The 288,358-nt window shown below is 47.5% G+C and overlaps 2 protein-coding genes and 5 non-coding genes across 7 annotated transcripts; 1 reads left to right on the forward strand and 6 right to left on the reverse strand.

Moving 5' to 3' along the window:
• Nucleotides 1-45,331: 45,331 nt before the first annotated feature.
• Nucleotides 45,332-45,405, reverse strand: TRNAS-CGA (transfer RNA serine (anticodon CGA)). Its single transcript has one exon. It is a non-coding gene; the product is annotated as a tRNA-Ser (tRNA).
• Nucleotides 45,406-50,948: 5,543 nt separating this feature from the next.
• On the reverse strand, nt 50,949-51,022 carry TRNAS-CGA (transfer RNA serine (anticodon CGA)). Its single transcript has one exon. It is a non-coding gene; the product is annotated as a tRNA-Ser (tRNA).
• Nucleotides 51,023-55,167: 4,145 nt separating this feature from the next.
• Nucleotides 55,168-55,241, reverse strand: TRNAS-CGA (transfer RNA serine (anticodon CGA)). Its single transcript has one exon. It is a non-coding gene; the product is annotated as a tRNA-Ser (tRNA).
• A 7,409-nt stretch (nt 55,242-62,650) lies between these two features.
• On the reverse strand, nt 62,651-62,724 carry TRNAL-CAA (transfer RNA leucine (anticodon CAA)). Its single transcript has one exon. It is a non-coding gene; the product is annotated as a tRNA-Leu (tRNA).
• A 4,128-nt stretch (nt 62,725-66,852) lies between these two features.
• Nucleotides 66,853-66,926, reverse strand: TRNAS-CGA (transfer RNA serine (anticodon CGA)). The gene has a single exon. It is a non-coding gene; the product is annotated as a tRNA-Ser (tRNA).
• Nucleotides 66,927-78,138: 11,212 nt separating this feature from the next.
• On the forward strand, nt 78,139-198,484 carry LOC144130110 (uncharacterized). Its single transcript, XM_077664126.1, has 4 exons — nt 78,139-78,678; nt 98,422-98,630; nt 142,894-143,129; nt 198,053-198,484. Exons 1-4 carry the CDS (start codon nt 78,252-78,254, stop codon nt 198,441-198,443), a joined length of 1,263 nt encoding a protein of 420 aa, XP_077520252.1. The 5' UTR covers nt 78,139-78,251; the 3' UTR covers nt 198,444-198,484.
• Nucleotides 84,204-88,808, reverse strand: LOC144127648 (uncharacterized). Its single transcript, XM_077660601.1, has 2 exons — nt 88,794-88,808; nt 84,204-85,250 (listed from the first exon to the last, which is right to left on the reverse strand). The coding sequence occupies exons 1-2, from the start codon at nt 88,806-88,808 to the stop codon at nt 84,204-84,206; spliced, it is 1,062 nt and encodes a 353-aa protein (XP_077516727.1).
• Nucleotides 198,485-288,358: the final 89,874 nt, after the last annotated feature.

Below are 288,358 nucleotides of genomic sequence, written 5' to 3' on the forward strand. Positions count from 1 at the left end.
CTCTTACCAACTGAGCTACCGCGACGGCTGTCCAATCTGCTGCTTTTGTGGGTATCTATGTTTTGCTTGTAAGCGAACCTAGAGAGTGTTCACCAGCGCCACACTCGTCCATTGCGGTGGACATAGCACGTCCTCATATACCGCAAGTGTGACGTAGAACGTCATGTAACGGCGAGGGCGGAAACTGTGCGAGAGCCCACTCATGCTACCTATGGCATCAAGACTGCCAGAACCAAGAACCCTGTTAAGCTATTAGCAGAAAAGGCAATGAAATGTGGGGCTCGTTTGACAAACATATGAAGGAAGACAACAGTCACCGAAACCAAGGTGCATAGGGGAATGTTTTCTTTTTTTAATTTCTAATGCCAATCAATTTGTTTAAAGAAAATTACTTATAAACCAACAGAAAAAACAACCATGCCGCCGGTGGGATCCGAATCCACAAGCTACGAATATCGCGTACGGTGCTCTTACCAACTCAGCTACGGCGACGGCTGTCCAATTTGCTGCTTTCATGGGTATCTATGTTTTGCGTGTAAGCGAACCTTGAAAGTGTTCACCAGCGCCACCCTCGTCCATAGCGGTGGACGTAGCACGTCCTGTAATACCGCAAGTGTGACGTAGAACGTCATGTAACGGCGAGGGCGAAAACTGTGCGAGAGCCCTCTTATGCTACCTATGGCATCAAGACTGCCAGAACCAAGACCCCCGTTAAGCTATCAGCAGACAAAGCAAATGAAATGTGGGGCTCGTTTGACAAACATATGAAGGAAGACAACAGTCACCGGAACCAAGTTGCATAGGGGAATGTTTTCTTTTTTTAATTTCTAATGCCAATCAATTTGTTTAAAGAAAATTACTTATAAACCAGCAGAAAAAAATATGCCGCCGGTGGGATCCCAAAACACAACGTCCGAAGATCGCGTCCGGTGCCCTTACCAACTGAGCTACGGCGACGGCTGTGCATCTGCTGCTTTCGTGGGTATCTATGTTTTGCGTGTAAGCGAACCACGAGAGTGTTCACCACCACCACCCTCGTCCATAGTGGTGGACGTAGCACGACCTGTAATACCGCAAGTGTGACGTAGAACTTCATGTAACGGCGAGGGCGGAAACTGTGCGACAGCCCTCTCATGCTACCTATGGCATCAAGACTGCCAGAACCAAGACCCCTGTTAAGCATTTTGCAGACAAGGCAAATGAAATGAGGGGCTCGTTTGACAAACTTATGAAGGAAGACAACAGTCTCCGAAACCAAGGTGCATAGAGGAATGTTTTCTTTTTTTAATTTCTAATGCTAATCAATTTGTTTTAAAGAAATATACTTATAAACGAGCAGAAAAACAACCTTGCCGCCGGTGGGATTTGAACCCACAACCTCAGAATATCGCGTCCGGTGCTCTTACCAACCCAGCTACGGCGAGGGCTGTCCAATTTGCTGCTTTCGTCGGTATCTATGTTTTGCATGTAAGCGAGCCTTGAAAGTGTTCACCAGCGCCACCCTCGTCCACAGCGGTGGACGTAGCATGTCCTGTAATACCGCAAGTGTGACGTAGAACGTCATGTACGGCGAGGGCGAAAACTGTGCGAGAGCTCTCTTTTGCTACCTATGGAATCAAGACTGCCAGAACCAAGACCCCCATTAAGCTATCAGCAGACAAAGCAAATGAAATGAGGGGCTCGTTTGACAAACATATGAAGGAAGACAACAGTCACCGGAACCAAGGTGCATAGGGGAGTGTTTTCTTTTTTTTCAATTTCGAATGCCAATCAATGTGTCTAAAGAAAATTACTTATAAACCAGCAGAAAAAAGCAACCATGCCGACGGTGGGATCCGAACCCACAACCTCCGGATATCGCGTCCGGTGCTCTTTCCAACTGAGCTACGGCGACGACTGTCCAATGTGCTGCTTTCGTGGGTATCTATGTTTTGCGTGTAAGCGAACCTTGAGAGTGTTCACCAGCGCCACCCTCGTTCATAGCGGTGGACGTTGCACGTCCTGTAATACCGCAAGTGTGACGTAGAACGTCATGTAACGGCGAGGGCGAAAACTGTGCGAGAACCCTCTTATGCTACCTATGGCATCAAGACTGCCAGAACCAAGACCCCCGTTAGGCTATCAGCAGACAAAGCAAATGAAATGAGGGGCTCGTTTGACAAACATATGAAGGAAGACAGCAGTCACCGGAACCAAGGTGCATAGGGGAATGTTTTCTTTTTTTAATTTCTAATGCCATTCAATTTGTTTAAATAAAATTACTTATAAACCAGCAGAAACAAAACCATGCCGCCGGTGGGATCCGAACACACAACGTCCGAATATCGCGTCCGGTGCTCTTACCAACTGAGCTACGGCGACGGCTGTGCAATCTGCTGCTTTCGTGGGTATCTATGTTTTGCGTGTAAGCGAACCTCGAGAGTGTTCACCACCACCACCCTCGTCCATAGCGGTGGACGTAGCACGACCTGAAATACCGCAAGTGTGACGTAGAACTTCATGTAACGGCGAGGGCCGAAACTGTGCGAGAACCCTCTTATGCTACCTATGGCATCAAGACTGCCAGAACCAAGACCCCCGCTAAGCTATCAGCAGGCAAAGCAAATGAAATGAGGGGCTCGTTTGACAAACATATGAAGGAAGACAACAGTCCCCGGAACCAAGGTGCATAGGGGAGCGTTTTCTTTTTTTCAATTTCGAATGCCAATCAATTTTTCTAAAGAAAGTTACTTATAAACCAGCAGAAAAAAAAACCATGTCGCCGGTGGGTTCCGAACCCACAACCTCCGAATATCGCGTCCGGTGCTCTTACCAACTGAGCTACGGCGACGGCTATCCAATCTGCTGCTTTTCTGGGTATCTATGTTTTGCGTGTAAGCGAACCTAGAGAGTGTTCACCAGCTCCACCCTCGTCCGTAGCGGTGGACGTAGCACGTCCTGTAATACCGCAAGTGTGACGTAGAACGTCATGTAACGGCGAGGGCGGAAACTGTGCGAGAGCGCACTCATGCTACCTATGGCATCAAGACTGCCAGAACCAAGACCCCTGTTAAGCTATTAGCAGAAAAGGCAAATGAAATGTGGGGCTCGTTTGACAAACATATGAAGGAAGACAACAGTCACCGAAACCAAGGTGCATAGGGGAATGTTTTCTTTTTTTAATTTCTAATGCCAATCAATTTGTTTAAAGAAAATTACTTATAAACCAGCAGAAAAAACAACCATGCCGCCGGTGGGATCCGAATCCACAAGCTCTGAATATCGCGTCCGGTGCTCTTACCAACTCAGCTACGGCGACGGCTGTCCAATTTGCTGCTTTCGTGGGTATCTATGTTTTGCGTGTAAGCGAACCTTGAAAGTGTTCACCAGCGCCACCCTCGTCCATAGCGGTGGACGTAGCACGTCCTGTAATAACGCAAGTGTGACGTAGAACGTCATGTAACGGTGAGGGCGAAAACTGTGCGAGAGCCCTCTTATGCTACCTATGGCATCAAGACTGCCAGAACCAAGACCCCCGTTCAGCTATTAGCAGAAAAGGCAAATAAAATGAGGGGCTCGTTTGACAAACTTATGAAGGAAGACAACAGTCACCGAAACCAAGGTGCATAGAGGAATGATTTCTTTTTTTTAATTTCTAATGCCAATCAATTTGTTTTAAAGAAATATACTTATAAACGAGCAGAAAAACAACCTTGCCGCCGGTGGGATTTGAACCCACAACCTCCGAATATCGCGTCCGGTGCTCTTACCAACCCAGCTACGGCGACGGCTGTCCAATTTGCTGCTTTCGTAGGTATCTATGTTTTGCGTGTAAGCGAACCTTGAAAGTGTTCACCAGCGCCACCCTCGTCCACAGCGGTGGACGTAGCATGTCCTGTAATACCGCAAGTGTGACGTAGAAGGTCATGTAACGGCGAGGGCGAAAACTGTGCGAGAGCTCTCTTATGCTACCTATGGAATCAAGACTGCCAGAACCAAGACCCCCATTAAGCTATCAGCAGACAAAGCAAATGAAATGAGGTTCTCGTTTGACAAACATATGAAGGAAGACAACAGTCACCGGAACCAAGGTGCATAGGGGAGTGTTTTCTTTTTTTTTCAATTTCGAATGCCAATCAATGTGTCTAAAGAAAGTTACTTATAAACCAGCAGACAAAAAAACCATGTCGCCGGTGGGATCCGAACCCACAACCTCCGAATATCGCGTGCGGTGCTCTTACCAACTCAGCTACGGCGACGGCTGTCCAATTTGCTGCTTTCGTGGGTATCTATGTTTTGCGTGTAAGCGAACCTTGAAGGTGTTCACCAGCGCCACCCTCGTCCATAGCGGTGGACGTAGCACGTCCTGTAATAACGCAAGTGTGACGTAGAACGTCATGTAACTGCGAGGGCGGAAACTGTGCGAGAGCCCTCTCATGCTACCTATGGCATCAAGACTGCCAGAACCAAGACCCCTGTTAAGCTATTAGCAGAAAAGGCAAATGAAATGTGCCGCTCGTTTGACAAACATATGAAGGAAGACAACAGTCACCGAAACCAAGGTGCATAGGGGAATGTTTCCTTTTTTTTATTTCTAATGCCAATCAATTTGTTTAAAGAAAATTACTTATAAACTAGCAGAAAAAAGCAACCATGCCGCCGGTGGGATCCGAACCCACAACTTCCGAATATCGCGTCCGGTGCTCTTACCAACTGAGCTACGGCGACGACTGTCCAATTTGCTGCTTTCGTGGGTATCTATGTTTTGCGTGTAAGCGAACCTTGAAAGTGTTCTCCAGCGAAACCCTCGTCCATAGCGGTGGACATAGCACGTCCTCTAATACCGCGTGTGACGTAGAACGTCATGTAACGGCTAGGGCGGAAACTGTGCGAGAGCCCACTCATGCTACCTATGGCATCAAGACTGCCAGAACCAAGAACCCTGTTAAGCTATTAGCAGAAAAGGCAAATGAAATGTGGGGCTCGTTTGACAAACATATGAAGGAAGACAACAGTCACCGAAACCAAGGTGCATAGGGGAATGTTTTCTTTTTTTAATTTCTAATGCCAATCAATTTGTTTAAAGAAAATTACTTATAAACCAACAGAAAAAACAATCATGCCGCCGGTGGGATCCGAATCCACAAGCTCCGAATATCGCGTACGGTGCTCTTACCAACTCAGCTACGGCGACGGCTGTCCAATTTGCTGCTTTCGTGGGTATCTATGTTTTGCGTGTAAGCGAACCTTGAAAGTGTTCACCAGCGCCACCCTCGTCCATAGCGGTGGACGTAGCACGTCCTGTAATACCGCAAGTGTGACGTAGAACGTCATGTAACGGCGAGGGCGAAAACTGTGCGAGAGCCCTCTTATGCTACCTATGGCATCAAGACTGCCAGAACCAAGACCCCCGTTAAGCTATCAGCAGACAAAGCAAATGAAATGTGGGGCTCGTTTGACAAACATATGAAGGAAGACAACAGTCACCGGAACCAAGTTGCATAGGGGAATGTTTTCTTTTTTTAATTTCTAATGCCAATCAATTTGTTTAAAGAAAATTACTTATAAGCCAGCAGAAAAAAACATGCCGCCGGTGGGATCCCAAACCACAACGTCCGAAGATCGCGTCCGGTGCCCTTACCAACTGAGCTACGGCGACGGCTGTGCATCTGCTGCTTTCGTGGGTATCTATGTTTTGCGTGTAAGCGAACCACGAGAGTGTTCACCACCACCACCCTCGTCCATAGCGGTGGACGTAGCACGACCTGTAATACCGCAAGTGTGACGTAGAACTTCATGTAACGGCGAGGGCGGAAACTGTGCGACAGCCCTCTCATGCTACCTATGGCATCAAGACTGCCAGAACCAAGACCCCTGTTAAGCATTTTGCAGACAAGGCAAATGAAATGAGGGGCTCGTTTGACAAACTTATGAAGGAAGACAACAGTCGCCGAAACCAAGGTGCATAGAGGAATGTTTTCTTTTTTTTTAATTTCTAATGCCAATCAATTTGTTTTAAAGAAATATACTTATACACGAGCAGAAAAACAACCTTGCCGCCGGTGGGATTTGAACCCACAACCTCAGAATATCGCGTCCGGTGCTCTTACCAACCCAGCTACGGCGACGGCTGTCCAATTTGCTGCTTTCGTCGGTATCTATGTTTTGCGTGTAAGCGAGCCTTGAAAGTGTTCACCAGCGCCACCCTCGTCCACAGCGGTGGATGTAGCATGTCCTGTAATACCGCAAGTGTGACGTAGAACGTCATGTACGGCGAGGGCGAAAACTGTGCGAGAGCTCTCTTATGCTACCTATGGAATCAAGACTGCCAGAACCAAGACCCCCATTAAGCTATCAGCAGACAAAGCAAATGAAATGAGGGGCTCGTTTGACAAACATATGAAGGAAGACAACAGTCACCGGAACCAAGGTGCATAGGGGAGTGTTTTCTTTTTTTTCAATTTCGAATGCCAATCAATGTGTCTAAAGAAAATTACTTATAAACCAGCAGAAAAAAGCAACCATGCCGCCGGTGGGATCCGAACCCACAACTTCCGAATATCGCGTCCGGTGCTCTTTCCAACTGAGCTACGGCGACGGCTGTGCATCTGCTGCTTTCGTGGGTATCTATGTTTTGCGTGTAAGCGAACCTCGAGAGTGTTCACCACCACCACCCTCGTCCATAGCGGTGGACGTAGCACGACCTGTAATACCGCAAGTGTGACGTAGAACTTCATGTAACGGCGAGGGCCAAAACTGTGCGAGAACCCTCTTATGCTACCTATGGCATCAAGACTGCCAGAACCAAGACCCCCGTTAAGCTATCAGCAGACAAAGCAAATGAAATGAGGGGCTCGTTTGACAAACGTATGAAGGAAGACAACAGTCACCGGAACCAAGGTGCATAGGGGAGCGTTTTCTTTTTTTCAATTTCGAATGCCAATCAATTTTTCGAAAGAAAGTTACTTATAAACCAGCAGAAAAAAAAAACATGTCGCCGGTGGGTTCCGAACCCACAATCTCCGAATATCGCGTCCGGTGCTCTTACCAACTGAGCTACGGCGACGGCTATCCAATCTGCTGCTTTCCTGGGTATCTATGTTTTGCGTGTAAGCGAACCTAGAGAGTGTTCACCAGCTCCACCCTCATCCGTAGCGGTGGACGTAGCACGTCCTGTAATACCGCAAGTGTGACGTAGAACGTCATGCAACGGCGAGGGCGGAAACTGTGCGAGAGCGCACTCATGCTACCTATGGAATCAAGACTGCCAGAACCAAGACCCCTGTTAAGCTATTAGCAGAAAAGGCAAATGAAATGTGGGGCTCGTTTGACAAACATATGAAGGAAGACAACAGTCACCGAAACCAAGGTGCATAGGGGAATGTTTTCTTTTTTTAATTTCTAATGCCAATCAATTTGTTTAAAGAAAATTACTTATAAACCAGCAGAAAAAACAACCATGCCGCCGGTGGGATCCGAATCCACAAGCTCCGAATATCGCGTCCGGTGCTCTTACCAACTCAGCTACGGCGACGGCTGTCCAATTTGCTGCTTTCGTGGGTATCTATGTTTTGCGTGTAAGCGAACCTTGAAAGTGTTCACCAGCGCCACCCTCGTCCATAGCGGTGGACGTAGCACGTCCTGTAATAACGCAAGTGTGACGTAGAACGTCATGTAACGGCGAGGGCGAAAACTGTGCGAGAGCCCTCTTATGCTATCTATGGCATCAAGACTGCCAGAACCAAGACCCCCGTTCAGTTATCAGCAGACAAAGCAAATGAAATGAGGGGCTCGTTTGACAAACATATGAAGGAAGACAACAGTCACCGGAACCAAGTTGCATAGGGGTGTGTTTTCTTTTTTTTAATTTCTAATGCCAATCAGTTTGTTTAAAGAAAATTACTTATAAACCAGCAGAAAAAAACCATGCCGCCGGTGGGATCCCAAAACACAACGTCCGAATATCGCGTCCGGTGCCCTTACCAACTGAGCTACGGCGACGGCTGTGCATCTGCTGCTTTCGTGGGTTTCTATGTTTTGCGTGTAAGCGAACCTCGAGAGTGTTCACCACCACCACCCTCGTCCATAGCGGTGGACGTAGCACGACCTGTAATACCGCAAGTGTGACGTAGAACTTCATGTAACGGCGAGGGCCGAAACTGTGCGAGAACCCTCTTATGCTACCTATGGCATCAAGACTGCCAGAACCAAGACCCCCGTTAAGCTATCAGCAGACAAAGCAAATGAAATGAGGGGCTCGTTTGACAAACATATGAAGGAAGACAACAGTCACCGGAACCAAGGTGCATAGGGGAATGTTTTCTTTTTTTAATTTCTAATGCCAATCAATTTGTTTAAAGAAAATTACTTATAAACCAGCAGAAAAAACAACCATGCCGCCGGTGGGATCCGAATCCACAAGCTCCGAATATCGCGTCCGGTGCTCTTACCAACTCAGCTACGGCGACGGCTGTCCAATTTGCTGCTTTCGTGGGTATCTATGTTTTGCGTGTAAGCGAACATTGAAAGTGTTCACCAGCGCCACCCTCGTCCATAGCGGTGGACGTAGCACGTCCTGTAATAACGCAAGTGTGACGTAGAACGTCATGTAACGGCGAGGGCGAAAACTGTGCGAGAGCCCTCTTATGCTACCTATGGCATCAAGACTGCCAGAACCAAGACCCCCGTTCAGCTATCAGCAGACAAAGCAAATGAAATGAGGGGCTCGTTTGACAAACATATGAAGGAAGACAACAGTCACCGGAACCAAGTTACATAGGGGTGTGTTTTCTTTTTTTTTAATGTCTAATGCCAATCAGTTTGTTTAAAGAAAATTACTTATAAACCAGCAGAAAAAAACTATGCCGCCGGTGGGATCCCAAAACACAACGTCCGAATTTCGCGTCCGGTGCCCTTACCAACTGAGCTACGGCGACGGCTGTGCATCTGCTGCTTTCGTGGGTATCTATGTTTTGCGTGTAAGCGAACCTCGAGAGTGTTCACCACCACCACCCTCGTCCATAGCGGTGGACGTAGCACGACCTGTAATACCGCAAGTGTGACGTAGAACTTCATGTAACGGCGAGGGCCAAAACTGTGCGAGAACCCTCTTATGCTACCTATGGCATCAAGACTGCCAGAACCAAGACCCCCGTTAAGCTATCAGCAGACAAAGCAAATGAAATGAGGGGCTCGTTTGACAAACGTATGAAGGAAGACAACAGTCACCGGAACCAAGGTGCATAGGGGAGCGTTTTCTTTTTTTCAATTTCGAATGCCAATCAATTTTTCAAAAGAAAGTTACTTATAAACCAGCAGAAAAAAAAACCATGTCGCCGGTGGGTTCCGATCCCACAACCTCCGAATATCGCGTCCGGTGCTCTTACCAACTGAGCTACGGCGACGGCAATCCAATCTGCTGCTTTCCTGGGTATCTATGTTTTGCGTGTAAGCGAACCTAGAGAGTGTTCACCAGCTCCACCCTCGTCCGTAGCGGTGGACGTAGCACGTCCTGTAATACCGCAAGTGTGACGTAGAACGTCATGTAACGGCGAGGGCGGAAACTGTGCGAGAGCGCACTCATGCTACCTATGGCATCAAGACTGCCAGAACCAAGACCCCTGTTAAGCTATTAGCAGAAAAGGCAAATGAAATGTGGGGCTCGTTTGACAAACATATGAAGGAAGACAACAGTCACCGAAACCAAGGTGCATAGGGGAATGTTTTCTTTTTTTTAATTTCTAATGCCAATCAATTTGTTTAAAGAAAATTACTTATAAACCAGCAGAAAAAACAACCATGCCGCCGGTGGGATCCGAATCCACAAGCTCCAAATATCGCGTCCGGTGCTCTTACCAACTCAGCTACGGCGACGGCTGCCCAATTTGCTGCTTTCGTGGGTTTCTATGTTTTGCGTGTAAGCGAACCTTGAAAGTGTTCACCAGCGCCACCCTGGTCCATAGCGGTGGACGTAGCACGTCCTGTAATAACGCAAGTGTGACGTAGAACGTCATCTAACGGCGAGGGCGAAAACTGTGCGAGAGCCCTCTTATGCTACCTATGGCATCAAGACTGCCAGAACCAAGACCCCCGTTCAGCTATCAGCAGACAAAGCAAATGAAATGAGGGGCTCGTTTGACAAACATATGAAGGAAGACAACAGTCACCGGAACCAAGTTGCATAGGGGTGTGTTTTCTTTTTTTTAATTTCTAATGCCAATCAGTTTGTTTAAAGAAAATTACTTATAAACCAGCAGAAAAAAACCATGCCGCCGGTGGGATCCCAAAACACAACGTCCGAATATCGCGTCCGGTGCCCTTACCAACTGAGCTACGGCGACGGCTGTGCATCTGCTGCTTTCGTGGGTATCTATGTTTTGCGTGTAAGCGAACCACGAGAGTGTTCACCACCACCACCCTCGTCCATAGCGGTGGACGTAGCACGACCTGTAATACCGCAAGTGTGACGTAGAACTTCATGTAACGGTGAGGGCGGAAACTGTGCGACAGCCCTCTCATGCTTCCTATGGCATCAAGACTGCCAGAACCAAGACCCCTGTTAAGCATTTAGCAGACAAGGCCAATGAAATGACGGGCTCGTTTGACAAACATATGAAGGAAGACAACAGTCACCAAAACCAAGGTGCATAGGGGAATGTTTTCTTTTTTTAATTTCTAATGCCAATCAATTTGTTTAAAGAAGATTACTTATAAACCAGCAAAAAAAGCAACCATGCCGCCGGTGGGATCCGAACCCACAACCTCCGAATATCGCGTCCGGTGCTCTTACCAACTGAGCAACGGCGACGGCTGTCAAATCTGCTGCTTTCGTGGGTATCTATGTTTTGCGTGTAAGCGAACCTTGAGAGTGTTCACCAGCGCCACCCTCGTCCATAGCGGTGGACGTAGCACGACCTGTAATACCGCAAGTGTGACGTAGAACGTCATGTAACGGCGAGGGCGAAGACTGCGAGAGCTCTCTTATGCTACCTATGGCATCAAGACTGCTTGAACCAAGACCCCCGTTAAGCTATCAGCAGACAAAGCAAATGAAATGAGGGGCTCGTTTGACAAACATATGAAGGAAGACAACAGTCACCGGAACCAAGGTGCATAGGGGAGTGTTTTCTTTTTTTTCAATTTCGAATGCCAATCAATGTGTCTAAAGAAAGTTACTTATAAACCAGCAGAAAAAAAAACCATGTCGCCGGTGGGATCCAAACCCACAACCTCCGAATATCGCGTCCGGTGCTCTTACCGACTGAGCTACTGCGACGGCTGTCCAATCTGCTGCCTTCGTGGGTATCTATGTTTTGCGTGTAAGCGAACCTAGAGAGTGTTCCCCAGCGCCACCCTCGTTCATAGTGGTGGGTGTAGCACGTCCTGTAATACCGCAAGTGTGACGTAGAACGTCATGTAACGGCGAGGGCGGAAACTGTGCGAGAACCCTATTATGCTACCTATGGCATCAAGACTGCCAGAACAAAGACCCCCGTTAGGATATTAGCAGAAAAGACAAATGAAATGAGGGGCTCGTTTGACAAACATATGAAGGAAGACAATAGTCAGCGAAACCAAGGTGCATGGAGGAATGTTTTCTTTTTTTAATTTCTAATGCCAATCAGTTTGTTTAAAGAAAATTACTTATAAACCAGCAGAAAAAAACCATGCCGCCGTTGGGATCCCAAAACACAACGTCCGAATATCGCGTCCGGTGCCCTTACCAACTGAGCTACGGCGACGGCTGTGCATCTGCTGCTTTCGTGGGTATCTATGTTTTGCGTGTAAGCGAACCTTGAGAGTGTTCACCAGCGCCACCCTCGTCCATAGCGGTGGACGTAGCACGACCTGTAATACCGCAAGTGTGACGTAGAACGTCATGTAACGGCGAGGGCGAAGACTGCGAGAGCCCTCTTATGCTACCTATGGCATCAAGACTGCCAGAACCAAGACCCCCGTTAAGCTATCAGCAGACAAAGCAAATGAAATGAGGGGCTCGTTTGACAAACATATGAAGGAAGACAACAGTCACCGGAACCAAGGTGCATAGGGGAGCGTTTTCTTTTTTTCAATTTCGAATGCCAATCAATTTTTCTAAAGAAAGTTACTTATAAACCAGCAGAAAAAAAAACCATGTCGCCGGTGGGTTCCGAACCCACAACCTCCGAATATCGCGTCCAGTGCTCTTACAAACTGAGCTACGGTGACGGCTATCCAATCTGCTGCTTTCCTGGGTATCTATGTTTTGCGTGTAAGCGAACCTAGAGAGTGTTCACCAGCTCCACCCTCGTCCGTAGCGGTGGACGTAGCATGTCCTGTAATACCGCAAGTGTGACGTAGAACGTCATGTAACGGCGAGGGCGGAAACTGCGAGAGCGCACTCATGCTACCTATGGCATCAAGACTGCCAGAACCAAGACCCCTGTTAAGCTATTAGCAGAAAAGGCAAATGAAATGTGGGGCTCGTTTGACAAACATATGAAGGAAGACAACAGTCACCGAAACCAAGGTGCATAGGGGAATGCTTTCTTTTTTTAATTTCTAATGCCAATCAATTTGTTTAAAGAAAATTACTTATAAACCAGCAGAAAAAACAACCATGCCGCCGGTGGGATCCGAATCCACAAGCTCCGAATATCGCGTCCGGTGCTCTTACCAACTCAGCTACGGCGACGGCTGTCCAATTTGCTGCTTTCGTGGGTATCTATGTTTTGCGTGTAAGCGAACCTTGAAAGTGTTCACCAGCGCCACCCTCGTCCATAGCGGTGGACGTAGCACGTCCTGTAATAACGCAAGTGTGACGTAGAACGTCATGTAACGGCGAGGGCGAAAACTGTGCGAGAGCCCTCTTATGCTATCTATGGCATCAAGACTGCCAGAACCAAGACCCCCGTTCAGTTATCAGCAGACAAAGCAAATGAAATGAGGGGCTCGTTTGACAAACATATGAAGGAAGACAACAGTCACCGGAACCAAGTTGCATAGGGGTGTGTTTTCTTTTTTTTAATTTCTAATGGCAATCAGTTTGTTTAAAGAAAATTACTTATAAACCAGCAGAAAAAAACCATGCCGCCGGTGGGATCCCAAAACACAACGTCCGAATATCGCGTCCGGTGCCCTTACCAACTGAGCTACGGCGACGGCTGTGCATCTGCTGCTTTCGTGGGTATCTATGTTTTGCGTGTAAGCGAACCTCGAGAGTGTTCACCACCACCACCCTCGTCCATAGCGGTGGACGTAGCACGACCTGTAATACCGCAAGTGTGACGTAGAACTTCATGTAACGGCGAGGGCCGAAACTGTGCGAGAACCCTCTTATGCTACCTATGGCATCAAGACTGCCAGAACCAAGACCCCCGTTAAGCTATCAGCAGACAAAGCAAATGAAATGAGGGGCTCGTTTGACAAACATATGAAGGAAGACAACAGTCACCGGAACCAAGGTGCATAGGGGAGCGTTTTCTTTTTTTCAATTTCGAATGCCAATCAATTTTTCTAAAGAAAGTTACTTATAAACCAGCAGAAAAAAAAACCATGTCGCCGGTGGGTTCCGATCCCACAACCTCCGAATATCGCGTCCGGTGCTCTTACCAACTGAGCTACGGCGACGGCAATCCAATCTGCTGCTTTCCTGGGTATCTATGTTTTGCGTGTAAGCGAACCTAGAGAGTGTTCACCAGCTCCACCCTCGTCCGTAGCGGTGGACGTAGCACGTCCTGTAATACCGCAAGTGTGACGTAGAACGTCATGTAACGGCGAGGGCGGAAACTGTGCGAGAGCGCACTCATGCTACCTATGGCATCAAGACTGCCAGAACCAAGACCCCTGTTAAGCTATTAGCAGAAAAGGCAAATGAAATGTGGGGCTCGTTTGACAAACATATGAAGGAAGACAACAGTCACCGAAACCAAGGTGCATAGGGGAATGTTTTCTTTTTTTTAATTTCTAATGCCAATCAATTTGTTTAAAGAAAATTACTTATAAACCAGCAGAAAAAACAACCATGCCGCCGGTGGGATCCGAATCCACAAGCTCCAAATATCGCGTCCGGTGCTCTTACCAACTCAGCTACGGCGACGGCTGCCCAATTTGCTGCTTTCGTGGGTTTCTATGTTTTGCGTGTAAGCGAACCACGAGAGTGTTCACCACCACCACCCTCGTCCATAGCGGTGGACGTAGCACGACCTGTAATACCGCAAGTGTGACGTAGAACTTCATGTAACGGCGAGGGCGGAAACTGTGCGACAGCCCTCTCATGCTTCCTATGGCATCAAGACTGCCAGAACCAAGACCCCTGTTAAGCATTTAGCAGACAAGGCAAATGAAATGACGGGCTCGTTTGACAAACATATGAAGGAAGACAACAGTCACCAAAACCAAGGTGCATAGGGGAATGTTTTCTTTTTTTAATTTCTAATGCCAATCAATTTGTTTAAAGAAGATTACTTATAAACCAGCAAAAAAAGCAACCATGCCGCCGGTGGGATCCGAACCCACAACCTCCGAATATCGCGTCCGGTGCTCTTACCAACTGAGCAACGGCGACGGCTGTCAAATCTGCTGCTTTCGTGGGTATCTATGTTTTGCGTGTAAGCGAACCTTGAGAGTGTTCACCAGCGCCACCCTCGTCCATAGCGGTGGACGTAGCACGACCTGTAATACCGCAAGTGTGACGTAGAACGTCATGTAACGGCGAGGGCGAAGACTGCGAGAGCTCTCTTATGCTACCTATGGCATCAAGACTGCTTGAACCAAGACCCCCGTTAAGCTATCAGCAGACAAAGCAAATGAAATGAGGGGCTCGTTTGACAAACATATGAAGGATGACAACAGTCACCGGAACCAAGGTGCATAGGGGAGTGTTTTCTTTTTTTTAATTTTGAATGCCAATCAATTTGTCTAAAGAAAATTATTTATAAACCAGCAGAAAAAACAACCATGTCGCCGGTGGGATCCGAACCCACAACCTCCGAATATCGCGTCCGGTGCTCTTACCAACTGAGCTACGGCGACGGCTGTCCAATCTGCTGCTTTCGTGGGTATCTATGTTTTGCGTGTAAGCGAACCTAGAGAGTGTTCACCAGCGCCACACTCGTCCATAGCGGTGGACGTAGCACGTCCTGATATACCGCAAGTGTGACGTAGAACGTCATGTAACGGCGAGGGCGGAAACTGTGCGAGAACCCTATTATGCTACCTATGGAATCAAGACTGCCAGAACCAAGACCCCCATTAAGCTATCAGCAGACAAAGCAAATGAAATGAGGGGCTCGTTTGACAAACATATGAAGGAAGACAACAGTCACCGGAACCAAGGTGCATAGGGGAGTGTTTTCTTTTTTTTCAATTTCGAATGCCAATCAATGTGTCTAAAGAAAGTTACTTATAAACCAGCAGAAAAAAAAAACCATGTCGCCGGTGGGATCCAAACCCACAACCTCCGAATATCGCGTCCGGTGCTCTTACCAACTGAGCTACTGCGACGGCTGTCCAATCTGCTGCCTTCGTGGGTATCTATGTTTTGCGTGTAAGCGAACCTAGAGAGTGTTCCCCAGCGCCACCCTCGTTCATAGTGGTGGGTGTAGCACGTCCTGTAATACCGCAAGTGTGACGTAGAACGTCATGTAACGGCGAGGGCGGAAACTGTGCGAGAACCCTATTATGCTACCTATGGCATCAAGACTGCCAGAACAAAGACCCCCGTTAGGATATTAGCAGAAAAGACAAATGAAATGAGGGGCTCGTTTGACAAACATATGAAGGAAGACAATAGTCAGCGAAACCAAGGTGCATGGAGGAATGTTTTCTTTTTTTAATTTCTAATGCCAATCAATTTGTTTAAAGAAAATTACTTATAAACCAGCAGAAAAAACAACCATGCCGCCGGTGGGATTCGAACCCACAGCCTCCGAATATCGCGTCCGGTGCTCTTACCAACCCAGCTATGGCGACGGCTGTCCAATTTGCTGCTTTCGTGGGTATATATGTTTTGCGTGTAAGCGAACCTTGAAAGTGTTCACCAGCGCCACCCTCGTCCATAGCGGTGGACGTAGCACGTCCTCTAATACCGCAAGTGTGACGTAGAACGTCATGTAACGGCGAGGGCGAAAACTGTGCGAGAGCCCTCTTATGCTACCAATGGCATCAAGACTGCTTGAACCAAGACCCCCGTTAAGCTATCAGCAGACAAAGCAAATGAAATGAGGGGCTCGTTTGACAAACATATGAAGGATGACAACAGTCACCGGAACCAAGGTGCATAGGGGAGTGTTTTCTTTTTTTTAATTTTGAATGCCAATCAATTTGTCTAAAGAAAATTATTTATAAACCAGCAGAAAAAACAACCATGTCGCCGGTGGGATCCGAACCCACAACCTCCGAATATCGCGTCCGGTGCTCTTACCAACTGAGCTACGGCGACGGCTGTCCAATCTGCTGCTTTCGTGGGTATCTATGTTTTGCGTGTAAGCGAACCTAGAGAGTGTTCACCAGCGCCACACTCGTCCATAGCGGTGGACGTAGCACGTCCTGATATACCGCAAGTGTGACGTAGAACGTCATGTAACGGCGAGGGCGGAAACTGTGCGAGAGCCCTCTCGTGCTACCTATGGCGTCAAGACTGCCAGAACAAAGATCCCCGTTAAGCTATTAGCAGAAAAGGCAAATGAAATGAGGGGCTCGTTTGACAAACATACGAAGGAAGACAACAGTCACCGGAACCAAGGTGGATAGGGGAGTGTTTTCTTTTTTTTTCAATTTCGAATGCCAATCAATGTGTCTAAAGAAAGTTACTTATAAACCAGCAGAAAAAAAACCATGTCGCCGGTGGGATCCGAACCCACAACCTCCGAATATCGCGTCCGGTGCTCTTACCAACTGAGCTACGGCGACGGCTGTCCAATCTGCTGCTTTCGTGGGTATCTATGTTTTGCGTGTAAGCGAACCTAGAGAGTGTTCACCAGATCCACCCTCGTCCGTAGCGGTGGACGTAACACGTCCTGCAATACCGCAAGTGTGACGTAGAACGTCATGTAACGGCGAGGGCGGAAACTGTGCGAGAGCCCTCTTATGCTACCTATGGCATAAAAACTGCCAGAACCAAGACCCCCGTTAAGCTATCAGCAGACAAAGCAAATGAAATGAGGGGGTCGTTTGACAAACATATGAAGGAAGACAACACTCACCGGAACCAAGGTACATAGGGGAATGTTTTCTTTTTTTTTCAATTTCGAATGCCAATCAATGTGTCTAAAGAAAGTTACTTATAAACCAGCAGAAAAAACAACCATGCCGCCGGTGGGATTCGAACCCACAGCCTCCGAATATCGCGTCCGGTGCTCTTACCAACCCAGCTATGGCGACGGCTGTCCAATTTGCTGCTTTCGTGGGTATCAATATTTTGCATGAAAGCGAACCTTGAGAGTGTTCACCAGCGCCACCCTCGTCCATAGCGGTGGACGTAGCACGTCCTGTAATACCGCAAGTGTGACGTAGAACATCATGTAACGGCGAGGGCAAAAACTGTGCGAGAGCCCTCTTATGCTACCTATGGCATCAAGACTGCCAGAACCAAGACCCCCGTTAAGCTATCAGCAGACAAAGCAAATAAAATGAGGGGCTCGTTTGACAAACATATGAAGGAAGACAACAGTCACCGGAACCAAGGTGCATAGGGGAGTGTTTTCTTTTTTTTAATTTCGACTGCCAATCAATTTGTCTAAAAAAAATTATTTATAAACCAGCAGAAAAAACAGCCATGTCGCCGGTGGGATCCGAACCCACAACCTCCGAATATCGCGTCCGGTGCTCTTACCAACTGAGCTACGGCGACGGCTCTCCAATCTCCGGCTTTCGTGGGTATCTATGTTTTGCGTGTAAGCGAACCTAGAGAGTGTTCACCAGCGCCACACTCGTCCATAGCGGTGGACGTAGCACGTCCTGTAATACCGCAAGTGTGACGTAGAACGTCATGTAACGGCGAGGGCGGAAACTGTGCGAGAGCCCTCTCATGCTACCTATGGCATCAAGACTGCCAGAACCAAGACCCCTGTTAAGCTATCAGCAGACAAAGCAAGTGAAATGAGGGGGTCGTTTGACAAACATATGAAGGAAGACAACAGTCACAGAAACCAAGATGCAAAGGGGAATGTTTTCTTTTTTTCAATTTCTAATGCCAATCATTTTGTTTAAAGAAAATTACTTATAAACCAGCAGAAAAAAACCACCATGCCGCCGGTGGGATCCGAACCCACAAGCTCCGAATATCGCGTCCGGTGCTCTTACCAACTCAGCTACGGCGACGGCTGTCCAATTTGCTGCTTTCGTGGGTATCTATGTTTTGCGTGTAAGCGAACCTTGGAAGTGTTCACCAGCGCCACCCTCGTCCATAGCGGTGGACGTAGCACGTCCTGTAATAACGCAAGTGTGACGTAGAACGTCATGTAACGGCGAGGGCGAAAACTGTGCGAGAGCCCTCTTATGCTACGTATGGCATAAAAACTGCCAGAACCAAGACCCCCGTTAAGCTATCAGCAGACAAAGCAAATGAAATGAGGGGGTCGTTTGACAAACATATGAAGGAAGACAACACTCACCGGAACCAAGGTACATAGGGGAACGTTTTCTTTTTTTTAATTTCTAATGCCAACCAATTTGTTTAAAGAAAATTACTTATAAACCAGCAGAAAAAAAACCATGCCGCCGGTGGGATCCGAACACACAACGTCCGAATATCGCGTCCGGTGCCCTTACCAACTGAGCTACGGCGACGGCTGTGCAATCTGCTGCTTTCCTGGGTATCTATGTTTTGCGTGTAAGCGAACATCGAGAGTGTTCACCACCACCACCCTCGTCCATAGCGGTGGACGTAGCACGACCTGTAATACCGCAAGTGTGACGTAGAACTTCATGTAACGGTAAGGGCGGAAACTGTGCGACAGCCCTCTCATGCTACGTATGGCATCAAGACTGAAAGAACCAAGACCCCTGTTAAGCATTTAGCAGACAAGGCAAATGAAATGAGGGGCTCGTTTGACAAACATATGAAGGAAGACAACAGTCACCGAAACCAAGGTGCATAGGGGAATGTTTTCTTTTTTAATTTCTAATGCCAATCAATTTGTTTAAAGAAAATTACTTTTAAACCAGCAGAAAAAACAACTATACCGCCGGTGGCATTCGAACCCACAGCCTCCGAATATCGCGTCCGGTGCTCTTACCAACCCAGCTATGGCGACGGCTGTCCAATTTGCTGCTTTTGTGGGTATCTATGTTTTGCGTGCAAGCGAACCTTGTAATTGATGGGCTCTCAGATCATAAAGGCGTGTTAGTTTCACTCTCTTGCCAGTCTCCAAATCACCCTATTTGTTTACTACTTTTCCTGACTTCACTCGTGCTGACGACCATTCCATTATTGAGGTTTTAGCTGATCGTTTCGATACATTCTCTGCTTTCTCTGCAAGCCACGACGTAAATTTTCTTACTAATTACTTTGAATGTCTTGTCAAGGATTGTGTCCAACGCTTTGTTCCTATTAAAACTAAGAAAAGAAATACTAATGTTCCTTGGATGACTCGAGACATTTTGCATTTATCTCGTCGCCTTCGTAGGCTAAGGCGTTCGAGAAGAAGCAACGATCCCATAACCTTAGACAGATTTCACAGGCAAAAAGAGAACTTAATCTTAAGTTGCGCATGGCCAAGGATTTCTTTTTTCATGTCCACCTGCGCGATCTGTTAAGAACTAACCCCCGAAAATTATGGTCAGCCATCTTACCTCGTGACACTTCATCCACTTCGTTCAGATTAGATAATGACGTCATCAGTGAGCCTGCTGTAATATCTGATGCTTTCAACAAATATTTTAACTCGGTGTTCGTTCCGGATAACAACGTCATTCCGCCACTCACTAATATAATTTTTTCTCCAGCAATCAGTGATACTGTCATAAACACTGATGGCATCCTAAATCTTGTATTAAACCTCGACGTTAAGAAATGTACCGGCCCAGATGGAATACATAATGCGTTCCTGGTTCGTTACTCCATGTGGTCTTCGAAATATCTGACCATCATATCAACAAGTCCTTATCATCCGCTACAGTTCCTTCTTCTTGGAAATTAGCCAAAGTGCTCCCTCTTTTCAAATCTGGTGATAGACAGTGCTTGTCGAACTACAGACCGATTTCATTGACATCACAGTCATGCAAAATGTTGGAACACATCATTCATAAACACATCATGCTTTTTCTTGAATCCAATAATTTGCTATCTAACTTTCAGCATGGGTTTAGGCGCGGTTTTAGTGCGGTAACACAATTAAGAGAATTTGCTCATGATATATTACATAACCTCAATGTCGGTAACCATGTTGATGCCATTTTTATAGACTTCTCGAAAGCATTCGATACTGTTCTACATTCCAAGCTTCTTGCTAAACTAAATGCTATACTAAACAATCCTCACTTGGTTGATTGGATTTCTAGCTTTCTCTCATCTCGTTCCCAGTTCGTATCCTATAATTCTTCTCATTCTACTGCTGTTGATGTAACGTCAGGTGTGCCTCAAGGCTCCGTCCTTGGACCACTACTCTTTTTAATATATATAAATGACTTACCGCATAACATTTCTTCTAACATTCGTCTTTACGCTGATGACTGCGTTTTATACGAAGTAATTAATGGCCCTAATGATAATCGTCACCTCCAAGAGTCATTTGCTATGTTATGTAGTTGGTGTAGTACCTGGCAAATGAGAATTAATTTCGACAAAACCGTCCTCATGTCTTTTTGTAACAAATCTTCCGTTTCCCATTTTAGTTACTCTTTCAATGGCCGTGTGGTGGATAGGGTCTCGCAGTACAAATATCTTGGTGTCATATTCACGCATAACATGTCTTGGTCTAAACACATTGATTACGTATGTAATAAAGCACTAAAAAAATTAGGTTATCTACGACGCACGCTACCCAATTCACCAAAAGACACAAAGCTACTGTTGTATAAATCTCTAATCCACCCTGTTCTTGATTACGCACCTGTAGTGTGGAACCCGTATAAGCAATTCGAAATTAACATGTTAGAAGCAGTCCAGAAGAAAGCTGTGCGTTTTATATGTCATCGTTATGATCGCGATTTCTCACCCTCTTCTACACTTCTGTCATTGAATTTAACCACGCTGTCTGTCCGTCGCCACACTGAATCATTAAAATTCTTACATTGTGTCGTCAATTCCTCAGTAAGGCTGTCAGCTAACCACTACATTAAATTTGCACCATTATCATCTGCAAGAAGTCATCACGAGCTTAATTTGACACCGTATTTTGCGCATGCTAATTTGTTCAAATTCAGTTTTTTTCCCCGTTCAATAGAAGCCTGGAATTCTCTACCCGGGTCCATTCGTTCTTGTCCATTTCAAAACTTTGTAACTGCCGCTGAAGACGCATAATAGCTGTGTAATCTTACCCTGTCGTTAACAGTTCCTTTCTTGTTTGATATTTCATTTGTGATTTTAACTTTTTGTAGTGCTCACTTTGTACATTTTGCTGCATTTTGTTTCCTTGCATTTTTGTGTGTTTTCCCACTCCTGCCATAGCGCATATAATTGCGCTGCAGTATGTATAAATAAAATAAATAAAAGTGTTCACCAGCGCCACCCTCGTCCATAGCGGTGGACGTAGCACATCCTGTAATACCGCAAGTGTGTCGTAGAACATCATGTAACGGCGAGGGCGGAAACTGTGCGAGAGCCCTCTCATGCTACCTATGGCATCAAGACAGCCAGAACAAAGACCCCCGTTAAGCTATTAGCAGAAAAGGCAAATGAAATGAGGAGCTCGTTTGACAAAGATATGAAGGAAGACAACAGTCACCGAAACCAAGGTGCACAGGGGAATGTTTTCTTTTTTTTAATTTCTAATGCCAATCAATTTGTTTAAAGAAAATTACTTATAAAGCAGCAGAAAAAAAACCGTGCCGCCGGTGGGATCCGAACACACAACGTCCGAATATCGCGTCCGGTGCCTTTACCAACTGAGCTACGGCGACGGCTCTGCAATCTGCTGCTTTCGTGGGTATCTATGTTTTGCGTGTAAGCGAACCTCGAGAGTGTTCACCACCACCACCCTCGTCCATAGCGGTGGACGTAGCACGACCTGTAATACCGCAAGTGTGACGTAGAACTTCATGTAACGGCGAGAGCGGAAACTGTGCGACAGCCCTCTCATGCTACCTATGGCATCAAAACTGAAAGAACCAAGACCCCTGTTAAGCATTTAGCAGACAAGGCAAATGAAATGAGGGGCTCGTTTGACAAACATATGAAGGAAGACAACAGTCACCGGAACCAAGGTGCACAGGGGAATGTTTTCTTTTTTTTTAATTTCTAATGCCAATCAATTTGTTTAAAGAAAATTACTTATAAACCAGCAGAAAAAAAAACCATGCCGCCGGTGGGATCCGAACACACAACGTCCGAATATCGCGTCCGGTGCCTTTACCAACTGAGCTACGGCCACGGCTGTGCAATCTGCTGATTTTGTGGGTATCTATGTTTTGCGTGTAAGCGAACCTCGAGAGTGTTCACCACCACCACCCTCGTCCATAGCTGTGGACGTAGCACAACCTGTAATACCGCAAGTGTGACGTAGAACTTCATGTAACGGCGAGGGCGGAAACTGTGCGAGAGCCCTCTCATGCTACCTATGGCATCAAGACTGAAAGAACCAAGACCCCTGTTAAGCATTTAGCAGACAAGGCAAATGAAATGAGGGGCTCGTTTGACAAACATATGAAAGAAGACAACAGTCACCGAAACCAAGGTGCATAGGGGAATGTTTTCTTTTTTAATATCTAATACCGATCAATTTGTTTAAAGAAAATTACTTATAAACCAGCAGAAAAACAACCATGCCGCCGGTGGGATTCGAGCCCACAACCTCCGAATATCGCGTCCGGTGCTCTTACCAACCCAGCTATGGCGACGGCTGTCCAATTTGCTGCATTCGTGGGTATCTATGTTTTGCGTGTAAGCGAACCTCGAGAGTGTTCACCACCACCACCCTCGTCCATAGCGGTGGACGTAGCACAACCTGTAATACCGCAAGTGTGACGTAGAACTTCATGTAACGGCGAGGGCGGAAACTGTGCGAGAGCCCTCTCATGCTACCTATGGCATCAAGACTGAAAGAACCAAGACCCCTGTTAAGCATTTAGCAGACAAGGCAAATGAAATGAGGGGCTCGTTTGACAAACATATGAAAGAAGACAACAGTCACCGAAACCAAGGTGCATAGGGGAATGTTTTCTTTTTTAATATCTAATACCGATCAATTTGTTTAAAGAAAATTACTTATAAACCAGCAGAAAAACAACCATGCCGCCGGTGGGATTCGAGCCCACAACCTCCGAATATCGCGTCCGGTGCTCTTACCAACCCAGCTATGGCGACGGCTGTCCAATTTGCTGCATTCGTGGGTATCTATGTTTTGCGTGTAAGCGAACCTTGAAAGTGTTCACCAGCGCCACCCTCGTCCATAGCGGTGGACGTAGCACGACCTGTAATACCGCAAGTGTGACGTAGAACTTCATGTAACGGCGAGGGCGGAAACTGTGCGACAGCCCTCTCATGCTACCTATGGCATCAAGACTGAAAGAACCAAGACCCCTGTTAAGCATTTAGCAGACAAGGCAAATGAAATGAGGGGCTCGTTTGACAAACATATGAAGGAAGACAACAGTCACCGAAACCAAGGTGCATAGGGGAATGTTTTCTTTTTTAATATCTAATGCCGATCAATTTGTTTAAAGAAAATTACTTATAAACCAGCAGAAAAAAAACCATGCCGCCGGTGGGATTCGAGCCCACAACCTCTGAATATCGCGTCCGGTGCTCTTACCAACCCAGCTACGGCGACGGCTGTCCAATTTGCTGCTTTCGTGGGTATCTATGTTTTGCGTGCAAGCGAACCTTGTAATTGATGGGCTCTCAGATCATAAAGGCATGTTAGTTTCACTCTCTTGTCCAGTCTCCAAATCACCCTATTTGTTTACTACTTTTCCTGACTTCACTCGTGCTGACGACCATTCCATTATTGAGGTTTTAGCTGATCGTATCGATACATTCTCTGCTTTCTCTGCAAGCCACGACGTAAATTTTCTTACTAATTACTTTGAATGTCTTGTCAAGGATTGTGTCCAACGCTTTGTTCCTATTAAAACTAAGAAAAGAAATACTAATGTTCCTTGGATGACTCGAGACATTTTGCATTTATCTCGTCGCCTTCGTAGGCTAAGGCGTTCGAGAAGAAGCAACGATCCCATAACCTTAGACAGATTTCACAAACAAAAAAAGAACTTAATCTTAAGTTGCGCATGGCCAAGGATTTCTTTTTTCGTGTCCAGCTGCGCGATCTGTTAAGAACTAACCCCCGAAAATTTTGGTCATCCATCTTACCTCGTGACACTTCATCCACTTCGTTCAGATTAGATAATGACGTCATCAGTGAGCCTGCTGTAATATCTGATGCTTTCAACAAATATTTTAACTCGGTGTTCGTTCCGGATAACAACGTCATTCCGCCACTCACTAATATAATTTCTTCTCCAGCAATCAGGGATACTGTCATAAACACTGATGGCATCCTGAATCTTGTATTAAACCTCGACGTTAAGAAATGTACCGGCCCAGATGGAATACATAATGCGTTCCTGGTTCGTTACTCCATGTGGTCTTCGAAATATCTGACCATCATATTCAACAAGTCCTTATCATCCGCTACAGTTCCTTCTTCTTGGAAATTAGCCAAAGTTCTCCCTCTTTTCAAATCTGGTGATAGACAGTGCTTGTTGAACTACAGACCGATTTCATTGACATCACAGTCATGCAAAATGTTGGAACACATCATTCATAAACACATCATGCTTTTTCTTGAATCCAATAATTTGCTATCTACCTTTCAGCATGGGTTTAGGCGCGGTTTTAGTGCGGTAACACAATTAACAGAATTTTCTCATGATATATTACATAACCTCGATGTCGGTAACCAAGTTGATGCCATTTTTATAGACTTCTCGAAAGCATTCGATACTGTTCTACATTCCAAGCTTCTTGCTAAACTAAATGCTATACTAAACAATCCTCACTTGGTTGAGTGGATTTCTAGCTTTCTCTCATCTCGTTCCCAGTTCGTATCCTATAATTCTTCTCATTCTACTGCTGTTGATGTAACGTCAGGTGTGCCTCAAGGCTCCGTCCTTGGACCACTACTCTTTTTAATATATATAAATGACTTACCGCATAACATTTCTTCTAACATTCGTCTTTACGCTGATGACTGCGTTTTATACGAAGTAATTAATGGCCCTAATGATCATCGTCACCTCCAAGAGTCATTTGCTATGTTTTGTAGTTGGTGTTGTACCTGGCAAATGAGAATTAATTTCGACAAAACCGTCCTCATGTCTTTTTGTAACAAATCTTCCGTTTCCCATTTTAGTTACTCTTTCAATGGCCGTGTGGTGAATAGGGTCTCGCAGTACAAATATCTTGGTGTCATATTCACGCATAACATGTCTTGGTCTAAACACATTGATTACGTATGTAATAAAGCACTAAAAAAACTAGGTTATCTACGACGCATGCTACCCAATTCACCAAAAGACACAAAGCTACTGTTGTATAAATCTCTAATCCACAATGTTCTTGATTACGCAGCTGTAGTGTGGAACCCTTATAAGCAATTCGAAATTAACATGTTAGAAGCAGTCCAGAAGAAATCTGTGCGTTTTATATGTCATTGTTATGATCGCGATTTCTCACCCTCTTCTACACTTCTCTCATTGAATTTAACCACGCTGTCTGTCCGTCGCCACACTGAATCATTAAAATTCTTACATTGTGTCGTCAATTCCTCAGTAAGGCTGTCAGCTAACCACTACATTAAATTTGCACCATTATCATCTACAAGACGTCATCACGAGCTTAATTTGATACCGTATTTTGCGCATATAAAATTTGTTCAAATTCAGATTTTTTCCCCGTTCAATAGAAGCCTGGAATTCTCTACCCGGGTCCATTCGTTCTTGTCCATTTCAAAACTTTGTAACTGCCGTTGAAGACGCATAATAGCTGTGTATTCTTACCCTGTCGTTAACAGTTCCTTTCTTGTTTGATATTTCATTTGTGATTTTAACTTTTTGTAGTGCTCACTTTGTACATTTTGCTGCATTTTGTTTCCTTGCATTTTTGTGTGTTTTCCCACTCCTGCCATAGCGCATATAATTGTGCTGCAGTATGTATAATTAAAATAAATAAAAGTGTTCACCAGCGCCACCCTCGTCCATAGCGGTGGACGTAGCACGTCCTGTAATACCGCACGTGTGACGTAGAACGTCATGTAACGGCGAGGGCGAAAACTGTGCAAGAGCCCTCTTATGCTACCTATGGCATCAAGACTGCCAGAACCAAGACCCCCGTTAAGCTATTAGCAGAAAAGGCAAATGAAATGAGGGACTCGTTTGACAAACATATGAAGGAAGACAACAGTCACCGAAACCAAGGTGCATATGGGAATGTTTTCTTTTTTTTATTTCTAATGCCAATCAATTTGTTTAAAGAAAATTACTTATAAACCAGAAGAAAAAACAACCATGCCGCCGGTTGGATTCGAACCCACAGCCTCCGAATATCGCGTCCGGTGCTCTTACCAACCCAGCTATGGCGACGGCTGTCCAATTTGCTGCTTTCGTGGGAATCAATGTTTTGCGTGTAAGCGAACCTTGAAAGTGTTCACCAGCGCCACCCTCGTCCATAGCGGTGGACGTAGCACGACCTGTAATACCGCAAATGTGACGTAGAACTTCATGTAACGGCGAGGGCGGAAACTGTGCGACAGCCCTCTCATGCTACCTATGGCATCAAGACTGAAAGAACCAAGACCCCTGTTAAGCATTTAGCAGACAAGGCAAATGAAATGAGGGGCTCGTTTGACAAACATATGAAGGAATACAACAGTCACCGAAACCAAGATGCATAGGGGAATTTTTTTTTTTTAATATCTAATGCCGATCAATTTGTTTAAAGAAAATTACTTATAAACCAGCAGAAAAACAACCATGCCGCCGGTGGGATTCGAGCCCACAGCCTCCGAATCTCGCGTCCAGTGCTCTTACCAACCAAGCTACGGCGACGGCTGTCCAATTTACTGCTTTCGTGGGTATCTATGTTTTTCGTGCAAGCGAACCTTGTAATTGATGGGCTCTCCGATCATAAAGGCATGTTAGTTTCACTCTCTTGTCCAGTCTCCAAATCACCCTATTTGTTTACTATTTTTCCTGACTTCACTCGTGCTGACGACCATTCCATTATTGAGGTTTTAGCTGATCGTTTCGATACATTCTCTGCTTCCTCTGCAAGCCACGACGTAAATTTTCTTACTAATTACTTTGAATGTCTTGTCAAGGATTGTGTCCAACGCTTTGTTCCTATTAAAACTAAGAAAAGAAATACTAATGTTCCTTGGATGACTCGAGACATTTTGCATTTATCTCGTCGCCTTCGTAGGCTAAGGCGTTCGAGAAGAAGCAACGATCCCTTAAACTTAGACAGATTTCACAGGCAAAAAAAGAACTTAATCTTAAGTTGCGCATGGCCAAGGATTTTTTTTTTCGTGTCCACCTGCGCGATCTGTTAAGAACTAACCCCCGAAAATTTTGGTCAGCCATCTTACCTCGTGACACTTCATCCACTTCGTTCAGATTAGATAATGACGTCATCAGTGAGCCTGCTGTAATATTTGATGCTTTCAACAAATATTTTAACTCGGTGTTCGTTCCGGATAACAACGTCATTCCGCCACTCACTAATATAATTTCTTCTCCAGCAATCAGTGATACTGTCATAAACACTGATGGCATCCTAAATCTTGTATTAAACCTCGACGTTAAGAAATGTACCGGCCCAGATGGAATACATAATGCGTTCCTGGTTCGTTACTCCATGTGGTCTTCGAAATATCTGACCATCAAATTCAACAAGTCCTTATCATCCGCTACAGTTCCTTCTTCTTGGAAATTAGCCAAAGTTCTCCCTCTTTTCAAATCTGGTGATAGACAGTGCTTGTCGAACTACAGACCGATTTCATTGACATCACAGTCATGCAAAATGTTGGAACACATCATTCATAAACACATCATGCTTTTTCTTGAATCCAATAATTTGCTATCTAACTTTCAGCATGGGTTTAGGCGCGGTTTTAGTGCGGTAACACAATTAACAGAATTTGCTCATGATATATTACATAACCTCGATGTCGGTAACCAAGTTGATGCCATTTTTATAGACTTCTCGAAAGCATTCGATACTGTTCTACATTCCAAGCTTCTTGCTAAACTAAATGCTATACTAAACAATCCTCACTTGGTTGATTGGATTTCTAGCTTTCTCTCATCTCGTTCCCAGTTCGTATCCTAAAATTCTTCTCATTCTACTGCTGTTGATGTAACGTCAGGTGTGCCTCAAGGCTCCGTCCTTGGACCACTACTCTTTTTAATATATATAAATGACTTACCGCATAACATTTCTTCTAACATTCGTCTTTACGCTGATGACTGCGTTTTATACGAAGTAATTAATGGCCCTAATGATAATCGTCACCTCCAAGAGTCATTTGCTATGTTATGTAGTTGGTGTAGTACCTGGCAAATGAGAATTAATTTCGACAAAACCGTCCTCATGTCTTTTTGTAACAAATCTTCCGTTTCCCATTTTAGTTACTCTTTCAATGGCCGTGTGGTGGATAGGGTCTCGCAGTACAAATATCTTGGTGTCATATTCACGCATAACATGTCTTGGTCTAAACACATTGATTACGTATGTAATAAAGCACTAAAAAAACTAGGTTATCTACGACGCATGCTACCCAATTCACCAAAAGACACAAAGCTACTGTTGTATAAATCTCTAATCCACAATGTTCTTGATTACGCAGCTGTAGTGTGGAACCCTTATAAGCAATTCGAAATTAACATGTTAGAAGCAGTCCAGAATAAATCTGTGCGTTTTATATGTCATCGTTATGATCGCGATTTCTCACCCTCTTCTACACTTCTCTCATTGAATTTAACCACGCTGTCTGTCCGTCGCCACACTGAATCATTAAAATTCTTACATTGTGTCGTCAATTCCTCAGTAAGGCTGTCAGCTAACCACTACATTAAATTTGCACCATTATCATCTACAAGACGTCATCACGAGCTTAATTTGATACCGTATTTTGCGCATGCTAATTTGTTCAAATTCAGTTTTTTTCCCCGTTCAATAGAAGCCTGGAATTCTCTACCCGGGTCCATTCGTTCTTGTCCATTTCAAAACTTTGTAACTGCCGTTGAAGACGCATAATAGCTGTGTATTCTTACCCTGTCGTTAACAGTTCGTTTCTTGTTTGATATTTTATTTGTGATTTTAACTTTTTGTAGTGCTCACTTTGTACATTTTGCTGCATTTTGTTTCCTTGCATTTTTGTGTGTTTTCCCATTCCTGCCATAGCGCATATAATTGCGCTGCAGTATGTATAAGTAAAATAAATAAAAGTTCACCAGCGCCACCCTCGTCCATAGCGGTGGACGTAGCACGTCCTGTAATACCGCAAGTGTGACGTAGAACGTCATGTAACGGCGAGGGCGGAAACTGTGCGAGAGCCCTCTTATGCTACCTATGGCATCAAGACTGCCAGAACCAAGACCCCCGTTAAGCTATCAGCAGACAAAGCAAATGAAATGAGGGGCTCGTTTGACAAACATATGAAGGAAGACAACAGTCACCGGAACCAAGGTGCACAGGGGAATATTTTCTTTTTTTTTAATTTCTAATGCCAATCAATTTGTTTAAAGAAAATTACTTATAAACCAGCAGAAAAAAAACCATGCCGCCGGTGGGATCCGAACACACAACGTCCGAATATCGCATCCGGTGCCTTTAACAACTGAGCTACGGCGACGGCTGTGCAATCTGCTGCTTTCGTGGGTATCTATGTTTTGCGTGTAAGCGAACCTCGAGAGTGTTCACCATCACCACCCTCGTCCATAGCGGTGGACGTAGCACGACCTGTAATACCGCAAGTGTGACGTAGAACTTCATGTAACGGCGAGGGCGGAAACTGTGCGACAGCCCTCTCATGCTACCTATGGCATCAAGACTGCCAGAACCAAGACCCCTGTTAAGCTATTAGCAGAAAAGGCAAATGAAATGAGGGGCTCGTTTGACAAAGATATGAAGGAAGACAACAGTCACCGAAACCAAGGTGCATAGGGGAATGTTTTCTTTTTTATTATCTAATGCCAATCAATTTGTTTAAAGAAAATTACTTATAAACCAGCAGAAAAACAACCATGCCGCCGGTGGGATTCGAGCCCACAACCTCCGAATATCGCGTCCGGTGCTCTTACCAACCCAGCTACGGCGACGGCTGTCCAATTTGCTGCTTTCGTGGGTATCTATGTTTTGCGTGTAAGCGAACCTTGAAAGTGTTCACCAGCGCCACCCTCGACCACAGCGGTGGACGTAGGAAGTCCTATAGTACCGCAAGTGTGACGTAGAACGTCATGTAACGGCGAGGGGGAAAACTGTGCGAGAGCTCTCTTATGCTACCTATGGCATCAAGACTGCCACAACCAAGACCCCCATTAAGCTATCAGCAGACAAAGCAAATGAAATGAGGGGCTCGTTTGACAAACAAATGAAGGAAGACAACCGTCACCGGAACCATGGTGCATAGGGGAGTGTTTTCTTTTTTTTAATTTCGAATTCCAATCAATTTGACTAAAGAAAATTATTTATAAACCAGCAGAAAAAACAACCATGTCGCCGGTGGGATCCGAACCCACAACCTCCGAATATCGCGTCCGGTGCTCTTACCAAGTGAGCTACGGCGACGGCTGTCCAATCTGCTGCTTTCGTGGGTATCTGTTTTGCGTGTAAGCGAACCTAGAGAGTGTTCACCAGCGCCACACTCGTCCATAGCGGTGGAGGTAGCACGTCCTGTAATACCGCAAGTGTGACGTAGAACGTCATGTAACGGCGAGGGCGGAAACTGTGCGAGAACCCTCTCATGCTACCTATGGCATCAAGACAGCCAGAACAAAGACCCCCGTTAAGCTATTAGCAGAAAAGGCAAATGAAATGAGGTGCTCGTTTGACAAAGATATGAAGGAAGTCAACAGTCACCGAAACCAAGGTGCATAGGGGAATGTTTTCTTTTTTTAATTTCTAATGCCAATCAATTTGTTTAAAGAAAATTAAATTTAAACCAGCAGAAAAAGCAACCATGCCGCCGGTGGGATAAAGAGCCCACAACCTCCGAATATCGCGTCCGGTGCTCGTAGCAACTCAGCTGCGGCGACGGCTGTCCAATCTGCTGCTTTCGTGGGTATCTATGTTTTGCGTGTAAGCGAACCTTGAGAGTGTTCACCAGCGCCACCCTCGTCCATAGCGGTGGACGTAGCACGTCCTGTAATACCGCAAGTGTGACGTAGAACGTCATGTAACGGCGAGGGCGGAAACTGTGCGAGAACCCTCTCATGCTACCTATGGCATCAAGACAGCCAGAACAAAGACCCCCGTTAAGCTATTAGCAGAAAAGGCAAATGAAATGAGGAGCTCGTTTGACAAAGATATGAAGGAAGACAACAGTCACCGAAACCAAGATGCATAGGGGAGTGTTTTCTTTTTTTTATTTCTAATGCTAATCAATTTGTTTAAAGAAAATTACTTATACACCAGCAGAAAAAACAACCATGCCGCCGGTGGGATCCGAACCCACAAGCTTCGAATATCGCATCCGGTGCTCTTACCAACTCAGCTACGGCGACGGCTGTCCAATTTGCTGCTTTCGTGGGTATCTATGTTTTGCGTGTAAGCGAACCTTGAAAGTGTTCACCAGCGCCACCATCGTCCATAGCGGTGGACGTAGCAAGTCCTGTAATAACGCAAGTGTGACGTAGAACGTCATGTAACGGCGAGGGCGGAAACTGTGCGAGAACCCTCTCATGCTACCTATGGCATCAAGACAGCCAGAACAAAGACCCCCGTTAAGCTATTAGCAGAAAAGGCAAATGAAATGAGGAACTCGTTTGACAAACATATGAAGGAAGACAACAGTCACTGAAACCAAGGTGCATATGGGAATGTTTTCTTTTTTTTATTTCTAATGCCAATCAATTTGTTTAAAAAAAATTACTTATAAACCAGAAGAAAAAACAACCATGCCGCCGGTGGGATTCGAACCCACAGCCTCCGAATATCGCGTCCGGTGCTCTTACCAACCCAGCTATGGCGACGGCTGTCCAATTTGCTGCTTTCGTGGGAATCTATGTTTTGCGTGTAAGCGAACCTTGAAAGTGTTCACCAGCGCCACCCTCGTCCATAGCGGTGGACGTAGCACGACCTGTAATACCGCAAATGTGACGTAGAACTTCATGTAACGGCGAGGGCGGAAACTGTGCGACAGCCCTCTCATGCTACCTATGGCATCAAGACTGAAAGAACCAAGACCCCTGTTAAGCATTTAGCAGACAAGGCAAATGAAATGAGGGGCTCGTTTGACAAACATATGAAGGAATACAACAGTCACCGAAACCAAGGTGCATACGGGAATGTTTTCTTTTTTAATATCTAATGCCGATCAATTTGTTTAAAGAAAATTACTTATAAACCAGCAGAAAAACAACCATGCCGCCGGTGGGATTCGAGCCCACAGCCTCCGAATCTCGCGTCCAGTGCTCTTACCAACCCAGCTACGGCGACGGCTGTCCAATTTGCTGCTTTCGTGGGTATCTATGTTTTGCGTGCAAGCGAACCTTGTAATTGATGGGCTCTCAGATCATAAAGGCATGTTAGTTTCACTCTCTTGTCCAGTCTCCAAATCACCCTATTTGTTTACTATTTTTCCTGACTTCACTCGTGCTGACGACCATTCCATTATTGAGGTTTTAGCTGATCGTTTCGATACATTCTCTGCTTCCTCTGCAAGCCACGACGTAAATTTTCTTACTAATTACTTTGAATGTCTTGTCAAGGATTGTGTCCAACGCTTTGTTCCTATTAAAACTAAGAAAAGAAATACTAATGTTCCTTGGATGACTCGAGACATTTTGCATTTATCTCGTCGCCTTCGTAGGCTAAGGCGTTCGAGAAGAAGCAACGATCCCTTAAACTTAGACAGATTTCACAGGCAAAAAAAGAACTTAATCTTAAGTTGCGCATGGCCAAGGATTTCTTTTTTCGTGTCCACCTGCGCGATCTGTTAAGAACTAACCCCCGAAAATTTTGGTCAGCCATCTTACCTCGTGACACTTCATCCACTTCGTTCAGATTAGATAATGACGTCATCAGTGAGCCTGCTGTAATATTTGATGCTTTCAACAAATATTTTAACTCGGTGTTCGTTCCGGATAACAACGTCATTCCGCCACTCACTAATATAATTTCTTCTCCAGCAATCAGTGATACTGTCATAAACACTGATGGCATCCTAAATCTTGTATTAAACCTCGACGTTAAGATATGTACCGGCCCAGATGGAATACATAATGCGTTCCTGGTTCGTTACTCCATGTGGTCTTCGAAATATCTGACCATCATATTCAACAAGTCCTTATCATCCGCTACAGTTCCTTCTTCTTGGAAATTAGCCAAAGTTCTCCCTCTTTTCAAATCTGGTGATAGACAGGGCTTGTCGAACTACAGACCAATTTCATTGACATCACAGTCATGCAAAATGTTGGAACACATCATTCATAAACACATCATGCTTTTTCTTGAATCCAATAATTTGCTATCTAACTTTCAGCATGGGTTTAGGCGCGGTTTTAGTGCGGTAACACAATTAACAGAATTTGCTCATGATATATTACATAACCTCGATGTCGGTAACCAAGTTGATGCCATTTTTATAGACTTCTGGAAAGCATTCGATACTGTTCTACATTCCAAGCTTCTTGCTAAACTAAATGCTATACTAAACAATCCTCACTTGGTTGATTGGATTTCTAGCTTTCTCTCATCTCGTTCCCAGTTCGTATCCTAAAATTCTTCTCATTCTACTGCTGTTGATGTAACGTCAGGTGTGCCTCAAGGCTCCGTCCTTGGACCACTACTCTTTTTAATATATATAAATGACTTACCGCATAACATTTCTTCTAACATTCGTCTTTACGCTGATGACTGCGTTTTATACGAAGTAATTAATGGCCCTAATGATCATCGTCACCACCAAGAGTCATTTGCTATGTTTTGTAGTTGGTGTATTACCTGGCAAATGAGAATTAATTTCGACAAAACCGTCCTCATGTCTTTTTGTAACAAATCTTCCGTTTCCCATTTTAGTTACTCTTTCAATGGCCGTGTGGTGGATAGGGTCTCGCAGTACAAATATCTTGGTGTCATATTCACGCATAACATGTCTTGGTCTAAACACATTGATTACGTATGTAATAAAGCACTAAAAAAACTAGGTTATCTACGACGCATGCTACCCAATTCACCAAAAGACACAAAGCTACTGTTGTATAAATCTCTAATCCACAATGTTCTTGATTACGCAGCTGTAGTGTGGAACCCTTATAAGCAATTCGAAATTAACATGTTAGAAGCAGTCCAGAATAAATCTGTGCGTTTTATATGTCATCGTTATGATCGCGATTTCTCACCCTCTTCTACACTTCTCTCATTGAATTTAACCACGCTGTCTGTCCGTCGCCACACTGAATCATTAAAATTCTTACATTGTGTCGTCAATTCCTCAGTAAGGCTGTCAGCTAACCACTACATTAAATTTGCACCATTATCATCTACAAGAAGTCATCACGAGCTTAATTTGATACCGTATTTTGCGCATGCTAATTTGTTCAAATTCAGTTTTTTTCCCCGTTCAATAGAAGCCTGGAATTCTCTACCCGGGTCCATTCGTTCTTGTCCATTTCAAAACTTTGTAACTGCCGTTGAAGACGCATAATAGCTGAGTATTCTTACCCTGTCGTTAACAGTTCCTTTCTTGTTTGATATTTCATTTGTGATTTTAACTTTTTGTAGTGCTTACTTTGTACATTTTGCTGCATTTTGTTTTCTTGCATTTTTGTGTGTTTTCCCACTCCTGCCATAGCGCATATAATTGCGCTGCAGTATGTATAAAAAAATAAATAAAAGTGTTCACAAGCGCCACCCTCGTCCATAGCGGTGGACGTAGCACGTCCTGTAATACCGCAAGTGTGACGTAGAACGTCATGTAACGGCGAGGGTGAAAACTGTGCAAGAGCCCTCTTATGTTACCTATGGCATCAAGACTGCCAGAACCAAGACCCCCGTTAAGCTATCAGCAGACAAAGCAAATGAAATGAGGGGCTCGTTTGACAAACATATGAAGGAAGACAACAGTCACCGGAACCAAGGTGCATAGGGGAGTGTTTTCTTTTTTTTAATTTCGAATGTCAATCAATTTGTCTAAAGAAAGTTACTTATAAACCAGCAGAAAATGTCGCCGGTGGGATCCGAACCCACAACCTCCGAATATCGCGTCCGGTGCTCTTACCAACCCAGCTACGGCGACGGCTGTCCAATTTGCTGCTTTCGTGGGTATCTATGTTTTGCGTGTAAGCGAACCTTGAAAGTGTTCACCAGCGCCACCCTCGTCCATAGCGGTGGACGCAGCACGTCCTGTAATACCGCAAGTGTGACGTAGAACGTCATGTAACGGCGAGGGCGAAAACTGTGCGAGAGCCCTCTTATGCTACCTATGGCATCAAGACTGCCAGAACCAAGACCCCTGTTAAGCTATCAGCAGACAAAGCAAATGAAATGAGGGGCTCGTTTGACAAACATATGAAGGAAGACAACAGTCACCGGAACCAAGGTGCATAGGGGAGTGTTTTCTTTTTTTTATTTCGAATGCCAATCAATTTGTCTAAAGAAAGTTACTTATAAACCAGCAGAAAAAAAACCATGTCGCCGGTGGGATCCGAACCCACAACCTCCGAATATCGCGTCAGGTGCTTTTACCAACTGAGCTACGGCGACGGCTGTCCAATCTGCTGCTTTCGTGGGTATCTATGTTTTGCGTGTAAGCCAACCTCGAGAGTGTTAACCACCACCACCCTCGTCCATAGCGGTGGACGTAGCACGACCTGTAATACCGCAAGTGTGACGTAGAACTTCTTGTAACGGCGAGGGCGGAAACTGTGCGACAGCCCTCTCATGCTACCTATGGCATCAAGACTGCCAGAACCAAGACCACTGTTAAGCATTTAGCAGACAAGGCAAATGAAATGAGGGGCTCGTTTGACAAACATATGAAGGAAGACAACAGTCACCGAAACCAAGGTGCATAGGGGAATGTTTTCTTTTTTTAATTTCTAATGCCAATCAATTTGTTTAAAGATAATTACTTATAAACCAGCAAAAAAAAGCAACCATGTCGCCGGTGGGATCCGAACCCACAACCTCCGAATATCGCGTCCGGTGCTCTTACCAACTGAGCAACGGCGACGGCTGTCAAATCTGCTGCTTTCGTGGGTATCAATGTTTTGCGTGTAAGCGAACCTTGAGAGTGTTCACCAGCGCCACCCTCGTCCATAGCGGTGGACGTAGCACGTCCTGTAATACCGCAAGTGTGACGTAGAACCTCATGTAACGGCGAGGGCGGAAACTGTGCGAGAACCCTCTTGTGCTACCTATAGCATCAAGACTGCCAGAACAAAGACCCCCGTTAAGCTATTAGCAGGAAAGGCAAATGAAATGAGGGGCTCGTTTGACAAACATATGAAGGAAGACAACAGTCACCGAAACCAAGGTGCATAGAGGAACGTTTTCTTTTTCTTAATTTCTAATGCCAATCAATTTGTTTAAAGAAAATTACTTATAAACCAGCAGAAAAACAACCATGCCGCCGGTGGGATTCGAACCCACAACCTCCGAATATCGCTTCCGGTACTCTTACCAACTGACCTACGGTGACGGCTGTCCAATCTGCTGCTTTCGAGGGTATCTATGTTTTGCGTGTAAGCGAACCTAGAGAGTGTTCACCAGCTCCACCCTCGTCCGTAGCGGTGGACGTAGCACGTCCTGTAATACCGCAAGTGTGACGTAGAACGTCATGTAACGGCGAGGGCGGAAACTGTGCGAGAACCCTCTTATGCTACCTATGGCATCAAGACTGCCAGAACAAAGATCCCCGTTAAGCTATTAGCAGAAAAGGCAAATGAAATGAGGGACTCGTTTCACAAACATATGAAGGAAGACAACAGTCACCGAAACCAAGGTGCATAGGGGAATGTTTTCTTTTTTTTATTTCTAATGCCAATCAATTTGTTTAAAGAAAATTACTTATAAACCAGCAGAAAAAAGCAACCATGCCGCCGGTGGGATCCGAACCCACAACCTCCGAATATCGCGTCCGGTGCTCTTACCAACTGAGCTACGGCGACGACTGTCCAATGTGCTGCTTTCGTGGGTATCTATGTTTTGCGTGTAAGCGAACCTTGAGAGTGTTCACCAGCGCCACCCTCGTCCATAGCGGTGGACGTAGCACGTCCTGTAATACCGCAAGTGTGACGTAGAACGTCATGTAACGGCGAGGGCGGAAATTGTGCGAGAGCCCTCTTATGCTACCTATGGCATCAAGACTGCCAGAACAAAGACCCCCGTTAGGATATTAGCAGAAAGGGCAAATGAAATGATGGGCTCGTTTGACAAACATATGAAGGAAGACAACAGTCACCGAAACCAAGGTGCATAGAGGAATGTTTTCTTTTTTTAATTTCTAATGCCAATCAATTTGTTTAAAGAAAATTACTTATAAACCAGCAGAAAAAACAACCATGCCTCCGGTGGGATCCGAACCCACAAGCTCCGAATATCGCGTCTGGTGCTCTTACCAACTCAGCTACTGCGACGGCTGTCCAATTTGCTGCTTTCGTAGGTGTCTATATTTTGCGTGTAAGCGAACCTTGAAAGTGTTCACCAGCGCCACCCTCGTCCATAGCGGTGGACGTAGCACGTCCTGTAATAACGCAAGTGTGACGTAGAACGTCATGTAACGGCGAGGGCGAAAACTGTGCGAGAGCCCTCTTATGCTACCTATGGCATCAAGACTGCCAGAACCAAGACCCCTGTTAAGCATTTAGCAGACAAGGCAAATGAAATGAGGGGCTCGTTTGACAAACATATGAAGGAAGACAACAGTCACCGGAACCAAGGTGCATAGGGGAGTGTTTTCTTTTTTTTAATTTCGAATGCCAATCAATTTGTCTAAAGAAAGTTACTTATAAACCAGCAGAAAAAACAACCATGTCGCCGCAGGGATCCGAACCCACAACCTCCGAATATCGCGTGCGGTGCTCTTACCAACTGAACTACGGCGACGGCTGTGCAATCTGCTGATTTCGTGGGTATCTATGTTTTGCGTGTAAGCGAACCTCGAGAGTGTTCACCACCACCACCCTCGTCCATAGCGGTGGACGTAGCACGACCTGTAATACTGCAAGTGTGACGTAGAACTTCATGTAACGGCGAGGGCGGAAACTGTGCGACAGCCCTCTCATGCTACCTATGGCATCAAGACTGCCAGAACCAAGACCCCTGTTAAGCATTTAGCAGACAAGGCAAATGAAATGAGGGGCTCGTTTGACAAACATATGAAAGAAGACAACAGTCACCGAAACCAAAGTGCATAGGGGAATGTTTTCTTTTTTTGATTTGTAATGCCAATCAATTTTTTTAAAGAAAATGACTTATAAACCAGCAGAAAAAAGCAACCATGCCGCCGGTGGGATCCGAACCCAATACCTCCGAATATCGCGTCCGGTGCTCTTACCAACTGAGCAACGGCGACGGCTGTCAAATCTGCTGCTTTCGTGGGTATCAATGTTTTGCGTGTAACCGACCCTTGAGAGTGTTCACCAGCGCCACCCTCGTCCATAGCGGTGGACGTAGCAAGTCCTGTAATACCGCAAGTGTGACGTAGAACGTCATGTAACGGCGAGGGCGGAAATTGTGCGAGAGCCCTCTTATGCTACCTATGGCATCAAGACTGCCAGAACAAAGACCCCTGTTAAGGTATTAGCAGACAAGGCAAATGAAATGAGGGGCTCGTTTGACAAACATATGAAGGAAGACAACAGTCACCGGAACCAAGGTGCATAGGGGAGTGTTTTCTTTTTTTTAATTTCTAATGCCAATCAATTTGTTTAAAGAAAATTAGATATAAACCAGCAGAAAAAGATACCATGCCGCCGGTGGGATCCGAACCCATAAATTCCGAATATCGCGTCCGGTGCTCTTACCAACTCAGCTACGGCGACGGCTGTCCAATCTGCTGCTTTCGTGGGTATCTATGTTTTGCGTGTAAGCGAACCTTGAGAGTGTTCACCAGCGCCACCCTCGTCCATAGCGGTGGACGTAGCACGTCCTGTAATACCGCAAGTGTGACGTAGAACGTCATGTAACGGCGAGGGCGGAAACTGTGCGAGAGCCCTCTTATGCTACCTATGGCATCAAGACTGCCAGAACAAAGACCCCCGTTAAGCTATTAGCAGAAAAGGCAAATGAAATGAGGGGCTCGTTTGACAAAGATATGAAGGAAGACAACAGTCACCGAAACCAAGATGCATAGGGGAATGTTTCCTTTTTTTTAATTTCTAATGCCAATCAATTTGTTTAAAGAAAATTACTTATAAACCAGCAGAAAAAAACCATGCCGCCGGTGGGATCCGAACACATAACGTCCGAATATCGCGTCCGGTGCCCTTACCAACTGAGCTACGGCGACGGCTGTCCAATCTGCTGCTTTCGTGGGTATCTATGTTTTGCGTGTAAGCGAACCTCGAGAGTGTTCACCACCACCACCCTCGTCCATAGCGGTAGACGTAGCACGACCTGTAATACCGCAAGTGTGACGTAGAACTTCATGTAATGGCGAGGGCGGAAACTGTGCGACAGCCCTCTCATGCTACCTATGGCATCAAGACTGCCAGAACCAAGACTCCTGTTAAGCATTTAGCAGACAAGGCAAATGAAATGAGGGGCTCGTTTGACAAACATATGAAGGAAGACAACAGTAAACGAAACCAAGGTGCATAGGGGAACTTTTTCTTTTTTAAATTTCTAATGCCAATCAATTTGTTTAAAGAAAATTACTTATAAACCAGCAAAAAAAAGCAACCATGCCGCCGGTGGGATCCGAACCCACCACCTTAGAATATCGCGTCCGGTGCTCTTACCAACTGAGCATGGGCGACGGCTGTCAAATCTGCTGCTTTCGTAGGTATCAATGTTTTGTGTGTAAGCGAACCTCTAGAGTGTTGACCAGCGCCACCCTCGTCCATAGCGGTGGACGTAGCACGTCCTGTAATACCGAGTGTGACGTAGAACGGCATGTAACGGCGAGGGCGGAAACTGTGCGAGAACCCTCTTATGCTACCTATGGCATCAAGACTGCCAGAACAAAGACCCCCGTTAAGCTATTAGCAGAAAAGGCAAATGAAATGAGGGACTCGTTTCACAAACATATGAAGGAAGACAACAGTCACCGAAACCAAGGTGCATAGAGGAATGTTTTTTTTTTTTTAATTTATAATGCCAATCAATTTGTTTAAAGAAAATTACTTATAAACCAGCAGAAAAAGAACCATGCCGCCGGTGGGATCCGAACACACAACGTCCGAATATCGCGTCCGGTGCCCTTACCAACTGAGCTACGGCGACGGCTGTCCAATCTGCTGCTTTCGTGGGTATCTATGTTTTGCGTGTAAGCGAGCCTCGAGAGTGTTCACCACCACCACCCTCGTCCATAGCGGTGGACGTAGCACGACCTGTAATACCGCAAGTGTGACGTAGAAATTCATGTAACGGCGAGGGCGGAAACTGTGCGAGAACCCTCTTATGCTACCTATTGCATCAAGGCTGCCAGAACAAAGACCCCCATTAAGCTATTAGCAGAAAAGGCAAATGGAATGAGGGGCTCGTTTGACAAACATATGAAGGAAGACAACAGTCACCGAAACCAAGGTGCATAGAGGAGTGTTTTCTTTTTTTTTAATTTCTAATGCCAATCAATTTGTTTAAAGAAAATTAGATATAAACCAGCAGAAAAAGATACCATGCCGCCGGTGGGATCCGAACCCATAAATTCCGAATATCGCGTCCGGTGCTCTTACCAACTCAGCTACGGCGACGGCTGTCCAATCTGCTGCTTTCGTGGGTATCTATGTTTTGCGTGTAAGCGGACCTTGAGAGTGTTCACCAGCGCCACCCTCGTCCATAGCGGTGGACGTAGCACGTCCTGTAATACCGCAAGTGTGACGTAGAACGTCATGTAACGGCGAGGGCGGAAACTGTGCGAGAGCCCTCTTATGCTACCTATGGCATCAAGACTGCCAGAACAAAGACCCCCGTTAAGCTATTAGCAGAAAAGGCAAATGAAATGAGGGGCTCGTTTGACAAAGATATGAAGGAAGACAACAGTCACCGAAACCAAGATGCATAGGGGAATGTTTCCCTTTGTTAATTTCTAATGCCAATCAATTTGTTTAAAGAAAATTACTTATAAACCAGCAGAAAAAAACCATGCCGCCGGTGGGATCCGAACACATAACGTCCGAATATCGCGTCCGGTGCCCTTACCAACTGAGCTACGGCGACGGCTGTCCAATCTGCTGCTTTCGTGGGTATCTATGTTTTGCGTGTAAGCGAACCTCGAGAGTGTTCACCACCACCACCCTCGTCCATAGCGGTAGACGTAGCACGACCTGTAATACCGCAAGTGTGACGTAGAACTTCATGTAATGGCGAGGGCGGAAACTGTGCGACAGCCCTCTCATGCTACCTATGGCATCAAGACTGCCAGAACCAAGACTCCTGTTAAGCATTTAGCAGACAAGGCAAATGAAATGAGGGGCTCGTTTGACAAACATATGAAGGAAGACAACAGTAAACGAAACCAAGGTGCATAGGGGAATGTTTTCTTTTTTAAATTTCTAATGCCAATCAATTTGTTTAAAGAAAATTACTTATAAACCAGCAAAAAAAAGCAACCATGCCGCCGGTGGGATCCGAACCCACCACCTTAGAATATCGCGTCCGGTGCTCTTACCAACTAAGCATGGGCGACGGCTGTCAAATCTGCTGCTTTCATGGGTATCAATGTTTTGTGTGTAAGCGAACCTTGAGAGTGTTCACCAGCGCCACCCTCGTCCATAGCGGTGGACGTAGCACGTCCTGTAATACCGCAAGTGTGACGTAGAACGGCATGTAACGGCGAGGGCGGAAACTGTGCGAGAACCCTCTTATGCTACCTATGGCATCAAGACTGCCAGAACAATGACCCCCGTTAAGCTACTAGCAGAAAAGGCAAATGAAATGAGGGACTCGTTTCACAAACATATGAAGGAAGACAACAGTCACCGAAACCAAGGTGCATAGAGGAATGTTTTCTTTTTTAATTTATAATGCCAATCAATTTGTTTAAAGAAAATTACTTATAAACCAGCAGAAAAAGAACCATGCCGCCGGTGGGATCCGAACACACAACGTCCGAATATCGCGTCCGGTGCCCTTACCAACTGAGCTACGGCGACGGCTGTCCAATCTGCTGCTTTCGTGGGTATCTATGTTTTGCGTGTAAGCGAACCTCGAGAGTGTTCACCACCACCACCCTCGTCCATAGCGGTGGACGTAGCACGACCTGTAATACCGCAAGTGTGACGTAGAAATTCATGTAACGGCGAGGGCGGAAACTGTGCGAGAGCCCTCTTATGCTACCTATGGCATCAAGACTGCCAGAACCAAGACTCCTGTTAAGCATTTAGCAGACAAGGCAAATGAAATGAGGGGCTCGTTTGACAAACATATGAAGGAAGACAACAGTCACCGGAACCAAGATGCATAGGGGAATGTTTCCTTTTTTTTAATTTCTAATGCCAATCAATTTGTTTAAAGAAAATTAGATATAAACCAGCAGAAAAAGATACCATGCCGCCGGTGGGATCCGAACCCATAAATTCCGAATATCGCGTCCGGTGCTCTTACCAACTCAGCTACGGCGACGGCTGTCCAATCTGCTGCTTTCGTGGGTATCTATGTTTTGCGTGTAAGCGAACCTTGAGAGTGTTCACCAGCGCCACCCTCGTCCATAGCGGTGGACGTAGCACGTCCTGTAATACCGCAAATGTGACGTAGAACGTCATGTAACGGCGAGGGCGGAAACTGTGCGAGAGCCCTCTTATGCTACCTATGGCATCAAGACTGCCAGAACAAAGACCCCCGTTAAGCTATTAGCAGAAAAGGCAAATGAAATGAGGGGCTCGTTTGACAAAGATATGAAGGAAGACAACAGTCACCGAAACCAAGATGCATAGGGGAATGTTTCCTTTTTTTAATTTCTAATGCCAATCAATTTGTTTAAAGAAAATTACTTATAAACCAGCAGAAAAAAACCATGCCGCCGGTGGGATCCGAACACATAACGTCCGAATATCGCGTCCGGTGCCCTTACCAACTGAGCTACGGCGACGGCTGTCCAATCTGCTGCTTTCGTGGGTATCTATGTTTTGCGTGTAAGCGAACCTCGAGAGTGTTCACCATCACCACCCTCGTCCATAGCGGTAGACGTAGCACGACCTGTAATACCGCAAGTGTGACGTAGAACTTCATGTAATGGCGAGGGCGGAAACTGTGCGACAGCCCTCTCATGCTACCTATGGCATCAAGACTGCCAGAACCAAGACTCCTGTTAAGCATTTAGCAGACAAGGCAAATGAAATGAGGGGCTCGTTTGACAAACATATGAAGGAAGACAACAGTAAACGAAACCAAGGTGCATAGGGGAATGTTTTCTTTTTTAAATTTCTAATGCCAATCAATTTGTTTAAAGAAAATTACTTATAAACCAGCAAAAAAAAAGCAACCATGCCGCCGGTGGGATCCGAACCCACCACCTTAGAATATCGCGTCCGGTGCTCTTACCAACTGAGCATGGGCGACGGCTGTCAAATCTGCTGCTTTCATGGGTATCAATGTTTTGTGTGTAAGCGAACCTTGAGAGTGTTCACCAGCGCCACCCTCGTCCATAGCGGTGGACGTAGCACGTCCTGTAATACCGCAAGTGTGACGTAGAACGGCATGTAACGGCGAGGGCGGAAACTGTGCGAGAACCCTCTTATGCTACCTATGGCATCAAGACTGCCAGAACAATGACCCCCGTTAAGCTACTAGCAGAAAAGGCAAATGAAATGAGGGACTCGTTTCACAAACATATGAAGGAAGACAACAGTCACCGAAACCAAGGTGCATAGAGGAATGTTTTCTTTTTTTAATTTATAATGCCAATCAATTTGTTTAAAGAAAATTTCTTATAAACCACCAGAAAAAGAACCATGCCGCCGGTGGGATCCGAACACACAACGTCCGAATATCGCGTCCGGTGCCCTTACCAACTGAGCTACGGCGACGGCTGTCCAATCTGCTGCTTTCGTGGGTATCTATGTTTTGCGTGTAAGCGAACCTCGAGAGTGTTCACCACCACCACCCTCGTCCATAGCGGTGGACGTAGCACGACCTGTAATACCGCAAGTGTGACGTAGAAATTCATGTAACGGCGAGGGCGGAAACTGTGCGAGAACCCTCTTATGCTACCTATTGCATCAAGGCTGCCAGAACAAAGACCCCCATTAAGCTATTAGCAGAAAAGGCAAATGGAATGAGGGGCTCGTTTGACAAACATATGAAGGAAGACAACAGTCACCGAAACCAAGGTGCATAGAGGAATGTTTTCTTTTTTTTAATTTCTAATGCCAATCAATTTGTTTAAAGAAAAAAACTTATAAACCAGCAGAAAAAAAACCATGCCGCCGGTGGGATCCGAAACCACAAGCTCCGAATATCGCGTCCGGTGCTCTTACCAACTCAGCTACTGCGACGGCTGTCCAATTTGCTGCTTTCGTAGGTATCTATGTTTTGCGTGTAAGCGAACCTAGAGAGTGTTCACCACCACCACCCTCGTCCATAGCGGATGACGTAGCACGTCCTGTAATACCGCAAGTGTGACGTAGAACGTCATGTAACGGCTAGGGCGGAAACTGTGCGAGAGCCCTCTCATGCTACCTATGGCATCAAGACTGCCAGAACCAAGACCCCTGTTAAGCTATTGGCAGAAAAGGCAAATGAAATTAGGGACTCGTTTCACAAACATATGAAGGAAGACAACAGTCACAGAAACCAAGGTGCATAGGGGAGTGTTTTCTTTTTTTTTTAATTTCGAATGCCAATCAATTTGTCTAAAGAAAGTTACTTATAAACCAGCAGAAAAAACAACCATGCCGCCGGTGGGATCCGAACCCACAACCTCCGAATATCGCGTCCGGTGCTCTTACCAACTGAGCTACGGCGGCGGCTGTCCAATCTGCTGCTTTCATGGGTATCTATGTTTTTTCGTCTAAGCGAACCTTAAAAATGTTCACCAGTGCCACCCTCGTCCATAGCGGTGGACGTAGCACGTCCTGTAATACCGCAAGTGTGACGTAGAACGTCATGTCGTCATGTAATGTCGAGGGCGGAAATTGTGCGAGAGCCCTCTTATGCTACCTATGGCATCAAAACTGCCAGAACCAAGACCCCCGTTAAGCTATTAGCAGAAATGGCAAATGAAATGAGGGGCTCGTTTGACAAACATATGAAGGAAGACAACAGTCACCGAAACCAAGGTGCATAGAGGAATGTTTTCTTTTTTTTAATTTCTAATGCCAATCAATTTGTTTAAAGAAAATTACTTATAAACCAGCAGAAAAACAACCATGCCGCCGGTGGGATTCGAGCCCACAACCTCCGAATATCGCGTCCGGTGCTCTTACCAACCCAGCTACGGCGACGGCTGTCCAATTTGCTGCTTTCGTGGATATCTATGTTTTGCGTGTAAGCGAACCTTGAAAGTGTTCACCAGCGCCACCCTCGTCCACAGCGGTGGACGTAGCACGTCCTGTAATAACGCAAGTGTGACGTAGAACGTCATGTAACGGCGAGGGCGAAAACTGTGCGAGAGCCCTCTTATGCTACCTATGGCATCAAGACTGCCAGAACCAAGACCCCCGTTAAACTATTAGCAGACAAGGCAAATGAAATTAGGGGCTCGTTTGACAAACATATGAAGGAAGACAACAGTCACCGGAACCAAGGTGCATAGGGGAGTGTTTTCTTTTTTTTTAATTTCGAATGCCAATCAATTTGTTTAAAGAAAATTAGATATAAACCAGCAGAAAAAGATACCATGCCGCCGGTGGGATCCGAACTCACAATGTCCGAATATCGCGTCCGGTGCACTTACCAACTGAGCTACGGCGACGGCTGTGCAATCTGCTGATTTCGTGGCTATCTATGTTTTGCGTGTAAGCGAACCTCGAGAGTTTTCACCACCACCACCCTCGTCCATAGCGGTAGATGTAGCACGACCTGTAATACCGCAAGTGTGACGTAGAGCTTCATGTAACGGCGAGGGCGGAAACTGTGCGACAGCCCTCTCATGCTACCTATGGCATCAAGACTGCCAGAACCAAGACCCCTGTTAAGCATTTAGCAGACAAGGCAAATGAAATGAGGGGCTCGTTTGACAAACATATGAAGGAAGACAACAGTCACCGGAACCAAGGTGCATAGGGGAGTGTTTTCTTTTTTTTATTTCGAATGCCAATCAATTTGTCTAAAGAAAGTTACTTATAAACCAGCAGAAAAAACAACCATGTCGCCGCAGGGATCCGAACCCACAACCTCCGAATATCGCGTCCGGTGCTCTTGCCAACTGAGCTACGGCGACGGCTGTCCAATCTGCTGCTTTCGTGGGTATCTATGTTATGCGTGTAAGCGAACCTAGAGAGTGTTCACCAGCTCCACCATCGTCCGTAGCGGTGGACGTAGCACGTCCTGTAATACCGCAAATGTGACGTAGAACGTCATGTAACGGCGAGGGCGGAAATTGTGCGAGAGCCCCCTTATGCTACCTATGGCATCAAGACTGCCAGAAGCAAGACCCCCGTTAAGCTATTAGCAGACAAGGCAAATGAAATGAGGGGCTCGTTTGACAAACATATGAAGGAAGACAACAGTCAATGAAACCAAGGTGCATAGGGGAATGATTTCTTTTTTTAATTTCTAATGCCAATCAATTTGTTTAAAGAAAATTACTTATAAACCAGCAGAAAAAACAACCATGCCGCCGGTGGGATTCGAGCCCACAGCCTCCGAATATCGCGTCCGGTGCTCTTACCATCCCAGCTACGGCGACGGCTGTCCAATTTGCTGCTTTCGTGGGTATCTATGTTTTGCGTGTAAGCGAACCTTGAAAGTGTTCACCAGCGCCACCCTCGTCCATAGCGGTGGACGTAGGACGTCCTCTAATACCGCAAGTGTGACGTAGAACGTCATGTAACGGCGAGGGCGAAAACTGTGCGAGAGCCCTCTTATGCTATCTATGGCATCAAGACTGCCAGAACAAAGACCCCCGTTAAGCTATTAGCAGAAAAGGCAAATGAAATGAGGGGCTCGTTTGACAAACATATGAAGTCAGACAACAGTCACCGAAACCAAGGTGCATAGAGGGATGTTTTCTTTTTTTTTTAATTTCTAATGCCAATCAATTTGTTTGAAGAAAATTACTTATAAACCAGCAGAAAAACAACCAAGCCGCCGGTGGGATTCGAACCCACAACCTCCGAATATCGCGTCCGGTGCTCTTACCAACTGAGCAACGGCGACGGCTGTCAAATCTGCTGCTTTCGTGGGTATCAATGTTTTGCGTGTAAGCGAACCTTGAGAGTGTTCACCAGCGCCACCCTCGTCCATAGCGGTGGACGTAGCACGTCCTGTAATACCGCAAGTGTGACGTAGAACGTCATGTAACGGCGAGGGCGGAAATTGTGCGAGAGCCCTCTTATGCTACCTATGGCATCAAGACTGCCAGAACAAAGAACCCTGTTAAGCTATTAGCAGACAAGGCAAATGAAGTGAGGGGCTCGTTTGACAAACATATGAAGGAAGACAACAGTCACCGAAACCAAGGTGCATAGGGGGATGTTTTCTTTTTTCAATTTATAATGCCAATCAATTTGTTTAAAGAAAATTACTTATAAACCAGCAGAAAAAAGCAACCATGCCGCCGGTGGGATACGAACCCACAAGCTCCGAATATCGCGTCCGGTGCTCTTACCAACTTAGCTACGGCAACGGCTGTCACATTTGCTGCTTTCGTGGGTATCTATGTTTTGCGTGTAAGCGAACCAGCGCCACCCTCGTCCATAGCGGTGGACGTAGCACGTCCTGTAATAACGCAAGTGTGACGTAGAACGTCATGTAACGGCGAGCGAGAAAACTGTGCGAGAGCCCTCTTATGCTACCTATGGCATCAAGACTGCCAGAACCAAGACCTCCGTTAAGCTAATAGCAGTCAGGGCAAACGAAATGAGGGGCTCGATTGACAAACATTTGAAGGAAGACAACAGTAACCGAAACCAAGGTGCATAAGGGAATGTTTTCTTTTTTTAATTTCTAATGCCAATCAATTTGTTTAAAGAAAGTTACTTATAAACCAGCAGAAAAACAACCATGCCGCCGGTGGGATCCGAACCCACAACTTCCGTATATCGCGTCAGGTGCTCTTACCAACTGAGCTACGGCGACGGCTGTCCAATCTGCTGCTTTCGTGGGTATCTATGTTTTGCGTGTAAGCGAACCTCGAGAGTGTTCACCACCACCACCCTCGTCCATAGCGGTAGACGTAGCACGACCTGTAATACCGCAAGTGTGACGTAGAACTTCATGTAATGGCGAGGGCGGAAACTGTGCGACAGCCCTCTCATGCTACCTATGGCATCAAGACTGCCAGAACGAAGACCCCCATTAAGCTATTAGCAGAAAAGGCAAATGGAATGAGGGGCTTGTTTGACAAACATATGAAGGAAGACAACAGTCACCGAAACCAAGGTGCATAGAGGAATGTTTTCTTTTTTTTAATTTCTAATTCCAATCAATTTGTTTAAAGAAAATTAGATATAAACCAGCAGAAAAAGATACCATGCCGCCGGTGGGATCCGAACCCATAAATTCCGAATATCGCGTCCGGTGCTCTTACCAACTCAGCTACGGCGACGGCTGTCCAATCTGCTGCTTTCGTGGGTATCTATGTTTTGCGTGTAAGCGAACCTTGAGAGTGTTCACCAGCGCCACCCTCGTCCATAGCGGTGGACGTAGCACGTCCTGTAATACCGCAAGTGTGACGTAGAACGTCATGTCACGGCGAGGGCGGAAACTGTGCGAGAGCCCTCTTATGCTACCTATGGCATCAAGACTGCCAGAACAAAGACCCCCGTTAAGCTATTAGCAGAAAAGGCAAATGAAATGAGGGGCTCGTTTGACAAAGATATGAAGGAAGACAACAGTCACCGAAACCAAGATGCATAGGGGAATGTTTCCTTTTTTTAATTTCTAATGCCAATCAATTTGTTTAAAGAAAATTACTTATAAACCAGCAAAAAAAAAGCAACCATGCCGCCGGTGGGATCCGAACCCACCACCTTAGAATATCGCGTCCGGTGCTCTTACCAACTGAGCATGGGCGACGGCTGTCAAATCTGCTGCTTTCATGGGTATCAATGTTTTGTGTGTAAGCGAACCTTGAGAGTGTTCACCAGCGCCACCCTCGTCCATAGCGGTGGACGTAGCACGTCCTGTAATACCGCAAGTGTGACGTAGAACGGCATGTAACGGCGAGGGCGGAAACTGTGCGAGAACCCTCTTATGCTACCTATGGCATCAAGACTGCCAGAACAATGACCCCCGTTAAGCTACTAGCAGAAAAGGCAAATGAAATGAGGGACTCGTTTCACAAACATATGAAGGAAGACAACAGTCACCGAAACCAAGGTGCATAGAGGAATGTTTTCTTTTTTTAATTTATAATGCCAATCAATTTGTTTAAAGAAAATTACTTATAAACCACGAGAAAAAGAACCATGCCGCCGGTGGGATCCGAACACACAACGTCCGAATATCGCGTCCGGTGCCCTTACCAACTGAGCTACGGCGACGGCTGTCCAATCTGCTGCTTTCGTGGGTATCTATGTTTTGCGTGTAAGCGAACCTCGAGAGTGTTCACCACCACCACCCTCGTCCATAGCGGTGGACGTAGCACGACCTGTAATACCGCAAGTGTGACGTAGAAATTCATGTAACGGCGAGGGCGGAAACTGTGCGAGAACCCTCTTATGCTACCTATTGCATCAAGGCTGCCAGAACAAAGACCCCCATTAAGCTATTAGCAGAAAAGGCAAATGGAATGAGGGGCTCGTTTGACAAACATATGAAGGAAGACAACAGTCACCGAAACCAAGGTGCATAGAGGAATGTTTTCTTTTTTTTAATTTCTAATGCCAATCAATTTGTTTAAAGAAAAAACTTATAAACCAGCAGAAAAAAAACCATGCCGCCGGTGGGATCCGAAACCACAAGCTCCGAATATCGCGTCCGGTGCTCTTACCAACTCAGCTACTGCGACGGCTGTCCAATTTGCTGCTTTCGTAGGTATCTATGTTTTGCGTGTAAGCGAACCTAGAGAGTGTTCACCACCACCACCCTCGTCCATAGCGGATGACGTAGCACGTCCTGTAATACCGCAAGTGTGACGTAGAACGTCATGTAACGGCTAGGGCGGAAACTGTGCGAGAGCCCTCTCATGCTACCTATGGCATCAAGACTGCCAGAACCAAGACCCCTGTTAAGCTATTGGCAGAAAAGGCAAATGAAATTAGGGACTCGTTTCACAAACATATGAAGGAAGACAACAGTCACAGAAACCAAGGTGCATAGGGGAGTGTTTTCTTTTTTTTTAATTTCGAATGCCAATCAATTTGTCTAAAGAAAGTTACTTATAAACCAGCAGAAAAAACAACCATGCCGCCGGTGGGATCCGAACCCACAACCTCCGAATATCGCGTCCGGTGCTCTTACCAACTGAGCTACGGCGGCGGCTGTCCAATCTGCTGCTTTCATGGGTATCTATGTTTTTTCGTCTAAGCGAACCTTGAAAATGTTCACCAGTGCCACCCTCGTCCATAGCGGTGGACGTAGCACGTCCTGTAATACCGCAAGTGTGACGTAGAACGTCATGTAATGTCGAGGGCGGAAATTGTGCGAGAGCCCTCTTATGCTACCTATGGCATCAAAACTGCCAGAACCAAGACCCCCGTTAAGCTATTAGCAGAAATGGCAAATGAAATGAGGGGCTCGTTTGACAAACATATGAAGGAAGACAACAGTCACCGAAACCAAGGTGCATAGAGGAATGTTTTCTTTTTTTTAATTTCTAATGCCAATCAATTTGTTTAAAGAACATTACTTATAAACCAGCAGAAAAACAACCATGCCGCCGGTGGGATTCGAGCCCACAACTTCCGAATATCGCGTTCGGTGCTCTTACCAACCCAGCTACGGCGACGGCTGTCCAATTTGCTGCTTTCGTGGATATCTATGTTTTGCGTGTAAGCGAACCTTGAAAGTGTTCACCAGCGCCACCCTCGTCCACAGCGGTGGACGTAGCACGTCCTGTAATAACGCAAGTGTGACGTAGAACGTCATGTAACGGCGAGGGCGAAAACTGTGCGAGAGCCCTCTTATGCTACCTATGGCATCAAGACTGCCAGAACCAAGACCCCCGTTAAGCTATCAGCAGACAAAGCAAATGAAATGAGGGGCTCGTTTGACAAACATATGAAGGAAGACAACAGTCACCGGAACCAAGGTGCATAGGGGAGTGTTTTCTTTTTTTTTAATTTCGAATGCCAATCAATTTGTTTAAAGAAAATTAGATATAAACCAGCAGAAAAAGATACCATGCCGCCGGTGGGATCCGAACTCACAATGTCCGAATATCGCGTCCGGTGCACTTACCAACTGAGCTACGGCGACGGCTGTGCAATCTGCTGATTTCGTGGCTATCTATGTTTTGCGTGTAAGCGAACCTCGAGAGTGTTCACCACCACCACCCTCGTCCATAGCGGTAGATGTAGCACGACCTGTAATACCGCAAGTGTGACGTAGAGCTTCATGTAACGGCGAGGGCGGAAACTGTGCGACAGCCCTCTCATGCTACCTATAGCATCAAGACTGCCAGAACCAAGACCCCTGTTAAGCATTTAGCAGACAAGGCAAATAAAATGAGGGGCTCGTTTGACAAACATATGAAGGAAGACAACAGTCACCGGAACCAAGGTGCATAGGGGAGTGTTTTCTTTTTTTTATTTCGAATGCCAATCAATTTGTCTAAAGAAAGTTACTTATAAACCAGCAGAAAAAACAACCATGTCGCCGCAGGGATCCGAACCCACAACCTCCGAATATCGCGTCCGGTGCTCTTGCCAACTGAGCTACGGCGACGGCTGTCCAATCTGCTGCTTTCGTGGGTATCTATGTTATGCGTGTAAGCGAACCTAGAGAGTGTTCACCAGCTCCACCCTCGTCCGTAGCGGTGGACGTAGCACGTCCTGTAATACCGCAAGTGTGACGTAGAACGTCATGTAACGGCGAGGGCGGAAATTGTGCGAGAGCCCTCTTATGCTACCTATGGCATCAAGACTGCCAGAAACAAGACCCCCGTTAAGCTATTAGCAGACAAGGCAAATGAAATGAGGGGCTCGTTTGACAAACATATGAAGGAAGACAACAGTCAATGAAATCAAGGTGCATAGGGGCATGATTTCTTTTTTTAATTTCTAATGCCAATCAATTTGTTTAAAGAAAATTACTTATAAACCAGGAGAAAAAAGCAACCATACCGCCGGTGGGATCCGAACCCACAACCTCCGAATATCGCGTCCGGTGCTCTTACCAACTGAGCTACGGCGACGACTGTCCAATCTGCTGCATTCGTCGGTATCTATGTTTTGCGTGTAAGCGAACCTCGAGAGTGTTCACCACCACCACCCTCGTCCATAGCGGTGGATGTAGCACGACCTGTAATACCGCAAGTGTGACGTAGAACTTCATGTAACGGCGATGGCGGAAACTGTGCGACAGCCCTCTCATGCTACCTATGGCATCAAGACTGCCAGAACCAAGACACCTGTTAAGCATTTAGCAGACAAGGCAAATGAAATGATGGGCTCGTTTGACAAACATATGAAGGAAGACAACAGTCACCGGAACCAAGGTGCATAGGTGAGTGTTTTCTTTTTTTTAATTTCGAATGCCAATCAATTTGTCTAAAGAAAGTTACTTATAAACCAGCAGAAAAAACAACCATGTCGCCGCAGGGATCCGAACCCACAACCTCCGAATATCGCGTCCGGTGCTCTTACCAACTGAGCTACGGCGACGGCTGTCCAATCTGCTGCTTTCGTGGGTATCTATGTTTTGCGTGTAAGCGAACCTCGAGAGTGTTCACCACCACCACCCTCGTCCATAGCGGTAGACGTAGCACGACCTGTAATACCGCAAGTGTGACGTAGAACTTCATGTAATGGCGAGGGCGGAAACTGTGCGACAGCCCTCTCATGCTACCTATGGCATCAAGACTGCCAGAACCAAGACTCCTGTTAAGCATTTAGCAGACAAGGCAAATGAAATGAGGGGCTCGTTTGACAAACATATGAAGGAAGACAACAGTAAACGAAACCAAGGTGCATAGGGGAATGTTTTCTTTTTTAAATTTCTAATGCCAATCAATTTGTTTAAAGAAAATTACTTATAAACCAGCAAAAAAAAGCAACCATGCCGCCGGTGGGATCCGAACCCACCACCTTAGAATATCGCGTCCGGTGCTCTTACCAACTGAGCATGGGCGACGGCTGTCAAATCTGCTGCTTTCATGGGTATCAATGTTTTGTGTGTAAGCGAACCTTGAGAGTGTTCACCAGCGCCACCCTCGTCCATAGCGGTGGACGTAGCACGTCCTGTAATACCGCAAGTGTGACGTAGAACGGCATGTAACGGCGAGGGCGGAAACTGTGCGAGAACCCTCTTATGCTACCTATGGCATCAAGACTGCCAGAACAAAGACCCCCGTTAAGCTATTAGCAGAAAAGGCAAATGAAATGAGGGACTCGTTTCACAAACATATGAAGGAAGACAACAGTCACCGAAACCAAGGTGCATAGAGGAATGTTTTCTTTTTTTAATTTATAATGCCAATCAATTTGTTTAAAGAAAATTACTTATAAACCAGCAGAAAAAGAACCATGCCGCCGGTGGGATCCGAACACACAACGTCCGAATATCGCGTCCGGTGCCCTTACCAACTGAGCTACGGCGACGGCTGTCCAATCTGCTGCTTTCGTGGGTATCTATGTTTTGCGTGTAAGCGAACCTCGAGAGTGTTCACCACCACCACCCTCGTCCATAGCGGTGGACGTAGCACGACCTGTAATACCGCAAGTGTGACGTAGAAATTCATGTAACGGCGAGGGCGGAAACTGTGCGAGAACCCTCTTATGCTACCTATTGCATCAAGGCTGCCAGAACAAAGACCCCCATTAAGCTATTAGCAGAAAAGGCAAATGGAATGAGGGGCTCGTTTGACAAACATATGAAGGAAGACAACAGTCACCGAAACCAAGGTGCATAGAGGAATGTTTTCTTTTTTTTAATTTCTAATGCCAATCAATTTGTTTAAAGAAAAAAACTTATAAACCAGCAGAAAAAAAACCATGCCGCCGGTGGGATCCGAAACCACAAGCTCCGAATATCGCGTCCGGTGCTCTTACCAACTCAGATACTGCGACGGCTGTCCAATTTGCTGCTTTCGTAGGTATCTATGTTTTGCGTGTAAGCGAACCTAGAGAGTGTTCACCACCACCACCCTCGTCCATAGCGGAAGACGTAGCACGTCCTGTAATACCGCAAGTGTGACGTAGAACGTCATGTAACGGCTAGGGCGGAAACTGTGCGAGAGCCCTCTCATGCTACCTATGGCATCAAGACTGCCAGAACCAAGACCCCTGTTAAGCTATTGGCAGAAAAGGCAAATGAAATTAGGGACGCGTTTCACAAACATATGAAGGAAGACAACAGTCACAGAAACCAAGGTGCATAGGGGAGTGTTTTCTTTTTTTTTAATTTCGAATGCCAATCAATTTGTCTAAAGAAAGTTACTTATAAACCAGCAGAAAAAACAACCATGCCGCCGGTGGGATCCGAACCCACAACCTCCGAATATCGCGTCCGGTGCTCTTACCAACTGAGCTACGGCGGCGGCTGTCCAATCTGCTGCTTTCATGGGTATCTATGTTTTTTCGTCTAAGCGAACCTTGAAAATGTTCACCAGTGCCACCCTCGTCCATAGCGGTGGACGTAGCACGTCCTGTAATACCGCAAGTGTGACGTAGAACGTCATGTAACGGCGAGGGCGGAAATTGTGCGAGAGCCCCCTTATGCTACCTATGGCATCAAGACTGCCAGAAGCAAGACCCCCGTTAAGCTATTAGCAGACAAGGCAAATGAAATGAGGGGCTCGTTTGACAAACATATGAAGGAAGACAACAGTCAATGAAACCAAGGTGCATAGGGGAATGATTTCTTTTTTTAATTTCTAATGCCAATCAATTTGTTTAAAGAAAATTACTTATAAACCAGCAGAAAAAACAACCATGCCGCCGGTGGGATTCGAGCCCACAGCCTCCGAATATCGCGTCCGGTGCTCTTACCAACCCAGCTACGGCGACGGCTGTCCAATTTGCTGCTTTCGTGGGTATCTATGTTTTGCGTGTAAGCGAACCTTGAAAGTGTTCACCAGCGCCACCCTCGTCCATAGCGGTGGACGTAGCACGTCCTCTAATACCGCAAGTGTGACGTAGAACGTCATGTAACGGCGAGGGCGAAAACTGTGCGAGAGCCCTCTTATGCTACCTATGGCATCAAGACTGCCAGAACAAAGACCCCCGTTAAGCTATTAGCAGAAAAGGCAAATGAAATGAGGGGCTCGTTTGACAAACATATGAAGTCAGACAACAGTCACCGAAACCAAGGTGCATAGAGGGATGTTTTCTTTTTTTTAATTTCTAATGCGAATCAATTTGTTTGAAGAAAATTACTTATAAACCAGCAGAAAAACAACCAAGCCGCCGGTGGGATTCGAACCCACAACCTCCGAATATCGCGTCCGGTGCTCTTACCAACTGAGCAACGGCGACGGCTGTCAAATCTGCTGCTTTCGTGGGTATCAATGTTTTGCGTGTAAGCCAACCTTGAGAGTGTTCACCAGCGCCACCCTCGTCCATAGCGGTGGACGTAGCACGTCCTGTAATACCGCAAGTGTGACGTAGAACGTCATGTAACGGCGAGGGCGGAAATTGTGCGAGAGCCCTCTTATGCTACCTATGGCATCAAGACTGCCAGAACAAAGAACCCTGTTAAGCTATTAGCAGACAAGGCAAATGAAGTGAGGGGCTCGTTTGACAAACATATTGCCGCGAATATTTGCAGTGTTTATTCGTTTTTCAAATCTGCCGCGACACCACCTTATCACTTTGTTTGCGACGCAAGACGCGACTAGATTTATCTCGATTGATCGCAGCCAGGCAAAGCTGATTCTACGTTGTTCCGGAATGTTCTAGTAACTTTGCGCCCTTTATCTCGAATGATCGCTATCAGCTTTAAATTGAGCACGGCCGACAGCGGCGGGCATTCTGTTCGACGACCGCCGAGCACGCTTGTCGCTTCGCCGCCGCCGAGTGATTCAGTCCATTTTGGGTGCAAGTCAGCCCAATAAACAGTTCTTTTAGAAGACTCTTTCGTCCGTCTTCATCGCTGCTTCGACTGCCGTCACCACTACGTGACATCTGGTGGAGGTGCGGGGTAGCCTTCCATGTTCCGGACGCCCCCTTCAAGTCGTGAAGCCAGCCCTGAGCGCTTCGCACCCGAGGACGAGCCAGCAGCTCAGCGAGCCAGCCGACGTCTCCAGGGAGAGGAGCCTGAGTTCGGGAAACTGCCGGACCGCACCAGACAGCGAAAAGACGCGGCTACGAGCACCGCAATCTCGCCGAAGATGTCGACACCGATTATACTGCAGCAGCCGCGGGTGCCGCCAACTTTCAATGGATCCCTAGGCGAAGACCCTGAAGAATGGTTGGATCAATTTGAGCGCGTGGCGTCATTCAACAAGTGGGATGATGCGGCAAAGATTGGACACGTTTTTTTCTCATTGGATGGCTCCGCACGCACGTGGTACGAAAACTACGAGTCGTCCCTTACGACATGGGAGCTATTCAAGAGAGAACTATTGAAGGTATTTACCAGTGTCGTGAGGAAAGAAAGAGCCGAACGACTCCTCGAGTCCAGGATCCAACTTCCGAATGAGCCCGTACGCAGCTACGTCGAGGAGATGAAGCGCCTATTTCGCCGCGCCGATCCCGGGATGACCGAGGAAAAGAAAGTTCAGTTCTTAATGCGCGGCGTAAAAGAACAACTCTTTGGCAGCCTCGTCCGTCAGCCGCCAAAAACTGTCGAGAAATTCATGCAGGAAGCCTGCACGATTGAGAAGAACCTCGACGTCCGAGCTCGGCAGTACAACCGCCCTTCCTCTGCCTATGCAATCCGTTCGGACACGGCGGCCACCACCAGCGACAGCTTGCGGGACGTTATCCGCGAAATCGTCCGAGAGGAGCTACGCCGATTACTGCCATCCTCCCCACAGCCACAAGCATCGACTCTGATGGACGTGGTACGGGAAGAAGTGCAACAGGCACTTGGCACCCCGACGGCCACAGAACCCCAGGCCATGACCTACGCCGCTGCAGTAAGGACTGCTCAGCCCCAACGACAACCCCCACGTCCTCCCCGAAATGAGCCACTTGGTCCACAACGCCGCCTCCCAGCCCCCACCCGCCCAGCCTATGACCGACGCTCAAGCCCCAGGAAATGCGACGCCTGGAGGACTTCCGACAACCGGCCGTTGTGCTTCCATTGCGGTGAGGCCGGCCATATTCTTCGTCACTGCCCGTACCGACGTATCGGTCTTCGAGGATTTGCCGTTAACGCCCCACGACCACGCTTCGGACAACGTCCGCACGAAATCGACGAGTACCTGCGTCGAGAAGAGTACACGCCGAACCGCTTTTCGCGCTCACCATCGCCGTCAACCTCGCGCTTTGCGTCGCCACGCCGCAGCTACGCAGCCGCGGTACGAGGAAGGTCGCCCAGCCCCCGTAGGGGAAACTAAAGGCAGCAACCTCTGGAGGTGAGGTTGCTCACGAGCTAAACGCCGAAGATCCTCCACCGACCACGCCCCATGAAGACGCTGCACCCGCGACGCCGCATGGAGAACCGACACTCGCTGCACCGACGCCGCACACAATGAGAACCTCGACCACGACGCAAGCTACCTGACCCAGCTGACGAAGGCAGACGTGCCGTTTAAATGGGAAGCGCCACAAGCAGAAGCCTTCAAGGAACTTCAGCGTCGTTTACAGTCCCCACCGATCCTTGCGCATTTTGATGAAAACGCCGACACTGAAGTTCATACCGACGCAAGCAGCGTGGGACTAGGCGCCGTTCTCGTTCAAAAAAGTGACGGGCTGGAGAAGGTCATCGCATACGCTAGCCGTTCCCTTTCCAAGGCCGAGGCTAACTATTCGACCACTGAGAAGGAGTGCCTTGCCATCATCTGGGCTACGTCGAAATTCCGCCCCTACCTCTACGGACGGCCGTTCAAGGTGGTCAGCGACCACCACGCGCTCTGCTGGCTTGCCAATTTGAAGGATCCCTCTGGCCGACTCGCTCGATGGAGTCTGCGTCTCCAGGAGTTTGACGTCACCGTCGTTTACAAGTCCGGACGGAAGCACACTGACGCCGATTGCCTCTCACGAGCCCCTGTAGATGCACCGCCGCTGGACGACGATGAGGACGCCTTCCTGGGACCCATCAGCGCAAGCTCTTTTGCTCAGCAGCAACGCTCGGACCCCAAACTAAAAGGTCTCATCGAGTACCTGGAAGGCAAGGTTTCTTCACCCCCTGCTTCATTCAAGCGAGGACTGTCTTCCTTCTGTTTGCAGAATGAGGTCCTTGTGAAGAAGAACTTTACAGCGAACAAAACAGCCTACCTCCTTGTTGTACCTACTTGTCTCCGCGAAGAAGTTCTACAGGCTTCACACGACGAGCCGACAGCTGGACATCTCGGGTTTACTCGCACCCTCCGCCGCATTCAAGACAAGTATTACTGGCCCCGACTGTCTGCCGATGTCGCACACTATGTGAAAACATGCCGAGATTGTCAGCGACGAAAGACTCCTCCCACACGACCAGCAGGATTTCTGAACCCCATTGAACCTCCCTCAAGACCCTTTCAGCAGATTGGCATGGACTTGCTTGGCCCTTTTCCAACGTCAACATCTGGAAATAAGTGGATCATCATAGCGACCGACTACCTGACCCGCTATGCCGAGGCGAAAGCCCTACCGAACGGAACAGCAGCAGAAGTGGCCAAATTTTTCGTGGAGTGCATTCTTCTTCGACACGGCGCCCCCGATGTGCTCATCACGGACAGAGGAACAGCATTTACGGCGGAACTCACGCAAGCCATCCTGCGCTACAGCCAAACCAGCCACCGGAGGACAACTGCATACCATCCGCAGACCAACGGACTGACCGAGCGCCTGAACAAAACCATCGCCGATATGCTCGCTATGTATGTCGATGCCGAACATAAAACCTGGGATGTCATCCTGCCTTACGTCGTCTTCGCCTACAACACCGCAGTGCAGGAGACCACCCAGATGACGCCTTTTATGCTCGTACATGGCAGGGAGGCCACGACCACGCCAGACGCCATGCTGCCCAACGTTACAGAAGAAGAGAACGTCGACGTTGCCGCCTACCTTCAACGCGCAGAAGAAGCTCGAAGGCTTGCCCGATTACGGATCAAAGATCAGCAGCGGTCCGACGCCAGACGCTACAACCTACGAAGACGCAACGCGGAATACAAGCCAGGAGACCAAGTCTGGGTGTGGACGCCCATTCGCCGCCGTGGATTGAGTGAAAAGCTTTTGCGCCGCTATTTCGGCCCGTACAAGGTTCTTCGTCGGCTGGGTGAACTGGATTATGAAGTCATCCCTGACGCAATGACTGCATCCCAGCGACGCCGCGTACGACCAGAAGTTGTCCATGTAGTCCGTCTGAAGCCGTATTATGCGCGCTAAAGGCCGGTGCATTTCCATGCTCTATTTTTCGCAAGATCTGTTTTTTTCCCTTACTAGTCGCATTATTCGTTTTAATGCATCGGGTCGATGCTTCATTGAGAGGGGAGTAATGCCGCGAATATTTGCAGTGTTTATTCGTTTTTCAAATCTGCCGCGACACCACCTTATCACTTTGTTTGCGACGCAAGACGCGACTAGATTTATCTCGATTGATCGCAGCCAGGCAAAGCTGATTCTACGTTGTTCCGGAATGTTCTAGTAACTTTGCGCCCTTTATCTCGAATGATCGCTATCAGCTTTAAATTGAGCACGGCCGACAGCGGCGGGCATTCTGTTCGACGACCGCCGAGCACGCTTGTCGCTTCGCCGCCGCCGAGTGATTCAGTCCATTTTGGGTGCAAGTCAGCCCAATAAACAGTTCTTTTAGAAGACTCTTTCGTCCGTCTTCATCGCTGCTTCGACTGCCGTCACCACTACGTGACAATATGAAGGAAGACAACAGTCACCGGAACCAAGGTGCTTAGGGGAGTGTTTTCTTTTTTTTTAATTTCGAATGCCAATCAATTTGTCTAAAGAAAGTTACTTATAAACGTGCAGAAAAAACAACCATGTCGCAGCAGGGATCCGAACCCACAACCTCCGAATAGCGCGTTCGGTGCTCTTACCAACTGAGCTACGGCGACGGCTGTCCAATCTGCTGCTTTCGTGGGTATCTATGTTATGCGTGTAAGCGAACCTAGAGAGTGTTCACCAGCTCCACCCTCGTCCGTAGCGGTGGACGTAGCACGTCCTGTAATACCACAAGTGTGACGTAGAACGTCATGTAACGGCGAGGGCGGAAACTGTGCGAGAACCCTCTTATGCTACCTATAGCATCAAGACTGCCAGAACAAAGACCCCCGTTAAGCTATTAGCAGAAAAGGCAAATGAAATGAGGGACTCGTTTGACAAACATATGAAGGAAGACAACAGTCACCGAAACCAAGGTGCATAGGGGAATGTTTTCTTTTTTCAATTTATAATGCCAATCAATTTGTTTAAAGAAAATTACTTATAAACCAGCAGAAAAAAGCAACCATGCCGCCGGTGGGATAGGAACCCACAAGCTCCGAATATCGCGTCCGGTGCTCTTACCAACTTAGCTACGGCAACGGCTGTCACATTTGCTGCTTTCGTGGGTATCTATGTTTTGCGTGTAAGCGAACCAGCGCCACCCTCGTCCATAGCGGTGGACGTAGCACGTCCTGTAATAACGCAAGTGTGACGTAGAACGTCATGTAACGGCGAGCGAGAAAACTGTGCGAGAGCCCTCTTATGCTACCTATGGCATCAAGACTGCCAGAACCAAGACCTCCGTTAAGCTAATAGCAGTCAGGGCAAACGAAATGAGGGGCTCGATTGACAAACATTTGAAGGAAGACAACAGTAACCGAAACCAAGGTGCATAAGGGAATGTTTTCTTTTTTTAATTTCTAATGCCAATCAATTTGTTTAAAGAAAGTTACTTATAAACCAGCAGAAAAACAACCATGCCGCCGGTGGGATCCGAACCCACAACTTCCGTATATCGCGTCAGGTGCTCTTACCAACTGAGCTACGGCGACGGCTGTCCAATCTGCTGCTTTCGTGGGTATCTATGTTTTGCGTGTAAGCGAACCTCGAGAGTGTTCACCACCACCACCCTCGTCCATAGCGGTAGACGTAGCACGACCTGTAATACCGCAAGTGTGACGTAGAACTTCATGTAATGGCGAGGGCGGAAACTGTGCGACAGCCCTCTCATGCTACCTATGGCATCTAGACTGCCAGAACCAAGACTCCTGTTAAGCATTTAGCAGACAAGGCAAATGAAATGAGGGGCTCGTTTGACAAACATATGAAGGAAGACAACAGTAAACGAAACCAAGGTGCATAGGGGAATGTTTTCTTTTTTAAATTTCTAATGCCAATCAATTTGTTTAAAGAAAATTACTTATAAACCAGCAAAAAAAAAGCAACCATGCCGCCGGTGGGATCCGAACCCACCACCTTAGAATATCGCGTCCGGTGCTCTTACCAACTGAGCATGGGCGACGGCTGTCAAATCTGCTGCTTTCATGGGTATCAATGTTTTGTGTGTAAGCGAACCTTGAGAGTGTTCACCAGCGCCACCCTCGTCCATAGCGGTGGACGTAGCACGTCCTGTAATACCGCAAGTGTGACGTAGAACGGCATGTAACGGCTAGGGCGGAAACTGTGCGAGAGCCCTCTCATGCTACCTATGGCATCAAGACTGCCAGAACCAAGACCCCTGTTAAGCTATTGGCAGAAAAGGCAAATGAAATTAGGGACTCGTTTCACAAACATATGAAGGAAGACAACAGTCACAGAAACCAAGGTCCATAGGGGAGTGTTTTCTTTTTTTTTAATTTCGAATGCCAATCAATTTGTCTAAAGAAAGTTACTTATAAACCAGCAGAAAAAACAACCATGCCGCCGGTGGGATCCGAACCCACAACCTCCGAATATTGCGTCCGGTGCTCTTACCAACTGAGCTACGGCGGCGGCTGTCCAATCTGCTGCTTTCATGGGTATCTATGTTTTTTCGTCTAAGCGAACCTTGAAAATGTTCACCAGTGCCACCCTCGTCCATAGCGGTGGACGTAGCACGTCCTGTAATACCGCAAGTGTGACGTAGAACGTCATGTAATGTCGAGGGCGGAAATTGTGCGAGAGCCCTCTTATGCTACCTATGGCATCAAAACTGCCAGAACCAAGACCCCCGTTAAGCTATTAGCAGAAATGGCAAATGAAATGAGGGGCTCGTTTGACAAACATATGAAGGAAGACAACAGTCACCGAAACCAAGGTGCATAGAGGAATGTTTTCTTTTTTTTAATTTCTAATGCCAATCAATTTGTTTAAAGAAAATTACTTATAAACCAGCAGAAAAACAACCATGCCGCCGGTGGGATTCGAGCCAACAACCTCCGAATATCGCGTCCGGTGCTCTTACCAACCCAGCTACGGCGACGGCTGTCCAATTTGCTGCTTTCGTGGATATCTATGTTTTGCGTGTAAGCGAACCTTGAAAGTGTTCACCAGCGCCACCCTCGTCCACAGCGGTGGACGTAGCACGTCCTGTAATAACGCAAGTGTGACGTAGAACGTCATGTAACGGCGAGGGCGAAAACTGTGCGAGAGCCCTCTTATGCTACCTATGGCATCAAGACTGCCAGAACCAAGACCCCCGTTAAGCTATCAGCAGACAAAGCAAATGAAATGAGGGGCTCGTTTGACAAACATATGAAGGAAGACAACAGTCACCGGAACCAAGGTGCATAGGGGAGTGTTTTCTTTTCTTTTAATTTCGAATGCCAATCAATTTGTTTAAAGAAAATTAGATATAAACCAGCAGAAAAAGATACCATGCCGCCGGTGGGATCCGAACTCACAATGTCCGAATATCGCGTCCGGTGCACTTACCAACTGAGCTACGGCGACGGCTGTGCAATCTGCTGATTTCGTGGCTATCTATGTTTTGCGTGTAAGCGAACCTCGAGAGTGTTCACCACCACCACCCTCGTCCATAGCGGTAGATGTAGCACGACCTGTAATACCGCAAGTGTGACGTAGAGCTTCATGTAACGGCGAGGGCGGAAACTGTGCGACAGCCCTCTCATGCTACCTATGGCATCAAGACTGCCAGAACCAAGACCCCTGTTAAGCATTTAGCAGACAAGGCAAATAAAATGAGGGGCTCGTTTGACAAACATATGAAGGAAGACAACAGTCACCGGAACCAAGGTGCATAGGGGAGTGTTTTCTTTTTTTTATTTCGAATGCCAATCAATTTGTCTAAAGAAAGTTACTTATAAACCAGCAGAAAAAACAACCATGTCGCCGCAGGGATCCGAACCCACAACCTCCGAATATCGCGTCCGGTGCTCTTACCAACTGAGCTACGGCGACGACTGTCCAATCTGCTGCATTCGTCGGTATCTATGTTTTGCGTGTAAGCGAACCTCGAGAGTGTTCACCACCACCACCCTCGTCCATAGCGGTGGATGTAGCACGACCTGTAATACCGCAAGTGTGACGTAGAACTTCATGTAACGGCGATGGCGGAAACTGTGCGACAGCCCTCTCATGCTACCTATGACATCAAGACTGCCAGAACCAAGACACCTGTTAAGCATTTAGCAGACAAGGCAAATGAAATGATGGGCTCGTTTGACAAACATATGAAGGAAGACAACAGTCACCGGAACCAAGGTGCATAGGTGAGTGTTTTCTTTTTTTTAATTTCGAATGCCAATCAATTTGTCTAAAGAAAGTTACTTATAAACCAGCAGAAAAAACAACCATGTCGCCGCAGGGATCCGAACCCACAACCTCCGAATATCGCGTCCGGTGCTCTTACCAACTGAGCTACGGCGACGGCTGTCCAATCTGCTGCTTTCGTGGGTATCTATGTTATGCGTGTAAGCGAACCTAGAGAGTGTTCACCAGCTCCACCATCGTCCGTAGCGGTGGACGTAGCACGTCCTGTAATACCGTAAGTGTGACGTAGAACGTCATGTAACGGCGAGGGCGGAAATTGTGCGAGAGCCCCCTTATGCTACCTATGGCATCAAGACTGCCAGAAGCAAGACCCCCGTTAAGCTATTAGCAGACAAGGCCAATGAAATGAGGGGCTCGTTTGACAAACATATGAAGGAAGACAACAGTCAATGAAACCAAGGTGCATAGGGGAATGATTTCTTTTTTTAATTTCTAATGCCAATCAATTTGTTTAAAGAAAATTACTTATAAACCAGCAGAAAAAACAACCATGCCGCCGGTGGGATTCGAGCCCACAGCCTCCGAATATCGCGTCCGGTGCTCTTACCAACCCAGCTACGGCGACGGCTGTACAATTTGCTGCTTTCGTGGGTATCTATGTTTTGCGTGTAAGCGAACCTTGAAAGTGTTCACCAGCGCCACCCTCGTCCATAGCGGTGGACGTAGCACGTCCTCTAATACCGCAAGTGTGACGTAGAACGTCATGTAACGGCGAGGGCGAAAACTGTGCGAGAGCCCTCTTATGCTACCTATGGCATCAAGACTGCCAGAACAAAGACCCCCGTTAAGCTATTAGCAGAAAAGGCAAATGAAATGAGGGGCTCGTTTGACAAACATATGAAGTCAGACAACAGTCACCGAAACCAAGGTGCATAGAGGGATGTTTTCTTTTTTTTAATTTCTAATGCCAATCAATTTGTTTGAAGAAAATTACTTATAAACCAGCAGAAAAACAACCAAGCCGCCGGTGGGATTCGAACCCACAACCTCCGAATATCGCGTCCGGTGCTCTTACCAACTGAGCAACGGCGACGGCTGTCAAATCTGCTGCTTTCGTGGGTATCAATGTTTTGCGTGTAAGCGAACCTTGAGAGTGTTCACCAGCGCCACCCTCGTCCGTAGCGGTGGACGTAGCACGTCCTGTAATACCACAAGTGTGACGTAGAACGTCATGTAACGGCGAGGGCGGAAACTGTGCGAGAACCCTCTTATGCTACCTATGGCATCAAGACTGCCAGAACAAAGATCCCCGTTAAGCTATTAGCAGAAAAGGCAAATGAAATGAGGGACTCGTTTGACAAACATATGAAGGAAGACAACAGTCACCGAAACCAAGGTGCATAGGGGAATGTTTTCTTTTTTCAATTTATAATGCCAATCAATTTGTTTAAAGAAAATTACTTATAAACCAGCAGAAAAAAGCAACCATGCCGCCGGTGGGATACGAACCCACAAGCTCCGAATATCGCGTCCGGTGCTCTTACCAACTTAGCTACGGCAACGGCTGTCACATTTGCTGCTTTCGTGGGTATCTATGTTTTGCGTGTAAGCGAACCAGCGCCACCCTCGTCCATAGCGGTGGACGTAGCACGTCCTGTAATAACGCAAGTGTGACGTAGAACGTCATGTAACGGCGAGCGAGAAAACTGTGCGAGAGCCCTCTTATGCTACCTATGGCATCAAGACTGCCAGAACCAAGACCTCCGTTAAGCTAATAGCAGTCAGGGCAAACGAAATGAGGGGCTCGATTGACAAACATTTGAAGGAAGACAACAGTAACCGAAACCAAGGTGCATAAGGGAATGTTTTCTTTTTTTAATTTCTAATGCCAATCAATTTGTTTAAAGAAAGTTACTTATAAACCAGCAGAAAAACAACCATGCCGCCGGTGGGATCCGAACCCACAACTTCCGTATATCGCGTCAGGTGCTCTTACCAACTGAGCTACGGCGACGGCTGTCCAAACTGCTGCTTTCGTGGGTATCTGTGTTTTGCGTGTAAGCGAACCTTGAGAGTGTTCACCAGCGCCACCGTCGTCCATAGCGGTTGACGTAGCACGTCCTGTAATACCGCAAGTGTGACGTAGAACGTCATGTAACGGCGACGGCGGAAACTGTGCGAGAGCCCTCTTATGCTACCTATAGCATCAAGACTGCCAGAACGAAGACCTCCGTTAAGCTATTAGCAGACAAGGCAAATGAAATGAGGGGCTCGTTTGACAAACATTTGAAGGAAGACAACAGTAACCGAAACCAAGGTGCATAAGGGAATGTTTTCTTTTTTTTAATTTCTAATGCCAATCAATTTGTTTAAAGAAAATTACTTATAAACCAGCAGAAAATACAACCATGCCGCCGGTGGGATCCGAACCCACAACCTCCGAATATCGCGTCCGGTGCTCTTACCAACTGAGCTACGGCGGCGGCTGTCCAATCTGCTGCTTTCCTGGGTATCTATGCTTTTTGCGTGTAAGCGAACCTTGAAAATGTTCACCAGTGCCACCCTCGTCTATAGCGGTGGACGTAGCACGTCCTGTAATACCGCATGTGTCACGTAGAACGTCATGTAACGGCGAGGGCGAAAACTGTGCGAGAGCCCTCTTATGCTATCTATGGCATCAAGACTGCCAGAACCAAGACCCCCGTTAAGCTATCAGCAGACAAAGCAAATGAAACGAGGGGCTCGTTTGACAAACATATGAAGGAAGACAACAGTCACCGGAACCAAGGTGCATAGGGGAATGTTTTCTTTTTTTAATTTCTAATGCCAATCAATTTGTTTAAAGAAAATTGCTTATAAACCAGCAGAAAAAACTACCATGTCGCTGGTGGGATCCGAACCCACAACCTCCGAATATCGCGTCCGGTGCTCTTACCAACTGAGCTACGTATATATATATGTGTGTGTGTGTGTGTGTGTGTGTGTGTGTGTGTGTGTGTGTGTGTGTGTGTGTGTGTGTGTGTGTGTGTGTGTGTGTGTGTGTGTGTGTGTGTGTGTGTGTGTGTGTGTGTGTGTGTGTGTGTGTGCGTGCGTGCGTGCGTGTGTGTGTGTGTGTGTGTGTGTGTGTGTGTGTGTGTGTGTGTGTGTGTGTGTGTGTGTGTGTGTGTGTGTGTGTGTGTGTGTGTGTGTGTGTGTGTGTGTGTGTGTGTGTGTGTGTGTGTGTGTGTGTGTGTGTGTGTGTGTGTGTGTGTGTGTGTGTGTGTGTGTGTGTGTGTGTGTGTGTGTGTGTGTGTGTGTGTGTGTGTGTGTGTGTGTGTGTGTGTGTGTGTGTGTGTGTGTGTGTGTGTGTGTGTGTGTGTGTGTGTGTGTGTGTGTGTGTGTGTGTGTGTGTGTGTGTGTGTGTGTGTGTGTGTGTGTGTGTGTGTGTGTGTGTGTGTGTGTGTGTGTGTGTGTGTGTGTGTGTGTGTGTGTGTGTGTGTGTGTGTGTGTGTGTGTGTGTGTGTGTGTGTGTGTGTGTGTGTGTGTGTGTGTGTGTGTGTGTGTGTGTGTGTGTGTGTGTGTGTGTGTGTGTGTGTGTGTGTGTGTGTGTGTGTGTGTGTGTGTGTGTGTGTGTGTGTGTGTGTGTGTGTGTGTGTGTGTGTGTATAGCAACTTGTAAAATTGACCATTGCATTTGCGTTGTGTGCAGAGTAGTAGGCGAGATCTCAATCTTTCTGGCCTTCGTTTCAATAAATCTTTCCATCTATCTCTCGTTTGCTATCATTGCGCTGTAATGCGTGTATTCTGTGTTACTTTTGCAATATTTGTAATATTTACAAGTGCAACGGTACCTTTCGTTATCTCTATGGGGAGGGCGTGCAGGCGTTTCTAGCTCGAAATATTTGGGACGTCCAGCTTAATGTGTGCCGCACTTAAGCTAAGCGCAAGGAAAACATCGGAGTATAATTTCGAAAGCTTTCTTCTCAACGGATTTCCAGACCCAACTCCCAGGATTAGCTTTGTTATAAGCGGAAAGAACATAATGAGCGCCAAGTGGCTGCTACAGCAGAATGACCCGACCAAAGAACATCAAATCGAGATTCGTGCTGCACCACACATCGAGCGGTGACAACCCACTCGCTGCCTTCGAGGGATATTTCATGTTCCCGTTGTACCACCCGGACCTGCCGTCTGCAGTCGACTATGGCGTCGTAGGAATGCTATTGTTAGTCACGACCAGCAGCTCGTGAGGCGGTAGTACTACGTTGGCTACGCAAACCAGAGAGACAATTTGAAGCAGCTACCGGATTCGTCTCGCCACCACATTTGGCTGATTGGAGGGCATACAGACTGGGCCTATATCGACACTCGGCCGATGATTTTTGTTAGGATTCCAACCTTGCGGAAGACAGGGTGTGTTTCGCGGCCTCCTGCTTCGCCCTCTGCATTGAGGGGAACTACACCGTCAAAGGCCATGGGGATTCCAGCTGCTGCTTGAACGCGGCCGCTGAAGTGCTTTGGCTGTTTATGATAGCGTTTTAGTGCAGTGTATTGAAAGGATAGCGCAACTGCTTTTAGCCGATGGAGATTTTTTTTACGTTTTTATGTTTGAAGACTGTTGCTTGGGAATATTTTACTGATTCACTGACGGTGCACGCATCAGTATTTTTCACCAGTGAGCCAACTGTCGATTGTGTAGTGGTTCGATCTGCTCGCCTTTGATTTCTTGTGGGCATTTGCGCATCTCTGACAGCATAATTAGAAGAAGTGTGCCTGAGCGATGCAGGCAAAGTGGATTACTGGTAGCGAGGGTATGCCAATCTTTGGTGCTCACTCACTCACATTTGCAGCGGCTTTTCAGACCATCGGCATCACGTGCGAGCCGCCTGCGCATAGAAACCCTGTTTCTGCTCTTCTCCGGCCCGAATGCGAAACATGCTTTGAAATTGGAACGGCAGTTTAAACACCCAAGAGTTTTATGCTTGGAAAACAGACATTTCAAATGAATATTTTCGCATCCCGCGTCCCTCTTTCTCCATTGAATTAAATTGATTCTCGCTTCCCAGGTGTCTCTTCACGTCTTTACAAATCCGCCACGGTGACTCATTGGTTACGGTGCTTGGCTGCTGACCCGAAAGACGCGGGTTTGATCCTGGCCGCAGGGGTCGCATTTCGATTAAGGTGAAATGCTAGACGCCAGTGTATTGTACGATGTCAGTAGAACCCCAGGTGGTCGGAATTATCTGGAGCCCTACACTACGTCGTCCCTCATAGCCTGAGAGCTTTGGGGTGGTAAACACCATAAACCATAAGCCACATTACTACTACTGTACGTGAATTTTTATATTCCTTGTGCTTCATTGTAAGGATAGAAGTACTTGTGCATAACACGTCATTAGCACCCTACGTCGATTTTATGCGAGCTTGGATCAATCTTGTTCTTGTTGTTTTTCTTTCCTTGTTATTTGTTTTTCGGTCCTCATCGGGATAGCATTTACAGCTGCCGCGAGCGTGGATGTTCTAAACTTCAGTAATTAGTGTATCAAATACGATATACTGATGCTGAAGTAAAAAATACTAAGATTCAAACCAGAGCGCGACACAGGCTACGGCGAACATATCACAGCGCTCACTCTCAACTACATACACTCACACGTGTTTGAAAACGACGCATCAGAACTCCTGTAGAACCACGCCCGTATAGCAACACAAGCGACGTCTTATTTCCCGTTTATTGCTCTGTTCATAACTATCACGGACAAACTAGAAAACTTCGGCAATATTGAATCAGCAGAAACCTGTGCGCGACGATCGCAGTTTGTGTATCTTGCCACCTCTAGTTGCCGGCGGGCTGGAGTTGGCGCCGCGGGAAGATCAGCTCGCCCTGATGAGAGACACAGGGGTAATCGAGCGGTTTACTTGGAATCATTTCAGCTGCTGGTAAAAGACGAAGAAAAATCGTGCATCCTCCTCTTCTGTGCACAGCTGCGCCGAGGCAGGTTGCTAGGAATTTCAGTAACTCCGATATGAAGTGCGGAAACCATCGCTCATGTGTGCGGGGGCTACTTACCATATCTCCGCCGAAGTGTAGCACTAGTTCTGATTTTCAAAGGAGCTGCCTTTTGTTCCAACTTCACTGGATAAGGGGTAAACATTGGCATTTGAACTCACAACTGTTGTAGCTGGCACGAACACAGCGACACACCCCTGATTGAAAGGTACTACTTATCTCCTAAATTTTAAAGGAAAAAAATGTAGGCTCGTCATGCGTTTCACAGCATGACAGTTTTCAAAGCTTGGGCAAGTTAGGCGAATAACCGTGCCGCTCTAAGCTCTGTTCGTGAGAGAACAACGGCGCTAGTCCACCCGAGCGGATGCCTAGAGGAAATTTCTTCCAATGTGGGTGGAGAGTTTAAGATCTGGCTTTTTTTAGACATTAGATATAAAAGGTGACAACATGAGATTAAGAAGTATGTAGGGATAAGGAGGTCGCAGCTGTCACAGGGCAGGGCTAATAGGAGAGATATTGGAGAGGCATTTCTCCCGAAGTGAGCGTAGTCAGGCTGCTGATGACGATGAACATGGTCTACGATCCTTCTACTGCGCAGCTGTAACAGCTGTCTAGAGCGCGTCAATTTATTCTTCCTTTCTTTATTCTTCCTTTATTCAATATTGCAAACCTTGTACAGGTCCAAGCAAGGCGGGTTAAATGGAAACAAAAACAATGATAACAAAGTTAATAAACATCAAAGTGTGGCGAAAGGCAATAAAAAATCATTCCAGTTGGTTACAGTGCGAGGAAAGAATAAAAACTTGAATAAATCGGTTCGCGCGAAATACGGCGTAAGAGAATGAGGATGATGGTGGCGCGTATGCCTCAACGTTAAAAGCGACAGATATGGAGAAGGGTTAATAGTTTGATCTTGATTCCAATGCAAGGAAATAAATTCCAAATTTCTTAAAGGCGCGTAATTTCAAACACTTCCTTAAAGACGCGTTATTTCTTAATTATAAATCTAATTTTGATTGTTACCTTAAGCACAAGCTTTTCAATGTCAGAGTTGTCGGGAATATTAATGAAATGCCGATCCCCTTCATGCCTGCCCTTACGACGTGGCCGGGGTGCTCACCCAGAAGTGAGCCAGTTAAAACGTCTCATATTTATAAAAACTTAATCTCATTTCCAATTTGAATTAAAGCAAAAAATTTATGTTAGCAGTCAGCTATTACTGGACAGGACTACCGCACCCGTTTCCTCCACACTGTATCTCCCAGACAACGAAAAGAATGGGCTAATAAAAACTAAAATCAACATCGCAGGCCCACATCAACATCACCGACAGTTCTAAATAGGCCCCTGTGATTCTCAGTCCGATAGAGGGAAATTCGCCAACGGCCTTGCCAACCTCCGGCCAATATCACTTACTCCAAAACGCTTTGCAAGCCAGCTGAACTGCAGCAGGGAGTGGCATATACCACACATATTTTTTCAGATGTGCATGTTTTTAAAATTCTTCCTCGAAGGCAAGACAATCGCAATACGAATTAGGCCAGCCACTGGGGCGCCTTAAACAAGCTGCAACGTCAACTCGCCTTCAACTGTATGGCGCCCCAATTCAAGAAAGCTTGAAAGTTCAAATTCTAGCGGGGCGATGCACCACTTGAAAACGGGGACTACTTGGATGGCTGAGGCTAAAAAACACAGGCTACTCAGAGATTCGGTCTGATCCGACGTATTGATCCCAAGACTGGCGGAGCCGGCCACACGCCGCATGGCATTTGTTGAAGACGGGACTGCAACTGCTCCTTAGTTGTCAAGGCCAGTTTCAGCAATTAACCAGTAATTAGTGGTGTCTTCTCAAGGGTAAATCGAGAGGCTACGAGGGCCATCACTTTCCTTTCCGGTATCATCCCTATCGTGGTTCTTTAATAGCTTGTACATCTCCACGCACCAGAGAAACTACTGAAGCAGCGACGCGAAGCTTGTAGTCTAAAGGCCAGCATTTCCCAATAAACACGGGAACTCATGGTTTTTCGCTAGACAACACTCCTTAATGCCACAACCGCCGCCGCTTCCTCTTTCCCTCTTTAATTTTAAACAAATAAGCGACCACTAGCTAACCGATATTTGTCGCCCGGCACCAAGTCATAAGGCGTGGTCTCTTAGCGACCGCGTTGGAGAGCAAGCTGAACGTAAAAGCGCAAAATTCAGGGACACAGAATAAGACAGACAACACGAGCGCTTACTTCCAAGTGATGTTATTTCGTGCAAGAAGCGGAATTTTATACTCTCGATAATCCCTGCAAGGCATTACCACAGAGCGGTGAAAGATAACAGTCATCGAGTGTCACACTTGAACGATGTACGATAGGACATCTCTTTTTGTGACAACATAATTGACGGAGCACTTACGCAGTCATCGCCAGCTCGCGCTATCTCCGAAGCCTCAACAATTTCTCGCGTAATTTGGCATTCGTTCACGTAAAGGACTTTGCACTTGTGAAAGAGAGCACGACAACCCTCTTTTTTGTTTTTGCATTTTAGACAATGAATGCTCATGTGCCCCTCTTTATTATTGTTCACAACATAGTCATGATCACTTAATCACTCATTAAGGCGTCTTCCCGTTTGGCCTATGTAATATTTACCACAGGACAACGGCATTTTGTAAACAACACCTACCGTGCATCCCGCGAACGGCTTTTGATGCCTTATTGTGCAACCTTTTTTTCCTGGGTTTTCTGAAGTGCTTTGCTTACATAATGAACTGAGCTTATTTGGGGCAGAGAACAACACGTCCACGTTTACTCTGTTCCAAATTTTTTAAGATTGTGCGAAAACTTATGTTTATAAGGAATGACTGCATATTTCTTATCGGCTTTTGTCTTTTCCGGCTCTTCCTGAGACTTGGCTTCCCATTTTTTTCTTTTTGATAAGTCCTTCCGCCACTGAAACTAGCATGTGCAACGGATAACCCACATCTTGCAACCTGTTGGACTGCAGGAAAATGCTTTCTTCAATTGCATGCTTGCATGACTTTTTAATACAGTTGACAAACCCTAAACGAGCTATGTTTCTTTTTATGAGGTTTGAATGCGCGAAACTGAAAGGTATGGGCATTTTCCCATCCCTGGGATGATAAATCCAGCAGGTGTGGTCTTCTAAAAAAGTTAACTTGATATCGAGAAAGCGTATGCCACTGTTCTCAGGAAGTTCATGCGTGCAGCTGACTAAGGAACTTTAGCAACAGCTACGAAATGAGGCCAAGCAAGGTACATCCCGCCATACCACCCTCAGCAGAGAGAAAGCAAGCTCCCAGGATACCATAGAGACTACCCAAGTGCATCCATACGTGCGCTCCAATTCCCAAACAAAAGAAACGTAAATCATGACCAGATAAAAAAAAAATCAGGCAGAGTCATTCAAACCTGGGAGAGGAACTGTTGATGCTACCGGCATAAGAAAAGCACTGTCACACAATTCCTTCGCACTCAGTGGCATGTCCCAGATATGTTGCCTTTACAGGAAGCAAGCGCTCTCCCAAAGTTAACGGGGTATGTGGAGATTGCATACACACATGCCTAAAATAATTCTATTGAAGTATCGGCGCTGGTATCGAAACAGTTGACAGTGATAGATCACACGTTCATTATTGAACAAACACCACATGTACTGGTTGTAATTCTCCAGTGACATCTAGTGTTTTCATTCTTAACCTTTACAGCGCTCCAAGAAAAAAAAGCTGACTCATTTCATTGGCTAATCACACAAGCCTTAGACAAGGCTCAATAGCGTCTAATATTCATTGGGGACTTTAATTTGGCGCACCCCACATGACGATACGAAACAGAATACCGCAAGGGACGACGCTTGGCTTGGACTTTGCTAGACAGGGTCTCAAAGTCCTGACAGGCCCTGCTCAACCAACCCGAATAGCGAACAGCGTAAGTCGAGATACCTGCCCAGATCTAATACTTATCAGGACCCTAGACAATCAAGAATGCAACAGCCTCACGGAAACGCTAAGCATTATACATAATATTATTGAGACCGCCATTTCTGCCACAAAAAAGAAAACCAGGGCATGTAAGATAATGCTCTCGGACTTGGATATATCTAGGAAACCCGTGTACAAAGACAGGTACCTGAGTCTGATTAAACATAAGAAAATCTCCAAGAATTGATTCAATAAATGTAGGAAGATTTACATGAAGCTAATAAAGTTTTATATGTAACTTCCTACATCTATGGAAAGCTCACCAGAGCGTATACAGACGAGATGACGGAGACTAAAACATAATAAGACACTAAAACAGCGCATGGGCCTCCTGACAGCCCAGGCCCAGAATTACGTCACAGAGTTCAGCGGGAACAAGTGGAAAAATCTCTGCGACAATTTTCAAGGTACGCTAAGTAGGGCGAAAACATGGACTCTGATTAGAACACTACTTTATCCAGTTGAGACGAAATGAACAAGCGCTGAAACTATTGACAAATTTCTCAAAAATTCCTGGGCAGCTGGAGAGTGCATATATAAAGAGGCACGGACCCTTGCCCGCCTACGAATACTAACAAGACGATAAAAAGACGGATCTCGACGAGGACGCCACGATATATGAAATCCGCGTAATATTACGCAAGATAAACCGCAGCACCGCACTTGAACAACACTGCGCCCAATACCACGTACTCAATTTCGATGGCAAATTTATAGAGGAACGAAGATAATTTTCACCCAGTATTGGCTACAGGGAACAGTACTACTAAACCGGGCAAGCAACCAGCCATTTGAGACCGATGTCCTTCGTATTGTCTGTAAGGAAGGTATTTTAGCACACCATCACGGCGGCACTGCGACCCCAATTGTAGATGCAGGGAGCGTTGCCGCGCACGGTGATTTGAGAAATTTAGCACGAAGCAGTCAAAGGCATTCCTCAGTTCTAATTCCAGTAAGAAAGGGTCTCAGACAGGAAGGCACTATCTCGCCAATGCTATTCACTACCTGTTTACAGGCGGTATTCAGAGGCATGGATTGGGAGCAGTTGGGGATAAGAGTTGATGGAGAATACAATAGTAATCTGCGATTCGCTAATGACATTTCCTTGCTAAGTCACTGAGATGATTAACTACAAAACATGAACAATTAGACAGACAGGCAGAGCAGCACTGTGCGTCTAAAAATAATTGTGCAGAAAACCAAAGTGATGTCTAAGAGCCTGGGAAGGGAACAGCAGTTTACAATTGGTAGCTAGGTGATAGAAGTGGTAAGAGAATACGTCCACTTATGGCAGGTGTGTCCGCAGATCCGCATCACGACAGTGAAATAACTACACGCATAACAATGGGGTCGAACGCATTTGGCAGGTTCGCTCAGATCATGAACGGCAGTTTACTGTTGTCCCACAAAAGAAAAGTATATAGAGCGGTATCTAGCCGGTACTTACCTATGTGGCAGAAACGTAGAAGCTAATGAAAAGGGTTCAACATAAGGACAGCGAAGCGAAATATGGAAAGAAAAATTATCCGCGTAACGTTAAGATACAGGAAGAGGGCAGAGTGGGCCAGGGATCAAACACTGGATGATGATAACCTAGTCAAAATGAAGAGGAAGAAATGGGCCTGGGCAGAGCATCTAGTGTGAAAGCAACATAATCGATGGTCTTTAAGGGTAGCAAGTAACACTTGTTGAGGGGCTAGTTGGTGCATAGTTCTATTTACAAATGTTAGCGCAAAAATAAGAGACAATCACAACAAAGGTGGACAAGACAACGCGCTACTGACAACTGATTTTTTATTGAAAAAAAAACACATAATATATACGTTCACCGTCACACCACCTATCAGCTGCAGCAAACGTGACTTTAGTCATGTTTTTTGGAGTTTTTTTAAACAAGTGTTTATCAGATCCCACTCGCGTGTGGGAAAGTGTATATTGGACAGACGGGGCGTTGCCTAAATGAAAGGTTGAGGGAGCATGAGCGTTCGATGGGGACGGGAACATGTTCTAATCTGCCTCTTCACTGTAAGGACTGTCAACAAAGCACCTGCGGGCCCATTCTTGAAAGAACTGTAGTTTTACGTTGAGGCCGGGATCGAGTGTCCCGCGAATTAAAAGAAGCGTTTTTAATTAGGAAAACGGGTCTGAGTGCCGTTAGCGATGCTTCTATATTCTTGTATAAAAGCGAAGAGGCCTTTTTAGGAAAGATTTCCTGATAGGAACACGTGTACAGGTGCTGTGGTTTTTCCAATGTAATCTAAAAGGTTGACTGCACAAAGCCTTTTAGATGGTTTCCCTGCCTCACGTTCTTTTTTTCGGAATTTTACGGTTTTAATGCTTTTTGGTTGGTCGTCATTCTTTCAGATCCAAATCAGTCGTGTTTCTTTGGCCCTTTACACCACGTGTCACGCCTGTTATTTTTCTTTCTCCGAACTTATCGTTTTTAACTATTTCATGTTTTTTGGAGTTTTTTTATCGCTTTTATGACCCTACTCATCTTTCTGACGTTTGCTGCAGCTGATAGGTGGTGTGACGGTGAACCTATATATTATGTGTTTTCTTTCAATAAAAAATCAGTTGTCAGTAGCGCGTTGTCTTGTCCCCCTTTCTTGTGATTGTCTCTTATTTTTGCGCTAACAGTTGTTAAGGGCAGCAGACTGGATTGCAAGGAAAGGAGATCGTAGCAGGGGGCAGCAGAAAGTTAGGTGGGTGGATGAGACTAGAGTTTATGGGGATAGGGTAGCCGCAGCTGGCACAGGCCAGGGTTTATTGGGAGGTGCGGGAGAGGCCGTTGTCCTGCCGCAATGAGTAATGAGTACTCTGTCCTAACTGCAGTGGAAAGGTGAAATTTAAGAATCGGGAAGAATGCATGAAAACCTCTAGCACGTCCGCAGCGACTGTTTGGAAGATTCCTGCTGCGTTAAGCAGGCGACGCTAGCTGAGGTCGGCGGGTGGACGCGGGAGCAGGCAGGCTGGTTTTATTCAGTATGAAATTCTTGCGCTGCACAGATAATACTTGCCTGGAAGGTGAAGTGCTTGTGCTCTCAGCAAGGCATATATTCTTCGTTTGCTCGCATTCGTAACCCTCGCTCACACTCAACACAACGTCGCTGGCTTCTCTCGGCGTCGCTGGCTTCTCAGTGCGCCCTAAAGTTGCACTGAACAATCATTCCTCTATGACCAGAAGAGTTTTCGCGGGCAACGCTTCCGGCATAAAAATCACTGAATAACACAACTTGGGTGCATGAAATGACACTGCCTACATTAGACTTATACTGGCAAGCTACATCATTCTTTATGCCCTGCTCTATTTTCCCCGACCACTCACCGTCACCGGCCCAGTCTCCAGTGGCGGCAGTTCAGTGCAAGAAATGACGCAGCAGAACCCATTCAAAGTCGTTAATGTCATAAAAGCCATTACTATGCTCAATACCATCCCGCCAAACGTCATCTCCGAAAGCAACATCGACGTCCCCAAATATATGCAACGCGCAGCTGAATCCAGACAGCTCGACCGGCTTCGCATAAAACACGAGTTATGAGACACCACCATAAAACAAAGCAGAAAAGTGTACTTCTTATGCATTCTTCAGGTGCATAATACAGGGCACACGGCCTTCATACGTTTTCCGTTATGCCTTACACATCTCGGCATTTGACACATCAGTACCGCGACAGTTCTGTGAACGCCTTGCCATTATTACAGCGGTGAAGACGAAGCAGAAGACAGGTCATCAACCGTGATTGTGTTACCACGGCCACCATCTTTAGGCCTCTCAACTGCTGGAAATTCGGGTACACCCACCGAAAGGCGGTCAGAACTCCACTAGGAATGTCGTCGTCCGGCCGTTATTCTTTCGACAGCGAGTCAGCGCTCTCCGAAGACCTCGACGGGGCTGTGCCCGTCTGGCGGCGATCGAGGCCGCGGGATTGCTCAGAGTGCGAAGAGGCCGCCGCCAGCCGAGCTGGCCCTTCCACCGCGACTCGCGGGAGCAGCCGGAGGTCGCGGCGCCTCGCCTCGGCGTCCGACGGCCGCGGCACGGAGACGGCTTCCCTCCTGGACGGCCGCTCCTCGTCGCCCAGCGAGTGCGAGGACACTGGCGTTCAGTGGGTACAGGCCCTGTGCCTAGCGCTGCTGGCGCTCACCTCAGCGCTGTTCATCGGCGCCGTAGCGCTGGGTCTCATGCACTCGCTACCAGCGACGTGGCCGACACCCCAGGCGCCGTTGGCGGACGCCGCAGGTGCTGTCGACTCGGGAGGTAAGCGCTACTACTGTTTCTGCAATTCACAGTACCCTCCACTTTTCGGGAATCCTGGATGCACTCAGTGCACTTGTATGTAGCACAACTACTTCTGTCGATAAAGCTCCAGTAGTATTGGTCTGGTGCCCAGGTGAACCAGTGGTGAGCAACAGCTCCGCCTGATCGCCGTCGCCCCCGCAAAACTTTGAGCTACTTGGTGGTAACGAAACAGAGCATGAGCTGGCAAGCATCTTCGAAGCGCAGGTGAAATGAATTCACAAAGCAGGATACCGTCATCACAAGCCCAGCAGCGTCTGTGACAGGTTTCTGGAAAAACGTAAACCTGATTAGAGAGGAGTACCCGGGTTCGAACCCGACCGCAGCGGCGCTCGTGTGCTGTGCGATGTCAGTGCACGTTAAAGATCCCCAGGTGGTGGAAATTATTCCGGAGCCCTCCACTACGGCACCTCTTTCTTCCTTTCTTCTTCCACTCCATCCTTTATCCCGTCCCTTACGGCGCGGTTCAGGTGTCCGCCGATATGTGAGAAAGATACTGCCCCATTTCCTTTCCCCAAGAACTAATTATTATGAGGAATAACAAGGCAGAAATGGGCGCAGGAAAAGTGGCCGGTCGTGATAACTGCTCATATCAATATCCTGTTACACAGTGGGATGGTCCCTAAACGCTAGAAGGTTAATTCTGTTCCATCTGCACTTCGCAAGTTGTGGCAGATGTGTAACCGAAACATGGAAGAGCATCCAGAAAATATAGCCAGAAGCAAGCAAATGGGCTCACAGAGCCCACCGCCGATGTCGTTTACGTTGTTCTACTCAGGTGCGTCCTCGAATAGATGGGGCAGACAGGCCGCGGCTTTAGTGATAGCGCGAGGCAGAATTAGACGCCGGTTGAAGCTGAGTTTATTTTGGCAACAATGCAGTTGTCGATGTGCTTGTTACATAGTGAAAAATAACATAGTCTTACTCGTGTTCAACTCTATCCTGGTTTTCTGTAGCCATAGCTCTCCACCTTGACCCACTCCCTCTCCAGCTTGACCATGTTTGTGCCAGAAAAGAATGTATCTATGTCGTCACCATATTGTATAATGCATGAAGTGCCTGCTATATGGATTATGTCGTTGATGTATACTAAAAATAGAAGCGGTACAAAAATCGAACCATGCGGGACATCGTTGTTCGTGTGTCTTATTTTACGTAGCTTATATATTTGTATTGAGAGCGGTTTGATAGGTAAGTTTTAGAAGTTCATTGCAGATGCCTCTGATGCCAATATTCTATAATTTATCAATAGTATGTCGTGTTGAATAGTGTCAAACCCTTTCCTGAAGCCAGGCAATAACCCCAGTATCTATAATTTCTGTTTAAAATGCTCGATTATTCTATCTTTAATCTTTCGCAGAGCTTCTTCACATTGCTTATGCTTCTGGAAACCGTACTGCTGTTCTGCAATAATCTTGTTAGCATCAAAGAAGCATACAAGTCTGGTGTTTATAATGTACTCGAAAACTTTAGAAAAACAATTGGCAACACAAAAATCGGTTTGTAAGTATTTAGGTCATTTGGATCTCCTTTTTATAAACTTCTTAGACCCTCGCTTTTTTAATTAACTCGGAAAAACAACGGAAGATAAGTTTAGATTGCATATATAAGAGAAAAGTTTGCCAACTATATGATCAGCTGCTTTAATAGGCGATGCTTTTATTTCGTCATCGCCGCATGCACGACTCGTTTTTAAGGTAAGTTAACAATTATTAAGTCCGTTATGGAAGACAAGAATATAGAATTGTTAGTTCTTTTTGTAGTATTAGAACTGCAGTCAGAAGCAATTGTAATGGTAGCATTTGATCATACAGAGTTTTAAAAATGCGCATGGAAATTGTTGCAAAACTTTGCTCCTGTGTACGACTGTCTATCAATTGTCAGTCCAGAAACTAAGCTCTTCTCATTTTGTCACGTTAAATAATTGAATATTTGCCATCCGTTGTTCGAATTATGAGCATGATTAGCAAATATTGTTTCATAGTATCTTGCGCCCTCTCGTTTTATATCAGTGTCTAGCTTATTTCTAAATTTCTTAAATTCACCTAAATGTTCTGGTTTCATTCCTTTTAACGAAAACTGCAAACAGTTTACCTCGATACTTGATTCTTTTCAAAACCGACCGATCAATGCAGGGTTTCCTCGATTTCTTGCTTTTTTGTTTTTTATTTAAATATACTGTCAATCCCCAGAGGGATTGTAACAGGGGTGGGTATAGAAAAACAATTTTAGAGTATTATTAACAAAGAATTATACCAGAGACAGCGGCACAATCGACTGGTTACATTAATACAGGACGTGTCAAGGGATATGTACAAGGAAGTCAAGAGGCAACACAGAAAACTTACTGTGTTTCAAAATACATAAATAACAATGGTAAGTACACAATTTGTAAAATTAGGATCATAAAATAAATGCTAGTAATGCAGCACAAAACAATGAAAGCAAAATGATCAATGTGATAATAACACAGGTACCATACAATAGTTTTGCTCTGCGTTTGGCCACAATAGTGCTTCTTCTACAAGCTGGCTAAAGTTTTCAGGCGAGCTTTGTTGTGCAATTACTGGATCAAGTTTGTTCCACTCGCGCACTGCGAGAGGAAAAAAGGAGTAGAGAAAGGCGTTGTTTTTACACGAAAATTCCTTAATTGTGAGAGCGTGTTTGTGGCGTGTGTCTCTAGAACAGTTGATACTAACAAAGGCTAGGGGATCAATCTTAAAGGAATTGTTAAGCAGTTCAAATAGGAACTTCAAGTGGTGTACCTTGGCTCAGTTAGTCGGCGTCGGAAGGCCTGCGAGATGCAGTAGTTCAGTTGGGGAATCGGTGCGGCGGTATCTGTTGAATATGAATCGAACAGCCTTGCGCTGCACGCTTTCTAACATGGTCACATCGTTTTTCACGTACGGAAACCAAGCTATGTTGGCATATTCAAGAACTGGACGAATGAGGGTGACATATGCGAGTTGCTTAGTGCAAGGAGCAGAATGACGCAGCATACGTTTGAGAAAAAATTGTTTGTTCGTAGCTTTTTTTGTGACGTTTCGAACGTGCGTTGACCAGTTAAGATCTGATGTTATCGATACGCCCAAGTACCGATACTCCTGCACTTTACGTAGTGGGACGTTGTTGAGGCGATATTCAAATTTTAATGGTGTCTTTTTCTTGCTAATTGTCATGGAAACTGTTTTGTCTGGATTCATAATCATCTGCCATTTATTGCACCATTTCGCGACACGATTCAGGGCGTTGTTAAGATTTACTTGGTCATTGGAATTTTTTATCTCTTGATAGATCACGCAATCATCTGCGAATAGGCGAACTTTGATATTTATATCCCTGGTTACGTCGTTAATGTAGAGGAGGAACAAAAGCGGAGCAAGTACTGAGCCCTGTGGGACGCCGGATAGAACAGGAACCGTGTCTGAAACGAATTCACCAAGCTGCACAAACTGGTAGCGATCTGCAAGATAGTCACTAATCCAGCGAAGAACCGGGCCGTCTCCAAATAATTTCTCTAGTTTAAAAAGCAATTTCATGTGGGACACCCGATCAAAGGCTTTTGATAAATCTAAAAAAATCGCATCAATTTGTGACTGGTCGTTTAAGCCTAATGCGAGGTCATGGAGGGTTTCAATTAGCTGGGTAACGGTAGATAGGCCGGATCTAAACCCATGTTGGTTTGAATTAAGTAGATTGTGTTCTTCCACAAACTGGGTCATGTATCTAAGTATTATATGCTCCAGTAGTTTACAGCACGTGCAGGTCAGTGAAATGGGGCGATAATTAGTCGGTGAAGATGAGTTGCCTGACTTGTGCACGGGGACTACTTTAGCTATTTTCCATTCTGATGGTAAACGGCCTTCCCGGAGTGATTTTGAGTAAACAAGAGAAAGAAACTTACTGACTGGTTCCGCATACCGTCTTAGAAAAGCATTTGGGATTCCGTCCGGTCCGTTGCTTTTCTTCCCGTCTAGACTCAGCAGAAGCGATAACAGTCCGCTCTCAGGTATAAAAGGATCGCCTGGCAGTTTGACGTGGGCAGTAGGTGGTAGTAGTGGTTTTATTAAAAATAATAGTATAAAGGAAGGAAAAGATTTTTTGCTAGCCCCGGCATCTGCCATCGATACTGAAGCACCTGAGCTGGGGCAGCGGAAAGAAAGGATAGCAGGCAGAATGGAGAAATGAAATGAGAGAGGTGAGGGGACAGGAAGAGAGGATAGGGGGAGAAGTAATATGTACAAACTATTTACACAATAAGAAGTAGTGCTGGGCCTGCATTCAGGAAGCTGGTTTTCGTCTGGCGTTAAAATTGACTGAAAGTACCGGTTGAATGAATTTGCCTTTTCTCTGCCTTCCTGGGGGAATGCCGGCGGATGAGGGTTTGGACGTTGATTTATATAATGCCAAAACTTATACGGGGCTGTTTTGATAAAATTGTTCGAAGTAATACCTGCAGAAACGTTCTTTCGAGCATTTAATTTTACTCTTAAGTGACTTTGTTAATTCCTGGATCCGCAATTGGTAGGCTGGGACAGCTCGTAACTTGTTAGATTTGCGTCGCCTTTTTATTTTGCGCTTCGTATGTATTATTTCACGCGTGATCCAAGGATTTTGCTTACGGATGACATTTTTTGTTGAGGGTACAAAACGGTCAATGCAATGCCCAATATGAGCTTTGAATTGAAGCCAGGCCTCGTCTATGCTGGTTTGTTCGTTGGTGCAGAGATCATAGAAGTCTGGAAATTCGTGAGCAAGGTAAGTAAGTATGGCTGCGTCATCTGCTCTATTAAATACGTGTACACCTTTAAATGGACGATGAGAGCGGATGACATTCGGTAAGGGCAAGGTGCACACCACCAGTTCATGGTCAGAAAGGCCTTCATGTGTATGAATGTTAATTGTACCGCGGAGGAAGTGGTCTGTAACAAATATTAGGTCGTGAATTTTTCTGGACGCTCCCTGTATGCGAGTGGGCGTGGAAACAAGCTGACTTAGATTAAATGTGAATAAAAAATCAAGCATTATGGAGCTTGCCACCGTTCCTGAACCCAGAGAGCTCCAGTAAATTTCTGGAAAGTTAAAATCTCCTGCCATTAGTATCCTGCTGCCAGACATATGCTTTAACATGTAATCAAACAAGGGATCTAGGTACGAGTTTTCTGCGTTTGGTGGCCGATAAACAGCGCCAACGTGCGCGATACCATTTGTCAGATAAATCTTACACCAAACTGCTTCAACTATTGGAACGTCCGGCATGACTGAATATTTTATGTCACCTTTAATAAGCAGAGCGACGCCCCCTCCTTTTGATTCTCTGTCTTTTCTTACAACTGTGTAGCCCGGCGGCACACTTTCACGGTCTGAAATGTTTTTGTGTAACCATGTCTCTGTAACTGCGACAATATCGGGTTTAAAGGCCAGCACAATAGCTTCAAGTTCATGTGTTTTATTTGTAATACTGCGTGCATTTAAGTTGAGTACAGTTATTGACGTTTGCTCCTGGTGATTCGCTTTCCAGTGTTGTTTTGATCTTCGTTTTTTGGCTTAACTGGAACAATGTCACCGCTCTCACTATCCCACGTGAAGAGCTGACCATTTATTTTCACTTTGTCATATACCAGAGATACCTTTTCTTTTCTATCACGGTGTTCTTTAGTGCGGTCCCATAATTTTTTCCTAACATTCCTGACAGCAAGCGAAAAATCTTCTCCAATGGAGAAACCGGAATCTTTTAGTTTAGAACATTGTTTAAGAATGCTAAGTTTGTCTCGGTAGTCAAGAAACTTCAAGATTATAAGCCTAGGCCTAGTTTCGTTGTCTTTACTTGGTCTGCCCAGACGATGAATTCTTTCAATGTCTGTCTTTGTAATTCCAAGTATATCCTCAAAGACCGTTTTCGGGACAGTTTCATGCAAAGTGTCTGTAGTTTCATCCTCCTGCTCCTTTACACCATAAATGATTAGATTAGAGCGACGGCTTCTGTTCTCAAGCTCATCGATTTTGCTGGTCATGGTAGCAAGGTTACGTTCTAATTCCGTAACTTTCCTGGCGCACTCCGTGACTTGCGTTTCAAGCCCACTAATTTTTTCAAGCTTCTTTTCTATTGCAATAAGCTTCTGGTTGGTTACAGCTTTACCTTTCTTAATTTCCTGAATGTCTTCAGCAATTATCTTCAGCTGTTCAGCAATCGTTTGGTCAATAGGGCCGGGATTTTCTTCGATATCACCGCCAAGCAAAAGCTGATATCGGAGCGACACAATCACATTCAAGAGCAATTCACAAAGCGGCTGTGGGCACGGCAGCAACAGTAAGCAGACGTTGTTACTTCTAAATGATTTCCCGTAACGTTTGCTCACCTGTGCGAAAAATGCGAACGGGTTGGTGACGCTCATCTTGGCGTTGCCGCCGCGCCCACTGCCGAAGGAGCCGGCGAAACCGCATTTTATACTGGATGGTCCTGATGTCCGTGTCGATGCGTTTGTGGTTTCCGTTGATAGCCGCGTGGTGCCATACGAGATATGATAGTCGCGCTGGTGAAAAGTGGCGGGTCGAAACGCTGGGATCCCTTCATTGCCTCCAGTAGCCCGAAGAATGGTCACTGACGCTTGATATGCCGATGGCGGCGCCTCTGGTAGCAGCAGCAATCCAAGAAAAACCTGTGCGAAAAATGCGGACGGGTTGGTGGCGCTCATCTTGGCGTTGCCGCCGCGCCCACTATTCAGTTCTGTCACGGAATATGCTTCCGCATAAAGTTGGGTTTTTTTGCATATGAAGAATGCATATGCGGTTGCGGAGTCTTTTGTTTGCAATACATCATCCCAGTCAACTGCAGCAACCATGTTTTGAAAAATAGCAATATTATGTTCATCAATGTCTTTCTACATAGTGGCAGCGGAAGCAGACGTTGAATTTTTCGATAACAATAATTGGGTGCAAGAATATAAATTTAGGCAGGTGGTCACCTATCATCACCATCGTCAGCTTGACTACACCCAATGCAGGGAAAAGGCCTCTCCCATGTCTCTCCAGTTAACCCTGTCATTTGCCATCTGCGCCCACCCTATTCCTGTAAACTTCCTAATCTAATCCGCCCACCTAACCTTCTGCCGGCCCCTGCTTTGCTTGCCTTCCCTTGGAATCCACTCCGTTACGCTTAAGGACCAGCGGTTGTCTTACCTTCGCAGTACATGCCCTCCCCAAGCCCATTTCTTCCTCTTGATTTGGGCTAGGATGTCATTAACACGCGTTTGTTCTCTCACCCACTCCGGCCGCTCCCGGTCTGTTAACGTTGCACTTATTTTTCTTTACATGGCTCTCTGCGTTCTCCTTAACTTAAGTTGAACCCTTTTCGTACGCCTCCATGTTTTTCACCCTTAGGTGAGTACTGGTAAGGTACAGCTGTTGTACACATTTCTCTTGAGAGATATTGGTAAACTCTCATTCATGATCGCAGAGAACCTGCCATGTGCGCTCCACACCATTCTTATCCTTCAGTTATTTACCTCTCAAGATCCGGATCAGCTGTCACTACCTGTCTTAAGTAGACGTACTCCTTTACCAGTTCCAACACCTTGCTGCACAGGACGTCCTTTAGTACTGCATACGACTCACCTGTCCTCCTAACTTCACTAAGCCCTATGACAACCCATTTAATACCCGCTAGTTCCTCGAACAGCACTGCTAGGCTTGTCTCACTAGATAAGGTTCTAGCGCTATACGTTGCGAGGTTCAGATTCCAATGGCGGCCTGTCCGGAGCCAGAGATTCTTAGCGCCCTCTGGTGCGTCACAGATGTGACCGCCGCCGCCTTGGTCTGTTGCTCCATGCCACTGGAGACTGAGGGCCGAGGGTTAATTGGTTTGTTCATAGAAGGTAACCTATAGAGGATGCAAAAACGCCTGCTTGTATCTGTCTAAGAGTACTATTCGTAAAACATAAATAGATCAAACACTCGCATGTGTTTGTTATTCTGGTTGGCACATGAATGACATTGTCACAGGCAAAGAGCCATTCCTTAGGAGATTAGGATATGATGCCTCAACGTTGTAATCACCGCATATAACGGCAGGCATATGAAGTTGGCCACAGCATTCCAATACTTTTTCCAGAAATTCAAGGAAGATAACCAATTCAGCCAGAGGGAGGCCTATCAACAACTTCAATTAAGGTGCTGATACACTTAATCATGGCGCATTCGAAATTATCAGTAATGAGGCAGTATTCTGAGATGATATTATACCTAAGAGGCTTTTTACATAAATAGCGAGACCTTAGCCTCTCATATTTCTTCGAAATAGCGATATGCACTTATATCCAGTAATTGAAGAGTATCACAGCATCGGAAAACCAGGTCCCGGTAAACGCTAGGTTATCGAAATTATGATCTAAGGTATTTATAAACATTGATACTGTCATTTTACATCTTAGGCTAAGGGCGTTCAGGTGAAGCAAGGAAAACATTTTTTTGCGAAGCTGTGATTTACAGCGTTTGGAAGAAACAGGGTCGTAATAACTGGAAGAGGGGCTGCTCATGTTAGAGGGTTCACAAAATGCTCAAATCGAGTGGCTGGCTTATCTTATTTTTTCCAAGTCGTCGATCTAACAAACTGATAGTGCGGCCTGGGGGGGGGGGGGGGGGGGAGGGGGGGGGCTGAGACGCAGTGACATTTTTCCATCCTTTCGTCCATTGGCCAAGCGAAGTACTCTTTTTCACAAGTTTTGATTTCCATCATCCAGAAATGCTTTTTCTTTTGGGGCTGTCAAGTTTTCATTTATGAAAAAAATTTTGCGCCTGGTTTGAGTTTTGCTATTCCTTCAAGCCATGTATTTCTGCTACGGCGGGACGCGAAACGAATAAGCATGGAGGCCACCTTTTAAAGCGAAACCCTTTCTTGGCTCAGGAGTGTGCGCAAGACCTCTCCACAGGAAACGTGTAGAAGTCTCTGCTCCTCCTGCCAATCAAACTGAATGAAAAAATTTGAATAGAAAATAAAATAAAATGAATTTACGAAGAAAGTAAACAAAATTAAAAAATGAAAAACAAAAATAAAAGAAAACTATCAGAGAATAAAGCAAACAAGAAGTGAAGAATGAAGAAATAGAGGACAGGAAAAGGTTTTCGCATTTCCGCTCATAAGCCGCCCTTCTGCTTCTTTATTGTTGGAGCACGCGTATTTCTATGCCGTTTCACTGGTTCAAAAAATCCTCCGAATTGTTCGTTATTGACGTCTTTTCCAGAAACTCCTGTGGGAGTCTTGTGCTGCTTTCCATGCCGGCAGAGCTTAAATTTTGCGTGTTGTTGCATATAAAAGGCTGCTTAATTTCAGAAATAAAATAAGTCGTTGCTGGCGCCGTCTGTTTATGTGCCCACCATCGCCTTTTGCGCCATTTGGCCACTTTTCAAGAACTCTATTGCTAAGAAGTATGCTCTACTGGGTGGGTGTACTTTGAACGAGCAGAAAGCCGCCTCGTCCAATCTCGTGCTTCACTGCCGTGATTGCATGCAGCAAACCAAGCGCCCTTGCCTCCCAGACGTTCGCAACACCAAAATATCTCACAGCAACAACAATCAAGTTTCCGGGGAAACATTTGAAGCTGATGTCATTTCCAAAAACCACGACAAATGTGTGGCGAATCTTTCGGTCGCCATGCAAGATAATGAGTTAGCCTTTTTGGATGAGTGTCTCAGATACTGTTGATCAATGATGTTTTCTTTTTGTCTTGCAGATTATTTTTCCGTACATATTCGCGCTCCTTTCCAGTAAATTTTCAGCTGTTAGTCAGCGCATCTGTTGTCTTTTCTTTCTGTCCCTTGTCGAATTTCGCGCTGGTCGTCATAATGAACTCTACTGCTACTTATGGCCAGTGCCGCAGAGGGCTGTTTCCTTCATTGCAATAGAAGTTTGTTTGCACGGTGTCCGCATTTTAGAGGCAACTAAAACTATAAGCACGACAACATGGTGGTCAGCCTCGCACTGCTTGTGCACGTAAGGTATTACGCGGCGCCTCGGATTTGTACTGACTTCAGGTTGCTTCCTGTTATGTGCAAACTCTTCAACATCGCATCTGTCATACCTTCCGTGTTGCCATGTTCCGTGTTGTCATACCTTCCGAGTTAAATACACTTATGAAAGAAAAATTACAAACAGCAAATTAATGCATGGCTTGGAGAGATACTTTGGAGTTTATTAACGAACAAAATTAAAATAAATAAAAAATGCAAAAAGATACTATCACTTCGTGGAGTAGTGTGCTTAGTCTTGCTGCATGCGGGTTCTCGACTCACCCGAATTGATGATGACCAGCAATCAGCACAATATGTTCACAAACACGCAACTACAGTCACTCAGTCTTCCTTGAATAGCACCTGTAGACGCCTCGAATTTTTCTGTGTGAATTGCGTGATGACACGGGTGATAAAGTCATTTCTGCGCTTCGTTGCACGCTCTTCTTGCACACTCATCATATAAAGGCTGTCCAGCCGGTCGTTTGTCCTCGTTGAGCGTAGCCAGGTTTTCACTCTCCTCATTGTATTGAAGGAGCGTTCGACCGTACAGGTAGTAACCGGCAAAGCCAGAGCCACCTCAACGGCTTTTGCAACACCGGGGAAGAATGTTCTGGCCTGAAGAAGAAGCTGGTAGTAAGTTATTTCTGATGGGTCCCCAGTTTTGTTGCACCACATCTAGATGACCTCTTCCTTGAAGTTGTCGATGCCGTAAAAGGAGTTCTTTAGCGAGGGCAGCGAACTCAACATGGCTCAGGTGCTTCATTTTTGATGGATGCGGCTGGAAAAGTTTGAAGCTCTTCTCACTGATTTCAGTAAAGCGGCGAGCTAAACAAGCAGTGAGAGAGTCCGAGTACGGCACATATATTGTCACACGGTAGTATTCCTCCGGTGACTGAATCCCGTAGTTGCCTCGGTGGACCGGACAAGAGACTTGCCTTAGTACAACTATCACCACATCTAAGTGATTGGCTTCCTCCCTTGCTGCATTCATGATGTCACAGAACTCCTATACAGCGTTTGTCCGGTGGTCGCGAAAAATACTTTGCAGTTCAGTGATGTGGTCATGCATATAATGAAAGCTCCTCGAGTGCTTCGACTATGGCCACGTAATGCTAAGAGAAGATCCCAATAGACTTGTATTTTGCAGACCATCTTGTCTCACACAGTATCGGAATGTTGGGCACCAATTTTCACCGGAGCACACTCTCTCGGAAGATTCATAGTTTAAGGTTTGTTTGATTATCCCAACTGTGTTTCAAATTTCAGAGACGTCGTTCAAATCTTTGATGACGAGATTGAGTTTGTGACTTGCGCAGTGGAAAATAGTGCCTTCGGGAACTGTTCCTGTGTTTTGTTCACTCCACCTTCTTTTCCAACCATTGTAGAGCATCCATCGTACCCCCGCCCAACGAGGTTCGAAAGAATCAGCCCGGATTTCGTCAAAAGCTTCATGATTGCAGCGGGGATACAACCGGAGTTTAATTGCTTCAGCTCTACTAACCCCAAAAAATGCTCTCGAACGCACACTTCGGCTCCCGCCTTGTCAATAAAGCGAACGCCTATAGACATCTGCTCTTTTCCAGAAATATCTGCACTTTCGTCGGCAAGAACGGAAAAACCAAACGCTGTGTCAGTTTCGGCAACTATCTGCTCTCTCAGGATGTCGCCACACATTGTGATGATCTCGTTCTGGACGCGGACAGAAGTGTACTCCGCATTGCCAGCAGAAGCGAAGTGCTCCTGAAGTCCTGAAGCTTCTATCTGAAAGTCAAGGAGATTGTCGGAGCTAAGGCGAGGAAGAACCAGCTCCGGCAGCGTTGAGGTTAAAACTGTTTATTTTCTACGGCACAGACTGACACAGCGCAACGGAACGAGGACGAGAAGAAACACGAAGCACAGGACGGGTGCGGCGGCTGCTCGCGCTCGCGCTGCACCGGCCTAGCCCAACTTCCTCTTGCTTGTCCGCGTGCAATGGCCTGCGAGCCGAGCGCGCTGCGAGGTGCGCTACAAGATCATTGAAAACTCCACTATCGGACTGCTTGCCGCGGAATGGCAAGTCGTGCGTCGCGCAAAAGACAATGGTGGAAACTATTGAAAATAGTTTCTCACGATTCCTTTCAACTTGTTCGTGCAGTGCTCTGTTCAACTGCTGTACAACGGGTAGCTGCTTGCCTTTTATCACATACTACATAAAGTTCTGTGAGGCCGTCATTGCCTCCTGGTGCCATTGGGACTTTACGTGATCCCTGCATACCTCGTGCATTTTTCTGTAGTCATTGAAAGTGCGCAAATATAAAACTACCTTGAGGAGCCCGGTGAACACGCGCAGGAAATGTGACGCAAAAATGAAAAGGGGCGCTTTCGCTGTCGCTGAGTACGCAAGCCAAGGTGCGCAATCTCCCAGGCATTGGTGGCGAAAAGGCCTCTTTCCAGGTGTTACATCCTTCTTAAAGTCGGATGTAACATTTGGCGACCATGGCTTAGTAAGAAGGCGTAAATTCAAAAAGTACAGGATGTCAGTGAGTTTAGCTTTGCCAAGAAACTCCCCTAAGTTATATTCTTGAGGCAAGTTAGTTGTCTTCTTGCTGTTGTCTCGGGACTTCAATCCTAAGAAAGGAGAAAGGGAATCATCTCGGTCTACTGCGTCACTGGAGCTCACTGTTGGTGGTGTCCTATCCATGGAGTCGACGACATCAGCTCGTCAGGCGATGAAAGCTTGCATCGCTCTGGCCAATGCTACACCGTTGTCACATGTCACACCAGAATCTTCAGTGGCGCAGTTGGATAATGCTTCGTCAGACAACCGCTGATGCTTGAAGAAGCGTCGGATGTCCATCATTCGGGACCGCGCGAGACAAAGCTGGTTAAGGAGTTCCTCGTGGTTGATAGTGTTAGAATATATATACACATTGATTGGGAAAACAGATGAACGCGTATGTTGAAAATAAAAAAAAAATGGCTATATATACACCGAAACTTTTTTACAGGACAAAGGCAGGCACGCAGCTTCATACACCTCGCTTGATCTTGCTCGCGAATCCGCAGAGTCGAGCAACCGCACAGACACTGCTCGTCGCTCTCTCGTCCGCTCTCTTGGTTGCTCTCAGCTCCGTTGTAAACGGGCCACTTAAAAACACCGAAGCACACACAAACACAGAGGCGCGCACACGTGCAAGAGCTTACTTGCCGCAATGTGTCCGAGTGCGCACTTTGGGGGTGAAAGGAACGCCGCGCGACTTTCGAGGGGAAGGGACACTCGCCACTCCGGTCGTAAAATTTGTTTTGTGTGTTTTTATGGGGTTTACAGTCCCAGAACGACTCAGGCTATGAACGCAGTAGTAGAGAGCTCCGGATAATGTCGACCACCTGGGTCTCTTTACAGTGCACTGACATCGCACAGTACATGGGCGCATTCTGCATTTCGCCTCCAACGAAACGCACCGCATCGGCCGGTATCGAGCCGGCGTACTCGGGCTCAGCAGTCGAGAGCACTACCCGCTGAACCACCGCGCCGAGGCTTCGGTCGCAGAATGTAAAGGAGGCACTCACAGAAACAAACATATACGCACGGAAAGGACGCCATGTAAAGGGCGCTCGATTACAATAGTCTTCATACGAGGTGGATGGGTCGCGGGTTACACCGAACATGAAAATGATCGCAGTAAATTTAAATGCCACATTGGAATGTTACAGTGATGTTGAAAGTTATTAAATACCATTATGTGTTTAAAAAAAGCATTAGTTCAACATTGCGAGTAAACATTATTTTGATATGGTGACATTTTAATGTTGATATATTGTTAAAAATTACCATACAATGTTATATGCTGTGCCAAAAGATTAGTTTTATGTTTCAGGTGAACATTGTTTTATTATAGTCCTCTAACTTTTATTACAATGTTGAAATCATAAATATCAGCAAAAGTGGAATATGTTTGTCCCAGACCTTTTATAACTGTTGCTACAGTAAATATAATGTTCGACTAGGTGTACGTTGCAACTAAATCTCTTATATTGTGCCTGCCATGCCTTCCATGCACAGCTCCAATATTTTGTTGCGAAGTTTTCTTTATTACCCAATCGTCACTATTACTCACCAGCCACCGTTTGGTAACGGGTGTATAGGCTTAACATGATAGTACCCGTTCGGAGGCGAATGTATGATTTGCATGCTGTGCTGTGCGTGGAGCTCGAGTGTCGCCCCCGTAGTTCGTCTTTAAAAGTGTCAACTTGTGTGCCGTCACAAATGGTGGACCCGCAAGCTCTTTGGAGGTTTCTTTAACATTTTCTAGAATGTTGTATTTATTTTTTATTGATTTTTATATAGTGCTTCAAAACATTAAATATATAACATTGCAAAAACATTAGAAAAAGTACATCAAGAATTTACAATTATCTGTCGACTAAAGTAAAAAAGTAGCATTGTTATAATGTTTCGGTCCTACATGGGATCAATATCAGTGGATATGGTGCAAAGATGTGGCGGGCAACAGCTTACGATTTTTTAGTTCGCAATAGCATTTGCCTCATCTAGCTTGGAATATGTTTGTCCTTCCTTTCGAAGTTTTCTCCTGTCATTTTTCTCGTTCCCTGACTTTGTTGATGACCATTTGCGAATTTTCCAGCTGGCACCAAAACATTATAGCAATGTTACTTTTTTGTTTGTTCGAATATTACTTCAATGTTTTTACTATATTTGTAAAGGCGATGCTTAATTGGGCTACATTCATTTTTATTAGTGTATGGCGCCTACCCCGCAGAAGATAGAGCGGCGCCCTGCCAAAGACGAGCCTGCCACGAAACCACCCAAAGGGTTTCTCATTGTACAAAGATCACGTGCTGGGAAACACGTGACCTTGTCGGCTCCCCTTGTGGGAAGATGGTCGGAATCATTTACTCGCTGCCGCCGCTGTGGCCGAGGCCTCTCACGCCGGAGGGGCTCTCAGTCAAATGCACATCCTCAATGGTTGCCGGCTCGGTGGCTGTCGTACGAACGTATCCTTTATAGCGAGCGACGAAGGCGAAAACAAAATGCCCTGTGCACTGTCTGCCTCCGTGTCGCTATCTCTCTAGAGATCAAAGAAACCGACACCGATCTCAAGACGGCTCGAAACACATGGTCGCAGGTGCCGATGTATGTCTTCAACAGGTCGCCCTTCAGCAGAGCTAACGATGGCGTCGTTTGAAAACGGCGGAATGACGCATTCCCGGATGCTGCACTTCGCAGGTGTGACCCAAAGCGTGAGCTGAGCGCACCACAGCCCCTGGCGTGCGGCACTTTCACCTACGTTTTCGCCATTGACGCAGCCATCACTCAGGGTTCGAGTGAGGAGGCGCGTCGCAGTAGCACTCAATGCGAGGATTACGGCGGCGATGTGCAGGGGGGCGAAAGAGAAGGCTCTCGACTGGAGAGGGCTCGCATTCCTTTTCAGGAAAGGGGGATCATGTATTTGGTCATGGTGTACAAACATACTACACCGTGTATTTGGTTTTACTTTGCTTTGTGTTATCGGCCGGGCGCTGGGTTTGAGGCTGTTGTGTGGCGGCCGCTTCGAAAGCAGGATCCGCTCGTTGTCGGTCCCCTCGGCTCCCTGACACGCTGGTCATCAAGAGCGTCCTGGCGTTTGCCAGCGCCCGTTCTCGAAGAGTGCCGGCTATGTTTTATGGCCCGTAATTTCCCTTCTTTTTATGTTTCATATGTTTTACTCGTTCTCTCCGAAGCCTAGATGCGGCGTTCCTTTTTACCTGTTTTCATTACAGTAGGGGAAAAGCGTGTGGGCCTCCATTTCTGGTGTTTCACTAGAACACTTTTTATATATGAGAAAAAAAAACGTTGGCTCGTTCTCTTTTCTCCTGCAAATCATACCGCAGACGCACTGCAGCTGCTTTCATGGCAGTGTGGCTCTCTGGGTGTTTACACTGTATAAATTCGTCCGCAGCGCTTGACAATCGTTTTCATAACCAGAAAATAAAGCAAAGCATAAACTCCTGCGAACTACACTTTCCATTATTAAAAAAGTTCATTTCATTTACTATCCTAATTTGATAGGTAGCCATACACAAAATTTAGTTGCAGTTGGATTTAACTGGGACCAAAATAATTATGTCGTCCTATCTTAATTCGTTCAAATGGATCGCATAATGACACTACTGGCCTCGGCTTTCAGTGCACTACAAGCGTGCAAGCTTTTTTGAGGGGCGGATTTATATAGGCGTGGTGTGGGTGGCGGGGTGGTCGGAATTTCACCATTTCGGCAAGAAGTGTCTGCAAGCAAATGTGACGCCACGGGAAGGTGCCACACTTAGTAAGTGTGGCGGTCTAGACTTTTTCCTAAATGTAGCCGGCAATTCATGAGAAAGCGGAAGTTCTCGCGATAATACTGGTTTTGGTATATGGTGGTTTAACGCCCCAAAGCGACTCAGGCTATGAGAGACGCCGTAGTGAAGGGCTGCGGGAATTTCGACCAGCTGGGGTTCTTTAACGTGCACTGAAATCGCACAGTACACGGGCCTCTAGCATTTCGCCTCAATAGAAATTCGACCGCTGCGGCCGGGATGTAACCCGCGGCTTTCGGGCCAGCAGACGAGCGCCATGACCACTCAGCCACCGCGGCGGCTCTCGCGACAGTACTTCGTAGATCTCTATGTTCAAGATAGAAAACCTCAAGCGTTCCTCTCAGAATTGTTCGCTATCTTCAGCCTGTCATTCTTTCCCTGGCGTGCCATCACCAGTAAGATTACGTCATAGTGTGCAGAGTGCAAAGTTTGCTCGCAATCCTGAATGTCGCTTCTACGGATATAAGGAACCGTAGTGTTCTAATCAACTTTTTACTTCGAGCAAAAAAAAAACTTATTGTCCAAATTTCCAAAGAGGTGCAGCCCCCCCTCTCGTCCCCCTCCCCCAATCCGGACGCCCACGGTGCCCTGGCAATTTCTGAGTGGTGATCCAGATAAATCCTTTCGATGTTCCATTGATCTCTTGTTGATACATCGGCCTGTTTGGCCAATGTACGCCTTCCCACACGACAGAGGGATAGACTACTCCTTGGGAACACGTGACCAAGGATTCTCTGTGCCGCGTGGTACAACCGATGTCCTTTTTTGTCGTGGCATTGACTCTCCGGCACAGTCGGGAAAGGCGCTGGGGGCCGTGAAAACATCTACATCCGCTTTTTTTCCTACTTTCTTCAGGCTATGAGAAATGGTGTGCATATAGGGAACAACGGCGACCTTTTTATTTCGCTGCCGCACTACTTCCGAAGCGTCAGTTTTCGTGCGCTTAATGTTTCTTGAGGTATGTTCAACTACAGAAATGAGTAGTGCTTGTGGGTAACCTGAGTGTGTCAGCCCGCACGCCAGGGCTGAAAAGCTTTCTTCTAGTTCATGCTTACTTTATTTGGAGTTCTTGGTTCGCGTCCTTCATTGGTTGGCGTCCTTCTCAAATAAAGTTGCAATTCAGCGCTCGTGTGTCTTCGTTTTTTCGCCCTCCTGGCCGTGTCTGTCATGCGCTGTTGAAATATCGTACATTACGAGTGTACGCAGCTATGATAGAAGGCGCGTGCTTTATTCATTTCAGAGTAGGGCATTGTGCTCTATATTGCGGTTGTCATACACACGCAACCACGCACGCACACCCTGGCCGCATGTGCGTCCATTAGCGTAGCTGAACGTTCTGGTAACACTAGGGGAACTTCATCTAGTTGGCATTGCAGCCGCGATCGAAACACTACTATCGAGTGGCAGGACGAGGGTGGATGTTCGGCGTCCAGCTTTCGACTATATTCATTTCTACAGAAAGTGTCGAGCCAGACGTGTAAAAAGACAAAGGTCGTTTATGCACTAGAGATAACCACGATTAATTACATGCCTTTGAAATATAGCTGCAATAATAAAATGGAAGCTACAGCCTATGTCCATCGGTCATTGCGACAGGCGCCAGAGTAGCCCTCTAGGAGACGAGTGACGAACATACTCTGCTGGACGTGTCGGTATCTAGTGTGGCTCGAAATTCATACGGCGGTGTTGGTTCCCCCTCATGAAGGTTTTCGTACTGCAATAACAAGTTATCGACACGAATATATCATATGTAGCGGCACCTCGTCTATTAATCACTTTGGTCTACGTCGGAGCTCAAGAAATGTAGCCTTGACACCACCTTCTCGTTCTGCCTTTGATGGGAACAATGTCATGCGTGTCGTGAAAAAAAAACAGCAAGAATATTGGAAATGCTTCTACAATGGCTTCCACGCAGGCACGGGTCGTGGTGGAGGGCGGCTCCTCAAAGCCCACATGGCTACGCGCCGCCCTTCATATCTCGAGAAGCTTTCAGGACATGGACGATGGCACTTGCGGTTCGCTTGATGCTTGAGGCGCACCGGCAGCTTTTATAGCAGTGTTTTATGTACCAGGAACAGACTGTGCATATGACCCTTTTCTTTATATTTCACGCTTAATATGATCTACCTCCGGCTTTTATGCGTTGCATATTGCAATCACTCAGTTCAGCCCTTGGGCGCGGCCGGGCAGCCACCAAACCACCAAACCACGGCCGCAGCCACCACCTGACTCCCGCTCCTCCCGCTAGGGGCGCTGCGCCGGCGCGTGACGTCACGGAGGAAAAGCTGGGCCCCAACTCGCGTGGTCACGCGCGGCCGCAGCCACCACCTGACTCCCGCTCCTCCCGCTAGGGGCGCTGCGCTATGATTGACGTCACGGCATATGTATAAAACAGCTGCGCTCCTTCGCCGGGACAGTCTTATACCCCTGCCACACGGGCATTTCGAGGGCCCTCGAACCGATAGTCTATCGACTCAAAGGCGACCGAACGCTGCTACACAGGCAGTTTCAATGGCGATCGAGTCAATAGCCTATCGAGTCAACGGAGCAGCACGGAACTCCATCGAGATATGCAACGCATTCTTGGCTTAACCAAGCTAAGCCTGGCTATTTTTTGAAAATTAATCTCACAAATTCAAATGTCAATGAAGCAGTGTATAGTATCACTCGATTCTCTTGACAACCTATAAAAAATTTCTGATCCCCGTTTGTATGAATCTGTTGCTCTAAAAGAAAACATTTCCTGTGATTTATTTATTCCCAAACATTTCTTCTCCCCCGCTTTCGATTTAAAATACATAACGCAGGAGTTAACGCACTCATTGAAAGTCCCCCCCCGATTGATCGAAAATAAAGTGGTCGGCCGCTACGCTTTAAGCGTGACGTCAGAACTGGCCACGTCATCTGTACGTCTTAGCTTTTCCGGAGCTACTGCTGCTCATGAGCTCGCTGCTTGCTCTTCGGATGTGGCCGATTCCCACCGTACTCACCTCGCCCTCCTCGGCAGCTCTCTTCTTTGCACTGTAGATTAGGGACCAGCAGAAGTGCCAGATAGGCGACGTCCATACTGCAATTAACCGGCGCTAAAGCGTCAACTTGTGTGGTACGGTAATGCGCGTGCGCATATGTCGACGCTTGTCATTCGGCGCAATCTTTATTACCGGCACATCATGCCTGAACACAAACTGCTGCTTCTGCTGCATGCAAGCGCAGACACACACTCGACATTAACCGTCAGGTATTTCTCACGCACTCAGATGACTTTTAATTGTAATTATTTCTTCAAATGAATGTATTTAACTTAAAAATAGTGGTGATTAGATTTACAATATCCACAATCCGGACGCATTTCTTTTCCAGTCAATCCGAGCCTGGACACGACCAGGCGCAGTCCGGTAGTCCAGGACGCCGGCAGGCTCGCCGATGCGGCGCCGATGCGTGACGTAGCCTCATCTACAGTCTCCACGGAAACCTTTACGGAAACCTCCAGGGCTGGTCGCGCCACAACGGAAGAGCCTGGTAGCAGCCAGGCCGTGGAAGGCACCACGCCGCAGGCTAAGATCGATGGCGTGAGTCCAGCAGCAGTAGGGTATACTGCTGCGTTTCTTCTACGTCGCGTCAGTGTCTCGTTTACTGGCGTTATCGCTCCCCGGCCGAAGTAGAGCGCGACCAAACATAGGAGGGCATACAAACTGCCGTCTCCAGATGCTTGCTGGGAGGGATCGCAGATGTTCGGATAATAATTTCCTTTCTTTAGCTAATTGTCTTCTTAAGGGTCGCCGGGAACCTACTGCAGGACAAGGGCAACAATGGCAAGCGAACAGAAGCGGCGCTCCTGCCTACGCTGAAATGGCTCGGTAAAACACAATCATCATCATCGTCGTCGTCGTCGTCATCATCATCATCATCATCATCATCATCAGCCTGACTACACGCACTGCAGGAAAAAATCCTTTCACATATCTTTCCAATTAACCCTGCCCTGTGCCAGCTGCGGCCACCCTACCCCGAAAACTTATCACATCCGCCCAAACAAGTTTCCGCCACCCCCTGCTATGCTTCTCCTCCCTTGGAATCTAGTCTGCTACCCTTAAGGACCGGCGGTTATGTTGCTTTCGCATTACGTGCCCTACCTATGCCCATTTGTTAATCTTGATTTCATCTAGTATGGCATTAACCCGTGTTTGATCCCTGACCTCGGACCCTTTCTCTTCGTTGCACCTATCGTTTTCCTTTCCATGTCTCGCTGCGCTGTCCTTAACTTAAGCTGAATCCTTTTCGTTAGCCTCCACATTTCTTCCCCGTAGTTGAGTACCGGTAAGATACAGCTGTTGTACACTTTTCTCTTGAGGGATACTGGTAAACTGCAACTCATGATCTGAGAGAACCTGCCATATGCGCTCCACCTCATTCATATTCTTAGTTATTTCCCTCTCTTGACCCGGATCAGCGGCCACTACCTGCCCTAAGTAGACTTATTCCCTTACCACTTCCAGCACCTCGCTACCAATTGTGAACGGCTGTTCCGTTGCGAGACTGCTGAACATTACTTTGGTTTTCTACATCTTAATTTTAAGACCTACCGCTCTGGTCTGCCGGTCTAACTGATTGATCAGGTTTGGCAGTTCATCTCCATACTGAGTTAACAAGACAATGTCGTCAGGGAATCGCAGATTACGAAGGTATTCTCCGTTAACTCTTATCGCCAAATGTTCCCAATCTAAGCCTCTGAATACCTCCTGTAAACAAGCGGGGAATAGCATTGGTGAGATCATGTCTGCCTGCATGACACCCTTTAGTATTGGAATTTTTTGGTGGTTTTATGGAAGACTATGGTAGCTGCGCACTCGCAATAGATATCTTCCAGTATTTTCAAGTAACTGTTCTACACCCTCATCCCACAATGGTGGCGTGTCTACTGAAGTTTCGAGTGAGTCATTCGTTAATTCATTTTTTTCCTTAAAGACACCCTTTTTCGGAGGAATTACATAGGTGTGGGGTTAACATCTGAAAGTGTAAAGATTTTTTTAATGTACAGGAGCGACGGGACTTTACCTATGAATGTTAATGGGGCAGGGGATGGCTGCGATTTCATGGGGAATGTCGTTTCATGTCCTTACTGCTTTTAGGAAAAATGACTTGGAAAACGCAGTCGTATAGGCACGCTGGCGTAAAACTTCCAACGGATGGCCGATGCGGCGGGACGTGCGTGATGGTGGTGCCTAGATGCATAGCTGATATCTGAGCTGGGAATAATAAAGTCTGCGAAATAGACACAGGCTATAATTGCGGCGACAGAGGGAAAGACTGCGTTATAGGAACAGTAGCTTAAGAGATGGAACACTAATATCGGATGAGTATGAGCGATCAATTAAACGGCCGGCTCTGTTTTGGACAGTTTATAATGAATGAATGAGATATGCTTATTGTGGATTCCAAATGGCGAATGCGTGCTCAAGTTTTGACATGATCAATCTTTATAAGCAAGTAACTTTATATTTTGAGGGGCGTCGCGAAGATGACTGTTAAGAAAGCCTAGTTTGTTATTCACAGATGAGGTTAGGTTTGTTATTTGATATATCATTGCTCATAGTGATGCCTAGGTAAGTATAGGTCGGGGCAAGTTCGATAGGAAAACTACAAAACGATTGCGCAAATGAATGCGAGTTGCGACGGCAATTAAACGCCAAGAGCTTGCAATTTATTTATTTATTTATTTATTGAATACTGCCGACATGCTCTATGTCCAAGCAGGAGAGGGAAATACATACAGGGGAAAAGCAAAGCAAGTACGATAGTACCGAAAAATATAGATGCCACAAAATAAACAATGCAAAAACCCAATTGAAAATGCGGTTACAGTGCAGCTACTAAGCCAGCAGTGAAGATATCAAGAATGATTGGAAAGCAACAGAGAGTTCTGCGGTAGAGCATTCCATTCAGAAACTGTTCTTGGAAAAAAAAGAAAACTTGTGTGTATTTGCGCATGAAAAAAGAGGTTCCAGGCTTGGGTATGCTTGTGGCGCGAGGCTCGTCTAGAATCACTAGCGATGGGATTTTCGGGTCGAATACCAAGTCGAAAAAAGTATAATGAATGAAGGGAATTGAGTCTGGCTTTCTTCTATCTGAAAGTGGTTCTAAGCCTGCAAGTTTCAGCATGGCGGAAGGAGAGTATAGGCGCCTTTAGCGGTTGAAAATAATGCGAGCCGCAAGATGTTGAATTTCTTCTAGTTTAGGGGGTCATCTGTAGTGTAGGGGTCCCATACAATGCAGGCATATTCGAGAATTGGCCTTACAATCGATTTATATGCCTTCAGACTTAGGGCACTAGGCCAACCAACCATCCGAAACTTGAGAAGTCCTAACTTTTTGCGGGCGGAGGAACATATATTATCGATGTGTTTCGTCCATTTGAGCCGTGACGTTATTGTGACACCTAACTTAATTTTACATACAACACAAATCGCAATGCCATCAGAGACTTAAAACAATATAATATTAATATTATTATTATTATTATTATATTCTTTTAAGTCTCTGATGGCATTGTGATTTATGTTGTATGTAAAATTAAGTTGCGTAGTCTTTTTACTGGTGCAGAGAGAAACTTTGATAAAATTAATAACCATTTCCCATTCGTTACATCATTTTGCTAATAATTGTAGATTTGCGTTCAAAGTAAGCTAGTCAGACACAGATTTGATAGTATTAAATATAATACAATCATCCGCAAACAACATTACGGACACAGAGGGTTCGAGAGCTTGTGTGAGGCCGTTTACATAGATGTTGAAGAGTACTGGACCCAAAACTGATCCCTGAGGCACACCTGAGTAGACCTCTAAGAATCGAGAGGTGGCTCCATCGATTTCGACAAACTGCTTTCGTTTTGATAAATATGACGTGACCCAATTGATTATTTGATCCGGAATGCGTATTAATTTCATTTGTGTTACTAGTTTATGATGAGGGACTCTATCAAAGGCTTTGGAATAATCTAAAAAATTATGTCGACCTGGCCACCGCAATCAAGCGCTTTGGCAAGTTCATCTACAATGACCACTAGCTGTGTTGTTGTGGAGAATCCTCGACGGAAGCCATGTTGCGCTTTGGTCATTATTCCCGTCTGGTCTAAAAATTGTTGAGGAATTTGGTGAGTACGTGTTCTAGCACTTTGCAGGAGGTGGAGATCAGTGAAATAAGGCGGTAATTACCAACTCACAGTCGGTTGCCAATTTTAAAAACCGGAACCACGTGGGACATTCTTCATTCATCTGGTACTACACCCGATTCAAGAGACTTATTAAATATTATTATCAAAAACTTGGCTAGTGTTTAAGCGTACATTTTAAGAAAGGTAGTGGGAATATTATTGGGGCCGGGGGACTTCTTGGGGTCTAGCCGCAGGAGTAGTTCTACTATTCCTTCTCTGCTTATAGTAACACTTTTTTCGAGACTCTTCAGGCAGCAATCATTAAACGTTGTTTAGATTTGGTGAACACGCTTTGGAAGTAAGTATTAAAAGCATCGGCTATCTCCTTTTTACCTGTAATGGCAGAATCGTTGACAATTATCTTGTCAAGTTTTCTTGTTCCTTTGTTTTAGAGAAACTGCCAAATTTACTGGGATTTTCCGTCACGGAACGACCAAGCGTCTCACCAAAGTAGCCCTGTCTAGATTTTTGTATCAGTGACGAAATTGTAGCTTTTAGGCTGCTAATGATAGAAATGGCAGCGCTTTTTTGTCTTCGATATCTTTTCAGCTTGCGTTTAACGTGAATTATCTCTCTAGTTATCCAAGGACTTCTCCTATCTACCTTCTTTTTTCTCTCTCGAACGAAATTGTGCAGGCAGAAGTGGCAGAGAGTCCTAAACCTTAACCAAAGTGTATTGACATCACCACTATCGAATGATTGTAGTGAATCTTCTAAATAGGAAACAATGCTAGGATGATCCGCTAAAGCAAAATTTTTTACCGTTACGATCCTGGAAGCAATCTTCGGGGATCGACGTGGAAGTGAGCAACAAATAATACCAAGTTATGGTCCGAGATTCCATCATGCACTTAAGTAGTACTGTTTGTGATGCCATTTAGACAAAGGATTAGGTCTAACACTGAAGCTGTTGATTCAGTTACGCGAGTGGGGAGTAGAGCCACCTGCTTCAGATTTTAAGCTAGCAGCATGTCCAGAAGAGTGTCTGCACTTGGTACTTCATGCGTGACAGCAGTCAGCGATTCCCTGTCGACATTTGGAAGATTAAAATCACCTTCTATAATCATGTTGTGTCTTCGGGTTTTACCTAGCTGATCATACAGTTTCAACATAAAGTCATGGTGAACTCCATGCGCTTGGTAGACACCAACGATAACAATAGGATGCAAACAAAAGTCAATTTTGCACAACACACTTTCATGTTCACGGTCGATGGGAGGCAGAGCATAAGATGATAATTCTTATTTAACCAGAATCGCAACTCCGCCCCCCCCCCCCCCGTCGATAAGTGATCCTTGCGGTAGCCAATGTAAGAAGGTGGGAAAATGCAACTGTAAACCACATGAGGCTGCAGCCAAGTTTCAGAGATAACCACATGAGGATCGTAAGAAAGTAAAACATGCTCAAGACGCTCCTGCTTGTTGCCCACACTTCGCGCAATAAAACAAATAGGGCCAAAATCTTTCAGCTCAGTAAACCCGTTATTGTCAAGGCGTCAGGGCTCTTCTGGCTGCTTCGTGCTACGCAACAGCACCCTGAAGTTCTTTTCATTGTCCCACACATAAAGGTCGTCATTTATCAAGAGTATGTCATGGACCAGTTTTGCTTTATCATTAGGGCGACGATCGTCTTCAAAGAACTGCCACAATTTCCTTCTTTTCTGCTGTGTGACGTATGAGTTATCGCGCGAAACTGACATCCCAGAATACTTGAGTTTGGAAGAGGTTTGAAAGGTTGCAAGCTTTTCGTCGTAGTTAAACACGGGGAAAATTACTGGCCGAGTTCGATCCTTGTGTGGTTTGCCAATTCGATGAATCCGTTCAACTGTGCTCACTGAGACGCCTAGTTTATCTTTACACACATTCTGGAGGACTTTTGCGCTTTCTTTTATACCAAACACCACAACGTTGTTCCAGCGAGCGCGGTCCTCGTAATCCACCATTTTCTTCCCTTGTGTTGCCAAGGCTTTTTGCAAATGCTTCACCGATTCCTCAAGTTGCCGTATCCTTTCTTCGTTCGCTTTGCATAAGTCCAGAACCTCGTCTAGTTTTGATGGTTTTGAGTTTATCTTTTGTGTATTGAGTTGCATCGCGACTCTCGCTACCTGCCTTCATTTCCTGCAATTCTTCCAGGATTATGCTCAATGTTTCTTTTTGTAGGGACCTCGGTTAGGCTCAACGTCTCCGCACACAAGAATCAAGAGAACTGACCAGCAGTCAAATATCATGCAAAGAAACATCTGAGGGCACGGCAGGATCACAACTGCATGATGCCTGGAACGAATGGAACAATATGGATTGTAGAAACTAACCTCAACAACAAGCCAGGCAAATTTGGCCATGCTGCTCTGAAGAATGCTGCTGTGCCCTCTGAAGTTATAGGGCGATCCGGAGGTTTCAGAGCTTTGTCTGGTGACGTCGCTGTCGCGGAACCCCGGTGATGCCACATGATGATAGCAGCTTGAATTCCGCGTTGGTCATCTTGAAAAGTCGCTTACATGAGGCCCAAGCATTCGTTGTCGCACGGAGCATGCCCAGCCAGACCGGGCTTGGCGGTTCCAGGCGGCGACCCGGCGCAGCAAAGAACCTGCACTACCAGCCAGGCAAATTTAGCCATGCTGCTCTGAAGAATTGACAAACGGACCTTATATTTTCCATTCTGTCATTTAACAGAGCCTTGACGTGTTTCGGAAACCAATATTATACATAGACTCTTTCCGGCACTTTAACGCCTTGGAAAGGAATGGTTTTTAAGCTAGCTAGAGACTTACCTCATTGCTTACTTATCGTATAAAACATAGCAGACTGCGACGGCGGATGCAGCGTTTGTTGATTTCATGACCAGCGATGAGGCGTGATATGCGTGTGGATGCACGAAATCGTCGCTGCGAGTGTTCAGCCATTCTGAAAACTATACTGCACAGTGACACAGTGCCGTGCAATAATGAACGGGTACCGGAGCATACAGTCCGCTGCGTTTTGACGCATGAGCCACTTTGCGCTTGCGCATCGGCCCCGTGTGACGCACGGTGCGAGCGTTAAGAGGTCCGGCAATTTTATATTTATACGTGCCACTGTAGAATAAGTAGAAGCGCCTGCATTTGTAGAGAAAGAAGATGGTTCTTTCTCACTCGCGCGCTCGGACCTCTTAGGAACCGCCACAGTTTTACGTGTATTCTCCGGAGGTTCTCATTCGAACTGGTCGTAACATTTGGCGGAGCTGTTGGGTGCGCTTCCCGACTACCGCACTCCGCACAGCATCACTACGGACCTCACATCTGTCCACCAGCGACCCAGCCGCCGTATCCGCGGAGAGTCGCCTGAATTTGGACCCCTTCCCCCGCGCACAAGAACGACGCCGCCTCGGCCACCGAGTCCAACCGACATGGCCACTGACACCCGGCCCCTGGCGCCGATCGTTTGCCAACCACCGCGAACACATCTTTTCACGGTGACGTGTTCGAAGACGCTGAGGATAGACTGGAGACCTTAAAAAGGTTCTGACACCATGGACGGGGACCCACATGCGCACCGCTGGTGGCCACCTAATTTCCCCTGTCGGAAAGTGCATGGCTAGAGACGGAATTCGTGGTTTCACGTATGTTGGTGAATTTGCCGTGCTCTCCGAGTGTTCTAGAGACTTGATTCTGGGGATCGACTTTCTCCAGGCGAACGGCGCTGTGATTGACTTTAAGGACGCACGTGTCACGTTCTCGACCAACCAGGCCGTGTCCCGCTCTGGCTCCCGAGATCCTTACAGCAACGCTGTGCGCATTGTCGAGAATGACATCACGGTGTCGCCGCAGTGCAGTGTCCTGGTTCTCGTGCGGAACGACCTATTTCACGACTACGAGGGCCTGGCGGACGGCCATACTTCACTGCTGCTTGAGCGGGACCTTGTCGTTGCCCGAGGTCTCGTCCGACTACGTGACAGCTGTACCCACGTCCTCCAGACCAACTTTTCCAACGAATATCAGCACCTCGGCAAAGGCACGGCTATTGCCTTCCTCCACGACGTTGCTGTGGCCCCAGGTTTGTGCATCCTGGGAGGACCCACTCCAGACAATGCTGGCCCAGACCACGTTCTTCAGTTAGACTAAATAAATCCGGCCCTGCCATCAGTTCAGAAGGATCTTCTGTCGGACCTTTTGGCAGACTTTGGGGAGTGTTTCGCTGCGTGCTCGAAAGTCAGCCGCATTCCACTCGCCAAGCACTGTATATTCACTGAAGAGACTACGCGACCCGTCTGGTAGCGCCCCTACCGTATCTCCCCGATGGGGCGAGAAGCCATTCAAAATCATGTTGCGGAAATGCTTGCGGATAATGTCATTCAGCCGTCCACCAGCCCATGAGCATCGCATATGGTTCCTGTAAAAAAAAAAAAGACAACACTCTGCGTTTTTGTGTTGACTATCGAAAACTTAATAACGTGACCAAAAAGGACGTTTACCCACTGCCCAGGATAGACGATGCGCTCGACCGATTGCGGGACGCCTGATACTTCTCGTCATTAGATCTTAAAAGCGGGTACTGGCAAATCGAAGTGGACGAAAGAGACCAGGAGAAGACGGCTTTCGTGACACACGACGGCCTCTATGAGTTTAAGGTGCTCCCGTTTGGTCTGTGCTCAGCAGCGGCCACGTTCCAACGCATGATGGACACCGTTCTCTCCGGCTTGAAGTGGCAGTCCTGCTTGGTGTACCTGGACGATGTCGTTATATTTTCGACCACGTTTGACCAACACTTGGAGCGGTTGCGCATTGTGCTACAAGCACTCAAATCCGCACAACTCACCATCAAAGCCGAGAAATGCAATATTGGCATCGATGAACTTCGCTGTCTTGGTCACGTTGTCAGCGCACAACGTGTTCGCCCGGACGTTGACAAGACCGCTGCCGTCTCAGGTTTTCCACGCCCAACTGACAAGAAGTACGTTCGCCGGTTTTTGGGTCTGTGTTCCTATTATCGGCGCTTTGTTCAAAATTTCTCTCCAATCGCCAAACCGTTGAACTCACTGACTCGAGACGACACACTCTTCGTGTGGGGAAGCGACCAATAGGCTGCATTTGTCGAGCTTCACAGCCGTCTACAAACTACTCCGATACTCGCCCATTTCGATGAACACGCTGCCACGGACATCGACACTGATGCCAGCAATGTTGGCCTTGGTGCGGTACTGATCCAGTGGCAAGACGGTGCCGAACGGGTCATCAATTATGCCAGCCGAACACTTACGCGCTACGAGACCAATTATTCTACGACAGAGAAATAGTGTCTTGCAGTGATATGGGTCATTAGTAAATTCCGACCGTACCTCTACGGGCGACCCTTCCGTGGGGTAAGCGACCACCACTCCTTATGCTGGCTGGCGAGCCTCAAAGAGCCCTTAGGACGCTTGGCTAGATAGAGCTTACGCTTGCAAGAATACGACTTAACAGTCGTCTACAAGTCGGGCAGTAAGCATCACGATGCGGACTGTTTGTCGCGTGCGCCTATCACAATCGGTCCCGAAGAATCCGCCGATGATCTTCCTTTCCTGGGCGCTGTTAGTACGACCCAAATGGCGCAGCTTCATTCAGCGGGTGGACTCGGAGTTCGCCCCGCTCATTGATTACCTCGAAGGCGTCGACGCTCGCATCCCGCGTGTGTTTCGGCGTGGGCTCCACACCTTCACTTTACAATCTGGTGTTCTCTACAAGCGCAACTTTGCCAGCAACAAAGAAGAGTTACTGCTTTTCGTACCATCGCAGTTGCAGCCAGAGATTTCGAGTGCCTGTCATGATGCACCCTCCTCCGGCCATCTCGGAGTAAGTCGTACACTCGCGCGGATTAAACAAAAGTATTATTGGCCCAGGCTACTCCCATCGGTGCGGGCCTACGTAAAAACATGCCGTGACTGCCAACGTCGGAAGTCTCCTGCGTTGAAACCAGCCGGATTACTTCACCCCATCGATCCACCGAAAACCCCTTTACACCAAGTGGGCATGGACCTCCTTGGCCCTTTCCCGAAGTCTTCGTCTGGAAAGCGTTGGATCGTCGTTGCCACCGACTACCTGACAAAGTACGCTGAGACCACGTCCCTTGTCAAACGCACTGCTGCTGAAGTGGCGCAGGTCTTCGTCCACAACATTGTCCTGCGTCATGGAGCCCCTGCCATTGTTGTTACTGCCCGGGGAACTGCTTTCACTGCCCGCTTAACCCAGTCCGTGATGACTCTGACGCACACCAGCCATCCACGTGCTACGGCCTATCACCCACAGACAAACGAGTTGGTAGAGTGACTCAACCGCACACTAGCCGACATGCTTTCTATGTATGTTGACGTCGAGCATCGAACTTGGGACACCATTCTGACGTACGTAACGTTTGCGTAACACAGCCCTGCAGAGCACAACCCGACTGGCCGCGTTTCAGCTTGTCTTCGGTCGGCAAGTGACCACTCCTTTGGATGCTATGTTGCCTGTTGACCCCTACTGCGACTCTGACGCTGAACTCGACGCCGACACTTTCGTTCTGCGTGCTGAGGAAGCGTGGAAATTGGCACGCCTGTGAATTAACCGTCAACAAGAGGCTGACGCCGCTAGGTACAACGTCGGACGCCACTTCGTCAGTTACTGCCGACTTGGTGTGGGTTTGGACACCTGTTCGTCGCCGCGGTCTTTCTGAAAAGTTGCTGCGCAGATACTTCGGCCCTTATGAAGTAGTGCGCCGCATCAGTGGTGTGACTTATGCAGTTGTTCCCGCCCAAACCACTTGCTCATCTTGCTGGTCGCACCGTACTGAAGTCGTGCATATTGTTCGCATGAAGCCTTACTACGACAGACTACCTGACTGAACAGCGGTTCACTGCAGCTGCGTTTTCGTTGACATTTCCTTCCTAGCCGCATCGTGTCGATGCTGCAGATGAGGGGGCAGTGATACGTGCCACTGTAGAAGAAGTAGAAGCGCCTGCATTTGTAGAGAAAGAAAATGGTTCTCTAGTGCTCGCGCGCTCTGACTTCTTAGGAACAGCCGCAGTTTTACGTGTCTTCTCCGGAGGTTCTTCTTCGAATTGCTCGTAGCAATATTCACTACAATCACAGTGCTACAAGTACATCGAGCAACGGCAGTGGCTACCGCAGGCGCATATTAGTGTTTGAGGAGTGAGTAGTGTTGTTTCTGCGCCCCGACACCCTGCAACATACGAAAGGAGGTAGCTTCATTGCGTTGCGCGTCTAGTTTCAACCGATCCTGCTTCGGGCTGCGAGGGGTGATTTCGTGCGTAATGATGAGTTAACCCTGTTTTTTGGTTGTCTTCCGGTTGCAGGAACGTCGTTTTCATTATTGTGTGCGTGCATAGCTCCAGTGAAGTGTTCATCGACGTTATGGTGTGTGGGAAAGAACACAGATTTTTATCAGTTCCTGTGAGCCCTTTCTCCGTGAATGCACAGTCATCGCGAAGATTGCACATCAACTCATACGTGAAATTATAGAAGCCGCCCACATTCTAAAGCTAGGAGAAGATTGTGTGAGCCCACCATCGATCGCTCTAACAAAACGGGAGTTAGATTATTTGAGCCAGGTTTTGCTGGAGTAATTAGGTAGTCGTTCCCTAACTTCGATGTTTTATTGGATGGGTTCTGAATTCAACCTTTAGCTCTTATTGACCCTTTAATGCAAGGCAAGCCCTGCAAGACCTCAAGCAAGGCGCCAACATAGTGATCCTCCCAGCGGATAAGGGCAACACAGCAGTCGTTCTGGACAGACGGGACTACGGAGAGAAAATATCCACCATACTCAGCAGTCGAGAATATGAAAAATTGAAGAAGGACCCCACAACAACTGCCGAAGCAAGGCTATACAAAACATTGAAATAAGTATTCCAAAAGCGCCCCAACTTTCAAAACCTCTACCTTCAGTTATTGAGCACCAACGGATCGGTTCCACAATTCTACAGCCTGCCCAAAGTCCACAAACCGGGGATCCCTATGCGCCCGATTGTAGACTTCCGGTGTTCCCCTCTTCGCTCATTGTCAGAATACCTTCACAAACTCATATCCCCAATCGCAGGAAAAACAGGGACCCATATCCATCATTCCAGTCACTTCATCGAACTGGTGTCCCAAGCCACCCTTGAGGCCGACGAATGCCTTGCCTCCTTCGACGTGGTGTAATGTTTCACAAAAATCCCCTTGAAGCTTGCGGTGACCGCTACCCGAGACGCCCTACAACGCCACGACATACTCAGCGCACGAACACCGCTGAGTGTAAATGATGTGTGCCGCATCCTGGAGCTGTGCCTATCAAACACATACTTCTCGTCAAACGAGTAATTTTACCGACAAGTGAAAGGAACACTAATGGGAGCATCCATCTCGGTCGTCATGGCCAATTTAACCATGGAACACATCGAAAAACGAGCCCTCAGCTCATTCCACCCGAAACCAAAGATTTTCCTCAGGTATGTCGACGACTGCTTCGCCGTGATCAAAAGATCTGAGACTCAAAATTTCCTTCATTTAAGCTCCGTAGAACCTGACATTCAGTTCACGCTAGAGGTGGAAAAAGAAAACTCCCTGCCGTTTTTGGACGTCCTCGTGTCCCGAAACCGCCGTACCCTTCAATTCTCCGTATACCGCAAACTAATTCACTCAAGCCGCTATCCCCACTTCTCTTCGAACCACCCGGCAGTCCATAAAGCATCAGTGGTGAAGAAGTTGTTCAGAAGAGTTGAGACACACTGCAGCACAGAACCTGACAGAAAAAAAGAACAACGCACGATATTCAAAGAACTCATCATGAACGGCTTTACAAAAGTCTTTATTCAAAAAACCATTCCACGTCAAAAACAAAACATTCGCCAAGAAATCAACGCACAAAGACCCACGCCACAACAAAAAACGTCACTTTACCTTATGTCGGAGGTGTCAGCGATACCAACGCCCGAATCCTGAAAATGCGGGTCTCCAGGTTGCGCACAAGCCCACAAACACTGTTGCGCTTTGCTTACCTGTTCCCAAAGACCGGCCGCCGAGAGAAAAAGCCCAAGGCATTGTCTACAAAATTCCTTGCGCCGACTGCAACGCAAGCTACATTGGCGAAACCGAAAATTTCGAAGAAAGAATTCGGCAACATAAAAACGACGTCCGCAAATTCGCGAGAGTGCAATCCAGTAGTGAACATTCCGAGGACTCCGACCATAGAATCAACTTCGAAGAAACCCGCATCCTCAGAACCGAAACAAATTACCACAAAAGGCTCCTTCTGGAATCCTGGCACATCCAAACCACCACGAACATCAACCGCACAAAAGGAAACCTGCCCCCAGTATATGCCCAGGGACTTCGCTCTTCAATTCAACGAAAAAAAGTCGCCATTGACCGCCTCCCTGCAGTGTGACAACGTGACTAACAGCCTTAACACCCCCCCCCCCCTTTCGCATCACAGCTGTCGTTCCTTTCTCCCCTCCCCCCGTCCGTACTTAAAAGACGCTAGCTACTGCCCTCAGTCACCCAGGAGCCGAGTCGGCTTCGAAAAGTTGGGTTAAAATTTAAAGAATTTTTGCTTGGAGATGTGCAGTTTAATATTAAACATGCACTGCACGCTAAAAGAAAAAGTGCGCAGTGAGCAAACGACGCAAAGAAGTGTTGCCGACCGGAAGCTTGACTCGATAGCAGCGCCATTAGTTCTTGTGACCGCCACTAGGGCCACTTTTTTGGCGGAGCTGCGAAACTCGTTTAGTTCTAGTAACGTTGCTACCAACAGCGCTCAATCGGCAGATGAATTGGCCATCACTGTGGCTCTCGCTATACCCGGCCCTTTCACACCCCAACTTGTTTTTACCGACTCGGCCTCTGCCTGCCGTGGGTACAGTGACCTAGTTGTTCACCACTTCGCCGCTACTCTCCCCGGGACATGAATTTCTCAACGGCAATTATTAGGCACATACATGCTTGGGCTCGCACTCTTTCCTGCCGAGCTGATTCGCCGCCGGGTTCGCCCCGCCTCTGACAGCTTTCACCCCAGTACTCCCTGTGTACCCGGGAAACCTCGACTACTACCGCGCGACCCGCGGCGTTATTCTCCCGCCTCTCAGCCGCCTCTAACAAACAGAGGTGGTCTCTCCCCGAATACTCCAAGCTTTCCCCTGCCTCTTTCGTCTCCACCGTATTCACCCAGCCCGGTATCGCCCTGAATGTCCAACTCTCCACCTTAATTAAATTACTTTATCTCTCTCTCTCTGTGAGGCCCTAGCAACCCTCTACCACACAGTCTGGGCCTGCCAAGATGTTCAAGCGGCCCCTCGTACAGCAGTGCTAACCAAAGCGGACTGGGACAGCGTTCTTCGCGCACCCGACCTGGATGACCTCGCCTTTAAGTAGTAAATGTTGTTCACTTGTCGCGACTCTCCCCAAACGCGATGCCATCTGCTCCTCCTGTAGCGCATTTAGCCTTGAATAGAGTATTGTGTGCGACTCGAAGTTCCGAACGTGTGCCGGTCTTCGCTCGCAACAAAACTGCACAGACGAACCATCTCGCGGCAAGAACTTTAATGAAAGCAACCCGGCCACGCAAAAAGGAATGGTTACACATTCCCACACTTAAGTAGTGGCAAGTGTCGCCAACGAATTTATTTGAGTCCAAGGAAGCGTCCCAAAAAGTTTCCTGAAGAACAGCGCGAACTTGGACGCGGACCGAAGGCACACAGACGTGCGCTGACTTACAACTGAAATTTTATTGCTTGGAGCGTTGAAATAAATAGGTGGCCACCGAACAGCAAAAAGAGCACGCTCATTCATTCATGACACCGAAGGAGCCATCGCTATGTCACTTGCGTGTGAGTAAAAATTCTAATTCTTTAGATGAATTTGCCAAATAGGGGCTGCTAGCACATCTGTCTGCTGCCCTGGCGATTTTTTCGGCTTCGATGATTTCACGCGTTAGCTGATTTTTGTGCTTGCTTATCACCTTGGTCTTTTTGAAGTCCGGCTGCCCATTTTTCCTGTCACAATCTCTGCAATGAATGACTAGATGCCCTTTCACCGTGTTATGCAGTTTCTGTTATGTTTTTTGAGGCGTTCGTTAAGGCATCTGCCCGTCTGGGCAATATATTGTTTGCCGCATGATAGTGGGATAACATAGACAGCAACTTCTTGGCTTTTTAGCGGGACATTCTTGCTCGACATAAGGTGAGTGACTTTTCTACAAATCTTGCCTAGCTTTTCGGGAGCCGAAAAGACAACTCTTACTTCAGCGCGCTTGCCAATCTTTTGCAGCCTTTGTTCGAAACGGTGAATGTAGGGGATCACGGTGGTCTTTTCTTTTTCCTTGTTAACGAGATTAGCTCGATTTTCTTTTTGAATCAAACGAGGAATGCGTTCCGATATAGTGACAAGCAGTTGTTTGGGACAACCAGCCCTCAAGAGACGTTGGGCTTGGTGATTGAAACTGTTTTGTAATGAATGAAAGCAAGACTTACTAAGAGCACTCGTGAAGTACGACTTAGCTACGGTACGTTTTACCAGTTTTGAGTGACACGAAGTGTAAAGAAGCAATGGCTTCATGCTACGCGGTTCCTACGACCAGCAAGTGTGGTTCTGTTTCAAAGTGAATTTTAGGCCCAGAAATTCGATGGCCTGATTTTGATGCACTTCATTAGTCAATTTAAGTGGAAAACAAGTCTGGACAAAAATACCTTATTTTTTAAAAGACAGCATTGAAATCATGGATATCGGACACGAAAACAAGACAAGAAATTCATCAACATATCGGAAACATTCTAGAGCCTTGGACCCTCTTAATTGTTCTTTCAGTCGTCTGTCCTTTTTTGCTAAGTTAAGTAACTGAGCACAAGCGCTGTACAAGAACCATTGCAAACGCCTTGATTTTGTAAGAAAATTTTGTCATTCCAGGTGGTAAAAGTAGATTCTAAATACAATTTCAGTAGCTCTAAAAATCCTCCTACGAAAAGGCCTGCCTCATTTTGGAACGCAACGATGCCGTGCTTGTCAGTGCATTGCTCGATACATGAAAAGAGTTCGTCATGCGGCAGTGAGTAGTAAAAGTGTCTTACATCAAAAGAGCAGGCGAACAGTGCTTTGTTCTTGTGCTTTTCCAAAAACTGGATTATGTCCTGCGAATTTCTCACCCAATACGGGTCGTCTAAGGACAGAGTTTACAATCTTAAGAAATACTGCGGCTGGCTTTTCCCACGTACCGTTCTCAGAAACGATTACGTGAAATGAAACACCAGGCTTGTGGGTTTTCGCACTATAAAAACAGTTGTAAACTGACTCCTTTGGTTTTTCTTCTGATTTCGTTAATGCTTCCAGATTAAGGCGTTAACAAACTTTCTTGCCTTCGATTTTGGCCGTGACCAAAGCAATCTTCTGAACACAAAGAGGAAAGAATTGCTTCCTGGCATTTCAAAAAGTAAAGTTGGGACTGAAGCACAAGGAAGCCCCCTTCCTTGTCCGCGAGAACTAAACACACTGAATGTTCCTTCAAGCATGACAGTTCTCGCGACTTGAATCGGATGGTGGCCACTTATTTATTTCCACGCTCCAAGCAATAAAATTTCAGTTGCAAGTCAGCGCCAGACTGTGTGTCTTCCTGCTGTCCTTGTCCATGTTCGCGCTGTTCTTTAGGAAAGTGTCACATCAACTCGCCCAAACATCCGTTTATTATTATTATTATTATTAACGTCCCAAAAATATGACGTCCACATTCCATCCGCGAGCGAGGCGCACGTGTTGTGCCGATAGATGGCGCATGCATATAGGATGACGTCACGGTTTTGACTGCGTGCGGGCGATCCTACTCCAGCTCTGATTCGTGGGAGAAGCCGGCAGGTGAGAAGAAAAAGTGGCGCTCGTAGTGAGGTCATCTGACGGATCCTCCTGAGTCAAATCCAAGATGGGATCGCCCACGCGCAAGGCACTCTCACGCCGCGGCCTCTAATCTATGCGGCGCGGCTGGCCTTGAAGGGTTGTTGCCGTGGCTTTCCCCAGGCTCGACGCCCTCTGCTCCTCCTGTAGCGCGCTGGGCCTTGACTAGAGTCACTGGGTGCAGCTCGAGGTTCCTAACGCGTCCTCTCTTCGTGCACAATAAACGTGCAGGAAAACCATCTCGCAGAAAAAAAACCTCGATGAAGGAAACCTGGCCGCACAAAAACTTATTGTCATGATGTTGATAGTGTTTTTTAGGGTGTGGAAGAAGAGGAAGTGGAAATGGTGTAGGAAGTAAAGCAGAGTGTGTCCGTGGGAGCTCCGCGTCTGTGTTTCTCGAGGCTCGGGTCTTGTGGAACCATCGCCGCAGCACGCCCGAGCACGTAGGGCGGACCTCTTCGACGCAGCACCGCGCCTACAGCCGTGACACCGCGGCGTCCAGAACAGCACCCGATCCGGCGACGCTAACTTACAGGCGAGTGTTAGCCCTTTGGCCTGGCCTCCGAACGCGACACCTATCCTCCGGGCATTTCCCACGGGACCCGACGCTGACCAGGACTCCGATTTCAATCCGGTTTAAACTTTTAAGGAAATATGCGATTATTACAAATCCATGCACCAAACTCTTCCCACCCCGTGCAAAGGGCTGGGGAAGGCCAACGAGTGGGTACTCCTGCGCCTGCTCACTAACAAGATGCTGTGCCCGGCAACTCTAAAGTATTTCGATCCTCAATTTGACGGGCGGTGCTCACACTGTGGGGAGGTGTCTGACACCTACCACATGCTGTGGGCCTGCCAGCAGAACCCATCCCTACCCCGTATCCCAAGCCGAACCCGAGAGGACTGGAAGGCGACCCTGTCCGGCTGCTGCACCCTCTAGGCACAAAGGGCCTTAACGCTGCGCGACCGGGCTGCGGCAACCGCCAATGGGGTGCCTGACTAGGCATCCCACTTAGTGGTTGTAAGGACGTGACCCGACTCCCAACACCTCTCTCTATGATTAATAAATGTTTTCACCACCACCACCATCCCGGGCCCAAATACTACATCACAATCTGGCGACGCTTCCAGGATCAGTGTAACATCTTTCCTCGTTGCGCAACATCGGAGCACGTTCGTGCCGCCGTGAGGGGGGATAATGAAGGTCGAGAAGCTGGCTGCTGTCGGAACCCAGTTGAGACTTTCTGGCGCAGAACTTCGCGCCTGGATTGAGGCTGAACGGGCCGCTTTAAGGAATGACCGCGAAGCCGAAAGAGAAGCGGATCGCTTAGCCGCCGAGAGGGAGAAGGAAGCCGCCGAAAAGAGGAAGGAAGCTGCCGAAAAGGTGAAAGAGGTCTTGGAGTTAAAGCCTATATGCTGCAGGAGAGAGCTAGGGCTGCTGTGACTGAGGCTACCGAGCCCTCCGCTACGCCTAGCTTTGCAAGCCATCTAAACCCTCATGAACTGCTCCCCTTTTCTATGAGCGACGCGACGACCTTCATGCTTACTTACAGCGGTTTAACGTGTAGCAACCGGACAGGAGTGGCCTGCTGAGATATGAACAGTAGCGGTAAGCATGTGTCTGACTGGAGAAGCTCTTACCATCATCGACCGTATGACCGCGGAACACTCCCCTGATGATCTGAAAGCTAACAAAGCATTGCTGCAGCGGTTTAGATTTACTGCACAAGGTTACCGAGATAAATTGCGACAACATGAGTAGAAGATGCTGAAACGGGAAGCAGCTCGCCGCTCTTCTCTCCAATCACTTCGACCACTGGATCGACATGGCTGAGGTCCCAAAGACGTTTGATGACCTAAGGGAACACATGGTCCTTAAAGAGTGAGGATGCAAGAAGCTGACTGACAGACCGCTTCAAGGAAGCACAGAATTTGACAAGCCGCCGCCGCGGTGGCTCAGTGGTTATGGCATTCGGCTGCTGACCCGAGAGACGCGGGTTCGATCCCGGCCGCGGCGGCCGAATTTCGTTGGAGGCAAAATTCGAGATGCCCGTGTACTGTGCGAAATCAGTGCAGGTTAAAGAACCCCGGGTGGACGAAATTTCCGGAGCCCTGCACTACGGCGTCCCTCATAGCCTAAGCCGCTTTGGGACGTTAAACCCCCATAGACCATAGAATTTCACAAGAATCACAACAGTGGGAGATCCGAAGAACTACGATAGGCAGATTGGCGACTTCACCAGAAAGCAATCACCACGCTATCTTTTGTGTCACTGGTTGGGACGTAAAGCGCGCGGATTGTCGTCTCCCTTCCAGAGATGCAGTCAAAGTGCAACGCGTGCGGCCAACTTAGACACACAGCGGATGAATGCCAAATACGACCCAAAACGAACACTGCTTCATGTGCCATGGCGAAATATCCGGTATCAGCTTCAGAATGCACGCTCCCGGAGTGTCACAGCGCGAAGAAGTCTCACACTTCAGCTGGGCATGCCAAGTAATTCAACTCATCACCAGTTGTAATGCCGGTTGTGGAAGGACGCGTGTTTTCGCACCAGGTTACCGTCCTCAGAGATGGAGGCAGCAATGCCGTGATTGTACGCCGAGACTTGTGGTCGCAGGACTGTCTTACAAAAACAACAAGTAATGTTTTCTTTTAGATGGACGAGTCCAGTGCTTGCCCTAGGCTGTGATCTGTCTGCGAACACCCTTTTTCTTCGGCACGTTACCAGCTCTGTGTATGGAGCCTCTCTACGATCTAGTCCTTGGGAATGTGTCTGCCGTTAGGGCGCCGCATGATCCAGACCCAGCTTAGGTACACCAGAAGTCAACATGGGGCAAGCGAGAACTTCTCCGCTGAACCCTCCACTAGTTTCTGCTGTCTCAAACACACCACGGAATAAGGTGTATGGAGCCTCTCTACGATCTAGTCCTTGGGAATGTGTCTGCCGTTAGGGCGCCGCATGATCCAGACCCAGCTTAGGAATACACAGGTACACCAGACGTCAACATGGGGCAAGCGGGAAGAACTTCTCCGCTGAACCCTCCACTACTTTCTGCTGTCTCAAACACACCACGGAATAAGGTGCATCACCGAAGAGCCCCTTACTCGGGTTGTGTGCACTGACAAAAAGCCAATTAATTGCTGAACAACGAACTGCACGAGGCTTGAGTTCCTGCTTTGGAAGGTTTGGCAGGATGTTCAGCTCCTGAAAAGTAATTTTTTTTCCTTGGATGGTGACCTTCTATACCGCCATTTTACCCTCTCCTAGGTATACCGTTCAAGCAACTAGTGGTGCCAACTAAATTCCGGTCAATAATTTTCCATTTTCGTCACGAAAGTATAATGGCGGGAAATCAAGGTATCAGCTGGACCACTCATCTCGTACTGGGGGCTTCTACGGGCCGGACGTCACCCGTTTAGTCAAATCATGCGACGTACGCCAGAGGACGACACCTAAAGGCAATGTAGGTGTATCCTCTTTCAGCAACGCGCCTCTGACTGAACACCCTTCCAAAGTGTAGCCGTTGATCTGGTAGGCTCGTTGTCTCTGACGTCGGGCAAAGGAACCGGCTACGTCCTTACCCTCGTTGACTTCACCACACGATACCCGGATGCAATGGCCCTTCCTGCTATCTACGCTGCAAGCGTCGTGGACGCGTTGCTGGAAAGTTTTCCTGAGTCCACCTCCCACAAGAGATGGTCACTGATTAAGGCCGGAGTTTCACCTCTGAACTGATGCAGGAGGTGAGCCGCCTTCTGTCGGACAAGCTCTTGCGAACGGCACCTTACCACGCCATGACGCATGGCTTCGCAGGAAAGTTTACCGGAAGTTTAAAGATGATGCTTCGACGGATGTGTCAAGAGCTACCACAGTCGTGGGATCGCTACATAGTGCCGCTGCTCTCCGCGTATCGGGAGGTTCCACAAGCCAGCTTTGGCTTTTCTCCTTTTGAGCTAATTTAATGTGGTCACGTGCGTGGACCTTTGAGTTTTCTCAAATAATTGTGGACGAATGAGAATCTTGATGAGGAAGTTCGAACAATGAACACCTATCTTGTCGACCTTCGGAATAGGCTCGAGGCGACGTGTAACCTCACCCACGACCACCCGGAAAAGGCCCGCACAACGCAAAAGGATTTTTACGACCGCAAGAGCCGACACCGCAAGCTACAAATGGGTGACAATGTTCTCATCCTCCTGCCTCCTGACTCGAACAAACTTTTTATCTAGTGGCGAGGCCCCTTTCAAGTACTGGGTGTGTGGAATGAAGTCGATTATCTTATTAACTTGGAAGGTCAACAAAAACTATTCTATGTTAATGTTCTGAAGAAGTATGAGGAGCGGCCACTTGCTGCGACCACAGTCTCTGTCGCCGCTGTACAACACGAAACCTCCAAAACCCATCCCACCTTTAGCGAGGAAAGTGATTGCGACGACTGTATCCCACCATTACCTTTGTAGCGCACGCATACTTTCACTGACGTCAAGATATCACCAACCTTACGAACATCTGAGTTCGAGGAGGTTCGGCAACTATGTCAAGATTTATTTGAAGAAGTATTTTCGGACTTCCCTGAGAAAACGCCGCTAATCGAATGCTCCCTCGACTTAGTCTCGGAGAAGCTAGTTCAAGCACCTCAGTATCACATCCCACTTTCTTTACGCGATAGTGTCGAAGACGAGGTGCAGGAGATGCTGCGACTTGGCATTACTGAAAAGTCTGCGTACTATGCACTAATTTTGGTTGTCAAAAAAACAGATAACACCATATGGTTGTACGTCGACTTCCTGGAGCTCAATAAGGTCCTGAACTTCGACAGCGAGCCCATTCCGCGAATTGATGTCGTGCTCGCTCTTGCCGGCCAGAAGACTTTTTTCTCCAAATTCGACTTTATGAAAGCCTACTGGCAGCTTTCTCCAGCATGTCTGGACTACGCCACTTTCGATATATGACTTTCGGCATCAAAACCACACCAGCACTATTCGCACGCCTCATGAGGGCTGTGCTAAATGACCTCAAAATGTGTATCACTATTTCGACGATGTAGTGATCGCAACCGACAACACGGGCTGAACATATACAAACTTTCAGGCTGGTCTTCGAGAGGACCCGCGATGCCAGTCTCACCATCAAGCCGAGCAAGTGCGAGATCGGTGAGCGCACCATTGCTTTCTTCGGCCACCGCATTGGCGAACCAAAAGTTGAACCGATGCTGAAGAAGTTGGACAAAAACTTAGCTACCAAGCGGCCATCCATTGAGAAAGCTGTACAGTAAATTCTTGGCCTCGCCGGGTATTACTGTAAATTCATCCAAGATTTTGCCCACATTTCAATAACCTTCACTGACCTTATTAAGAAGAGGCAACCCAACGTCGCCGTATGGGCTTCAGCGCAGGAGGAAGCCTTCTAGACTCTCAAGAACAAGCTTAGTGCAGCCCCTATACTTCACACACCGGACTTTTCCCGACCTTTTGTGCTGCGCACACACACTTCGAGCACCAGCTTGGGTGTCGTTTTCCTTCATCAAGGTTATGACGAAATACTGCATCCCGTGGACTTAGCGAGCCGCAACCTGCTACTCTCCGGCACTGCCTGGAAAGGCGCGGGGGGGGGGGGGGGGCGAAAAACAGAGTAAATTTCGTGTCGAAAAAGAACACCGGTTGCACAACATGGCACAGAGACCCGCTGATGTCATGTTCCGAGGGAGTAGTGTATTCTGTCCCTTTGACATGTGGGAAGGCCTCAACGAACGGCTAATGGAACATACAAGGGACTTACCTGGAACTTCACTCAGGAACCTTGCAGCTCTAGGGAATGCGAGTGCGAACAGCTAGTCCCTGATGAAACGTGCGCCGCTGTGTTTGAAAAAACCGCGATTCTATAGAAATGCCACAATCAGCTGACTCGCGAAATAATAGAAGAAGCCAAGGTTTTAAATCTCAAGAGTGAGTCTGTTAGTGCGCCCTCTGTTTTACTTTCACAGAAGGAGATTGCATTCCTGTCTGGTTTTAATTGATTTTACCTTCCTTAACCCAACGTTCATAGAAGCCATTTCATACCTTGTCTTAGGCCCGTGTACTGTGCGATGTCAGTGCACGTAAAAGAACCCCAGGTGGTCGAAATTTCCGGAGCCCTTCACTACGGCGTCCCTCATAGCCTGAGTCCCTTTGGGACGTTAAACCCCCATAAACGAACCTTGTCTTCCCTCTGCAGTATTCAAATTTCCAGCTTCTCGGTTGTCACTTCTTGTGATTTGCTCGATATTTTATTGTATAGCTGTGTTGAGTGTTAGCTGTCACTGCTTCCATGTTACTTTTTTTGCAGTTTTTTGCCTTTTACGGCTTTTTAAGGTCACGTCTCTCTTTTATTGCTTTTAATGACACGCTTGCTTGCAGGTGCATTTTTGGTCTTCAACGCATTTTCTTATCCTCCTCGACTTTCGTATTGCCATGTTTCCTTGTTGGCTTTCATGTGCATCATGTTTTTATCGGCTCAGTGTTCTTAGTGTTTTCAAATTGCGTTTTGTCTAGTTTTGTTTTTCACTTTTAAGGGCGCATTTTTCATGTCGCGCTTTTGTTAGTATCTTTTCGTTTTTTTACGTGGAAAAAGAAAGGGGGGAACACTTTCATCGCCCAACTTTTTCGCGTTGCTTGTTTTTTCACCTATCTGAGGTTGGCTTGTTATCTATCGTATGCATAGCTCGACTTCTTGTTCGTGCCGTTTGATCCTGCTGATCCACTGCTGAAAAAGTGTCAGCGAATGCAATCGCCAAACATGCAAAGAAAAGTTGCCCGGAGATTATCTGTAAAGAAGCGAAGATGACAACAGAAAATATTGTATCGCCCGCCAAAACCTCGAATATCTCATCATCCAGACAACGCCTAACATACTTAACAAGAAAAATGACACTCTGCGTATAGTCTCTGCCGAGTCACTAAAAACGCTTCTAAGCACTACAAAAACTCGGATACATTCGTCGGTGGTCTTGTTGTGCACAAGGAAGCCATAGCACTCCTGAACCGTCATTTCTTTTTTCGACCATGGTCAATAATCTGTGAACATCAACCATGCTCCCTGGCCAGACGGTATGCCGTCTTTCCAAACTGGCAAACGCAGGGCTGTAATCGTGAGGTTTGCTCACTTTAAAGACAAAGAGCAAGTCCTGTCTTCCGCTCGGAAATTTAAAGATACAGGATAGGCCGTCGCTCAACATCTCGCTCCAAGCACGCGCCTTGCCCAGAAACGCCTCTTTGAGTTTAGAAAGGCCCGAAAACTGCGTTACAAGTTACGACATGAAAACCTTGTCCCAGATGAAAAATCATACTATTTCGACCACACTTCCAACCAGGTCGTTGAGGAATGCTCGTAGCCATTATTAAAACCAAAATGTAGACCGCGTTCACCAAACCGTCCCCCTTTACCATTTCTGCTTGCTAACATTCGGAGCCTTATTCTCAAGCATGATTCCTTGTGCAGTCTAATAGGTTCATCTTCATGCGATGTTTTGCTACTACTAACTGAAACATGGCCTAACACATCCGTTCACGATACCGAGATTCTTCCGTTCCTCTCCATTTCGACATATTCCGAAAGGATAGACACGATGATGTTCGCGGTGGGGGTGTACTAATCGCCACTAAATGGGATCTGCACTGCTCGCTTTTCAACCTTTCATCCCAACTGGAAATGACTTGGCTTCGATGCGATGCTACCCACCCGACCACGCTCATTGGTATTTACTATAGGCCCCCTAGTGCTGATAGTTCTTTCGCCCCGTTATTCCATGACTCCCTGAATAATTTAACAAAAACATTTCCAAGCAGTCCTGTTCTTCTCTTTGGTGATTTTGACTTTCCTACCATAGATTGGCTTCATCCTGCCGCTTCATTGCCTAAATGTAGCCTGGCTAGCGATTTCTTAAACACATGTATAACATTTGGCTTAACGCAGCTCGTCACTGAACCCAAACGCGTTATTGATCACTCGTCTAACATTTTAGATCTCGTGTTAACTACGCATCCTGATAACTTTGCTCCTATCATCATGTTACGCGGTTTGAGAGACCATCTGACGATACATGCTTGTTTTCATTGCAACGAACTAAAGAAACAAAAAATTTGAAAAACACTAACGCTTTATGATAAAGGAGACTACGTCAGCATCAATCGCAAATTGTCAGAATACTTCGACACGTTCGCAGCTAACTTTTCACAAAATTATTTCGAGTTCAACTGGTTGCGCTTCAAAACGGAGATGCATCGGCTTATACGTGTGTACATTTCCAACACAATGGTTTTATGTAACCCTAAAGTGACTTAATAACAAGAAAGAGCGCCTGTTTCGGTCAGCCAAAGCAACTAACTCTCCTAGCACATGGCAGAAGTATTACGCAGCCGCGATAAAATATGACAGACTTACCGAGCAAACTAAATAGACGTTTTTTCCACTACTTTACGATCCATGCCGCAGACTAGCCCACAGCGATTTTGGAAAACTATCAGCCCTTATCAACGTAACGAGATCACACTTAATAGTTCTGAAATTCCGATTCCTAGCACTGAGGTTGCAGATTGTCTAAACGCAGCATTTAGTTTGGTTTTTACTAATTAAACACTTGACAGTTTTTCTGATGCACCATACTTTACGCATCCTCTCATGCAAAACATCACATTTGATCCCATGGTCATTGTCAAAATAATTGAATCCCTGAAAACCTCATCCACTGGTGTGGACGGTATAAACGCGAAAGTGCTGAAAAATACATAACACACGTGTAGCAATTTGTTATCAGTTATATTCCTGGAATCAGTCAACACCGGTCCACTTCTACATGACTGGCAGGTGGGCAAGGTCATACTAGTCTTCAAGAAAGGAAGCCGATCATCACCGAGTAACTACCACCGCATTTCCATAACAAGCGTCTCTTTTAAAATAATGGAACATGTATTATACCCGCATATTGCTAACCACCTAACATCCGTAAATTTTTTTCACCCAAGACAGCATGGCTTTCGCAAAAATCATTCCTGTGACACTCAGCTTGCTCTTTTCCTGAACGACTTACATTTAAACCTAGATAGCAATATCCCGACTGACGCATTATTTTTAGACTTCGAAAAAGCGTTCGATAAGGTCGCCCATGGTCGTCTCCTGTTAAAGTTATTACGTCTTAATCTTCATCCATGCGTTCTAAACTGGATTCAAGGGTTTTTAACTAACCGCCAGCAATTCGTAAATGCCAACTCACACCCCTCGTCTGTGACGCCGATGTTGTCAGGCGTACCGCAAGGTACCGTACTTGGGCCGCTGTTATTCTTAATATATATTAATGACCTACTTTGTAATATTTCTTCTAATATCCGACTCTTCGCCGATGATTCTGCCATTTACCGAGCAATTACTAACTCTGCCGATCATTTGGCATTACAAACTGGCCTTAGTCACACACAGGACTGGTGTAAATCTTGCCTGATGTCGTTAAATGTTTCTAAAACCGTGTTTATGTCTATTCACCGTCGTCCTAATTACGTTGAGCTCAATTATACTATCAATAACATGCGCCGCCGCGGTGGCCGAGTGGTTATGGCGCTCGGCTGCTAGCCCGAAAGACTCGGGTTCGTTCCGGCCGTGGCGGTCGAATTTCGATGGCGGCGAAATTCTAGAGGCCCGTGTACTGTGCGATGTCAGTACACGTTAATATCCCCAGGTGGTCGAAATCTCCGCAGCCCTTCACTACGGCGTCTCTCATAGCCTAAGTCACTTGGGGACGTTAAACCCCCATAAAGCAAACCAATAACATGCAGATTGCAACATCTGAAACCTTCAAATATCTCGGTGTGCATATCTCCCGCGCCCTAACTTGGACTTGTCATGTTAACCACATAATAAACTCTGCTAATCGTGCGTTAGGCTATTTAGGTCGTAACCTTTCACTCGCTCCATCTTCTATTAAACAGCTTGCTTTTCAAACTTTCGTGCGGCCGAAGCTGGAGTATGCTAATGCTATTTTTGACCCGCACTACAATAATCTTACTAATGCCCTCGACTCTGTTCACAATCGCGCGACACGCTTCATTCTGTCTAATTATGCCTTCAATGCCAGCATCTCCGCAATAAAAGCGCAAATAAAACTACCCCCCCCCCCGCCCCGAGCTTAGTGCCGTAGAATAGCACGTCTTAACCGTTTTCATTAATTTTTCCATTGCTTGCCTTTTGATAACCCCTACATAAAAAGAGGCCATCGCATCGCCCGCTTTCGCCATCAAAATACAGTGTATCCCCCAAAAGCCCATAGCGTTACCTTTCAGCACTCATTTTTTCTACGTACAGCACTACAGCACGAGACTGGAATGACCTGCCCACCGATGTTGCCACCATCATCAACCCACAAGCATTCAAGCGGCACATCGAAAACCTCTCATCATAATTTATTTCCTTTGTTTGCCATAACCACCCACTCCCTCATGTAATGGCTCGACTGAGACCTTTGAGGAAATAAATGAATGAATGAATGAATGAATGAATGAATGAATGAATGAATGAATGAATGAATGAATGAATGAATGAATGAAAACATTCTCATATTCTCATACCATGTGGTAGAGGATCAGGAGAGGATGGTGGTGGTGAAAAGCATTTATTTGGCTATATTTACAGGGAGGTGCTCGGGGAGAATCCCCTAGTGGGTCTCGCCCTTTACAATAGAAGGCGGTGACTCTCATTCCGGGATCCCGTTGGTCTTGACCGCTGCGCAGGTCCGCCGAAACAGGGCCTGTTCGGCCTATTGTTGCTGGAAGCCGAGCATAGACGCCTCCCGGTCCTCTCGGGTAGGGGAAGGGGTGATGGGGGGGGGGGGGAAGAAGGATTTTGCCTGCATACCCGAACCATGTGAAAGGTGCCAGCTACCACCACACAGAATGAGCAGCGGCAATCAAAAGAAGAGTCAAAGTTCTTGAGTACCGCCGGGCACAGCAGGATGCTTGTAAAGGGCCTAAGTAGAGTTCGTTCGCCAGCTTTACCCAGTCCCTTCATAGGAACCGGGTAGCGCCGGTATTCGGCACGATAGTGCTCAGTAATATCTTTAAAAGAAAGAAGAGGGCTGTGATCTGGGTTAAGGTCCTCCCAAGAAACGCCTGGTGCCCGGTAAATGAGCGCCCGGGCTGCCTCATGGGCGGCTTCGTTATCTGGCATGCCTTGGAGGGCGGGAACCCATATGATTGAGCGATGAGTTGGATAGCAGTCGTGAGTAGTGCGGCGAAGAATTCAGTGAGCAAGTGGAGTGATGCAACAGAACTCAAAGTTACGATATAGCTCCCCGAGAGCGTGTGAGAATGAAGAGTCGGGATGGGAGACCGAGGGCGATCGCTACCTCCTCCGCATGCGTTGAGCTGGGCGCTCTGAACGAGAAGCCGTCCACCTGTTTTCCCTCGTGGATGACTGCAGCCGTGTACCATTTCCTCCTGAAGTGGTAGCAGCCTGCAATGTCGACGTAAAAGACATGTTTCTTTGAGGCATAGTGGTACCCGTGCCTGGCGCCGGCCATTATGGGCCTCCTCGTTCATCTTAGTCGGAAGGGATCGAACGTAGAGGGCGCGTCTCCACTGTTCCGGCACTCTTACCCGTTCCATCGTAGGAAGTTGCGCAAAAAGATACATGTACCAGGTGTGCCGATGGAGTGATTGGCAAGTTGGTTTTTGGGCAGTGGAAAGGTGACTGTATGTACCATTGTACGGGTCCCGAAACGTCATTTCTTTTACTGCATTTTTCTTCTCTTTTTTCCAAGTGTTTGGTTTCAAAATGGTGTTATCTCCTCTGCAGACTAGCTTTCGTCGAACTTTGAACTATGTTTTATTCTGCAGCAAGTACGGTGCGGCCGTCATAGCGAAGACCCGTCAGTTCGTCACGTTAAAAACCATATGGCTTATTTCCAATGCCATCTCCACTTCAATCTACGGTGCAAAGCTCATAGCCCCATCCCGAAGTCACTAAAGCTCCCGCTCTTAGTCCGGACACCATTCGGCAAACAATTGGTCGCGCAAGCCGAAAAACGCCTCCTGCAAGCGCGCATTCTCAAAACAAAGGCCACCATCAGGCGTCTGGAAAGCGACGTGTACTTCGCCGAATGCTGCCTGAGGCATCATTTCCGCCCCGACTAAATGAACCTGCTTCTGCATGCGTATAGCCTGGCGTGTTCAAAGCAAGGGAAACGCCAAAAAAGTCACAAGGCCAAGTTTTCCGTACTACTGCCGAGGAACAGCCGTCCTTCTGGTCCCAATGGTGTCGTCAATTTTTTTTCACCCCAGTTGAACCCAGGAGAGGTCAGCGTTCTCAGCCGCGGTCTGAACTTGAACACTGGGCGAGCACCACATACAGACGCGATGGCTTGCGCCGTGGAGCAAGCCGTGCGCAAAGTTGAGCCTTTTTGCCGCCGAAATTAGGCACGCATGCTCGCCATTGAAGCACTATCCAAAATCCCAAGCGCAAGTAAGTCCGTTTTACTACCGGCAGAAACGAAAGACATAAAAAGCCTTAAGACGGGTGAGGACATTGCAATCTTGCCGGCTCATAAGGGCAAAGCCACAGTAGTGTTGGACACCAAGGATTACGTTTCAAAAATGGCCGAACTACTGAAAGATGAGTCCACAAATGTTAAAGTTAAACGAGAACCAACAAAGAAACTTGAGAGCGAGCTTCAAAAACTGCTGACGGACGCCTTCAAATTTGTTCTACCTGAGAACAAGAACTGGTATTACCGGCTCTGATGTCATAATGGTTCACCTCTAGCAATATACGGTGTTCCCAGGATGCACAATCGACATGTGCCTCTACGGCCAGTCCCCCTGCATTACATGTCTCGGTACTTACTCGGCATCCTGCGTTCGCTGTTCGGTACAACGACGACTCATGTAAAGGACTCTGCCCACTTCGTCAGGATGTTACGTAATATCGACAGTCAAGAGGAAGACATCATGGTGTTTTTTGACGTAATATTCATTGTACCGGTGAATTTCGCGGGTCAGTGCTGTAAAGATGTTCTAGAAAACTACGAATCGCTTCCTAACCGCAGTCTGATCGAAGTTGCTGACCTATGCCGTCTCCTGAAATTTTCCTTGCAAAGCGCGTACTTTGCCTTTAGCAATGAGTTCTACAGGCAGGTTTTTAGAACAGCTATGGGTGCCTCCATTTCAGTTACCCTGGCGCCAACCGTGCACTGGAAGCAATCGATGCACTCGCCCTTGCTTACTTTAACCGTGAGCCAAAAGTATTTTTGCGCTATGTAGATTATTGTTTCTGCGTGTTAAATTGGGAAGACGCGCCAGCACTGCTTCAGCACCTAAATTCTATCCAGCCGAAGGCATAGTTCGAAATAGAAGGAGAGAATTCCGGTCACATCGCTTTTCTCAATGTGCTAGTACAACTCTCATCGACCGGCCTCCTGATGTCGGTGTACTGCAAGCCAACCCATACAGGCCCTGGTCTGGTCTTTGGTCTGGTCTTTGATTCGGCCCATCCGTGTGGACACAAGCGTTCCGTAGCATCAGCGCTCTTCACACTTGCACAACGCCTATGCTTATCGCCGCAAGCGTGAAAGAGAGGGGAAGCAAGAATAAATCAGCTTACAAGAAAGGGCTACCCTAGGAAAATCCGAAACATCCAACAAACGCGTATCCTCGAACTCGCCCACAGCACAAAGGAAATAACGGAGGCGAGCCGTCATCCTGTGCGGGTTGGGGTGAGTAAAACCCTGTAAAGAATCTTCAGTTACTATGAAGTTCAAATCTGCCACGTGCCTACAAGCAAGTTCAGACAGCAACTTGTGCCGCTTGGTAAAAAAACAAGATAGAGCGCAGTAGATACCCCAGGGTCATTAAGAGAATTCCTTGTCGGGACTGTTACGCAGCATACATCGGCGAATCCGAGGACTACACAAGGCGACTAAGGGAACATAAAAACGACGTTGCAAAGGGACACGCGGAGTCAAATGCCTTGGCGGATCACCAAAAACACACCGATCACACTATCGCTTGGGTTTCAACCAGCATCACTGCCAGCGGAAAACCATTATCTTCGTGTCTACTTCTACAGTCATTTCACATTCAGTCAACTCCGCACACACTTCGTCGGACACGTTGGCCCATGCCTGCAGCATACGCATGTTCATTGCAACGGCCTTCACGCGTATAAACGCGACTATTCCGCTATTATTCGTTTCATATGTGAACAAGGAGCCCGTACGGGTCCCGAAGCGTCAATTCATTTACTTCATTTTCCTTCTTTCTGGAGAGTGTTTGGTTTTAAAGTGGTGTTATTTCCTCGTCAGGCGAGCTTTCGTCGAACTTTGTACTACTGTGCCTGTCTGTACCTTCCGATGCAGGGAAGCTTCCTCTCTCAATAGTGCACAGTAAAGCAGAGGCCGCATGTGGCGGTCCTGACGGCGGCCGCATAAATACTCTGAGTTAGAGAAATTCCCGATTGACGCCAACCTCAGGGAAGACTTATTACTACCGCGATAGAGTCTCCGAAACTGTTGAAGCTTGAGGGTTTTGTAGATGCAAAACCCATTAGCTTTTCACCATATGTCCGTGAACAGACGGATTCCAGCGTGCACATAGTCAATGTACATGAATTTTTACTTCATTTATTTTTGGGGCTGTTGCCTTAAATTGCTGTAGCTCTTTTGCTGCGCACAGTAAATTAAAGGAGGTTAAGTAGAAACACCTCACAAAAAACAAACTTTGGATTTCTTATTATGTATCAATGTCTCAAGGGAAAGTAAACAGCATAACAAGTTTCGCTAAAGACCCATCTCCGTTCAGAATTTTTTCATCCTGAACCCATTTGAAGCGCTTCGAACTGATTCGAACCGGAAGGAATATCGCTCCGGAGTCGAACCCGGAACTGAACCAGAAAGGTGTGAGCCCGAACCGAACGCGCAAAAATTCCGGCTCGACACCCTGATTCCAGAGCCAACGCTGAGACCCGGAACGGTGAGGTGACGCTGAAGAAACGCTTTCATGGGCGCCAAGTCAGCGTCTTGGCTACCGGCGCCGCCGTAGACTATATTCCAGCTTTTAGAGAGAGGTGACCTGCAGACGCAGACAGCTGGCGATACAATCTCAGCGTCGAGTCTGGAATTGCCTCGCAGGCGGGGACTGGTGGAGACAAATGACTGGCCGCGCATAAGCAGCGGTTTCTGGAATAAGCCACACTGCTTTACCCGCCATAGGCTCGAGCCATTTATGCGATGCCAGGAGCGCCGCTTGTGTTCGTGCGCCATTGTCCCCCTTGCTCCTGCCGTACGCTCCGGGGGCCACTGTATATGACGATCAGCTAAAGATAGGGTAAAATTATTCTACCATACACGATCTCTCCCCACAAACATATGAAGACGACAATTCGGCTGCCCTCAGTGTCGCTGAGCGACAACGCCGGTCCGCAAGACGATGACGCGACGCCATGCAAGCACTGCTTTTTGTTCAGGCCTTAATGCTTAGTAGTTTTTATCCCATGCTTCGGGACAGGAGTCAGCCATTATGCCCCAACAAGATTTACACAAACTCACCGTGAAGGATGCATGTGCAGTAACAGGAAGCGTTGGGCCGGTTCTTCAACAGTACTGTGAGAGAACATTGCTTGAGTAATAGCGTGCGTGTTTTTGGCTGCACACTACTATGTTCTAAATAACAAGATCATGTAATGCCAAAGCAAGATAACTGGTTATCTCGTAAAGTAATGGAATGGATTCTGAGAGAGGGCAGGAATAGAAGGGTGTGTCAATGTCAGGTGGGCGCGTGAGATCAAGTCTAAGGCGATCAAGACTGAGGTGCCCGCGATCAGGCTTAGACTCGGTCACTGAGTGCGCCAAAATTTTTAAGGGGTTCAAACTGCCGAATGATGCGCAGGTGCCTTTCTGGTTCGACGAGGTAGAAAAAATGTTAGCTTCGAATGGTGTGCCGGAGGTGAGTCGCATGCACCTCATCATGCCAGCACTGACAGAACGGGCCAGGTACCTCCTGCGTGGGCTAGAGCCGGACGAATGCAACAGCTATGACGCGGTGAAGGCCGCAGTGCTCAACGAGGTAAAGCTAACCCCGTCAAGATACTTGGAGCGTTTCGAGAAGGCACGTAAGGGGAAGGCCGAGACTTGGATGCAGTTCGCCTCCCGTACGCGTACCTGCTTTGATTATTACCTCTGAGCCAGAAAGGCGGAAACAAAAGAAGAAATAGTTTCTCTAATGATAGCAGACCGCATAAAATGCGTCCTTAGCGCTGAAGGATTAGAGGATATCCGTCTGCGCGAAGGCGAAAAGTGGCTTAAACCTAAGGAGCTGGCGCGCGAGCTCGACACGTTCGAGGACGCTAAGGGCCAAGGAAGAGCGGTGCGGCCAACGTCGGCAGCGCCTGAGAGCCCCAAGGAGAGCGAAGTATAAGCACCAGAAAGCGGGCGGACTGTTCCGCATGTCACAAAGAGGGGCATATCGCTAGAAATTGTCCGTCCTCTGGGCAGATCGCCAATCGCAAGAAGGACAACGTCACCGCAAACGGGGCGCGAACCAACAGGGTGGCAGTAGCAACCGAGGAAAGCAGAGAGGCTTCTGAGATAGTTCAAGGTGGCGACGTATTGGTCGCCGAGATAAAAACATATGCAGAGAATGCAGGTGTGCGGACTTCTAAGTTACAAGAAGTCGAGATAGAATGCGCCGGTGTGCCCACCACCGCCGTCGTCGACACGGGCGCGGAGATTACTGTGGTTAGGGAAGACATTGTGCCGAGCGAATATCGCAAGCCTGCAGGCAGGATCAAACTGGTCTTAACCTTTGACAAGAAGGTTCATGCAGCGCTAGTCACCATACCTATGAACTTCAGACGTCAGACGCTAACTGTGAAGACCCCCCAGAGAGCACACATTGTGTGCGCCCGTACCAACGAGCTCTCGAAGGACCTGAATTCCTTGATCACGCGGGAGGACTGGGAGCTAATACAGCAACTGGACCCCGGCAGTGAGACGCGGTCCGTAAACTAGCTCACTGCAACTGGGCCCACAAACAATATTCCGGAGACTACGTCCCATGAGCACTCTTAGGTGACAGCGTGCGAGGAATGCCCCGATATTACCCCCGATACGCTGATCGAACAAGACGCCGACGCACACGACGCGGCGAGTCAACGTGTAAAATTACGCGAGACTCAAATTGGCAACGACAGCTTGACAAAAGCGTGGGCCGATGCCAAAGAAGGGAAGGGGGAATGTTTGTGTCTGGCGGGCTACTCTTCCATCAGGACACAATCGCAGGCACAAAGATGAAGCAGCTGATTTTGCCAGCTCAAAGGCAGAAAATAGTCTTGACGCTGGCACACGAGTCACTGTGGGGAGGCCACTTGGGCCCGAAGAAGAACAAAGCCAGAATAAAATACAGCTTCTTCTGGCCTGGACTAGAAGCAGACGTGGCCGAGCATTATAAAACGTGTCACACGTGCCAGATTCGGCCGGATAGGCGCCAAACTGACAGAATCCCCATTACACAGCTCACCAGACCTGAACACCTCTTCCAGATCGTAAACGCCGACCTGATTGGACCTCTTGAGGTACCGTTGACCCAAGGACACAAGTATGCCCTTTACTTAGTCGACCTCTGTGCCCGCTGGCCAGAAGTTGTGTGCCTGCGATCGTTAACAGCGAAGGCAACATGCAGTGCCCTGCTAGAGATCTTTAGCCGTACCGGAGTACCGAAAGTGATATGTTCTGACCAAGGGACGAACTTCAAATCACAACTAACACAGGAAATGATGGCTAGGTAGGCTGTTCACCTCGCTTTTCCACGCCAGAGCATCCCAAGAGAAATGGGCCGGTGTAGAGGTAGAATCGCGTATTAAAAAATATGCTGTACCACGTCATACAAAAGGACCCAAGACACTTGGACAGGTTGGTCCCTTATGTTTTTTGGGCATATAGAGAAGTTCCCCACGACACAACGGGTGTCGCACCATTCAGGTTGCTTTACTGTAGAAACCCGACAGGACCGCTCGCGATTCTACAGCGAACCTGCAAAAGGTGAAGTGCCATTTTCGGGGACCTTACGGGAAGAACCAGCGTGATATCTGAAGCGAACAACTCTAGATCGCCGCGAACGGGGCCGGGCTCACAGCGAGCGCGCGGCAGGGTAGCTACGCGCAGGCTTACAACCGGGCGACACGGCACAAAGCGTTTGATGTCGGGGACCGTGTACTGCTCTTCGACACCGACCGTGACAAAAAACTTGCGCCAAAGTCGCGGGGCCCCTTTACAGTTATTGCGCGCGAAAGGGAGCATTCTAACCGGATCAACACCGGAGGGCGTACAAGCTCCATTGTACATGCAAATCGCCTCTGACCGTACTACGCTAGAACCGGACACGTGGGTGTCGTTTTTGACGAAGACGCAGAGTTCGGGGAAGTAGAATCCACACACTGCATACCACGTGGTAAAAGTATTGCTCCGCTAACTCAGGAACAACTAGCTCACTTAAGCGAGAAGCAGCGCGCGGAGGTAGGGACTCTCCTCGCCAAATACTCGGACCTGTTTCGCGAGATGCCGGGTATTGCAAAGGTCGGACAGCATCGCATCGAGCTAGAAGATGGGCACCAACCTAAACGGTCATTCCCGTAGGGAGTCCCAGAGCTCCTAAAGACCAAAGTCAGCCGCCAAGTAAACGAACTCTTAGAAATGCGACTGATTTACCCAATCGAGAGCGAGTACGCACACCCCGTCGTATGCGTCTGGAAGAAAGACGGGTCAGTGCGCCTCTCCATAGATTATCGCACTTTGAAAGCGGCTACACGCGCCGATGCAATTCCTATGGCGCACCCACAAGAGCTTGTACTGAAAGTCGGGCATTCTAAGTTCATCACGCTAGTAGACTTACGTCGTGGGTACTGGCATTTACCTATGGCCGCAGAGAGTCAGCATATGACTGCTTTTGTCACGCATGACGGTCAATACGCCAGGAAGAATGCGGCGGCATCGTCTCAAAAGGTCATGAACACCGTGCTGGCAAAACACCAGGATTACGCCACGGCATACCTAGACGATATAGCCATATTCTCTACGACATGGCACGACCATTTGAAACACCTAGATGCAGTTCTCCGCATATTGCGCGAGGCAGGGTTTCGGGTGAGCGTGGAGAAACGCCAAGTTGCGCGAAGTCACATTAAATACCTCGGCCATGTTGCAGGTGGTGGAACGCGTTCGCCGGACCCGGGAAAGTTAGCGGCGATTAGAGATATCATGCCACCAACCACCAAGAAACAGCTTCGCAGTCTCCTTGGGCTCTGAAACTACTACCCCGAGTACGTAAAGTAGTACGCATAGGAAGCACCGTTAACAGCATTGACGAAGGGGGGGGGGGGGGGGGGGTACCCAACTCGATTCCATGGTAGGCCGAGTCACTGCGAGCGCTGGAGCGCTTGAAAAATACCCTTTTCCGCGTGAAATCTCTGAGCACGCCAGATCTAGAAGAGCCGTTCTGGATCTTTACAGATGCCTCCGAAATCGCAGCTGGCGCTTGTCTCGCGCAAATGGGAAAAGATGGCCGGGAGAAGGCTATCGCATTTGCCAGCCACCGCTTCACCCCAACTCAGGCGCGTTGGTCCACAATAGAACGAGAAGCATTTGTAATTATTTGGTCACGAGGAAAATTCGAGCAATGGGTATTGAGAGTGCAGGTTCACGTAGTGTCAGACCATAACCCTCTTTCCTATCTGACCACGAGTACGGCACATGGCGCCAAACTCGCCAGGTGGGCACTGGCGTTACAACGGTATAATGTCACAGTCAGCCACAGAAAAGGGTCGTCTAATGGAAACGCCGACGCGCTTTCCCGGCACCTAAATTCAACATGGCAAGATTAGTCCATTATAACAGGACTTGTCGGGCTAGTTGGTTGATCATAATGCAAAAAAAGACGAACTGCGCAACAAGAACACGGACGAAAGGGAGGCAGACACACACTAACGCAGACTTACAACTTTACTAAAGGAAGGAATACAAGGCAAATATATATAGCTATCCCCAACGCACTTCAAATCTGATCAATATGGCACGTAACAATCTGCCCAGGCGATAAACAGACCACACAAGAACCAACCGCTTACAAGATAATCTTATACCGGGCCGGCCCTTTCTATGAAAACACTAGTGCCCATTCGAAGTTGGTCAAGCGAGGCATCATTTCCCTATGTGTTGAGTCGGCCCTGAAAAAGACTTGTGACCACAAAGTCCAAGAGAGCTTCCAGTACCAGCTTCAGCGTTTGCAAGCAGCTGGATACCCTCCGCACGTCATTTCGAGTGTGTGTGAAAATGTGCTTCAAAAAATTGAGAACGCAAAGACAAAGAAGACGCCGAGCAAAAGAAGGCCCATGTGATTCCATACATCCACAAATTCTCGCACAACATCAAGAAAGTGGCGAGAAAAGGAGGCGTAGACGTTGTCTTCTCGGCTCCATGCAGACTGTCCAAGGTGTGCGTGATGATGAAGAACATTAAGAAGACCCCTTGCAAAATCAAACATCTAAGGAAGTTCAAAGATTGCGTTTCCGGTGTTGTTTACCGCATTCCCCTTAGTTGCGGAAAAGTCTACATAGGCCAAACCGGCAGATGCTTTAATGAAAGAGCAAGGGAGCACCGGTTGAGCGTGGTAAACAACGATGGAGGGTTTTTGGCTAAGCATTGTGCGGACTGCACAAAAATGAAGCAACGGGACTGTGTACCATGGTTCGAAAAGACGGAATTTCTGGCCAGATTGAATGACAAATGGGAGCGTCTCGTCGTCGAAACATTTTACATCGGCACTACGGACAACTGTGTTAGCAAGGCTTCCATTTCCTTATCAACCAAAGAATTTTCGTTTTTGCGGGGGCATGTGTAGCCTAGTGGCCTGTTTGTGCCCTGGTGATTGAGCAGTGACTCCTGATTGCGTTTGATGCTTTCGTTGTTCATTTGATTAGCGATCTCAGTTTTGTTTCGGTTCTGTCATGGTTTGAAATGTTTTCCTACGCTTTGGATTTCATTCACCCCCCTTTTTTAAAACCGTTATTGTCTTAAACTGTTGTCCCGTCTTCCATCTTTTTGTTTTTTAAATGACTCGGTGCCTATTTTCACTGTTTTTGTGACGTAGCTTCTTGAGCTGATTCATGGTTTTTTTGTTTTTTTTTTACCTTTCTGACCTGGTGCCTTTTTTCACTGTTTTTTTGTTGTTTTTTTGTTTTTGACGATGACCGATGTGGTTGTTTTTGTTTCCCGTTTTGTTTGCTTTCAAAAAGGGGAGTGCTTCGTCTCTTGGTTTGGTGCCAGCACCTGCGCTTGTAAGCGGTTCGAGCTCCAGTGGTATCAGATGGCTACAGTAGTGTGGTTTTTGATATGAATTTCCTTACTTTGCAGAACGCGTAATTCTCAAGTGTGCACTGTCGCTAAGCTTTCCTTTGCTTTTTGTTTTCATAGAAAGGGCCGGCCCGGTATAAGATTATCTTGTAAGCGGTTGGTTCTTGTGTGGTCTGTTTATCGCCTGGGCAGATTGTTACGTGCCATATTGATCAGATTTGAAGTGCGTTGGGGATAGCTATATATATTTGCCTTGTATTCCTTCCTTTAGTAAAGTTGTAAGTCTGCGTTAGTGTGTGTCTGCCTCCCTTTCGTCCGTGTTCTTGTTGCGCAGTTCTTTTTTTTGCATTATAGTTCATTATGTAAGCCTGATTCGCGCACGCTGGTGGACGTGAACGTTCCCGCTCACCTGTATGCATATGTTTGCGATTGTGTGCGTGGATGATTTGCGAACCGCCCAAAGACATTGTTCGTCAGACTGGGAAAACTGCAAGATATTGAATTTGCCGCAAAACCAGTGCACGTCGGAAATCGACAGTACATTAGAGCTGTGCATGTAAACTTCAGATGTACAGCCGACGAGTCGCGGCCTTGAGTTTGTGTTCAGATTGGCTGGACAAAAAAGCCCAGCAATCTTCTTATGGTGGGGCGTGTAAGTCCGCTGCGGCTAGCGCCGGGCGCTTTCGGCGCGCCCGCCGCCGAAAGAAATAGCGTGGAATTCTCTGGGAGGCTCTCGTGTGCACGCGCGCTCCCGATCGCATTCCAGCGCACTGCCCAGGTCCTCCTCTTTCGCGACCTTAACCTAGCGACGCGCGGCTTGAAGATTCTAGAAGCCGCGAGCAGAGTCCCGAAGGTGGGCGGAGAGGGGAGCAACAGTGTCAGTGCCGCGGCGCCTACTCCCTCTCCCAGTGCCCTTGCTCATCTCTCGAACATTCGGATGACGTGCACGCTATGTGTTCTTCGGTTTTTGCGTTGGGCTTCGAACGAGCGAAGTGGCAAGCCCCGGCTTTGATAAGCCCTGAGAAGAGACCTTGGAGCTCATGTGTTTGTAGTGTCAAGCGTGCTGCTTCAGTTTTATTATCTGTGTGTGTGCTTGTCCTGTGTTTAAAAGTTTGACAAAGATGAATTTCCCTGTACCTGTCTCGTCTTCCGTGTGCCCATCGTCTGCACTTCGTGCTACACGTCACCCGCCAAATCAACTGCACCTCGGAGAAGAGAGGTGCAGGAAAGGAACCTTTGAGAACCTTACTCTACCTTTTCAAATTAAATGCTAGTCGAAGTGGTTTTTCGATCATGTTTCAAATCACACATGATTGAGTTTAGGCACTCAGGTAAACTTAAGTTACCGGTGGAAACTCCACTTTTAATGCAGGATACTACCGCTGCGGCAGCCTAGTGCTTTAAGCATTCCCCTCGCAAGCGGGAGGTGCGGGGTTCGATCTCCAGTGATAAAAATTGCGTAAAAGCTTTCCCCTGACCTTGTCCTCGGATTCTTTGCTTCGAAAATGGGTCTTTGATCCCACCTTGAGATGAAAAACATCTTGCGCCATGGCGCTCTTTGGCCAAAAATACTATTATGCCATAACAATTTATCAACATCATCATTAATAGTGGGGGCTGTGCAACAAGCTCAACAGCCAGTTATTTCATTAAAAGCTTTCTGGAATAACAGTGATTGCATATCTGTAGCTATGAAAATGTTCATAGTTTTCCAACTTTCAATCATGTATTTTGCAGAGGAGATTAACCGGACATGCGAATCACGACAACGACTTAAATAAAAGGTTTCGACCTCACAGATGAGGAAAGCACTGCTCGTAATAAACCCTATAGCCCCACCTTATGAGAAGGTCACTGAATGGCGACTGTCCGGCGCGTACATTTTGAAAGTGGCGGAACCCATAGTTGAGTTGAGTTGTTGTAAACTACCGGTGGGATTAGCCTTGCAATTGCAATTGCGTAGCGACACTTAAATAGAAATCACAGAAACACTGTCCGCAAAAACCCAAATAGACACTCTTGAGGTCACCATGTGGAGGCCAAATCCGTGTCCTGCAGGTAAAGTAGAAGAAGGCGAGAAGCATCCCTTCTACTCGACTGGCTCCCGCGCGGGAAAACAATGTCCTGAAGAGAACTGTGAGGAACTCCTGCCTTCTTGAGGGATCCGAATAACACAGCCCGTTCCGCGTTGTACAAAGTACAAAGACGTGAAAAAAACGTGGAGTACGGCAAACGAATTGATGGGCAGATCCAAAACAGCTGCTGTCGATGATACCATCAAACGAAATTTTCCAAAGGAAAACCTTCAGACTTTGTGTGACAGGTTCAGTAAAACTTTTATCGCTGCAGCTGAGAAACTGAGAACAACGCAAAGTGACCGACATTATGAATATGAACCGAAACGCGCATGCGCGCACTCTGCATATCTCCCAGCGATGTCTGAAATGGATCTATGGAATATAATAAGGGGCATGAAAAAGATTAAACCACCAGGGTTTGATAAAATTCGCTCTCGGGATTTGTGCACGAACTTCGAGATTATCAAACAGGTTCTCCTTAATATATTGAATGGGATATTCGAAACAGGTATAATACCCAAAGAATTGAAAATTTCAATTGTGAGGCCGGTTTACAAAAACGGTAAAAGAAATGACTGCACAAATTACAGGCCGATAGCGACATTGTCCACTATTGCACACATAATGGAAAAAGTATATTGTCTCTGTAATGCAATCCTTTTGCGAAAAGTATTCTCTGAATAATATAGCGCAATACGGGTTCACAAAAAATAAAAACACAACTTTGCTAGAGGAATTCTCCGACTATATAACTGCATCAATAGAAAATAATAACGTAGTCTTAGCTCTATTTCTAGACCTAAGCAAGGCTTTTGACACGGTAGAACACAACTTATTACTAAAGAAATTAACTAAGCTAGGTTTCAGAGGACGCTTTCATCAATTTTTTGTAAATTATTTTTCCGGCCGACTTCAGTGCGTTAAACTAGAAGAGACATGCAGTGAACTTCAAATAATAAAGTTTGGTGTGCCCCAAGGGAGCACCCTCGGACCGATACTTTTCAACATATATGTTTCCGACCTCGGCCTGCTACCGCTGAAATCAAAAATTTTCCAGTACGCAGACGACACTGCAATTGCTCTGGAAATTCAGGATTATAATACGGGGTATCAAAGCTTTCAAGAGGACTTATCAGCGATAGTAGATTGGTTCGCTCATAATTTAATTTTTATAAATACACAAAAAACGAAATTATTGTGCTTCAGAAATTCTCATGAGGCGCTTTCAATAAATAACGACATATATTTGCATTCTTCTAAGTGTACCTCATGCATCTGCCAACCATTGCAATTCGAGCCAGTGGTCAAGTATTTAGGTATATTCTTTGACCAGCACCTATCCTGGAGTGACCATGTCATTTACGTTTGCAGAAAACTGAGGGCTGTCGCAGCCATGATGTATAACCTTCGAGGGAAAAGCCCTGTCAACTTTCGAAGAACTGTATATAAGTCATTAGCCGAACCAATTATCACATACGGTATCACCTTGTATGGTACGTGTTCTGACCACAAGAAACAAAATATTAACCGAATAATTAAAAGAATTGTCAATAGCATAGCCTATGGAACGGAATGGGAACATATAGAGACACATGAGAAATACCGCATACTAGGAATACTTCCAGTGCATGAGCTATTTAAGTATACTGTGTTGACCCGCTACTATTATTCTAACAATTTTAAGCTATTAGTAAAGAAAGATGTATCACTACGAAAAACTGAAAAATATGTTAAACCACGAGTCTTTACAAACTATGGAAAGAAAGCCAGGAATTATTATGTACCTCAGATATTCAATGAACTAAGTGAGATACTGTACGATTTAAAAACACGAGCTGTAATGCTGAGAGAAGTAAGGAAATGGTGTTCAACTTTGTATTGTAATGTGTGATTTTTTTTCCCACTCAAGTGGGGAACTTGTCGGATTTCTTTTTTTCGTTTTTATTATATTTTCTCGTTTTTTATATTTTGTTTGCATTAGATTGCATTACTTGTATTTACCTTGTATTATTTTTTTTCCTGTTATGTGAATATTGTGAATGTATATTGCTTTTTATCCTAGTTTAAGGATGCAACACTGGCTGCCTGGTCTGCTAACAAGCACTATGTGCTTAGATTGACCAGTACTTCTTTTTTGTACATTTCGCTATGAAATAAACACTTCACTTCACAGCACAATAGGTAATGTTCTATGTCACCACACACACCACACGTTGAACACAATGGTGACAACGCTAGGCCAGTCTTATAGATCCACGCCGGCGTACGAGCAGAATCCGTGCGAACGCGGTGCAGCAAAGTGGCTTGGTACCTTTTGAGACCCTTGGTTACACATGGCTGATGAGGAGAGCTCCACAAAGAACTGAAGTGGCACAACACCACATCTCTGAACATTTGCTTGACTTCATGAGGGACTCCATGTACTGGAATCCCGGAGAGAGCTGTATAGGCGAGGTTGCTAATCGACTTATAATCCCAGCGCAGTTCCATTGCATGATAAACGCCATTTTTCTAGGGTTATTAGTTGGAACAGGTTGAAGAAAACTAGCCATCTAGGAGTTGAAGTTCTCTGCGAAGGCGGCGATCAAGGTCTCAAAGGAAAGCACCAGCTGTATAAAGCACTTCAAAGTGCCAGGCTGCATCGCTTGGCTATATGAACGCAGGACATCAAACAAAACGTGTAGAAGGTCGGAGAGATTCTGGCTTTTGAGCTCCTTATTTTGCTGCACGCACTGGCGCACCACATCGACAAAAGTCGGGGACTGGGACCCACTCTTGGCCACGGTAGCTGGTGTCTGCGTCTCTTTTAAGGCAAGGGGATGTCCTCCATGTTGTCGAGTCTTGCTGTGATCTGGTCGCTGAGGAACATGGACACTTTTTGCAGAAGCAGATCGAACAGCCAGCTCACCCTCGGAGGCCGTTGCCGACTTGCTCGGATCAGGTCGTGCCGCCACGTCGCTTGCTACCACGTCCCGAGCTTCCGACTCGAGCGCAGGGAACTCTTCACTTCCATGTATCGGCTTCTCAGTAGGTTGTGGTTTGGGGCCACTAATGAAGGACTTGCGACGGTGTAAGGCGCTTACACGGAATGTGCAGCCACTGAAACTCGCTGGATGGTCACCTCCACAATTAGCGCAAGCAAAATCTGCCTTGCACTCTTTGTAATCATGGCCACCACCACACCGCTTGCAACGTTGGTCTTTGTTGCAAACTCTCGCTACATGTCCAAAGCGCTGGAACCTGAAGCACTGGGGAGGAGTTTCAACGAACTCGTGGACGGCATGTTTGGTGAAACCAAGGTCAATTATTCCAGGGCGCTCGGTGTTGGGAGCAAACGTTAGCACAATAGAGTTTGTAGGCTTCGCTGCCCATTGTTGTTCTCCAGGCTCCACCCGGCGCATTAACCGTCGCACGTGCAGAACTCCTTGCGGTTTCAAGTAGTCAAGAAGGGCACTTTCCGAATACAACACTGGTACTCCCCTTGTAACACATGTGTTAGTCATGTAGGAGTGTGGCAACCGGGCTTGAACTTGTATGCCACCGATCTGAGAGCACCGCAGAAGAATGTCTACTTGCTCTTCCGTTGAGATATCTAGATGAAGAGCCCCTTACGTTGTGAAGCGACTGCGAATCGGAGCAGATCCCAGTAGTACTTTAATATCATCGAACAGCCTGATAGGGTTCCACTCTCTGAAGTCAACACCTTTCTCTTTTGGCTCAACTATCACTGGGATGCCGACTGTCCGGTGCTTCCGATGACTCACCACTTTGAAGCCATCGCTGTCCATTTCCGCCATGTCAGCCACTTCCTCGTCAGAGGCGACGATAGTTGAGTCGTCCCCACTGAGCGATGATGACGCACTGCACTGCTGGACGTCCCTGATGACTGGCAGATCCCCGCCATGTGATGCCATGGCCGCCTCCGCCCCACTGGGCTCCTTCGGATGGCGCTGTCCCTTTAAGGATACCGGCGCCGGAGCTGCCGTACCATTCCCGTAGGGACAGTACCGCCTTAAAGACGCGGCCGTCTTCCAAGGATGGAAATAACCTAGTTAATAACTAGAAAACACGGCAAAATTACTGAGCTGAGGTGACAACAGATCGAGCAGGGTCGTCTTCCTCTTCCTCCTTCCCTATAGGATTCCAAAGCATAAATGCTTTCTGTTATAGGAAAAAGGAAGCCGTTAAAGCAAATATTTCGAGCATTTGCTTCCCCGACAAAGTTGTGTGCTCTCCTCACCCCAAGGTGGTGTTCGCGAAGCGTTGCCGCAAAAGGGCTCACCTCACCTTGTTGGATCGCCCGTTCCCTCCAGGTGAACGACAGCTGTCGCCGAGTCTTCTACAAGTTCTGCTTGGAGCCACGGCGCGAGTTCTACTTTGACGCTGCGACCAACGCCTGCGTTCCCCTCGGACGACAGAACGGGGCCGAGGTTTGCATCCGCGGCCCCAACCGGTTCGCAACGGCACCGGGCTGCTCGCGGCAATGCGTCCGCATCCGCAGGCCTCCCGGCAGGTGCTTCCGCACGCCTCTTTTGTCTACGTGCGGCAGGTAAGGCTACAACCATTCTAGCATTTAACTTAGTCATGTACAAGCAAAGTGAAAGAGAACACATGAGCCGCTGCGATGCGGCCCGACTGCGTGACTCTGGCAGTTCTGAGAATTCAAGGCACACCTCGTCGTGGTCAATTTTTTATAGTAAGAGTTTTAGAATGCCTCCGGTTTCAACAGCCCAACGACACGAGCGCCCTAGTCTCGTGTCATGCCTTGCCTCTTCCTTTAAGCCTTGTTCTTTTCACACTACCTTATACCATGAATCGAATTCAAGTTGCCCAACTTTGCACCTGACTAGTGATTGGCTTCCATCGTGTGGGGTTTGTAATAGGGGGAATACTACGTTTTCCCCGCTTGGTCGCGGCTGACGCCGTCCAAAACCTCACAGACTCCACCCGCGATCACGCGCGCTACCGAATGCGCGCCGGCCACGGCGGCTCTTGCTCTGAGGGAAACAAAGGAACGACACACTGGCTTACACAAACATACACTTATTGCTACAACAACAATAACGCTAGCTAGCAACACGGTAAGGAATCGAGGTCGTCCGACTGACCAGCATGGTTGCGAGCGAATGTTCGCCCACGCTAGGGCAGGGGAGACAATCCGCGGCCGGACAGGACGAGATGCGGGAGACGTTCTACCCGCGTCCTCATCCCGCTGGCGATGAGTCGAGCGCCGGCCGGAACGTCAGCGCGCATCGAGTTTTGGAGCCGAATAAATAGTCCTGTCCCTGCGCGCGCAGCAGTCACGCCCTCCTTGGCGCTCGTGGCGCTGCGACGCCAACGCCCTCTCTTGTTAGTTAAAGTAACTACCCTTGCAGGTCAAGATGAATCTGTATTACGGGATTTTTGTAGCGAGCTCAGTGGTTAGGGGGCTCAGTGGTTAGGAACACGACCGCGGCGGCTGCGTTTTTATGGAGGAAAAACGCTAAGGCGCCCGTGTGCTGTGCGATGTCAGTGCACGTTAAAGATCCCCAGGTGGTCTAAATTATTATTCCAGAGCCCTCCACTACACCACCTCTCTCTTCCTTCTTTCACTCCCTCCTTTATCCCTTCCCTTACGGCGCGGTTCAGGTGTCCAACGATATATGAGACAGATACTGCGCCATTTCCTTCCCCCCCCCCAAAAAAAACCATTATTATTGTAGCGAGAGCTACACTGGGCTACCAGTCGAGCGTTTCCCGGTACCTGGGAGAGGATAGTTGTGCGCATGCACCGTTACCATGGCAACTGGAGAGAAGCAAGGTATGGCGTGCTCTTCGCTGCCGCTACAGTGTTCTAGAAGGTTTTGTAGTGGCAAAAGTGGCGCTCTCCCCGTGAGGCTTTAGAAACGGTTGCCGCGGCGCGGCGCTGGCGTAGACTCCTGGGGCAGAAACAGCGCGTCGTCGGCACGCGCGCTGCGCGGCTACGAGGGGCCAACAGGACAGTCGCTGTTTTTATGGCGTTATCACATAAGTATCCCATTTTTTTAATGCATCACCACGTGGCTGCCAATGAAAATGCAAATAACGAATGGATATTTATTTTTTACCTTTCAAAGAGCTGTATTTCTGTGACGGCGCCAATGGGAGGCAAGGGATGGCGGCCGCTACCTCGAAAATTTGCCCGGCGCTCCCTTCTGTCAATTGATTTTGTTCGCTCACAATCACCTAAGCGGCTTAATCTTTGCGTTGCGTTATGTGAAACCAATATATCGCTGTCTCAATGCCGCAATTTGTTCTTTTTATTTTGTCCTGAAGAGGAACAATGCCCAAAAACCGACTCCCCCTTCGACGTACGCCACCCCCGTAGGATATCCTGGGCAGCCCTTGGAATGGTAAAACCAATCTACAAATTTTCGCTGCAAGTTTGTTCTCTTTGAAAAAAAGGCAACAGCCAATCTTGGTTTTTCTGGGGTTTTGCTTCATTATTCCTTTTCAAGAAGGTCAGGTGGAATAACTTCCAGACGAAATAGGATAGCGCTTGAACGATGAGTCCGCGAGTGCCTTTTACTGTTTCGGTCACTCGTTGAGGTTCAGAACACAGGACACCGGATCAGAACACAGGGCACCGGAGCGCTTTGTCGTCTTCCTCGCTCGAGCTCTCTGCTGTCTGGCATGTCCTAGCACGTCTGAGTAAACCTGTTTTTCGCACGTCAACCGTTTGTCGGCGACATATTTGGTGGAGGTGCTGGAGCGTCCCATGTACGCTGACTACGAGGATACGCTAGACGCCTGTTCTCAACCCATGGATTCCACACCCGTCCAAAAGGAGAGCCGCCGTGTGCGAGGCCTACAACCAGACTTCGGCCGACTGACAACGCCGGTAGGGGCCATGACGTCCACCACGGCTAGCCAGACAACTCAGCCTTCCGGGACTGCCGCGCCGTTCGTCCTTCACGCAGCTCGCTCGCCGCCACCGTTCCACGGTGACAGGTTCGAGGACGTTGAAGACTGGTTGGCGACCTTTGACCGAGTGGCGGGCTTCAATGAGTGGGATGGCGAGCGCAAATTGCGCAATGTCTACTCCGCGCTGCTAGACTCGGCCAAGACGCGGTTTGAAAACCACGAAGTTTCTTCCACCAACTGGTTGGTTTTTCGCCGAGAGCTGCTGGTGACATTTAAAACCAGCGAAAGAAAGGAGAAGGCAGAAATCGCCGTGCACTCGAGGTCACAGCAGCCCAACGAGAGCGCCCCCATGTTCATCGAGGACATAAATGACTCTTCAACCTGGCCGACCCTGCTAGCCCGGGACCAAGAAGGTGCGCCAATTAATCCGCGGCGTAAAAGAGCAGTTATTTGGCAGACTGGTTCGTGACCCGCTAAGAAAGGTGTCGAAATTTACCAAGGAGGCAACGGGTATCGAGCGTTTTCTGCAGGAACGGGCGTTTACTATGGTCGTCAGGCTACTACATGTAGCAGCCGCTTCCCAGTACATGTCTCCGTTGCAGCCTGCCGAGGAGCTTCAGGAGCTTGTGAGAAGCGTTGTGCGCGAGGAACAGGCGAAACTTCGCTCGCAAGCTTCACAGGCCAGCATCGCTGCAGTAACGGACGTGGTCCGTGATGAAATCCGGCGAGTTGTGCAGCCACCACCAGCGCCACAGCCGACGCCCTACGTGATGACGTACAGCGACGCACTCCGAAGTCCTGGACCAGCGTTGCGAACCTTTTCACCGATCGCTCCTGCGCCTCCTCTGCGGTACCCAATCGCAGCAGTACCCTCTGTGCCGCAAGAGTCCAGGCCCACCATGAGCAAAGCGCACGTGTGGCGTACGCCAAACAATCGGCCGCTTTGTTACCACTGCCGGGAGCCCGGCCACATCCTCCGCCACTGCCCCTACCGCAGAATGGGTTTAAGAGGCTTTTCACCTGACGCACCTCGACTGCGCTACGGCGATATCGAGCACTGCCTGGCCGATAACGTGCAGTCCTCGACTTCGCAGCGACGCCAGTACCGATCGCCATCCCCAAGGCGGCTTTCTTCACCCAGCCTCCCGTCGTCCTCTCGCCAGTTCACAGGTACGTCCCCACATCGAGAAAACTGAAGAAGGCGTCCTCTGGTGGTAAGGCCGCCGCTATTGGACCAAGTCAAGAGCCTCCACAGCGACGATCCGACCGCAATTCGCCGCGACGATTCGACCGACAACGACCTCACCCGACGGCCTCAACTACGCGCTACAACCTACTGGTTTCCGCCGAAACTCCGGTTGCCGCCGATAACCACGACGTTACTGCACTCCTGGATACTGCCGCTGATTTTTCATTAATGAGCAGTCGGTTAGCCACGGCCCTCACAAAGGTTCTGACCTTTGTCTGGACCGCATATCCCGACAGCCGGTGGCCACGTGGTAACGCCAATTCGTGTCTGTACTTCGCGAACCCAGATCCGCGGGGTTACTTTCCCTCTCTGCTTTGCTGTGTTACCCGAGTGCTCCAAGGACCTCATACTTGGTTTGGATTTTCTTGCGGAGTACGGCGCCCTTATCCACCTGGAAAATGGCCAAAATCATACCCATATTTAAAACTGGGAATAAACACTCCCCGTAAAATTCCCCCCAATTTCATTGACCTGCATTTTCTGCAAGATGCTCGAACATATAATTGCTACTCATATTTATAATCACCTAGATTCCAATAATTTCTTTTTTCGCCATCAACATGGTTTCAGGAAAGGATTATCATGTGAGACACAGTTACTCGAATTCACGACTGATCTGCACCTTAACATGAACAATAACCAGCAGACCGATTGCATTTTCCTCGACTTTTCCAAAGCGTTTGATCGTGTAGCTCATTGTCGCCTTATTGCTAAATTAACTGCACTTCGAATTGACTCCTTCACTCTAACATGGCTTCGTAATTTTCTTTCGAATCGTCAACAGTTGACAGTAGTTAATAATATTGCTTCGTCTCCTACTTACGTTACTTCTGGTGTGCCTCAGGGCAGTATTTTGGGCCCTTTACTCTTCATAATTTACATAAATGATTTTCCACTTAATGTTTCTTATCGCTTACGTTTTTTCGCTGACGACTGCATCATTTACAGATCAATTAACAGTACTGACGACCACCTGGCCCTTCAAAATGACCTTAGCCTAATTCATAGTTGGTGTAACACCTGGTTAATGGCTCTAAATGTGTCAAAATGTCAGGTAATTTCTTTTAGTCGTAAGCGTGACAACTCACATTTTTTATACAACGTCAATAATAACGAATTGTTACATACAGTATCGTATAAATATTTGGGTGTTCACCTAACCGATAACCTCTCCTGGACAGACCATATTACAGCCGTTTGCGCAAAAGCTTCAAGGACATTAGGTTACCTACGTCGTAATCTGAGTAATTCACCTTCCCACATCCGCAAATTAGCCTATCAGACATTTGTTCGTCCTCAGCTCGAATATGCATCATCCATTTGGCCCCCACATCCTACATACTTAATCGACATGATTGAATCAGTCCAGAACCGAGCTGCCCGTTTCATTTCACGTAATTATAGCCATCACTCCAGCGTAACGTAAATGAAACTTGATCATTCCATACAGCCTTTTTTCTTCGCCGTAATATCGCTCTGTTATCCTTGTTTCACAAATATGTTTACAATGCCACACAATCCATACTACATATCCAGACCGCCTCGAACACGTCTCGTCATTTAAATAACCACTTAAGTTTTGCGCGCATGTACGGTACGGCACATGCCTTCAACTTTTCCGCACTCCCTACCGCCATTCGCTTGTGGAATAATCTGCCTGATCACGTTGCTTCCGAGTCAGATCAAGAAACATTTCGTCATCTCCTACACGAGCATTGTTCATAATAGCACTTACAAATAACTTTATCTTGTTTCTTACACTTGGCAATCTGCTTCGAACTTCTTGTGATATTTGTGATGCATTGCTATCTCGCTCCTGTGAATTGCTATTTCATGCTGCGTCGTGTGTTCACTTGTATGACCTGTATATATTATTGCTTTTTTGCGTCTTTTTTCCTGAATATCACTTCAAGAATTGTACTCCCTGATATGTTCATTCTTTGTGTATTTTACTTTTTAGTAATAATGCCTTACGTTAAGTTTTACTCATGTTATTTCCTTAAGTGTACCTTTGCGGCCTTTCATTACTAAAGTTGTTCCTGTTTCATGTTTTTATCTTGGTAGTAATGTTGATGAGCCCTGTTTTGAGGTGTATCTTTTGTATACCACTTTAGAAGGCTGCTTGCTCTGTAACCCCCCTTACACAATGCCCCCCTGGGGCCTGTAAGGTATTTTAAATAATCGCGTCGTTTTCCACCCAAGGCCATGTCGACGACGATACCGAGCAACGCAGGACTAAGTTACGCGTCTGTGATGACCACGTATTGATCCCGTCATGGGCCAGCATGTTTGTTACCGTAGAGTGCGATAACAGCGCAGGCTCTCGTGGCATCCCTGAAACCGACATGTATGTGTAGCTCGCGGAATTATTGAATTGAACAATTGGCGAACCGAACTTTTGGTAACCAATTTTGGATGTGAACCTCATTGTTTGCCTGGCAAAACAGCTATTGCGTATTTCGAAGAAATTGGCGAATTCGCGGGACAGCACGCGTTGTCCGAATCCCTGATATCAGTGGAAGCACCGACCAATCCCATAAAAACCGGTGTGAATCCGAACCTCCCGCCTAATCAGAAACGCTGCCTGGAGAGCATTATCGAATCTTTCCGCGACTGTTTCGCCTCGACCTCCAAGGTTAGGCAGACTCCGCTCACAAAGCACCGCATCATAATTCATGCAATCCAGCGACCGTTACGTCAACCGCCTTATCGAATCTCTTGGAAGGAAAGTGATGCCATTAGGCGAAAAGTTCAAAAATTGCTTCAGGACGACGTGATACAGCCGTCGACGAGCCCGTGGGCGTCGCCTGTTGTACTAGTGGCAAAGAAAGATGGAACCTTACGGTTCTGCACAAACGTCTAAAAAAAGTCACCAAAAAAGACTATCCTCTGCCACTCCTTGGACCGGCTGCGCCACGCCACGTACTTCTCATCGCTAGATTTACGCAGTGGTTATTAGCAAATCGAGGTGGACGAACGCGACCGGGAAAAGACCGCCTTTATTACACGGAACGGTCTGTACGAATTCGGGGTGCTTCCTTTCGGCCTGTGCTCTGCTCCTGCAACCTTCCAGCGGATGATGGACAGCGTGCTAGCTGATCTAAAATGGCAGTCCTGACTCGCGTACCTGCATGACGTTGTCATCTTTTCCGCCACGTTCGAAGAGCACCTGAGGAGCCTGCGCGCTCTGTTCGCAGCAATTCATTCAGCTGGTCTTTCCCAAAGTCCTAAAAGTGCCCCTTGGCATTAAAGGAGTTAAAGTTTCTGGGCCACATCGTGAGCGCTAGGGGAGTTAGCCCTGACTCTGATAAAACAGCCACCCTCGCTCCTTTTCCCGTGCCAACCGATAAGCGCAGTGTGCCCCGCTTTCTCGGTCTCTGCGCCTACTAAGGCGAGAGCATTTAATGGCCCATGCTGCGTCCGTCCGTTACCCTCTTCCGCTCATGGCCTCCGTGATCTGTGAAATGGCGATCTGGGAGGCCATGTTGCGCCTTTGGTAGTTCACTGCGGCGCCTCACTGCTCTCGACCAAGTCGGGTGCCGCGCAACCTCCCTCCTAGCGCTCGCTTCCATGGAGTCTCGAAATGCGGGCAAGCGCAGGTACTTCATCAAGATCTTAAACACATCAGTGTGTCGCGAATTAGTAACGCGTCCCCGACATTCCGAAGGAGAACGCTATCGCGTGCAGGTTCGAACGAAACAACCAAGAGGTCAGACAAAACAAGACGAAGCCGTATTTATAAATTAAATTAAAAGAGCCGATACGAAACGAAAACAAAAAAAAAACACTCAACACGCGTACAACACTACAGAATAAAGGAAAGAGTTCCCCAAGTACTGAGCGTCCCAGGTGAAGCGGGGATGCCTTGCCGACAGGATGATACGGGTGGATGTAGTGCGACAAGTCGCTGCGTTGCGTCCAAAAGAGCGGCGGAAGGGAGCCAGGTGGTAGTAGGAGCGGAGAAGAACACAGGGAGACGCCGGTGGATCCCAGTCAGCAGCCCCAGGAACTTGGCAGCAGCAGGGAAAACGTGGCCAGGTCCCGTCGACGGCGTCACGAAACGCCGGAGGCTTAAAGCAGGCTATCCAAGAGTGACTAACGGCATCACGGACCCTCAGTTCATCTACTGCCACCTCCACGCTTGCAAGGAACGCAGGAGGCTTGCGTCGGAGATCCGAGGGAGGTTTACGGCAGCACGGACCCAACGTCCGACGGCTGCCACCTCCACGCTTGAATGACACGACCTCCGCTGCGCTGTCTCCCTTCACACCTCGGTTTTCTGACATATCAGCTCTCCGCTCCTCGTGCTCGCCACGTTCTTCGTCGCCTCGCACACACCATTCGCACGCGCAAAAGCACAGCGCTGGGCTGGCACGCGCAGCGCTCCGCTGTCCGACGCTCCACTGTCGACGCGCCACGTTCGAAAATCCCTCGACGATTTCGTGTGTACATTACATATGCCCGCATCGGAAAACTTTTTTCACATAGAAAAATCTGCCTTTGGTGCACACAACACTTGGGTTCATGTGGTAAACAGACAAATTAGACGCTGCCGAAGTCACCGAAGGCACTTTACACAGCGACACATGGAGGCCCATGGAAACGCGCACAGAGGGAACATGAGGTCAAACATTATACATCTGGCAAAAGGAAAATAGAAGCCATGCAAAACTTCAGACACATACTTTAAACACGTCTGTACCGCAAAGCTGAAAATATAGACACTGTACAACACATAACCGGAGAACGAAAGAAGAAAAACAACCCACAAACACTACCCCATGCGTTTGCACAGATACCTTTGCAAACACACCGGATAGTAGCACTGTACATTGGGAATAACCCTCTGGTAGTTTACAAACGACTCATGCAATCGGCGCCTATGTTTTCGGAGCCCTTGATGTACTCTACACGAAAGTTACACTCTTGTAATGTTAAGCTCCAACGCAGTACCCTGCTATTCAAGTGCTTTGCCTTTGTTAAATATTGCAAGAGTTGGTGGTCAGTCTGAACGATGAAGAACGTTCCGTACAAGAATATGTGGCATTTCTCAACAGTCAAGACTATTGCCAAACACTCTCGTTCAATTGCTGAGTAGCGAGGTTCGCGAGGTAACAACTGTCGATTGCATATGATACCGGGTGGAGAATTCTATCATGCTCCTGCATTGGAACGGGCCTATGCTGACCTCGGAAGCATCTGTGCGAAGCACGAGCTGTTTACTGAGAATTGGAGCTCTTAATACAGGTCTGGAGGTTCATGCGTTCTTGAGCTCTTCAAAAGCGGCTTGGCATTGTGGTGGCCAAGAGACAAGGTTGCGTTCATTTTTGCGTGTCAACTGCACGAGTGGTTGGACTTTGTCAGCATAGCCAGGGATGAAATCGCGGTAGTTTCCGGCAAGCCCTAAGACTAAACGCACTTGCTTGTTCGTCTTTGGAAGCGGTACGTTGAAAGCTTTTCCACCACTGTTTCTAACGGTCGGATGGTGCCTTCTCGAAGCTGGTGTCCAAGAAAGTGGTTGTTAGTGGCACCGATTTCACTCTTCTGCGGCTTGATCGTGAGGCCGGCCTCGCGCACCCTGCTAAATAGCCTGTTTAAAGTCCAAAGATGTTTTTCCCAAGTAGAGGTCGCTACGAGAACATCGTCGATGTAATGAACGACATTGTCTCTGCCTTGTAACAAAATGCGCATCAAGCGCGTAAAGATAGCCGATGCTGTCTTAATGCCTAAGGGCATATAGATGAACTGATAGTGACCGGATTGGGTATAGAACACTGTTTTCGGTCTCGAAGCTTCCTTCAAGGGTACTTGCCAGTAGCCTTTAGCAAGGTCAAATTTTGAAAAGTACACCTTGCTTCCAACCTCGGTAAATATTACATCTGTTCTTGGAATGGGCTCCGCATCAGACAGAAAAGCATCACTGATGCGTCGAAAGTCGATGCAAGTCCGATAGGTGTCTTTCTTTTTAATAAGAACGAAGGGGGAATTGTATGGATATTTTGAAGTTCAATGACCCCTAACTTGATCATCTCGTCTATCTCCTTTTCGATCATGTCCTTCATAGCAAAAGGCAACGGATATTGTTAGGTATTTACGGCTTCAGAAGTCTAGAGCCTGAGCTGACACTCCACTAGATTAGTCTTCCCGGGAATCTCGGAAAGGATGTCTGCATACGTGTTAAGTAGCTCCGAATATCCTGCTGTTTTTCGTCATCGAGCTTGGTGGAGGTCTGCACGGCTTCAATTCCTTGCCGTGGTCCGTGCTTAGGGTACGCAGTTGTTCTTCTGAGTCACCTTCTTCGATTACGAAGAAAGATGACGCCTGCACGGTCTCTTACGACGAACGCTCTTCGTACCGTTTGAGCATATTGATTTGGAATAGCTTCTTAGTGTGGCCCAAGTCGATCCAATAATCCACGTCGTTCTTTTTGCCAAAAACCATGAATGGACCTTTCAATTGCATCCGGAGTTTGTTGTGGGTACTCGGCAAAAGAATGAGGGCTCGATCTCCAACCCTTATATGCCGCTTCTTGCTGTTCCTGTCATAATATCTCTTATGCGACTGTTCGGCACGCAGCAAATTTTGATGTGCCGCCCTCACAGTTTGCTCGAGACGTTCACTTAGATCGAGAACGTAACCATATGTCGTCTTCTTGTCTTTTCCCAGTTCTTCCTGGTCCAGGGCTTTCTGAGGACTGCGAGCGGTCCTCGAACATGTCCAAATATCGACTCAAACGGAGAAACCTAAGATTCGCCTGCGCCACCTCTCTGTATGCGAACAGAAGCAGAGCGATATAATGATCCCATGTTTTGGCCTGCTCCTGGCTGAGCTTCCGCAGCATCTGCTTGAGTGTGCCGTTAAATTTCTCCACCATCCCATTGCACATTGGATGGCAAGTGGTCGTGCTGAGATATTTCACCCCGAAGAGATCATTGAGCTCTTTCATTATTTCGGAAGTGAAAGAGGAGCCCTGGTCACAAAGGGTCACTTTCAGAAAACCAAATCGTGAAAACATCTCCACTAATCCTTCAGCCACGGTTGCTGAATCTACCTTTGGCAGAGCCACGGCGTCGGGATACCGCGTGAAAAAATCGACGGGAGTTAGAATAAATCTATTCCCCTTCACCGATGCGGGCGACAGCGGACCGACAACATGGACAGCGATCCGATCAAATGGAGTGTCGATAAGAGGCATGCGTCCCAACGGAGATTTCCTTATACTTTACCTTTCGGGCACGTCCTTTTGCACGAGTCGCACGACCTGACATATATCTTAATCTCTTAGTGCAGTCCCATTCGGTAGAATTCTTCCAGAACTCGATCTGTAGTCTTCTTAATGCCGTGATGCCCCTCCAACGTGCTATCGTGGGCAAGCCTTAACATCTGTGATCTACTAGATATTGGAAGTAATACCAGTAAAAACCTCTCTGCCAGAGGCGAGATGATCGATTCGATACAGAAACCCCTTTTCGATAGAATACGGGTGCGAAGTACCGTGCTTGCCGTGTAACACCATTCCTATTTTCACCCAACACGCCTTCAATGACTCATCGTCTCTTTGCTCTGTTTCCAGCATTTCCTTGGGGAATCACATTGAACCGACGCTTAAAGAACTTTCCCTGCTTCCTCCGGAAACTTGCTTTCCCACCAGCACCACTCCTGGGCCCTCGCCTTCGCCATTTTCACTGGCACCCTCGTCATTGTCTATGCCAGGACATAATTTAGCAGCACCCTCCGATTTCTTCCAATTAATATCTGGATTAGACCGCTCGCGGGCCTCCGCTATATTTGCAATTATGACATTATTTAATGGTGTCTCCATGCACGTTACCATGGACGCGCCAGTGAAATAAGGGGAAGCGACATAGACTTATGCGTCCCTAACTTCCATACTACTGCCATCAACAAGGAATACCGTAGATCTCGAGCCGGCGAGAGCTGAGTCAGGAACTAGGGCTCTCCGCACAACCACCGCATTGCTCCCCGTGTCCCGTAGAACACGCACGGGCAGGCCCCGAAGCTCTCCCTCTAGTACAGGCATGTGTTGGGCGTTCGCAGGCTTTTTCCAGAGAAGTCCGACCACCACCTTATCCTCAGCTGGTTCAAGCTTACCTGCTGTTGTGGACACAGTTTCAGGCGCAACACTCTCTGGCTGAACACAACAGGACGATTGCTTCTGATTTTCATGCTTTCTTGAGCAGGAACTTACATCATGCCCTGTTTCTCGAAAATAAACGCAATAAAGCTGTTTTGGTTTAGAGCCACCATCGGCAGCTTTATGTCCAGGTCGGTTACAAATGAGACACCTTCCTGACTGTCTACTTGATGGTACATCCTTCTCTTTCCGAATGCCCACCTCGAACGATTCTTTGTACGAAGACAAGTTTCTTTGCCGCTGGCCCTCCAGAAAGTTGTCTGCTGCCTCAGCCATTTTGTCCAGCGTCTTGCTCTCTCTTTCTCGAACGAAAACCGCCAGACGACTATGACAGTTACTCATGAACTGTTCCGCCACCACCAAGCCACGTAAATCATTGTACATTAGGGCCGTTCCCGACATCTCGACCCTTCGATCAAAAAGACTGAGCAAGCGTGTTGTGTATTGCTTGTCTGTTTCTTAATCAAGCGGCTTACTTTCCCGAAACCTTTCGCGATAACCCTCTGCTGTGAACCGAAAATGTAGGAGCACGGCTAGATTTGCCTTATCGTATTCCATTGAATCTGTGGGAGACAATCGACTGAACACACGGAGAGCTTCCACACTCAAAGACATACTAAATGCTGTAGCCCATTTTCCCTTGGGCCAGCTGTGCCCTTCTGCGATACGCTCAAAGCGTTTGAGGTATGCGTCCAAATCATCCCTGCGATCTTCGAAAGGCGGGATCAATTTGTGTGGGCTAACTGCTGCTGAGGGCCCCGATGCGGGTTCTCGATTACCGCCACAAGCTTCTGCGAGGCTTAAGCTACGCTCTTCAGCCTCTGCCAGCGACTTTGCATGCTCGCATTCGACTTGGGCTTTACGCTCCTCAGCCTCTGCTTGCGCCTTGGCGTGCTCGCGTTCGACTGCCCGTACAGCACGTTCTTTCTCCTGCTCAGCGGCAACCCATGAACGCAGCTCGGCATCTCTCAACCCCACTCGTTCACCCAACTCGATCAAATTATTTATTGTTGCCATCGTTTCTTTTTACACACCCACGAAAGGAAGGAAAAAGTACCACTGCTTCGTCCTGTCGTGGACGCCAATCGTCGCGAAATGGTAACGCGTCCCCGATTTTCCGAAGCGGAACGCTATCACGTGCAGGTTCGAACTGAACAACAACGAGACAGACAAAACAAAACGAAGCCATATTGATAATTTAAAGGAAAAGAGCCGATACGGAACGAAAGCAAAAAAAACACACACTCAACATGCGTACAACACAACAGAATAAAGGAAAGAGTTCACCAGGTACTGAGCGTCCCAGGTGATGCGGGGATGCCTTGCCGACCGGATGGAACGGGTGGATGTAGTGCGACGCGTCGCTGGCGTTGCGTCGAAGATAGCGACGGAAGGAAGCCAGGTCGTAGTAGGAGGGGCGAGGAACACGGGGTGATGCCGGTGAATCCCTGTCAGCAGCCCCAGGAACTTGGCAGCAGCAGCAAAACCTTGCCAGGTCCCGTCGACGGCGTCACGAAACGCCGGAGGCTTAAAGCAGGCTATCCAAGAGCGCCTTTCGGCAGCACGGACCCTCAGCCCATCGTCTGCCACCTCCACGCTTGCAAGGAACGCAGGAGGCTTGCGTCGGTGCTCCAAGGGAGATCCACAGCAGCACGGACCCAACGTCCGACGGCTGCCCCCTCCACGCTTGAATGACTGGGTCTCCGCTGCGCTGTCTCCATTCGCACCTATGCTTTCTGTCATTTCAGCTCTCCACTCCTTGCGCTCACCATGCTCTTCGTCGTCTCGCACACACCATTCGCACGCGAAAAAGCACAGCGCTGGGCTGGCACGCGCAGCGCGCCGCTGTCCGACGCACCACTAGAGACTTTTGGCTGAGCGCATTTACGTTCCGCTCCGCTGGTATTTCACCGGCGTGGTGCCAGCGGAACGTAGAGCGAGTGAAGAGTTTTAGCGCAGTGTCTAAAACACCTGAAAGAGCGTATAGTAGCGCGGAGCGCTGTGCAGCACCACCTTTTGGTGAAATGCGGAGTTGCGCTAAAATGAATATGAATCGCGCTTGCTGTTGCTGCACTAAAATTGCTAAATCAAGCATTATTTCTGTTTCTGGTATGCATATAAGCATTAGTGGTCCTTTATAATTTAATGTAAAGTATGTCGTGTTACAAAAGAAAAACTTTGGCACTGTGATGGCCAAGTCAAGCCGAAGCCCCATGCCGCAAGCTGTTTTTTGATGCGCTGTGTGTAAACTAGCACGAGTTCGCGAGTCACGACCCCAGATTTCCACTTCCCGCAGAAGGCAAAGATCTTCTTGCGCGCTAAAACATTTCCGCGGCTTCTTTGCTTGCAGGCGTGCTTGCGCTGCGTCCGTGCTCGATGAAGTCTACGCGCCACCGTTCGCAATGGATGCCGCCATTTTAGTCCTCGACGACACTGACTCGCTGAGCTCACTGGGCACTCTCCGCTGCAAAGACCAGACGAGCGGGCGAGCGCGCAGCGCCGTAAAACCGCTGGCCGCTTGAGCGCTCTGCGCATGCGCACTGGCGCCCTCTATCATCCGCTCCGCTCCGCTAGCCCGCTCTGCTAAATGTCTCTAAGTCGACGCACCGCGTTCGAAAATCCCCGACGATTTCGTGTGCACATCAGATCGTGACACAAGCAGCAACACTGCGCTAAAGGCTTTCACCTCACGGCACTTTAGGTCAACAAAGTGGCCCCCTGAATTTTTTATCGTCGTTTTGTGCACTTCTCCTAAATCGCTGAGCCATTCACCAGCCTCACAAAAACTGCCGAACCGTTTTTCTGGGGCCAGGAGCAACAAGAGGCCTTCCTAGACATCCGCACTCGTCTCCAGAGTACGCCCATCCTTGGCCTCTACGACGAGTCGGCCGACATTGAGCTGCACACAGACGCCAGCAACATCGGCCTCGGTGCGGTCCTTGTGCAGTGGCAAGATGGCCTCGAACGCGGAATCGCATACGCAAGCCGCACCTTGTTGCGATCCGAGGCGAATTATTCCACCACTGAAAAAGAATGCCTTGCAATTGTGTGGGCAGAGACCAAATTTCGCCCGTATTTATATGGCCGCCCTTTTAGAGTAGCCAGTGATCGCCATTCGCTGTGTTGGCTGGCGAACCTCAAAGATCCCTTAGGACGGCTTCCATGCTGGAGCCTTCGCCTTCGAGAATTTGATGTCACCATCGTCTATAAGTCCGGTAGGAACCACAGTGATGCCGACTGTCTGTCTCGTGCTCCTATCGAGGAAAACCGAGCTGATACCGGCAACGATTCAATTTTTCTCGGCACCATCTCTACGACTATTCGCACTCAGCACCAACGAGACGACAGTGAACTACGGCCCCTCATTGATTATCTTGAGGTAAGCGCTCAGCCTCCCCCGCGATACTTCTCGCGCGGACTGTCGTCATTCTGTTTACGCGACGGCGTTCTTTATAAGATAAAAATTTGGAGGACGCTTAAGCTTCGCCTTTAAGAGTGGAACGCGACAGCGTGTTGCAGCACTGCCAGGGGGTCCACGAAACGCTATCGCCAGTTCGGCGCGGGCGAGTGGAGCGCCATCTGCTGGGGCAGCGCCGTACATTGCGACGAGGGGGTCTTCTGTGTTTGCCGCTTGATGGCGCTTCTGAAATTTACATTCTCATCGAGTCGGTGCTCTTCAGAGATGGGTAGTAATGCCACTGTACTCACCCCTACAGTGCCACCGTACCACGGCCGAACTGTTTTACCTGGCGCTTGGCACGCCTTGGACATTCTAGGGGCTAGCGCTTTGTCGTCTTCCTCTTCGAGCTCCCTGCTGTCTGTCACGTCCCAGCACGTCTGTGTAAACCTGTTTTTTCGCACGTCAACCGTTTGTCGGTGACAATATGACGCGCTCGTCTTTATGTTGCGGTCATGACGAGTTATTTTGTACCAGGTGTTGTTTCAATTTTCTACTCCTGAATGCTTATACGTCAGTCAATGTCTATCTATTTTTTTGTGCATCATGTGCTGCTGCCAACATTCAGGAGCGGCGAGGCTTGTCAAGCAGTGTTGGAACACTCCTTCTTTCCCGCCGTCCCCAGTTTTTTGTATTGCGCGAACAACGAATAAATAAATAAGAACTAGGGAGGGTGCATATGCAACTAGGGAGGATGCGGCATATGAGAAATTAGAAATTTGGTTAGCGGACGATTAGTTAAGTTAGGGTGATTGGCAAAACAGAGTAAAGGTAATAGTTAGTTACCACACTGCGTTCGTGTAATGAAAGCTCACAACTGTCACGCGGTTAACCAAGGAGCTATTAAATATGAAGACTGATTACCTGGCGTTAAAGGTTTCCAGAACGTTTGAGTATTGGAGCGAATAATACCCCCCAGATCCCGGTGATGAAATTTGCTTTTCGAGCGTCGCAGAAGTCTCGTGTATTTGCGAAGACGCTAGAAATACTTTTTCCACCACTGACCACTGGTCGAGTGCTTTGCTACACGGAACAGCAATTTCTTTTCATTTAAGAATTTGCTTAGAGCATCAGAGGTCTGGATGATGGCTTAATGCAGAATTCCTAATCCTTAATTTATAAAAAGAGAAACGTCAAAGATTTCAAAAATTACAGGCCGATCAGCTTACTGACTGTTGGCTACAAGGTAGTTACTTAAATAATCGCTTAGTCAGGACAACTTTAGACTTGAATCAACCAAAAGATCAGGTAGGCTTTCCCAAAAGATACTCGACAATAGACCATATTCACACTATCAACAAGATAGTAGACTAATGCGCAGAATATAACTAACTCCTATATATAGGCTCCCTTTACTACGAGAAAGCATTTGACTCAATGGAAACCTCAGCAGTAATGCAGGCATTGCGGAATCAGGGTGTAGAATGGTGTTTTCAGAAAATACTGGCAGATATATATAACGACTGCACAGCTTCTATAGTCCTCCATAAAGTCTGCTCTAAAATTTCAGCAAGGAAGGATGTCAGGCAAGCAGACAAGATCTCGACAATGTTATTCACCGCCTGTTTACAGGAGGTATACCGAGGCTTGGATTCGGAACAGTTTAGGATAAGAGCTATGGAGCATACCTAACTAATGTGCGATTCGCTGATGACATCGTCTTGCTAAGTCAATCAGTAGATGAGTTGCAAAGCATGGTCATTGAGTTATACAGGCAGAGCAGAACGGTAAGTCTAAAAATTAACATGCAGAAAGCCAAATTAATGTTCAACAGTCTGGCATGGAAACAGAAGTTCACAATTTGTAACGAGTTACTGGAAGTGGCGAGCGAATACGTCTTCTTGGGCATGTACTGACCGCTGATCCGGATCATGAGACGTAAACAACTGGAAGAATAAGAATTGAGTGCAGCACTTATGGCAGGTTCTCTCAGATGATGAATGGCAGTTTACCAATACCCCTCAAGAGAAAAGCATACAACAGCTGCATCTTAAGTGGTACTCACCAATGTGGCTGAAACGTGGAGCCTGTCGAAAAGGTTCAGCTTAAGGTAAAAAACAACGCAGCGAGCAATGGAAAGAAAAATTATAGGTGTAGCGTTCAGAGACCAAAAGCCCGCAGAGTGGGTGAGGGAGCAATGGGGGGTTAATGACATCCTAGCCGAAATTAAGAGGAAGAAGTGGGCATACAATGCGAAGGCAGGATAACCGCTGGTGCTTAAGGGTAACGCGGTGGATTATAAGAGAAGGCAAGCATAACAGGGGGCTTGAGATAGGCGGATTGGATTAAGACGTTTGCAGGGATACGCTGGCCGCCGGTGTCACCGCCGCCATTGCCGCCGCTTACTGCTGCTGCTGTTTGCTTGCTGCTGCTTGCTGAAAGCCAAGTTGGCATGTAGCAGAAGCGCAAGTATTTTTATTATTTTAGACCTCTAAAGGGTGTTAGTAGGTGTAATTCCCAGGTATTTATATTCGTTAACTTCCTTTACAGGGCTGCCATTAACTTTGTACGAAAAGAGGTAGGGACGTATTTTCTGAAACGAAGAAATACGGTTTTATCGGAGTTAAACGTCATACCCGACTTTGCAGACCATTCATTAATTTTTGTCAAACTGGTCAATAAGTTTTTCGTTGTTTTTCTCATGTTATATGCTTATAAAGAAGGCAATCATCTGCAAACAGGCGGATGTTGACATCAGGATCAAATTTACTAGTTAGGTCATTAACGTATATGCTGTTGCTTTCTGCTTGTTGCTGCTGCTGCTTGCTGATGATAACAACAATAATAATAATAGTTTGCTTATTTTCAAAGGCCATAACGCAGATTCAGGCCTGCCTAATCCAAAGAAGGCTTGATGGGCAATGCCCGGCAGTAGGCGGCGACAAACCATGCATATCAAAATAAAAAGAAAAAAAAACACAAGAGCGAGAAACAGGCAGATCATGGTCTATTGCTGAAGAACAGTTTGTTTTACTAGTTTCCGTCTTGTTAAAACAAAGGCATCGTCAGGCAAGCTGTTCAATGCCAAAGGTACAACGTACGATCGTACACGTTCTCCGTACCTGGTCCGCGTGCGGGGCAGAAGAGAACGCTCTCGTGGGCGAAGCACTCGTACTGGAGTATACAAATGACCAAAATCTTTAGTCCAAATATATTTTAGAACAACGGTTGACTTATACAGGAGATCAAAATAGGAAGGTGCAGGTGTGCGAAGACATCCGCATTAAAAGGCACACCATAGCAGACGGATTTGAATAAGCTTTTCAGAACACTATTAATTTTATCACCTAAAAAACTGAACAATGAAAAAACAAGTTACATCATATCGCAGTACACTGTAAGCAAGAGCACTGACAATGTGGATATGGGTAACCAATGGGCATAGAAATTTAATAGAATATAATAAACATACTACCTTGCGCAGCTCCGTGCATACATGAGCTTAATGTGTGCTTCAAGACATATCAGCATCGAGATGAATTCCAAGGTATTTGATACATATTCAATGGGGTCGCAATTGCAACTATCACCCGTAGGTAAGTATACGGAAACTGGTGTAATAACAGGTATTTGTTCATAAGGGCTATGAAAACAGACAAGCTTAGTTTTCGCGCTGTTAACCTTAATTAAGCTTCCATGGAACCATCTCATGACTTGCGGTACGTCATGTTTGAGATTTGAGATTGCCAAATCATAGTTTTGATGGTGAGTAATTAATATTGTATCGCCTGCATACTGGAAAACAATACTGTTGTGTGTGATAGCACTAAGATAATTTACATAAAGGTTAAATAACAAAGGTGCTAAAATAGAATCCTGGGGTAGTCCTTTTCTGAGGACAATCGAATCAATTTGAATTTCTGCTAACGCTACAATCTGTGATCGATTTGTAAGGTAATTCAATAAAAGAGACAGGAATGGACTACGAGAATCATAATGGTACAGCTTCTGACGCATTCTACTGTGATTAATACTGTCGGACGCTTTGGAGACGTCTAGAAACAAAGGGCATGCAAATTCATTGTTTTCAAGTGTAGTATTTAATAGATCACAAACTTCATCTCAAGGAAGCTGAGCTTCTTTCCCTCGAATAAAGCCAAATTGATGGTTAGAAAAAACATCATTAGCCTCAAGAATGGTATACATTAAACTGTAAACAACTTTTTCTAAGATACGAGCGATAGTTGAAATGATCGATATACCACGATTGTTTTCTACTTTGCTTTGAACGCCGTTTTTATACGATGGAATAACCAGTGCTTCTTTGAATTGCTCAGGGACTACTTGGATAACCTTGATTGTATTTATTATGAATAACAAAACACCTTTTAAAGAATCAAAGTTTCTACAGAGCATTTCAACAGACACCCCATCCAGTCCAGGAGATTTGCGTCTTTTAAGCTAAACAAAATAGATCGGAGATCATCTTCGGTGCATTCATGCAACGCAGCTGAGCTGAGGACCGAGGAATCATCCCATACGAAAACGTCCTATGGGCGTCTGTCGAAAAAGCAATGTCCGTCTATGGCCTTTTATGAACGTCTATAGGCACCCAAAGAGGTGCTTATTGCCAGCTATTGAAAAAACCATGCCACTAAAGCTATAGCTTTGGAACCATACAACTCTTTTTAGCTCTCCATAGAAAAATAAATCCGCCTGAAACTGCGGATATAGGTGGACATAGGGAAGGTTTATAATAATGTTGGGCAAAATACCTATAGCCGGCCATAAGAGATTTTTTTTATGGGATTGATTTAAACGCATGCTGCAAAAGGAGCACTGTCTCTTGCTGTGGAGAAAACTGAATGAAATTGACTGGCCAAATTGACTGATGGTGCCGAGAAGTTCTTATAGACAACATATATTGGCCTCTTGGAAGTACAACCTCTCCACACGTTTATAAGTGGCCAAGTCCCACATGGGCTAAGACGCGTTTCCTGAAATCTCCGTTGAAAGTACTTCCGTTTTTACGATCGTTTTGTTGCATTTGCAGAGTTACGAGCAGCCTTAAATTCATCTCGTAAAAATTTGTTTTCTGGCAATCGGCGACACCTAGCCCAAGCCAACTCCTTTCTTCTCTAGCGGCCAGAACGGCATTAGTAAACCACAGGCAGCCAGGTTTTCGCTGTTTAGACGGAACTGTTTTCTTTGAGGAGTCAATGAAAGTATTAAGGATTTCGACAAAGGAATCGTAGAGCTTTAAGTTTCGTAGAGTGCTCATTAAATGTTCAAAATTATAATTTCTTAACAGTGAGCCCAGCTTGTGCTTATTAGTAATTACAATGACAAAGGAATCTTATTCCTTGTATAGAGATGAGTCATGCCCTGCAAAGCGGTAGCCAACAATAAAATGATCGGGCATCTTTTGTTCAATGACAAAAGAAACATTCTTCCATTCGGAGCACACATTGACATGATCAAGGGATGACGAAACTAACGAGGTACCCAAGAATTCTACGCATGTAGGAGAACAAATAGCCGCCGATATACCGGATTCTGCTAAGATGTTTAGATATTGGGCAACCACTTGCTTCTTAGTTTTTAATAAATCTATGTAGACGTCACCAATAATGCGGATGTTACCCTGCGGAAAAGAAACAACGTAGTTCATCAAGAAATACATTTGCGCTTTGGCAGGGCGGACGATAAAGAGCGAGCAAAGATGTTTGAAATGACGAGCTGTATACGTTCACAAGAACTGATTCAGCAGCTGACAACAGAGCATCTGTGAACAAAAAGTGCTAGCATGTTGAAGAACCCTTGAAACCAACTTATCCCAGTGTTTCCGTATGTTCCTAATACTTACGTGCATAACAGTGAGACTATCTGCATTTGCGCTTGCAAAACTGTTATAAAAGGCTGTGAAATCTCTGAAATGAAAATCATCTGAAGCCATAATGGAGGGCTAAGGCATACAGAAAACGTGAGCAGTCGTTTAAGCTAGCTTTCTGATATCAATACAGTGTGTCACCCGAAATTCCAAACCGCCCTCTTTCTGCGGAAGGTAGATTCGGCCGTTTCGAACCCACACAAACTTATTTATTCTCCTCAGCCCACGTGCGCGTCGCCCAGTGTAGATAACGGTTATCCTTTGTCAGATTTTCCGCGAAAAAATTTCAGGAACAAGTTCCTTTTCTGAGAGCTCACGAGCACATAACCAGGCATCACGCACGAAGGCCTTTTCATCACAGGTGTGATTCTGTCCCCACGCACCGGAAATCGATGCAAGGCAACAAGCTGACTCAGGTGACAGGAAGATATGCAGCTTTACCGGAGCTTTACTGCGAAGTCATAAACAGTAGATTTCAGGTCCTCATTTTGACACACTTTTAGGCCGTGAATTCCTAGGTTACCAGGTATACTGTATTGTTCAGTTCACCCTGTCGATTCTGAATAACAGACGCTTGGGCCGATACCTGTTATTCTAGAGATGAAACCGGGACTGTCAGTGCCGCCGCAGATCTATCACGACTGTCTGCCTTAGCCAGCAAGGAGTCATACTTCTCAGCCACAAATTCCACACTCGTGCGAAGTTCGTTCACAGACGATTTTAGTTTTTCTACATCGGCCCTCAACGCTACTAGCTCGTTAATTTTAGCACTAACGAGAGGAATCGACTCAACATGTTTCTTGATGGTTTCCAATACACCAAGCCTTTCAGTGATTGCCGCAAGTTGGGAACCAGCGTCATTAGAATCTGACTGCGACGCCGCCGATGTGCGACACATCTTACAACGCCATTTATCTTTTTTTGCTGCTCCCATTGAAGCAAATGTCGTCTAGGCAGCACCAGAACATTCCCCACCTATGTGGAACTTACTGTGACAGCTCCTACAAAGCAAGAATCCAGTGGCTAGAAGAACAACCTCGGAACCCTGACCGCACTTGTCAATAGTCATTTCATAGGTGCAGTTGGCGGCAAAATCATTCAATTTTATATAAACTCAAAATCTGGCTCACCTGCAGCAGGAAAAAGACGTCAGTGCCAGTTCAGAAATGACGCCAACTGCAACGGTGTGCAGAAAGTAGGCGGCTTATGAATGTTGATTTGCTGAGAAGCAATCGATGATACTGTAGCTGTTACACATGTCTGCAGGCTGCCCTGTGCTTTGTTGAGTTTAGTAGGAGAGATAAATAGTTTCTTCCCGCTTAACCGCGGCTGACACTGTCCCACACCGCCAGATCCAACCCCGTGATCGCGTACGCTACCGAGCGCACGCCAACCACAGCGGCCCTTGATCTGAGGCAACAAAGGAACGACACACTGGCTGACACAAAAAGGCATTTATTGCCACACCAAAAATAACACCAGCTAGCAAAAAAACGCCCTAAGGAATTGAGATCGCCCTACTCACCAGCAAGGTTACGAGCGAATGTGCGCCCACGGCAGGGCGAGCGATACACCGAAGCCGGAGGGGACGAGATACGGGAGCAGTTCTCCCCGCCACTTCCTCGCCCCGCTGGCGAAGAGCGATCGACATATCCCGTCTCGCGGATGATCCCGGCTGAAGTGAGTATTGCTGTATCCCGCCCGCGTCCAGTCTATCGCGCTGCGACGCTAGCGCCCTCTCTTGTTAGTTAAGTTAACCAGGGAGAGTCACGTGACGCTCCCCGCATCGAGGCGAAGCTGTTGCTGCAGGGTGCACCGCGGGAAAGCCAAGAAAAGGGGACCGCGCGAGTCCTCACATCCCCCTACCCTAAATAGACCCACGCGCCTGAAAGTACATGCTAAGGAGGAGTCTCCTGATCGTCAAGCACTTGCAGAATCTTGCAGCGGAGAACACGCCGACAGCGTCCACGCAGACCTTCGCGGTTATCCGAAGGCGGCGGGAACGTCACCGCTGGGACGACTCTCATGGCCCGTGGACTCCCGTGTCCACAGGCCCGCGAAGAGAAGGCCTGGTGAAAACTGCAGGCCAGGATTCTGCAGCTGTCGCAAGAACAGCAGCCGGGGTGACTGCTCCCTGTTCTCGCCACGGCTGCCCCAGATGGATGCAGCGAACAGGATACAGGTCGCTCCGTCGCAGCAGGGGGCAGAGAGACGATGTGTACCGGACAGCAAGCCTGGGTGGCTCCACCGGATCTGGAAAACTGCCGAAACGCTCTCGGCATGCCTTTAAAGTAGGTCACGGGAGGGGAAACGGCTTCCTCAAGGGCCTCGTGGCACAATGCCGAACTCGCTAGCAAAAGGTGTCGGGCGGCTGTGAGAACGCAAAGTTCGAGTGAACAACGCCCTTTCTTGATTTGAACGAGACTACTCAGTCCGTGCGAGGTTAAAAAACCGGGTTTGCAGCAAAGTGCGCCCCTCCAAACACCACGATCCGGTGGTTGTGTCTCTTCTGACGTGGCGCAAGCGGCTCCGAAAAGTCTTAGGCCTTACTACCACTGACAGCGACCGTGAACGAAACAAAGACCCGGCAAGAGTTGCGTGCGCGCAGCCGCGAGGGGACATCAGCTCAGTAGGATAGTCCTACCCAACTCACAGCACGAAGCAGCTTCTGAGCGGCCGGCACCCGCCGTATTGGACGGTGTCGAACCACCCGGTGCCGAGCTGCTATACCAGCGAGCTAGGCGCGGCACCCGTGGCCCCAGGCCACCCAGGTCCCGGAGCTGTGACTCCCAGAGTCGAAAAAGAGACAGCAGAGAAGAATATATACAGAAAACTCGGACCACCCACGCGGCTTCCGTATTCACTCGCTTCGGGCTCGCAAATCCGCGGGCGCTACGCCTCGCGCTCTCTCGATGCGGACCAAGTGGTTCTCGTTCTGAAGAAATTCCAGAGAAAACTTGGCGAAAAATGGGCCGAGCATGTCAAAAAATCCCAACATGCTGCAACGAAATACACCTGCCGCAAAAGCCTGCCGCAAGTCCTAGCGATCAAAATTCACCCTGGGCTGAGCACTTGTCAAGTCCGGCCAAAGAGTGTACCTCGAAACGGGAAGAGGAAGACGGAGACGTTGTTCGACCTGCTGTCGCCACCCTAATTTTGCCTAATTTACCTAGTTTTATTTGAATATTCGAGGACGGCTCTATCTTCAAGGCGGTACTCTCCCAATGGGAAGAGTATGGCTGCTCCGGCGCCGGCAAGCTTAAAGGGACCACGCCAATTAAATGAGGCTGGCTCGGAAGAAGCGGTCATGGCTTCACAGGCCATGGAGCGACCAGAACATGGAGACGACCACCCGTCCATTGAGACCTCATCACTCAGTGTGGATGAGTCAACGATCGTGGACGGTGACCAGTCAGTGGCCGATATGGCTGACGTGGACAACGAGGGCTTCAAGTTGGTGAGTCATCGCAAGCAACGAACCGTCGGGATCCCGGTAATGGTTGAGTCTACAGAGAAAGGGGTTGATTTAAGAGAGAGGAATCCCATCTTACTTTTCGCGGCCATTCAATCACTGCTGGGATCAGCTCCGATTCGTAGTCGGTTCACCATGCACGGGGCTCTTCAGCTGGATGTCTCGACGGAAGAGCAGGTTGACAAGCTCCTGCAGTGCTCTCAGATTGGTGACATCAAAGTTAACGTGCGGTTGCCCCATTACAACATGAAGAACACCCGTGTTATTAAGGGTGTACCAAAGTGGTATTCAGAATGCGACCTACTTGTTTATTTGAAACCACAAGGTGTGCTGCACGTGAAACGACTCTTGCGTCGTGTGGAGTCTCCAGAAAAAGAATGAGCTGCGAAACCTACCAACTCTATCGTGTTGACAATCGCTCCCAACTCAGAGCGCCCCGAGAAAAAAATGATCTGAATTGATCGGGGATTCGCAAAACACGCAGTTGCAGATTTCACTGAAGCTCCTCCACGGTGTTTTAGATACCAACTGTTTGGGCACGTGGCCAGAGTTTGCACAATGGATCGACGCTGTATGCTGTACGGAGGCGAGCAAGACTTTAAAACCTGCAAGGCCGATATTGCTTGCGCGAATTGCGGTGGTAATCATCCAAGAGAGTAGAAAAAATTACTACATTTCCGCTGAAGGCTCTGCACAAACTAGTGGTTTCCTCCTGTAAAAAGTTTACAACACACTCAGACTTGCGAGTCTTAAAAGGGTGATCAATAACCAATTCTGCCAAATGCATCTGTAAATAGCCGGAAACTTCATATCCAGGTGCTCTCCTCCGTCACAATGGCGCGGAACGGCACTCTCATTTTATGCGCCTTAGCAGAGAAGAACATCATTAAACAGATGCTTTCTGCCTTATTCGCACTGCCTTTAAGTCGTTCCAGATTCACATATTTAAGTAAGTGCATACCCTTGGTTTTTACCTTCTCTCTATCGCTGAGACCGGCCGAAAGTTCTTCTGTATTGCTATCGTTGCTTTATCGGAAAACAACGGTTCAGGTATGACAACAAAACAACCCTCTTTATTCGCAGTTGCCAGTCGCAAGCTATCCGAGAGTCAGAAGTTGATCAGTGAAGCTGATCTTCGCATGTTTGACCTTAGTTGACGTCTTGGCCAAAACCGCAGTGCATTCCTCAGCGCATCCTGAGCGATGCTCGTCCAGTATCAGGTGAGAAATCGATTGCGCAAGTCACCTTTCCTTCCTTTCGCAGGTGCGGCTTGATTCAGAAGATCGGGCCCATCCAAAGAAGGTTCTCGTGCGGTTTTGGAATTGGCGAATCACCAAGAGTGATCCCTTTTCCGGGTTTCGGTGATGTCCACTTCCTCGGCAGGATTTGCGGTCGTATCATGCTCCATAAAAACTCCGTGTACTCGTCAGCAGTTGTGCACCAGTCACGGTACACACGAGAGTGATGAGGTAGACTTCCGCCGTGCTCACAGGCAACCCTCAGGCGATCATTGAAAAACCAGCCTTAGTACCATCGTTCCAAAGACAGCATTCTGCACATGCAGCGTGCGTACCCTTTGGACATCGCTTGAAGTTCTGGCGAATGTCAGAATACACACACCACCACAATGATGCTTCCATACCAGCCACTTAACAATTGTCGACATGCACTTGAATACACTCTGCAACTCGGCAACATATTAAAAAGTTCATGCCATGCTTGCGCCTGTATTTCCAGATTCGGCTTCCGTAATGAGCGTGGGAGGCTCTTCGCGCTTGCTTCTTGTCGCAACAAGGGTCGCTTCGGCTCACGACCCGCTTGTTCTTTCAATGTGGGATTCTGTTTCAACTCTTCTGAACATTCCAGAGGAATATTCTAACTGGCAAAGTAACCATGCGCTTAGGTTTGCACGCACGAGCAAGGCAATGGACAGGTTCCAGGGCACACGCGCCAAAACACACAGGGTCACAATACTGACCGGTGTGAACATACTTTTGATCATATTGCAGAATTTTCCTGTGCGATCGAATGACAGTTCAAGCAGTGTGCACCGCAGCATGATGAACATATCTACAACCTGCCGTAAGCTGAGTTTAGCAGCAATTTCGGACACCTTGTCCTCTTGCTCTGTCTTTTGCGTTTCTCTGCTTCGTTGTGACCACTCCGTGACCTTTGTTTCGGCTTCGCAAGGCTTTCTACTGCAGTGCCCGACCTTTCCTGCGAAAGGTTTTCTCTACCGTGGAGCGTTCATCCGCGGGATTCTTCCGTTCTTCCTTCTTAGTTGTCTGCTTGACTGTTCCTTTGTTTGAGCTAGCACGCTCGCGCTTCCTTCGCCACTTTTCCCTTGGCGATCACTGCGACGTTACGACGAGCAGGATTCCGATTTCTCTGTCTCGTGGCTACTTTCTGTGCCTTTTGGAAATTTTGCCCCCTTTATGTTGCCCAATATGAGGCCGTATATGGGGCGCTCCATTAATAGTGTAGTCAGTTTTCCGCTGTAGTACAGAGTCTGCACATCATGCACGCGAGCTTCCGTCAAGCGCTTAAACGAGCCGTTCACTATCAGCACAAGGCTCTTTGTACCAGTGAGATCCTTATCTCTAACTAGCCTTCGTTTTATGATTACACCACTGTTTCCTGTGTCCCGCAACACTGAAATTGTCCTTTTTTCCTATTTTTCCTTTAAGGACAGACATCCTGTTCATTATGGCCTCGGGCCGCGTGTCCACAACGGCGTTCACGACTGGAACCTTCTTGCCGTTCTTCAGTTTCGCAAACCCATTTGCATCTTCTTCCTCCTGGTGGTCACCCGAGGAGGCGCAAATTCCCGACACCTGAGGAATGAACTTGCCTGGGTTCGCACAAGCCGCGGGTCTATGCCCCTTCTGGCCGCGCTAAAAAACACGCTTCTGCGGTACTGTTCGTAGTGCTGTTGCAGCCATTAGACACGCGGTGAGCCGACACGTTACAGAGGAAGCATCTTGGCAGAAGCTTTGGGCTAAATAGGGTATCGCGGCTGTCGGATTTTTCCGCGCTTTCCGAATTCGTATTCTTAATCTTGCTCAGATTCGTTCCTCCTTGAGCTTCAAGAAATTGTTCAGCAAGTTCTAGCATTTCGAAGAGAGACTAGGCTCTTTTCTCCTTGAGGTACAGCGACAAGCTCGGGGGACAGCTACTCAGCAATTGTTCCTTGTTGACTAGCTCGCGAAGTACAATGTATTCCTGTGCAATTTCCGAAAGTTCCGTCCACCGATCAAAGAAATGCGTTAATCTCGCCACATACTGGGTTGCCGTTTCGCCATATGTGGGCATCTCTCTTCCGAATATATCTCGAAATCTCTCGGTGGTGAGTCGGAATCGCTTAAGCATGGCGGCCTTTACCTTATTATGAATTGCTGCATCTTCAGGAAACAGTCGCCCTAAGGACCACTAGCTCGAATGACTTGAATAAAATAAGCTAAAAACATGGATGCCCCCATGAGATGCCTCTAACTTCCTTCTATCGCCGATCTAGATAGCGTTTACTGTAAAAATAGCTTTGCTGTTTTCCATATGAACTGTCGTTCTGTGTGCAACAAGACTGATGAAATACATAGCATGTTTACTTCCCTTAATTTTTCGTTCCATGCAATAATGTTTACTGAAACCTGGTACCATGATGCTTCGACATACTTTGTGCTAGACAATTATACTCACTTTGCTAATAACAGGGAAACTCGATGAGGTGGTGGTGTATCTCTGCAAATTGTGAATTCGCTTCCTGCAACAATACTTGAGAAATTCACGTACTGCACTCCGGACTGTGAAGTGTTAACCGTTCAGAGTGACGAAAATATATTTTGTGTTGTCTGCCGCCCCCCAGACGGAAAAATTCAAAATTTCTTTTCATTGTTAGAAGCACTTTTTGATTATGTGTCTATAAATGAGCATGTGCTATACCTTTCCGGTGATATGAACATTGATATGCGTACTGCGTCACCAGAGCAGGCAGAATTTACTTCTTTATTTGTTTCTTACGCTCTTGTGAATGTAATTACTGTACCAACGCGCGTAACTTGTTCCACTTCAACTACTTTAGATTTAATTATCACTAACAACGATAAAAACACTATAACTTCCGGGGTCTGACATCAGTGATCATTTTCCAGTATTTGCCTGTATTGCTAATACCAACCCTAAACATGCTTCTAAATCACCGGTGTCTTATTATCGCTGCATTAATTCAAAATCCCTGGAAACCTTTCGTAATGAAATATGTACTGCCAACTTCTCCCATATATTGTCGCTACCTGACGCAGATGTTGCGTACGATGCACTAATGATTGTGTTAAACCAAATATATCAAAACTGCTTTCCTTTAAAATGCTGTCGCAAAGGAAAATCGAAGAAACCATGGATTACAAATGCCTTATTGAAAAAAAATAGAAAGAACAACGAAACTATATGCGCAATTCATCAAATCCAAGGATCCCGTGAAATTGTCTCAATATAAGAAATATCGCAATAACTTGAACAAAGAACTACGTCAAGCCAAGTACGAATACTTCAGCTATTCATTCTCAGATAATTCTAGCACAAACACTCAGCATCGATGGCATCAACTAGGTAAACTGCTTGGACCTCGCTACAACAGTGGTCCAAACTGCATTATGCGCGATGGTGCTGTGCTGACAGGCCAGGATCTCTCAAATGTTTTTAATGATTTCTTTGTGAATATCACAAATACAGCAAGCTCTCCTATTAATTCAACAAACACGTCAATTCATCAAGCACCAGGAGTCTTGATGTCGATGTTTATGTCCCCTACAATCGAAAATGAAATAATTTCTGTATTCAGAAATCTTAAAAACAGTAGCGCTTCAGATATTAATGGCTTTCAAATAAAACCTCTAAAGTATGTAATTGATTTCTTAGCCCCAATATTAACATATATATTCAACCTTTGTCTCAATAGTGGAGTATTTCCTAAGCAGATGCAGATTGCAAAAGTTATCGTGATACACAAAGGAAGTGATACCTCTGAATTGTCAAATTATAGGCCAATTTCTATTCTACCGGAAATTTCTAAAGGCATAGAAAAAATTATTCACACGAGAATAACTAATTTTTTAGATAAGCATTCCGTTCTATCTAATGACCAGTTCGGTTTTACACCAAAAAGATCCACTGAGTTGGCACTGCTCAAGCAAAAGGAACTCATCATAAATGCATTTGAAGACAAGCTCCTTGTCCTCGGAATTTATATTGACTTTTCCAAAGCCTTTGATTTAATCAATCATGACTTGTTAGTAAATAAACTAAACCACTATGGTATAAGAGTGGTTCCTAATTCTTTGATACGGTCATACCTTCAACATCGTAAACAAATTGTAGCACACAATAACGTTCTGTCTGATGGCCAATACATAAAATCGGGCGTGCCGCAAGGCAGCATCTTAGGCCCTTTGTTGTTTTTAGTTTACTTAAATGATATATTTTACACTAAGCTACCTGTGAACCTTACTGCCTGCGCTGATAACCTTACGGTGCTCATTACGGGTAGTAGAGAAGATGACTTATCCTCTAGAGGTAATGAGTTTTTGCAATACATGTGTCAGTGGTCGCAGGAAAATTACCTAAAGGTGAACACAAGCAAAACTAAAGCCATAGTATTTCGAGCGAAAAACAAAGTTGTAAAAGAGATTATGCTTAGGTTTGGGAACAACTATATTGAAATCGTGCGTACTATCAAATGTCTGGGAGTAACTTTCTCGGAATAGCTTAATTGGGATGTCCAAATTAATAACATACGATCAAAAATAAACGAACTGAATGGGGTGCTATGTCGTCAACGGTATGTGCTATCAACAAGAATTAAACTATTAATCTACAACGCTTTCTTAGTTCCAATACTTAGCTATTGCCACACTGTCTGGGGCACAAGTACGAAGCATAATTTATCCAAGATTATTGTTACTCAGAAACGTGCGATAATATTAATAGCTAACATACCATGGTATGCCCACACAGAAAGCTATTATTCCGAGTTTAACATCATTCAAGTGCCTAATCTTTATGCCTTCAAATTAATTCTTATGTACAAGAATGCTATTAGAACAAACAACGCAGATATGTTGATACTATTCAACCTTCAAAGCCATGTGCCCATGTACAATGTACGCCGTTGCACCGCCTGGTCTACACCATTTTGTCGGACTGAGTACAGATTTCAATCAAGCGCCTATAAACTTCCCTGTTACCTTAACACACTTGAATGTAATAACATCTCACTGGAAGAAATATCCAAAAATAAGTTAATTAGTGTTTTGCCGCTCCTGCATTAATGTATGGTGTCAATTTTGTCTGTTGTAAATTTTGTGCGTATATTTTCTTACTTATCCCTACTGTATTTTTGCCCTTGTACGTTCACAAAATTCGCAATGTATTCCAATGTTTCCAGTATTTCTTTGTATTTGTCATGACTAAGCTGTTTCCTCGTCATACTCTCATGTGGGGCGTAATGGGGCTTTTTCAAGCCGCTGCATGCGGCTTTTACCCTTACGTCCGCTCTCATTTCTGTATTCTGTAGAAAGAGAGAAATACTGCTCAGACACGTGCTGAGAACGGTAGCGCGTTCACCGTCTGACCAATTCTGACTCCCCGCAATCCCTTTGAATCGCCTGAGGAACGCGTCGAGATCATCCCTTTTATCATCAAACCTGGGCAGTAACCTGCTGGCATCTATCCGCAGGCCACTACCTTCTTCTCTAGTGATATGAACTGCCGCGGAGTTGTTCGCAGCCCCTTGTAGTTCAAGCTTCAAGGCAAGCAGTTGCATTTCGCTTTCAGATTCTCTCTATCCTTCTTTCTCGGCTCCTTCTCGAGCCTTTTGTCTTTTTTTCTGCCCCCTCTCTCTCCCCTTTTCGGCTTCTCCTCGAGCCTTCTGTCTTTATTTTGCAGCCCTCTCTCTCTCTCCTTTACGGCTTCTTCTCGAGCTTCCTGTTTTTCTTTTTCAGTCGTCTCTCTCTCCTGGTTCACCCATTTTCGCAGTTCGGTTCCGGTCATCCTCATTTGGATGCCAACCTCAACTATCTCCTTCAAGCTCATATTTGCGTACCGAACTCTATAATCAAGGCAACGAATACCTACACTCGGTTAACCTCTCTAACACCTTCAGCGCAGCACCTCAAAATATCGCTCTGCTGCTAAACAGGTTTACGACCTCTTCGTAAACTCTTTCCGACTCTTTCTTCGTTATCCGCGCTTGCAAAGCACCAAAAGTCCTGTCGCGGAAGCCAGGATATGTCACCTTTCGCCCACTTTGCGTGCACTGCCAGACACCCTTAGAGCGTATGTATCAGCAGCGCGAACACAAAAACAGGAAGAAGAAGGAGAAGATAGCACAGAGCACTGAACTTCCAACATTTATTTGAACAAAACTGAACCCGCACTTGTATACACACACCAGGTAAAAGCCAACAAGGGGAGTAATCAAGGCGCGCGAACGAACTGGGACCTACAAGATCTCCAGGGCATCCACCAAAAGATAACAATGCTGCTGCGGACATCGTGTGGGTCCCAGTTCGCGCGCCTTGATTACTCCCCCTGGCGCGCTTTTACTTGTTGTGTGTATTAAAGTGCGGGTTCAGTTTATTTCAAATAAAAGTTGGAAGTTCAGCGCTTTGTACTATGTTCTCCTTCTTCCTGCTTTCGTGTTCGTGCTGCTGACACATATGGATCGCAACCAACTAGCCCGGCTGATCGTGTTATTCCTTAGAGCGTGTGGGGTTAGCGGTCTCAGTCTCAAAGGAGGTGCCCTCGGCTCAGAGTGGCAAGCTCAGCGGGAGACCAGCTACCAAGTGACAAGGGGGTGGTCGTTTGGTGACCAGCTTCCGCCGGTTTCAAGCCAGAGAATGGGCCGGATGAGCCAAAGGTTCAAAAACAAAACAAAGTTTATACAGCAAAGAGACGATAGAGAGGATTTCAAAATCACTCGTACGAGCACATACAAAGTGATTTACAATACAGTGGAACTCGTGCAAAGTAACACTAGAGAGAGATTACAATACAGCCGAAATTTTGCATCTAAAGTGTGCTAAGTCAAGAGACAAGCAAACAAAACAATTTATTCACCGGACACTGCGACAGTCCGACGACCTGAGGAACACGACGGAGCCATGCCGCAGGTTGTCGCTCGCTGCATCGCTGGTCCATGGCTGGGATAGTGGTGTTGTCTCGGGAGTCTAGCGGGCGTCCTTCTCTGAAACTTAAACGGTGGCTCGGGCTGACAGACAGCGGTCAACGCCCTTCATTTATAGTCGCGCTCAGCGTCTGGTCGTTCTTCGCGCCAAGGCAGGCGCGCATATACACACAGTATCAACTGTACACTTTCCTTCTCGTTCTCACGCCATGCGCGCGACCCCATTGGTCAAGCGCGGAAACCGGATTCGAAAACTTTCCAGGTCCTTCTCGCGATGCGCCGTCGTGGACGCGAGAGAAAAGGGGAGAGGGCGTCACTTAGCGCGGTCAAGGCTTCGCCCTCTCCGTTCACAATGGGTAGAATGTACTCCAACCTTCTGTAAAAATCGACGGCGCACGCGGCCATGTTCCCTTGGGCGCCGCGCCGACGAGCAAAGTGGAAAGCGCGGCAGCACACACAAGGTTACGCGCTGTCTGGGGTTCCTTCTGCGCTGTTCGTTTTCCCTACGACGCACGCGGGCGCGATTGCTTCCTCGCTGCGCCGGTTTTTTTATGCGAAGCATATTAACGTAGGTTTCGGGCCTTCGCGCGACGCCCGGCGGTGGCCACCATTTACCCTGAAGTGGGGTCACGTGACATGACATGACGTCACGTGATGACGTCACACAGGCTGCAGATGGGGCCTCATATCGCGCCGTCGGTCGCCTCCCGGCGGTGGCCACCATTGACCCTGAAGTGAGATCACATGATGTGACGTCACGAAATGACGTCACACCGGCTGCAGATCGGGGCCTCATATCGCGCCGTCGGACGTCGCCCGGCGGAGGCCTCCACGCTTCGGTTCGCGCCGTCGCACGCGACGCGGTGGCGGCGCCACCATCGCTGCATCACGTGATATGTGACGTCACGCCAGGGATGAAGCGGCGCGTGCCCGCCGTCGCGTCAGTCTCTGTGCCCGCAACCGCGCCAGCGTCTTTGCGCCGGGCGTGTATGCGGTCAAGATGCCTCCAAACGCTAAGGACGTTAATAATAGGAATGCAAAACGAAGGCTGCAGCGTGCTACGGAAACCGATGAAGAACGCGAAGTACGACGATTAACCTAAAACCACGTCTCCGTTACTTAGCCCCATCCACACTGAGGCAGCTGCTTAACATGCTTCGCATCCACTGGGCTTAACCTTGATAAGCCTCCAATTTTTTTATTGCGAAGCAATACTAGTTTAGGTCGCACTTCAGCCCGTTCCGTGGCGAGGCGGTGGTAGGCACCATTGACCTTTAGCGTGACCTCGCTGCGTGACGTCACACCACGTGACCTAGAGTGACGTCACGCCGTCGCAAGGCGAGGCGGTAGCCACCAACGGCGGCCTAACTCCCGCTCCTCTCGCCAGGGGCGCTACGGTCGGTGTGACGTCCCACCAGCTGTGTAAAAACGGGGCCCCATCTCACGCCGTCGCGAGGCGAGGCGGTAGCCACCAACGGCGGCCTAACTCCCGCTCCTCTCACCAGGGGCGCTACGGTCAGAGTGACGTCACACCAGCTGTATAAAACAGCTCCGCTCCTCTCGCCAAGGCAGTCGTACAGCCAGATGTTACGATGGTGCCTACGAACAAGGCAGCTCGGCAGAATGCAAAGAGGATTTTGTAATGGGCACGCTGGTGAGGGAAATGTTTGTCGGCATACACGGATTCGACGGATGACTTCCTCTTAGATGATTCACTGTAAGCCGTAACACTAGCATAACCCAAGACTACAACCAGCCATACTACCAGCTGATCCGAGAATAACACACTATTGCTTCGCAATCACCATGCTTAACCAAGCTAAGCCACGGCCGTTTTTTTTAATTATGCGCCGAATTTTCCGAATTTTGTGTCAGCCAGGTCTTCCAGGTGAGGGTTAGGAGACGTAGCAGAGTCCGTAGTATTATAAATTAAGTACGGTTAGACTGAGCCGGTAGAGGTGGTGGCCTGATTTTGATCTGCAGCGCATGTACGCAGATAATATTGTTGAGGAGTGCGCAGTGATGAATAGGAATATGAGGGCGTAAAGGTGGAAACCAGCGTGTTTTTATTTGCTGCTCTGTACAGACCACTGACTGGAGATTGTAATAATGTATTTTATTAATAATAATCAGTTCTTTCTCCTGAGCGATGTAAACATCGACACGTTGGCTGATTTCTCTACTGCGCGAGACTCGATGAGTCTCTTATCCTCTTACGGGTGCGGAAATGGTATTACTATGCCAACCAGAATTACTTCACAAAGTTCTACTTTTGTAGATATATTTGTTTCAAAGCTGAATTCATCATTGATCGCATTTCAAAGCAGGAGTATTATCATGCGACATCAATGACCACCTGCCCATATTCTTTGCCAAAGATACCCTAAACACGCACTATAAATGCAGTAGGCTTGAATATAGGGTGGTGGAGGATGCCTCCTTAAGCTATTTTTTTTCTTTCTTTAGTTGAACGCGATGACTGGTCAAACGTGTACCTACAGAAGGATGCAAATTCTGCATTGGAGGTTTTTCTTTGGCGTCTTTCTTAGTTGCTACAATCGTGCACTTCCGCTAAGACAGTAAAAAAATTTTAATAGGAAATCTAAGAAGCTGTAGATATACACCGCCTTACTAAAAAGCATCAAGAAAAAAGTAATATGGTCTACAAAATCTAACAATGCAAAGATTGCGACCTGTTCAACGAATTTAAAAAGAATCGCAATAAATTAAAAGCTGATTAAGACAGGCAAACGTGCATATTATGCAACAATGTTTTCTAGAATAACAACGGATCCGGCAAATATCTGGAGGCAGGTAAATTGCCTTACTGGCAGAAACCCAGCACCGGTTAAGGCTGACTAAATACTAATTAATGACTCCATAGTAGGCAAGACGCTAACAGATGAAATTAACGAGTATTTCATTTATGCAGCCGTACGCCAGCCGTCTGTTCCGCAGAGTGGCATAACTGGCCTTTTCACCGAGTAAATTCATTCGTATTGGAAGCCGCTATCGAAACCGAAATTACTGGGCTTATATAATACCCCTAAAAAGTAATATCGCAAGTGGCTATGATGCTGTTAAAGTTGAACCTGTAAAGCGGGTGTCATTAAGAATCAGCCCTATCCTAGCCCATCTCATTTGTCACGTTGTCTACGGGAGTCTTCCTGGATTAACTAAAACTGGCCAAAGTAATTTCAATACACAAAGGAGGTAGAACTGGCATTACGGATTGTCGGCCATTCTTAGTTCTGCAGGTGTTTTCTATGATTTACGAATTGGAAATCAACAACGTGGCTGTCAAAATACCTAACCAAATATGACATAATATCCCGCTCGCAATATGATTTTCCGAAAAATAAACAACATTGAACGGTGTTCTTAGCTTAAAGCACCAAGTAATCAGAAATTATGAAGATCAGCTCTTCACCTTAGGAAGACTTCTCTATCGGCGCAAATCTTTTGATTCTGTTGGCCATGACATATTTGCTATAAAATTCGATTGCTATGTAATTCAACGCAATATATCAGACCTTGTCAAAAGCTAATTGTCGTTTCGGCGTCAATTTGTAAAAATAGACTTCACTTCTTCAAAGCAACTTTACATTAAACTAGGTGTCACGCAAGGGTCGATGTTAGGCCCGTTTCTTTTCCTCTTATATGTAAATGACTACAGAACTAAAAGCAACACCCACAGTAATCATGTTTGCCGACGACACTAATTTATTCTTTACTGGTCGAACATCTGATGACAATGAACATTCAGCAAATCTTTATTTAAACGAACTATCAAAAACTTCAGCACAGCTTTGTAGGGGGTTGGTTGTACATACTGAGACTGGGGAGTGATAGATTCAGGACAAGGGGACAACCCCCCATAGGAACACCACGAGACACGAGCGCCACCGAAAAAAAAAAAGGATTCACTTACAATACAGCGGACAAAACGTACAAGTAAGTGTGCAAAAGTTTTTTGGGGTATGGTTTAGTGAAGACATGTATAGGACCCCTATGTCAATCACCTGCTCTCCATACTCGCGAAGACTGTTGGATGTATTAGAAAAATAGCCCCTCTTTTACCTACCGCGCTAAAGGAACATCTGTGTTACTCCCTGTTCTATTCTAAACTTTTTTATGGTATTCTGGTCTAGAGAACGACGACAAAAGGGAACTATGATAGGCCACATTTGCTGCAAAAACGTGTCCCCACGATTTTTGTGAACCACACCGGCTCTATTATATTGTTGTCAACGCAACATTGTGTAACAAAGTAAAAACCGCTAATTTTTACACAAACCACACAGAAAGACCAGACAGGACCGGCGCTGCCTGTCTTTCTGTGTGGTTTGTGTAAAAATTAGCGCTGTTTTCACTTTTGTTACACAATGTTACACCAACTAGCCCCGCAAGAGTCCCTGTTGAGCAACCACCTTTTCCAACATTTCATGTTTTACCATCAAATAGTGTATTTATGGATACTGGCGCTGCAAATATGTAAAAAAAGCTCCCCACTGTTTACAAACCTGTCTTGGCACAATATGATATTCGTAACGCGAAGCCCAGAAATACAGAAAGTCAGAACAAATTATGGAAAGCAAAATCTGGAATATCAGGGAATACACATGTTAAATAATTGTTCTTATTTAGATTTCTGCCACCCCAGAAAAATTTTCGAACATGAACCGCGGGCAAGTTTGTATTCTGTTGACACTGTTAAAAAACAGTGATAAGTGCATGTGTGTAATGAGCGACTGTTCATGGTGATTCAAATAATTTTAAAAAAACAGTCCATAGTGGTTGAGTAAGTAGGGCCATGCTGTAGAATGTACGCATGTATTTGTAACCAGGCTTCTCTTTTCATATTTCTTGATGTCAGTTATTGTACCAGCTTTCTGATATACTGCTGCACGCTGCTCTCTTTGTTACGGGGGCAGAGACTTCGTCAGGCAACCATGCACCTACTCTGTGCCGCCCGTAGGAAGATGTGATGCGATTTTCCTGCAAATAAAAACTGACTGACTGAAATTTAACACAGTACCTACGCGGGCAAATTGGGGATGCATGTTCAAAATCAAAAGACCATAGACACCAAATTTTTGCTTTCGTGTTTTCTTCGTTCAAACGGTTCGCTAGAAATTGGTATACATTGAACACCTCGTGGTATTTGTCTGCAACCGCTAAATAATTAATAATTGGATTTTTCTTGCTGCACTTTCTGCTTCGGTTTCAACTGCCGGGCGATGGCTGTGACGTGTAGTTGATGTGTAGGTAACGTGAAGACTGAAGAATCTGTATAATTCCTGATAGGTAGTTTTTGTCATTCCAGGTAATGAAAGGCGCCGGCTTAAGGCTTGTAGTGAATAAAAACCATATATCAGCGACTATATTAGCCTCTTTTATAGTGCATAACTTAACCTAAAAACAACTACACGTCACAACCATCGTTCGGTTGATGAAGCCGAAACCGAAACAGCAGGAGAGAAGTTCAATTATAAAATATTTAGCGGCCCAAGGCGAATACCACGCGGTAATCCATGTTTTCAATGTCTAACACATCGTTTGAAACAAGAAAACACGCAATAATATAATCTTTAGTCCTTTAACAGCGCAAAAACGACGACTAAAGGGGAGAAAAACACAGCACGTGCATTCTGTTTCTATTGTTTGGTTGTTGCCTGTCAACCCTTATATTTCTGTCTCTTTCCTGTAATTAAGCTTGAGTTGAGATTCAGCGCTTGTCCTGTGTTTTTCTCCCCTTTCGTACTCGTTTTTCGCGCTGTTAATTTTGAACATGGTTTTTCTTAGTTCAAAAACATTCATGTTCAAAAATTTTTAGCATGTATCACGAACTCGCCCGCCTAGCTAATGTGTTAAATTTCATTTCTAGTACTACCGGTTCTGCTACGTGTCCTAACCTTCACCTGAATAACCCGGCCTTGGCTTCGTTGCCTGCTGTATGTGTGTGCAAAGATGGTCGTGGCATGCAAGAAAAGGCTTGTATCCGAAAGCGCTTCAGGCGATGAGTGGTTTTTTGCAACCGTCCAAAGGGCAAGCATGTGCAAAACGCTGTCTTCGGAATAGCGGCACAGAGGCCTGTTTTTCAAGCACTGCCTGAAGGTTGCCTGTAAGCACAACGGAAGTCCACCTCGTCACCCTCGCGTGTACCGTGACTGGTGCACAACCCCTGACTTCGGATCGGCCCAAGTTCTGCTCCGAGCCGCACCTGCGAAAGGCAGACAAGGTGACTCTTGCGCGATCGATTTCTAGCCTGGTACTGGACGAGTATCGCCCAGGATGCGTTCAGGAGTTTACTACGGTTTTGGCCAGTACGTCGACTGCGGTCAAACATAGGAAGAGGTTTGGTTCACTGATCAGCTTCCGACTCTCGAATAACTTGCGACTGGTAACTACTGACAAAGAGGGTTGTTTCGTTCTCATACCTGAATCGTTGTTTTCCGATAAAGCAACGGTAGCCATACAGAAAAATTTCGGCCGGTCTCAGCGATACAGTGTCCCATATAATAAAGAGTCTAAAATAAAATTTTGAAGGAAAGAGGTGTGAAAAAGACGACGTGGATTAACCGAAGAATAAAGAAGATGAAGAAGAAGCATTCGGTGAGGTGGGGAGAGATGATTGGTGGAGAAGCATTCGGTGAGGCGGAGAGAGATGATTGGTGGAGAAGAAGACGACGACAAGGTTTACTTGGACTAACGCCAAGGCTATAAAAGGGCGAGGCAGAGCGAGGCTCGGGGGGAAAGAACAGAGAAGCAGAGGCTCCGGTGGGTCAGGGACGCTTCGGCTGGACGAGAGCGATGCCGGCTACTGCTCCGGTGAGATCGCGTTCTACGACATCGCATCGTGGACTTCCTGCCGTGCCTGAGCCCGTTCCGGCGAGTCAACGGAGGACGCTACCACCTACTACGGCCAGGGGTGTCTCCAGAGCTGTTGCCACCCATCCGTGTGGTGCCCCCAATGCCAACAACACCGGCATCCCCTCCACGGACGCTTGGACCGTGAGCTTATACGACGCAGCCAGCGACGCCAGCCCAAGCACGTCGAACGCTGCCTCGACGCCGACTACTGGATCCATACAACGCCGTAGCCGCACCGAACCAACCGTGAGCACGAACGCCGACCACTAACAGTGGAGCGCTAATAGTAGACGCTGGTAGCAGTGTTCCCGGGTCGTGTGTATTTTTATTCTTTGTGTTTTGTTTTAGTTTTGTCATCGAGGTCATCGCGCTGTTCATTGAAAACAGGCATAACCTTGTGTGAGTTCACTTTCTTTCCTTGCACCGCTCCCCTCTCTTCCGACCCGGACCTGGAGTCCGTTGCAGAGGTACCTGCGGGTTCCCGCCTCAAGAATACCACCTCCTTCACCCTTTCAAGCAAAGCCATTCTTATTTTGGATTCTTCTCTTTGCCTCTCTAACTCCTCATCTCTCATACGACTTTCGCGTTCGGATTCTTTGTTGCGCCAAGTGCGTTCTGCATTTCTCTCTTCTCGGCGCTTAGCCCGTTCCTGTTCAATCCTCGAGAATACTTCTTTACCTTCGAAGCCGAAGCTTCTTCCCTGCTCTACCAGTTTGTCAAACTCGGCTTCTGCCATCTTGATCAGGAAACAGTGGAAACCTAACCACTAGCACGAACCTCTTTTGACCCTCTCGTTGAGTCCCTTCGAAGCCTCAGCCCCGACACGTGGCTGAGCGGTCCTGTCGCGGACGCCAATTATTGTCACAACTACCGCTCGTCGACCGGCTGCCTGGCGCAAGCCATCGAGGCACAGGGGCCGCTTTACGCTTCCTTGTGGCCTAAAGGCGAGTGTTGGACAAAATGTATTTGAAAAGATCCGTCTGCCCGCGCGTGATGCAAGTGTGTCGGTGCGTCGGTTATCGAAAAGGAACTCAATGGGTTGAGGTTTCTAAACCAAACACTTTACTTGGCGGCAAGGAACAACAGAAAAAGGGTAAAAACGAACAGGGGGAGTGGCAGGAACAACAATACAAAACACGAAACGCGACAAGCAGGAGATAAAATAAAGAAGTTAATCCGTCGAACTACGGCAAGTACAATATCGGAGTACAATGCATAGATGTAAAAAATACCACTTTACATAGAGAAGAAAAAAGGAAAAGTCCGGCGGACAGTTCACACACGGGAAACAAGGTGATGACTCCGGTTCGGATGGCTGACGATGCGGCGATGGCTCGAAGGCGGCGGGCCTTGTGCGATGGAACGCGTGCCTCGGCGCGGCAATTCGGCCCTCAACTCCGCGGACACACCACCCAACCTCTTTTGCTGCCTATTTTCTCCCGACTGTCCGCCAGCTCCCGGTAACCCGGACGGGCCGGCGGCCAGCACACAGTTCCCTCCCAATCATCGGGACGCTTTCTGTTAGTTTCTCCAAGCGGGGACGACAGGGCAGGGGCGACGCCGTAACCGGAAAAGGTCCCCAGAGGGTGCCGGATAGCCGCGCCTTAGGGAGTGCAGGAGAGAGCGCAAAAGACGTATGTCTTCCGTGAGAGCCGTCGCTGAGTCAGCCAGGCTTGCACGCTCGAGTTGTGGCAACCAGCGCATCTGCAGCACCATCCTTGAAGTCGCCACGCTTCCTTAGAACTCCAATGTTCGAATGGTTTGCCGATGGCCGAGCTCCAAGACCTCGACGGATCCCCCCCCCCCCAAGCATCCGTGCTGCGACCCTGTTACTGCTCTACGTGAGCCCTCTCCTCTGCTCTCGCCCAATGGGCCATGTCCCGCTGGTCTGTGACAAACATACAGACATGTTATGCTATCGCTGGTTAAAATTAACGACATCAAAGGAGGCTCCTTGTGAAAAAAGAGAAGAAAACATAAGCGCATGAAACCAATTACACCTCTAAGCTTGAAGTATGAGGTGGTTCAATTGAGTTAAAGTCAAGTTCACAAAAGCAATTCACAGTACACTTTTCATTAGGATAGGTGTTGTTGAAGTTAAAAAGTTTTTCGTTGCAAAGGATTAGCTAGTATAGAGCATAGTAGCCAATGTGTACCCTGTCGCATGACAGCGGCTGAACGCAGTTTTCAGGGTATCACAATTTAGAGAGAGCCGCTTTCGTAGGCGAATGGAAAGCAGCGTCGATCGGGAACTTTTTTCTCCATGAAGCATAAAACTGCAAAAAGAAAAGCGTCTTACTGAGGCACTTACGCATTCGTACTGCCTTTGACTGCTTTCCTGCACTGAAAGGGGTATTGTGATATAATTTTTTTTCGCTTGTCAGAAGGTTACTCACGCGTTTCCAGCACCAGATTAAAAGCAATTATTGAAATCAGGATATGCAAACAAGACAGCGCTTTGCACATACGCAGTGTAAGCTTGCATGCAATTTCCTTGCTGGGATAACGCGCAGCCGCGCAATTTGAGGGCGTCGTCTTTCTGTGCACATGTCAAAGGCAAGACAAGGGTCACTATTATAGCAGGGGTAGGGAAGCTTTATTGTAATTTCGTTGGCATTGGTACGAATAGAACGCTACCTCCAGACCCCTCCCACTTCCCACCCCCACTGGTCTTCTGTTCTGCTTTGCCCTCACATTCGTGGCCGGAGTTCAAAAGAAAACATTCGACACAGGTCTTTCTGGTTGGAAAAAGAATTTAAGTGAGAAAGAATACCAACAAAAAAAGAAAAACAGCGTTTCGGAATCTGCTCGGTTCCTTCATCAGATGTAAATGCGGGCGAGTTATAGCTTGCCTTTTTTGTCATCGATCGAAAGAACCGAACAGCAAAGACTTCAACAAGTTGTCTTCGTCGATTTCGTACCAAGCGCCTCTTGCAAGTTCGCTCGGTAGTCAGTAGCCTTCAGTGCATTCGTTGAAAATTTTCTGCGCACTTCGGTCAGCCGCACTGTAGCTCGATTCCAGACGCCGCGCAAAAAAACAACAACACGGCATGAAACAGCTGCTTTAGTGCAAAGCGGCCTTTTTACTGCCGTCAGCACACCCCCGCGGCACCGAAAGTTACCGACCTGTCAATATAATAGCACAACTTCGAAAGCTTTTCGTTTTCCTTAATATTTTCGAACTTTAAACACAATGTTTTGACAAAATAAAATATTAGTTATTCTCATCGTTGCTTATTTCTTCTTTCTTTTTACAAAAAAAATAAGCAGACGGTCCCTCGAATGCTCTCGGGGCACTGCCCGGCTGTAATTGGCTCATTCCTCGTTGCGTCACGTGATGACGTCTCATCGTGTCGTCATTTTGACGCCACTGTGAATAACTTGTGATAGAATTTGTCACAGTTGCGTAATCTAGCCCCTGGTGGAGCGACGGCAGCGGCGTCGACGACGGCGCCATCTGTTGGAACGCGGCTGTGGTGTTGCTAGGCAAAGCCGGCTCAAGGCCTTTCGTGGGCCTCGGCATACAGATGAAGTGCGACCACGCGATGAGCCGAGCTGGCTGGCTGGCGTAGTGTTGCTTTCGCAACAAAATTTAGAAATGCAGCAAATGCAATGAAGGCGAAGGAAATATAGGAAGAAGTCTACATTTCTGACAAATGCATTCTCTTAGGCCTAACATCGCCTTCATCCAGCAGGCAAATGATGTTCATTGCAGGCAGTCACAAGTAAATGAACGCAGCATACGAATGTGTGCATGTGCATTGATGACATATGCTTCTAAAGGATTCGAGAATGTCTCACACAAGCTGGTACAGCTTATTTAGGAAGCGCTAGTTAACAACTCTTCGGCACCAATAAAGCCGAGCTGTGAGCACCTCGGCGACAGCACTGTAGTGAATGCAACAATAATTTTGGGATCAGGTGCTGATTCAAGGAGTGCAGTTTCTATCCCGATTGTCGTGGCTCACGGAGCATCTCGAGATCGCTGATTTTTACCAATAGCCGTGGCAACTACGATAATGCAATTAATATTGCAAGCATCTGTCTAAAATCCAACTTCACTTCACGCTGCTAAACAAAAAAATTGTAATCACAGCAGTTTACTGAAAGTACTTTTCCTTTTTAATCACAACTCGCTGTTATGGAAGACTCCCTATATAGTTCTGATCTAGAACCAAAGTGTTCATATTAATTAGGCACAACTGTATATGAGTTGCTTGCTTTGAGAAGCCTAAGCATCTACTGTGGTCTTTTACTTTTCCGGCATCAGGCAAAATGAAATGCTCATGTAAAAGAGCTACACTATGGACCCTTATTAGAGACTTCTGCATTGTGAAACACCGGTGATTGAGTTGCGACAATGGTTTTGTTCGTACATAAGTGTTCCTGATCTGGTGATAACATGTTACAACCCAAGCTTAACACTACTGCTTTGGCTCAGACCATGATAACGTACAGGGGAAGTTAGACTCATTCAATTTCTCACGCATTTATTGCAGATATGGGCCCCGCTTAGCCGGCAGGAAATAATAAAAGACGCTCCAGATGTGAGAGCTACCATTCACACTGATGTTTCCACAAAGATTTCACAGTGCCGCTGGCATACCATCGTAATCCGGCCACTCATAGTCGCAAATTGCACTTTATGGAGCCGAATGCCGCAGAATGTTGGCGACGCTTCTGTAGTCCCGACAGAAAACAGCCCAACGGCCGTGCAGCTGTGGTCGTTTCACATGAGCAAAACACAAGTTTCAGAATGGTCTTGTCGCCCTGACGGCGTTTGTCTAACACAGTACACACGAAGTACGATCGATATCGGTGTTGGCCACGCCGCAGCACAACGACTTGCGCTCGCGATCACTGCAACCGCTGCAACGAATGCGACTAGCAGTGGAGCTCGAAGTTCATTTCGCCACGTCGCACTCGCGGCAGCTCTCAAACTCAATACCCACGCGTGCACTCGAACCAGGATCTACTGTACAGCTCTAAGTTCATTTCAGCATTCGGAAAACAAGGCGTGCGTAGTAAGCTCTTTAAACGTAATTATAATTGCAGGCGATATCACTGACTGACGCAAAAGCACTCGTTCCGACTGCAATCACTTTCACTACACTGACACTTGCCACTGAGCTGTGAAGCTTGTGTATGCACAGGAAATTCACCCTGGGGAGCTGCTTCTCGCTGCTGTTCGTGAAGTTCCTCGCTCGAATAACGAACACTTCTATGTCACAAACGGTTTCAAATAAACACTTCGCGACGCCGGAACTGTTACGTTTTGCGTACACAGCGTAGGTTTGAAGGCCGCTCGGTCGACTCGGTGTAGACGGCGACAAAACAAGTTGGGATGATGAAATAACTTTATTTGCACCCGTCAAGGAATCAGAGGGCGAAAAAGACGAGTCTTGACCGCCGTCATCTTCCTCCCCTTTCAGCAGGCTGGGATCCCTTGGGATTCAGCGGTGTCCAGGGCCAGACGGATGACTTTTTTTTCTTCCTCTTCTTTCTGGCTGGCCATTAAAGCCTCCCAGGACTCTATATTCCTGTCTGGTTCGTTGTGGCTAGGGCATGTCCACACCATGTGGATCATGTCTCCTATTTCATTACACTGTTTACACCTGGGGTCTTGGATCGCCGGATGCCATCTGCTTAGTGCGAGTGGGTTCGGAAAAACTCCCGCCTGTAACTTTCTCCATATGACCTCTTCCTTTTTGCTGAGGCCCTTGCATGCTCCAGGTAATGTCTGTCTTCCTAATCTGTAATGGTTAAGAATATCTTGGTACGTGTTCAGCTCCTCGCTCGTCTGAAGGGACTCTCTACTCGACGCGACCGCATTGGGGTCCCGGTGTGTGAGTCCTCGGGCCAATGCGTGCGCTGTCTCGTTTCCCCGGAGGCCCTCGTGGGCCGGAGTCCAAACAAGGTTAATTAGTTCTGCCGGTGTCGGGCCGGCTGTGAGAATTTTGACTGCTTCGACAGATACCCTGCCTGCGTTGTAGTTGCGGATAGCCGATTTGGAATCTGTTATAATCACCCTAACATTCCGTTGAGTTAAAGCCAGCGCAGTGGCTACCTCCTCAGCCGCTGTTACATCACTCTGTTGGGTGCTGCAGCACGAGACTCGGTCTCCGCCCTCCCTGGTCGCCAGGGCTACGAAACCCGTTCTGCCTTCATATTCCGCCGCGTCCGTGCAAACCACGTCCTGTCTATTGGCAAATTTTTTCTGCAGAGCTTTCGCTCTGTCCTTTCGCCTACCCCCATGGTGTACCGGATGCATATTCCTTGGGAGTGGTGGGATTCTGATTTTGTTCCTTATGTCTGTTGGGATATTCTCCGTGTGTTTGAGCCGCGCTCGAGGTTCGAAGCCTAGCTTTTCTAGTATTTTTAGCCCCGAATGGCTGCGTAGAAGTCGTTGTTGTTGCGCTACTCTGGTAGCCTCAATGAGCTCGTCTAGGGTGTTTGAAATCCCCATGTTCAGAATTTTCTGGGTGGATGTGTACGGGGGGAGGCCCAGAGCGGTTTTGACGCCTTTCCTAATTAGGATTTCAATCTTGTTTTTTTCTGCTTTGGCTAGCCGTAGGTATGGTGCCACGTATGTGATTCTGCTGATTACAAATGACTGAACTAGTCTTAAGAGGTTCGTCTCCTTCATTCCCGCGTGTTTATTTGCTATTCTTTTGAGTAGCCTACACGTCTGGCTTACACTCGATTCGAGTTTTCGTATCGTTTCGGTGTTCTTACCGTTTGTCTGTATCCTAAGACCCAGTACTCTAATCATCTCCACTGATGGTATTTTGTCCCCGTTTACCGTTAGCGTTATCCCATGTTCATGGGGCTTTGTTCGTCTCTTTTGTGGGCCGAGGAAGAGCGCATCAGATTTCTCGGCAGAACATTTGAGTCCTACTTGTTTTAGGTACGACTCAATTTCCTCGATCGCTCTTTGGAGGGTACCTTCGATGTGCGCGTCACTGCCTCTGGTAACCCAGAGGGTGAGGTCGTCCGCGTATATTGTGTGGTTGAGCCCTTCTATACGCGTCAATTTCTGTGGTAAGCCAATCATTGCAATATTGAAGAGTGTCGGTGATAGGACCGAGCCTTGGGGAGTACCTTTGTTGCCCAGCCTTATGCCTTTCTCTTCCTTCCCTCCTAGGCTGATAGTAACTGTTCTGTTTGAAAGAAAGTCCTTCACGTAGTTGTATACCTTTCCCCCTACATTTAGAGTTTCTAAGCGTTCTAGTATGGCTGCGTGGTCAACGTTGTCAAAAGCTTTGGCCACGTCAAGGCCGACTATTACTCTGGTATCAGCTGTTTCGTTGTCTAGCACTTGTTCTTTAAGTTGAAGCATAACATCGCATGCAGAAAGATGTGTCCTGAATCCGATCATTGTGTCGGGGTAAAGCTTTTGGTCTTCTAGGAATCTGTTTAGCCTCGTTTGAATAACGTGCTCCATTAGCTTACCTACACATGAGGTAAGCGAAATGGGCCTCAGGTTTTCGAGACTTAGTTTCTTACCTTGTTTTGGAATAAGGACTAGGTTGGCCTCTTTCCACGAAGGTGGTATTCGGCCCTTGTCCCAACATTCCTGCATGTACGCTGTTAGGTTTCTAATTGATGCATCATCCAAATTCCTCAGCATGCGATTGCTGATTCTGTCTGGACCTGCCGCAGTTTTAGTTCTGAGGCTGTTCAACTCCGCCCTAACCTCTCCGATGGTGATGGGCCCATCTAGAAGAGGATTCTCTGCGCCCTTGTACTCGGGGAGGGGTGTGGGTGGTGTGCACCTCAAGTACCTGTCCCTCACTTCAGAGATTAGTTGATCGCTAGTGCCTTCGTATTTATATACGAGTTTCTGTAGTTGTCGTGCCTCATACATGGTCTTGTCAGGGTCTAAGAGATGTCTGAGAATTTTCCACGTGTTGGCTTTGCTGATTCTGCGGTCCATCTGCTCGCAGATACTACCCCAGTTTTGTCTGGTTAAGTTCAGCGCGTGCTCCTCGATATCTCTATTCTGTTTGGCTAGGAGCTTACGTATGTTTCTGTTCCCCTTGTTTTGAGCCGCTTGCCGCTGTTGCACACGGTGAAGCTCGAAGTCGCTGTCAACACTCGTAATAGTTACATGCGCCAATATTATGTGTTTCTCGGCATACCTACCACCTACTATGTCTGGTTTTCCACTCCGCTTTGCGGGAGGCCAGCTTGCTAAGGAGGCGTGGCCTGGCACCGCTGCGCTGCTACGTCACAAGACAGCAGCCAATAGCGTGACGCGACCATCCACTCGTGCGTAAAAAAGTGTAAGTTGACCAACTTCCTGCGCACAGGCGGAGGCATCCATGCACCCCATTGTTCGGCCCTTGCGCAGCCCTTGCGCACTGTCGCAACGACGCGTGGGCTTGCGGTAATAAAGCGATCGTAAGCTGGTGGCTGCGGAGAGGGAGGTAGACGCGCCACACACCGCAATGTTGGCTCAACTGAGCTAGGCTTGCTAAGCCTCGCGCGGACAACCGTCGCGGTAGATGCACCAAGCGTTCCGCGAACAAGCTGGAGGCTTCAGAGGCCGAGTCTGTGAAGCACATTGCTGCGCAAGGCGGCGGCGATCCGGCGCCTTGTATCGTGACAAACGTGCATGAAGCAGCAAGAGCAGAGGCGAGAAGCGAGCAAAAGCAGCGACGAGAGAGCCGGCGTCGTCACCTGCCAGTGCACCAAACGGGCAGCTACCGCTAGGCTGCGGGCAGACGCTAAGGAGTGTTTAAATGGATTGAAGGAATATTCAGGCTGATTTACTCCTGTGTGGAAAAGCAGTAAAACCATGTGAATGCTTTATTTTAGTCCTTGATTTTGTAATAGCAGTAAAAAAGGACGATTTCCTCATTTTTACCACTTAAAGCTGGTGTTAACATTTTCGATAAGGAGTTTAAAAGCGAACGGTAGCCATTTGTACTCCTATTAGGGTTCATTTATACTGTGGGCACCTGCCCAGCAGTCCCTTATGTTTGCTTTCCCGCGAGGCACCGTGCAGCAGCAGCCTCGCCTCGAGGAGGAACGCATTCCCTTGTCAGTTACATCAACTAGCAAGAGAGGGCGCCAGCGTCGCAGCGCGAGAGACTGCTTGCAGCCCACGCGCGGGAGAGGGCATGAGGCTGTTCGGCTGGGATTGTCGGTGCGAGCGGACGTGTCGCTCGCGTCTCCGCTGCGAGAAAGCGGCTGGAAGACCGTATCTTGTCCTGTCCGGCCTCGGAGTATATCCCTTGCCCTAGTGCGGGCGAAGATTCGCTCGGAACTGTGCTGGTGAGTCGCACGACCAAGATTCATTAGCATATCTTGTTGCTAGCTGGTGTTATTGTTGTTGTAGCAATAAATGCATGTTTGTGTCAGAGAAGGTGTCGTTCCTTTGTTCCCTGAGAGCAAGGCCCGCCGTGGTCGGCGAGCGCTCGGTAGCGTACGCGATCACGGTGTGGAGTCTGGCGGTTTTTAACTGTGTCAGCCCGATTAAGCGGGGAGGAACTATTTATCTCCCCAAGTAAACCCCACGATATTTACAGTGTAGAGCGGTAACTTTCCGTTCATCAAGAGCCACTTCCAAGCCAGATGTCCTGCCTGTTGCGTTGCAAGTCATCGGCGTCGGGTCACCGCTTCGTCGAGCGTGCGAACCATAAGTAAGGCGTGTCGTCGGGGCTTTTCTGTATGGCAGCATCATTACGAAGACGGATCGTGTCGAAGTCGAGTTGTTTGTATGCGGCGCTGGCGTCGTGAGCACGGCGTCTTCGTACGTCGTGGTCGGTGGAGGATCTGCGTCGTTTCGCTGGTGAGCCGCCTCACCTCCAAACGTTGCTGTCTTTCGTTTTCCCTGGGTGGCTGGGGAGCTCCTGCGAACAGCCGCTGCATAGCTTCGGCCAGGCGCGCAAAACGTGTGGTGGACAGAGGCGGGGAGTGGGACAGACGGCTTGACGGCAGGTACTCCCCTCTCCGCAGGTAGTTATCGGTTTCCCGTGGTCGGTGGCCGGGGATCGATCGTGGGACGTCCATGGCGAAACCGCGCAAGCCGGTGCGTCTGTACGGGCAGTGCCGAACAATATGGCCGGATTCACCACAATGAAAGTACAATGGGCTGTTGTCAAAAGTCCTCCAGGTGTCGCATTTCCTGGGGATTGAGCCGCGTTGGTAGCCTGAGGGGCGGTGTTCGGGAACAGCTCGTTCACGTCAAAGACTCGGACTTAGGGTGTGTCGTTGCGGTTGAGGACTGCGTACTGCAGCGGTGTAGGTCAAGGCTAGAGCTTCAGGTGGAGACATCGTTTACGAGGAGCCAAGCGCATGCTGGACTTCTTCGCGAACGATTTCCTCAAGGGTCGCAACTTGAGGCTGGTTGGAAGACGGTAACAGGCGACGCAGCTCTTACCGCACAATTTCGCGGATGACATCCCGCAGGTTGCCTCCGAATGCTGTGCCATCCGAGAGGGTTGTTGAGGTTCCTTGGAGCTGTTGGGGGAAATTTCGGGTCCGTGCTTTCAAGGTTTTAACAATGGTGGCTGCTTTGCTGGTGAATTCAGCGATGGTCTTCGGCAGACTACTGGTCAGACCACCGAAAAGTGCCTCTTTAGCACTATGAATCAAAAGTTCCGGCTTCTTCTCTCCTGTCGCGTCAGGATCGGCACGTCCAAATAGGTGTTTCATGCCTTCTGGACATGCGGTCACTTTATCATTCGGATGCTCCTTGCGTGAGTCCAGAATCAACTGCCCTCTTTCTTTCCGGACTATGCTTGTGAATGTCTTAAGGAACTCTCGTTTGAATGATTCCCACATCGCCATAGAAGCTTCGTGGTTTCCAAACCAAATTCTGGCTGGGCCTCCCAGGGCGAAGAAAACATGGCTCTTGTCATCTCAACTGTTGAATACGGTGACACGCTCAAATTGGTCCAGCCATTCTTCAGGTTCCTCGCCCGGTGAACCGTTGAACGTAGGCGGAAGTCGGGGCTGGTGCAAAATAATCGGGGCCGGTGTCGTAGGCATGGTTGACTTCGGCGCTTTGGGGTCCTTTTTGGCTCACGTGCGGTCCGGTAGTAGTTCGTATTTAGGTGGACGCGTTTGGTGAGGACGGCTGCTTCGCACTTTGTCTTTGGTTGGGACGGCTTCTGTGGCTTTCTCGTGATGTGCTTCACTGAGACAGCTTTGGCTGCTTTGCCGGCTCCCTAGGGTCGAGGTTGACGGGGACATCTGCTAACACCTCCTCCACATGTCGCGTAGTGGGGACAGGAATCCAGGCAGTGAGGAAGACAGCGAAAAGGTCTTCCAAAAGTGAAATGTTTATTGGGAGGACCTGCTCCCACAATGAACTGAATCGGCGGCGAAAGCAACAAGCACACTCGGTGGATGTCGAAGAGAAAATTCCCGCCGCTCTAGGCCGTGCTCAATTTACAACCCATAGCGAACTTTAGAAGTGCGGCCTGCAAAGTAACTACAACCGTCTGGAACAACCTAGAATCGGCTGTGCCTGGATGCGACCAATCGAAATAAATCTGGTCGCGTCTTGTATCACAAAGTGATAAAGCCGCGTGTCTGCACTTCTGAAAAATGAACAAGGAAAGTGTATAAAGATTCCTGGCAATATTTCTTCTCAATCTTCGGCCGTACTCGAGCAACGGCGACGCGCGCTTTGTACGGCCTGCGCAGAGCGGTTTTTTTTCTGTATGCCGCCGTTGCACGATGGTGGCGCTGTCACCCTACCCCTCCTGCATAGAAATAGCTAAGGCGGAAAACAGACCTCTGTATTCAGCCTTCCTGGACATAAACGGTGCATACGATATTGTGAAATGGAACTCCTGTGGAACATTAAAAGATGAAGGTGTCGGTCGTGAGGTAATTGATTTTCTACGCGCAATATATCGAGAAAATAAGGTTGAAACAACATGGGAAAGGATTAAGAGTACGACAAGAGTCGAGGTACCCAAAGTATTAAGTTAAGGTTGTCCTCTATCACCGCTGCTGTTCATGCTTTATATGACAAATATGGAAAGAAGGCTGAAAGGAAGAAATCTAGGGTATAATCTGTCGTATAGACTAGGCGGACAGGTCGTTGAGCAACGACTCCTGTTTTAGAAGTATGCAGACGATATTGTACTATTGGCAGATAGCCAGGAAGATTTTCAAATTCTGGTTGATTGCTGTGGGGGCGAAGGAGGCACTCTAGGTTTCAAGTTTTGCGCAACTAAGTCAGGCGTGATTATTTTCAAACGATACAACTAATCAGGTGCCTACAATACACCATGAAATACCCCGAGTGGCCGAATACAAATGTCTCGGGCTATGGGTAAACGAAGATCAGATGTATACGGAAAAGCACGAACAGTCTTTTATAACAAATGGCCGAAGAAATGTCGAGATAATAAAACATAGGACATTGTGGGATACAACAGGTATGAAGTACTCAGAGGTATTTGGAAAGGAATAGTGGTGCCGGGGCTTGCTTTCGGGAATGCGGTTCTGCGATTAACAGCGGAAGTTCGGTCAAGATTAGAATTAAAGCAGAGAGCTGTTGGATGATTTGCACTAGGTGCCCACGGGAAAACCACAAACAAGGCAGTACATGGGGATATGGGCTGGGCATCGTTCGAAGCCCTCGAAGCTCAGAGTAAAACAGTATATGAGGAACATGTGAGGAAACTGGACGATAAGACGTAGGCAGCCAAGGCATTTAAATACCTATACAGAAATAGCGTTGACTCTCAATGGCGGAAAAAAACTAGGAAGCTAATCAGTAGGTATGCCGGCCGCGAGGACGGAGAAAGAAAGCATTTAACGACAGGTTAAAAACACAACGGTAAAAATTTGATCAATTCGATGGAAAAGAAGCGTAGTGTGGAACTACATCGACACTGGAAATGGCAAATCAGGAAGGAAGCGTTTTAGGATAACTCAAGAGGCAGCGTCCTATTCTTCGAAGCTAGGTCAGGGTGTCTTAAAACGCGCAGCTACCAAACGAAATTTAACAATGGTGACACAATTGCTGTGTGTGGTTAATCGGTAGAAACAATAGAGCCATATTTGAATGTGATGGTATCCATCACGATGTAGATGCAGGCACAGTCACTCTTTCGGAGGCCCTAGGGTTTAGAGATAACAATTCTCACGTTAATAAATCTGCGGTGGAAATTAGCAGATAGCGACTGGAAGATTTGTGACTGAAAAGCAGAGAGGTGACATAACGTTAGAAGTGTAGGAAGAAGTTTTCAAAGAAAATGGTGAATTTTAAACTTAAAACGCAGTTAAAAGAATAAATATTAAAAAAGCTGAGCATGGTGGCCACTGCCACCATCCCGTTTCAAAGGGGACGCTCAATCCTTCCATCCACCCACCACCCCACTCACTTACTCATCCATCCAACCACCCACCCAGCCGTCCATCCGTCCGTCCGTCCATCCATCCGTACACCCCAACCCACCCACCCACCCACCCACCCACCCACCCACCCACCCACCCACCCACCCATCCATCCATCCATCCATCCATCCATCCATCCATCCATCCATCCATCCATCCATCCATCCATCCATCCATCCATCCATCTGTCCGTCCATCCATCTATCCATTCATCAATCCAACATTGGCGAGCGGACCGGCCGCTCGCGTGGGAAGCTCATGGAAGCTTTTGCTGTGCGATCATGTTTTTGGCGCAACGCAGCCTATAGCTTGAAAATATGAAGAATGGTATGCTGCAGGGCTGCTGATGTTTTATGCATTCACTAACTTGTGACTTTCTATCGATTTTAGAGCAGGGATGTGACGACTTTTAGGTTTCTTCTCGCCAATGATATGCATCAAACTTGCAGAGTGCACGGAAGACCCCATGATCGTTCCTGCTTCTACTTGGATATTAGAGTTCCATGAGAAAATATGGGCGTGCCACGAAGCATCGTGGCAATGCAGGTCTTGTTTCTTGCTGAACAACCGAAAACAGCTGAAAACCTCTAGCACGAAGTGAGGACAAATTGCCTCAGAGGAACGCTTTACTAAATACTAGCATATGAACTCAGAAAATAAATCTTTTAGGCAATGGCAACAAGTAGGCAAACCATGCTGCAATCTTCGAAGGAAAAGAAACCTGGAGAGGTTAACTGTACGAAAAGTTAATTTATAGTGTGCGCACTGTTTGAGTAAGTAGTCTGTGCACTTGATTCAACCTTACCGCTCTTAATACTTCGCAATCGCTTGAATATAGAGCATTTTCTTCTGTTATTTGCCGCCGCCATTTCAAACTTCACACCGTTTTCTATGAAGCGAAAACAAGTCCTGAGTTATGCCGTTCTGCGTTTCTGCAACCTCATCATTACCATTTTTGTTGAATCTTGCTAACAGAACGCACATCTAACAGTGTCAAAATTATCTGTGCGTGAAAAAACAAACCGCCGTTTTCCTCAATCTAAACCATCTAGATCCAATGAAACTTACAGGTACACTGCTACTTGTGCACCAGAAAATTATGCACTGCGATAATTATATCTTAACAGAAGACACGCAGTTGAACAAAAAAATAGTAAGGTTTTAACGTAGTAAATATAGTAGACGTGAGAAAGTATGTTTATCCTGATTGGTTCATGGTTTTACTTTGATGGGTCATCAGCACGTCTGGCTGCGATATTAGACTCAGGTTAAGCTCTGATCGAGGTTAAGTTGATCTGACCTGTTCGCGCCGCAGATGGAAGTTGATGAAGACGGCAATGTGCAATGCATAGCGCGATAGTCTGTTGCAGCCTAGTGCTCTCGTGCAGAGAGCACGATGGCCGATGCAGAGAGCACGATTGCAAATAGCAATACACAGCAGCGCAAAACACCGAAAGAAATAGATGACAGCTAAGCCGGTTTGCCGACCGTTATTGCTACTCTGAGAGAGAGCTCCACTATATCAGCGGCGCGCCTACTTAAGGACGCTTTTTTTCGCATCGTAGCTGTTAAGGACCATAGCAGTGGCCATAACATTCGGCTGCTGAGTTCAAGGTTGCGGCAACGAATTCCTGCCGCGGCAGCCATATTTCAAGGAAGCCAAAATGCAACGCCACCTGTGTTCTGTCAAGTGCACGTTAATAAATTTCGGCTGGCAGACACTGATCCGCAGCTTACAACTACGACGTCTCTCGTAGCCCATGCGCCGCTTTGCCAAGTGAAACTTTTTTTTATCACCACGTCGCCCATAATCATTCTCGCAGTATAGTTTACAGGCCATTAATGCTTATGAACCCGCGATTGCAAAATCACTACCCGAAAAGCTGCGTGAAAAGAACGCCAAGTTGGTCTTTACTGAGGCGGTCTATGAATAGAGATTACGTAGCCATCCTTCGCGGACATGAGAAAAGTAAGTGGCTTCTGTCAGTGAAATCAATGTGTTCCGTGCAGGGATGACGTGATAAACGGCAGCAACCTGTGGTTCTTCGACGGCCATGCCTGCCGCCTCTGGTACTTCCCTTCGGGCAAGTGCCCGAGCGGCCAGCTGTTCGCCACTGTAGACCAGTGCCAGGATAACTGCGTGCGGCGGCACGGCGCCTCCTGCCCGGTGCCTGCGCCCGCAACCTGCAACTCCCGGCAGCTCAGATTTCCGTTCTTCGCCACCGACTTCGGCCGGGGCCAATCGCTTCGCTGCCTTCCGACGGTGGCTGCAGCCGAGGCGTCCCGCCGCTGCTTGGCCGGGGCAAACAGGTTCAGCACTCGGGACGCTTGTAGGGATGCCTGTGACCCCAGCGCCAACAAGAATGGTCCACCGGATACTGACACTTTTCTTGAAGCGTGAACCGCCGTCTGCCAGCACACGGCATACCACGGAGCCGCCGCCGTTTGTTTGCTTCAAATGAAATTTCGCTGCTCTAAAAGGAGTTCTTTGCAGTCTCTGATAGGAAGTATTTTCGCTTGGCGGCATGGACTAGCGTCCGGACTGCTCGAGGTTTTTAGCCAGAATTTTTCTGGATAGCGAACGCGGATTCAGAGTGCGTCGAGAATTGCACAAGCTCGCTCATCCATGCCTGTAAGACGGGTATCCGGAGTGGCAGGTGAGGTATGGTGTAATGGTGAGATGTATGGGTGTGCTGCGTTGGCAGTGCTGGATGCTGTAAGCAGTCGTCTAGGGGTGGGGGTTATAGGTGTTACAGAGAAAATCAGCACCATAAGACTCAGAATTACGCCCCCTTTTCTCACTATGAGCAATTAAAGAAACTTCCTATAAAAATTGGCAAGATAACTACGGCCCTCGAGCAGCATTCCTGTAACAAAAATGTTGAAGTGAAAAATTTTTCCTGAGTTCCCGATAAAAAGTAGGCGGAAATTTTAGAAAAAGTTGGTAGAGCTGTCGGTGAGCCTATCAAAGAAAGCGACAGAGATGTTTGTCATCGTATTCCCGCGAAAGGCCCCCGATTCCAGCACCTTATTGTGCAGTTCGCAACCGATCAAAACGCGTTGCTGTTTTGCAGAAAGCAAGAATTGCTAGAGACTTTGGCCAAGCTGAAGAGTTACCAGTCTAGTAAATGAACATCTTTGTCTGCAGTTCCAAGAGGCTCTATGATTGACTGTTGCCAGGAAAAATTAAATGAGCTAGAATTTCGCGTGGATAAAGCGCAAATATTTTCTAGCAGAAGTTCAACGTCCTGAGTTGGGATAACTAGTACCAGCGAACTAAATAAACAGCTCCAGTCGACACATGTGAAGTCAAGAGTGACGGCGACGATGCCCAGAAACCAAGTACCGTCACATGAATCATTTTTATCGCACTCTGACACAGGCTATAACATTCCTTGCTTACACACTGTTGTTGTTGCTGTTGGCCTCATGAAATGGCGCATACCCACAAGGAGGATTGGCCATAACCAGGCGGTGACTACCAGTATTGCAAACTGCAAGGGATGATCTAAAAAAATTTGGGCAACTCAGTTTCTATGACAGAGGTGGTTGGGGGTGATAAAAGGGTTCTACTAAGCTTAAATTTACGAAAGGCAGAGAGTAAAAGAAAGAAAGAAAAAACAAGAATAGCAAAAAAGAAATACCAAAATAATGGGTTAGAGGGGCATTAAAAAACTTATGGTGGCAGGCGTTTCAATTCTAGAAGAAAATTTTGAATGGCAGTGCAAACGCTCCCATTGGTATGCCTAAAAATAGAAGCGCCAGGGGATAGAACAACCGCAGAAGACAGGCGCAAACTTAGTTTCTGGAATGGAACTTCTTACAGTTGTCTCCTTAGCGATGAGTAGCGATAATAGAGAAGAAAGTGCTCTACTGTTTTCGCCTCAGCGCAATACGGGCACAGAGAGGAGACCGCAAGACGAGGCTTGTAGAAGTAAACATTTAGCTGCGGCACACGGCAACGCAGTCGCGTGATCGCCGAGATTTACTCCTCCAGGGGAATAGGAGGTGCTGAAAATGGACGCGTCCGAGGAAGTAAGTGCTGACGTGCCAAATTCTCTCACTGAAGTGTACCTACGAAACCATGTCGCCGTAATGAACGCACAGGTTGGAAGGGGGTCAACGATCTCACCCCACAGGCCTGCCTTCGCTAAAGCATCAGCTGATTTATTTAAAAGAAAGCCCCCGTGTCCAGGAACCCAAAACAAACCTGATTGGACAGATGGGGAGGTCAGAAATTTGAATATTCAAAATGGCGGCGATTCAGTGTATACAGAGAAGTGCATAGGGATAATGAGTGCGTAACTATTATTACCGTGGAAAAAGAGTTGGGTATCTTGCGCCGAGCAAGAACCACCGCTACATTCTCGGCCAAATGAATAGGCCTTAAATTTTGAAGATGCAGAGAAAGAAACTAGTCAAGTGATTGGGAGAAAATGCGTACATCTGCCTTTTCTTCCCATACCAAGGCATCAGTCGCAATCGTAACATGTGAGCGGAAAATCGTCAAGTAGTCTTGCAGTATACGATTTAGCAAGAGTTTCCGGAAGGCATTAAAAATATCATTAACGCGCAGGGTGCTAGAAACGAAGACGAAATAACTATGCTTGAGAACTTGAACTTGTGTTGCGACGTCATTACGATAAATGAAACTTGGTATCACAATTATAAGGAAGTACTTCCTATGTCTCGCTATGAAACGCACTGTTTAAACCGTACTGAGAACATAGGCTGCGGTATACTGCTGCTAGAGAAAGACGTATTTTTTTTCTCTCTGATAACAAATGGTTATAGTATTGCAAGTGGACGAGCCTGAAAGCGACCGCCGAAATTGGTCACCGATGAGGCCCTGAGGAGATCGCGGGAAGAGGCGCCCCGTTAACCGACAGTGCATGTTGCTGGCGGAAGTTAGACTGGCCCCTCCTTGAAAAGGGGCGGAACGCTTCTTATATTTTCCTTTCCCTTTCCTGCATGCAGCTGGGTGCCGCTGAGAAGGCGCTCGCGGTTTCCCTTGCATTCTTTGCTTTAAGGAATCGTCGCAGAAATGATCATGAATTCTTGACTGTACGATGTAACGGACCATTTTATCTGTTGCGTACAGGCACGCTAGAGGTGGAGTTTCTCTGTTTCTTCAGTCCGTTGACACATTCTGGGGACAGACTAAAGAAAATTACTATACACTGATTGTCGTTGGAAACAAACATTGACATTCTGCAACCAGTAAACGACCCTACCCGGGGCCGGACGCTGTTAGCTGCACTGCCCTCTCTCACCTAAGAAGTAAGGCAAAGGCTCCGCTGCTCGGAATTTACAACTGTTCCTGGGAGGCCGGCCGCCCTGAAAATTTCTGGAAGCATGCGCGTGTTCTATCTGTCCTAATGTCTGGAAAACCGTCAATTGGCTTGAACGGCTACTGCCGAATTGCACTTCTAAGCCGCGTCCAAAACTTTATTTAGAAAATGGTACCTTCCAACCTTAACTGGGACCTGAGCAATAGGGGAATTTACCCTCCGGCCGCGCTGGCTTTCGAGAAGGACGAAGCAGAATTGGCTTGCCAACAACAACAACAACAACTGTGTCAAACGCAGCAAAGCAGAGTGGTCTATGACCATTGTTGTGTTCATTGGCATGAAAGGTGCTTTTGATAATGTCACACACAACAGTAATAATCAATTAATCTTTATTTTCGGAACCCAGGAACAACCAAAAGGTCTTCTTGCTGGTAAACTGTGCACACACACACAAATGTAAATTGATTTCCCTACAAAGGAAGACAATCAAGTGAGGCAGTTCAGCTTTCAAGGCGATAGGAAAAAAGACGCATCAACTAGGCCTCTGTATCATACAAAGACGTGACCGCGAACATAAAGCATAAGAGGCGAAAACAAAAATACAGCAAGAACAGCGGGACAATAAAAACAGCTAGAAACAGGAAACAAATATATAAGTAACAAACAGAAACAAGAAACAAAGGGAATGAATGACCTATCACTTGCAAAGTCACAGCAAAATACAGCATACAGCAATTTACAATCAAGAATAAACCAATCGAACTATGAACTAAAATGAAATCTCTAAAATGCAAGCTAGAAATACAACCAAACACAATAAGAAATATTGTTAAAGACAATCAGACGTGAGCACACGGTTTAAAGTAATGATATTGTGACGTGTCTAACGCGCCGCGTGGCCTCCACACTTAGTCGAAATGACGACGAAGCGGTGGTCGGCTCTCGAGGCGCTCTGGTTCTGTTACCTGGATCCTGGCTCTCTAATTAAAAAGCTCTCAGTCTTGGGTTCTCCCCGACGCCTACCTGCACGGCTCCTCAGGTCATGATGCTGGTGTAGGTGCGACCGATGCTTCCTTCTCCTGCGCAAGACTCGACGCGCCCGCCTCTTGTGACCACCCCTGTCCATCGTGCCAGCCGGAGGATCCGAGGCCTGTCCCCCGAGGTCTTCTCTCGTGACGGCGCACCCTCGACTTTCACTCCGCTCATGGGGACGCGACTGCCCACTGTGACTGTGACTGTACCTTTGGCCAGCCCCACCTATCTGACCCTTCAGTCCCCACGAACACCTAAGCCCTTTCACAGTGGCTAGTTCAAGGATGCCGAGGACTGGCTGGACCACTATGAACGGGTAGCGACCTTCAACTGCTGGGACGACGCGACCAAGATGCGTAACGTGTATTTCAGCCTTGAAGACTCTATCCGCACGTGGTTCGAGAACCCTGAGGCTACCTTGCCTACGTGGCCCGACTTCCGACGTCAGCTCCTGACCACGTACGCCAGCAGCGAGCGCCGGGAGAGCGCGGAGCGTGCCCTGACCTCTCGAATTCAACTTCCAAATGAGGGTGTTGCAATGTACGTAGAGGATATGACACCTCTTTGCCATCGCGCCGATCCAGCCATGAGTGAAGAAAAAAGCTGTGCGGCGTAAAAGACCAGCTCTTTTCCGGCCTCGTACGGAACCCGTCCAACACCGTCGCGGAGCTTCTGGCCGACGCCGTGCACATGGAGCAATTGTTGCAGCAGAGGTCCAATCAGTACGCCCGGCAACTGCGTCTAGTGCCGACGCTGTCCACATTGGGTCGGTTCGACCATGATCCCGGGATGAATCCGAGCTCCTTTCGCGGACTCATCTGTTCCGTGTTCCGCGAGGAGCTGTAGCACATTCAAGGAACATTTGCCCCTCTTATCTATTTCCTTACCAGCGACATCCCCGAGGAAGTTCAGCAGGCACTCAGGACACAAGCTGCTGCGGTCGTACCGGCGCCGCAAACGGCTCATCCGTTCCCGCGCCGTACCCGGCCCCTGTTCAGCCAGTCACGTACGCGGATGTCGTACGCCGCCCAGCCCCATTTCCTGGGTCTTCGCCTTACGCCCCTCCAGTGGTCGCGATACACGCTGCTCAACCGCTTCCTTACTGGGCTGATCGGCGCCGGGAACCGCGGAGATTGATCTGTGGCACTCTTCGGATCAACGCCCGCTCTGCTACCACTGTGGTGAAGCCGGCCATCTCTACCGGCGGTGCCCATATCGCGAAATGAGTCTGCGCGGATTTCCTTTGGACAGTCCCCGTCCACGACTTGGAGAGCACCCTCAGAACATCGCCGAGCATGTCGCCCGCCAGCGTAGTTGCCTGCCTCCTCCCCGCCGCCCGTCTCTCCACTGCGAGTCGCGCTCGCCTTCTCCACGCCGGTGTTCGCCTTCTGAGTCCCGTTATGCTTCAGCAAAACGTGGTTCCTCGAGCCCTCATCGGGAAAGATATCTCCGGCGACCTTTGGAGGCGAGGCCGCCGAGCACCGATACGGCGCAAAGCTTCCACCACCGCACCGATCGACTCGCCCGGCGTCGAACGCCGCATCATCACGCATGAAGGAGCTCGACCCATCCATCGGCCGCCCTATCTTTTGCCCCCTCGGAAACGAGATACTATACAAACACAGGTCAAAGAGATGCTCACGGCCGGCGTCATCCAGCCGTCAAGCAGTCCGTGGTCGTCTCCTGTCGTCCTCGTGGAGAAGAAAGACGGAACACTGCGATTCTGCATCGACTACAGGAAATTTAACAGTGTGGCAAAGAAAGACATGTATCCGCTGCCGCGTATCGATGACTCACTCGACCGTCTTCTCCAAGCCAAGTACTTCTCTTCGGTAGACCTCAGGAGCGGTTATTGGCAGATAGAAGTCGATGAGAGGGACCGTGAGGAAACCGCTTTCATCACACTGGACGGGCTCTACGAATTTCGCGTCCTCTCATTCGGGCTCTGCTGCGCTCCGGCGACTTTCCAAGGAACGATGGACACCGTCCTCACAGGTCTGAAGTGGCAGACATGTCTTGTTTATCTTGACGATATCATTTTTTTCGCAACGTTCACGGCACATCTGCGCCACCTCAGAACTGTCCTCGAGGCCATTCTTTCCGCGAACCTCTCCTTCAAACCGCAAAAATGTCACTTTGAGCTCACCGAACTTAATTTTTTCGGGCACGTCATTAGTGTTGATGGAATCCGAGCTGACCCAGAGAAGCTTGCTGCCGTTGCTGCCTTTCCGGTCCCCGTTCACAAAGAAGCATTCCGACGTTTCCTGGGCCTGTGCTCCTACTATCGTCGCTTCATTAGAAACTTCGCCCAGCTTGCCAGCCCTCTGACGCTACTAACCGGGAATGATGCATCATTTTCTGGGGCAACCAACAGCAAACTGCCTTAGGCGAATTACGACGCCGACTCCAATCGCCGCCAATCCTAGCACATTTCGACGAAAATGCCGACACGTAGGCACATACGGATGCGAGCAACGTCGGTCTTGGCGCCGTTCTCGTTCAGCGGGAAGACGGTGTAGACAAATTAATTGCCTACGCCAGCCGCGCACTGTCGCGCACTGAGGTGAACTACTCTACCACCGAAAAAGAATGTTTGGCGGTAGTCTGGGCAGCAGCTAAGTTCCGCCCATACCTGTATGGCAAACCTTTTTGCGTCGTCACCGACCACCACTCGCTGTGCTGGCTGAAAAATTTAAAGGACCCTTGCGGCCGCCTCGCACGTTAGGCATTACGCCTGCGGGAATTCGATTTCACCGTAAGTTTGACCGGAAACACACCGACGCTTATAGCCTGTCACGCGCTCCCGTCGAACTTCCTCTACAAGACACCATCGACGACGATAGCTTCCTTGGAGCGATCAGCACGTCTTAGCTCGTTTCCAGGCAGCGTGCCGACGCCGAGCTGCGTCTGCTCATAGAACATCTCGAAACTGAGCACCCTGATATACCACGGTACCTGGCTCGTGGGCTATCATCGTTCTGCCTCCGGTGCGGGGTGCTTTATAAAAAGAACTTTACTTCAAGTCCGACAACTTACCTGCTTGTCATACCGTCTGATTTACGGGATTAAGTTCTCCTTGCCTGCCATGATGAACCGCCTTCCGGCCACCTTGGTGTTACACGCACCTTGTCCCGAATCCGGCAAAACTATTGCTGGCCCCAGCTGACTTTAAGCGTCAAGCGTTGTGTCCGGACATGCCGGCAGTGCCAGCAGCGGAAAAAACCGGCGCTCAAGCATCCCGGACTGCTTCAGTGCATTGAGCCGCCATAAATACCATTCTACAAAGCCGGCATGGGCCTTCTGGGGCCATTCTCTCTCTCGTCGACTGGCCACAAGTGGATCGCAGTCGCCACAGACTACTTGACCCGTTACGCTGAAACGAATTCCCTTACGCGAGGTACTGCCGCCGAAGTTGCCCACTTTATGCACGACATCGTGCTTAGACACTGCTCCCCATCGACCATCATTACTGACCGAGGCAAGGCGTTTACAGCCCGGCTCTTGCGTGACGTCTTAACGCTTAGCCATACAGCTGATCGACAAACAGCGTATCATCCCCAAACCAGTGGTCTTACGGAACGGCTGAACAAAACATTACCGGACATGATCTCGATGTACTTTCACGTTGAGCATAAAACGTGGGATGAGATCTTGCCGTACGTCACCTTCGCATATAATACAGCGACGCAGGAAACCACACAGTTTACCCTGTTCCGTCTCGTCTATGGCAGAGAGGTTCGCATGATGTTGGACGCGATGCTCCCATACGGCGATGAGGTAACCCCTGAAGCAGGCCACTTCGTGGAACAAGCAGAGCAAGCCCGTCAGCTTGCCCGCTTGCACATTAAGGATCAGCAATCCATCGATGCTCGACACTATGACCTTCGGCACAGGGACGTGCACTATGAGCCGGGTGACCAGGCATGGGTGTGGACACCCGTGTGCCGCAAGGGGCGCCGCCTGAACAGCGTCAACTACGAATTGTTCCCTATGGAACTGTGGTCGCCGGCTGTCAGCGCCAACGGCCTGAAGTCGTCCATGTAGTGCGCCTAAAACTGTACTTTTCGCGTGACTGAGCGCTGTGTGCACGCTGCGTTTCGTACCTTTATCTCCTTACCCCACGTGCGAACTTGACTCTCCTCAGCTCTCAACTAGCGCCAGATGTATAGTTCACCTCACCCCTATTTTTGTTTTTTCCTTCTCTCCCTGTGCATAACCCATTCCACATCGAGACGATGTTTGATTTCGCGGGGGGAATAATGCCACGTGCCTAACGCGCCGCGCGGCCTCCACGCTTAGTCGAGACGACGGCGAAGCGTTGGTTGGCTCTCGAGGCGCTCTGGCTCTGTGACCTGGACCGTGCCTCTCTAAAAAGCTCTCAGTCTTGAGTTCTCCCCGACGCCTACGTGCACGGCTCCTCAGGTCGTGACAATATAAAAGAAAACAAGAAGGGATGAAACAATTCAGGGAAAAAACTTAAACCAGATAATACACGTAGAAATGCATAAATGAGCTAAGAGCAATATGCTTGGAAGGGGAAGCTACGTATGAAAACAGGACTGCTCAAAGTTGAACGTTATAGACATCAAATATAAACGAAGAGAGAGAGATCTCGACTGTATCAAGGTGAGGACAAAGAGGATTAAACACTTTTGCATTCTGTTTAGACCGGAGAGGGATTTTAGGAACGCACAAACTTGGAACTGTCTGAAATCCCTTATGCTCTTTCGTGGTACACGCAAAAGGATGCACGCTGGAAGCTGAGGGCATAGAATGTGACCACAAAGAAGTTTTTACAAGAAAATTATATCTGCCCTCACACGACGATAGTTTATAGAAGGAAGCTGCGGTGAGTTATTCCGTCTGGAGCGAGAGTTGTGCTATAAAACCGATTTTGAAATATGCGTAAAAACTTTAGCTGAACTGTGTCGTTTGTCCCAGTTCGATTTGCAAGTGCCACTCCAAACAACAGATGCATACTCCAAAAGCGGCAAGCATATGGACAGGTACAGTTTTATGAAAGGAAGTGGGGCTCGGAACTGTCTAGAAAGCCTGCAGATGAAACCGAGTGTACGCATAGCCCTTAGAGCAATGCGTTTAGTATGAAAGAAGCTGAGGCTACGGTCGAAAAGTACGCCGAGGTCATTAATTTCTTCAACCCTAGACAACAGCATACCATTCACAGAATAACAGTAGAGAAGGCTGTGTGTTTTACGCGTAGATGAGACAACTTTGCTTTTCGAATTATTGAGTCAGCCCGTTCTTCAAGCACCAGTTAGAGAATGCGGATATGTCCGATTGCAATGACGAGCGGTCTTGAAAAGAATGTATTACCTTGAATATTTTATATCGTCAGCATAAATGAGAAAGGAGGAAGGAGTCTTTGACCACGAAGGAAACGTCATTATTAAAAATATAGAAGAGAAGGGGGCCTAATACAGAGCCCTGAGGAACTCCGCTGGTTGCAGTATAAACAAAATGGGGTCTGTCCATTGACACTGACAAAGCAGGAGCGATCAAGAATATAGTTGCGCAGGAGGGCTACAATTGAAACGTCGATGCCGGAGGGCAGAAGCTTTTGAAGGAGTAATGAGTGAGCAACAACGTCGAAATCTTTGCTCAAATAACACTACACAGCGTCTACCTGATCCTTCTGAAGGACTTCAATTGAAGTACACGCCATAAAAGTTACAACGTTAATTGTAGTAGAACTACCCGTTACGAAGCCATGCTAATTAGGTGTGGTGACATGTTTTACATGTTTTATGTGGAAGGAAATTACTTTAAAGTACATTGTGGAAAGCTAATTCAAGAAGCTTTGAGATTGCACAATTGCAGATTGCGAGAAATGCAGATTGCAGATTGCGAGAAATGGTGTGGTAGTTCGAAACATCAGATTTGCTTCCCGATTTCAAGAAAAGAAAAACACGTGCCGTTTTCCGCACGTGGGGAAGGGCAGAATTTTTCAAACGGCTATTAAATGTTGTGGTTAAAACGGGGATGGAGATAGTACTGAAGGATTTTATTATTTCGGCTGGAGTGCCATAAGGTCCAGGGGACAAAAGTGGTTTCAAACGCTTAAGGCCCTCACTTATCAACTTCTCGTCACAAAGGACGGCATTAGGGGCATGAGCTGGAAGGCATACGGAATCGAAATGTGGAGATTTGTACACGGAGGAAAAGCGTTGAGCAAAACTGTCAGCAACATTCCGAATTTCATTCCCGTCAGAGTAAACTAAGTGAACGCCTAACAGATATTCGAACGCTTGCGGACTTATCGCCAGAACTCAGTAGGATGATTAGAGGCGCTATTCTCCAAAGATTCAATATAGGAGTCATGGTCCCGCTTGTACAGGCGTTCATTCATCTCCCCATGTATATCAAGACCAGGGCCCGCTGATTAAGTTTTAGCGCTGTGCTAAGTTCCATGGAAAACCAGAACGGAAACTTGCTGGGTGTGGGAGTGTGCAGAGGTATGTACTCGTGCATACCATTATTAACTATTTCAGTGAAGGGACTGACCTCTTCGTCAACTTCACTGATTTCATTTAAAAAGGACCAGTTGACAGTAGGCAGGAAACCGAAGAGACCAACATAGTCGCCAAATGCACAGGCGAAAACGAAGAATTTTCTCCCACAATCTGAATTAGCAGAAGTTGGGGCGGAAAGAGAAGTCGTTATTACAAGTGGAGGATAAAATTATCTCCGCGAGTCAGTGATATGTCAGAGGTCGAGATTCCAACACTTTCAAAATCTGATAAACAAGCGTCAAGAACATTACTGCAACAGTTTTCAATTAAATTGCGCTGCTGCAAAGAGTTAAAAGTTATGATATCTAATGGCAGGTTGCACTTACTACATAATGATTGTTGTCAGAATATGTAATTGTTCCAGTTAAGACCTGGAGTATTAAAATGTCTTAAAATGTGTAGTTTATGTCTTCTAATAGAAGTGGTAACATATTCGATAGAGTCGAGTACAACAACACAGGCTAGATGGGCAGATTAGAGGAAATGTAGAAAGCTGCCAATAAAAGATTTTGATGTCGAGTTAAAGTGAGCACTAAAAAGACAGATTCTTCGATGGTTTCCAGGTAGGAACGTCGAACACACTGCACGGAACTGTCAATAGCAATGAGCACTCCCCCTCCTTTTTGTGCTTATTCATGACGGTAGCTTTGCTGATTCATGGTGGTGTTGATTCATGGCGGTAGCTTTGAAGATCGAAATAATTACTAGGAAAGAAGTCACCTGAGTTGACTTCGGTAGACAGCCGGGATTCAGTAATTGCAACAGCGGACTAACAAGAGGCTCATCTACTAGAAAAAAATTCAGTTCTCTTAGTCCGAACAACTCAAGCATTTTGATAGTAGCAGTCCAGGTTAGGGGTGACTGCGCTCAGCCGTCAGCTCGGAAGGATTCAACATACCACCGTGTATATTTCCACGAAAAGCCTTGAATATGCACCCCGTTGGCCACATCGATGGCTTAACAAGCTGATCGTAAGATTCCCCACCGACTGTGAGGTCGAAGGACGAGTATGCGTTATACCTAGCTTTCAATTGTCGGTAGGAAAGGGGGTGATATTCACGGACTTGAGGTGGTTAGTCAGTTCAACCGGCGTTGTTTCAGGGCACAGCTTATATAGAGACGAAAATAGCCTTCGGCCGCTTCTGAGGTCTGGCAAAGTTGAGGGCGGATGAGCTCGCCGACCCAGTCAAGGCTGGGCTTCGGTACTTCTTCGGTGCATCAGGCGAGTTGCACATAAGTGGGGGAACAGAGACAGAAGTTGGGGTGGCAGTCGAATCCACGGTTGCCATCCCACAGTGAAGGGCAGCAGAGCGGCTCCTGGGTGACTGGACCACACGGGTAGGATTGCTTACTGACAGGGACTGGACAAAAGGTAGCTCACGCTGCGATGAAGCCGTTCGTTGTACATGTCCTAATAATAATAATGTAATAAGAACACAGCACACTACTAATACAGCACACACAGCACACCACAGCACACCACAGTAATAAGAGCACAGCACAGTAATAAGCACAGCGTCACGAACAACCAGCGGAACCGTCCAGGCACAGATCAGAGACCGCGTTCAGTCCAGAGCATGCACGAGTGACCGAGCGTTCGGCGCTCGAGCTTCGGAGTGTTCGGCGCTCAAGCTTCGCAGTGTTCGGCGCTTCGCGTCGTCTTCTTCGTTGAGCGCCAGCGTCTGAAGATTTTGAAGCCCGTGTCCAGTCTTACAATTTCCCCCGGGCGAAAGGCCGCCATCCTGGCGGCATAGGGTGATGTGACGACGGCGAATCGTAGTAAGGTTTGAGGCGGGTCGTGTGGACAATTTCGCGGCCTCGGCGGCGATGATCAGGGGTGGCGTAAGGGGTTCGATGAGGTAATTGACGGGGGATGTCTGCTGAAGGATACGGTAGGGTCCCTGGTATTTGTTAACAAGTTTGGAGGAAAGGCCAGGATCAGAGGTGGGTACCCAGAGCCAGACCAAAGAGTCAGGAAGGTAAGCGGGAGAAAGTGCAGAGGGATCACGGGTGCTTTTCTGCTGCTGCTGGGCGTGAGAAGTGAAGGACTGGGCAAGCTGTCAGCATGCTTCGGCATAAGTTGCGGCTTGAGAAAGAGCTGTAAATTCGGGAGCATCAGGGCAGTAAGGTAGAATGGTGTCCATTGTGCAAGAAGGCTCACGGCCGTACAGGAGAAAGTACGGCGAGAATCCGGTGGTGGCTTGAGCAGCGGAGTTATAAGCGTATGTGACAAAAGGTAGAACGTGGTCCCAGTTACAATGGTCGGAAGCAACATACATGGCCAGCATGTTGACGAGGGTGCGATTAAAACACTCAACCATGCCATTTGTCTGGGGATGGTAGGCGGAGCTGGTGCGGTGAACAACGTTGCATTCCTGAAGGAGAGCTTCAACAACTTCTGAGAGGAAGGCCGGACCTCTATCACTGAGCAGCTCTTTGAGCGCACCATGGCGAAGAATGATGCGATGGAGAATGAAGGATGCAACGTCGTGGGCTGTAGCTGATGGTAAAGGCGATGTTTCAGCGTAACGTGTCAGGTGGCCGATGGCAACGATGATCCAGCGGTTCCCGGTTGATGTGCTGAGAAGAGGGCCATAGAGGTCGATGCCAACACGCTCGAAGGGCTGTACTGGGCAAGGCAGCGGCTGCATAGGAGCGGCGAGTCGGCGAGGTGGATGTTTTCGTCGCTGGCATGTGGTGCAGGACTGAACGAACTGGCGGACGTAACGGGCCATCCCACGCCAGTAGTACCGCTGTCGTAGACGGGTGAAAGTCTTCAAGAATCCGGCATGGGCAGACTGGGGATCATCGTGATTGGAAGAGCAAATGAAGGAGCGCAGATGTGTGGGAATGACGAAAAGCCACTTGCGACCATCCGTGAGATAGTTGCGGCGGTAAAGGAGCTCGTCTCGGATGGCGAAATTGTGGGACTGACGGCGGAGAGCACGGGAAGGAGGTCGAGACGATTGGCCCGATAGGAGATCAAAAAGGCAAGTGATCCACGGGTCCTTGCGTTGCTCGGAAGCTATATCAGCGAACTCAAACTTCAAAGAAGGCAGGGCGGATATGCAAGGCGCTGCCTCAGATGGTACAGGGGAACGTGAGAGGGCATCAGCATCGGCATGTTTGCGGCCGGAACGATAGATAAAGCGAATGTCGTACTCTTCGAGTCGCAGAGGCCATCGCGCCAGTCAACCAGAGGGATCTTTCAAAGAGGACAGCCAGCAGAGAGCGTGGTGATCGGTGACAACGTCAAAAGTGCGCCCGTACAGGTAGGGGCGAAATTTGACGATCGCCCAAAGGATTGCTAAACACTGCTTCTCGGTGACAGAATATTTGGTTTCAGCTTTTGTGAGTGTCCGGCTAGCGCAAGCGACAACGTATTCGTCCAAGCCTTGCTTGCGTTGAGCGAGTACTGCACTGAGGCCGACGCCGCTGGCATTGGTGTGGAGTTCCGTCGGAGAACGAGGGTCGAAGTGACGCAGAATTGGTGGAGTGGTGAGGAGGCAACGGAGTGTCGTAAACGCTTCATCACAGGCTGGTGACCAGGCCGAAAGGTCGTGGCTGGAAAGGAGCTTGTGCAGGGGGTCGACGATAGTGGCAAAATTGCGGACAAAGCGGCGGAAGTGTGAGCAGAGGCCCACGAAGCTGCGGAGGTCTTTTACAGAAGGGGGCTTTGGAAATTCGGCCACAGCTCGCAACTTGGCCGGGTCCGGGAGAACGCCATCCTTCGACACGACATGTCCGAGAGTGGTGAGCGGCCGAGCTCCGAAGCAGCACTTTTTCAAATTAAGTTGGAGGCCAGCGTCGGCCAGGCAGCGAAGAACAGTCTCGAGGCGCTGTAGGTGAGACGGAAAGTCCGGGGAAAAGATTACAACGTCGCCTAGATAACAAAGGCATTTGTGCCATTTCAGCCCTCGTAGTATGTTGTCCATCATGCGCTCGAATGTGGCGGCTGAAAAGCAGAGGCCGAAGGGCATGACATTAAATTCATAGAGCCCGTCGGGTGTGACGAATGCAGTTTTTGGGTGATCGGCCTCCACCATCGGCACCTGCCAGTAACCGGAGCGCAAGTCCAATGAAGAAAAGAACTCGGAGCTCTGCAGGGAGTCAAGGGCATCTTCGATACGGGGGAGAGGGTAAACGTCCTTGTGTGTAATCTTATTCAGACGACGGTAGTCCACGCAGAAACGGATGGAACCGTCTTTATTCTTGACCAGAACAACTGGCAATGCCCACGGACTGTGCGACGGTTGTATCACGTGACGGTGGAGCATGTCGGTTACCTGGGCGTCAATGATGCTGCGCTGAGCGGCTGACACGCGGTACGGACGTTTGCGCAAAGGGGCATGAGTTTTAGTGTCAACACAGTGGGTAACAGTGGTGGTGCGGCCCAAGGAAGGTTGCTGGTAGTCAAATGAAGCTTGAAAACGCTGCACAATGGCGACAAGCTGGTCTCGTTGAGTAGACGTCAGGGCGGCGTTGACGGAACGGTGAAAAATATCTGCAGACGACTGATTCATGATGGGAACAGGCGTAATGGCGCTGACGTGAAGGCCGGTCGCGCTATCGACGAGGGGGTATGCGGAGGCGGGATCGAGAACGGCAACGCTACCAAGCGATTGGCTACGGAGTAAAGTGGTAGGGCAGGAGAACGGGTTGGCCACATAAATAGCGCTGGAGCCACGAACAATTGTCAGCACAGCATGAGTGTCATGGATCTCTCCGGAGAACACTCGGACTGAAAGAATAGACTAGGCGACGGGTGTACCCACACAAACGCACAGTTAATACACCCTACATGACACGCACACTAAAACACAAAACTAACAAAACTAACAAAACACACAAAGGCTATAAATAAAGACGACCCGGGCACACTGCTACCTGTCGCGTCGGCGTTAGCCGTTCTTGGGCTGGCGTTGCTGGCGGCGTTCGACGTGCTTGGGCTGGCGTCGATGGCGGCGTCGCTGGCTGTGTCGTACAAGCTCCCGGTCCAAGCACCCGTGGAGGTGTTGCTGGTGTTGTTGGCGTTGTGGCACCACCCGGATGGGTGGCAACAGCGCTGGAAACCCCCCGGCCGTAGCAGGTGGTAGTGTCTTCTGTTGACTCCACGGAACGGGCTAAGGCACGGCAGGAAGTCCACGATGCGATGTCGTAGAACGCGAGCTCACCGGAGCAGTAACCGTCGTCGCTCTCTTCCAGCCGATGTGTCCCTGACCTGCCGGAGCATCCGCTTCTCTGCTGTTCCCCCCACAGTGCCTCGCTCTCACTCGCCTTTTTATAGCCTCGGTGTTAGTCCACGTAAGCCTTGTCATCGTCATCTTCTCTTCTCCACCAATCATCTCTCTCCACCTTATCGAATGCTTTTTCTTGCTTTTCTTTATTCTTCGATTAATCCCCGTCGTCTTCTTCACACCTCTTTCCTTTACAATTTAATTTAGGCTCCTTAATCTATGTGACAAGGGCCCCCTCTCTCAAGAGTTTTTTCATGAAAAACTGCTCACGTCACCCTCATCTCCAAGCCATCCAGCCAACCGATTATCTTCTGTGGTGATTCTCGACCTAGCACACATCACACCGCAGATGTACAGCACACACCAAACGCACACCACTAGCATTGCACACCAAGTTGCGTTTTCAGAACACTAACGCACCACTGCCGCTGTGCGTACAGAGTCCTTAATAGACATGTTGGTGTCCACAACACACTCACTTGTATGATCACATAACACCAACAAGTGCAACAACAACAGCACGATAAATCCCAGAGATACATTAACACCGCAACAACAAACCAACAACACCAAAAAGATACATTCCAGAGATAGCTAGAGCTGTTTGATTCTCTTCTTGCAAAAGTACGGTTCCTAATACTCTCTGGTACTTCAGTGCGAAGAACAAATTATTTATCCAATGCCAATAGCCATTCTTTGAAGCGGTAGGTCGATGGCTGGCGTCTTGCCCAGAGCTACGGGACCAACTGTTCCCTTCGGAACTGTGCTCTGGCACACGTCACATGAGCGAACAAAGTGCTTAACGTCACTCTGGACACCCGGCCAAAAGAACCCCTCGGTGATCCTAGACACCGTTTTTTGAACATCTTGGTGTCCGGCCATAATGGCGTCATGTCCTATGCGCAGCACGGCCTCTCGCATATCTCTCGGTAACACCAGCTGTTGGACCCGCCTTCCTGAACTAAATATGCATTCCCTGTGCAGAAGGCCATTTACCAATTGATATTCGAATGACGTCCGACTCTACTTTCTTTTCACCTTTTCCCCGACTCTTTCGAAGCAGGTCTTCAGGCTCGGGTCTTCTTTTTGCCTAATTGCAATTTCGCCCGGTGTTACGCTCAGGCACATCGCAACAGGAGTAGAGGGCGGACGCTGCGCTGCTCGGGCTGTCACTTGAGCTCTTGTCTCCACTGCCGACGAGAAACTGACTGCACCCGTCTGAGCTGTCGCGGACCTTTCCTTCTTCGGATGTTCTTCAACGTCGAGGATCCTCCACTCTGGATCGGGGTCTTCGACAGTTCTTTCACCCGTAATGTTTCCCAAGATGAGATCGTAAATGGGTTGGTCTACGCATTTTGCCACTACCTGTCCAGTATAATATGGCGTGGACACTAGAATCCTTGCTTCAGGAAGGTACCTCACTGTGCTATCTACAAGATTGAAGGCCGACGCTTCCCCTGTAAGATCCTCGTCCTTCACCAGGCTTCTACGAACCAAGCCTGTGTTGGCTCCGCTGTCTCTAAGCACCAATATAGGACGGTCTCCTATTTGCCCAACCACAACTGGCATTGCGGCTTTCGACTTGGGTGTTCCACTCACTGCCTCATTTTTCAGCGGCGTTTGCTCTCCTTTCAGCTGTGGAACTTCGGCTGGCGTGACAAGTTCTACCCTTGAGTCGACAACGCATGCAGCTCGGTCCTGCGTTCTGTATCGGCACTCATCGAGAGTATGACCCCTCCTCGTAAAACCTTGACACATTATCTGTGTTTTTGGGCAGCGCTACTAGTTCGACACTTAGCTGCACGGTGTCCCACCTTGCCGCAGAGAAAACACCTTACTGGCGCCTTAGATGCACCGCCATATGATCTTGGTTTTGCCGCTCCTGTCTCTAAGGTCTTTTGGGGTTCCTCGTTTGCCTTACTCAAATTTCTTAACCCTTGAGCCTCGAGTAATTGGTCTGTAGTGTCGGCGAACTCTTCCAGCGAACACAACTTTCTTTCTTTCAGGAATAGCGCCAGCTTTGAGCTGCAACACGCTAAAAGTTGCTCTGTGACCAGCTTGTCACGCACACCTTCAAAACTCTTTTCTGTGTTTGACATATCAATTCACCTGTCAAATTAGTTGGATAGCCTGCAAGAAAACGGCTTAGCGGTTTCCGAATCCTCCGGTTTCTCGGTGCGAAATCTCTCACGAAAACCCTCTGCCGTAAGCCTTAATCTTTCGAGGAGCGCCTTTTTGACTTTCTCGTAGTCCATGGAATCAGCAGCAGGCATCCTTACAAAAACATTCAGCGCTTCACCACCTAAACACATGCTCAATGCCGTGGCCGATTCACTGAGCTCCCAGCCTTGCACCAAAGCTATCCGCTCGAATCGTTGCAGATATGCATCCAAATCATCTCTTGTCATCGAAAGGAGCCATCAGCTTTCTTGCACAAACTCTGGCCGCTCTGGCCGGTCTAGGAGATTCTGTACCCGCTGAAGAACGCTGATCATTGTCCGTGATCTCCTCATATCCTCCCGCGACATACGCCTGTTTCCACAAAATAAACTCCTTCTCCCGTTCTATCCTTCTTTTCTCCTGTTCTGCCTCGCGGGCTCTTCTAGCTTCTCGCTCTTCTGCCTCGCGAGCTCTTTTCGCCTCGCGCTTTTCTGCCTCGCGAGCTCCTTTCGCCTCGCGCTCTTCTGCATCACGAGCTCTTTTCTCTTCTCGCTCTTCTGCCTCGCGAGCGTCTGCGTGTGCTTGCGCCCTTTCCTCTCTCTGCCTCTTTCCCTCCTCCTCTAGAGATGCATCACCTCTTCCTTGCTTAACCCTAGCTTGAGCGCCAGTTTTAACGTTCTTGCCAAATCCATCCTTTCCTCCGTCGAGAGATCGGAAAGATCCGAGACAACGCAAAAAGAAAAAAGGAAATGAATCCTGGCACCGGCTTGCTACTTTGTCGCGGATCCCTCCGGAGAACACTTGGACTGAAAGAAAGGACTAGGCGACGAGTGTACCCACACAAACGCACATTTAATACACCCTACATGACACACACACAGTAGAACACAAAACTAACACAACACACAAAGGTTATAAATTAAGACAACCCGGGAACACTGCTACCAGCGTCTACTACCAGCGTTCTACTATTCGTGGTCGGCGTTCGTGCTCACGGTTGGTTCGGTGCGGCAGCAGCGTTGTATGGATCCCGTAGCCGGCGTCGAGGCGGCGTTCGGTGTGCTTGGGCTGGCGTTGCTAGCGGCGTTCGACGTGCTTGGGCTGGCGTCGCTGCCTGTGTCGTACAAGGTCCCGGTCCAAGCGCCCGTGGAAGTGATGCCGGTGTTGTTGGCGTTGGGGCACCACCCGGATGGGTGCCAACAGCGCTGGAGACACCCCTGGCCGTAGTAGGTGGTAGCGTCCTCTGTTGACTCCCCGGAACGGGCTCAGGCACGGCAGGAAGTCCACGATGCGATGTCGTAGAACGTGAGCTCACCGGAGCAGTAGCCGGCGTCGCTCCTCTTCCAGCCGATGTGTTCCTGACCTGCCGGAGCCTCCGCTTCTCTGCTGTCCCCCCCCCCAGTGCCTCGCTATCACTCGCCTTTTTATAGCCTCGGTGTTAGTCCACGTAAGCCGTGTCGTCATCGTCTCTTCTCCACCAATCATCTCTCTCCACCTCACCGAATGCTTCTCCACCAATCATCTCTCTCCACCTCACCGAATGTTTATTCTTCCTCTTCTTTATTCTTCGGTTAATCCCCGTCGTCTTCTTCACACCTCTTTCCTTTAAAATTTAATTTAGGCTCCTTAATATATGTGACAATGAGGCAGCAAAACAGACTTCTGGTGAGCGCATCGTAAAGAGGGGGTATAACACTTAAGAGGAAACACTTAAGAGGAACACGAAAACGTTGTTCGATCGCCTGTCGCCTCAGCCCTGTTTATTTAGCTAATTTTTCCTAATTTACCTAGTTTTATTTGAATATTCGAGGACGGCAGCATCTTCAAAGCGGTACTGTCCCTACGGGAAGAGTACGGCTGCTCCGGCGCCGGCAAGCCTAAAGGGACCACGTCATTCAAAGGAGGCTGGCTCGGAAGAGGCGGCCATGGCTTCCCAGGCTGTGGAGCGACCAGAACATGGACTCGACCACCGGTCCAGTGAGACCTCATCGCTTAGTGGGGCTGAGTCAACGATCGTGGACGGTGACGAGTCAGTGGGCGATATGGCTGACGTGGACAACGAGGGCTTCAAGTTGGTGAGTCATCGCAAGCAACGATCGGTCGGGATCCCAGTAGTGGTTGAGCCTACATAAAAGAGGGTTGATTTAAGAGAGAAAAATCCCATCTTACTTTTCGCGGCCATTCAATCACTGCTGGGATCTGCTCCGGTTCGAAGTCGGTTCACCATGCATGGGGCTCTTCAGCTGGATGTCTCGACGGAAGAGCAGGTTGACAAGCTCCTGCAGAGCTCTCAGATTTTTGGCATCAAAGTTAACGTGCGGTTGCCCCATTCCTACATGAAGATCACCTGTGTTATTAAGGGTGTACCAAAGTGGTATTCAGAACGCGACCTACTTGATTATCTGAAACCACAAGGTGTACTGCACGTGAAACGACTTGTGTGTGCGTCGTGTGGAGTCTCCAGGAAAAGAATGAGCTGCGAAACCTACCAACTCTATCGTGTTGACAGTCGCTCCCTAGTCAGAGCGCCCCGAAAAAATTGATCTGGGATTCACAAAACACGCAGTTGCAGATTTCACTGAAGCTCCTCCACGGTGTTTTAGATGACAACGGTTTGGGCACGTGGCCAAAGTTTGCACAAAGGATCGACGCTGTAAGCGGTGCGGAGGCGACCACGACTTTAAAACCTGCAGGGCAGACTTTGCTTGCGCCAATTACGGTGGCGATCACCCAGCGAGTTTCGGAGGCTGCCCCTTCCGCGTGAGCGCTCTGCAGCGTCGGATGTCCTTTATTGCTGGTCCGAAAACCCCACCGACTGAGATGCCTGTCCATGGATTAGACGCGTTCCCAGTATTGGAGTTTGACGTTGCTGCGTTGCCCAACAATGTCCCTAAGAGACCTGAGTCCAGCAAGACGCCAAGGCCCAGTGCGCGCGAGTCGACTGTTCGACCTCCAGCAAAAAGTGTCCATGTTCTTGAGCGGCCGGATCACAGCCAGGCTCCACGGCAAGGGGGACCCTCATATGCACAAGTGACAAAAAAACCAGCTACTGCGGCCAAGAGTGTGTCCCCGTCGGCATCTTTTATCGATGTTGTGAGTGCGTTGCGCAAAATAAGGAGCTCAAAAATCAAGGTATGCCTGACCTTCTTCATGTTTTGTTTGGGGCCCTGCGTTCACATGTTTCAGCAATGGCGCCTGGTAACCTGAAGAACTTCCTACAGCTGGTGTTTTCTTTTGAGTCCCTAATTTCCACCTTCGCAGCAAACTTCCTTGCGAACTAAAATGGATGGGGCTAAACCTCGTGGATCTCATATGCACCGAAAAGTGCCGTCTATATTGCAGTGGAACTGCGCTGGGATTTTAAGTCGGTTAGCAGAGCTCAAACTATTCTTGAAAGAGACTTGAGTTCCAGTATTGACCCTGTCAGAAGCTGGCCTGCCAAGCGGGAGACGTTTGACTGAATATGTCGCCCATAAAAACTGCAGCATAAAGTCATTTCCTGCAGGAAGTGCTGCGCTTTACATAAGAAGAGAAATTCCAGATGTTTCTCTATGCGTTGACGATCTCTGCACGGATGACATTGAGGTAGCGGCTGCAAGAATACAGCTCTGCTCTCGATCCCTTTCTATTGCATCCGTGTACGTGTCTCCGCGGAAGAAGGTAGCATTAGATTTGTTTCTACAGAAGCTCTGCGACCGCTGCCCAGCACCTAGAATCATCTGCGGTGATTTCAATGCCCATCATGCCGTTTGGGGTGACCGGAACACGGATTCCCGTGGACGCAAACTTCTAGAGGTTACTGACAGTTTGGACCTGTGTGTTGCCAATGACGGAAGCCCCACTTTTTTCCGGCCTCCAGCTTCAGCGCCAGCTATAGACCTGACACTGCATTCACCTGACGTCCGCGTGAGTTGGTCAACAGCACCTGACCGCATGGGAAGTGATCACTGTCCGATTTTTGTGTTTGCTGCCGTCTTTCGTATGCATGCTCCTAAAATTAGCAACGTGGTCAACTGGGACAAGTACAGAAAGCACCTAGAACGTGTTTCTGGTGATGTTGTTGACAAAATTATTTCTAGTAAGCTAGCAGCAACTACGGCGGTCAAGTTACCTGATCATTTTCCGGCCTCAGATTTAAAACTCAGGAACCTTTGCGCAGCGAGAAGGACGGAGCGCCAACTCGTGCGGAAGAAAGACGACAGGCAACTGAAGACGACCTTCAATAGGCTGAATTCTGCTATTGGACGGCACACGAACCAGCTGTACAGGTCGCAATGGGCCTCATTCTTTGCTAGTTTGACTGTGTTCTCACCGATAACGAGAATATGGCGAGTTATTGGCAGCCTTGCTGGAGAATCTCGCCCTTCGAAGCCTTTTGAAGCTCTTGCAATATGCAAGAAAAAACCTATTGCGAGCTTGGCAGAGGAATTTGCAGACGCACTAGTAGCGCTGATTCTGGAATAGATATATGTTCACCACCTGCTTCCTCCAGGAATATCATGGACGTCCCGTTCACGCTTCGTGAGCTTCAGACTGCGCTCAGTGGCCTGCGGCGCCGGTGTTCACCAGGTCCCGACGGCATCACCAATCAAATGCTGAATAATCTGCCCTTGCAACTCAGAAAGGAGCTCCTCAACTTCATCAATCGAGTTTGGGAGACTGGCGATGTTTCTCGTCATGGAAGGTGGCACATGTAGTTCCGGTACTGAAGCCTGGCAAAGACATGACAGACCTTGCCTCGTATCACCCAGTGTCATTGACCTCCTGTGTAGCTAAGTTGATGGAGAAGTTGGTAAATGAACGCTTATCATGGTGGCTTGATCACAGCAAGGCACTGCCATCCTGTATGACAGGATTCCGCCGAGGTCTTAGTGCCCAAGACAGCGTCTTAGACTTGATCAGTCACATTGAACACCAGAGAGCTTTCGGCCTTTCCACCTTAGCCATTTTTCTTGATGTTGCGAAAGCTTACGACAGCGTGCTTCAGAGCTCAATTCTAAACAGTTTGCAAGGCATGGGCATACAGGGCCATATGTTAAGATTCATTTACACGCTTATAAGTGATCGCGCGGTTCGTGTACGGTTAGGGAGTACGTTAAACACCGAAAGGGTTCTGTCACGAGGTGTGCCTCAAGGAAGTGTTCTTTCCCCCACGCTCTTTAACGCCGTAATGGCTGGCCTACCCGTTTCGTTGAAAAAAAGTTGCAGGCAAGTGCGTATGTCACTTTATGCTGATGACATCTGTATTTGGATTACTGGCTACCAACACAAGCGATTAGCCCTGATAGCTCGACAGGCTATACTTTCGGCACAAGCTTACCTTCAAGGTGTGGGGTTGTCTCTGTCAGGGGACAAATCCGGCTTTATTCTGTTTCCAGGTGTAGGAAGACGTCAAGCGCGGTTGAAGATAGACCTCGGTCACTCTTGCATCCGTCAATTCAACCACGCGCGTTTCCTGGGCGTCATTATTGACTCCCGTCTACAGTGGCGAAAAGCTGTAGACGCGATTGTTTCATCTATATCTTCTCGTCTCAATGTGATCCGTAGAATTGCACGTGAGCAATGGGGAAACCATCCTTCTTCAATGGTCAAACTTCATAAAGCGCTGGTGGTCAGCCGGATAATCTATCAATTACCTTTAATTTCCCCCTCGGCATCACAACTTGAGCATCTCGAAGTTGTCCACAGAAAGGGCCTAAGAAGAGCCATTGGAGTTCCCCAGGCCGCTGCGAATAAGGCAGTACTTCATGAGTCCCTATCGAAACCTCTTAGCCTTATCGCTTCTCAGAGACTATTAATGCATCTTGACCGCTTGGGAGAGACGGTAGTTGGGCGATCCCTTCTCCAGCGGCTCTGCAAGAGATATGAGTCGAAGGCTTACTTGGCACTCAATACTCTTAGTTCTTTAGGCATTAATGTCCGAAGGCAAAGGAAACGGTTGAAACCCCCCTGGTCTTTTCCGACCCTCGACTGTAAGGTCACAATTCCCCATGTGAGCGCTAAGCGCAGCTCTCCTTTGGCAGCAACGCGTTCGCTTGTACTGGAATACTTGGAAACAGAGTATGCCTGCCATCTTCAAATTTTCACGGATGGTTCTGTGGACAAGGTCAAACAAGCTAGCGCAGCGGCTTTTTACATTCCTTCTTTGGACTGTAAGTGGTCCGTACGCTGTACTGCTGTTGTATCCTGCACAACGGCTGAAAGTGTTGCTATTGAGGCGGCTTTACGGAAGTTAGGGTCTTGTCCGGCTCAACCTGTTGTCATCCTGATTCAAAATCTGCCCTTCAGAGGTTAGAGCGCGGATTCCCTACTGACGCCTTGTCTCTAAGCTCTCTGCGCTTGGTGCAGATTCTGCACAGCAGAGGCTTTACTCTACATTTCCAGTGTACTGCCCAAAGTACAACGCGGAAAGGCATGTGATGTTCGCTTCCTTCAAGAAGACAGGAACCCGTCACAGCACAGTGCAGGACATTGTCTACCCGAATGGAAACCAGACATGCAGAAAGGAGGCTGCAAGCCTTCTTTTAACATTTCTGCAGAACACGGATCTTGTTTTTAAATAGTGACAGCAGGAACGGACTATGGCCTACTGTGATTGAATGTGTGCGTAGATGGTGCCTTCCGGAGTGGACTACTTTATACTGTGAGTGAATGTGTTTATGGAGTGTAGCACTACAATGGCCTATGTTCTAGTGTGACTGAATATGTGCATAGATGGTGTCTTCAGGAGTGGACTGTGATGTGAACTGTGTGGTTTGATTGTGTACATAGCTGGTGACTGCGGGAGGGAATGTGTTATTATAAGAGACTGTGCGCTTAGCGGGGTAGATGCGGCATTGTTAATATCGAAGGGACGCTGCGGTAGAGCAATTGCCGGCAGACAAAGCAAGGCTTACCCACCTGTAGCATTCAACACCTCAACCTCAGGGAGTATAAGTCAGTTGCATCTGAGAGCACAGCACAAGAGAGAGGCATCAGCACTGAAGAGAAAGGTGGAACATCTGTGTCTTCTGATACGACCACAGTAGCGGCAGCAGGACCGGTAACGTCCAAGGGGGCATCACTGTAGGGCGACAAGTCAAGCTGAGCACGGGCGCAGTCAATAACGGCGTGATATGAGAAGAGGAAGTCTCAACCAAGGATAACTTCGTGAGAGGAGCGGGCGAGAACGATGAACTCGATTGTGTAGGTAACGTTCCCGATGAGCAGGCGGCTATCAGTCGAATTTCCTGAGCGCTGGCCGTGCGGAGAGAAACGGGAGGAAGGGGCGTCGTCACTTTTTGAGTCTGCGACAGAGGGGTGCACTGAGAACCGAAACGGCTGCGCCAGTGTCAACAAGTGCTTCGACGGCTACTCCTTCAACGAAAACGGTAATAATATTGGCAGGCGCCGAAACAGGTCTTGAGTGAGCCGCTGGTGACGCAGTTCTTGCCTCCGGAACTGCGGTGGTTAGTTTTCCGCGTGGACGGCGGGTTGGCGACGGAGCATTGGAGAGCGGGAACGACGGCCAGGAGACGGCGAGCGGTGGGAGCGGGGATGGTAACTAGGAGAAGAAGAATCCGGAAGCGGCAAGTGTGACGCAGGCGAGGACGACGGCGGAAGGTATTATTAGTTTTCCGCGTGGACGGCGGGTTGGCGACGGAGCATTGGAGAACGGGAACGACGGCCAGGAGACGGCGAGCGGTGGGAGCGGGGATGGTAACTAGGAGAAGAAGAATCCGGAAGCGGCAAGTGTGACGCAGGCGAGGACGACGGCGGAAGGTCGTACGTCGGCTCACGCCTATAATCGTAGGGATGGTGGTCACGACTGCGACACAAACGAGTCACGTGACCAGCGACGCCACAGGCGTAGCGAATAGGGTGGTTGTTTTGTGTGCGCCAGGGGTTGAGTGGCTGCGGCTGTGATCAGGGACGGGCAACCGGACGGTTTGATGGGGTTGCAGGTCGCCGGGGTTCTAACTGCCGGGTAGGTGGCCTGTAGATAGGGGCAGCAGGTGAGGGCCGCGACCGGACCAAGGCATCGGCGTACGTCAGAGGAGCCGTGATGAGGGGTGGCTGAGAAGGAGGTGGCAGGACTTCAGCGACCTGCTCCTCGATAACACGCTCTAGGTTGGGAGTGAGCGACGGCGCAGGCGTAGGCGGGCAGGTAGACAAAGATAGCTGGCGTGCGACTTTTTCAAGTACAAACTGCTGGATGCTCTGGAGGAGCGACTGTGGCCCAGAGCACCGTCCCCTGGAAGAGCCAAGCTGCAAAGTGCGGCCTCCTGAAAGCCTGCACGCCGGGTAGAAAGGCGCTGTTTGCGCCGCTCATCGAAGCTTTGGCAGTAGCCGATGACACCGGAGACAGTCTGGGGATCTTTGACGACGAGCATCTGGAAGGCATCATCCTCAATGCCTTTCATAATGTGTCTGGTCTTGTCGGCCTCGCTCATAGAAGGGTTGAAACGCTTGCAGAGGTCGACGACATCTTCTATATAACTGGTGAAGTTTTCACCGGTTTGCTGGGCCCGACTTCGCAAGCGTTGCTCGGCGCTATGCTTTCGCACTGCGGGACGGCCAAAGACTTCTGTCCGACTGGTTTTAAGAGATGCCCAGCTTGAGATGTCAGCCTCATGGTTTCGAAACCAGAGATTGGCTACGTCGCTCAGATAAAAGATAACGTGGTGAGCTTGACGCTATCGTCCCACTTGTATGCGATTACGCGTTCATAGGAGGCCAACTAATCCTCCACATCCGTGTCATTTGTGCCGCTGAAAATGGTCGGGTCACGCTGCCGCGCGGCGCCGGAGCAGAAGACAGCCGACGGAAGCGGTGAAGCGGCTTGGGTGACGGTCTCAGGCATTGCAGAGGTGGTAGGCAATGCGCGGGTGCGAAGCTCCAGGGCGAAGGATCGTTGGCACCTCCACCACTTTTAATAAGAACACAGCACACTACTAATACAGCACACGCAGCACACCACAGCATAGCACAAATAAGAGCACAGCACAGTAATAAGCACAGCGTCACGAACAACAAGCGGAACCGTCCAGGCACAGATCAGAGACCGGGCCTGTTCGAGCTGCTCTCCAGGCGGCCACTTCCCTTTATGAGGCAATCACTGAGGTAAGGCAGTTTGGACGTGGCGGGATTCTGTGCCGTTCACCAGACCTGTAGTGCGTAAAGGATTTTCTAAACTCCTCATCTTTTGGGTCTTTTTCGGTAAACTGCTTCATTTCGTCTCATCTGGCCTGTACAAAAGGTTTGGTTCGCGGTGTGGGCACTTGCGTGTCTCCAGTTGAGACCTTTCTCTCTGCAGCGGGTGCTGTGGCTGTGTATCGCTGTAGCCTGGAGGTGAACAATTAGCGGGTGCCAACGAAAACGGTTATTACTACTTTTGCGGGTTCTGCCTGCCCCTCAGAAATAAAAGCATGACCCTTAATCTGCCGTGTAGATCCCCTTCCGTCTAATCCACTGCAGTGCAGCAATTGCTGGCGATATGGCCATAGTGCTCGTGGCTGCAAGTCCACCTTTCTCTGTTGCAATTGCGGCAATGACCATCCATCAAATTTATGCTCTGATCAAAACGAGAAGTGTAGCCTTTGTGGTGGATCTCACACTGCAAATTCCAAGAATTGTTCTTCTCAGGATCATGAATTGCAAATTCTAAACTTAACCGACCGCAAACGCAGTTTGCGGCGCGAGGCAATATCAGAAATTAAAGAGAGAGCTCACGGCTTTGCAGGTGTGTCAGCCCGTTCAGGAGGGACATTATATTCGTCTATTTCTCAGGCCATAGTGACTGCTGTAGAAGCCTCTATGGCTAAGATGGTTGACAGGATAGTGTCTACTGTCACAAAGTGCATGTCTAATGCTCTGGCCACGCAGATTACCCAGGCCATGCAAATTGGAATGACTTCTGCCATGTGAGTCATGCCTTCGTTAATGACCCAACATTCCTTGCCTGATCAGTCACACTCCCAAGAACAAGTTACTGCTGTTTATCCACTTCCTCGGTGCACTAATTCAGATAGAACTCAAATTATTCATGATGCAGAGATGGTGGATTCGGATACGCGAATCGTCAAACGTAGTGGATCCCGCATGTCTATCCCTTCTCCACATCCTTAGCCGAAATCAAAGAAGCAACAGATTGGCTCTAAGCCAAAAGAAACTATTTTAGGGCAGACAGTTGCTGCTGCCCAGATTTCTCAACCATAGGGGTGTTAGGAGTTCTCCAGTGGAACTGTAGGTCCCTTCTTTCATCTTCAACAGACTTACTGCACCTTATATCTCAACATAATCCAGACATAATTATTTTACAAGAAACTTGGCTTACATCTGAAAAACACTTTCATTTGCAAAGCTATTCTTTATTTCGGCACGATCGTCAGTCAAGAGGAGGAGGCTTACTCATAGTAGTTTCTTCTTAATTTTGTCACAGGGCTAAGATTATTTTTCAGTCCTCTACTATAGACTGTGAGTTCTTGGCTTTAGACCTTCAAAGTCCAGGGTTCTATTCGTTTCCATTAGTAAATCTTTATTTTCCTTGCGGTATGCAGGATACCAGGCTACTAGATGTCCTGCTGTTTAGTTTTCAGAAGTCATTTCTCTTGGCCAGTGACTAATTCTCATCGTGTGCCGTGGGGCTTTAAGACAGAATTCTGTTGTAAGTGCCTTTGAAATTGGTTTACTGATAACAACCTTTCGTGTATGAATTCAGGTTCGGCCATATTTCTCCGCGCACAAATTCGATCTGTGTTAGATTTAAGTTTCACCAGCCGTTGTGCGCCTGTACTCAATTCGTCGACTGTGGATTGCGGAACATCTAGCGATCACATACCTATCGTTTTTGATGTTAATTGCCGCTTAAATTCGACGTGCTCTCAGACGAGGTCATATATAAACTATGACCAGTTTCAGTCCTCTTTGCGCTTCTCTCTTGCTTCAGCGGTTAATTCTGCTGAAGAGCATACAGCAAAAGGCATATGCTTGGCTATTGAGGAGTGCCGAAAGAAGTCTGAATTTTTGGTACGTACATCAAGAGGGAACACTTCAGTTTGATGGCGGAATGCAGATTGCTCGCGGGATCACAGACGCAGAAATGCTGCATGGAAGAAGCTGCAACACAATCAATGCCCAAAGAATTGGTATGATTATAAGTTATTTGCGGCTACTTTTAAACGCACAATCTCACAAGCGAAGGAAAATTGTGAATCCCAGCATTTTGACTTGCTTCCAAATCAGGAAATCGTCGCGCACTTTTTGGATTCTTAAGATCGCGGGAAAAGACTCCAATTTCAGAAAATTCGCCCTCATGTGTTTTGACCCCGCAAGAAGCAATAGAAACAGTTGAGACAATTGCCAAAGGATTAGAGCAGCGTTTCGCCTCTTTAATTCCTTTGCGCTCCGCGTTTGTGGCGTCAGTGGACCAGTTTAAGCATGTCCCCCCTATTACCCTTGCCTAGACTTCCCCGAAAGTGTTGAGGCTACCAACTGCTGCTTCTGGCCCTGATAGAGTAACATCAACAATTTTAAGGATCCTCTTTGAGGAGTCCCCTACCTCCTTGTTGTAGCTGGTTAATTTTTCAATCAAACATGCATGGATTCCTCCTGAGTGGAAACCGCAAAAGTGATCCCTTTACCTAAAAACAGTGGTGGTGGCTATTCTCTGGATAATATTAGACCCATTTAATTGACATCAAACGTGATTAACTTAATTGAAAGGGTCATACTCCTACGTGTTTCGGAGTTTGTGGACCGCAATCATATCCTAGTCCCTGTCAAGTTGGTTTTCGTCAAAAATGTTCCATATGGAATGCTCACACCGAACTTGAGAGTAGTATTCATCTTACGCGGCACCAAAAAATGCATGCTGCGTTGCTGACATTACATGTAGCAATAGCTTATGACAGCGTAGAACACTACATATTATGGGAAAAATTACATACTCTGCAGTTTTAGAATTACTTACTTGCGTGGATATCTGAATACCTTGAAAACATACAGTTTTTGTATACTAAATGGTGTGAGTTATGGAAGATATAAACAATCTAGAGATGTTCCACAAGGGGTTTTCTTGTCGCCTGTGCTCTTTAATATTCTGATGAGCTCTATTCCCAGCCATCAAAACATTCGCACGCACGTCTATGCGGACGACATTGCATTTTGCACTACTGCATCTGACATTCATTCTCTCTATGCGTGTCTGCAATCGTACCTGAAATTGCTTGAAAGTTGGTTGTGTGACTTACGACTCACCTTAAATGTAAAGAAGTGCGCTGTACTTGTTTTTCAAATGAAAGATCCTGTTCATCTGTCTCTCGCTTACCAGCGACAAAATATTGCCCAAGTTAAGTCATTAAAATATCTTGGTGTCATTTATGATGACAGCCTCACACGGCGCTCTCACATTGACCATGTCGCAGCGAAAGGGGCTCGTGCTGCGGGCATGTTGCGTAGATTAAGTAATCCGCGGTCTGGAATGCGGAGAGATGCACTTTTGCTGATTTATGTTTTGTATGTCCGACCAATTTTAGAATTTGGATCTGTGCCTTTTTCTGGTACGGCAGCTTACAAAATTCGCACGGTCCTTCTTTTTGGAGTGGGAAGCGCTTCGGTTTGTTCTGTGGCCTCCCCAAATTTGTGGCCAATAACGTGCTTTACCTTGAATCACGTATTCTTCCTTTATCATTTAGATTTCAATTCCTAACTGTTCAAACGTACCTAAGGATATATGAATCAGATTTACACCGCTCCTTGTCTGTTTTTTGTTGCCAGCCGACTTCCCTTTCAGGTGTTCACTGGCCGAGATTTGATACCCCGCAGGTAGTTACCGTAGAAAATTTGCTTGGTCATTTAAATATGTTTTTGTATAACATCCTCCTGACAAAAAACAGTGGGTCCTCTGTAGAAATTGTCTGTGATGACATTTTCCCGAAAAACGCTAAGGATTTACGACCCCGCATTTTATGTGGATTATTAGAAGACCATTTTCAAAGCCTACCAATTAGCTTAACGATAGCTACTGACGCCTCTCAGTGTGATGAAAAGGCAGGGGCGGGAATATATTGCCCGCTTCTAGATTGGTCTTTTTCTGTGCGGCTTCCCGACTACACCCCAGTTTTCCCAGCGGAGTTTCTGGCGATGGTGCTTGCTCTTCGCAATCCAGAGCCAGCTTTCTCTTCAGTGGCTGTCATTACATACTCTGTTTCTTTCTGTTCGTCCCTTGCTTCGGCTGTAGATTCGCCAGTCCTAAACACCTTCCCTTCATTACTGCCTCCGTATTTGAGCCTTGTTCAGATGATATGGGTGCCAGGTCATAGCGGTGTTACAGCCAATGAAGTTGCGGACTGCCTGGAAAAGGCGTCCCTCCATGCCCCGTGCTACCTTTCGTTCCGGCTACAGCGTACGTTACAGCAGCGAGGGTTCGAAGACAGAATTTGTTAAGAATGACAACTGGATCTTTTTTTAAGATTTGATGATTACCTGCACCTGAAGTATTCGTGGAGCAGGCAATCATGCCATTCACAGCAGCTTGAGGTATATCTATCAAGGCTCCGCTGCCGGATCCCACCCTTAAATTTTTATTTGCACAGGTCTGGGTTGGCGCTTAATCCCGTCTGCGTATTTTGTGGTGAGCATGAAACCATAGACCATTTTTTGTTGTTTTGTCGACACCATGAAGCGAAGACGGCTTTTAGAGAAATCACTGCAACATTTTGGCCTTTGTTTGAGCAGGCCAGTCATATTGTCGTTTGGAGCCACCATGCTTGATACAGACAAAAGTCTGTTTTTACCGCAGTTCAAAACTTTTGTAATGGAATCAAATCGGCTACCTTGGTAATTTTTTTTGGTAATTCAATTTTTCCAATAATATTTTTATTCTTACAATTAGCATTATCTTTTAAACACTCGGCTATAACCATCAGTCTCGATCTCCTGCGTGCTTTATGCATTTCCCGTTTCATTTCGTTGTTCCTTTTTATTTACTTCTTCCTTCCTTAGCTTTCATTTTATTTTCGTCCAGGCAATATTTACATGAAAACTCTCTGTGCCCCCAAATTCTTGGCTAATCCTCCTATATGCGCATTTGCCACTGTATGTGGGTAACAACAACAACACATTCGGTAATCGGCCTGGCCAGCAACGTCCACAGCCCGCTCCGCCGGCTAACTAGCCGCGGCTACCGGGACCTCCAATAAATGTGAATCATCTTCCAAATCTGGTGACTCCTGACGAGAGCTTCGACGCACGCAACGCCTCCCCTACCGGCTCTGCGCTCCTGCCCGTTCTGTCCCTCCGCTTGGCCATGCCGCTGCACGCCCGTTGGTCGCACCCGGTTTTCGGCAGCTTCTTCTGGCCGCCATGTCCGTGCCTACCATCGCATCCGGTGAGCTCCTGCAGCCGTATCAGCGCTCGTTACTTCCTCGGCTGCTCGGCCTGCCCACGTTTTATCCCAGGGACCCCGCTTTGTGACTGGTGCTGCTGGACTCGCACTTCAACGTCAATCACGTGTCCAGCCAGCTGCTGCGCTATCAGCACGCCAGCCACGAACTCCCACCCAGTCCCATGGCAAAGCTGTTGCTGCCAACTCCTGGCGAAGACATTTACGCCAACTTCAAGGAAGGCCTGACGGTGTATTTTGGCTTGGAGCTCCCGCCGACTCTGCGTTGTTGTTCCGGGCTCAGAAGCTGCGCCGCCACTCAACTGACGACCACAGGCCGAATCCTCCCTCACCCTCATAGCTGCTTCGGCTTTCCCTCTGCCACCTACCACACCGGAGCCGCTCCCCACCCAGCACTTACTCTCCTTCAAAGCTATCACATCCTATTATAAGGATAGGCATCGCCTCTACCCGGCCCCTGCAAAGGGACTGGGGAAAGCAAACGAACGCGTTCTACTCCGATTATTCACGAACACAATGCTGTGCCTGGCAGTACAAAAAACACTTCGACCCCGCGTTCACTGGCAGGTGCAAACACTGTGGGGAGGTAGCTAACACCTACCACATGGTTTGGGCTTGCCAGCGCAACTCAGCTCTCTCCCCCCACCCCAACCCTACCAGAGAGGAATGGGAGGCGGCCCTGCTTGGCTGTTCGGACCTTCAGTCCCAAAAGGCTTTGGTCAAGGGGGCTAAGCTGGCGGCTTCGACCAATGGGGTCCCGGAATAAGGACTCCACCCATTGTGGGGCTCTTTAAAGAGCCTGACTTCTTATATTAAATAAAGGCTTTTCACCACCACCACCACCCCACCCCGGTCTCTCCCAAGTTTGCTCCACCGGCCCCTACGGACGCCCATCCACCTGCGAGCTCTCGTCCCAGAGCGCCTCCTGCGCAGCCCTGCTTGCCAACTGTGGCGCCTGCCCTTGAACCATCACCAGAAGAGCTCAATCTCTACCCGGGCCCCAACTCGCTTCTAGTCGTCTGTTCGCCTCCTACCTTATGCCCCACTACAGTGAGCCCATCATTCCTTCCTGTCGCAAGGCATGTATGCACGCTGCACCAGAGCCTTGTCGCGCATAACGCGCCTCCCGAACCGCCTGCCACGGCTCCCTGCCCACCTGGCGCCTTCCCACGTGACTGTGCCACCGCGACTGACGAGAAGGCCACCGAAAGTGGCGGCATGCTGGCGACGCATTACAGCGGGCTCCATCCAGCATCTCCTATGGACTCGGCACTACCGCATCCTCCTAATTCCGACAACTACGCCCCGGACTTGCGTCCTGTGTCCCCAGCCACCTGTCCCAATGCCCTTGCGGGCTCGTTTTTGCAGACAGCCGGTGTACCCCGCCGACCGCTTCCTCCACTTCCCTACACGGCAGCCCGAGCCCCACGCAGGAGATCTCCAGCCCAGTGTCGCGCCACGTCGTTTCACCGTCGCCAGCGGCCGAGGCATCCTCTTCTCTTCTATGGCTGCAGTTGCCGCTCGCCATACGTTTGTCTACACCCACTCAGCCAGCCCACATCACATACCACCCGTAAATCCCGACGAGGATACATTTTCTGCACTGGCCTTTCCCGGCCAGCTTTAACCAAACTGCCGGCCCCTGGACTTGATCTTACGACTGGAGCAGCCCAGCTCGCAGCCAATTCGTGTAAGGCTATTCCCACCGGTTCATTTCGTCATCATTCTCACCCTTTGGCTCCCCTCGTCCTTTGCGAAGCAGCCAGGCCCGACCACCTGAGTTTCCTTTCCCCACCCGGCGGACTTGACTAAACTAGCTGTGTCCTGAACTTGACCGACCTGCAGAAACTTGTAGATACCATTTTTATTTTTAATTTTATCGCGCATCGCGCTAGATGGGGAACACCTGTAGTGGCGCTGGCATCGCCAGCGGCGCTCATGAAGATGAAGCTGGGAGCGCGGCCTGGCTCGCGCAGCACAGAACACATTCGGCAACTGGCAAAGTATTTGAGGCAACAACAAAAACCGGACTGGCCGGCAACGTCGACAGCCCGCTCCGCCGTCTCATCAGCCGCGGCTGCCGGGACCTCCAGAAAATATGAATCCCCTTCCACAGACTCAGAGATGTTCTGTATATTTCAAAGCAAAACGCAGCTCTCTGGCTCTCTGCGAACACAGCAAGAAAACACTTCATCTCGAAATTTATTGAACATGGATGGAATATAATAGCACCTCGAAGCTCTTACAAATTTTGTGCGTACCCTCGGCAGAAAGTTACACGGCGTATGCCTCAGAGAAATTGCTTTAGAAATCAGAATCAGGTTTTATTTTCCAGTAATCAATCACTGGATGGATTCCTAGGCTAAAATCCAGACATTAGACCTGACAAATGCCCAGGAACTGTTTACATGGCAGCAAACAGAACTGATTACAGCAAAGCCAAATGAAAAGAAAATAGAGCAAATATTTTCTACTTTCTATTCACTACTCCAGAAGTACTTCGGTGCAACAGTTCCTTTAAATAAAGTGTCAAACGAAAGTAATGCGGCTCTTTTAGATGTAATCTGAACAGGAGAACCTAGGTTGGCATATAACACACTTAATGCAGTTAATTCTGTTTTTCCACATGGTTCAAGAACTAAAAAAGAAACAAATTCCGTTTCTCTGGGCACCATACCCCAAGCCACATGCAACCCACTTTCCAATTGGTAAGGTTAAAGAAGTTAGCTATGCTCCAACTACTGCTGAACCTGGTTACAGAGCGAAAGCTGTGGTGTATCAGGCAACTAGATGCGTCTTGAAGACTTTAACGTTGAGTGCGTTCCGCGCAATGAACAGGCAGTGCGCCCACTCTGGCAGGTGGTTTAACTACCACTTTCGAGGGTGAGCGCAGGGTGATCGCGAGAGGTTGGTCGACAAATGAATGCTTCGCACTGTTGTTGCAGTGCCACGTGTCTGCCACAACGTTGTCTGCGCTAATGCATACAGCCTTTATCTCTCTCCCTCACCCCCACCACGTACCTCGAAGCGCGATTGAGGCTTCCACTGACCGATGGAGCCAGTTATGCGCCCTTCCTTGCGTTTCGATGGAGGCGAAAGGCTAAGACGCCCGTGTGCTGTGCGATGTCAGTGCACGTTAAAGATACCCAGGCGGTCGAAATTATTCCGGAGCCCTCCACTACGGAACCTCTTTCTTCCTTTCTTTCAATACCTCCTTTATTACTTCTCTTACGGCGCGGTTCAGGTGTCCGCCGATATGTGAGACAGATACTGCGCCATTTCCTATCCCCAAAAACCAATTTTTTTTTCTTTCCTCGAATTCATCCGAGTCAAGAACGTTGTCAACGCCAAAGCCAATGAATACAATGAACGCCGACGCCGCATTTCTGCCAGAACGTTGTCAATGCCAACGCATGCAGCGCACATCTGTCACTACCGCCACATAGGTTAAAGCGCGACTGGATGTATCCACTGTCTCAGGGAGCAAGTTATGCGCCTTTCCTTTGATTATCAATAAAATTGAAGATTGACGTCATCTTTGACGTCATAATCTCATTAATCTCTACTGTGTATTTGACCTTGACCTTAGACACTTTATTCACCTTGAACTTTGACCTTGATATTGACCTTGGCTTTTAAAATTGACTCTTGACCTTGACTTGACCTTGCTGTGTGAGAGAGAGAGAAAGCCTCTAATGGAAAAGCAGAGAATTTAGCTGGCGTGTAAAAATCGCTGGCATGCTACTCTGCGTGGGGATGGAAATGTGGGATATAAAGACGGAAGGAGGGCGGTGAGGGAAAGGTTGAACTAAAGAGAAAAAAAAGAGGAACATAAAAGGCGCCCTCTGATGCTGCTAAAATGCATCGGCGAGAATTGATGTAGCATACGATATGAGGAAGTGCATAGTCCGATATATAGTCTAACAAGGTTCACTGCAAAAAGAATGCATGAAGGAAACATGCTAAATTTAGTTCAATCTTGTCGAGATGTTCAATTTCCTTTAAATGCGCAAACAAAAAGTTAATTGCATGTCTCCGTTCTCTAGGGTAGGCTAAGAGACCTAAAACACTGTCCATGGTTTGAGGCACAGGAGACAGCTTTTCCATGCACTGTTCGTAGTACGCGCGCTCGTTAGCATATGCAGGGCACTCAAGCAAGATATGTTTCAAAGATTCGATCGAGCCGCAGTAGTCACAAAGTGGACTGCTCGTTTGACTGAAACAGTATCGCAAGCCGTTCTTAAATGCAGCGTTCAGGCGAAGTCGGTGATAAAGTGTTTCCAGATGACGAGGAATTCTGGTTGGGAATCTTGATCTGGGATGTGGGTCGAATGAGTAATGAAACTGGTAACGATCGATGTGTCGGCAAGCTCCAGATCCGATGTATTTCTTCTCATAAAAATCTTTTAGCCATTTGGGACGCGTCAGATTTTGTGAAGTAGGTCCGAGTGTACCTCCGATGTTGGTGGCCTTTACAGGCCGCTTGATCTGCTTCATCACGTTTCGAGATTTCGTGTGGTCTGCTACCACCCTTGATCACAACGCCATCTGTGGCAGCAACTCCTCATCACGTTTCGAGATTTCGTGACTACTCCCACAACCCTGACATCAAAGTGCCATCTGCGGCTGCAACTAGAAAACAGCGCATCTCGCATCGAGACTTGTCGCGCCATCTACAACGGCATTCTAGTAACAACTACCTGCCGCGTGCCAATGCCGACGTCAAGGTACAATATGATGGATAGAGGTGGAACTATGTAAGTATGACGTCATGGAACGAAGTGGCGGTATATTTTTGGTTTCTCGAATCGAAGATGGTGGCCATTAAAATTGGTTGTGCCCTTTCAGTATCATACCTCAAAAATCCGTACGAGAGTTCCTGAGCCGCGGGAACAAACTCGCCGTCCAGCCTGATGTGTGTGGCACGGATCTTTTCGGAACGGCAAAGCAAGTTTCCAGGCGATTTCCCACGCCGGAACACAAAGGTGCACACCAAACGGTGTGGACCTACTAGCAAGGTATAAAATGTCATTTCGCAAAATTCCAATTGGGAAAACAGTGTCACACCTTAAAAATTAGTACGAGAGGTATTATGTTTCCAGGCGATTTCTGAAGGAAGCACAACAAAGAACCATTTCGGAAGGGGAGGACCTACTATCAAGGTTTAGGATATCATTTCGCAAAATTCCCGAAAGCAAAACAGTGTAATGCTTAAAAAATCCACACTAGAGGTCATAAGCCACGAGCCCAATTTCGCCGTGCAGCCTGATGAGGGGGCACTTGATCTTCTCGGAACGTTCAAGCAAGTTTCGAAGCGAGCACCGATGGAGGAGCAACAAAGGTGCATTTCGGAAGGTATGGACCTACTAGCGGGGTGTAAGATATTCCACAAATTTTTTGGTAAAACACTATCATACCTCAAAAATCGATACGAGAGGTACTCAGCCATGCGCAAAAGCTCGCCGTCCAGCATCATGCGTGCACAGCGGATCCTCTCGGAATAGTCGAACAAGATTCGACGCGAGTCCCTATGGAGGCGCCACAAAGGTTGATTTCGGATGGTGTGGATATAGAAGCAAGATGTAAGATATCATTTCGCAAAATTCCCATTGGTAAAACACTGTCATTACTCAAAAGTCCGTACGAGAGGTACTGAGCCATGGGCCAAGCTCGCCGCCCAGCCTCACGTGTGTACAACGGATCCCTTCGGAATAGTCGAACAAGTTCCGAAGCGGGCTCTGATGCACGCGCAACAAAGGTCCATTTCGGAAGGTGTGGTCCTACCAGCAAGGTGTGCGATATTTCGCAAAATTCCCATAGGAAAACTAATGCCTCAAAATATCCATACTAGAGGTCCTGAGCCACGGTCCCAAGTTCGCCGCGCAGCCTGATGAGTGAACAATGAATCTTCTCAGAGTGTTCCAACAAGTTTCGAGGCGAGACCCGATGGAAGAGAAACAAAGGTGTATTTCAGAAGGTATGAACCTACTAGCATGGTGTGAGATATCCTTTCGCAATATTCGCTTTGGTAAAACACTGTCATACCTCAAAAATCCGTACGAGTGATACTGAGTCTTGGGCCCAAGCTCGCCGTCTAGCCTCATGGGTGTACAACGGATCTCGGAATCGTCGCACAAGTTTCGAGGCGAACCCCGGTGGAGGCGCAGCAAAGGTCATGTAGGAAGGTGTGGACCTACTAGCAAAGTGTAAGATATTTCGCAAAATTCCCAGAGGAAAAACAGTGGAATGCCTCAAAAATCCATACTAGAGGTCCTGAGCCACGAGCCCAAGTTCGCCGTGCAGCCTGATGAGCGTGCAATGGATCTTCTCGGAATGTTCAAGCCAGTATGAGGCGAGACCCGATGGAGGAGAGACAAAGGTTCATTTCAGAAGGTATGGACCTACTAGCAAGGTGTGAGATATCCTTTCACAAAATTCCCGTCGGGAAAACAATGTAATACCTCAAAAATTCATACTAGAGATCCTGGGATACAAGTCCAAGTTCGCCGCGCAGCCTGATGAGTGTGCAAGGGGTCTTCTCGTGATTTTCAGGCTAGTTCAGAGGCGAGACCTGATAGAGGAGGAACAAAGGTGCATTTCGGAAAGCATGAACCTACTAACAAGGTTTAAGATATCATTTCGCAAAATGCTCATTGGTAAAACACTATGATACCTCAAACATCCGTACGAGAGGTACTGAGCCATGGGCCCAAGCTCGCCGTCCAGCCTCATGGGTGTACAACTGATTTTCTCGGAATCATCGAACAAGTATCAAGGCGAGCCCCGATGGAGGCGCAACAAAGGTCCTTTTCGGAAGGTGTGGACCTACTAGCAAGGTGTAAGATATCATTTTGCAAAATTCCCGTAAGGAATACAGTGTATTGCCTGAAAAATCCATACTAGAAGTCCTGAGCGATGAACCCAAATTCGCCGTACACCCTGATGAGTGTGCAATGGATCTTCTCGGAACGTTCAAGCAAGCATCGAGGCGAGCCCCGATGGAGGAGCAATAAAGGTCCATTTCGGAAGGTGTAGACCTACAAGCAAGTTGTAATCTATCATTTCACAAAATTCCCTTAGGTAAAACACCGTCATACGTAAAAATCCATGCGAGAGGTACTGAGCCATGGGCTCAAGCTCGCCGTTCTGCCTCATGTGTGTACAATGAATCCTCTCGGAATGGTTCAAGCATGGGTCGAGGCGAGATCCTGATGGAGGCACAACAAAGGTGCATTTCGGAAGGCATGGCCTACTAGCAAGGTTTAAGATATCATTTCGCAAAATTCTCCTTGGTAAAACACTGTCATAAATCAAAAATATGTACGAGAGATACTGAGCCTTGGGCCCAAACTCGCCGTTCAGCCTCACGTGTGTACAACGGATCCTCTCGAAATAGTCGAACAAGTTCCAAGGTGAGCCCCTATGGAGCCACAACAAAGTTCCATTTCGGAAAGTGTGGACCTACTAGCAAGGTGTAAGATAATATTTCGCAAAACTCCCATAGGGAAAACAGTGTAACGCTTCAAAAATCTGTACTAGAGGTGCTGAGCCACGAGCCCAATTTCGCCGCGCAGCCTGATGAGGGTGCACTGGATCTTCTCGGAACGTTCAAGCAAGTTTCGAGGCGAGACCCGATGGAGGAGCAACAAAGGGGAATTCCGGAAGGTATGGACCTTGTAGCGCGGTGTAAGATACCATTTCTCAAAATTCGCTTTGGTAACACACTGTCACGCCTCAAAAATCCATAAGAGAGGTACTCAGCCATGCGCACCAGCTCGCCATCCAGCCTCATGGGTGTACAACGGTTCTTCTCGGAATCGTCGAACAAGTTTCGAGGCAAGCCCCTATGGAGGCGCAACAAAGGTCCATTTCGGAAGGTCTGGACCTTCTAGCAAGGTGTAAGATATCATTTCGCAAAATTACGATAGGAAAAACAGTGTGTTGCCTCAAAAATCTATACTAGAGGTCCCGAGCCCCGATCCCAATTTCGCCGTGCAGCCTGATGAGTATGCAATGGATCTTCTCGGAATGTTCGAGCAAGTTTCAAGGCGAGGCCCGATGGAGGAAAAACAGAGGTGCATTTCAGATGGTATGGACCTACTAGCAAGGTGTGAGATATCCTTTCGCAAAATTCCCATCGGGAAAACTGTGTAATGCCTCGAAAATCCATACTAGAGGTCCTGGGATAAGAGCCCAAGTTTGTCGTGCACCTGATGAGTGTACAACGGCTCTTCTCGTGATGTTCAAGCAATTTAGAGGCGAGACCTGACAGAGGAGCAACGAAGGTGCATTTCGGAAGGTGTTGACCTACTAGCAAGGTGCAAGATATCATTTCGCAAAATTACTATTGGTAAAACACTGTCATACCTCAAAAATCCGAACGAGAGTTACTGAGCCGTGGGCACAAGCCAGCCGTCCAGCCACATGTGAGTACAACGGATCCTCTCGGAATAGTAAAACAAATCTCGAGGCGAGCCCCGATGGAGGCGCAACAAAGGTTCATTTCAGAAGATGTGGACCTACTAGCAAGGTGTGAGAAATCATTTCGCAAAATTCCCACAAGGGCACCTTGAGTTTCAAGGTGATGGTGCTTGGCGCCACCACGGGCCCTTAGCCCCCATACCGAAGCTGTCATCCGCACCGTGAAGATAGGTTGTAAGTTGAAGGGTGGAAACCATGAATGGTGGCGGTCGGGGCCATGGTCATGCCCCGGCCGATGGGCTCCCCGTCTGCTTACCTGGCGAGGGGGCTCCGGGACCTTCCTGTGAATAAGACGGCGAACCACAGGCGACATTTAGGAACCGTCAGTATATCCTTAGCGCATGAGTACGTCTTCTTCAAAAACCTGATCGGTCCCTGAAAAGGAACCGCACCGATGGAACATTCACAAGTACCCGACCTGACGTTGACCACTTTCCTCACTTCTTAGTGATACACTCCCTGGCAGATAATGACCCCGTTTCTGCGATGTCTGTTTTCGTTAGCGCTCGAACCCTTGAGAAACTGATTGGGGAAAACTACAAAGCAAAGAAACTGTCATCTGGTGACCTTCTTGTTGAAGTGTCCCAGAAAAACCACTGTGACATCTTTCTGAGGCAAAGGCAGTTTGCTCACCTCCTGGTGAACATCACTCACCACCAAAATTTAAATACTGTGCAAGGTGTCATATCAGGACGTGATCTGATCCAAGAAACAGAAGCTGACCTCCTGGAAGGCTTCCGAGATCAAAGTGTCATTGCCCTTCGTCGCATCACCATACGTCGGAATGAGGAAGAGGTGGCGACACCTCACAATTTCTTGACTTTCGAACGGTGCCGTCTTCCAGACGCTGTAAAGGCAGAGTTCATCCACTGCAAAGTCCGTTCACATATCCCCAACCCGAGAAGATGTTTCAATTCCCAAAATACGGACACGCATCAAAAACGTGCAGGGGAAAACTCACATCTGCGAAGTGCAGTGCCCATGAGCACCCAACCGACAACTGCAGTGCCGCTCAAGTAGTGTGTCAAAAATGTCACAGGCCACATGCCACCTACTCGCGATCACGCCAGAAATTTCAAAACGAGAAAAAAATAATTCACCTGAAAGTAACAGAAAACATCACATTCTCGACAGTCTGGAAGAAGCTGTCGCTTCTCTCCGAAAGATCCTACGCTGACGCAGCACGCCGGGCGGCGTCTCGTCTCAGTGGGCACGCAATTCAGTATCGCTGATGCGCGTCCACTACGACCCTTCACCAAGCAGCCTGCGGCTGCACCAGACTTCCATGTCTCAGGGGTCAACTTTTCGCAAACCTCTGGGAAAACACAGACAAATGAAACGAAGGCTCTCAATCTTGAAAACTCCACGTCTGCTTCCGCGTCTTCACCGGAAACAATGGACATAATAGCCGAACCCTCAGCGTCGGAGGCGCTGAGGGAGGCCCCCTTGGAAAGGCGGAGCCTTCTAGACCACCTTAAACCGAAAACACATCCGCCAGAAACACCGCCTGATAAAGGCGCGACATCTAAATAACTCCCACTAATATTCGCTTCCTCACCAAGAACTACGGCTTTAGAGAGCATTATCCAATGGAACTGCCAAGGTCTACTTAAACAATGATGACATATATGAAATACTCGCGGAGTATCAATCAAGCATACTTTGTCTACAAGAAAAGCACTTAAACACAGCACACACAAGCTTTCTAAAGAAGAACGCAGTATAACGGAAGGATAGGCAAGGCAGTGTGCATTCATCACGTGGCGTTGCTATTTTGGTGCAGAATTCAATTCCCTTGCAATGTCTTCCACTGGCGACTGATTTAGAAGCAGCGGCAATACGAGCACTAACTTTTAGCAGAGTAATAACCATATGTTCCCTATATATCCCACCAAATCATCGGCTGTCGACTGATCAACTCGAAAAACTCATTGTTCAGCTTCCCGAGCCATTCCTGTTGGTTGGGGGTTTTAACGCTCACCACCCATTATGGGGAGGTACCAGAACAGATTCCCGAGGAGCGCTAATCGAAAAATTCCTGTTGTCATCTGGCTCATGCATGTTCAATAGAAAAGAACCAACATACTTTAATTCAACACACAACTCATACACAGCGATAGACCTTGCTATTGGTTCTCCATTGCTCTTGGCAGCTAGTGAGTGATCTGTTATTGAAAATCTGTATGGAAGTGATCCCTTCCTATTTCTTTGAAATATACAGGAACTATCAACCCGAGGGTAAATAACCCTAGGAAGTATGAAGAACAAATTGCTGATTGGGAGATGTTCCGGGAACTATCAGCATTGCCCTGTTCATCAATTACAGAACTAGGTATAGATGAATCTCAATCCCTGATTACACTGCATATAATAGAGGCTGCACAGAAATGCACCCCAGAGACATCGGGTAAACCAGAAAACAAACGAAGGAAGACCGTGGTGGAATGCGCAGTGCAAGAAAGCTCATCAGGACCAAAATAATGCATGGTCAAAATTCCGCCATTATCCTACTATTCACAACTTGATAAACTTTAAGCGAGCTAAAGCAAATGGCAGGCGCACTCGCTGTATATCTAAACGGGAAAGTTGGCAATCGTTTTTCTCGTCTGGAAATTCCTACACAGATACACATAAAGTGTACAGTAGACTAAAAGCACTTAAAGGGCATAGCTCACATCTAGTTCCTTTTATTAGCACTGCTGCTGATACATTGGAACACCAAGTAGATGCATTAGGCAAACACTTCGAATACACTTTTAGCTCAGCACATTATACAGATTTCTTCTTGAGAAACAAACTAGCCGAGGAGCGCAAGCCTGTTCACAATAATAAAAGGCCATCAGTGTAGCAGTGTGCACCGTCGGTTACACGCGCGCACAAGACGTTCACTGCGCATGTCTCAGCTCAAGAGCTGGTGGTATAAATACCGGCGCACTTCGTAATAAAATTCTTTCCTCGTTCCCACATGCTTGCGTGCTACATGGTGTCAGAAGTGGGGTGCGGTTTCGTACCGTTGCTTGTATGTCAAGCGTAGCCTCGCAGTATGAAACTGACCCAGCAGGAACAACCGCAACAGTTGGAAAAGAAATGGCGTCATCGACGCTTCCCCCACCGAAACCACTGGACACAATGGGACACGCTTTTTACAGCTGGACCGTCTGGAAGAAAGAGTTCGACCTATATGCAACGGCCACGAAGCTGAGAGAGCAAACAAAGGAGGTTCAAGCTGCCACGTTCCTTATGGCAATCGGCGAAGAGGCCAGGCGATTGTTCTACACTTTCACGTTTAGGAATGACGCCGACAAGTACGACATCCAGATTGTCACGCAGAAGTTTGAGGACCACTTCAAGCCAACAATGAACTGACATTCAACGAATTTCACTTCGGCTCCAGGAACCAGCAAGAGAGTGAGTCGTTCAACGACTGGCTCACAGAACTTCGGACCCTTGCACAGCAGTGCGAGTTTGGCGCACTAAAGACAGAATGCTGCGCAGCAGAATTATTCTTGGAATCAGGGACAAAATTTTGCAGCAGAGACTCGTGTTGGAAAATCAGTCTTACAGCCAAGCTGTCGAAATCTGCCGTGCTAGCGAACAGGGCAAAGAACGTTTCAATTAAATACAGGACGCATATCCTGCCAGAATAGATGAAGTGAAATCAAAACCGAACGCTTGCTTTAGATGTGGTTTCAATTAACATAAAAGTGGAAACTGTCCCGCGCTGGGTAAACAATGCAACAAATGCGGAGGCCGCAACCATTTCGCGCGTGCAGTCAAAAGCCACTGTCACGACCGCGCAACAAAGGACGAAGCGTACAAGAAGTTCACCGAACACAGGACGAAGAACTTTTTCTTCAAACGCTTGAAGTCCGTGCCGTAGATCGGGATGATCGCTGGTCTTCAGGAGTCGTTATCGCAAGCATGAATGTAAGGTGCAAGATTGACACCGGTGAAAACTGCTGTGTAATGTCCGAGGCGATGCTAAGGCATATAACATCCCAGCCTGCGCAGCTATGCTCCGCTGCACTGCGTACGTTTTTCGGCCACAAAGGAACTGCATCAAAAAAGATTAAGCTGCTCGTTAGCCACAAAGCACAGAGCACTGAAGCAGAATTTTATATCGTCAAGCATGAGGTCCCAGTGACACTGAGCGGCTGCGTTGCTCAACGTCTTGGACTGATAAGCCGCATAGGTTCAGTTGATGCGGTCGGTTGTAGTGACCCCCAGGGATTTGAAGACGTCTTTCTAGGCCTAGGAGAAATTAAGGGTGTCGCCTACCACACCCAGCTGTAGCCCGGTGCTCATCATCATCATCAGCCTTACTACACCCACTGCAGGGCAAAGGCCTCTCCCATGTCTCTCCAATTAACCCTATCCTTTGCCATCTGCATCCACCCTTTGCCTGCAAACTTCTTAATCTCATCTGCCCACCTAACCTTCTGCCGCCCCCTGCTACGCTTACTTTCTCTTGGAACCCACTCCGTTACCCTTAAGGACCAGCGGTTATCTTGCCTTCGCATTACATGCCCTGCCCAAGCCCATTTCTTTCTCTTGATTTCGACTAGGATGTCATTAACCCGTGTTTGTTCCCTCACCCACTCTGCCCGCTTCCGATCTCTTAACGTTACACCTATCATTTTTCTTTCCATGGCTCGCTGCGTTGTCCTTAACCTAAGCTGAACTCTTTTCGTTAGCCTCCACGTTTCTGCCCCGTAGGTGAGTACCGGTAAGATTATGCTGTTGTACACTTTCCTCTTGAGGGAAATTGGTAAACTGCCACTCATGATCTGCGAGAATTTGCCATATGCGCTCCAGCCCATTCTTATCCTTCTAGTTATCTCCCTCTCATGATCTGGATCAGCTGTCACTACCTGCCCTAAGTAGACGTATTCCGGCACAATTTCTAGGCTCTCGCTGCCAATTGTGAACTGTTGTTCCCTTGCTAGGCTGTTGAACATTACCTTGGTTTTCTGCATGTTAATTTTTAGACCCATCGATCTGCTCTGCCTGTCTAACTCGTTGATCATGATTTGCAGTTCACCTCCTGAGTGACTCAGCAAGGCAATGTCATCAGCAAATCGCAGATTATATAGGTATTCTCCATTTATTCTTATTCCCAACTGTTCCCAATTCAGGCTTCGAAATACCTCCTGCAAACATGCGGTGAACAGCATTGGCGAGATCGTGTCTCCTTGCCTGACGCCCTTCCTTATTGGAATTTTATTGCTGACTTTATGGAGGGCTATAGTAGCTGTGCAGTTGCTATATATATCTTCCAGTATTTTGACATAAGGCTCTTCTACCCCCTGATTACGCAATGCCTGTATGACTGCTGAGGTTTCCACTGAGTCGAATGCTTTCTCGTAATCAATGAAAGCTATATATAGAGGTTGGTTATATTCTGCGCATTTCTCTATCACCTGATTGATAGTGTGAATATGATCTATTGTGGAATATCCTTTACGAAAGCCTGCCTGATCATTTGGTTGATTAAAGTCTAACGTTGCCCTGACTCTATTAGCGATTACCTTAGTAAATACTTTGTAGGCAACGGATAGTAAGCTGATCGGCCTCTAATTTTTCAAGTCCTTGGCGTCTCCCTTCTTATGAATTAAGATAATGTTTGCATTCTTCCAAGCTTCTGGTACAGTTGAGGTCATAAGGCATTGCGTATACAGGGTGGCTAGTTTTTCTAGCACGATGTCCCCTCCATCCTTCAACAGATCTGCTGTTACCTGATCCTCTCCAGCTGCTTTTCCCCTTTTCATTGCTTCTAAGGCTTTCTTTACTTCATCTTTCGTTACTGGCGGGATGACGCATTGCTGTGCACTGCTGTCTTTCTCATTACCGCTCTGATTACATTGGCTACTGTACAGGTCTGTGTAGAACTCTTCGGCTACGTTAACTATCTTATCCATATTGCTAATGACATTGCCCTGCTTGTCTCTTACTGCATACATCTGGTTTTTACCTATGCCTAGTTTCCTCTTCACTGTTTTTAGGCTACCTCCGTTCTTTATAGCATGCTCGATTCTCTCCATATTAAACTTCCTTATGTCGGCTACCTTGCGCTTATTTATTAACTTTGATAGCTCCGTTAGTTCTATTCTATCGGTAGTGTTAGATGCCTTCATGTTTTGGCGCTTCTTAATCAGATCTTTCGTCACCTGAGATAGCTTCCCGGTATCGTTTCGAACTGTCCTACCGCCTACTTCTGCTGCGCACTCCGTAATTATTGATGTCAGGTTATCGTGCATTGAATGAACATCAAGATCATCTTCCTCAGTTAAAGCCGAATATCTGTTTTGCAGCGCTATCCTAAACTCCTGTGCTTTCCCTCTTACGGCTAACTCGTTAATGGTCTTCTTCTTCGCTAGCTTCTTCCGTTCCCTCTTCAAGTCTAAGCTAATTCTAGACCTTACCATCCTATGGTCGCTGCAACGCACCCTTCCGAGGACGGCCACATCCAGAATGATGCCAGGTTTTGCGCATAGTATGAAGTCGATTTCATTTTTAATCTCACCATTGGGGCTCTTCCAGGTCCACTTCCTGTTTTCTCGTTTGCGGAAGAAGGTATTCATGACCCGTAAATTATTTCTATCCGCGAATTCGACTAATAACTCTCCCCTGCTATTTCTAGAGCCTATCCCATAGTCACCTACCGCGTGGTCGTCAGCCTGCTTCTTGCCCACCTTCGCATTGAAGTCGCCCATCAGTACAGTGTACTGCGATTTTGCTTTATTCATTGCTGATTCTACGTCCTCATAGAAGCTTTCAACGGTCTGGTCATCATGGCTGGATGTGGGTGCGTAGGCCTGCACCACTTTCAGTTTGTACCTCCTATTCAGCCTAATTACTATAGCTGCTACCCTCTCGTTAATACTGTAGAACTCCTCTACGTTGCCAGCTATATCCTTATTAATGAGGAAACCCACACCTAGTTCTCGTCTATCCTCTAACCCGCGATAGCACAGTATGTGTCCGTCCTTTAGTACTGTATACGCCTCACCTGTCCTCCTAACTTCGCTAAGCCCTATCACATCCCATTTAATTCCCGCTAGTTCCTCAAACAGCACTGCTAGGCTAGCCTCATTAGCTAAAGTTCTAGCGTTAAACGTTGCCAGGTTCAGATTCCAGGTTCAGGCCGCCATTGGAAAGCCCGGTGCTCAAGGCACCGTTAAACCCGCAAGAAGAGTCGCTCTTGCCCTTCAAGAATGCGTGAAAGCAGAGAGCTCCAAAGAATGGAAAGTGACGGAGTCATAGCAAAGGTAACTGAACCAACTTCGTAGGCAAGCCACATGGTGGTGGTGGTCAACGGTGAAAAAGTACGCATATGCCTAGACCCATCAGATTTGAACAAGGCTATCCTAAGGGAGCATTACCACACGCCAACCCTGGAAGACATAGTACCGCGTCTGTCTGGAGCAAGGTACTTTACCTTGGACGCGTCATCCGGGTTCTGGCAAGTGAAGTTGGACGAACCGAGTTCACTTATATGCACTATGAGCACCCCGTATGGCAGATATAGGTCTTTGCGGATGCCGTTCGGCATAGCTTCGGCTCCGGAAGTTTTTCAACGAGCAATGCACGGAGTAGTAGAGGGACTTGCTGGTGTAGCAGTTGTTATGGATGACATTTTAGTCTGGGGAAAAACTCGCGAGGAGCAGGATAGCAACCTGTCAAAATTGCTCACACGTAGCAGAGAACACAACTTGAAGCTGAACAGAAAAAAGTGTCACTTCCTGCAGCCCCGAGTACGCTACATGGGCCATGTACTCACCAAAGAAGGACTCTGCCTGGACCCTGAGCGCGTGGACAACATCCTACAAGTACCACCACCAAAAAATAGTAATGAGCTTCAAGTGTTTCTCGGCATGGTGAACTTCGTGGCCCGTTTCGTGCCAAATAGGTCCACTATGTCTGCTCCACTTAAAGAGCTTTTAAAGAAAGACATAGCATGGATTTGGTCAGACCCACGGGAGAGTAGTTTTAAACAGCTCCGTGCCAGCCTCATGCAAGCACCAGTCCTGGCATACTTTCAGCAAGACCAACCTGTGGTATTATCCGTTGATGCTAGCCAATACAGTGTGGGGGCCTTGCTTTTGCGAAACGGACAGCCTCTTCCTTACTCATCCCGTTCGCTGACCGCAGCCCAACAGCGGTACGCGCAAATCGAAAAGTAGACTTTGGCAATCGTCCATGGCTGTACAAAGTTTCAATATTACATATTTGGGCAACCAGAAATAACAGTCGAATCGGATCACAGACCACTAGAAATGATATTCAAGAAGCCTTTGTGTGAATGCCCGATACGCCTCCAACGCATGAGGCTAGTACTTCAAAAGTTCCCAATAATCGTTAAGTACAAGCCGGGCAAAGAACTTCTCTTAGCTAACGCCCTCTCACGTTTTCCGTGTAAAGTGGAACTGGTAGAAGAAACTGAGCAGTTTGAAGTCAATGCTGTTTCTTCCCTGCCAGTTGCAGACGAGCAGCTGCGAAGTATCCGGGAGGAAACCGAAAAGGACTCACTTATGTCGCAGTTGCTTTGTTACTCCAGCACAGAGTGGCCCGAGACAAGGCTACAAGTACCGGATGCCCTGCGACCGTTTTGGGCCTACCGCAACGAACTGCAAGTCGAGAACGGCTTACTGCTTCATAGCAACAAGCTGGTCATCCCGCCAGCCAAGAGCTCGGAAGTCCTCCACTTACTGCATGCGGCACACGGGGGAGAAGAGAAAATAAAGGCAAGGGCCCGACAGGTGTTCTGACCCAACATGAATTCTGCTCTCCGGGAGATTGCACTTTCTTGCCCCGTATGCCAGAAATACAAAAACAGAAATGCAAAGCTTCCATTGCTTAGTCATCCAGTGCCCAATTTACCTTGGCAGTCTGTTGACATGGACTTGTTCTACTACGGGGGCAATGAGTACTTGATTCTGATAGATTTTTACTCGTTTTTTTCGAGATACGCAAGCTTTACCACACAACAGCGCAAGCGGTTATCCAAGCATGCATGGAAGTTTTTGCAACACACGGGATACCTGCCAAGATATGCAGTGATAACGCCCCCCCCCCCCCCCCCCGTTCACCAGCGCAAAGTTCAGGCCATTCAGATCTCATTTTCACGTCAACCATGTCACGTCCAGCCCCCACTATCCCCGTGGCAATGGCGTGGCAGCGCGTGCCGTTCAAGAGGCAAAAAGGATGCTAAAAAATGCTCGTTTGGCAAGTTTGAATTTTGCAGCGCAGTGCTATAATGGATAAATTCACCGAGAGACGACCTTCTGCAGTCCCCAGCCGAAAAACTGATGGGCCACCGCACCAGAACGACGCTCCCTGTGCTGGACTGTCATCTGGAGCCAAAAGCTATTCCCACCGAAACAGTCCGAAGCCGTCTAGCAGACATTAGGAACCCACAACAGAAGTGCTACAAGTCGACCAGACATATCCCGGATCTAGACACAGGGTCTACAGTGTCCGTCTATGATACTGTGCAGAAAACCTTGGCCCCGACAGTGGTTGTAGGTGCTGCAAACACGCCGCGATCCTACATAATGGATGCTGGCAGGGGACATTTGCGTCGTACAAGAGAACATCTAAGAACAACGAAAGTAGAGATACGGAACCCTAGCTCTTCAGAAACGGAACCGCCAGGCGATAATTCGATTCAGCCGGTAATGCCTGAAGACAGCCTTCGTAGAAGCACTCGACAACGTAGGGAGCCACAACGGTTTCCTTTGCCGGAACTCCGAACATATTTATAACCATCTTTTTTTTCGGTGAAGAGAAGATGTAGCAGTATGCACCGTCAGTTACACGCGCGCACAATACGGTCACTGCGCATGTCTCAGCTCAAGAGCTGGTGGTATATACCGGCGCACTTCGTAATAAAATTCGTTCCTCGTTCCCACATGCTTGCGTGCTACAATCAGTAGGAGTATACAATAGCCCATTTTCTTTACAAGAGTTGAAAGTTGCCTTATGCACTTGTGGGAACTCAACAGCAGCAGGCCTGACAGGGTTACATATGGAATGATCAAGCACTTGCTTGAAGAAACCCTTGAAACTATCCTATGCTTGTTTAATAAGATATGGGCTGCTGGACGTCTTCCAAAAGCCTGGAAAGAAGCGATCATTATCCCGGTATTAAAGCAAGGCAAAGAAGCCACACTTGCGGCCAGTTATCGGCCTATTACCCTAACCAGCTGCTTATGTAAGCTCATTGAAAAAATGGTAAATCGTCACCTTGTGCATTTTCCTGTAATAAACGTTCTTTACCAGCACCAAGCTGGATTTATAGCTAACCGGTAAACCACTGACCAGCTCGTTGCCTTGGAATCTTACGTAAGGGACGCCTTTGTGCACAAACAGCACTGTTTATCTGTTCTCTTTGATTCGGAGAAAGCTTATGATACCACATGGCGCTATGGTATTATCCGTGACCTGTTCGTCTTTGGTATCTGGGGAAATATGCTGTCCGCCATTCAAAGCTATCTTTCTGAACGAACATTCAAGGTCCGTGTAGGGAACTCGTTATCCGAGCAATTTATACAAGAGAACGGTGTCCCTCAAGGCGGCGTTCTTAGCTGCACTCCTTTTATAGTGAAATTGAATTCATTAAAGAGCGTCCTGCCTACATCTATATCCTACTCCGCTTATGTCGACAATGTACAAATAAGTTTCAAGTCATGTAATTTGGCCATCTGTGAGCGGAAAATTCAGCATAGGAGTAAACAAAGTAGCAACTTGGGCAGACCAAAACGGATATAAACTCAATTCATCAAAGACTTTAAGCGTACTCTTCACAAAAAAGCGTGGTATTAGATCTAAACCCAACATCACACGTAACGGGCAGAGTATTGCTGTCCAAAAAGAGCACAAATTTCTTGGCGTCATAGTCGACGAAAAGCTTACATTCACCAAACACATTCAGCACCTTAGACTTAAATGCATAAAATCAATGAACATTTTCAAAACCCTGTCCCGCCAGTCTTGGGGTGCAGATCGGGACTGCCTGCTGAGTCTTCTAAATAGTGTAGTCCTATCACGTATAGACTACGTCTCAGTGGTGTACGAGTCAGCACGAAAAAGCTCCTTAAAAATGCTCGAAGCTGTGTACCACCTTGGTCTACGGTTGGCTACTGGTGCTTTCCGTACAAGCCCAATTGCAAGTTTGTACGTTGAGGCGGACCGATGGTCACTTGAACGACGACGGAAATACACAAGTATAACGTATGCTACGAAGGTATTATCTCATGCTGACCATTCATGCAATGCGCTTCTGCGAAACCCAACCAGTAAACTGCTCTTTCCAAACCGACCGTCTGAAACCCCACCTTTACCCATTAGAGTCGTCAGACTTGTCCAAGATTTGGACATACCAGTCTCCAAAATTCTGGTAACTTCTTCTAAAGACATAATTGCTCCCTGGCAAGTGTTTACAATTGACTGCGACACATCTTTTAGTGAGGTTGGTAAGAATGGGCCGCCAATTGGCATAAAACAGCATTTCCTGTCCCTACAAGCAAAATATCAGTGCACAGAGTTCTACACTGATGCCTCAAAGACATCCTCAGATTCATGTGCAGTGCACAGTTGTAAATTTTTTTAACAAAAGCAATGTATAGACACTCAAGCATATTTACAGCGGAATGCCATGGTATTCTGTTGGCTGTTAGATTCATCCCGGAAAGAAAGTCCCAAGCTCTGTTATATACACAGATTCCTTAGGTGTGATTATAGCCCTGTCTTCTGGGAAACCCTGTAAAAACTCTGTAATGAATTCCTTCTTGAAATGCTTTATGTCTGCACACACATTGCACCTTAAAATTGCGGTATCCTGGGTATCAGGTCACTGTGGAATAGACGGAAATGAAGAGGCTGATAGTCTTGCAGCATCAGGTGCAGAACTGAATAGGATGGATATAAAACAACTTACATACCAGGACCTCAGGCTATATATTAGGACTGCACTTCGCAAAGAGTGGCAGCAGGATTGCGATCAACAAACAGACAACAAACTGCACACAATAAAACCAAGGATTGGGAGGTATGCCACAGAAAAACAAAATCGATTCAAAGAAGTCGCTCTCGGCACGCTGAGGATAGGACATACATCACACACTCGCATCTTTTACAGGATACTCCAGCACCACAATGCGCGAGATGTGGAGTTTACATCTCAGTTCTCCACACATTAATCATATGCCCCAGAATGTATATGCAAAGACGACAGCATTTTCCTTAACTTTACACATTTAAAATACCAATGCACCCTTAATCGTACTTAGGTGATCACCGCATGATCTCATTGGATAGAGTTATTAAATTTTTAACTGATGTAGGTTTTAAAAGAGAGATTTCATATTCAAAGTAATCTGAGCACCTCCTCATTGCTGACGAGAGTGCTGAGCTCACCCATACCTGCCAGACGCCTCGCCCCCCTTGCTCAAGTAAGGACTGCGGTTGAGGCTACCTGGTTTCGTCGTTCACATTTAACTCCTCTTAGAACAATTTTAGGCACTATACATCATTTTAAGCCATTCCACCAGATTTTTAGGCACCCTCTTCAGACTGTGTAATCATGCACATACTCACTACTCTTAGGCCCTATACGCCTGGTAATAATGCTACCATCTGTACACTTTTTAGCCCGAGTCGACCAAGAACCTCGTGTTTGGCGCTCTTTGGCCTTAGTTTCCCTTGCGCCATAAAAACCTAGAATCATCATCATCATCATTTTGCAAAATTTAATAAGGACAACAGTGTAATGCCTCAAAAACCCATACTAGGGGTCCTGAGCTACGAGCCCGAATTCGCCGTGCAGCCTGATGAGTGTGCAATGGATCTTCTCGGAATGTTCAAGCAAGTCTCGAGGCGAGATCCCGATGGAAGAGCAAAAAAGGTGCATATCGGAAGGCATGTACCTACTAGCAAGGCTTAAGATATCATTCCGCATAATTCCTATGAGTAAAACACAGTCATACCTCAAATATCCGCACGAGAGGTACTGAGCCATGGTCCCAAGCTCACCGTCCAGCCTCACGTGTGTACAACAGATCCTCTCGGAATAGTCGAACAAGTTCCGAGGCGAGCCCCGGTAGAGGCGCAACAAAGTTCCATTTCGGAAGGTGTGGACGAACTAGCAAGTTGTAAGATAACATTTCGCAAAACTCCCATAGGGAAAACGGTGTAATGCTGCAAAAATTCATACTAATGATCTTGAGCCACAACTCCAATTTTGCCTTGCAGCCTCATGAGGGTGCACTGGGTCTTCTTGGAGAGAGAGAAAAACATTATTGAGGTCTCTTAAGAGATTCGCGGTTCGGTCTTCGTCTTCATCGCTGTAGACGCTTCACCTCTTTCAGCAAGGTTGGGCCCCTATTCCAGGGCTCCACTGAGCCTAGCTGCTTCGCTTGCGTGCTGCACTAGTGCCCTTTGGGCACTGATCTCACAGCTGGTGAGCCGGCTCTCCCATTGCTCCGCACTCGGGGTTTTGTGTTGGTGGAATGCGTAGTTGCGTTCACACTCCCAGGTGATATGGTATAGCGTGGGGGTCACCCCGCACCACGGGCATGTGTCCCTGATTTGTGTATGATACATTTTGTGTAGGATGTGTAAATTTAAGAAAGTTCCCGTTTTCAGCCTCCGCCAACTAGCTGCTTCTTGCTGTGTTAGAAACTTACGCAGAGGGGAGTATCTAATCCTCCTTCCTCTGTGAAAATTCAATATCTGCGAATATTCGATCTCAACGGTATAGTGGTGACCCAGGGTTTGTGGTTGCTCAGCTGGGTACGTGATCTCGCGAGTTAAGCTATCCGCCTTTTCGTTACCCTCTATTCCGCTGTGTCCTGGAATCCAGATTATCCTGTGGGTTGTTTTGTGTTTGTGAGACCCTACTTTACGGAGGATATTTAGGGCGGCTCTGCATATTCTACCTTTCGTGTAGTTTTGCATGCTTCTTTTGAGTTCGTAAGGATGTATAGTGACTTGTTTCTCTGGTAGCCTTCAGCCGCCGCCAGTGCCACGGCGACCTCCTCCGCCTCAGCTACCGTATAGCTTCCGGTGGATGCGCAGGTAATCAGCTTGTCTTTGTTGTTTACCACTACGGCTGTTGCTCTAATGCATGTTGAATTCCTGTTCCACGGGTATAATGTTGCGTCCGTGTACACGGTGTTTTCGAGCTTGGCTAGATGCCGTTCTACGTAATCTGCCCGCGCCTGTCTCTTGGCCGCGTGGAGATTCGGATCCATGCTTTTCGATATAGGGCTGACCTGGAGGGTCTTACGGATGTCGTCGGGTACGTCGGCGTATCGATCGAGGCGTCCACTCAAGTCTTGACCTAACCTCGTCAGGAGCGCTCTTCCTGTGGCCGTGTCTCTGAGTCTTACTGTTTGTGCTCCAAGCTGCGCTTCCACCAGCTCGCTGAAGGTGTTGCTGATCCCCAGCTCTAGCAGCTTTTCGTTCGGTGTGTTCTTCGGTATCTTCTTGCAACGTTCAAGCAAGTTCCGAGGATAGACCCGATGGAGGAGCAACAAAGGTGCATTTCCGAAAGTATGGATCTATAGCGGTGTGTAAGATATCATTTCGCAAAATTCCCTTTGTAAAAGACTGTCATATCTCAAAAATCCATACGAGAGGTACTCAGCAATGCGCAAAAGCTCGACGTCCAGCATCATGCGTGTACAACAGATCCTCTCGGAATAGACGAAAAAGTTTCGAGGCGAGCCCCGATGGAGGCGAAACAAAGGTTCATTTCTGAAGGGTTCGACCTACTAGCAAGGTGTAAGATATCGTTTCGCAAAATTCCCATTGGTAAAACAGTGTAATGCCTCAAAAATCCCTACTAGAGGCCCTGAGCCACGAGCCCAAGTTCGCCGTGCAGCCTGATGAGTGTGCAATGGATCTTCTAGGAATGGTAGAGAAATTTTCCAGGCGAAACCCAAAGGAGGTGCTACAAAGGTGCATTTCGGGAGGTGTGGACCTACTTTCAAGGTGTAAGATATCATTTCGAAAAATTCCCATTGGTAAAACACTGTCATACCTCAAAAATCTGTACGAGAGGTACTGAGCCACGGGCAAAAGCTCGCCGTCCACCCTCTTGTGTGTACAGCGGATCCTCTCGGAATGGTAGGAAAAGTTTCGGGGCGGGCCCTAATGGCGGCGCAGCAAAGATCCATTTCTGAAGGTGTGGACCTACTAGCAAGGTGTAAGATATCATTTCGCAAAATTCCCATCGGTAAAACACTGTTATACCTCCAAAATCTGTACGAGAGGTACTGAGCCATGGGCCCAAGCTCGCCGTCCAGACTCATGTGCGTACGAGGGATCCTCTCGGAGTAGTCGAAAAAGTTTCGAGGCGAGCCGTGATGGAGGCGCAACAAAGGACCATTTCTCAAGTTGAAGACCTACAAGCAAGGTGCAAGATATCAGTTCGCAGACTTCCCATGGGGAAAACAGTGTAATGTCTCAAATATTCCTTCTAGAGGTCCTGAGCCACGAGCCCAAGTTCGCCGTGCAACTTAATGAGTGTGCAATGGATCTTCTCGGAATGGTATAGCAAATTTCCAGGTGAACCCCAATGAAGGCGCAACAAAGCTACATTTCTGAAGGTGCGGACCTAGTAGCAAGGTGTAAGATATCATGTCGTAAAATTCCCATTGGCAAAACACTGTCATACATAAAAAATATGTACGAGAGGTTCTGAGCCACGGGCCCAAGCTCGCCGTCCAGCGTCATGTGTGTACAACGGATCCTCTCAGAGTAGAGCGCCGATGGAGGCGCAACAAAGGCTTATTTCCGAAAGTGTGGTCCTACTAGCAAGGTGTAAGATATCATTTCGCAAAATTCCCATCGGTAAAACACTGTTATACCTCGAAAATCTGTACGAGAGGTACTGAGCCATGGGCCCAAGCTCGCCGTCCAGGCTCATGTGCGTACGAGGGATCCTCTCGGAGTAGTCGAAAAAGTTTCGAGGCGAGCCGCGATGGAGGCGCAACAAAGGACCATTTCTCAAGTTGAAGACCTACAAGCAAGGTGCAAGATATCAGTTCGCAGGCTTCCCATGGGGAAAACAGTGTAATGTCTCAAAAATACCTTCTAGAGGTCCTGAGCCACGAGTCCAAGTTCGCCGTGCAACTTGATGAGTGTGCAATGGATCTTCTCAGAATGGTAGAGCAAATTTCCAGGTGAACCTCAATGAAGGCGCAACAAAGCTACATTTCTGAAGGTGCGGACCTAGTAGCAAGGTGTAAGATATCATATCGTAAAATTCCCATTGGCAAAACACTGTCATACATAAAAATATGTACGAGAGGTTCTGAGCCACGGGCCCAAGCTCGCCGTCCAGCGTCATGTGTGTACAACGGATCCTCTCAGAGTAGAGCGCCGATGGAGGCGCAACAAAGGCTCATTTCCGAAAGTGTGGTCCTACTAGCAAGGTGTAAGATATCATTTCGCAAAATTCCCTGCGGTAAAACACTGTCATACCTCAAAAATCCGTACGAGAGGTACTGAGCCATGGGCCCAACCTCGCCGTCCAGCCTAAGGGGTGTACAACGGATCTTCTCGGAATCGTCGAACAAGTTTCGAGGCGAGCGCCGATGGAGACGCAACAAAGGACCATTTCGGAAGGTGTGGACCTACTAGCAAGGTGTAAGATATCATTTCGCAAAATTCCCATAGGGAAAACAGTGTATATCCTCAAAAAACATACTAGAGGTCCTCAGTCACGAACCCAAGTTCACCGTGCAGCCCGATGAGCGTGCACTGGATCTTCTCGGAACGTTCAAGCAAGATCCGAGGCGAAACGCGATGGAGGCGCAACAAAGGTGCATTTCGGAAGGTGTGGGCCTACCAGAGAGGTTTGTGATATCATTTCGCAAAATTGCCATTGGTAAAACACTGTCATACCTCAAAAATCCGTACGAGAGGTACTGAGCAATGGGCCCAAGCTCGCCGTCCAGCCTCATGTGCGTACAACGAATCGTCTAGGGATAGTCGAAACAGTTTCGGGGCGAGCCCCGATGGAGGCGCAACAATGGCCCATTTCGCAAAGTGTGGAATTACTAGGAAGGTGTAAGATATTTCACAAAAAATTCCCATAAGGAAATGCATCAAAAATCTTCACTAGAGGTCCTGAGCCATGAGCCCAAGTTCGCCGTGCAGCCTGATGAGTATGCAATGGATCATCTCGGAATGGTCGAGCAAGTTTCCAGGCGAACCTTAATGGAGGCGCAACAAAGGTGCATGTCGGAAGGTGTGGGCCTACTAGCAAGGTTTATGATATCATTTCGCAAAATTGTCATTGGTAAAACACTGTCACACTGTCGGATGTCCAAGGGAGGTCCATGGCGGCACGGACCCGTGTCCGACGGCTACCACCTCCACACTTGAATGACCCATCTTCCGCTCTCCTGTCTCGCTTCACACCTCTGTTTTCTCACACGTCAGCTCTTCTCTCCTCGTGCCCGCCACGCTCTTCGTCGTCGTCGCCTTGTAGACACCATTCGCACGTTCACGCGGGCCACGCTGGGCTGGCATATGTGCCGCTCCGCTGTCTATGCACCACTGTCGACGTACCACAGTCAAAATTCTCTCGACGATTTGTTGTGCGCCTCACATTTACCCCTTCGGAAAATTTTTTTCATATAGAAAAAACTGCCGTCGTTGCACGTGGGAAGCGAACCATGTAGACTCCGTCGAAGGCACCGCAGGCAGTTTACAGGATGACACATGGAGGCACATGGAGGCGGGCCCCGAAGAGAACATGGGGCCATACATTATACATCTGACAAAAGGAAATAAAAACCTTACAAAACATCAGACACAAGCTTTACAAACGTATGTACGATAAAGATTAAAATATACACCTGTACAACTCATATTGAGATAAAAAATGAAAAAAAATCAGCACTAAAACACCAGTCCGCCACTTGCACGGTCTCTTGGGATGCACGCTCTTGGTATCTTCTAAGCATATATCATGATGTGGAATAGCTTCTTAGTGCGGCCCAAGTCAATCCAATAACCCGCGTCATTTTTTTTGTCCAGAAACCACAACGGGGCCTTTCCACTGCATCAGGAGTTTATTGTGGCTACTCGGCAAAAGAATATGGGCTTGATCTCTAACCCTTAAATGCCGCTTCTTGCTGTTCCTGTCCCAGTATCTCTTCTGAGACTGTTGAGCACGCACCAAATTTTATGTGGCGCTCGCACATTCTGCTCGAGTCATTCTCTTAGATCGAGAACGTAACCGTATGTCATCTTGCTATCTTCGCCCTGCTCTTCCCGTGTCCAGAGCCCTCTGAAGACCGCGAGCGGTCCTGGCACAGGTCGTCCAAATATCAACTCAGAGAAAACCCCAGATGCACAGAAGCGGGGCGATGTAATGATCCCATGCTTCGGGTTGCACCTGACTGAGCTTCCGCAACATATGCTTGAGTGTGCCGTCAAATTTCTCCACTATCTTATTGCACATTGGATGGTAAGGGGTCGGGCTGAGATGCTTCACCGCCAAGAGATCATTGCGCTCTCTCATCATTTCGGAAGTGAAACAGGACACCTGGTCCCAAAGGATCTCTCTCGGAGAACCCATTCGTGAAAACATCACCAAACCTTCTGCCACGGTTGCTGAATCTATCTTTGGCAGAGCCACAGCGTCGGGATACCGCGTGGCAAAATCGCGGAGAGTGAAAGTATATCTATTCCATCTCACCGATGTGGGCGACAGCGGACCGACTGTATCGACAGCGACACGATCAAATAATGAGCAGTGAGCAAGGGAGCAGTTGCAGGATACAGACGCATCTAAACAGGCTTATCTTTTTTCGTGCAGGCTTTCGCTACATGCGGCACCGACTACGAAAATGCAACTTCACCGGAATTACCGTGTACCTGCCACCGTGGTTTGCGTGCACTTGTCTTGACCATCATCACACGTCCCCGTTCAGCGTTGAATTCGAGCGATGCGAACTTATCGGAACTTTCCCGTGCACTTCATGGACACGGCGGAGTGACATCGACATCGTTGGATGCATCGGGAAACGCCCTCAGGCCTTCGGGAAAAGCCCCTCAGCAGCTGCAGTATGCAGACGCATCTGAACTGGCTCATCTTTTTGTGCAGGTCAGTAACAAGCAACGCCTTGAATTTAAAAATGATTCTTTGTGTTTGGTTGTGCTCTCTTGCTCAGAGGTGCTATGTGAGCGTGTTTTGGATTGCTTTGACTCATTTTGCCTGCTGGTGCTCTTGTTTAGTGGGGACGTTGAAACCCATCCAGGCCCCACCTTGTCAGTGTCTCATCAGCTGGAAACCATTACTGAAGATTAGAAAGTGTCTACAACTGAGCTTAAATCTATCAGTGAGAAGTTAGGCGGTCATATATCAGAATCAAATCGAAGGCTGGCTTAGAAAAAATAGAATCACAAAGATATCAAAGAGGGTAGAGGAATGTGACAGTTCTGTTTTGGAGCTACGAGAACATATTACGTCTCTTTGTAGCAAGGTCGATGACCTAGAGCATCGCTCTCGGCGGAATAACTTGATTACCTTTGGGGTCAATAAGATAGTACAGAAACTCCGAGTAGCCTGAGGGGTGCTGTGTTAACAGAAGTGTTGGAAAAAAACTAGGCATTACGGTCGGGAGCGTTGAACGCATACAACACTTCGGCAGGCAATTGTAAGATAAGGATCGACCACTGATAATGCGGTTCTTCGACTTTAATGTAAAAATGAACCTTAGGAATGCGAAGAAGCTGAAAGGCTCAGGAATGTCATTATCTGAAAATTCAGAAATTACGGAAACTGCTGTGGTCTCCCGTTAAGGATAATTGCAAACCATCGGAAATAAGACAGCCGAATTCGAAGCACTCCTTTACGACATGGGCCCGCACATTACGTTTCTGACAGAAACCTGGCTTCATTCTGAAATACCTGACTTCTTAATTGTTCCCCCCGCCTGCAGAATATTGCGATGCGACTGACCGACACGTGGAGGAGGAGTATCCACGTGTCGGTCAGTCGCAATAGCGCTTAAGGAAAGTGTATCTTCTGTGTTGCTGTCGGGTATTCCTAACCATGAAAGTCTCTTTTTTGTAAGATTGATTTCTGCGGAAACACTATTGTATTAGGCGTAGTATATCGACCTCCTGACACGGATGGATGTCGCCTTTCTTGAAGACCTGTGCGATTCTGTTCAACGCTCCCGGGGCGACCGAGTGAAGTTGATTTTAGGTGGCGATTTCAACTTGCCAGATATAGATTGAACCCACATGAGTACTATGGGTGCCAATTCTGGTCATTGTGAGCTCCTTTTCGACGCTGCCTTCACGTGTAATCTGACCCAGATTATTGACAGACCAACCAGGATCTGTGCCTCTGTATCCAACATTCTTGACCTAGTGTTCATCAGCTCTGCCTTTAAGTGTATTTCTGTTGACGTTTTGAAGGGTGTATCTGATCATAATCTTGTTTCCTTTGTTTTCCTCCTATCAGCTTATGTTGACAGCAAAAAGCGTCCCATTATTTTGAAAAGTTTTAATAGAGCTGATGTAGGAATTTTTGATTTTCTAGAGACCCACCTTGAAAGTTTTAAGGCTGAGGAGAATGTAAATGTGTTATGGTGCATGTTTAAAAAGATATGCCTCGATTGCTAACAATGTATGTTCCTAATCTTAAAAAAAACATAACCCATGGATCACACGAGACGTTATCCGCAATAAACGTAAGCTAAGGCGATTGCGGCGTTCAAGTAATCAGAATAAGTCTAATGAGAGCATGCTAGGCAGTCTAATAAGGAATAAGATCAAGCAAGCTGAGAACTTCTTTTTTAATGTTAAGCTTGGGCATTTTCTCAGTGAAGCACCGGAAAAGTTCTGGCGATACATTAATGGCAATAAACAACGCAATTTGTCATTAATAGTTAATGGTTCACCTGTCACAGGGTCAAAAGATATTGCTGGTGTGTTTAATAAGTATCTTCAATCAGTGTATACCGATAAAAACTCGACTTTTCCTTCTAAGCAAGGCGACTACACTTCTTCAATGCCAGGTGTTACTAACTCCCGCGAAGGTGTTTTGAATGTTCTTCTGAAGCTTGACGTTTAAATGTCTAGTGGGCCTGATAACATCCCTCCAGCTTTTCTCCGCCGTTATGCAAAACGGTTATCACATTACCTGGATGTTATCTTCAACTCCTGATTGTCTCAGTGCGTAGTCCCATCAAAATGAAAAACCGCACGTGTCGTACCTATCATTAAAGGCAATGAACCATCCTGCGTGTCTACGTGCAGTATCTTTGGTCTCAACCAGTTGCAAAAGGCTCGAGCATATGATCTGCCGAGCTTTGACGGAATTTTCGGAATCGACACATTTCTTATGTGATGAGCCAAGTGGATTTAGGCGCGGTTTATCTACCGTCTCAAAAGTGATACACACTTCCCATAATTTTTTAATACAGTTGTTAACAAACAACAAATGGACGCTGTGTTTTTTTTACTTTGCCGAAGCCTTTTATAAGTTACCACCAACTAAACTCATAGGAAAGCTTTACACTGCCGGAATCAACCGAATATTATTGACTTTATGAGAGCCTACTTAGAAGACAGATTTTAATATGTTCATGTTGACGATGGGTACTCTGACGCACTTCTGGTTTCATCTGGTGTTCCGCAAGGGTCAGTTCTGGGGCCTATCCTATTTATTTATGTAAATGATATAATTAATGGGGTTGATTTTGAAGTTAGATTAAGCTATTTGCAGATTACTGCGTTTCATACTCCTTAGTTAACTCCACAGCTGACCAAATTGAGCTTAACAGGAACCTGCAGAAGATCTAGAATAAGTGTAACCAATGGGGTATGTTTCTTAACGTTAGTAAATGTTTGGTACTTATAATTTTTTTAATGAAAACTCTTCTGACACATCCATATTGTATAGCTGGCCTACCACTTCCAGAATCCTAGTCTGTAAATACCTTGAAGTTCAGATAACTGCTCGCCTAAACTGGTATGCCCACATCATATTACTTGCGGGAAAGCCCTGAACACTCTATGGTGTTTGAGGCGTAAACTGCCGAAGGCCCCAAAACACGTGAAACTGGCAGCGTATAAGGCTTTGGTGCGGCCTCGTCTGAAATATGCCTGTGGTTTATGGGACCCATTTACAGCCAAGAATATTTCCAAATTAGAAAGAGGTGCAAAGGATCGCAGCTCGTTTCATTTGCAACAGATACAAACGAACAGATAGTGTAACAGCTAGGATCAATTATATTGGCCTAGAACCTCTTCAGACAAGGCGCACTGAAGAAAGGTTGAAATTTTTGTACCTAATATATTATAATCTGATTAAAATCAAAAGTGATGATTGAGCAAGTACGCGTTATAACTGTCGGAAAACGTTACAAGAATTTTTGTGATTGTGATTGTTTATTGGTTTCTTTCCAATACAAGGAAAAAGCGAAGGGAAAGCTAAAGGCTATTGGCCTGACGAGGCTCTCCCTCCGCATGCAGTTTCGACAGCATTACAAAAAAACACACATTTGTTGTTCCACTTTACACATTTCTAGGTCTTGCAGGATGCTGTACATATGACTATACACAAATATAAACAACAAAGAGAATAAAATATTAACAAAGGTGCAAAGCTCAGTCATCGCGGAGAACATATGTGCATATAAAAGAGAAGAAAAAAGAAAGGAAAAAAGAAAGGTGACATTCTAAACACAGACAAAAAAAACAGTACTGGTTTATAGACGCTACACATGATTTTAAGAGAATTCACTGGTAACGAATTGTTTTCTCAATAACCAATGCTTTTACCGTTTTTTTCTTCATTGGTTTCTTTAGGTTAGCATCATCAGGCAATTTGTTTAGAAGCACCGGAATTTGGTAATTTAAATGCTGTTTGCCATAATTCGTGCGCGTTCGAGGCTTTCTGCGCTCTTGCCTCCGAAGGGCGAGCGTATGTGTTTCGACAGGGCTACTACTTACGTGAAGTTTATGTTTTTGTACATACTGCAATAACTTGAAACAATAACCTTCATCAGCTCTTAGCAGAGAATACTTTACAAACAATGGACCTGTTGGTAAGTCTTGTGGTTGTCCTGTATACCTTTCAAGCAACCGAAGTACGCGCTTCTGTAACTTGAGTATTCGCAGGTAATTTTTACTAGAGGTTGTACCCCAAACCAAAATACAGTAGGAAAGTCTGGAATAAAAGAGAGTATAGTAAAGAGGAAGTTTAAGCCACAAAGGTATAAGTGAACTTATTCTATATAGGCAGCCGAGCGGTCTACTCAGCTCCAGAGCAAGGTTATCAATGTGGGTGTTCCAAGACAAGTTTTCTTGAAACCACACTCCCAGAAATTTTTGCTTACCTCTTGTTTTAACTGAGTGTCCATGAAAGGTAATATGAATATTATTGTTCATTGGCTTATTAATTGGAGCAAATATGATATATTTGGTTTTATTAGTATTCAACTGTAACCTGTTAGCATGTAACCAGTCGGAAAGTGACTCCATATATTTATTAACAATCTCCGGAAGCTCCGTAAGGGTGCGTGCAGTGAAGAAAATATTCGTGTCATCTGCGTACATTATTAATTTAGGAGAATTATGGATGGTACAAAGATCGTTAATATAGACCAGGAATAATAACGGTCCAAGAATAGAACCTTGAGGAACACCTTGTTTAATTAATATTTTTTCAGTCGTTTCTTGGTGGACGCTTACATATTGAAGCCTATTGCTTAAGTAACTTTCTATCAGTCTAAGGACAACGCCGCGAACACCGTATCTTTTGAGTTTAATTAGTAGCACATCGTGACGCACCGAGTCAAAAGCTTTCCGTAAATCGACAAACAATCCTAGCGTGTAAAACCTGTGCTCAAAGTTATGTATAATATCATGCTTAATTCTGAGAAGCGCGTCCTCTGTAGATTTACCTTTTTGGAATCCGAACTGCATATCACTTAATACCCCATATTTTTCGAAAAAATTTTCTAATCTTATATTTATGACTCCTTCAAATATTTTCGATAGAACAGGCAGGACCAAGATTGGTCTATAGTTGCTTACGTCTCCTTCAGCACCACCCTTGTGAATAGGACAGATGCGAGCTATCTTGAGCGACTCAGGAAAGATTCCAGTCTCAAGCATTTTATTTGCTATGTCTGCTATGATGGGCGATAAGATTTCAGACACATGTTTGATTGGCATGTTTGATGTTTGATTGGCACTAAGTGCAGCAACTTATCGTGTCTCCGCGTCTTTGCTGCAGATTGCTTTGCGCCGTCTGCACTGTCCGCTCAAGACTAGCTCAGCAGCCCAGCTGAGTACACGTGCTTGGCTGACCACCGACTTGGACCGGCTACAAGGGGCGTTTCCCGTCAGCGGTTTTCGCTATCTGCAGCATCCACCTGACGCCTGACGTCACACGCATTGGGTTACAAAAGAACCCATCCGCCGCCACGGTCCCCACTTGGCAGCAGCGACGACCGACTGAGTGCAGCAACTTATAGTGTCTCCGCGTCTTTGCTACAGGTTAGTGCCAAAGCCGTTTTAGATCTGTTGGTCTTTTCCATATCGTCGCTGCTGCCAAACTGTGAGCTTCTTGGCGTTTTTTGTGCAATAGGCCTTGAACGTAGCATGGCGAAAGAAGTTGCTAAGCTTAAAGAGGAGCTGAAGGCTGAGTTAGTGAAAATTAAAGAAGTCTTCAAACAGGAAATAAAAACTTCGCGAGAGTGCATTGAAAGGGATCTCCGAAACGAAATTAGAGAACTAAAGGCTGAACAACGTAACATGACAACGAGCCTTGAGTTTGCTCATGACTCCATGGAAGAGCTGAAACAAAAACTTGAGGCTGAAATCTCAAGGAACGCTAAACTCGAAAAAGAGAATGAAGCACTTAAGGTAAAGTGCATATCATTAGAAAAAAAACATGATGAAGCTGCAAGACGCATTGTTCAAATGGAGCAGTATTCCCGAAACATGAATATTGAAATCCAAGGTGTAGTAAAGCAGGATGATGAGAATGTCCTGCAGATTGTTCAAGGGGTTGGAGAAGCAATCAAAGAGTCAATCAGTGAGGATGACATTGAATCCTGCCATCGAGTTCCAACAAGAGATGCTGACAAATCAAACATCATTGTCCAATTCAAATCTCGTTCAAAACGCGACAGCATACTTAGGAAAGGAAAAAAGGCCCGACTGACCAATGAGGATATTGGGATCAGTAATCCCGCCCCAGTATATATAAATGAGCACCTCTGCCCGGCCCTAAAGAGACTCCTGGGTATGACTGTAAAGCGGAAGTATGAGCACAAATGGAAGTCGGTGTGGACTCTGAATGGAAAAATTTTTGCTAAGCAAACAGAATCTTCTGATGTTGTTCAGATCACTTGTGAGGCTGACCTTGTGAAAATCGAGTGAGTCCTAGACAGCTTTAGCGCTTTAGTGCGTTATTGTTGCTTGTTAAATCGGTCAAGATGGATTGTCACAGCTTCGTCTTACCTGGGTGCATTCGTCCTCAACCACCCTCTCTTCAAACAGTCTTGCACATCAATGCTCGTTCTGTACATGGGAAACAAGATGACATCACACATTTGTTAAGTCAATTTCCTTTTAAATATACCACAATAATGATCTCTGAGACCTGGTACTATGATGGCTGTGACATGCTCAGTCTTGATGGGTATGACAGATTCTTTAGCAATCGCAAAGATAGACGAGGCGGTGGTGTAGCGCTCCATGTCCAAAGATGTAAAGATTGTGAATTACTGCCTGAATTTTGTGAAATTACCAATGATTATGAATGTTTGACTGTGAAGGCTGGGCTAGAGGTTATCACGGTCATGTATCGTCCACCGAAGGGAATCATGAAATCCTTTATGAAATATTTTGACCTCCTCCTAGAATATGTTCGAAGCAATAATTTTCAGCTAACATGCGGAGGTGACTTCAATATAAATACCCTCGATAATACTTCAACTGTCATTGATTTCACTATTCAACTTCAGTCTTTGGGATTCATAAGTGTAATCAATACACCGACTCGTGTTACTGTGTCTACTTCGTCTGCTTTAGATTTGTTTATAACAAACTCAGAGACTTCTGTTTTTAGTGCTGGCACTATAGCATCAGATGTTAGTGATCACTGCCCCATATTTATGTTCTATGACTCATTACCAAAACCTAAAAAACGTTCTGAACAAATAACCGTCCAATATATGCCTCAGTGTGCTTTAGAGGCTTTCGAAATAGACATTAGCTTCCAAGACTGGTCTTCTGTGTATGACAAGTTAAATGTAAATGATGCATATGTACAATTTCTCGAGATATTTTCCACAATCTATTCCAAACACTTTCCTATCAAGACATTTACTCCATCAAAGAAGATAAGAAAGCCGTGGGTAACAACCGACCACTTAAAGACTATAAAGAGAAAAAATACACTTTTTCACACTTTTCTAACAACGCGAAATCCTGATGATTTGAAAAATTTCAAAGTGGTCAGAAACAAGCTGAATTCTGAGCTTCGGCGGGCAAAGGTTGTTTACTTTGAAAATCTCTTTGCAAGTATTGGTAAACAACAGCCGGCCGCAGCCTGGAAAGTAATCAATAATGTTCTGGGTAGGGACAGGAAGGATTTATTACCTGATCAAATAACTCACGAAGACCAGATAATTACCGGTCGAGGTCTTGCAGACTTCTTCAATAAGTACTTCATTGGAACTGCACTACAACACAAAAATTCCCAAGTAAACGAAGATTTAAGTTGTTCATGCGCCGAAAGTATATTTCTTTCACCAACAGATGAAGCAGAAGTTTATAGAACATTTATGTCACTAAAAAACAGCAAAGCCCTTGATATTGATAACCTCCAAATTAAACCTATCAAGTATGTTATGGAATACCTAACACCAGTACTCACGTATATATTCAACTTTTCTCTTGAATCCGGGGAATTTCCAAATGCGATGAAAAAGTCCCGGGTGTCTGATATATACAAAGGAGGGGATAAAAACGTGCCAAAAAATTACCGCCCAATATCTATAATACCTACATTTGGAAAAGGATTTGAAAAGATATTATATGACCGCTTTAACAAATTCTTTGAAAAGTTCCACCTAATTTCTAATGCACAGTTTGGCTTCAGGAAAGGACGCTCTACTGAATTAGCATTATTAGAACTTAAGGAATACATAGTGAAAAATTTTGAAAAGAAACTAATAACTGTCAGCCTTTTCATCGATTTCAGTAAAGCTTTCGATTCTCTGGACCATGATATTCTAACCCATAAGCTTTCAGTTTACGGCATCAGGGGTAAGCCTCTATCCTTATTACAGTCCTACTTAGCAAACAGGCAGCAATGCGTGTATCTTGCCAACCATCAATCGTCCTTTTTACCAGTCATCAGAGGTGTACCGCAGGGTAGCGTGCTGGGCCCTTTATTATTCAATGTGTATATCAACAGTATTGTAAACATTGATAAGACCTTAAAATTCATTATATATGCTGATGATTGCACAGTACTATTCTCTGGTGTAGATGTAACTAAACTAATGATCAAATGTAACCAATTGCTTGATACCCTTCAGAAGTGGTGTGGTGCTAATATACTCAAAATCAATCCTACAAAATCAAAAGTGATGGTATTTCGACCAAAAAACAAGGCTATCAGGTTTGAAGGTGTTATTACCTGTGCTGGTGAGAAAATTGAAATCGTTCATGAACACACCATACTTGGGGTAACATTTTCTTCTAACCTTACTTGGGATTCACACGTTCAAAAGTTGACTAATAGTCTCTCGTCAGTGACAGGCGCAATCTGTCGCTGCCGCACTTTTCTTCCTTGTAAAATAAAACTTCAGATATATAATGCGCTATTTGCCTCACGCATTAATTACTGTTCCTTAGTTTGGCTCACAACTACTAAAACAAACATAGAGAAAATTTCACTGCTCCAAAAGAAAGCCATTCGTCATATTGCGAATCTTGATTACTTAGGTCATACTCGACAAGCTCTCCAGGCGCACAATGTTGTAAGGATTCAAAATATGTACCAATTGCGAATTCTGTTGTCATAATATTTCCCTTCCAGCTTCAGATCAATGGTAGAAGGTAACACACTGCTAAAAGAAAATAGCCATCCAGTAAACACACGCAACACAGACAAATGGCTAGTACCGTTTTTTCGAACAGACTACAGGCTGCAGACACTAGAATACAATCTTCCCACAATTCTCAACAAATACAAAGACACGAATAAATCTACCAAAGCTGCACTACGTCATTATTTTGTAATGATGTAACCTGATGTTCTTTCTCTAAGCTGAAAATCTCTCTCCAGTTTTCCTTAGTTTTTTTTTAACAAACTTCTCGTTTAAAGTGTTAATAAAGTGTGTAAGATTTGCTGTCATTTATTGAGCTGATTGTATGCACATTTCCTTGCAGTTAGTGTTACTTGCCGAACTGATATTTTTGGTGTCCTCGTAATATAACTATATGTTCACTGCATTTACTTGAATCTATGATACCCTTTTGTTTCATTGTTGTATCAACTATTTTCTTCTCGATGTATATAAATATTCTTTTAATGTGTGCTGTTATGCCTTGTAACGGCTGGCTGGGGCCTCGTCAAGGTGTTTACGCACAGCTTTTAGCCCAGTCAGCCGACCAGAACCTTCTGGGAAATAAATTAAAATTGAAATTGAAAACCAGAAGCAACGTCATTTCTAATCCCATTAATAAGTTTGTTGATTTCGTAAGGAGTCACTGGTGCGAGTACCATGGAGTTCACTATCGTCACGCTGTTATCAACGAGGTTTTGTTTTTCATTGTCCTGATCGTACACTGCGCTCGTGGCAAAATAGGCGTTGAGGACAGTGGCTGCTTCAAGACCGGTTAGTGTTCCTGTGAGTGTGACTATCTTTAGAACGGTGCATTGTTCTTTCTTCCCTGATAGATCTTTTATTTCATTCCATATTTTCCTGGGATCCTTTCCTATTTTGGCAAAAACCTGTTCATAATATTCTATCTTGGCATTTTTAATTTCATTGCTCAGTTTGTTTCTATACTGTTTGAAAGTAATTAGAGCATCTTCTTCTTGCGTTTTTAAAAATGTATGAAACAAACGGTTCTTTTTTTATTTTCTTTAATAACGAGTTGTTAAACCAGGGCTTCCGTATTCTTTTACGCCTTGGCCTACTCAGTTCTATCGGAAACGCTTGATTATAGCATATCATAAGTTTATCAAGAAAAATATCGTACGCCTTGTTAGGGTCGTCTTCTTTTAATACGCATGCCCAGTCAGCGGCAGCAGTCAGAACGCGAAAAAGTTTCAACGACTCATCATTGATTCTGCGTTTATTACAAAATGCAGAATAAAAAGAGAACGATACAAAACACCAAAAAGGCATCCACGCAGGTGCGTACAAGGTAATCAGGCCGGTGCATCTAGATAAAAACTCTCTGTCATGCAAGATCCCCATAAAATCTGCCACACACGATAGCTCATTCTTGCGGATATGATGTGCCTCGGCAATTTCTCTAGTCAACAGGTCTTTATGGCGAAACAAGATGGTGATTTTATCAAGCAAAGGCTTGATAAATGTGCGACTGCAAGAGCACTTTCGTCCTTAAAAAGCTGCCCTCGTCCGATCTTTCTAACCACTTCTCTAAAGGTACAGGCTGCAAGCCTTTGCTTGTTAAAACCACCATCTTGTTTCGCCATCGAGACCAGTTGACTAGAGAAATTGCCGAGGCATATCATATCCGCAAGAATGAGCTATCGTGTGTGGCTGATCCTATGGTGGTCTTCGATGAGCGAGAGTTCTTATATCTAAATGCACCTGCTTGATTACCTTCTATGCACCTGCGCGAATGCCTGTTTTGTTGTTGGTGATTTGTATCTTTCTCTTTACATTCTGCGTTTTTGTAATAAGCGACGAGTTGCGAATAAGCGCCTGTGTTGTCTTGTCTATCTTGTCGTTCGTCGTGAGTGCGCGAAACTTTTCCGTGATGCTTTACCAACTAGCCCAGATGTCGATCTTTCCTCATATTCAAAGAAGTTTCGAGGCGAGCCCCGATGGAGGTGCATCAAAGGTGCATACCGGTAGGTGTAGGACTAATAGCAAGGTCTAAGGCATCGGTTCGCAAAATACCCATTGGAAAGACAGCGCCATACCTTAAAGAACATTCCCTGTTTCTCTTAACATTCAATAAGAAAGGCGGGTTTGTTGTTATGCCGAAACGGATATTCCAGTCAAAGGCGTCAGAAGCCCTCACCGCAGTATTTTTTTTTCTAATTTAGAGATAGGCGTCTCTAACTAAACTCAGAAGCACAGTCAATAAGTTTTGCAAAAGCATGAACTTGAGGCAACTAGTGAACGCAATAGACTCTAAAAAAAGCTGAACTTAGACGTCTTTTTCACGGCCAAAACTCACGAGCCGAAATGCCCATTACTGGCCATAGAATCAGGAAATGGTTCTTGGCAAAAAAAGCTTCCTTATTCCTCCAACAACACAAGTATTGTTCCGATGGAAGACCCTTTTCGTGTAAAAAATTCAGATGTAGTGAACTTTTTGACACAAAATCAAACCAAAAGAATGTGCACCCTTTCCGTCGACATCAAAGACCTTTACTATTCGATGCCGCAGAAAGAATTGATTGAATGTGTCAGTAACTATACTGATAAATATGGAGTTCTGGCATTCCAGAATGTTTGCAGTGTAGCAGATGCATCGTTCCTTTAGCTGTCGCCAGCCTACTTGAAGTCTACGTGTGTGCAGTGGAATGGGAAACTTTTTCTATAGATAGATAAAGAGGAGGGCTATAGAAAGAAGATATATGTATAGGTTTATCCATAGCCTCCGTTCTGAGATATATTTTCCGAGCCTCTAAAGACAAACTGTTAAAACAGAGCTTACAAGAAACAAATGCAATACAACTCTACAAATTTGGTGATGATTTTAGTGCTTTTAGATTGTGACGAACAGGAATGGTCTACCCAAGTGTCTTCTGTACTGTCTGTCTTTAATAACGATTTGTCCACTATGATCTTGACTCACGAACATCCGGTTGAGAATGTTTTCAGATTTCTAGATTTGTAAATTCACTTTTCTCCGTGTTTAGTTTGCTGAGCATACAAACCAAGGGCGTTCAAACTTATCTTAACGTTTGAATCATTCTATACCAAAGTGATAAAAAGATCCATTGTTCAAACTTGTCTAAGTAATGGACTTAACAAGTCATGCGAGCATTTACTGCAAAGAAGTTTCTATTTACAGATCCGTCGCCTCAGAGACGCGGTTTATCCTCACCATGTCATTTTATCAGTCACGCAAAAAATGATAAAGAAGCTTGAGAAACCAGAAGGCGCACATCAACTACAAACAAGATCCCCTAGAACGAAGTATGCTGTTATTCCCTATATTTATGCTCTTTCTCACAATCTAAAAATGGTGGCAGCAAGGGCTGTTGTAAAAGCGTTTTGTTTTTCTTCCCCAAGCATCTCGGAATGATGTGCGACAAGGTTATCTCGGTGGTTAGGTGGTTCGACATACGTCGGACAAACGAGAAAATGGGTAAATGACAGGCTGTATGAGCAGCAATATAAGGCCGGCAATCAGCTTTCTGGTCGTATAAGTGTTCACTGCAAAAAACATGGATGCCAACCTGAGTTCAGCAAAACTTGCGTACTGGCAAGAGCGGAAAACCAAATAACAACGTAAATACTGAAAGTTCTGGAAATAAGAAAGCACGGAGAATCATGTGTCGGTAGTCCTTCAGTAACGCTGTCGGCAAAACAGTTGGCATATTTACGGTTCAGCTCATGAACGGCGATGGTACTACGTGTGTCCTCACGTTCTGTACATGATTTCACTTTTTCATGTTTGTTGATTGGCTGCAGTATTTATTTTTGTGCAACAGGAAATAAACTGTAAGTTCTTATTGCGCCTTATGTTTGTATGTTGTCCCCATCATTATTTGTCTCGGCGCCGAATGCTTCAACTATGTCAAACCAACTTGCCAATCAGCACATTCTATGTTTTTGTAAAGTTTGAGAGATGCATGAAATGACAGGAATTGGACTACAGTTGACCGTCTCATGCTTTCTTCCCTCTGTATAAAGTGGGACAACACGTGCCTGTTTCAGCCAGAGGGTATTGCCCCACTATCTGTCATTAAAGAAAAATAGCCAGTCATCTTTTAGGACCCTAATATTTCTAGAAATGTCATTTATGTAAAGACCATCTATTCCGTCCTTCCTTTTGTGCTGCAAACTTGCAACGATACTTGAGCTCTGCTCCGGTTAATGACTGAAATTTAAATTCTATTCCGCAACAAAATAATGTTGCGAGGAGGTAAGAAATCCGAAGGAAGCACATACACGTTAGCGTTATACCTGCGGCGTTATACTTCAGTCGAGTCATTCAGCCTTACAACCGTATAACATGCTGTGTGACTATCTTCATGAAAGATAGATTTTAATGTCAACGATTGAAGGCGACAAAGCCCTGCATCAAATATCTCGGAGCGTTCTTCAGGGGATGAATTTAAGTCCAACCAAGTTCAGTATCTATTTTATAGGTTCGGACAAATGCTTCCCACCTACTCATGATGTAAATGGGGGCGTAAAAAAACGGAGGCACGGAAAGAAGACAGCAGGACGAGCTCTTCTTCACGACTGGATTATTTGGAAGGAAACGAACTCTTCAATAGACAATGATACCAAAGGCAGCGACAGTAACGTAGTGGACATATTAGGCTTAAAAGGAAGGCAAAGAATACGAAAAAGTAAAGCCTGCGCAGATATCCTATTTGCTACTTAGATAGTGAGAGCGAAGGCTTGCTCATGCAGTTTCCATGTGAGGCTTTGTGCAATGCTTCCATCACCTTCCTGGTTCTTTGTTGCGGGTGGCAATTCAACACCTTATCATGTCAAATAAGCATGGTGTTTTCACCCTAGTACCAAACGCCGCGTACAGCAGAATCACCTTTCTAAATTTGTCCACACAGACCCCTTTGGTGTTCCTAGCTCTGATTTAATTGTTACCTTTCTCAGAGACCATAATCCTGGCACAGCGTTCGCCTTCAGCTATGCTAACCACTATACGCGGCGGCTGCGTTTTTATGGAGGAAAAACGCTAAGGCGCCCGTGTGCTGTGCGATGTCAGTGCACGTTAAAGATCCCCAGGTGGTCGAAATTATTCCGGAGCCCTCCACTACAGCACCTCCTTCTTCCTTTCTTCTTTCACTCCCTCCCTTATCCCTTCCCTAACGGCGCGGTTCAGGTGTACAACGATATATGAGACAGATACTGCGCCATTTCCTTTCCCCAAAAAACCAATTATTATTATTATTATTCGCCTTCAGTGTAGACATAGAAGACATGTACTACTCCTTGCTACATAACCGGCTGTTTTCCGAAAGATCGTGCATCACCGAGGATAATGATGAAACCAAGTTTGCGAATGATTCAGGTGTTTCTTTAGAAGGATTTTTGGAACTTTTGACTGTGTACCTGCGTTCCACAATCGTAGGGTGGGGAGATAAAATATTGTGACGTCCATGAAGAGGCGATGCCTAGTCTATTTGGTCGGCATCTTGATCGGCATCGCTCAGTAGGCAGAAGAGGAGGAGAACGACGTGGTTGGTTGCGTCTCGTACTCGGCAAGAGGATCCAACTGGTTTCAGTCGCCCGTCGTGGTCTGAATAAACCCCTGGTCGTAACATCTTGGTGGAAGGTGCCGGGTATACAGGTTCAACGAAGACGGATCTCCAGCTCACCTTCGCCGGAGTCGTCGCATTGTTGGTCTGCCGCCTTCTGTTCCCTTGATGTCTTAGGACTGCGACGCTCCGAGGTCTGTCCCCAGCAGTTCGTGGCAGCATTACCGGGAGCCACGGTCGTTCGCGGGTTCATCCAGCGACGATGTCGATGAATGGCTCACCCACTTCTAACGGGTTAGTCGCTACAATAAGTGGAACTCCTCCGCCCGACTTGCCAACGTCGTCTTTTCTCTAACCGATTCGGCCCTAACGTGGTACAACAACCACGAGGATTCGTTCACGACATGGGACAGTTTTCTAGAGGAGCTCAAGAAGTGCTTCGGTGACTCAGTCGTGAAGAAGAAACGGGCTGAACAAGCGCTTGCGGAAAGGGTTCAGCTTCCCGGTGAGATATCTACGATGTACATTGAAGAAATCGTCAAATTATGCAAGGTCGTCTCTCCTGTCATGACAGAAGAGGACAAAGTTGGCCGCTTACTTAAAGGATTCGCCGAAGACATTTACAATTTTCTGATTAAAAAACAAGGTCTCGAGTCTGCGTCGGACGTCATCCAGCACTGTCGGACATTTGAGACATTGAAAATGCGTCGCATCACGCCGAAACTCAGACGTTTGGCCGGGGTGACGACGATGGCAGCTGTAGACACTCCATCGTCATGTGATCTGGTCTCCACGATCCGCCAGGTTGTTCGCGAAGATTTGACCAGGTCGCTGGAACTCACTCGGAATTCCTCAGCGCTCCCTCCTGTGTTTCCCATGCGCCCTCTTCAGCCAGCCGCCGTTAATGTGGCGGACTTTGAGGAGCACCACGTACATCGAGGGCTGCGGCCGAGCAATATACAGCAATCGCCCACGGACCACCGGTCCCGCTTTTACCAGCCCCCGCCGGCCACATACGACGAGCACTTCCTGCCCAGTACTTCGTATGATCACTACTTGCCGGCACAGCCTGCTCCTGGTCCCTCTCTTGTGTGCTACCGCTGTGGTCAGCCTAGTCACATCTCCCGATTTGGTCTCCGCCGACAATCATCCCGTTACGGCTCCTCTACCTATCCTGCGCGGCCTGATTACCAACCTCTTCCTTCTCGATGCCCATCCTACCCGCCTGATTCCGGCAACCCATCATCATCATCATCATCATCATCAGACTTACTACACCCACTGCAGGGCAAAGGCCTCTCCCATGTCTCTCCAATTAACCCTATCCTTTGCCAGCTGCATACACCCTTTGCCTGCAAACTTCTTAATCTCCTCCGCCCACCTAACCTTCTGCCGCCCCCTGCTACGCTCACCTTCTCTTGGAATCCACTCCGTTACCCTTAAGGACCAGCGGTTATCTTGCCTTCGCATTACATGCCCTGCCCAAGCCCATTTCTTTCTCTTGATTTCGACTAGGATGTCATTAACCCGTGTTTGTTCCCTCACCCACTCTGCCCGCTTCCGATCTCTTAACGTTACACCTATCATTTTTCTTACATGGCTCGCTGCGTTGTCCTTAACTTAAGCTGAACTCTTTTCGTTAGCCTTCACGTTTCTGCCCCGTAGGTGAGTACCGGTAAGATTATGCTGTTGTACACTTTCCTCTTGAGCGAAATTGGTAAACTGCCACTCATGATCTGCGAGAATTTGCCATATACGCTCCACCCCATTCTTATCCTTCTAGTTATCTCCCTCTCATGATCCGGATCAGCTGTCACTACCTGCCCTAAATAGACGTATTCCGTCACAATTTCTAGGCTCTCGCTGCCAATTGTGAACTGTTGTTCCCTTGCTAGGCTGTTGAACATTACCTTGGTTTTCCGCATGTTAATTTTTAGACCCTTCGATCTGCTCTGCCTGTCTAACTCATTGATCATGATTTGCAGTTCCCCTCCTGAGTGACTCAGCAAGGCAATGTCATCAGCAAATCGCAGATTATTTAGGTATTCTCCATTTATTCTTATTCACAACTGTTCCCAATTCAGGCCTCGAAATACCGCCTGTAAACATGCGGTGAACAGCATTGGCGAGATCGTGTCTCATTGCCTGACGCCCTTCCTTATTGGAATTTCATTGCTGACTTTATGGAGGACTATAGTAGCTGTGCAGTTGCTATATATATCTTCCAGTATTTTGACATAAGGCTCTTCTACCCCCTGATTACGCAATGCCTGTATGACTGCTGAGGTTTCCACTGAGTCGAATGCTTTCTCGTAATCAATGAAAGCTATATATAGAGGTTGGTTATATTATGCGCATTTCTCTATCACCTGATTGATAGTGTGAATATGATCTATTGTGGAATATCCTTTAGGAAAGCCTACCTGATCATTTGGTTGATTAAAGTCTATCGTTGCCCTGACTCTATTAGCAATTACCTTAGTAAATACTTTGTATGCAACGGATAGTAAGCTGATCGGCCTGTAATTTTTCAAGTCCTTGGCGTCTCCCTTCTTATGAATTAAGATAATGTTTGCATTCTTCCAAGCTTCTGGTACAGTCGAGGTCATAAGGCATTGCGTATACAGGGTGGCTAGTTTTTCTAGCACGATGTCCCCTCCATCCTTCAAAAGATCTGCTGTTACCTGATCCTCCCCAGCTGCTTTTCCCCTTTTCATTGCTTCTAAGGCTTTCTTTACTTCAAATTTCGTTACTGGCGGGATGACGCATTGCTGTGCACTGCTGTTTTTCTCATTAACGCTCTGATTACATTGGCTACTGTACAGGTCTGTGTAGAACTCTTCGGCTACGTTAACTATCTTATCCATATTGCTAATGACATTGCCCTCCCTGCTTGTCTCTTAATGCATGGATCTGGCTTTTACCTATGCCTAGTTTCCTCTTCACTGTTTTCAGGCAACCTCCGTTTTTTATAGCATGCTCGATTCTCTCTATATTAAACTTCCTTATGTCGGCTATCTTGCGCTTATTTATTAACTTTGATAGCTCCGTTAGTTCTATTCTATCGGTAGGGTTAGATGCCCTCATGTTTTGGCGCTTCTTAATCAGATCTTTCGTCACCTGAGATAGCTTCCCGGTATCTTTTCGAACTGTCCTACCGCCTACTTCTACTGCGCACTCCGTAATTATTGATGTGAGATTATCGTGCATTGAATGAACATCAAGATCGTCTTCCTCAGTTAAAGCCGAATATCTGTTTTTCAGCGCTATCCTAAACTCCTGTGCTTTTCCTCTTACGGCTAACTCGTTGATGGTCTTCTTCTTCACTAGCTTCTTCCGTTCCCTCTTCAAGTGTAAGCTAATTCTATACCTTACCATTCTGTGGTCGCTACAACGCAATTTTCCGAGGACGGCCACATCCTGAATGATGCCAGGTTTAGCGCATAGTATGAAGTCGATTTCATTTTTAATCTCACCATTGGGGCTCTTCCAGGTCCACTTCCTGTTTTCTCGTTTGCGGAAGAAGGTATTCATGATCCGTAAATTATTTCTATCCGCGAATTCGACTAATAACTCTCCCCTGTTATTTCTAGAGCCTATCCCATAGTCACCTACCGCGTGGTCGTCAGCCTGCTTCTTGCCCACCTTCGCATTGAAGTCGCCCATCAGTACAGTGTACTGCGATTTTACTTTATTCATTGCCGATTCTACGTCCTCATAGAAACTTTCAACGGTCTGGTCATCATGGCTGGATGTGGGTGCGTAGGCCTGCACCACTTTCAGCTTGTACCTCCTATTCAGCCTAATTACTATAGCTGCTACCCTCTCGTTTATACTGTAGAGCTCCTCTACGTTGCCAGCTATATCCTTATTAATGAGGAATCCCAAACCTAGTCCTCGGCTATCCTCTAACCCGCGATAGCACAGTATGTGTCCGTCCTTTAGTACTGTATACGCCTCACCTGTCCTCCTAACTTCGCTAAGCCCTATCACATCCCATTTAATTCCCGCTAGTTCCTCAAACAGCACCGCTAGGCTAGCCTCACTAGCTAAAGTTCTAGCGTTAAACGTTGCCAGGTTCAGATTCCAATGGCGGCCTGTCCGGAGCCAGTGATTCTTAGCACCCTCCGCTGCGTCACAGGTCTGACCGCCGCCGTGGTCAGTTGCTCTGCAGCCGCTGGGGACTGAGGGCCGAGGGTTAATTGGTTTGATCATAGAAGGTTGTGGCCAAGTACTACACCAGGGTGGCCAAATCCTGCTCTGGTGAGAGAGTCCGTTGTCGGTTCTGGTCACCGAGATCAGGCCGCACTCCAGGCCTGGTTATGCATTTCCATCGACACGCGGATTTTTTTTTAAATCCGGTGGAGAATTGCGCGGCACCAGGATTTGCACCCCGGTCCTCTTGCACGCGAGGCGGATGTTCTACCTCTACGCCATCGCTGCATCCGGCGACCCATGGCCTGCACTAATGCGGAATCTTTCACATGCATCGGATAGAAGTGTGACACTGCCTCCAGCTTTCCGCACTCCTCCATCCCCCCGACGCCGCTCCTCCTCGCCTCCACCGGAAAACTAGTTGGCGCGACCGATGGGGTTGAGGTCGCTGGAAGTCTACCGTCGGAAGACGTACCCCTGCCTGTTGTAATGTTACAGAACAAAGTGAATGTGCTAGTGAATGGTGCACCTGCGTTGGCCTTAGTGGATATCGGTGCTACTGTTTCAGTTATTAGTGCTGCGGTTAAGTGTTGCCTCGGACGTCGTTTTGTTTAGATGGGACGAAAATGTCCAGTTTTGTGGTGCGAGAGGCGAACCGTTGCCTGCAGGTGAAGTGTGTTGTGTTAGGGTTTCCTTGAATGGTCAAGTGTTCAGCACGGAAATGGCGATGCTCGCTCGATCAACGCACGATGTTATTCTTGGCCTCGACTTTTTTTTGCAGATGTCTGGCGCTAACGTCGACTGTCACACAGGGGAGCTCAGCGTCGGCAAATGTTTCACCACTGGCCTTGTGGAAGGCTCGCGCCGTGGAGAGAATGTGTTCTGTGTTACCCGAGATACTATCGTTCCTCCTTCTTCGGCTGTATGCTTACCGGTTTCCTGCCCCGATACCACTCTCGACGCGTTTCATGCGACTGTGGAGCCAAACTATTTGACCTGCATGAAAAAGAATATCTTGGTTCCTCATGCCATTGTTTCCGTCACCAACAGACGCACTGCACTGTGGACAGCGAATTGTTCGACAGAATCTCTAGTTCTGCCTGAAGGCATGAATCTTGCGTCATGCAGCCACGACTCGCCGGAATCCGTTGTCTTGGTTACCGATGCTTTCGGCGCAACTGCGCCAGAGCTTTACGACGAGTCGCAATTACTTCGCATGATTGACAACTCGCTTTCCATGCATGAGCGCCATGCTTTGTTGGCCATCCTACGACACTCCACTGTGACTTCTCATAGCACGGTGGCCTATCTTCCATCCCCTCGTCTCGGACCCTGCATAGGGTTGACACTGGCGCCTCACATCCGATCCGACAAAAGTCCTACCGAGTGTCATCGTGTGAAAGCAAGATGATCAATGAACAAGTGAAGGAGATGTTAACAAAATGTGTTATCCAAAAGTCGTCGAGTCCCTTGGCTGCTCCTGTAATTCTTGCCCGGAATAAAGATGGATCATGGTGTTTCATGCCGTCACAAGAAAAGACGTATACCCGCTCCCTCGAATCGGCGATGCCATCGACTGTCTTTTTTTCAGCCTCAGGCCTACTTCTCTTTTATTGACCTTCGGTCGGGGTATTGGCAAATCCCTTGAATCCCGCGGACAAAGAGAAAACAGCGTTTATTACGCCTGACGGGCTTTATGAATTTAATGTAATGCCATTCGGCCTTTGTAATGTGCCCGCCTCCTTCGAGAGATTTATAGACACTATACTCCGTGCTACCTAGAGGATGTTATTTTCGGAAAGACGTTCAGTGATCCCAACGACCGTTTAGCTCTCGTCCTATACTGCATGCACAAAGCTAGCCGTCTGCTTAACTCTAAAAAGTGTCAGTTTGGTGCACATCAAGCGTTAGTGCTTGGACACCTCGTAGACAAAGAGGGCGTCAGACCTGATCCAGACAAGACTGCAGCTGTCGAGTCTTTCAAGCCATCACAGTCTGTCAAAGAGCTGCGAGGTTTCTTGGGCTTATGCTCATACTTTCGCCGCTTTATTTATTGTTTTGCGGACATCGCATACCCCCTACCAGACCTGCTTTAGAAAGATGTGGCTTTCGAGTGGACCCCTGAGTGCGACTCCGCCTTCGGCCACCTAAACTTCCTCCTTACGTCCCACCCTGTACTTCGCCACTTCGATCTCTCCGCCCCACAGAGATTCATACCGATGCCAGCGGTGTTGGCCTCGGCGATGTGCTTATCCAGCGCTGCGACAACAAGGAGCACATTGTTGCGTATGCAAGTCGCTCGCTGAGTAAGCCGGAGCGCAATTATACGGTCCCCGAGCAGAAATGACTCGCCGTCGTGTTCGCCACGCAGCGTTTCCGCTCATATCTATACGGATGCCCGTTCACTGTCGTCACCGACCATCATGCCCTCTGCTGGCTCGTTAACCTTCGGGACCCGTGTAGGCGCCTGACACGGTGGTCTCTCCGGCTACAAGTGTTTTACTACACAGTCGCCTACAAGAGCAGCCGCCGGCACGCTGACGCGGACTGTCTTTCGCGGTTGCCCCTTCCTGAGACGGAGTCTAACATCGATAATTTCGACCACTGCGTCGCGTCAGTATCGCCGTGTTTTCCTGACCTCACCACATTCAAAGCGGAACAGCAGGGAGATTCAACCCTGTGGTCTCTTCTTGGGGAGGCTGAAGACACATCCGGTACTAACCACCTCTTGCGAGATGATCTGCTATGGAAGGAAAATTATTCTTCTACGGGCCAGCGCTTCCTCCTGATGGTTCGAAAGAGCCTGTATACCTCTGTCTTGCAGGCCATGCACAACGACCCTACACCTGGACATCTTGGGTCGGCACGAACGCTCCGCCGTACCCGGGCCTGCTTCTATTGGCCGAAAATGCGGACCACGATTGAACGGTGTGTCGCCAGCTGCAATCAGTGTCAACGATATAAGCGCCGTGTTAGCGTTGCATCTGTCCCGCTTCATTCTTTGACACCACCTGACACACCGTTCGCGCAAGAGAGCATAGACCTCCTTGGCCCATTTCCCAAATCATAACATGGGAACCGCTGGATAGTGATTTGTGTTGATTACCTCACTCGGTATTGTGAAACGTACGTCCTACCCTCGTCTACAGCATATCACGTGTCCTCGTTTATGCGGCACTCCATAGTTCTCCGCCATGGACACCCAAAAGTTATCATCAGTGACTGTGGTAGGCAGTTCACCGATGACGTCGTGGAGCAGCTTCTCCGTTCTTGCGTATCACATTTTTGCCATTCCTCGCCTTACCGTCCCCAGGCGAATGGGTTGAGCGCACGAACTGAACGATCACCAACATTCTGTCAATGTACGTGGATGCAAAACACAAAAACACAAAAACAAAAAGACCAGCGTCCTGCCGTTCATCAACTGCGCTTTCAATTCTGCGCGCCATGAGACTACTGGCTTCAGGCCCTTCTTTTTACTATATGCTCGGCCTCCACGCTACACCCTGGGCGCCATACTACCATTCTCTTCCGAGCCTCATGAAAATCGCTCCATCGCCGAGACACTTTGTGTCGCCGAAGAGGCCCGGCGTCTTGCCCGCCTTCGTATCCTCGCCTCCCAAGATCGGTCCATATCACGCTACGATGCCCAGCGCCGTCACGCCACATACAGCCCTGGTGACTTGGTTTTGTTGTGGTGGCCTGTCCGAAAGCGGGGACTGTCCCAGAAGCTGTTGTGCCACTACGATGGACCTTAGGTTATTATTGAGAAAATTATTGAGCTTAACTACAACATAGCGCGTCTCACGGCAAGCGGCCGTTGTTCGCGTTGCGATGCCTAGTCTATTTGGTCGGCATCTCTGACTACGCAGAAGAGAAGGAGAACGATGTGGTTGGTTGCGTCTCGTGCTCGGCAAGCGGATCCATCTGGTTTCAGTCGCCCGTTGTGGTCTGAATAAATCCTTTTTCGTAACAATATACCTACAGCAATCGGGAATTTACATCGGACCGCCTGTGGCCCCCATTTTGATTTTTTGAGAGAAGTGAATCATTTTCTCTGACAAAGAGCGGAAGGTTTTTACAAAGGAATCTTTCGTTATGTCGATTTTTTATCTTAGCTGATAATACGGGTTCGATAACAGCATGATGAACAATTTGAAAACCTTCAAAAAGTGTGGATCTGGTCTCAAATTCGCCCTAGAGGTTCCAAATGATAATCAGTTACAGCTTCTGGACCTCAAGTTGCACTTCAGTTCTTGGCATGTTTGCTGGCAGTACTGCCCTAGGCAAAAAAAAAAAAACACTGCTCAACTACAACTCCGAACATTCTGAACTAGTGAAGAACGGAATAGCTGTTTCTTCTCTGAAATCGAGCCTAACAATATCTTGCCTTCATGTTCTATGCGACAGCTTCAATGCCCAAGTTTCCAGATTGATAAAAGCAGGCTATCTTAGCAGTGCCATTTCCAAGTCCTGTATGAAGTTAATGAAGTGGGTCAAAGGCAGTTAATCCTTCATTAAAGCGACCTCGAAGAAGTGCGCTGTCACACCTTACATTCACCGCTTATCTCATGGGTTAAGACATGTTGCAAAAAGATATGATGTCGAAGTAGCCCTATCTTCCCCCCTTAGATTAAGAACACTTTGCCCTCTTGTGCAAAGAAAAGCAGGAAGTGTTGATAGTAGTTCTCGTTCCTGCAAAGTGAAGCATAGAGTGAAATTTGTGCGATGTGAAACTGGTGTGGCGTATAAAATTCCGTTCCTCTGTGGGTTAATGTACATAGGCCACACTGGACGGTGTGTGAACATTCGCCTTAGAGAGCACAAAAATGATTGTTCGTCAGGGGTGATTGAACATCTCCGAGAATGCAAAAATTGCCGTCCTCTCTTTGAGGCCACAGAGGTGTTGTATCCTCACTCCCAACAAAGAACCAGAGAGGTGATGGAAGCATTCCACATAGCCTCGCATGGAAGCTGCGTGAGCAAACCTTCGCTCTTGCTTTCTAAGAAGGAAATAGGCTATCACGCAGGTTTTAGTTTTTCGTCGTCTTATTTTTAACCTTGATATGTTAGCTATGTTTTTGTCGCTGCCTTTGGTATCGTCTTGTATTTAAACTTCGTTTCCATCCAAATAAATCAATTATGAAAAAGGCGCTCGTCCTGTTGCCTTCTTTCTGTGTCTGCGTTTTGTTTGCGCCCCAATTTTCATCATGAACAGCTTACAACTAGCCCAACTTTCCATTCTGCTTGCCAGCTACTGCTGAAATCTCTTTAACGCAGACGACATCTGCGTGTGGTGCTGCGGACGCAGTAGGCGCATTCTGCATTCACGACTACAAACAGTAATAGGCTGCATTAATTATTTTTAAGCAAGTGACGTCTTGTCAATCCCCAGATAAGTGTTTAACAATTGCATTTTAGAAGCGCAATCTTTCGCGCTACGTGCTCAAAGTTGCAGGCACCCGAACAGCATGTCATAAGCCAGAAATTTATAGATATCATCATTGACAAGTCCCTCTCGTGGTCTCCGCATTACAGCACCTTAAGATCATACTCAGTCCACGCCTTTATCGCCTTTATCGTACGCTCTTGACTGCCAGGAGAGCCTGCTCTACACATTCATTGCTACGGCTGTATGGAGCACTCTGTGAAGGTCTTCTGCCCAGCTCTTATAGTCTCCCACCTCTTCAGATCTATCAAAAGAACACCGAACTCCTCAAAGCCATGCGAGCTAAAGGTTTGAGAATCTGCATCGGCGTTCGCAAGAACGCCTCCCCAGCAGAGAGCAGACGTTTCTATCACTGCTGCTAACGCAGGAGCTGCTTCGTTCTGTTACGTCTCGCCTACGACGCGCGGTATAGCCGGCGCGGATGCAACGGACGCCGCGGCTTCGTTCATCGCGGCCGCAACGCCTCCCGCCAAGCGTGTCCAGGCAGGTTTCAGTGCCACGTGTCGTCGTGCGTGCGTGTGTGTGTGTGTGCATGTTGGTGCCCACGCTTGTCAAAGCGCGGCAGCCGGGGAGAGGAGCTCCCCAACTGGGAGGCGAGGAGGTCTGACCGGCGCCGGCCCGGCGGACGCGCCCGTCACGTCTGGACATGTCCGTGCGTCGCCGTCTTGTGCGACTCATCCCAAGCCGTTCCTTCTTGCCCTCGACTCCGAGGGTATAAAAAGACAGCTGCGCCGGACGCCTAGAGAGACTTCGATTTCTTCCTGCGAGTAACGTGGTCGCCCTAACCGGCTGCTCTTTTGCGATGCCAGAATAAACAAGTTGTTCTGTTGCCAGTCGACTCATCCTTTGCCGGGACCTTCGGATGTTTTCATCTGTGCCCCAGGCCGCCAGGCCAACGCTACCCTTGGGGCTTGCAACCCTTTTGCAACAACTGGTTGCCAGCGGTGAGATCCCGACAACGGAGGCCAGCAGCGAAGATATGCGGTCAACTGTATGCTGAGCAGCACAACGACCATCCGGGAGCAGTGCAACGAGCCCTGTGTGATGACTGGTTGCCTGCAGCGGAACGACTGCGCTGAATTCTTGGCTGCGAGGTTTGGTGAGTGCGGGACTTTCTTCTTCTGTGTTTTGCCAGGCTTTTGTTAGTGTCAGAAACAGAGCTGGTAATTGTGGTTGTCGTTGCTGCCGGGTTAGTTTGCGGCAAGACAATAGTAGGCAGTAGAGAAAGCAGCATTCGGAGCAGCCATGGATTTGAAGTCGTTGCGCAAACCGAAATTGCTGGAGCTTGCAAGAGAGTTGGGTCTGGATGTCTCAGACAAACTCAGAAAACCAGAACTGCTAAGGGCTATTCTTGAGTTGGAGGCTGAGGATGACGAGCTGTCGGAATGCCTTGAGACCATTGAGGAGAGGGAGCAAAAAGAGAAAGACGAGCGCGAACGTAAAGAACAAAAAGAGAAAGACGAGCGCGAACGTAACGAAGAAAAAGAGAAAGACGAGCGCGAACGTAAAGAGCAAAAAGAGGAGCGCGAACGTAAAGAGCAAAAAGAGAAAGAAGAGCGCGACCACGCTTTAGAAATGAAGCGTCTCGAGGTAGAGATGGAACGCGCTCGTAATGGAAGTCAGGCACACGGTGCAGGAGAACGGGTATCGTTCAAAATGACTGACCTGATGCGGCCGTTTAAGCTTGGAGAGGACATTGGTTTGTTCCTGGTTTACTTTGAGCGAACGTGCGAGAAGCAGGGGTTCTCTCGGGAAACGTGGCCACAGCGCTTGCTCACTTTGTTACCCGGCGAGGCGGCCGACGTAGTCGCTCGCTTGAAGAGAGAGGAGGCAGAGGATTTCGACCAAGTGAAATCGAGTCTGCTAAAAAAGTACAGGCTGTCAGCGGAGGCGTTCCGTCGGAAGTTTCGGGAAAATGAAAAAGGCAGAAGCGAGTCATATACAGAGTTTGCCTACAGGCTTATGTCAAACATGCAGGAGTGGCTCAAAGAAGAGAAAGCGTTTGGTGACCACGAGAAAATTCTGCAGTGTTTCGGGCTAGAACAGTTTTATAGTCGGTTACCTGAGAACGTGCGGTACTGGGTCTTGGATAGGCCAGACGTTAGTACAGTGGCTAAAGCCGCCGAGCTAGCCGAGGAGTTTGTGACGCGTCGGGCTCGCGGAGCTAAGGACGGTCAAAAGGGTGAATTTGGCTCCAAGTCTGAGAGGCCGAAGTTCACACCCATGAGAGCAAGGGGGGACACGCGTAGTGCGGATGCGAGTGAAAGCATTCCGACCGAACGTAAGGAGACGGCGGCAGCCGAAGCCGAACGCAGAAAGCGGTTCGAGGCGAGGCAAGCGCGCGTGTGTTATACGTGCCAGAAGCCGGGTCACTTTTCGGCGCAGTGTCCAGAAACAAAAAGAGAAGTCGTGTGTTTGTCATTATGTAGCACTGACGAGAACATGAAGCTTCTCGAGCCTTACATGCGAGACTTCCTCGTGAACGGGAAAGAGTGCCGAGTGCTTCGTGATTCCGCAGCTACAATGGATGTAGTTCACCCCTCTTACGTAGAACCCGATATGTTCACGGGCGAGTGCGCATGGATCAAGCAAGCCGTGGAAGCTCATAGCGTGTGTCTGCCCGTAGCAAAAGTGCTTATTGAAGGACCTTTCGGAGCACTTGAGACGGAGGCCGTAGTGTCATCTATGCTGCCCCCCCAGTACCCGTACCTATTTTCGAACAGGTCCGATTACCTCCTGCGCGAGAAGGGGCTTTTGTTTGGTGAGGCTAGCGTTCAGGCCTTAACCAGATCGAGAGTTCGGGAGCTCGCTGCAAAGGCGGTAGTTGCGGGGCCGACGTTGTCGAACAATGAAAAAGGGTCGGAGGCGCAGCAAGCTGATATTCCGAGCACGTCAGAACTGGATAAAATTGAGCCTGTAGGTTTGAAGGCACCAGGTACTGGAGAGGAAATGCCCAACACGGGAAAGTTAAAAGAGCTTCCGGTCGAGCTTCCGGGACTAGGCTCAGTGACGAACATTGAAGACACTGATCAGGTCATTAGTGACTTAATCATTAAAGCACCACTGTCGCCTGAGAAGAAAACCGAACTACACCAACTCTTACAAGAGTTTCAAGGTCAGTTCTCTGAGAGGCCTGGTAGGACTTCTGTCCTTACTCATGATATAGAACTTACCTCGCCAGAGCCAGTACGATCCAAGGCGTACCGGGTGTCACCCCGCCAGCGCGATATTATGGAGGCTGAGGTAAAGAAAATGCTACAGCTCGGTGTTATTGAGGCGGGTGAGAGTGATTATACCTCCCCTCTGATTTTAGTTGAGGTACCGGGCAAGGAACCTCGTCCTTGCGTCGACTACCGCAGGCTTAATTCCATCACTAAGGATCAAATTTATCCGATCCCTAACATCGAGGAGCGCCTTGAGAAAGTTAGTAGCGCTCAGTTTATTTCCACCCTAGATCTTGTCAGGGGTTATTGGCAGGTTCCACTTACAGAAGAGGCTAGTAGGTATGCGGCGTTCATTTCACCAATGGGAACATTCCGTCCTAAAGTTTTGAGTTTTGGTTTGAAGAACGCGCCATACTGCTTTTCAAGCCTCATGGACAAAGTGTTGCGGGGACAGGAAGAATTCGCTTTACCGTATTTAGACGACGTAGCGATATTTTCCGCATCCTGGTCTGAGCATATGGCACACTTGCGGGCAGTGCTAACCCGCCTGCGCGAAGCGGGCTTGACAGTCAAGGCTCCCAAGTGCCAATTAGCACAGGCCGAGGTTGTCTACCTCGGTCACGTGATTGGACAGGGTCGTCGCCGCCCCTCTGAAATAAAGGTGGCCGCTGTGCGAGACTTCCCGCAACCGCGCACGAAGACCGATATTCGGTCGTTCTTAGGTGTCGCCGGCTACTATCAGAGGTACATCCCCAGGTACTCCGATATCGCGGCTCCCCTGACGGATGCTCTAAGAAAAACAGAGCCCCAAACAGTCGTCTGGAGCGAGACAAAGGAAAGAGCTTTTAGCGCCTTAAAGAGCGCCCTAACAAGCCAGCCTGTGCTACGATCGCCAGACTACACAAAAGGGTTCGTTGTTCAGTGCGATGCTAGTGAGCGAGGCATGGGCGTTGTACTGTGCCAAAGGGACAATGGAGAAGTGGAACACCCCGTCCTGTAGGCTAGTCGTAAGCTGACCTGTCGTGAGCAGGCGTACAGCGCCACCGAGAAAGAGTGTGCGTGTCTCGTGTGGGCCGTTCAGAAATTGTCATGCTACCTAGCCGGCTCGAGGTTTATCATTGAGACGGATCACTGCCCTCTCCAATGGCTGCAGACCATCTCTCCCAAAAATGGCCGCCTCCTGCGCTGGAGCCTCGCTTTGCAACAATATTCTTTTGAGGTGCGTTACAAAAAGGGGAGTCTCAACGATAACGCCGATGGCTTAAGTCGAAGCCCCTAACGTGGGAATCCGCCTCAAAGTTGTTTGTTAGTGATGTTTTCTTCCTGAGGCAGGATTTTTAACATATTGCTTTTGTTTAGTGTTTCTAAGTGATTATGTGCTTTCTAGTGCAAAACTTGGTTAATGCGGCGAGTTCAGCGCCCGTCCTTGTCGCCTCGTCTCTGTCCTCGTCTGTTCAGCGCTGCTTTTCAAGAAAACTTTCTAGTGCAATTTTCCAATTTGTGGACGCGTTCTGAGTGCTGCTTGACTACTGTAAGGAACTAGGCAGTAGTATAAAAGGGGAAAGAGCCTGGCAGAGCTTAGTGAGGGTTGTCTCGTGCTTGCTGACTGAGCGGTTGCGTTTCGGCGTAGTTCTAACGCTTGCTGGGAACGAGCACAAAAATGGCAACTCTCCCGAAGTCACTTTGCAGTGCCCTGTGTGATCCTGAACATGTGATTGAGGCCTTCTCTGTGCGCTGCGCTCAAGCAACGTCGAGGGACGATCGGTTTCGATTACGAGCATCATCGAGCGACATCCCTCTGGACAGCGGATGCAGTCCCCTGACCATCGGGATCTCCTTCTCCCGGCGGGGCGGTCTGTTACGTCTCGCCTACGACGCGCGGTATAGCCGGCGCGGATGCAACGGACGCCGCGGCTTCGTTCATCGCGGCCGCAACGCCTCCCGCCAAGCGCGTCCAGGCAGGTTTCAGTGCCACGTGTCGTCGTGCGTGCGTGTGTGTGTGTGTGCATGTTGGTGCCCACGCTTGTCAAAGCGCGGCAGCCGGGGAGAGGAGCTCCCCAACTGGGAGGCGAGGAGGTCTGACCGGCGCCGGCCCGGCGGACGCGCCCGTCACGTCTGGACATGTCCGTGCGTCGCCGTCTTGTGCGACTCATCCCAAGCCGTTCCTTCTTGCCCTCGACTCCGAGGGTATAAAAAGACAGCTGCGCCGGACGCCAAGAGCAGTGCTGCCAACCCTAGGGATTTTCCCCTAGATCTAGAGAATTTGAACTTTGTTTAGGGGAAAAGAGATATTTGTTGCAATCTAGGGAAATTTTACTTTCCGCATGGGTCTTTTTTATTTTCCGATGTGAATCGGTTCCTTATTGACTGTTTCTTCACCACCTTGATTTTGAGAATCTGGCTATGCGCCATGTGCACGAGGGGAAAGCGTTTTTGAGATCGGGGTGGCGTGGTCTGGCCGGGAGGAGGTACGAGGATGACGGGACTCAGGGAGACTTTGGGGGGACAACAAGACATTCTATTTACATGGCGAAGGAAATGCACGGACTGTACAGAGTTGATGAGGGAAGCGCTGGTAGAGAGTCGATGGGTAAGGCGGACGGGCGCCCTGAAATAGGGTTTGCCTGCGGTTCCCGCCTTCTTTACCCGTTAAGAAATAAGTCTGGCCACCACCCTTGAACAGAGTAGATGGCGCATCTGCCCAGGCAAAAGTTGGGACGCTTCCTTTGCTTCGAATTTCCTGGTCGGTTCCTGGAACAGTCTAGCT

This window comes from Amblyomma americanum, chromosome 4 (assembly GCF_052857255.1).
Source record: "Amblyomma americanum isolate KBUSLIRL-KWMA chromosome 4, ASM5285725v1, whole genome shotgun sequence".
Taxonomy (NCBI): domain Eukaryota; kingdom Metazoa; phylum Arthropoda; class Arachnida; order Ixodida; family Ixodidae; genus Amblyomma; species Amblyomma americanum.

Coding starts and splice junctions, on each gene's coding strand:
- LOC144130110 (XM_077664126.1), top strand. CDS start 78,252: ATGTCGTCGTCCGGCCGTTATTCTTTCGACAGCGAGTCAGCGCTCTCC. Junction 78,679..98,421: donor AGGTGCTGTCGACTCGGGAG/GTAAGCGCTACT, acceptor TTTCTTTTCCAG/TCAATCCGAGCCTGGACACG. Junction 98,631..142,893: donor CGCAGGCTAAGATCGATGGC/GTGAGTCCAGCA, acceptor CGTTCCCTCCAG/GTGAACGACAGCTGTCGCCG.